Below are 243,581 nucleotides of genomic sequence, written 5' to 3'. Positions count from 1 at the left end.
CAGTTATGATAATTATAACTCTGACTTTAAACTCATCAGGCCATATTCAGATTTTATTTTCAGAAGCATGACCGTAAACATGGAATGTTGACGGCTCATTTATGCTCTACGTTACATACGCATACGGATACGGATGCAGTCTGACGGCAGCAATAGAGAAGTGCCGGAGGTCCGTTTGTTTGACATGTTGTGATTAATGTCCTCACAGACCCCCGCTGTCTATAATACAGCCTCTAGTTTAGCCTCTTACATCGCTACGGTAGTAGGCCTATATCGCTAAAGCTGTTTCTTCCATGGACCTATTATAAAATATTTATTCCAGTTAATTCACTGTTTGACTCTTCTTCTTCCTATTTGAGTAACATTTTACTCTGAGCGGCGCTGCTGCCCACTAATGGTCGATTCCAACATAAAGGACGCATGGAAGTATGAGGGCAGTGACGGATATAACGTTGTAAACGTACGTCTCTCTATACGTACGGAATTGGAGCATAAATGAGCCTTTACATTACAATTCCGTGCGTAAATTTAGAGACGTGTAGGTAGAAGTGAATCAGATTCTACTTATAGTATCTCTGACATATTTTTACCAGATAAAAATAACACCTTATCTGTACTCTTGTATTCTGATGTCAGCTCCTTTCTACTGTCCAATATTATAGCCTATATTGACACACTCCTCCCCAGAGAAGTCACAGCCTTTCATTTCTGATCTGCGGCTGAACAGTCCATCAGAATTTTTGATGTGTTTTTCCTCAGTCTTGAGTCATTTCAGTGCAGGCAATATTTGTTGATGCATCTTTTATAGCCTGGCTGGAGAATGAATGTGTCTGCAACAGTAAAATAGCTCAACATTTGAACAAAAAGAGTGTATGAAGAATGGAAATATTTACATAGCTAATTTCATTTGAGTGTTTTTGGTGTCATTCTTTTGCAGAACAGTTATAAAATGACTTCCGACTGAGCAATAAATCACAAAATACCAGATTCATTCACACAAAACAGACTCGACAAGTGGTGTAATGTTGATGTTATATTCATATCTCCATCTATTCATAATATAGCCAAGCAAGTCTACACGTCATGTTATACTTTCCATTTTTACCTTCAAATGTCTATTTTTACACACCAGATGGGTCTTGTTCATTTATAATCCCAGTCATGGTTGGGAATAACCTATATGGGGATATTGTAAAAAAGGCTCAGTAGCGTTTTCCCCCATGCACCTGCACGATTAGGACATCCACCCCTCAGTGGTGTATCAGTTTATTGGACATTCAAGGGAAACAGTGAAATTTGAGAGGGGCCGATAAAAGCGGCGGGTGAATGTTGGCAGTGAATGGCAAGCATGGCAATTTAGTGAGAGATAGGATAGTTAGATGGGTGGATAGGGTAGTGTGAGAAGAGCAAATATGTGTGGGTATATTTTAAGGAAAGAAAATACAGTAATTTAGTTAACCTTTTCCACATGATAGGATGACCCAAAGAGAGCACTTTAATCCAGAACCTTTAAAATACACCTCTCTGAGATATAAGCATTGCAGGTGAACAAATAGTCAGTGCTTGACTGGTGAAATCTTAAAGTCTGACATGAGGCACTCTTAGGGTCTCTTAAAGCAATGGTGAGATGAATTGCCTGTGTTCCTAGTAAGTGCTTTATAAATATACAGTAAGGTGGGCAGGTTTCTTCTAACTGACGAAGAGGTCCAACCTTCATTCATGACGTACAAGTCATAGCGTTGAGCTCATCAGCTGAATCTCAGAGCGTGGTGATATAAAACATCTAAAGAGCTGAAGTGTAGATGGTAGATTGTGGGTGTGAATGATATCCACATAGTCCAGTACTGACAAGATTAGCTACTGACTGATTTATGGGTTTTGAGGCACTTTCATTTTGTTCATTTAACATTTTCTAATGCTTTCTCATTTTTTACCTGCAGACTTGTCACATAGGATATTGGCATTGATGGAGAAAATATGGGCTCCAAGAAAGGGCATGGGTATGCCTGAGCCTGGCATGTGTACTTTGTCTTCACCCACACTGAAACCTGTCGAATAAACAACACTCTTCTTCCATCCCCGCCTTACAGCAACCAGTCAGGTTTCACAATCCAAAAACTAAATTTCCCCCTTGCCTATTTTTTTTTTATACCACCAATAAGATAGTCTGGAAGAAGGTGTTTGATTACTGTGTATGAAAAAAGGGAAGTGATATATAAACCAGATGGAGTACTCTGTATGTTATGTAAGATGTCAAGAAAGCAAAGTCTTTTGACTTTCACTGCTTTGCGTTTTGCTGCAGGCATGAAAAACAGAGGGAGGACACGAAACACCCCTTTACTCAACTCAAATGTACACACACCCACACACACACACACACACACACACACACACACACACGCACACGCGCGCGCGCACACACACACACACACACACACACACACACACACACACACACACACACACACATTTCCTGTGGCACAAGAAAATCAGGTTCAAGACCACTCAATTGCATCATGAAAATGTGGACTATGAGATCCACATTTTTGTGTCGTTGCTACCCTTTTCTGAAAGAGCATACAAAACATTCCCCACTGTGATCATTTTAGAGAAGTAGACCAATTCCTTTTACCACACCTTCCATTACAACAGCTCCCTTACAGGCATCCCACCTCTTCAGCTAATCGTGTTAGACATCCCTCCGAGCATGAGTCTTTAAGTCTCCCACTGTGCTACATCTCGCTTCAAGTCATAAGATTCCAGGATGTTTTTAAGGCACAACATAGCCTTTGCATATGCTAAACATATGGCCTTAAACATTTATTAAAAATAGTATCCCCTGAATCCTCCCTTGCCTCCAGAAAGCAGAATGTGCTTTTTTTATGAGCGAGATGAAAAAAATATACTGTATATTTAAAGGAATGTATTAATTGGGCTTGATGCCAGCAGGCTTAGAAAACTGAAAGCAGTGATCACAACAGAAGGACTGCGGGATATCGCAGAAGAGAGTGAATTCCTAGAACATAGCAAGAATCAGTCAATACGGTCCAGAGCCAATAACGCCAGCACTGCAGGTAGATGGACGCGTTGAAGTAGAAGCTGCACACCACAAAGAGAGATGTATCTGGAGAGAGCGAGTAACCCTTGAGTGCATTGAGCTGAGGTTATTTCTAGTGTATTTGTAGAGGAGACATTGTCTCAAGTGGCTGTTACCCATAAAGTTTACCCTATCAAGAGTACAACAGTTAAAAGCCCTGTTCCTCAAATTTGGCTCAACCAATTTAGGCTAACGTGATTACCAGGCTAAAATACTCCTGTTTACTCTAATCCCTTTCTGATTTGATTCTTTTGAAAGTAGTTTGAGGATTGATTTGTTGAACATGGTTAGAGTTATTTTGAATAAAAGTGTGCTCTTTTTTGACATAAAGACACATGGAGTTGCTATCATGTTATTGCAGTTACATGAGGTAACTACTATAACATGACCAGCAATGAACTACGTAGTGTGATACATTCATGAACAGTTACATATTACCAGTGAATGTGATCTGACTACCAGCGATGTAGTAAACCAATTGGTGGAGGGATGCGCAAGAAACATTTGGGTGATAATCAAAAACCATCTATAAAAAGACGAACCTACAAAAATGTCCTTAAAATCCGCTTCAATTGCACAAACAATTTTCAGGAAAGTTACTTGTGCTGTTAATCATGTAAGAAGTTCTATTTTACAATAATTAATCAAATATAATTTTTGTTATTTTTAGTTACAGTATATCAAATCACGTTTGGTTGTGTTCTTTTAATGTGTACATTTGTTTATTTTATCTTATTTATTTCATGTATAAAGTATAGGGAATTATTCATTACGAAAAATAGTGATAATACACCGACAGATCAGAGTGAGTAGACAGTCACCTATAAATCTGCGAAAAAAATTGAAATCGGTTCATCCTAGCCTGAGAAAAGGCAGAAAGAGTGTTTTTTTAACCCTATATTTCTCTTTCTCGTGACATCACAGAAAGAGAAATATAGGGTTAAAAAAAAAACTTACTTTGTAAATATTACTGTGATGTCTTTTACTGTGACATCACAGTAATATTTACAAAGTACGTTTTTTTTAACCCTATATTTCTCTTTCTGTGATGTCACGAGAAAGAGAAATATAGGGTTAAAAAAACACTCTTTCTGCCTTTTCTCAGGCTAGGATGAACCGATTTTAATTTTTTTTGCACATTTATACTACATAGGATCTCAGAATTCAATACACCTTCATATTCAAACCGGTGAAGTAGGCCTTTAAGAAAGGGAGCCATTTTAATAAGTCTTCACTTATTCAAGACTTGTTCACCTGAAAACAGTTTCAGACTGATTTCAAACCAACTTCAAAGAACTGAAAGAGTCTTGATTGTCAACATTCTCATTTGATCTGTGTATAAAGAACTGGTCCCTGATGGCTGCCTCTTCTGTCTCATGTAAACACATAAAGTGTATGGCGGTTGGAGAGGTGGCAGGGGGTTGAGGTGCATGACAAGCATTAGTCAGCTGACGCTTGTACATTTACTTATCAGTGAGAATACCTGAGGTTCAGCTTTGGTCCAACAGTTGCTTTAAAGTGGAAGGATACAAAGGTCAAGTATTATTTAAATTCAGCCCCCTCTCTCCCCCTCCACTCTGTCTGGATGCAGGTTTTTTGGCCTGACCTCAATAACACTGGGCAAATGCTTAGTTTAGTTAATAATTTCCTTGGTGCATCCTTTACTTTGAGATTAATCATTATTTTCTCTATCCAATCCTGGAAAGAATGAGAGAACGCATAATCCAATAATAATGAGGACACACTCTGAATTACATTTCCACTGAATAAATTCAACAAAAAGTGAATGAAAAAAGAAGCAGAACAGTGTCTTATGGTGTCTGTTAGAAAAACACTTGGACATATGTGTCCCAAACACTGCCTACTGATTGCATAATAGGGTGTATTAAAAAAGATTGAGCAAATGGAAATTGTTGTTTGATATGAAGGAGGTCTCTGAGGCTTTGCCACATTGTGCGTGTACGTGATCGGACTAAATATTTAGCACCAAAGCTGCTCTTATGGAAACAATGGAGTACCTTCTTTCAAATATAATTACATTTACATTTCCTTTTTGCCTCCGCCAAGGGCTATTTTGAGAACCTGGCATTTATTGGTTCCATGCAGGAGGAAATCATTAACCCAAACATAGGCTTAATTCACATTTGAGAGGCATTTGACCTTAAAGCTTTGACAACAGTGGCTGAGTAACTGACTCAAAATGAGCCAAATCAGACTCAATAATATATTAAACATAAAGGTCAGATGTCCTCTGGCTGTTACAGAAGAAATAGAAACTATAGGCCACAAACGGATGTTTTAAAGCAGAATTAAGTGGTTGGATCATTTTAACTAACTTCCTGTCAGCGACTTAAGTTAGCAGTCCCCTCCCTCATCAATGCACAGCGGTCTTCGAGTTGTAAGTTGTCTAGCATTACTTCAGATACGTAGGTATGATAAAACGTGATAAAAACCACAAAAACAAACATTGGGAATTATTTTTACCTGCTCTGCCATTGTATCCAGGTAAACATTCAGCTCTCTGAGCATTCACAGGCAGAGAGACCAGCCTTTTGGTAGCGTTCTCTCTTCTGATTGGATAAAGGGCTGTATAAGAAACGTTTCTACGCTGATTAGGCTACAGCACAGCGGAGTGACCTGTTTTACGAACCATGCACACTTTATAAATGGTTGCTGTATAAATATAGGGCGATCGATCGAACAGGTATGTTAACAAAAATATATCGCTTACTTCTGCTTTATTATGAGGTGCCAACAGGGTCTCATCTACAATAAATGCTGATAACTTCATTAGAAAACTGATTGATTCTAATTATTTCTGTTGTTAAATTCTAACCAAAGCTGTATGCCTGGAAAATCACCACAATGTTTGACCTTTTAAACCAATATATACAGGTCCTTCTCATATAATTAGCATATTGTGATAAAGTTCAATATTTTCTGTAATGTACTGATCAACATTAGACTTTCATATATTTTAGATTCATTACACACAACTGAAGTAGTTCAAGCCTTTTATTGTTTTAATATTGATGATTTTGGCAAAAAAGTAAAGAAAAACCAAAAATCCCTATCTCAAAAAATTAGCATATTTCATCCGACCAATAAAAGAAAAGTGTTTTTAATACAAAAAAGTCAACCTTCAAATAATTATGTTCAGTTATGCACTCAATACTTGGTCGGTAATCCTTTCGCAGAAATGACTGCTTCAATGCGGCGTGGCATGGAGGCAATCAGCCTGTGGCACTGCTGAGGTGTTATGGAGGCCCAGGATGCTTCGATAGCGGCCTTAAGCTCATCCACAGTGTTGGGTCTGGTGTCTCTCAACTTCCTCTTCACAATATCCCACAGATTCTCTATGGCAGGGGTTCTCAACCTTCTGCAAGCTGGGCCCCCCCAAAGCTGGGTCATTGCAGTTGGGCCCCCCCACCGACCCTGACAACCCCCTCCCCCCCACACACACACACCACCCTACATAGATAGATAGATAGATAGATAGATAGATAGATAGATAGATAGATAGATAGATAGATAGATAGATAGATAGATAGATAGATAGATAGATAGATAGATAGATAGATAGATAGATAGATAGATAGATAGATAGATAGATAGATAGATAGATAGATAGATAGATAGATAGATAGATAATCTATTATTGTTATTATCACAAGGGCTAGGCCAGTGGCACACCTTTGAGTTGAACATTGGGTTTAGGGTTAGGGTCCGGAAATTTCTTATATTTTAACGTTAAATTCTGGTGCACTGTAAAAGCTAATTATGAGATTGTATCAATGAGACACTGAGGAAATGTTTTTTTTTTAAAATCTCCTTAGAAGAGAAGAAAATAGTAGCCTAAATAGAACATACACAGAATAAATTCTACAATAGGTATACCTGTTATGAAAAAAGCTTCACAAAACAAAGTCTATGATCAATGGGAAACACTGCAGTGTCTGACAACCCAGTTCAGAGAATGTTTCAACTATTGAGTCTTGAATTTGGAAAGTGGCCAGATTTAGCTCAAAATGCTACCTGCGATTAATGTGCTGCTGGAGTTGTGTGTGTCTCAGTGGCGATTCCAGGAAATTTTGACTGGGGGTGGCCAAGGTGGGCCACAGAGCTAGAGTGGGGTGGCCATCGCACCCCTGAATGAATAGCATGTGATATGCTGTACAACCAATTCAAAGATGATTTATAATCCCAAATGCCCAAATCATGTTAGTATCCATTGTAATGTTTGTCAGAAAACTAAACCCCTGAAGGGGGGTCTGGGGGCATCCCCCCCAGAAGATTTTTTTGTGTTTTTAACATGTAATCTAAGCATTCTGGTGCATTCTGGCGAAGATAATAAAGGAAAAAGTCAATATTTATTTCAGTTCAGATGAATAGTAAAATTAGCAAGACAACATAACTTGCTAGCAGCCAGATGCCTAAAAACTGGACAGAGGGACGGATGACAACTAGTTTTTGACCAAATATCTTGCTAAAAAAATAAACCTTTATTTATGAAATTCTGCCCTAAGAACATGTTACACTTGCTAACTACAAACTTAATTTTTTAAATTCAGATTTCAAAAATCTGCTGGGACACGTGCCCATACACATGCATGGGTGGCACACATGTCACAAGCACACGTATGCTGTTTTCAAGACCTTTGCTGACCAGAGACCAGTTCTAGTGGCCACAGTCCTACCATTAATTCAGTACTTGAAAATTGCAAACTGATCTCATATCAGTGGATTGGAGTGTTTGTGATGAACTTGGCAACTACCTATCAAAAAAAGATAAGAAAGAAAAAAAATACATATCATCTCTGAACTAGGCTACATATCAGGAAAAAAATAAAAATAATAATAATTTATTTTTTTTTATTTTTATTTTTTTTATCTTTTTTTATCTTTTCATCCCCCGGGGGGGCGCGCCCCACCGGTTGAGAACCACTGCTCTATGGGGTTCAGGTCAGGAGAGTTGGCAGGCCAATTGAGCACAGTAATACCATGGTCAGTAAACCATTTACCAGTGGTTTTGGCACTGTGAGCAGGTGCCAGGTATTGTTGAAAAATGTAATCTTCATCTCCATAAAGCTTTTCAGCAGATGGAAGCATGAAGTGCTCCAAAATCTCCTGATAGCTAGCTGCATTGACCCTGCCTTTGATAAAACACAGTGGACCAACACCAGCAGCTGACATGGCACCCCAGACCATCACTGACTGTGGGTACTTGACACTGGACTTCAGGCATTTTGGCATTTCCTTCTCCCCAGTCTTCCTCCAGACTCTGACACCTTGATTTCCGAATGACATGCAACATTTGCTTTCATCCGAAAAAAGTACTTTGGACCACTGAGCAACAGTCCAGTGCTGCTTCTCTGTAGCCCAGGTCAGGTGCTTCTGCCGCTGTTTCTGGTTCAAAAGTGGCTTGACCTGGGGAATGCGGCACCTGTAGCCCATTTCCTGCACACGCCTGTGCACGGTGGCTCTGGATGTTTCTACTCCAGACTCAGTCCACTGCTTCTGCAGGTCCCCCAAGGTCTGGAATCGGCCCTTCTCCACAATCCTCCTCAGGGTCCGGTCACCTCTTCTGGTTGTGCAGCGTTTTCTGCCACACTTTTTCCTTCCCACAGACTTCCCACTGAGGTGCCTTGATACAGCACTCTGGGAACAGCCTATTCACTCAGAAATTTCTTTCTGTGTCTTACCCTCTTGCTTGAGGGTGTCAATAATGGCCTTCTGGACAGCAGTCAGGTCGGCAGTCTTACCCATGATTGCGGTTTTGAGTAATGAACCAGGCTGGGAGTTTTTAACAGCCTCAGGAATCTTTTGCAGGTGTTTAGAGTTAATTAGTTGATTCAGATGATTAGGTTAAGAGCTCGTTTAGAGTACCTTTTCATGATATGCTAATTTTTTGAGATAGGAATTTGGGGTTTTCATGAGCTGTATGCCAAAATCATCAGTATTAATAAAACAACAAAAGACCTGAAATATTTCAGTTGGTGTGCAATGAATCTAAAATATATGAAAGTTCAATTATTATCATTACATTATGGAAAATAATCAACTTTATCACAATATGCTAATTATATGAGAAGGACCTAATGTATAATTATAATTAATCAAAACCCCCCATGTAACACCTACATACAATTAGATACACCAGGGCTGCACAGGAACACACTGCCCACGACCCTCCAGGATTAATGTATGACATTATGTACACTGCTGCATATGATATTTTCGTGTTATATATATTTATACTGCATATGAAGGGACTAATTCTACAGCTGATGTGGGCAATCTTCTCGCCTACATGTACGTATAAGCACTGCATACAGACAGTCTGACTGTAGAATGCACAGCAACACTGTTTAAATATTTTATTTGTTTTGCTGGTAAAATAGACTTGAGAAACAACTGACTGTGTTCACAATGTGACTCTCATCTGTATCTGCCCAATAATTGGAAATCATGATTACTTTTAAGAAGGGCAAACCACGATATGACAAGATCCTTTAATTAACAGAAGTATCACTACAGGCAATGCCAAGATATTCAATATTTTACCAGAATAAAGGCAAAAAGTTTGAAAGACAGCTGGCACAAAACAGTGTGTAACAAAATGCTGATAATCTGGCATGTTTTTAGCCACACAAGCAGCACGTCTTTATGGATGACAATGCCGGTGTGTTCGTCCACCACTTTGGTCACACTAACAGATAACAATAATTTCTAATATCTGCAATATCTAATAAAATCTCATATCATTTATAACTTTTCTCTATTTGACATTTCCCCAGCTCGTCCACTGACCCTGCCCTACCTCAGGGACTCCTCTTGCACATCTAGCAGAAAATTCTTGTTTGTGAATCTCCTTAACAACCAAACCGGCCAAACGCTTGTGCAGTCGGAGGTATGTTGTGAGATTCATTATTTGTACCAGTCTGGGAGAATGTCTTTGAGACTGGGTAAAGTTATTTGTGAAGCATCTACACACCTGGAGATGTCAGTGTGCAGTAGAATGTGAAAAACAGATTACAAAGGAGTCCAGCTGGCAAGGATTGTTTTTGTCAAGGTTCACACCTCAACAAACACCCCAGAGCCTACAGACGCAGGAAAAACAGGAGGAAGAAAAAAAAGGTATTTTCTTTGAATCACTAATGAGAAGGGACAATTAAAAACCTTCAAGTGTGACAACACCATGATAATGGATCTGTGTAAAATGAAAAATGTGCTCCTTTATTAAATGTCCTGGTAAAATGAAACCTTAAATGGGTTACAATCCTGTTTACAAATAGGTTACAGTCCTGTTAGGTTTTCACAGTGGGTTAGAGCCCCACGGAAATAGGTTAAAGCCCTGTTTATTTTTTTTATTTCGTTTTTCTAATGTCTATTCTATACTTGATTTATTTTAATCTTGATGTATTTCATGCCCCTGTAAAGCACTTTGAATGGCCTTGTGTCCGAATTGTGCTACATAAATAAACTTGTCTTGCCTTGCCTTTTGTTGCTTTAGAATCCAAAAGTAGATAAACTGAAAATCTACATATTGCATTTTAAAGCAGGTAAATCAAATGTCACTGAAGAATGGCATCAGGCTCATGTCCTGCCTTGATATCTAGCTGGGATTGGCTCAGAAAACCTCAGGTCATCAAAGATGTTCTCATGTAAAGGCACATTGATTTGTCCCGTATGCTGCTGACAGGCCGGTCGTTGCATCGACGAGGAGAGAGAGGACTGAGAGTACAGTATCTTCCTTGCCTCTCCAGCGAGAGGTGAAATGAGACACCTGGTTGACACTCATCATGATGTCTCTACTCTGCCTGGTGAAAATGTGACTCTGTCAAGCGTCTAACTGCAACTGGGGACAGGGGATCACCACATCTCGTCCAATGTATGAAATATAGAAATTCAGCATTCCTGATCATCGGTGCTTGTTTTTGCTGGTTGCGTTTTCCTTATACTGTATAAACTATACATAGTATTAATACTTTATAAATACGATTTTACCTTTTGCTCTTCGAGGATACAGAAGGACATCTGACTTGTGTTAAGCTTCCCTCAAGTGCTCTGTCTACACATAAGGAAGTTCTTGGCAAAGTCAATGTGATCAGCTGATTTAAAATGTTGTTTCAGGCCAGTGATGGACAGAATATGTTCAGTAAAAGAAACTGGCAGTGAGACATACTGTACATACACTGCTGTCAGTGTATAAAAAAATAGTTGTAGCATGTAGTAAAATACTCACAGCATGTTTTAGTATTTCAGCTTTAGGTAAACACATTAATGAGTTGGTCAGTTGGTCCATCACATGGTTCCCTGAGGAGGAATCTTGCTGAGCCCCAGGCATTTTCTCTCTACCGCCTCCATGAAATGAGCTTGCGATGAAAACATCCCTCAGGACAAATATTTATAACTTAATCCCAAATGACTTTACCATTAGCCTGTCCTTGTGTTTTGGCATATGTCCATCATGTTAGCATTTCAGGGTTGTGAGTGTGTTAACAAGTGTATAATGGCTGTCTGGTTTTATACTGAAATCGACCAAAAAGTCAATATGTTTTAGTCAGAGCAGTATCCATATCTGACAACAGAATTGTATTTGGCTACACAGTATAGATAACATTTACAGCGTCTAAACTGAAATATTGACAATTATTCTCTATTACGACCTTGTTTTGTGATTTATGTTGGTAATAGAATATCATAATAGCCTACTACAACACCACCCACCACACTTATCTTGAAACAAACTAGGCAAAAGGAGTTACTTTTATGATGTCTGCAACCGATACATTATTGTTATAAAGTCTGATGATATGTCAAATGTTTCCTTTGAAAACATCTGAGGTAATACAAAGTCATACTGGTTTAAAATAAAGATGTAAATGATAGGCAGGGCTGAAGGGGAAGTATATTCAGATGTGACAAGCCGGATGACCCAGGGACACATCAGACGTGATTCACATTTCGCCATGGGTGTGGGACTGAATGTGAGATGTGAATTAATCACTCTCAGTCAGTGAAAGCTCGTAGGAGCCAAATGACTTTGTGAGAGGGAAACAGAGATTCTGAACCGAGGGAATTTATAAAATTGCTAAATTGAAGTTCAAGTAAAAAGGAGAGAAATAACAATACCAGTGAGGTTTTTGTTTTTAATGAGTAGACTACACTTCATTTGTGGGGTTTTGAGACTCACTAGAAAATAGCACATAACATTTTTCTTTTACAGAGATAACATTTTGCACAAATAACGACCTGCTTATTACAAAGACAAGAGAAAACAACCCATACACTAATCATGATGTTTAACATTTGAGACACCTGGACCTGAAGATACCCTGACTGCAAAATGTGTAATGGAATTGTAACTGTTTATTTAAAAAAAAAATAATAATAATAACATTTTGATTCACTGAATATGTCAATTCACAGGCTTCAACTGCAGTATACCAATTACCTTGAAAAGCGTAAAGCCCCCGTCTCCATCATTGATGGAAAAACATACCAGGCCACTGAAAGTAGGCCCAAGAGGAAGGAACGAGGAAATTAACATGTTGGATGATTATTCTGAGGATGTAATATGTTTGCACCAAGGAGGATTGATGGGGTCAAGTATTTATCTCCCGGTCACAAAGCTGCTGTGTGTGGAAATGTCAAACGTTTCCTCGTTCACAATAGTCCAGCGCTTTTGCATCTGCTTTGGGGTCAGGGGCACTTCTGGCTGACATTTTGATGGTGTAGATGGAAGACATATGAGATGACACGTTTCCCCGTTTCGCCATCAAGACCCATGTTGTCATTTTATGAATTTGTCTTATGATTTATAGTATTTAATTGACTGCATTAAAGTTACCTTTGTGGTGGGGCAGATTTGTTTTATTGATCCTGCTAAATGGGTTAAAACAATTTTAAATACTATCTATGGTCAAAACCATGGCACTCGGAAACATTATTAAACCAAATGAAAAATAGCCTGTGACCGACTTGTCATACTGTGTACTGTATATCAGACTTGTAATTTCTGCAATCTGACTAAGAGTCAATGCTCTCCTCTGGAACTGTTGGCCTGTTGATTTTCACAGGAGACCCCTATACTTACATTAACCGGTAGTTTAATTTTCACTTGTTATCATGAGTTATTTATTTTTATTTTTTGAGGGGGCGATTTTTTGTAACTTGAATAATATGCCTTTAATGTTGCACTCTAACACTTTATGGGGGTTTAAATGACAACACGTTTTGAAGGTTTAAATAATTGTGAGGAAACGGTACATTTCAGCCCTGTGAGTCCACGGAATCTTTCGCCTCCGTGAGAATGGTGACTGATTTCCTCACTGCAATCAGGTGTGTGTGCACTGATTGGCTGATTGAACCCAGGTGTGAAGAGATTATATATGCCCTGAGACCCCAGTGCTCTGTGCTGCTCATTGTCTCACCTTAAGAGGTAGTGAGAGGTTGTATCCTAGTGCCTTCTGAGTTTAAGAGAAAATAATTGTTGAAGTGTTTGTCTGTCCGTTCAGCTGCTTGGCAGTGATGGTTTTGTTCTCACTTTAGTTTGGTATTTTAAAGTAGCCTGTGTGGCTTTTTGCTTTCTCCCCCTCCCCTTCTTCGCTTTAGCGATTCAGTGGTTATCCCTTTGGGGATAACTTTTAGAAACCCCTTGGTCCGCACCTGTGTCCCAAACCCCCGTCCCCCCAGTCCTCACAATAATAGTGTGAAACTTTGGGAAATATGCTTATCTCTAATATTCTTCGGTGAGAAATCTGAAGCCATTTTTATCTTTCTGCTAATCATGAAGCTGGAGCCGGCCAGTATGAGAAAGACTGAAGACGGAGAAAAGGTAACAACTCTAATCAACAAGCGCTTCCAAAGCTGACTGATAAACAGCTTATATCCCATTGGCTTAGAGACAATTAGAATTTTGAAATACTAGTTCTGCAAATATGAAAAATCATATTTCTAGAACTACTTTGACAAAAATCATGAACTATGAGGCCATGCACTGTAGTTGCAGGGCAGATAAAGGATTAAAAACTCTAGAAGGCTCTGTTTGTGTGCTGTTTCTGTGTGCATTGAGCCACCATGCAACTTCAGCCGGAACAAGACAAAACCTCAGTCAGAGGTGAAAGCAGAGAGATCAAGAGCCCCAGCTGTGTCTGTCTGGAAAATAAAGATTAGAGCCAAGAACTGCTTCTGTGCCAATAGTTCTATTCAATTCCACTAAGGCCAAACAAACAATAAAAAGAGGCCAAAAAGTTAGAAAGAAGGACAAATGGTCTGTTTATTGACTGAAGTGTAACTGATTTACCTTACGGTCATGAAATAAATCCAACACATTTTGAATTCAAAACAAGTAAAGGAATATTTTGCAACAGTGGATCTTTTTAGCATAATAAATGGATACTGCTCTTAGGAAATCAAGCCATAGAAAGAACAGATGCAATCACAAGATTGATTGCTTAATTTTGTTTATAGATCTATGCCTCCAGCAGTGGAGGGAGCACTTTGTGAGTTGAAACCCATTTTCCAAGTGGTGTAGAGGTTAATCACTTTTGTTACGATGCTACATTTAATAGTTTACCCCAATTTCAAAAGAAAAGTGTTTCATTTGGAAGCTCATTTCCTCCGGGGGGCTAAATAATTTTATTCACCAAATAATTTCCGTTATATTGCCTTCATTGATCAGGAAGAAAGACAGTTTATTGTGTCCTTATGTGCAGTTCATGGGGTCAGCCCTGTGAATTATATGCCCATGTCTCTTCATCTAAAATAGAAAAAGAGTAATTAAGACAGTATTTCTGTGCATGAGAGGGGGGGGGGGGGTTAAAATGTTTTGCTCTCAGAGAACAGGAATCTTTTTTGGAACAATTACGTTTACAGACAAATGTAGATTGTTGTCCAAGTTATTTAAGGGCTAAAGGGAGCGGAATGTGACTAAGACAATAATTGCCCAGACAGTATGTAAGTCGTCCCCAATCTCTCTCACGAGAGCAAGACTCCCTTTTTGCTAACACGCCACTAAATCTCGGACATCTCCTGAGGCTCTGTTTGCCACTGACCCTGCACTCTGACCCTCTGCATTGGGGCCAAGTGGAAAGAGCACAGACTAATAAATATATAAATATTGGTAAAGGCACTGCAGATATTCTGGGAGATGGGGGGAGAGAGGAATACAGTGTCTGGGTTGGAGGAGGCGGAAGCAGACTGGCACCATACAGCTGACAATACAGAGTGTTTGAAACAGATGCTGCTGCTATTTTCTCTTAATCTTAATGTGCTGACATGTTAATGGGTTCTAGGGCAACACTACTGAATAACAGCTAGGGATAGACAATTAGACAAAAAAATATGTGACATAATTGTCTTAGCAATCAAGTGCTTAAATTAGGCCTACACTTCATGTGATGCAATCAGTGTGCTTATTTCTTTTCATGCTAAAAAACTGTAAAAATGTATTAAACATGGGACAGTGGCACAGCCTGATGTAAGAAATGTTTTTCATCAGACTGGATTCAATCAATTGATTGCAGGCCGATAGACGGACACCGAGATAGACTCGCTCATTAAAGTCATGAGGCGTTTTCTGTGCAACAGTAGAGAGTACAATTGATTTGCCTGGGGTGAAGGAAAAGAACAGGCATGTCACTCCACAATGGGCCTAATGACCTTTTCTGTCTCAGTGTTCCACTGACTGTGCCAAGCCTGGCAGGTGACTGGGTTAGACACATGAAGCTCCACGTTTACCTGAGCTCGTCTGTTGCCATGCCGACAGGACGTATGGCCACAAGGCATGATGACGTTACATGTGCGTGGGTTGTGCCAAACCCTGGTAATACTTGCAAATAATAATGGTTGTTTTAGGTGTTATAATAATTTCTGGACAACAATGAAGTTCTACAACATGGAGGAATGAGCTACCTCAAGCTTGAACTACACAGGCATTACTTGTAAGTGGGATAAAATAATTGATAGCTTAGTTTTTGCATAAGATTTGTCGATATTACAAAAGGATAAAAAACTGCTATTGATCAAGAGTGGATGAAATGAAGATTGAAGTCATGGAGAACATCCTGTGCCCTGCGGATGAGACACAAATAATCCAGTCCTCATTTTAGATGGGTTTGTTGAAAAAACCCCATGTGAAAACATCATTTGTTTATTTGTATAGGGACAAGTATGTAGCACAAACGGATGCCACACACCACTGCATTTATAGCCAGAGCTAATTTGAAATGCCAGTCCCTAGACGGGCGAACCCATAAGGACCCACGGTGACATCCAGGTTACACACACTTTGAATGTCCCAAAATTCTCCTCATACAGGTTTATACTAGATTTTTACTCATAAAGTCCCTTAGTGACATATACTCAACATCCTGGTGTGGTTGTCATGTGACAGCCATGTGACTGTGTCAGGAAGTGACTTCCCAAAGATTGCAGAGTGACAGCTGCACACAATTAGAGAAATTAGCAAATTTCAAAAGCTTGTTTTTTGTTACTAAAGGTGAGTTAAAACCCATTTAACACTTCTAATGCTTTAATAGGGTGACCTGTATTACATTTAACCCAGTCTGACCATATTTCATAAACAACTTTATATAGAACAAGTTAGGTAAATATCGCTGTGACGTATACGTCACATCGGGCCGTGAGTGACGTATTTGTCACAATAACAAAAATGGTAATAAGCTAATCAATTAATTTTAGTGTTTCATTTATTTTGAATTAATATATGTTCTTTTGCTAAATTCAAAGTACATTTGAACAAATCTAAACTAAAATTAATGACAACACATTGTAATATTAGGATTAAAAAAAAAAGCTTGGATAATATTTTGGATAAAAAAAAAATTAAATTTCCAAAAAAGAAATGTGTTCTATGTGGTCTACTTAGTCTGTGTTCCATCCCTCATATTTTTCCTATAAGTAGAACTGGGTGCAGGTTCTTATGGGTTAAAAAAATGCAGATACATGCCCAAGAGTTTTTCTCTGTTAATGAGTATATGGATTGTATTGAACAGAAACCCAAATTAGCATCTATCCAATTACCTAATAGCTCAGGTTTTTCAGGCTCTATTAGTGAAACTAGTGGAAATAATTTTTATGGAAGAAAATGTGTCAAAACTATTCTTGATACATCTCTTGGTGTTGCTATATATAACAGTCTTCCTGGTTAAGTATTTGAAGTGATAAACTGTCCTCTTTTCCTATATAACGACAATGGCCCCAGTTTGTGCCACTAAATTGGAGTTACAGGTTCTTACTAATATTTAAATCTAAAATAACAGAGTATGTTTTTATCCAGAGGATTGCGTTTAAGTTTTTGAGCAATCTGGATTATTCTACCTTTTGAAAAAGAAAACCCTAGATGGTTGGATTTTTTTTATGCAGAATATTGACAGAACATGTGACTCTAGTGTACGGGTAATACATAAGGTGTACAAATTGGAGCTACAAGGAAGATTGATTGTCTCATTGCTTGACTATGCCCCATTTTACATACTGAACTACGTTTAATGACCCAGGTAACGGCTGACATTTCCCAGGGAAGAATTTATATTGAATTGGCAACAGTCATTACCTCCACAAAAGACAGGGAAAGAGGCTTTTAATGTTCGGTGGCTTCAAGTGGTGCCGATGTATCCAATTCTTAAAGTGCAGTTGAAATTGCTTTACCTCCGATCTAACACAAGGTAAAACACTGATCAAAAACAGAAAAGTTGCATTTTGTGGCTTTAAGAAGACAGTGTAAATGGAAGGCTTGCTGGCGCCCACCTGTTGAAAATCTCTGTCCTCTGTAGTATCATGCCACTCCACTTTCCATCCTGACAACAGCGATGAGAGATAAAGGCATGCAATCCGGAGTAGAGTGCTACACCGGGAAAGCTTTGCAAATGAGAGCCACTTTGACCTACTTACTGTAATGCTGCAGTATAAATCAACTGAAGAAAGGCGAACAAATGCGATTAATATAAAACTGATCAGAATAGTTGGATGAGGCTAGATCCTCTTAAATTAAGTATTGATTTGAAAATCACCCTTCAACTGGCACCCTCTTGGTCTTATGCTTGGCATTTTACTCCTAATCTTTACATAATGCCCATCTTGTCTTATCTATCTTTGAGAAAAGGAAAAAACCCATGGAAAGGAACAGCATATTACCGCGATTCAACTAAATTATTTCCGCAGGAGTTTATTGTCATCGTAGCTCAAAGGCTCTTCAGCTGCAAGACAATGCCACATCCTTGGAGTAATTTATCACTGTACACTGCCAAGCCACCAACATGCTAATTCCCGAAATTCATTCTCTTTTAGACAGAATAACAGAGGGACTTTCACCACAGCAGCCATGGTATCTTAATAATATGCGATTACCTTTTGCCAAGTTGGGCAGTTACTTCTATAATATGCAAGGCTCATGGAATTACCGTCCCTTGATTTAATGCAAGAAGCCGCCTAGAGCTCTCAATACTCCATTAGGTACATTTTATTCCTTAACAACTGTGTGACACACTGTTCCCGGGCAACATATTGTAGCCTACATTAAGACCTTTGCTCATGTAATGTAATGGTAAGAGGTCTGTAAAAGCTTTTTAGAGCCTGGCTGAGTACGAGTGACTACTAGATGGACAGGGAGAGAGGAATTTAATTATCCTGACTGTTAAAGTCACCCCCTCTCTCTCCCTCTTCGTCATGTCTTGCCTCTTGCATTTATGTGGCAGCTGAGAAAGAACGAAAAAGGGGATTTGCAAGTACCTTTGGATCGTGTGGCTGCATGTGTGAAATTGTTGCCATGGTGCGCTGGTGCACCTGCGAGGATGCAAGTGTCTAAAATTATCCCAAATAAAAGCCTGCCAAAGAGGAAACAGTCATGTAGGAATTATTAAACAATGAAAAAGTACTTAAAGTAAATTTACTATGCTAGATCCTGAGGATTCTCAATAAGCCAACTAGTTTGGATCAATCTTTATCCATGGCCAGGTGTCCCTGAGCCACTGGCATGTTGTTGCTCTACCTATCATCCAGGCAGGGTTTCGTAAACACCACTTTGATCCCCGTTAGTGACGTCAACCACAGACCCCCGGTCAGATTAAATAAGCCTCAGACTTTGGAAAGGGGGAGGGCAATTTAACAACAGCCGCGATCAGTTGTGATGCTTAAGGAGTTTGTGCCAAAGGCAGTGCTTGTTGTGGGTAATGCTCACGTCTTTTGGGAGCAGATAAAGTTCAAACTAAGCCCACCAACTGTCACCACGCAGTCACATGTGTTTCTATTTACAGTCTATTTCTATTTATTGTGTCGATTTTTTTTTTTTTTTTTTTTACAAATTTAGGAAAAATCACTAACTGAATTTCTCTCATTTAAACAAGTATTTTAATCTGATGGTGTTTGAGAGGATCTGTCTGCCAGCAAGAATAGGATTACAGTTTTTCATAATTGTTTAAACACATTTTTTGGAACATCAGACACAATGTGCACAATCTGAAACTAATTTACCAACTTCTAAACCAATTCTGCTGAACTCCAAACACATTTCCTGCCTTAAGACTCATATTCTCATTCCAAAACACACATTTTTCGCAACACTACACACAATTCTCTATATCTTGCACACTCTTCCTGAATTCTCTCTCTTGGTATTCACACAGAACACATTGCCAATCACATTTCTAAACTCAAAAGGTGTTTGTGCAGTTAGCTATAGAAGGGTCAGAGATGAGCTCCTGTTTGCTGTGATTTACAGTAGACTGCACATTTTGGTACAAATACAGTTTTTGCAGAATACTGTAAACACTAAAAGTGACTGCTACGACCACATCATCACAACCTCTAACTTTTGTAACCATGCCCTAAACCAAAGCACCAACCCTACAAACACAATATATGCTTTGCACTGTGTTTGAAATTATCCAACAATGAATTAATTACAACAAATTGAATACCAATCAGTCTAAACCCTAGCACTACAAATAGACCCCAGGTGAGCTCAGCTCCTTTCTGAGACAGTAAGAGTCAGGGGAAGAGGAGGAGAGAGCGACAGGAGGACGAGGAGCTTTTATGCTGTGCGCTCAGCAAGACGCGCGTCATAATTGCGAGGGTCTGAGCAAGATGGCTCCTACTCAAACAAGGCTATTGAGTGTGATGTTGATGAGGCGATGTGGCCAGAGGAAAACAGGAGGCGGTATCTATAAAATTATTCATAATCCAACCACCAAATTCCTTACAACACTGTTTTTGTTTTACCATTGTTCCCTAATTTTACTATAATTGTTTCTTAGTTTATACTGACACACTGAATTGCTTGAACTGCAGTCCTACCTACAGTATTCATTGTGTGTGTTTGAAATGGCAAAATAAACAATTCTGCAACATGTGTGTTAGCATTTGGCAAAAACTGTAAAGTATTTGTTGTTACTGTAGGTGAAAGTGTATGACCATGCAAAGGCATAATTCTACTGATAAAGCATTCATATAGTGTTTTGCATTTATACTATAGTGTTTTCCATTCTGCACACCAGTGTTCAATGAGTGCTAGAAATGTCTAGTCATATGATGTATGTGTTTGTCATTTGAAAAGAGAACACCATTTAGTGAAGAGTTAACACTGTTTTGAGGGTAAAGTGTGCTTTAGCAAGAGAAGTGAAGGATTTTGCATTTTGTGTTTGAGTTTTGTGTTTAGGGTTTTGAAAAAGTGAGGTAGTCTATCAAGAAATGTGTTTAAGCAATTGTGAAAAACTGTAATTACCCAAATCCAGGTGTGCAAAGCTTGTAGACATATACCCAAGAAGACTCTTAGAGCTGTACTTAGTAATGAATTAAAGGTGAAGGGTCACTCTGAATACTTATGTGAATGAATTCAGTTTTTGTTTTTTATCAAATTTGCATTATTGAGGGTAGATTGATGGGCAAAAATGGCAGTTTTACCCATTTAAAACTAAATATACAACATACAGTGTTCAAAAAGTGAAGGGGTCTGAATATTTTCTGAAGCCACAGATATTATTCAAATACAAATAGGAATTGTGAAAAAGGCAAGACATAATAAAGGTTTTACTTTGCTTTTGAAAAGTTGACATTTTAATGTCTTAAAAAAGACAATTGGTCAGCATTCGAGCCAAGCTGAGGCTTACAGAATTTTTTTTTTACACATTTAAAATTGAAATACTATCCAAATCAACTTCTTATTGACCCGCAAAAACTTACTTGTTTGTTCACCGACAATGTAAAATCAAACGTGAAATAAGAACTCATGATACCAAAACTACGGTAACAGTTTGGAATGTTGTGTATATGTATAAAATGAAACCGCTTTTCTGGTGTGGTTCAATTCCAGTGTTATCTAATTATATAAAATCACATTTATCATTATCATAATATAAAAATCACATTTAAGTATTTTTGCTGAGAGTACAGAATGTATGTCACACCTATCATCCTGATCATTTTACAAAGTGGTACATTTTCCATAATAAAAAAGATTCCAAGGCACAGCGCGTTCATGTATTCTGTAACCCTAACCCTGAAATATCAGTAACATACAGTTTACGACTGGAAGAGATCACAGATTGCCAGGTGGGTCTTAGACACAGAAAACGCTGGATAAAGAGGATCAGTGAAGTTGTGCTTGAAGGAATGCATCAGGGCAAGACTGCCCCCTGGTGTCACATTAAAGAAGGACAAAATACCCTCTTCGAAGTCGAGGAACACTCCTACCCTCTGCAGCCCGTCCGCATCCACGGTGACCGCCACCTTGTTATGCAGAGCTTCCACCTTCCTTTTATCACAGGCCAGGCACCAGGAATACGAGTTGAAGCCCAGGCGAGAGTTATCCTTCTGGCCTTTCCTCTCTATCTGACCCTCACACAGCCCCACCTTCCAGCGGCCCTCGTCCACAGACACGTTCACCTCCCAGTACCAGCGAGCGCCCTCCAGGGCACAGGTGGCCAGGACCTGTGGGAAAGAGCTGAAGCGAGCCTCTTGTTCAGTGTAGGCCTGCTGGGCTTCGCTGTAGGTCACCCTCCTGTCGTTATCAGACAGCTGAAGCTTGGGATGGGCCGTATCTGCGTCCAAGACGAGGGCGGTACCATCTGTACACAGGAAATTAAAAAAGGCAAATTTAGATGAGAACAAGGAGCAGTAAAGGCTAATTGAATATGCCACCTTTGGGGCGACAGGATGCAATTAGTCCTTTGGTGGTTTAATGAGCTGTGATTCATCAGTGAAAGTATGTAAACAGGTTTTTGTTTAGCTCTTTTCTCACAGAGCAGTCGGTAGAGGTCAACGTCTTTGCCTGGCACGGTGATGACAACCGTGTCGAGCCGTTTCTCCGTCCAACTCTTCAGGCATTTCAGCCGGGGCCGGTCCACTTCCTCTGGAGCCTCGAACTGGTCCAAACCACTTCCTATGTTACTAGAAAAGGAGCAGAGCATAGACATAATATGACTTTTTCCACTATTAAAACCTCTCTGCATTTAAGGTTCGATGTCTTATTTTGTTCTGTGCAGAACCTAGCTAATAGTATAAGAAGTGCTATGGTTTTTTTTGGCAGAACATTTAACCACTGACATGTTCAACAAAACAATGATTTACATGCAACTAGATTAGGAAGTTAAGAGGAAATCACTTACAGTTGGGCTACCCTGCTGTATTCCTGTCAGGTGAGAAAGAGAGAGAAGACATTGCTGTGTGTTGCTGTTCATAGGCCAAGAACAAATCTTTTATTCTACCATAAAACACCTTTGTCTGCTAACATCCAACACACCATAATGAAGGCCTGGTCCTGGATGCGTTTGTCTCCCTTGGCATCAGCCAGCCCCTCCAGGGTGTGGAGGCCCTTCTGGATGGACTGCAGGGAACTCCGCAGGTGGCCCAGTTTCTCCTCTAGTCCCCCCAGGACCCTGCTCTCCTCCTTGGTCACACAATTAAGAGTTGTTTGCTCCTCCTGCTCCAGGGCCTCTCTGATGGCTCCATACTGCTGCTGCACCTCTGCTCGTGCCTCACTTAGCACCCCCTGGATAGACAATTCAAACGTATGTGATGCTATGCTCTCAATTCCCTGAAAGTATTTTCTCATTGCAGTAGAGGACTTTGATGATCAATTACTGGTCTACCATGCAACCAACAGAAAATAAATGTGAACATTTTTAGATTATGTTTTCTCAAGGAATTTGAACTTCAAACCTACTTTAAAATAGGGAATCATTTACAATTGCTCAAAGACTTGATCAATCTTACTCCTATACATCCAGAATGTGGAATTATACGCTTAACAATTCAACATGTACCATGGAGATCATACTTAGAAATAAATGTTGATAAATTATTATCATTCTAATCTTGGGCATTTCTGTAAAAAACATAAACTCTTATCTTTCAAGTCTGATATAAAACGCTACGTGTGATACACATGACTGTAGAAATGTGTAAGCTGATCTCATACACATAAACAACTCCAGTATGTTTATTGTATTTTTTTTTCCTATTGAAACCCCCTGTCAAAACATGTGCATTACTTTGAGTCAACATAAGAAAAAGGTTTATTTTGTCATTTCTGAGCCATTCGCCTAATTACATGCATTATTTAGGTAGAAGTAGAGCTGCAACGATTAATCGACAAATCGATTATTAAAATAATTGCCAACTATTTTGATAATCGATTAATCGTTTTTTTTAATAAAAAAATTCCGAATTCTCTGATTTCAGCTTCTCATATGTGAATATTTTCTGGTTTCTTTAATCCTATTATGACAGTAAACTGAAATATCTTTGTGTTTTGGACATAAAAACACATTTGAGGAAGTCAACATGGGCTTTGGAAAATTGATCAACATTTTTCACCATTTTACGGGCCAAAACACGAATCGATTAATAATCGATTAATCAAGAAAATAATCAACAGATTAATCGATTATCAAAATAATGGTTAGTTGCAGCCCTAGGTAGAAGTAAAAGGCTTTATGCTCTTACTGTGAAGGTCTCTTTCATGTGTGTGAGTTCAGTCACTCTGTTCCTCACTTCTTCTTCAGCTCCTTGCAGCTGCTTGATCTCGTCCTTTAGGTTCCCCTGTGGTAAAATGTACAAAAGATAATTGAAAATAAAAGATCACATATTTATTGCTATGTCGGTCTCAACTGTAACCATAATCATTGTACATTATACATGATGCTATAAAGTCACCACTTACCCTGAGCTCTCTCTCTGCCTCCCTGATGCTGACGCAGGCGTGATTGCGGTGCGAGCCTATGACGGTACACACCGTGCACACGCACACACTACACTGCTGGCAGTAGATCCGGTTTATCTCCTGGTGCTCCTGACACCTCCAGGTAGAAATGTCCTCCACGGGGGGAACCAGGGTGTGATTCTGGAAGACGGGGGAGTCCAGGTGGGGACGCAGGTGCTCCGAACACATGGAAGCTCCGCAAACCAGACAGGTCTTCACAGCTGACTGACACACAGCTTTAGGGCAATAATGGCAGGGCACAGCGGGGGCATTATTGCTCTCTGACCTGGAATGGATGAAAACACGACTCTGGGATCCTGGATCAGCAGCAGCAGGACGTTTGTTGAGTATCAGATGAGTCTTGCTGACATGGTGTGCAGGAGACCTATCTGGAGTCGACACCCCCCCAGGAGATGAAGCCCAGTTGGCAGGTGATGCAGGTGATGCAAGTTTCTTTGGCGATGTAAGACGTCCTGCAGCTTCTTTCTTGGGAGTTGTAAGAAGAGGCGCATCACATATATCAACTTCATTGGAGTTGTCAGAGTCCTCTAATGCGATAACTTCCATCGGTTTGTGCTGGTTCTGCTGGATTGAGATGATGTCGCTCTGTGCATCATTTGCTGCTGCTGCTGCCCTGCTGTCAGAGTTGTCATCGGAGGATGTTCCATCCCCATGCTCAGACTGTGTAGATTCTGGGTGCACTACTTCTTTGGTTTGCTCCACATCAGTGGACTGCATAGGTATATCTGAAGAGGAAGTGGATGGAGTTTCGGTGTCCCTGGCGTGCTCAAGGGGAGCTTCCGCCGTTGATCGTTTCACTTCAGGTTCCTCTGATACTGGCGTGCTGGCCCTCCTCTTCCCGAGAAGACGGCTTGTAAGTGAGGGCCTCCTCAATAACGAGTCAGATGAGCTTTGTTCATCACTGCGGGATGTGTCTTTAAAAACAGAATACAAATAAAGCAGAACTGACGTAAGAGAGAAGGTTTAATAAGCGTTATTACAATTATAATTCACAAAAACACCTGCAAGTTGGGGTCTGCCAAGCACAACTTCTATGCTCAACTTGAATTGCCCACTGAGGAGTTTCACTTGAAGCAATACAAGAAGTGGCTCTATAGCTTGTTACTTCTATGAGTTAATCATGTTTCCTTTTCAGCTCACTAAGGGTGACTGAGTTTGCCGCCTGAATGGATGTAACGATGTAAGTGAAAATACTCATAATACTATATACACCAGTAATTACTATGGTTTGGTCATGGCATGGCCAATAACTGATCCGCTTAATAAGGTGATTATCAAGCAGATCGATGCATCCTTATCTAACTTAACTGTCAGTTAATCATGACTTAATTCACTGCTTGAGCCAGTCATGATGCATCAGTCATAACAGTGCAATAACAACAAAAATCTAAAGTGGAATGGGGAGAAGGGAAGACAAATCAAGAGGTTGTCGGCCAAACACAGTAAAACTGCATGATAACTTAGGCCTACTACACGTAGTTAGACCTTTACCCTCATCGACCATTTAAACCACAAAAGCCTGACATTATCGTTTCATGCATGCCAACAAAATGAAATCTTAAACAAAGTTCTAGTAGCCTAGTAGTAGGCATACAACTATAATTTCCGGTGAGGAAGTTAAGTATTTTGTTAATTTAATATATCGACAAAACTAAACATAATCAATTAGCTACAGAAAGTTGTAGGTAGTAGGCCTAATTCTCAAACAACTAAAATAACAAAAGTTAACTTGTTCGACGGGGACATGCCAGGCAACATCTACGTTTCCATAAACAATGTTTTTCTTTACGTTAACCTAGCCAACAAACTAACGTTAGCGTGTGCTGACAGTCCCACGTTCATTTTTGTAACGTAACCTAATATAAGGCCTATTAACTTTTTATCACGCGGTTTCAGCCACGACTTTGACTCATTTTAATCTGTACCTGCGGTGCTGCGAGGCCGGGCTCGTTGGCTGTTGGTAGGTGGCCGTGTCAGGCTGCTATCAAACGGCAGAGTCTGGTAAACCGTCTTACATTTCCACTCGGGACAGTGGTACGGCCCTTGCGGGGTAACGCTCCACAGATCCCCGATACATCGCCGGCAGAAGCGGTGGTTACATTTCAGGGTAACAGGGTCACCGGTCAGCTCGTTGCACAGAGGACACTGCGCCGGAGTGTCTAACGATGCTCCCATTTTGTTATAGCTGAATGTTTAGTTCGTATTTCCGCAATGACAGGCTGCAGAGGCGGGGCTACATGTTTGAATCCCGCTCCTCCTCGGCTCCTCCCCAAGCAGAGCACTCTTAAAGGCCTACTTCACCGGTGGGAATATGAAGGTGTATTGAATTCTGAGATCCTATGTAGTATAAATGTGCAAAAAAAATTGAAATTGGTTCATCCTAGCCTGAGAAAAGGCAGAAAGAGTGTTTTTGTTAACCCTATATTTCTCTTTCTCGTGACATCACAGAAAGAGAAATAGGCTATAGGGTTAAAAATATGATGACACAGTAAAAGACATCACAGTAATATTTACAAAGTAAGTTTTTTTTAACTTACTTTGTAAAAAAAACACTCTTTCTGCCTTTTCTCAGGCTAGGATGAACCAATTTTTTAAAAAATTGCACATTTGTACTAGGCTACATAGGATCTCAGAATTCAATACACCTTCATATTCCCACCGGTGAAGTAGGCCTTTAAAGGCGCACGGGTTTAAAAACATGGTTTAAAAGCAAAAATCAGTGGTGCAAGATACTTCTACTAATTCAACATATATTAAGTAAAAGTGCATAGGCCTACATATTATTATTTTTTTATGTAAAGTTAGTAAGACATTTTTTTTCAATTAACGTTATTGAAAATTATTTTGGCCTATGTGCTTCTTTGTATCTTCTGCGCAGATCTAAACTCAGATGAATGTGCTGAATCCTCTTCTTCTTTCTTCCCCCTTCTTGTGCATATCGACCTAAAAATATGTTCACTCTCTTTGAGGTAATTTTGACGTGTGGCTTCTTTAATATGTTACTTCTGTGATGGCGAAATTAAAATACAAAGAATGATTTATAAACGTTGGCTTCACAAAGGCTGTACGAAATGTAGATGAGAGGACGTGTATTTATCTTTCGTGTATTATACTTTCAAGAGATGGTGTTTTGACGGTCAAAAAGTAAGTCATTAATTTTATTGCATTTATTTTCTTTCCCCATCCCCACATACTTTTCTTTTTGGTGGTTTACACATGTGACTTGGATTAAAAGGCTATTGTGACTTGTAAATAGGAAGTTAATCTTTCATAATCTCAAAGACATTCTTTCCTCTTAAAGAAACAGCAGTTTTTTCTTTTACTTGTGTTGCCTGGAAAATATGAGGTGAGAGTACAAGAACTTTAAATTAAAAGTACCGACTTTTGAATGTGAACATGGACATTAAAAGAATTGCCTTGAAATAAAAAAGCCAGTTAAAAAATCGATGCTCTAAATATAATTTCAGGTCCTGTTTTCTTGTATTGATTTACAATTGAAAACTGACTTTTACACCAAAAGAGCAAAACGTTTAGATTGTGGCAACATCTGTTGAGCTGTTATGCATAATCAAGGCGAAGGCATATCAGATGTTCTTGAATGCACTGTAGCCTGTATGCTCATACAGAGTTGTGATTGTGCAAGTGTCTGTTTGTGTGTGTGTGTGTGTGTGTGTGTGTGTGTGTGTCATTCTCTGCCTCATTGTCTTTGCATAATAAAGCACCCAACACATTAAAATGTGCTTGCTCTCTTAAACAAAAAAAAACTTGATTGTTGATGTTGTGCACCAACAATTTATGTAATCTAATTTAATGAAACCATATACCAAGAAGGCTTTAATCTAAAAAAATATTCACCAAGACCTTGCCATTGTTAAGCATGCAAGTCTTTTTATCTACCTTGAAAATTGTATTTGTGTGGTGTGTGACCAATTGATTTGAGTGAATTCATTTACTATTTACTTTCAAAAACAGAGGAAGTAAACCTGGCAATATTTCTGTTCCTCTGCACTCTTAACTAGTTGAACATATTATATACGTATATATCCCACCCAAAAGCTAGGTTTAGTAACGCAATGCACCTGCAATTATTTTGTATTGCACTTCAATAAAGTTGGATAACATGCAAACTACTTGTTGTGTGGTGGTTAGAGCGCCCATCAACAAATAAACGAAAATATGACAACAGCAATTTACAGTGAAAACCTTTATTAAGTGTTGATATATTCTTGAAGGTATCTCTTTAATTTGATCTAAGTTAACATCCTTCAACATATTTTCTGAATGTTTGGTATCTATAGAATATCTATTTACACAAGAACATATTCACAAGTGAGGCTGGGACAGGCCTTATTTATCCATTACCACTAATTCAATCCTCAGGCACACCCTCACCATATGTAATACTCCAAATCCATCATGTTACCCTGTATGTCCCAACAAAAACAAAGCCAGAAAGGGAGTCAAAGAAAGAAACAGAAAGAGTACTTGAGACAAAGACTGACATATTTAGTTACACAACAGAACAATTGTGTGTGAGGCTGGTATATTGGTTCACTGGCCCAACAAACTATTGCACGCAACACATTCACACCAATACTCACATATGTGCATGCACTCACACCAGACTTCCCAACACACACATAAAGGCGTACACTCACACTGCAGCCATGAATCCTGCAACACACAGTCCCTAAAAGCCCCCGTCACAGTGTAGATACCACAGACTATAAAATAGTAGTTTTTTTTTCTCAAACTGAAGCGCTGTGCAAAGTTAGCTAGCAGGGCATTGAATGGATTCAGTTAAAATTCCTAGAACATCTTTAATATTCACTGTACATCATTTGTAATATATGTTGTCATCTCTTTTGGTTGATAATATTCTTATAAAACATTCTTAAATATCTTCTTTTTTCTAACACATTTGGAGGAACAAAGGGGTGTATGGGAAAAAGAGAAAACCAAAACTTTCTTTTCATTGTCAAACCTCACATATGAAACACAATAGATTTACATCAATGCAGTATCTGAAAATGAGCATTTTTTTTTTGTTTACAAATCAAACATGACACATTGTGACGGTGATACACATGGCTAAGTGTTAACATATAGTTTAATACTTGTAATTACAGAGTTTGTCAATGTTTTGTCTGAATGTACTGTATGTGTGTTACAGAAGTAACAGAAGTGTATTTGTGCATATGAGTGAGGTGCCGTGTGTGTTTGTGTGTGTTTGTGTCTGTGCTCGTAGTGCAGGTATACAATGTCAACCCTGTGCCTTCTCAGGTAGGTAGTGGGTAGTCCATATACTCCTCAATAGGATAACAGTCTCTGCCCCCTGTCTATGAAATGTAGTGCAAGGGGTAGCACTGTAGACACACTGGGATAGAAGTGCGTTGGGCTCCACTTAAGTGCCATAGATGATTTGGGGACTGCAAGCAAGATGGGTAGACTTTAAGGGGGTAGGTTACTGTGTATTTTTTTCTTTCTTCTTCTTTTTGGCAGGTAAGTGTGATAGGCAGGCTGGCTGGTTCCATAGTATCTCCTTCATAGGCATGGATAGCCTCCCTCCAATAAGCTGATGTTGAGGGACAGATATTTCATGAAGACAGACACATGGGGATTCAGGAACCTGATAGAATGAATACAAAAATGTATGAATGTAACCTACTATACTTCAGTACACTTTGGACAGTTCTTGTTCTTTACTTGAATATTTATAAACTGTTGCTTTCTTTACAAGATTAAAGAGGACCTATGATGCTTTTTGACTTTTATGACCTATAAACGTTGTTATGATGATTCATAGTCATGCTTAACCATACTAAATGATCAAATAATGACTTACATGCATTTCGACGTATTCCCTGCTGACCGTCTGGGGTGTCTGTGCAGAGCACTAAACACTATTCTAGCCAGTCGAGAAGTCACGTCTTCAAAGCGGTCTACCCTTTCATAATTTGTGACGTCGCATAAAAATTTGTGACGTGACCACGCGGATGTTTCCATGTATGGTAATGCTGTCACTTCCCTGTTCGCGTCTGCCTCGCGCCCTTATAGGTCCATGCTCGCGCTTCCCGCCACTGAAAGTGTTCCGGAAGGAAGGTAACCAATCACAACGGAGTGGGGTTTGCAGGAGGGGGGCGGGGGAGGGTAGCGGAGATGGCCGATGCACAGGCGGAGGGAGCGGAGATTGCCGAAGCACACACACTCAAGTGTTGACAGGACGTGCTGGATCGCCAAAATAAGAGAAAGAGCTTCCCGAAAATCTACATAGTTTGTTGTGATGTGATTCGTGTCAGGTTGCTCTATAGCAGTGTAAAACAAGAAATTAAGACCAGAAAAGTAGTATAATAGGTCCTCTTTAAGCTTGATATTTATTGTTAGTCATTACTTCATGGATTCATATTTGGCATAACCTATCTTTTTATAGAATATAGCATTGTTATAGATTACACTATCCTTCAGTCCAAAGTGGTTACAACTACAAAATCTGAGTACTTCATCAGGAGACAAAGAATTAGAAATAATAATGAGATATATATTCTCTGGAAAAAATTTCACATTGTATGTGTTGTCCTTACCTACAGGTTAGGTTAGGCGTTTCCTGCCTCTGTGGAAAAACAGAGAAACAAATAAAAGTGTTCAAGGTTATGCTATTAATAGAATACCATCTTCACACATAGCCAAATGCATGCATCCTTCACAATGACTGCAATGGTTTGCATTGCCCACAAACACCAGCAGATGGCACCAGGGCTGAGTTAAACAGAAAACTGAAATGGTAGAAGACTATTGAGCTGTAATGAATTATTCATAAATGGTAGTCTCTGGAGCCCTAAACTAAGGAATGGCACATTATCAGGCTGCACAGTGAGGCTGTCTATTGACTGATAAAGCTTCAGCTTCAGATAATACCATTTAAGTTTTTCTTTTCATGACATTGTCTGTAGATCTCTCATCCTGTCTCTTTATTTCATTTCTGTAATTTGAAGGTCACCGTAGTTTGAGATGAGAAAACAGAAATTGCATCTTCCTCTTTTTGAGAATTGGTTATATTACTTGAGGATTGTAGACAACACAATGCCCCATGATGTAATGTTTATTTCTCCCACAGTAATAAAATAATAATAAGTGCAAAAAAAGCAGTTTTGTTCAAATTCATTCATAGCTTTGTACATATATTTTTTTAATAGAGGCTGTATCAAAAGCTCATTATATCAAAACATTGGCTTACTCTTTGTTATCATTAAATGAATTCAGCTCATACTGCCTGTTTGCCGGACTACTGTATATTTCACCACCTTAATGAGGGCACACTTTCTGTTTTCAGTTTGCCGGAAAGTCACATGGGTTGTGATAAATGAGGAGTCTATTCTTAGAACGATGTTTGAAGTATTATCATTTACTGTATGTACTATGCTAGTGCCAACCCACTATTGGACAGATTGAGTTGAGGGTGCACTTTAAGGGCAATTCATCTGATACCACTTGGCCAAAAAAAAAGTACTTTATATTAATGACTCTGAGATTTATAACCTAATTCAAGATTTTAAATAATTGAAAATGAAGGAGAATTAGAGTCCAGTTATGGATGCTTTTACTTTATGTGTGATAATAGTTGGAAAAATATTTAGTATTTCACATATATTTCATAAATAAAGATGTGGTGAGAAAGGTTAGCCTAATGATTAAAGAATCTGTCCATACCCTTAAAAAATTATGATTAGTTGACAGGCTGGCAAGTAACATTCCTGTTAAAGCTCCCTTAAGTGAGACATTAAATCCCAACATGCTCCTGGAGTGCTCCTGCCAACTTGGCTCTGGCTGTGTGCAGTGGACAAGCACAGAGTGTATGTCCCCCAAAGGAGATCAATAAAATATTACATTGTTTCGTTTTTTATCAGGTTAGATATTACATTCTCACCCTTGCTCTCAGCCAGCAGCTCTTCTGACATGAGTCCGTCCTGCCGGTTTCCCAGGACAAAGGCCAGGAAGGAGAGGATGAGAGCGTCCAGGATGCCCATGATAGCCAAGATGTAGGCCCAGCGCACTGAGCAGGCGCCCAGGCTGTATTTGTCCGTCTGCTCTCCGCACATCTTCCGAACCTCGTCACTGTCCCAACCATCGGGATAGATCATACAACCCAGCACCAGACAGACACCTATTGAGAGGCAGAGAGGTGGGGGGGGGGGGGGGGATAAGTGGAAGAAGCACAAAAGAGTTGATAACATGAGAGGGAGGAGGAACTAAAGGTATAAACAACAACAACAAAAACAGTGATAGGGGCGGAAAGAGAAGTGTTACAAATGAGGTCATGGATAATGAGATTTTGTTGGGAAGTGAGATATAGAAAAATAACGATATTTTCAACTGCATGCCCTTGTATTATCCTCTCTGAAGATTCCTGTGTTCCTTTTGAATTGATCACATTGATTTTCATTCCCTCCCTTATGCAGGAAATAAGTGTCCAGACACAATAAGTGCCAGTGGAGGAGCAGGAAAAGCAGCAGTAAACAACCAATAACAATAGTCACTGCCAGACACAATAGCAGAAAGGAGGCTGGGATAATATAAATGAATCATTCCCGCAAAAAAACTGTTCTGTTCTGTTTTTCCTCACATTCAAATAGTTTGCTTGGTTTGTTGCACATACATCTCTCTCCTTTGTGGAATTTAACTATAGTGGTGAATATAAGATTTTATCTCGCTGCTCCCCATTATACGCTTTTTGCTTGAAGGGTAAACTTTCTCTCATCTTTATTTTGGATCTCTCTCGTCTTCTTGTTCTTCTCCGAGGTAATGCTGCGGGAAAACCAGCTCAAGAAAAACCTAAACCCAGGCACGGTCTTAAAGCCTTTTCTCCATCTTTTGATTTTAACTAAGCAATCCACATTCTTAGTTTTTGCCCAAGGTCTAAAATCTCTGTCATCTTCAATTCGTGTGAGTTTCTTCTCTGAAGTGATGTTGCAGCAAAACAGTCGTAGACCTGGAAAAAGAAGCTGACTGCTCAATTATCCAGAGTGCATTGCACATTAATAATAAAGCATACTTCCTACTTCTTTATCCCAAAACGCTTGCTTGCAATATTTCCTCCCCGAGTGCTTTTTGTTTGTGTATCGGGGTTTAGGATTGTGAACATTATCCCAGTTTGCTATCCATGTAATCTGCATTTTTTAGGGACCTTCATGTTGCTTTAATTTGTACTTTTAGACAGGAATAACAATATGCTCTCTTCTCATATGCATGCACAAGCTGCCCTCACATACGCATTAAAGTGCACACACACACACACACACACACACACACACACACACACACTGCAGTTTGTTACACTAATGCTGCAGTCTTTAACAGCGCTGTAAGACTTCGGGGCGTGTTGAGAGACGTTTCAGTGAGGAAAAGTGAGCAAGGGGGGAGATTACAGAAGAAATATATACCGCAGCATACCTAACAGAGGAGAGCATCCCCTAGATTCCACTTTTACACCTCCCCCCATGGCTTTAACTGTCATAACAAATTCATATGCACACAGAGGTTCGCATAGCATATTCAGACTCAACTGGACGGATTGAAGTGTACTGCAATACAATATTGTATTTCAGACTATGCCATTTTTGAACGAATAAAAATATGCCTTTATGTCATTTTATAGCAATGTTAGCAAACGTGTGATAGATTTAGCAATTAAAATCTGTGTCATAAACTGTAGCAGCAACATTAGTGTTGTCCTACCAACCTGGGTCTATGAATAATTATTCGTACAGAACCTTTTCAGCTCAAGCAAGACTTAACTTGGCCTTGAAAGGTTTTGATAGGTCCTTGCTAAGACCTGTCACTCAGCCCCCTCAGGGGCCATACATTACACAGTATAGCATCGTAGTCAGTAAAATTTCCCCTAGAGTTTATCATATGATTCAGCTCTGTCAACAAGGCTTTGTACTCAGTGAGAAGATGGACAGGGAACAGGGTCACTTGCATCACATAATGGAAACAAACCTTGCTCTTGCTAACAAGTCCCCAGTGTCCATGTCATTACTATGCTGACTTAGTAGTTGACTGTGGCCTTTGATTTGACTATACCTTAACACAATTGTGACAGTGGTGTTGAACCAATCCAAGCATTTAGTCTTTGTGGCTCAGGGAAAAGCAAAATATCTCTCGCTCCAGTACATAAAAAGACAGTCCTCTTGTTTTCCTCAGTTTCTGACTATCTGGTTTGTTGAGCATTTCAAAGTGTTGGACTAACAGAGTTGACACTATACAAATAGTTGTGCTTGAAGTGGGCGTGATTCAGTCAGTGCAGAAGACAGGAGAAAAATCTGCCTTTTTATTACTATGACTTTGGCACAAAATATATCTGTAAGGAAAGACAGTGTAACCTACTACCCACTCAGTGTTTAAAGTCCACTACAGCTCCTAGCAAAAACAAATAGTAGCTAGGTAGCTCAGTATTTCTATACGCTAGTTTGAAGTAGTTTTGTTTTTAAGATTTCGTTGTACACATTGTTTGAATGTTTTATGTCATGGGGTTTAAGTAGCAGCGTTCCCCTTTACAAAGGCAATGCCACAGAAGACCAGATTACATTATATATTCAATACGTAAATACACTGTACTTCTCTCTCTCCCTCATGATGCATTTACTACAAAGGTGACAAAAGCTTTTCCAGATCCTTGGTGTCTCCTGCACGCCGTTGGCTCAGGTCAACGCTTGATGCATCATGAATTTTACATTGATGCTCAGGAGGAGAGAGAATAGGCGCATAGAGATACGGAGCATGTGCGAGAAAAAGAGACTGAGCTTCCAGTAAAGAGAATAAAAGGGATGTAAAGCTACTAATGCCGATAGTATCCTGGGAGGGAGAAAGAGCTAATGGTTATGAACACGTCCCCCCCATACACTGCAAGAGTAAGCCTGGAGTGAACTAATCCATAACAAAACAACACAACCGAGCAGGGCCGTTCCAGCATCCACTTAAATAATGAGGAGCTTCATCAAAGTGCTCGGTGGGAAAATAAAAACACAAGCATGTAGCACTGTTGTTTAGACAAAAAAAACTCTGGAAAATCTTATTGGCATTTTTCACTGTTTAATTGAATTGATAAATCAACATAATTAACAAACATTATTTAATAATGACGATAATTGTAAATTGCAGTTATAAAAAATCCCTAACCCTTTACTTTACTACATTATAGTGTTCAACCCCATTTATTAAATGTATATGGTGCTTAATATCCATGCTCACCAAGACATAAAGTGTTACCAAAACCAAACCAAACCCACTCTCTCTGCATTGGAGCAGAACTTCATGCTTCAGAAATAAAACTGTTGTGCTCCATATCCTGGCGGCAGAAATATCAGCGCACCTGACAGAATGCAGCTGTCAGTCGGAGTAGAGACGAGATATTGACTACCTGCGCTATCCTACTCTTTTCAGCTGTGTCCCTTTTCTCCAACTCTTCAGGTCTCTTTCTGGAGGAACAGAGGACAGATTATGAGGCAGAGATAAACAGAGATACAGAGAATGAGAGAGGAGAGGTGGTGAGAGACAGAGTCCATGTAGGGTGCCACGTTCCACTCCTGTGCGAGTGCTGCAACCAGCAAGTACCCAGCACCACACGAATGTCATGAGCGCTGATCTACCATATGCTGAGGCCCCCTCGGCGGAGCAATTCTCAGCAATTACCTGTTTCGATATCTTCCACACACCTCTCTGTGTTTGTCTCTCTCTCTCTCAATTTCATTGGGAACAGCGGAATCATGTGAGTGGAAATGTGGACTGAGAAATGGTTGTTGGCTAACAGTGGCTTATGCAAGAGAAAGTAGGTAGGGTAGATTAAGTAACCATAACCATAAACCATTTTGATGGCAGTAGATTAGTCAGAAACACACTTTGGCTAATATTCCACAAAAGAGACGACTAAATCCCAGCGATAGTAAAAAGAATCCCATTTCGCTTTTATAATCTCCACCTGTCATTTGCAAGCAGTGTAGGTGACTGGATGTCCAATGTGACCTCTGAAGCAGCAGCCTGATTGTATTTGTTGGTTTGGTTTTCAAAAAAAAGAGGGAAACAACATCACATATGCTGTGTAACTGCATTTGGAAAGACTATAGGATTTACTCTATCGCCATAGTATCTGGTTCATGTTTCACTGTGTGTTCAGTGTTTCAGCATGTCATTGATTGCACTGGGTGGCAGATAGAAACACAGTCATTTGTATTTGCTGCTCTTTCCATCACTTCAGGCATGAAAAGGGATTCACATTTTTCAACTCACACAGTCCTTTGTGCGTCCCATTTTTTTCCTCGTTATGTAAATAGCTGTGACAAACTGAATTATGCATTTGCACGTCCCAAACTGCTCTCTCTCTCTCTCACACTGCACATGGAGTCAGTCAGCTCTCCTACACACACACAAACACATGCATGCACTCACATGATAAAACGGTAAACATGCCCTGCTCGGTGTAATTTGCAGCCGCTTAAGTACTGAACCTCATTTTGTCACACATCTTGCTTCCTGATGAATCAAAGTGTGTTTTGAATTGACAGTATATCTGGTTAATACGCCTGACGGCTGGCAAAGTGGCATTTAAGGTAAAAACTAAAACCCGGCTCATAAAAAATAAATTTGGCATAGATGCTCTTCAAATAGCTTTGAGTGTTTATCCCAACGGGGCTCCCCATGAATATGCATATAAAATATAGTTAACTTTGCTTTAATATAATAGCCAGTGTTTCACTCCCAAAGGCAAAATAGTGACTTGAATGTAGGCAACATCTTACTAGTTCCTTTCCTTTATTCTCTTTCTTACGCAACTGATTGGAAAACTAGATAACACAAGAAGACAGATACAAAGAGACAATAACAGTATTACTTGCATCCACCAGAACAAAAGAACAGCCTGTGAATGTTCTTCGTTGGCTAGTTATTTAATATATACCTCTAAAGACACGGTTCATCCCTGGTGTTTGATATCTAAGTTGCTGTTATTATCAGCATTAAGCCCAAGGCAAAGTGAGATTCCTGCCAGGGCTGAGACACAATTGTGACAGTGTGTCTCAGTGCTTATATGACTCACGTTGCCAAGACTGGATACGAACAGCTCAAACCCAAACAATACATTATGGGAGACAGGTGGATGGTGTAAATGTTACACATGTAACATTTTGGGGTGGCTGTGGCGAAGTGAGTAGGGCGGTCGACTCTCAACTACAGTATCGGTGGTTCGATCCCCCGTCCCCCCTGCCACATGTCGAAGTGTCCCTGAGCAAGACACTAAACCAGGGGTCTCCAAACTTTTTTCACTGAGGGCCACATACAGAAAAATCTACGAAGGGCCGGGCCACTTTGCAAAAATAACACATTATCAGGACATGTAGCTGCTCTGAAGTTTAGTTTCATAGTGTCTTCGTAAATTGTAATCCTTCTTCACGGCAACACTTTCCTTGCACATTAAACAGACACATTTCCCCTCTTGTTTATATGCCAATGATACACCCAGTGTTTTCTGCCTTTGCGTCCAATGTCCAGCAGGGTGAAAATAGTATCCAGCCGAGGTCCCGACCCTCCTAGGGGGGTCCGGGGGTGTGCCCCCCCGGGAGATTTTTTAAAGTTTTTAAAGCGAAATGCATGAATCTGGTGCACTTTGAGAGGGAAATTAAGAGGCTAAATCTGAAGAATTTTGTATGAAAAAAAAATGGAGACACTGTGTCAGATGAATTAGAAGCTATTGGAGAAGGACGCATAGATTTTCCATAATAATATTAATTTAAAATAAAATATTCTGGGATGGGATGGGCTTGTTGCTCATTTTCTTTTATGGGACATATTTCTCTGTAATATAATGAGTGCATTTAAATTATTTAAAAATTAAAAGCGCCATATTACATTATATTTTTAAAATGTGCCACGGGCCAATCAATCAGTGTTTGACACCCCTGCAATAGTGGGTTAACTAAGAAATACAAAAAAAAATAAAAAATTCAAAGGGCCATATTACATTATATTTTTAAAATCGGCCGCGGGCTAATAAAGAGCGGGCCGCATTTGGCCCGCGGGCCGTAGTTTGGGGACCCCTGCACTAAACCCTAATTTGCTCCTGATAGCTAGCCTTATCGGTGTATGAATGTGAGTGTGAATGGCAAAGTGGGAATGGGAAAAGGTCTCTCTTGAAAAAGAGTCTCCAATCTCAATGAGATTTACCTGTATAAATAAACGGTTAAAAGAAATAGCTTTCAGTATTAAGGACCAATGGTTGGTCATGCACTTTTTAACAGTTTAATGACAAACCACATATAGTTTCCTGCAAGCAGTTAAATGCACCAAAAACTACGAATTTTGCCTGCTCTCATGAGTATATGTATTTTTGTATTAAATTAGCAAAAATATCCAAAATGACTAAGAACAGTAGTTTCCACTCTGGAGGAGACAAATATTTAGGAAGAAGAAGAACAACGTTTAATCTTCTTCATCTGTAAATAGCTTTTGTGGAGGAGTCTTTGAACAAGTTCCTCCAGCAGTGGTGCTCAGGATTTGTCCTACAAGCTGTGTAATAATATTCTATAACTATTCTCCTGCATAATGCTCCCACAATCCATTGTTCTGGATAAGGGACCAGTTGGCCCTTTTTGACCACGTGCACATGTTTTCACTTTGTAGGAGATCATAATTTTTATTGTGCATTATGTAACAATAGATTGAAAATAACAAAATCGTACACTGTATGGATTTGTTGGAGAAAGAGCTTTATCACTTGCCTCTCATTCACCCATTTACACACCCTCGGACATCGTTGCCAGTGGAGCTACCGTGCAAGGCAATGGCCCCGGACCATCTGGAGCAATTTGGGGTTTATGGGCAATGTATGGTTTTATGGACAAATAATGTCAAGTAATTCAGTTCATAAATTGAGCCTGTAAAAGTGAATTATCTCATATTGCTCTGCTACCGAGGGAGCCTGTCATTATGGTTTAATACTCAACACAGTAAGCTTCACTCTCTTTAGGCACATTCATTTTTGCAACATAATCTATGGCTTTTGACTGCATTTGTCCTAGTCAACTTCTAGATTTTGCAGCAGAAATCTATGTATTCTCCTTTTAGTATAATCATGTTTGGTTTGTGATCTGAAGTCAATACAAAGCAAAATATAGTTCCCGCTTCACCTGTAGAGCTTTAGTGAAATGATGAGGGTGGGAAATCAAACCGTAGTTAATCTTATATTTCCCATGGCGTATCCAGACTCTTAACAAAATGAAGTAGGCATTAGCGCCATCTTACTTCTGGACAATTAAGATTTCTCTCTGGCTCCAAAGACGAGTGAATGAGTACTTAAGAAAGATAGACAATGACAAAGGTATGCAGTAATTGCATTCAGATAAATTAGGCAATTAAGAGTGTATGATCTATATAGTAGGACTAAATGGAAAGTGAAAATGGGTCTGCTTCATGGTCTAGGTTTTATGGGGTTGAAAGATAATGAAGAAAAGGGGTTATAAATGTGAAGGAAGCAGGAATAGTGTGTTGTGTTCCTGTGACAGTGTTATAATATGTGTCAGTTTAGTGGCTATGAGGAGGGAAATAATGAGAAAAAGGAAAGGTTTCCTAGCATAGAGAGGAGATTTAGACAGCTGGCTGGACACACATTTAAAACAGTTCAAGTGTCAAGGAAACAGCAAAAAGTGGAGCAAGAGATCTTTTAAAAACTGACTCCAAGTGTCTCCCCTGGAAGATGAGGAACATGCTTCTTGAGAGAAGCTGTCTACAGCCCAAATCTATTTCTGCTTCAGTAGTTGGCAAAAACTCTGCAGTTGCTAGAGGGGAGCAGGGGAGCTTCCAGGCATTCTCTCAATCCCACTCAGTCAATAAGCACATAATGCCCACAGCTTACCTACCAATTCAATGCAAAGGCTTAGAAGGAGAAGGAAATGGCTTATTTGATCAAATCATCTCTGTTTTGTGCCAGGAGAAAGGGTTGGGGAAAAAACTTAACCATTTTGCAATGCTGCAAATCATATTGCCGCATGGAAATATTGCATATTATAGTATAGCTGTAGGCTCCCAGAATTACTCCTACAGAAGGAAATAAAACTCGACTAGAAGGACATCATTAGAAATATCATTTTGATTACAGCACAATAACAATTGATACAATCTATCAATAACCACACCCTTATATCCATCTATTTGTCTATCTAACTCAATTTCTTTATCCTGGTTACTTTGGCTAAACATGTGTCTGTGTATTCAGTCAGCGTGTGTGCTCTGACTCTTGTCCACTCAGACCATTCGGTGAGGCGGTGCCTCTTTATTACACATTGATTGAAGGTAGTGCTAGAAAGGAGAGCATTCTGTGCATGATATCGGTGGTTGGGTAAGAGAAAAAGCTGTGCTGTGAAATGACCTAGTGACTATGAGGCTGACACAGGAGCGAGTCATGTGCCTCTGTAACAGATGCAGTGCTTCAATGTAAGGCAGAGCAGGGGATGCAGAGGTAGAGGGTTGAGGGAGGGGGAGGGGTGCGGCCTAAACCGCAGTGAGCAGAGCAGCAGGCTGGTTTGGAGGTCTTATGTAACAGGTTCAGTTGCGGCCAGATCCACCAGAGGATAACGATTGGCAAGGGCAAAGAGGATCAAAAAGAGACCGTTTCAATTCTCTGGGAAAATAACGACTAGGTTTATCAGTCCGGGGATGGTGGGAGGGGCAAATAGTCAAGGTTTTGGCAGGACTGTGCTTTCTCAGTCAACAGTTCACATTAGAGAGTTTGACTAAGTAGTTGCGGCCAAGCAACAACCAAAGACAATCTGATTACAAAAATTTGAAATTAATGTATTTTTTCATATGTTTCGCATATTGTGTAGTGGAAACAGTATTCAAATAATGTCAGTACAAGTAATACTCCACTATACATTCACTGAATTTTTTTTATACCAAAATACAACTATACAATGATAAGCAACAACATTATTAAAGTAGTCATTCTATTTTAATATTTTGAAACATTTGAAAGCTGTAGTTTATAATTAGGTTAACTACATATAACTAGTATAAATGTGTGCGTGGCCCCTCTGAAATTTATTGAAGTAGAAGTATAAACTAACATTAAATGGAAATACTCACTGAGTGGGGGAGGTACCTTATAATTTTACATAAGTACAGCACTAGAGTTTTCAATTTACTTTCCACCACTGTGCATATACACTTGTCATAACACAAACATGTGCACACCTACAGTTACTGTCGGTAGAGCATGGAAATGTTTTTGTTCATGGGTCACAGTGTCCTTCATGTCCCACCTCTTCTACCCTACAGGCCCAAAGGGACACAAAACACTTAGAAGTCAGGATGAGGACTTGGCTGGCTTGTTTGTATTCTAAAATGCTACGCGCGATCTCACAAGGTGTTGGCTAATTAATCTGTATTGATTTGAAGGAGCTTTGGTTTGATGTCCAAAAGCACGGTCTAAGGGCTTTTAAATTAGACCAATCTGCATTCTCAAATGCATCAAGAAAACAGCAGCACGTGGACCATCCATGTGAATCTCCGAGCTAAAAAGGATATCGCTGTAGTAATTACAAAAACAAAGAAAAAGAAAGTAAGTACATTCATGTAAATTACAGTTTACACTTTGGTACAATTTTCAGATCAGAATGGATGTTCTCAAAACTACTTGTTCAACCTCAAGATCATCTAGTCAAATCATAAAAGCAATTTTCTTATTCTTAAGAACAAATGGCAAATGTCATGGCACATTATCATCATCTTTAGTTCAAGTAGTGGAACCACTTTGATCATAACCTCTCAAGCTAATTTTCTATACATTTCTATTAGATGCTATTTGTGAATGTGTCCTGAATTGATCAATTCCTTTTAGGTAAATCTTGACTTTGACTATAAGGGGAATATGTAAAATACTAGATCAACCAATGATGTGTTGCATGGATGAGAATGTCAGGTGGTGTATAAAGATTGCGCTATTCCCCATACAGAACTGCATGGACAGTTCTGCCCTAAGGGTGTTTCCTCTTCTTACATTTCAAATTTTATATTTTTCTTTGTATTTTTCCCCCTTTGTGCTATGCAATACCATTCAATCGTCCTGTCCTTTTTCTTTTCTGTATCGCAATGACATGGTCTATATCAACAAATAAAAATATAAACAGCAAAGCTGTAAATATGAATCATGTCCAATCTCTTGCAATCAATCTCCTGTATACATTACTGTGTCAAGTCTATTAGGTAAACTAAGGATTGTTAGCAGGTTAAGGCTTTTGTTGGTCATCCATTGTGTCGTGGTGTTTGAACGAACTATTTCCAGAAATGTTTTAGCTTGTATGCAAATATAAGGAGGATTCGAGAGCTGTACCAATGCGACTGAGAAACACTCTAATATGCGTTTGAGTGCACTATGTGTGCTGCTGTGTGCGCAGATATCACCCATCCATCTTCTCCTGCTGCCGTCCACCGTCAGCAAAACTGTGAGGTGCATGGATGATTGTTTCCCAATGCCTCCCGCCGGCTATACTTAGGTGGTTCAACTAGCTGCATGCATGCATAATAACAAAAAAGCAGGAGTGGAAGTATGTTGATTTAAAAAAAGATAACCAGTGTGTAGGTGATGAAAATGGGGGAGGAAAAGTGAGATTGATCTTTCCTCAGTGTGTGATCATGAACTCAGGGGAAATGGAGGGATTGGATGAAAGAGTTTAAACGAGAGTCAGAGTGATGAGTTTTTGTACCATACAGCTAATCCCTATTTCACTTTTTTATTTTGAGAAACCCTGCTGCAAAGATGTCATCATGTGTGGATTAGGCAGTTTGGTGCATCCAGTTGAATTGATTTGAAAAGAAAAAAAAGGCTTTCGGTCAGCACATTCAGTATTCAGCGCCTCTGTGAAAAGACCCAGCGAGAATACAGATTGGCTCTGCAATTATCACGAATGAGTTGTCATCGCTTCTGTTTACCACCTGACTGCCATTGCCATGTGCCCCAGGCAACCAGTGTGGATTTCAGCCTATGCAGAGAATTCATAATTCTCTAAGGTCTAGTCTTGTTTGTTTGTTTCTTGTCACTCAATTATATAAATATGAGCCCAGTTTCTTATTCAATCATAGACACACAGACAGAAACAGGGTTTTCTGTCTCAGTACTCTTTTCATTAGTGTTTCATACTTAAAGGTACCGATGCACTTTACGGTAATAGCAGCCGACCGTGCTCACCCATGTGGTTTCACCGTCTGTGATACACAAATCTGGGCTCACTGGGCAGCTGACTTGATATGCCGTAAAGAGACATTACTTTTGCTTTGTGCATACTTGAAGCAGCAGTACGAATGACTGGATATATCCTACTGTTTCTAAGATGACAGCCCACAAACTGTCATGGCCTACTGAAAAAAACAAGAAGGTCCAAAGTCATATTAACCTGCCGTCACTGCCGGCTGCAGTTCAGATGTTCTTGTGTTGCATTTATGAGGGTTCAAGGTTAGTCTAATTCAGACAATGCAGACTGAACAGAGAGAACGCACGCACATTTAAAGTTAATGTGACAGGCCACATTACCTCATTGATCAGGGTGTTATCTGGATATTTGAGATATAGGCTACTTATAATGTATAATTCTGAAAGTGTAAATGTTGATCAGTGCCTGGTTTATTTCTCCCATCACCCATCCACTTAAAGCTCCCATATTATACACTTTTCGGTTCTATTATACACCATATTATATGGTATTAGTGGTCCCTAATACGTTTTTCTTCAATTGCTTGCTGAAAAAAACTTTCAGATAATGTATTGTACTATGCTGATGTTCAGTTTATCTCACAATGGCCTATTTTTTTAAAAGAGCTGCAGCTCCCCTCGTAAATATACAATCTTTGAGCTCCCCCCGCCCCCTGTCCGGAAGCGAAGCCAGATACGCCTCGCTCGCCCTCTGTCTGTTTGTAAACAATGATGACGTATAGCCTGTTAGCACAGTTAGGTTTAGCCTACCCATGAGAAGAACCAAGTCTAGTGCTAGTAACGCACTTTGAACAGTTTGACATGACCTATCCTATGTTCATGCAGATACACTCACAGCCACACGCTAATGGAAACGGCATGGTCACAATAAAAATGCTGCAAAAGATGGTGGCTACTGCGAAGCTAGCTCGGGATCTAGCTGCTAACAATACCACTAAAATCAGCGAAAAAATTATCTTCAAAGTCAGACTTCTTCAGTATACCTTCCAATCCTTTGTCCTGTTAAAAACGAGGCATTTCCAGACTGGTGTGGGGAATAGAAATATGTTTTTATGAGCAAAAGCTGAATGCTTGTCCCAAAGCTAATAGCTATACACCAGTCAGGCAAAAATACCAATAAAAACATTTATTTCAGTTTCACTGTTTGAAAGAAAGCACAAGTAGCTTCCTAACCGTTGTGTTATTAAAAACGAGGCTGCTGTGGTTAAGATAAATTAGTGGATTATGCAACATTCATCATGTTTTGCCGTACTACAGGCATCTTGTCGCTTAGCAACAAGCAAACAACATGGGGGTGAAGGAATATTTTTCGAGAGGATCTCGGGGCCGTGGACCAATAAGAAATAGGGGCGTGGACTGCACAGTGGAAGCTTCTGGCTTTCCAGTTTTTGACGTCAGAAACGGGGAGAATTCTGACTGGAGTATATTGGGTGGAGAGGTGGAGGGTTTCAGAAAAGGGGAGAGTGAGAAAAGGAGAGAGCTTTCTTTTTGTTGATACTTTGGCAGTGTGTAGGCACACCGTAGACCCATAATTATGTTCAAAAACATCGGAAAAGTGCATTTGCACAATATGGGAGCTTTAACATTATTCCCATTACATTGCTTTCTGAAAGGATGGGGCAGGTGTCTTCGACTAATATTCACTCGGGTACATGTTTGTGAACATCATCTTAATACAAGCAAAAATGTGGCAAAGTTCCATGTACAAATATTGATACCAACACACACTATATTCAAAAACAAGAGCAAGGTGATAAGAAAAAAAAGCAAATAAATCTTGAAGCTCTCTGAGTGAATATATATGGTATATGATGAAGTAAATGGAAATTAAAGCTGTTTTAGGTAAAAAGGATCATTGGAATTAATGCATTTAAAAACAAAAAGCAACCAATGAGAATGTCTCTTCGAGTTAGGGAGGAGCCTCTCGAGTCTATCAAAACAAAACAAATCTACAATGTTATTATAAGCTACATTTGAAAAGGCTGTAGATGTGTGTCTGAGGTATTCCATCAAATAACATCACCGTAGTCAATAATGGGAAATAACAGCTGTTGAACAATGTACTGTATTTTGAGTTGAAGAACAAACATTTCTAACATGCTGGAAGTTAATAAATTACTATTTTGCATTGTCTATTACTTGGGACAGCTTAACAGCATTTAATCAAATTTAAATCAACTCTCTTATGCATTTTAATAGATTTTGTGTTAATTTATATGCAAATTATTTGCTATAGAATAAGGATGTTTGGGATTGGCAGCTCGAAGACGTGTTTTCAACAAATAGGAATGTGGACACAAATGATAATCCAGCCCTGGGCAGGGATGGTTTTGTATTAGCATGCTGCAAAAGGATGCGTTTTCTATTGTGTCTACCGAATGTACTGAATGTTAAAAGGTCTGATACGTATGGTACTGCTGCGGTGAAAGATGCAGCTCTGTGACTCTCATGCCCAACTTCACCACTCGCATTCAACTAAAGCTCCTTTCAGAAATGAGCCCCAACATAACTAATCAACCACAGGAGTGAGAGGCAACCACAGGGAAACTAAATGACACATAGAAAAAGAGCGAGATAACCCAACGGAATAGTATGTCTTCTCTGAGCTCTTTATCTGACATGTTTTCTGTCTGTCTTCAGATCTCATACTCTCGTATGTTATCTCCCAATACTTTTCTCTTTGTTGTCAAATCTGTTTCCCCGTTTAACTCACCACTGTCCATTATCACCTCTTTCAGGCAATACAGGTTGAACGTTTGAATGTGTTCTCTTTTTTGTTCTGACTTCATCCATCTTTAAGAGAGATTTGGAAGGCTGGGTTTGCTGGTACACACACACACACACACACACACACACACACACACACACACACACACACACACACACACACACACACACACACACACACATTTTCTGGTTCTTTATAAAGGTTGCTAATTGCTATTAAAATGAGAGGGTCCAACAGCCAAAGCAGTGAGACAGCGGTGATGATATAACTAACGGAAGGAAAACCATTAACAATGGGCTAATAAGGATAAGTTAATATCCTTGCGTGTTGGAAATGGCGCGTATCTTAACTTTTAGGATAGCTGCTATTTATTCCACAGTCATTCAGTAAGTGAGCTAAACCGAGCAAATCCTACTGTTCAACATATCTTCAGACTGCATCCAGATAAAAATCTACAAGATGGTGTTGATTAAAACAGCCCCTATTCACGGCAGACATTTCACAGTAGGAAAAGCACAAGCGTTACTAATGACGTAAACAATGGCTCGGTTCTATCTTACGTTTTAAAAGCAGCCATTGTACATTTTATTATTTACACCTGTGCTTTTCCTATTTTGACATGTAATGAAATAAAGTGTATACCCCGCACACCATTAATATATCACATAAGTCAGTGTGTCTATTTTAAAAGACAATATGTCAAGTGACCCTAGCACAGAAACTGCGGTCAGTTTTGGATCAAACGCAGGCAAAAAATACACTTGCCAAGAGAACCTCATCAGACAAATGTTTGACACATTTAAAATTACAAATAAATTCAGCTTCTCTGTAGGGGAAGCCATTAAACTGCTGCAGAAAACACAAGGGTGTGCGTTTACAATCTGATTAAAATCATCCCTACAGTATTAAACACCAATGATTTCAAAGCAAAGTTTCCGAATGCAATATTATCATTTTGCTTCCCTTATGACTTCATAAGCAAATCTTTTCTTTTGAAGATATTTCAGGATAAAAACAGCCAAGCTCACACCAACAGAACAAACCTTATAATAACATCTACAAAAAAAGGGGAAGAGTATACAACACCAACCCTTTTTTGTCCATCAAAAGTAGTCCAGTTTGTGTCTCTCCAAGTAGGCCACCCTCAGTCTGTACATTAAGTTCTGCTGACTTTACAAAGCATAATACCTATTCCTTATCCACAGGTATGACTGTTTCTTTTTCCATAAAAATGTAATCTCATCAACAAAATAAATGTAGAAAGCTGGAAGCCGACCTAGCTGAATACAGAGAGGGTATAAAACAGTGAAGTAATTATAATTGACCTTCTTAATTAATTGGCCAGCAGACCCCTGAAGAACTGCAGTTACAGAGGAGAAAAGATGAAGAGAGATTAACGGACTGCACATACCATACTTGATGGAATAAGTTTAGGAAGAGAAAAGAAGGGGAAAGAAGGGTGAAAATCGTATGAAGGTAGCAGATAGAGATAATGTAAAAGGAGCTTGTTCATCGTGTATCTCGCTGTGCTCAGTTCAGCAGAAAAATACACGCCAACATCTGCATGCTATGGTTTTGACAGGAATAGCACCAGTGAGGAAAGTTAAAGAAGTATGCGAGTCCATCTAGGGCATGATGGACCTGGCCCCTTTTTTCCCACTGAACTTTGCTTGGCTGAGGTAGACATTTTGAGATAACCAATGTGTGCTGGTGGGTTTGTTATGCTCATCCAACACTCAGCCTTTTTACTCACTCGTGCTCTAACTGACTGACTCAATGGAGAGCAGCTCGGTGCAACGGCGTGAACTTGTTTTGTGTTGTTAGGTGTTTATCGACAACCTTCTGACCTCAGCCATAGGGGATTTTTGCTGAAGCTGCAGAAACAGCAACTGTGAGCAAAACTCTAAATTACCTATACCTGGCGAACACATACAGTATGACCATGTTTTGTTTTTTGAGATGGTGAATCTGAATAGCCCTGTTGCTCAATGAGGTACGTTTCATACCGTATAGATCTGCAGCAAAGACAAAAACAAAACCATAAAATGTAGCCGTTCAAGGAAAAAAAAAAAGGGCAGCATGATGATTGCTAAAGCAGAGAACAGTGCTCTGAATACTGACTGTGGTCCATGTCCCTCAACCAGTCTAGCAGCAGGAATGGGTGAAAAAGTGGGTCAGCTAAGGCTGACCCACTTTTTCCATTTTAATCACTTTTTCAGTTTGGCCTGGCAAAAGTGAAAATAGTGGATAAAGGAGAAATGAGCTATAAAGACAATACAATTTCACACCCTTTTCTCTTCTGCACAAACATACAGACACTTTCTTAGCTACAATTCACTATCATATTGACTATGTGAACCTCCCGATCAAAACATCATAGGGCACATCAGAGCTGCCAGTGGGCCACCTGTCCTCCACAGGGCTAGTCTGTGAAGGCAGCGTGAGCTTAACCTTCAGCTGAAATAAGTTTGACAGCGCTAAGCAGCCAGGCTTCCTCATTAGGCATCCCAGTGCCAGCTTGCCGTGGTCAGTGTCTCTCCTCTTTTCCTTTCATCTCTGAGCTGAAGAGGCACAAAGCCCGGCGGTCTCCTCATTAGACAGACCTATTGCATTAATTCAACCCAACATAACATACTGAGCTGGAGTTGTTCCAAATTATCCTGCTCGTTTGCGTCAAATAGAAATCTGGCTGCTTTAGTCCACTGGTTCAGCTGAGCCAAACCTATGTTTGGTGACGTTTGGGTTCGGCTCACACTGGATGATGTGAGCCCACTGTTACAGTGACAAAATACAGCCAGCACTTGACCCAATGACCTCTACAGAATTTAAAAAACCTCAACAAATGTAACTCTGCCTCACGCACACATATACCTTTTGGCTGAGGATGGAATGCTGATCACAGACAGTTCCATTAAATGTGGCTGTATTGTAGATAGTACATTGGGTTCTATAATATCACAACTATCATGTAAATAGGCACATATTTTATGCTGTCACACAGTCATATGAAACATAAGTAACATTTGTAAATTCATCACCTGTTATGACTTTGAATCAGCGTTTTGACATCAATGTAAAAGTATTACTATAAGCACCTTTTCTTCCATTATATTATCCCAATCATACTGGACCACCATTTTTATTTAAAAGAGATCTGTGCTTTTGTGGTCTTGTGTGGTTATGTATAAATAAGGGTCGTTGGTTTAATCAAAGGCACAATACATGATCCTACTGTAAACACAAAGGATGACAACAACAAAAATGTCAAACAAAGGATTGGAAGTAATGCAGGGTTTGCGGGTGGGTTGATAACTTAAAAAAAAGTCTGCCATGATTGAATGAAGATGCAGTAACTGATATAGGGAATAAGTTTGACTGAATAATGACATTGACAGTGCATTGGCCACTTTGATGGCAATCAAATCAATACTGGTCCGGCCCAGATTGGAACCTGTTATTGCTCACAAACTGATTGACAGGTATTCTGACACATAAAAACACAAGACGGCAACTAAAACAAATTATTAGTGTCTTCTGATATTTGCAAATCCAAACGTTGAGTGGATTTGATAGATAATTTCACATTTCATTAAAAAAAGAAGCCACATCGTACATTTCCTCAGCAACACTTCAGCACCATGGACAGCACCGTGTTGGCTGGCATTGTCTGCTTATCTTTACTTTGGCTGCTCCCACTGAAATTAATTTATCTAATCAGCTGATCACATCAAATTCAAATCCATCCTAGTGATAATGAGTTTAAGGACTTCCAAAACACATGTCACTGCCCATCAACAGAAAGAAAATAGGCCTCAATTGATAAGATCCAACATACATTTTGTTCATTTTGGAAATATAGGCTACCCTGTAATGAGTGTTGTCGTATGTATGCATATTCTATATGAATGAATGTGATTTGATGAAAACAATGACAGTTAACTTTCCCTTTAAGGCTCTCAAGGTCCTGCAATCTACTTTAGAAGGGACTAAGACAATTAGGTCCTACCTGATAATGCCTGCATCCAGCCGCAGATCTTGTACACGGTGGAGGTGCCGAGGATGAAGAACAGAGTGAAGCTAGCGATGCAGCTGACAATCAGCATCATGGACATTCCGACGAAGAAGGAGGCGGCCTTGAACGCGGTGGAGGGAATATCGGCGAAGTCGGTGAAGGTGCCCGTACAGGTGAACTCTCTGGAGATCCCATCTCCGACGCAAAAGTGAAAAAGGCCGAAGTAGCCGGCCTGCGGCGTATCCATGCCATCCCCAACCCAATAGGGCTGTGAGAAGATGATCACATTAACGATGCCGAACAGGATCGTGAAGATGGCCCATAACAGTCCGATGACACTGGAATTGCGGACGTAATTGGTCTGGTACAGTTTCGCAGCCTCTGCAGACGGTAGCATTGATGCGGCAGATCCAGGTATCATTTTATGCAAATCCCGAAGACTAAATGAACGTTGCGATCTGACTGAGCGCAAAGCGAGGATTTAGCATCTATCACAAAAGCCGTTTTTCACAGAATCATCCCCCGAATAACAGCGAGAACGCGCGGAAGATTTACGACTGTGCAACTGCAACACAGCAACATCTGTCAGGCGCGATCAACTCATGACGTCGCAGCCTATAAAGTCAGTTGGTGGTGAACCAAGTGTGGAGATACGGCAGAGTGCCTGAACCCTGGATACGGCCGATAACTCTGGAAACTCAATGACTATAGCACAAACAGGTTCCCTCCCACTTGCTCCTTGTAGCCGTCAGACGTGCACAGCACCGCCGCAGCGCGCCACTCACCGATGCCCTTTAAAACCTCGAAAATCCTCTGAGCGAGAGAGGAATCTATTATTCACTATCGACCTCGACTGCACAACATGTGATGCGCACGTATCATTACCAGCCCAAATAAAAATAGCAACAGCCTATTGTGTTATGTCTCTGCACAGGGTCGTGTCCAGTTACACATCCAAGGCCTGTATTTACAAAAATTAAGATGCACACCGAATAACCATTAAATAAAATACGACTTCCCCCTTCACGATGTAACACGGGGAATTTATTTTACGGTTTATGACAGCGTCTCCGGGAGCCAGAGAGGGAGGGGCACCGATGGTGGTGGACGCATGAAGCAGCCAGTGATGTGCGTGTCTATCGGTGCAAACGGTGGCACACAGGTCCTCTGGAAAACGCTGCGGCAACATCTAGGCTACAGAGCTGCCGAAATAATCAATGTGATCTTATATAAAGATCTTTACTTGCATTATAACAATCTGTGCCTGAATCTTCGCGCGTCATCCCTGTGTGTGCGTCAAGAGACGCAGACAACACTGCTCGGCTGCAGTGTACGCTGCGTTGATGCCAAGAGTTTATGTAACACTTCATGAAACTGCACACGACGGCCTGAGGGGGGGGGGGGGGGGGGGGGGGGGGGAATACAAAGCTCAGGCTAAATATAGTGCATAGTAGGCTATACTGTCTATAGTAGGCCTATACACAGGCATTATCAAAGATGAGCTCTCTCTCTAGAGAATAGGCACGGGAATAAAAAGGCTATGCTTCTCCTCCCATATTGTTGTTTATTTGGGTCATGCATATTCAAGTGCCCAGTCTACATGGACACAATATCACCAGTTATTATTGAAGTGGTGAAACAACACTGGTCGAAAAATATAGAATTTCATACACGCTTTGCAAGATCAGCAATGAAATACCAAAAAGTCAGCTAAGAACACAACCTAAATCTTACTCAAACATTTTAGGTTAAAATAATAAACCTTATTCATCATAAAATGAGCAATGAACATAAACTGGACCTCCTTCTCACTTAAATCACAGGAAAGTACAAACAAAGCCTCTTCAAGCATAACTAAACATAACTGTTCACATCATGACTTCTGGTTAGGTTCTGCTTGAAAATCAAACAATAGTGAATTTTTTCTGCATTCCAGCAGTGCAATAATAACTGATTAAGACTTTGATAACTTATTTTGTGTTAAACCCTCATTCATTCTCAATCTTTTGAGAGAAAAAAAATCATTCTGAGGCCTAGTACTTTGCAGTGTCTTTAATTTGCTATCTTGATGGCTCCGCTTGCCCATGGATTAGTGCTCGCAGGATTTGCTGTAACTGATTTCTGAAAGCACAGATGGACTGGAGTCTGGAGTCTAGGGCACTAGACTCATGACATGAGTGTAGAGTGATGTCGCAATGCTGATTAAATGTTTACATAATTGTGATTCTCCCTGATAATGCAGAAAATCCCTATGGTGCAATTTAGCCAGCGTGCCAACAGATATCTATGAATCAAAATCTTTGTATGGATGCTAGAGACATTTAATAATAATTATCATTTTGATGGGATAACTTTTGGTAAATATCAGATTTAAAAAAGTAAAAATTTAATAGTGGTCTTACATGGGGGCGACTGTGGCTCAGTTGGTAGAGCGGGTCGGCCGATGATCAAAGGGTTGGCGGTTCGATCCCTACCCTGCCACTTGTGTCATAGTTGTTGTGTCCTTGGGCAAGACACTTCACCCACCTTGCCTCGTGTGAATGTCGATAGTTAGCCTGCTATCGGTGTATGAATGAGTGTGTGAATGGTAACGTGTAAATGGGAACAGGTCTCCCTTGCAAAAGAGTCTTCGGACTCAATGGGATATACCTGTAGGCTATAAATAAAGGTTAAAAAAAAAAACATGAGTTTAAGTGTATTAGTTTTAATGAGATAATATGTAGCCTATACATTTTCATCAGTGTGTAATATAAAATGCAGCATATGAGGCTTGGATATGTCAATTTGAGAAATAATGAAAAAGTAGCCTCTACTGTTTATTACACCTGTGCAATCCAATACAATTCATATAGGCCTAAAATAAATCTTTGTTGACCAGAGAGCTGTTGATTCAACAGGGCATTTCTGAGGCCATATTGGATGGTATTGCATTCCGCCTATCATGGCCTGTATGAGCTTAAAATGTAATAACTGGTCGATAATGTAACAAAATGCTGAGCCTGCAATTAATTTTTTGCCCATAATGTGCAAGCAAAATATTTTTCTCGTGATAGTGTAATCATTTTATTACATTATAAATAAAGTGAGTCAATTTATGGATTAAAGGGTTTATGGCTTCGATGAGTATCAAAAGGCATTCTTTCAATAGTTTTAAAAAGATGGGGTGAGCGATTAGAACACTTGTCATAATCACTTCACAAGATCAGAATATCTCCTCAGGATCAATTAGCTGAAAAAAAGCAGGTGTTAATATATAGCCTAGGCTCTATACACAGTAGGCTATATATAAACAAAGGGGGCCCACTGTAGATATCAAAATGCCTGTTTACAGAGCCTGAGCTGTGTATTATTTTCAGCACACAGTGCAGCCAGTGTTCACTGATTCTGACAAAGTGACTTTGATTAGCATCTATAGCCTAACACTTTGAGCCTTGAATTAAATTTAAACTATTTAAAGAATATTTGTATTGATACAACACTCTACATTGAAGCAATTAACCCTCTCATCCACAAATTGACTCACTAGGCCTATACAGCATAATGTAATAAAATTAGGCTATTACACTAGCCTATTAGGAGAAAAATGTTTTGCTTGCTCCAAAATGTAGCCTAACTACTATTATGGTCAACAAGTTGTTACGTTTTGGGCTCATCATTTTGTTACATCATAGAGCAGTAGCCTAATTCAATTTTGGGGTTTGTTAGGCCTACATTGAAATAATAATAATACTAAAAAACATTTTGGGCTCTTACAAGGCCTGAGGGCTTAAAGATCAGAAGGACAAGTCGGGGGTGATATGGTGCAGCATGAGTTGCAGTTTGGCACTAGAAAAAGGTAATCGTTAGTTTTTTCTTCTTCATAAATGCAACCTTTTCTGCTGCAGCCACGTATAGAGGTGACTTTTAGGAATCAAAATGAAGGTACGTTTTATCAAACCTCCAGTGTTCTAACGTTTGGCTTGTAGTTATAAAAAAAGAAAGACAAAAATCCACATGCTTAAGCTAGCTCTGTAACTTCAATGTCTCAAATATTTCTACTTAGGGGCTATATTATTGGTAAAAGGGAAAAGCTGATAAGTGCTTAATAGAGGAAAGCTTATTATATGTTAAAGACAGAAGTGGAATTAAATACATTTGTAAAACCACTTTTTTTCCCTCTACAACGGACAGTCCTGGACGGGTTAACAGTTAGCTACACTTGCTATAAAAGAGAAAAACAAAACAGGTGTAGGCTAATTTGCCTAACTGTGTTGTTACATTAGCATGAACGCTAGCTCTGTTCTCGAAGTTTCTCAAACTTCGATTTTTTTTTCTTTTTTTTAAAGTTTATTACCTAATAGTAAGCTATGCTACACATTGATAGGCCTACAATGTAAATTGAGAGTAGGGTGGCTAATCTGTAAACTGGAGGACACAATAGGTTACTAGCTGTATCCTAGTTTGTTCTGGCTGTGCAAGACTAGGAGAACACTAAAAAAAACTGGTGTTTTTATTTATTTATTTTTTATTCCGAATATTTTATATAGGCTTACATTTGTCCACGATATTGTCCATGAGGCATTTTAGATTGTTAATAATTTAGGAGGATAGGCTCCACATAGTTTCAGACTATTTTCTGTCCAACACAACACATGCCTTATAGACTATGGTGAAAAGGGAGAATTTAGTTAAACTACCCCTAAATAGGATAAATCAAAAGTATGAACTGATTGATTCATTTTGTTCTCTCGATTCAATGCAGTTAGCCAGCAAATAGGCAAACATTTCTTCAACCCATCCTTGCCTATCAGATACATTATTTCACATTAAGACTCCCAGTTATTAAAAAAATGCTGTGTAATTGTGCTATCTGAACTGTAGTTTAGCTGAGCTAACATAAACCATCAGATAATCAGACTTCCTTGACTGGAGGTGCTAGCTAGTTGAGATTGTCTTGCTAGAATAAGATAACAAACTAGGCCTATAACAAGTTTTTATTTATGAGTTGTATCTTTTATTTCCTCAGATCCAAGAAGGTGATTATGGCAGCAGGGCAGACAAGGCGACCAGCGAAAGTAGAGGAGGCACAGAGGAACAGGTAACAAGCGCCAATAATTAAAATGCTTTGGCAAGCAAACACTGTTGAGCAGACTAAAATACATGTAAGAACTGTCCACCGAGGTGTCCACTCTGGCTAAACTGTCAATTTAAAAGTGATAAGTTTATATAAAAGTTGATATAATATCAATTTGACATTATTGAAAAATCAGTTTTAAAATTGAACACATTCTACTTATTGTAATGGATTATTTTCACCTAATTGGTCGAAAAAGCAATATTTAATTTTAATAGGACTATTAACAATTTGGGCTTCAACAATTGATTATATTCACCATTGGTTGACCATTTTCATGATGAATTTAATTAATTGTCTTGTCCATACAATGTCACAAAATATTAAATGTCACAGTTGTCTATCACATATTCTCACAGAGAATTTTGGGCATTTAAATAAAAAGGTTTCGCGAAAATATTAATCAATTATCAAAATAGTTCAAATAATATCAAATACGTGTTTCAGCTCAACTTTTAAGTATTATACAGGCCTTACTATCTACATGTACTAATTAGTTCCTGCATAAATATGCTAATTTAAGATAAATAAATTTTCCGAGGTGAGATTTGTCATTTCGGAAACTTTACATTTTTGGAATTTAACCTTTTTGAGGTTGATTTTCTACATTCGTATGTTAAAAATTCGAAGCAATCGTTTCTACTAGGCTTTTCTTGTAAACACTACCAAACATCCATCATGTTTTGCACACAAAAACCCAGCTTGATTTATAGCAGGGTTTTTCCTGCATATTAATTTTGGAGGTTTTCCGACCAGTGTTGTTTCACCACTTAAAATGAAGTCAATGTCAGCAAAAACTAACATTCTATGATCATTCAGCTACTTCACCACATTTCCTTATTACAGTAACATTTAATGACCGTAGTTGTCCATCTCGGCGCTGTCGCGGGGCCTGAATTTATGTCCGCATCCCAGAATTGAAGCAGAGGAAGAAAATATAAACTTCACTTTTTACCATGATTTTTATAAATGAAATTTCCTCCTCCATAATCATTCAACATCTATAATCATTCAACTACTTCACCACATTTTCTTATCAACATGCAATGACCTCAGTTGGCCATCGCGGCGCTGTCGCGGTGCCTGAATTTATATCCGCATCCCAGAATTGAAGCAGAGGAAGAAAATATTAACTTCTTTCCATGATTTTCTCAATGACATTACCTCCTCCAAGAAGATGTTGGCGCCAAATGGATGCCCTGATACCTGAGCAGGTCAAGATTCTTTTGTATTTCTTAAACCTGCAGTGTGTAGAATTTTGGGATTTTTTTCATAGCAGACTTGGTGGAAAATAATCATAATATCCATAAGTACGTTTAATTTAGTGCATAATAGCTGCATTTCTTTTTTAGAATTATTATTTTTTCCCTTAGAAAGGGTCATTTATATCTCCATATTTCTCCATACCATGGACCAAGGCATGGGCGCCGCCATGTTGGAAGCGTCATGGTTGGAATGTCATCCGGTGCATTGTTTAAAATTTAGAATTGTTCTCATCCTTGAAGGCCACTGTAGCTTTTGTTATTATTCGAAAGGGGTGGGGTTACCCAGGGAGCGTTGCATTCTAGAACTTTCTAGAACTTTATTGATGATGTCATATTACACACTGCACCTTTAAGGGGGTTGCCTTAATTAACGCTGCATCCTAACAGTGTAAGTGTTTACAGTTTTGCAGGTATGTTATTACTTAAAACGGGTTCGCGAGTAGAACAGTTGAGTTGATCATTCTAGGCACTTAGTTAAGCCTATTGCTTGTATGCCGCAATATACGCTTATATATCACAGTAATGGTTGTTATTCAGCCTGAAGCGACCCCCAGCAAAAGTAATCTTGTCTCATGTTACAGACGAGATTCAGTTTATTTATCCCGTCTGAAAGTATTGCTGCTCAGCTTCAATGGTTGTGACGTTTAAAGTCTTAATTTGTATCCTGTAAACTGTTTTAAAAACCAACACAAAAGAATAATTCACATTTTGGCATTTTAACTGTACGTGGTATATTTTTTTGTTGCTGTGTATTGTATTTAAAGAACCACTTGAACAAATGTTATTAAAAAAATATACTTACTGAAAATACGCATTTTGTCATTTTCTTTAGTTGTTGTCTAATTGATTAGATTTAAGTATCTGAAATTGTGGTTAATTAGCATGAATTCAAAATGTTGTGAAAATCACCAATACATTTCCACCATTCTTTTTTGGGCCAGGAAAAACCCTGTATAGTATTTGTAGTACTTAGTTTGGCCACCAAGTAGCAGCAAAGCCTTACATTAGAATGTGCTACAGGCAGGCGATAGGATGTCAGGATGACTCACTCTCCTGGTGCTGAACCAGAGATATCAAACTATATTAATTTTTCAAAGTCTTGGAATAAAAAGTGTCCCAGAAATGTCCAATTGTCTCGAATTATATTATATATTGTTTTAGGTTGACCCTGCTCTTGTCCAAAAATCTCAAAATTGCAACAAAAGTGATATATGATGTCACTTGTTATTTAGAGTCTGAGCCCTGTGAGAGTCAAGGCCCAGCTATAAAGGCCATGCCTCTGGTGCTGTGTGCCCTCTGGACCAAAACCACTCACTAAGCCTGGGGCCGTGCAGAGCGATATCACAACAGAGTTATTTGGGAACCAGCCTTAGCTTTTCTGTTGTGTTGTCACACAATGACCAGGGATATATAACCAATTCAAGTTTTAATAAGTACACTATGTACCATGTTTTTGGGTCCTCAACATCACATTCTGTCTTAGTTGTAATGCTACAAACCCATGTCACAGGATGCCTACTCGATCCAACTTGCATGGGTTTGGCTAATGAGAAAAGTATTGTCAAACTTGCTTGGGGCTTCCTTAGTTGAACTAGATTATGAGAATAAAGCCACTACACTGTGATGAGGCCAGAGAAAAGAAAGGGTGCAGGATGTGCTATTACAGTGAATTGGAAGGTGTTTGCCAGAAAAACGGGGAGATTTAAGAGGCAATCCATGGGGCAGAAGATGGAACAGTGCCTCCGAGAGTTGAAAAGAGAGAATGGTTGGTAGAGGATGAGAGAGATTTGCCTCGTGTGTAGTGTGTTTCTTTCAGTATGTGTATGTTTTAAGAGAGTGAGAGTGAATGCCAAAAATGGAAAGCCTGGGTGTGTTGAGATAAGCTTGGGTCGTTGTGAGGTTGTTGTTTTGCTTGCACACCATGTGTGTTTGTGCTTGTGTGCATGCACTTGTCTATAGATTGTCTGTTGTGACTGGTCGTTGAGTAGTGAATTAGGACTGAAAACAGTTTATTTTGAAATGTCGACCCTAAATGGCGCCACTGTTGATAAGCAGCGTCTCCTCTCTCACTCTCACTCAGTCTGCTGCTTTTTCTCTTTACCCCAGATGCCATTTCTTCTGTGAGAATTTGAGCAATTACATGTTTCAAAGTTCTCTCTACTGTTGTTTACTTTACTTTTTTAAAGATGGCCAAAAGTGTCTCTTATCTTCTTCATACTCGGAACAGCGTCTGTTTATGATCTCCTGCTGCAATGCAATCACTACTCCGAGGTACAGCCAAGCACATAAACCTTGTTCTGACACTTAATTTTGTGCTCTGTGATATTGGATGGCAGAATGTGGGTTTTTGATTTATGTTTTATTCACTAGGAGGACATCAAATCTACTTGACAAACTGAACTGTAAATTCAGTTTTTCTAAATTGTTAAACATACATTTTCCACAATGTTCAATACATTATTGGAATTCTATTTAATTAAATTGAGAAAAGCTAAAACAACAAGTGACATTTAACCATACATTTAGTCACTAAGGGCTCAACTAACAATAATCTTCATTATCCGTTAATTTGATAATTTTTGTGACTAATTGATTATTTCTGCAGCCTCTAAAAGGTTAACAAAATGGTAATAATGCCTGTCAGAATGTGGAGTCTTCAGATGTCCCAATTCTTACAGTTAAAAAGCTATGACCAGCATACATTTGAAATCTTTGCTTGATAAAATCACTGAAATGATTCACTGAATATCCAAAATGATATTTTTTAGATTGACAAGTTGATTATTCGACTATTTGTTGCAGCTTTACATCCAACTGGCCAGCCCACAGGTCACTGTGGTCCAGCATATTTGTATATCATATCATATCAAACAAAAACGCAACTTAAAAATGTATTTCTAAAATTGTTGTGGGAATGTTTATCATGATGTAGAATTTCATTCAGATCTTCCAGCCCTTATTTACAATCAAATGTTCATCATTTGTGACAAACGTACACAGTGCTGACGATGGTGCTCTTTTTAATATAAAATCAGCCTGGCTTTCAAAGACCTTATGAGTAAATCCCCTTTAGCATCTAATCTGTCTTGTGGCGTTGTTGATGCTAAATCACCACAGCATGCTGTGTTCCGACTCGCAGCCTGATCGCCTGAAAGGACTGTCTTTGATTGTGAGGGAAGTTTCCGGACTTTTGATTTCCCAGTAGAAACTCCGGCATGTCTGTTGTAGAGGTGACCCCCACTGAGTCACACAAACACTCCCTCGCAGACTGTTTACCATCACAAAGCTGACACTGGCACTTTCCCTCGCTGTCAGGAGGACTCATATTTATGTATTTTCATTGTAATTACATGGCAGTGTTTTTACATTTCCAAAATGCCCTTGTTTTGCCCCACTGGTGCTTTTCATCCACAGGCGCAGATCAAACTGAGCTACTGCCAAAACTTTGCTTCCCCAAACAACTGAGAAAACCCCCACCAGTAAACAAAAGATAAAACACCCGAAATCTGGAAAGGGAGCAAAATCAACACAATGAGAAGGGTTACTGAATAGAGTGTGTGTTTTCTGATGCTGGCTTGTGTTGGAATTTGTTGATTATAGAGGATGATTGTGTGTGTGTGTGTGTGTGTGTGTGTGTGTGTGTGTGTGTGTGTGGGTGTGTAATGTTTACGTGTATTAAGACCATCTACTGTTAAGTAGAATTATCTGCAATGTTTTGAAAGCCTGAACCAACAGATAGTCCAGACAACATCTCTTTTTGAAAAAATAGTTCCTGGCAGAGTCTTGATAAAGTGAGAAATCCAGTGAAGTTGCTCCAAATCTTTAAGAATAAGAGATATTACTGTAAGAATCTAGTGATTTTTTAGTATGGTAAAGAAATGCCATGAGCAATCCCCACAAGAAATATAAATTATATTAAGTATTGTCTGTGTATCAAAAGCCTGACATAGCTTATCTATCTATGTCGTTGAGCTCCATTATGGTAGAAAAACGCATTGTAACGAGGGACCATGTCATGAGAGCCGCATAGTGCATTTTTACCCATCTTCTGTTGGGAAATTATTTTAGGGCTAAGTGCAAAAGACAGGATAGAGAAGTCAGAAAGTATTGAGGGACAGGCTAACGCATGGTTTGTTTGGGTTTTTACATGGGATTTGTTGACAGTAAGAATAAAATCTAGAATATTGCAAGCCTTATTCTTCAATAGGATGTATTCATAATTCATAGCATGACATGTAAGATATGTTGTTGGGTCTATAATCTTCTACAGTGTCTTCAGGGAATTGTATTGGCAAGATGGGAAGTCTGTTCCGTCCCTGCCTTCCCATATCTGTCTACTGTTTCCTTCTGATCAACATGTTTACACTGCTCTCATTATACTGATAATGCCCTGCAACACACTCATGAGCTTTTTTGTCAGTGTGTGTGTATTTGCCTGTGTGCAGGTACGCCTGTGAGTGAACAGTTTATTTGTACATGTGTGAGCGTGATTATATATTGTGACGGATTGGAATTTGAAGCCTCCATTTTTGTATGTCTCAAAAAAGGATAAAGGTATTGAAGCAAAGTCATCGGTTCTTTGCTGGTACTGACTGATCATTATAAATCCAGCAGTATACAAGGATATGTCTTGGTGTAGGACAAACTTAAAAACATGCACACAGACCTGGTTTTTAATTTCTCTACCCTCAGGAGTTTGATGTAATTTATGTTAGCTTTCAAGTGTCACAGAAAGTCAGCATCAAAGAGCATTGGACAGTCTTTCATCCTCCATCCTTTTTTTATATACTAGATTTCTATAGTGTTTTGCCTACATTACCAAATATCCTATTAAAGAACCATGTTTAATATCTTAGAAGTACCAATTATCTAATGCTTTCTAAAGTATAAGGTTTGTAATGCACGTATTGTGATGATACCACTAGATGGCGTCCTGACAGAGGCCTTGTCAGCACTGTTTTGTTGGCAAGCACAAGAGGAACTTTATTAAATAATGCAAATCTTCATTGGCATACATTTTAAGTGACTTAAACTCTCAGTGTTTCCTTGTGCGTTGTTCTTCAGTGAACAAAACAATTGGGAGTTACTTTTTTGCTTTTAATAAAACTGTCTAGGGATGTCTTCGTCACAGACTACATGTGCATTTCTTTTCGAAAGTTGGAGATGACACAAATGAAACATTCACAGTAGATCTTTTTCTTTAGTGTTGAGATGATTTTACAGGAAATGTTATTGGCCGTGATAATCTGTGCTTCCAAATCTGGTACCCTGTGAAAAACATTCTTGGTCGGTCAGCCCTCAGTTAAATGTTTCCATCCTTTACTTATTGCCGCTGCCCAACAATGCCTTCACAATAACTGTGTTGAGAATTCAGGAATGTAAAAAATGGGGAATTTGAACAAATTTAGAATTTTTCTTTGACAATGTACTTTTATTGTGACAAATATATGTCCGGTGGCAAGGAGGTGATGAGAGCTCTGTGTTTTTGTGTTTGTGTGTTTGTGTGTGTGTGTGTGTGTGTGTGTGTGTATTGAATGTTTGGCATTGTAAGACTGAACCTGCTGTGTTTGCTGTGCGTGACTGACTTAAGAGCAGAGCACCAGGAGCAGCCAGCTGTGTATACCCATGGACAAAAGCTGCACGGGGAGGAGAAATGTTTCGCCACCCAGGTCACTTTCAACATATTTAGACGCTCCTTCTTCCTTGCCCTGTCTATCAAAACCACTGGTCAGCAACTGCCTTTTTCCTCAATCTGTCTTCATCTTTCTCAATATGTCCGTTCAACATCCCCCTACATAATCCTTTCTCAATGCCCATCTCTCTCTCTCTCCCCTCAGCTCAATCGCACCACACCAGCTCTCTTTTCTTAGCAAACCTTTCTCTCATCCATTATTGAGACTTGTTTTTTTTCCTTGAGTCCTCGAATGAAGAAAAGGAACAGATCTTTTGAATTTTTAATGCAGCACATGAAAAATGTAGCATCAGTCATTTCTCAATGATAGGAACTGGTAAACCTTTAGCAGGACACAACGCTCCAAGTCACGAGATGATGCGAGCTGAGAAGAGGGGAGAAAAGTCCTATGGCCTCTGACTTGGAGTGGATGGAGAAGGGCTTGGGTGGAGGACAAAAGGAGATGTTGAAATATGTAGTGAAATGTGACAGGACAGGGATCATGTGAGTTGCTCTTTGGACGCATCATCCTCCATTACTTGAGAGAAAAATGTTTCATGTGAAGCACAACAAAGATAATCATATTCAGTTTAGGGCTGGGCGATATGGGCTAAAATCAATATCTCGATATTTTTTACTATATCTCGATACACGATATATATCTCGATATATTTAAAATCTCCTCTAGAGCACATCCTAAATGCTCAATTTGATTTATTTTTTTTGCATAACATCTAGGGGTGGGAAAAATAATCGATTTTCCGATTAATTGCGATTCCCTCTCGAACGATTCCGAATCGATTCATAAAAGTTAATAATCGATTTATAATTTTTTATTTTTTATTTTTTTTACTAGTATTTAATATTAGTATTTCCTGCGCCACTGCGCATGCACGCCACACAAGTGCGAGTTGTTAAAAGTGGCGACAAAAGGGCTGGGAGCAGCAAACCCATATGACCTGCACTGGCTTTGTGTCTGTTTACGTTTTTGTATGAGCTGAATTCCAAGCCATACTTTTTGCACAATGTGTTGAAATGGCATAGAAAATAATAGAATAGAAATCCTATAGAAACATGATTCACAAGAGTAGAAAGAAAATTAAACTGAATCGGTTTAGTTTTTACATACTTCCATATTGTGTTGAAAGCTGCATTGATTATTGCACTGGTCATAGAAAGTCATAGTTGTGACAAGAAAAGCTTTTTCTCTAATACAATATTAGAGAAGGTAATTCATCTGTTGATTGTATTTAATGATCATCACAAAAGTGGGAAGTGATTAGCAAAATCTGAGTAGCAAACTCAGATGTGTATATAAATATATTTTTGAAAATCACACATAGTACGTAAAAAAAAAATTGCATCGAGATGCATTGAGAATTGATTTTGAATCGAATCGTTGACCTCGGAATCGGATTCCCACCCCTAATAACATCACACCAGTAATAATATTTAAATAGTCCCTGCAAAATGTGTCTGCACTAACGATGCATTAGGCTACATGAAACAACATCTTGTTTATATTATTTAGTACTTTCTATTGGAACAATTTGAAACTTGCACATGGCAAAGAGTTTGCACATTGTATTGATTATTTCACATCCTTCCACTCCCATACAATGGATCCAGCAACAGTTTTTTCCATCTTCTGTTAATCTGTAAACTGAGAACACAAATTATGACTCATTACAACCACTTACTAATTGTTTATCACCACTAACCCCCTGAAGATAGCAGCCACACTTTAAATGCAGAACAGGTTTTGCTCCATAATAGTAGTCTATGTTTTATTTTATAAAAAATACTCGCAAATGTAGCCTACTTTACATATACTTTTAGTTAATAAACGGTGTGCACCTCCCTTGGTGCTGACATGGACCTATTATAAGAGGCTGCCCATAATAAATGTGATGCCGTGGTTGTGTGACGTTGGACCAAAAACTCTCCGTGAAGTCGGAGTAATCCGCCCCCCGGCGCTCGTTCGCCTTCCTCTCATAAGGACCAGGCTCTGTACAGCGGCCGCTTATGCTGTCAAGCGCCGCCTCCCCCGTTCTTTCGCATGTGTAGCCACTAGCCTTCCTCTCATAAGGACCAGGGAAGGCTGTGCTGTGTACAGCGCCCGCTAATGCTGTCATGTGCGCCCGCCTCCCCCGGTCGTTCGCCTGTGTAGCCTTCTTCTCATAAGCATGGACCTACAAAAAAGGTCCATGCTATGAACGACGGCCACCATCGCCGTCTTTCGCGCCCCCCTCCACCCCCTCGTTCGGCTGTCATAAGAGCACAAGAGCCCTCGTCTTTTTTTATCCCCCTCTCGTTGTTTTCACATGGCGATAAAAGTCATAGACATAATAAAAAGTAAACACACACAGGGCGCACTGCAGACTACGTCACAGGTGCGCGCCCAGGAGACTCTGGTTGGGAGGGGGGAGTGAGTGAGTTGCCAATGCATGTGAGTCTGTGAGGCAGAGAGCCACAGGAAAGAGCGAGAGAAGCGAACACCAGCGAGTTTGCCAGTGGCGGCGGCGGCTAAAAAAACCACATTACGTGCCAATTTGTATTCAATGGTCGCGTCATTTTATACATCCTGTGGAGAACATCTCGCGATACATCGCGTATATTCTATATATCGCCCAGCCCTAATTCAGTTATTAATCCTGGAATAGTTTGAATCCAAAAAGGTTATGGTGGACAGTTCTTTAAAGTCTCTAGCCTTATGCACCAGGCAAACCTTTCAGAATCCCCTTTGATTGTCTCAACCAGCACCCACTGCCCCCTCACCTGAGCCACAGAGCATGTTCCATTGCTCTTTAAACAGCAGCTGGGTCTAGGCCAGGTTTGTGAAATGGTGAAAACCTTTGCAAAGAGAGACTCACTCCTGCACATGATGGGATTTATCAAGGTTTAAGCAACCAGCAACATGTGTACTGACAGGAGACAGGTAAAAGCTGGTGGAGGGAAAAGTCTAGACCCCGTATTCTAGCAATTTATATGCTTACAGGGCTCTCTCTCTCTCTCTCCCTCTCTCTCTCTCTCTCTCCCTTTGCACTCTTTATTTGATGATACCATTACCAGCAGCTATACAAGGTGATTTACTCTTTGCAATATGCTGAACATTATAGAACATATTTTCATGCAATGACTGTATGCCATGCATCAGCTGACGCTATTGTATGTCAGACAAGAGAGAAGCTACATGTAGTAGAATTTGAGTAATGCATTCTATAGCTATAGTGCTGTAAGCTCTCTGAGAAATATACTATTCCGCCGTGGTTGCGACAGGCTGATCTGCCCTCATCTAGTTATCCAGATCATAAATCCGACTCTCTGAAAACTGCTTAACCCCCCCTTCCCCACCACCACAACCATCTCTGCTCCATACATTTACACATTTCAGAGCCCAAGGTGGGGGAAGAAGCAGAAACGGACCTATAGCCTGAGGGGGTCGTATATCCCTGCCATAAGCCTGGAGCATGTCATCTATATTTATGCACTCATTTAGTTGTTTGTGTCTGCAGATTGGCCACAGTTTGTAGTAGCTCATAAATACTGCTTGGGCAAATTGATGTAATGTATATTACCCTGATGCCCTTTATGAGCCTGCATGATATCAAAAGGGAGGTTAATGCCTACATTCACATATACAAATGCATAAATAAATGGATCAATGTTGGAATGAATTAATGTGTTATCAGTCACTATTTCCATAGTGATTTTCTGCATTATAATGCAGTGCTAGGCCTTTCAGGGAAATGCCTTGATATGTGAGTAAGATTGTCCAGAATCTAGATCTTAAAGTTTTTGACCTTTTCATAATTCCATTATTTTTTAGGGGGACTATAGTAAGCTGGATGTTGGTTGCAATGGAGGGTTTTATGCTGTTGCTATTTGTCTCTATAATGTTGTTTGCTTGTATTGCGTGTTTGCGGTCTCTAGTAGCCTTGGCTGGCTTATCGCTGACTGTCAGTCATCCGTCAGGCGGATGGAGGTAGTCTAGAGGACAGGGACAGGGAGGGGCCCACTGCTCTAGTTTCAGGAGTCCAATTGACAGCAGGAGGATGTTTCTGCCACAGGCCTTGGCTGGTTATGACAGTCTGTAGGATCCATTAAGGGACCTGCCCCTGTCTCTATTGAGATACTGATTTCACAAACAGCAGCAGTATTGAAGGACATCAGTAGGGTGGTTTACATCGTGGTTTACAATGCATCTGGGGGGACAATAAGTGATCAATTAAGACAAAAAGGAAATCACTGGTGTCTTCTAGCAACACTAGCATGTTGCTTTACTCTCTAAAAAATAAACCAGGCTCCTAATGGATTACTCCTGTCTATTGCCATGTAATCCTGTTTTAAATTGCTGTGGAAAAAAACCCTTATGTCGAATGTAATATTTTACAGTGTGTTAAAAGCAGGTGTTTCATATGTGGGTTTCATCTGTACATGCACAATATGCAGAATGTATAGCCTGCAGCAATTGACAAAAATAGAACCAACAGCCTGGCAATGAACTGTCAAGAGACAACGAGCATGAGGTTCAAATGAGGAGGAGGTACAGTACAGGCCCAGCTAATGAAAGAGGAAATGAACCACTGAAATTCCTCCATAACAAAATGAGGGAAACCACAGTACATTTATAATCATTTCTGACAAAGGTTAATGCCTTCTGTCTTCATTTTAAGGCTGTTCCATTCCATCTCTGATGGCAATGAAGCTTTAATAAGAAATTGATTTTTTTTAGGGAATGGCGAGGCAGTTAAAAGGGTGACCTTCTGACCCCATTGGTCATTGAAGGTATGGCAGGAGATGGTCCTAATCCCTGAGAATCGATGAAGCTGGCCTCATAACCATCCTGGGCCGATTTCAGGGGCCCACATGTGTCATCGATGTGTCATTGAGCGTAGGTCTTCGCCAGAGGCGACAGTAGCTTCCCCACCCGCCCCCCTGTTGGATTAGAGGGCGGAGAGTGGCATTTCCCCCAATTCTGTGAAATGGTGCAGAAAACTGGAGAAAGAGGGACACGCCCCACAGTGTCTATCAATCCTAAATCTGTAGCGCTGACCTCCTCTGAAACTAAATCTAGATGCCCTCATCTATCTGTCAGTGAATGGGTAAATAGGTAAAGGAGGAGGGGGTTGTGGTGGAGCCAGCAGCCAATCTCCCCTCCCTTTAGAGATGCATAATTCAGTGTTTCTCTCACAACAGCCTGTGCTTCGAAGGGCTCAGCTTCCCCCAGCCATGCGGACGGCAGTCTGCTAATATAAAAGAAGCTCAGAATCCACTCTGTTGTTCCTTTAGGCTTTCTGGCTCTACACTCTCAGTCATACTTATATGATTTATTCAGCTTGTTCATCCATGGCGTGAGACTCGGACCCCAATGGACAAGTTGGGAAAAATTTTTTTGTCCTTGTCAGGATCCAGCCGCAGAATTTGGCAGAGGAAGTGTGTCGGCATCACTGTGGGTTGTCAGTGTGACACTGGAGTAGTTTAACCTCCCACTGGTGGTTAGTTTTACTGCTCCTTCTAGGCTCGCAGCTGAGCTCGTGTACAGCAACCCTGCCTTGGCCTCAATAAGCAACCAAGAAAGGAAGTGTAGAGGACAAGAGCACAGGGTGACTCTTCCTGTTCCTTCAAATACTGTCCACATCTATGCCATTTGTCTTTGCTGTGTATTAGATTAAATTTATGACATTTTATAAGTTTCCTATAGATACAATACGTTCCAAATGCGGTATTCATTCATATTCCCACTACCCCATGCAAGGGACTTTCAGACAATGTTGGTTTGTCTGTTGTGTGAAGGATTTTTATTGAGTTAAAACCTCCAGCTGGGGTTTGGCGTTGGCTGAGACACAAAATTCCAAAACTCCTCACCGAGCCACAGGAGTACTTTGTATCTCCCTGAAGGGGTACTTTATTGAAAACTGGAACCAGCACAGCAGAGAAACTGATATGTCGTGGATAAGTGTGTCTGCTACCAAACATCGCTATGATCTTCTGGTACAAGGGTAATGAGTTAGTATAGATTTGGTGGATAGCCCGTTTTTCTTTAGCTCTGTTCATTGGGGTGCGAACACAGGTATGATTGAGAAGCATGCCTGTGTGTCTGAAGTTTCTTTAATTTCTATTTATGGAAAATAAAAAAAAGTATAAATTGAAAAAAATAAATTCTGTTTGTTCCTCAGTTCAGAAAGGAAATTGCTGGGTTTACAAAACGGTTTGAATCCTTCTTGCCATAGCTCCATTGCAAGTCTGAGCAGTTTCCCAGCGAATACCCATAGCCCATACATTTATTCAGACTTACGATTTAACTAGGATTTTGATTGATTTTTTATATATTTTTGAATATCGAGAGTAGACTTGAAAAACATGCCAAAAAGTTTTACTTTGGTCCAGTAGGGTAAATATTCAATTTCATTCAGACGATCAACTTGTCCTCATCTGTTCATCTGGCCTTTAGCTTCTTATTATATGGTTGTGTCCCATGTGTATGTGAGGTTTTATTTCTGGTTGTGCAGGGCCTTGCTGATTAATATGTGAACATATTATTTCACTTTCTTATCTCGCCTAAAACAAAATGCTCTCGTCTCCAGTTGAGTGCTTTTATAATTTGTTCATGTTTTGCTTCAGAGGCAGACGATGATAGTGATTCTTTAATTGCTGCTGTGCTCTCTCTGACCTCACTGCCCATGTGCTGCTCGAGGTCAAACATCCTACTGTGACGTCAAATGTAATGAGATGGCTTGTTAAATAGCTTGGCGTAAAGGATGTTGAGCAAGGGGGTTGGTGGGCCTAGCCTGGCCCTGTAACAGCACGGCTCATGCTCATGACCATAATCCATCAGCCTCTGCTGATGATGAGATCCCCTCTTCCAATTCATGATTGGAATTGCCATTTAATTGCATGGAAAGTTTCCACCCTGGTCCAAGCAAATTGGTTTGTTCTCATTCACTGTTGTGCGGATATTTCATATCTCACCCTTATCTTTGGTGCTCTCTTGATCCTCTCTCTAATAGAGAAGAGCGTAGCTTGGGGATCAGGTTAATTATGGAGAATCTCATTACTCGTGTTCTATCATTGCAACTATTGGTAATTGCAACTTTTTAGCTGATCAAATGTGTCACCTCCTTTTTATGTGTAGAGAGGAATTACTCCATTTTGTGTTCTACCACTTTAAGGTGGAGTCAGCGATTGTGGAGACATTGTTGTTGTCAAAATCAGTGATTATGTCCTCACGATCCGTTCTCTTTCCATACTGTGTGTGTGCTGAAAATAAATCCAGTGTTAATCAGCCTAAGTTTTGTAAATGAGTATGTTGCTATGGTGGGCCCCCTTTGTTAACATAACCTATGTTTACATGTCAGTTCGCTTTAGTTGAATATTTTTTTTTGCTCTGTATAACGGCCTCCACACACATCCTACCTCTACTGCGCATCTACTGCGCATCTGCTTCTGACTTTTTTCACCGACCGTGTAATCAACCTAGAGCGGCCATACATCTAACCTCGGACGCACTGCCGATGCCCTTCAGAGGCGAGTCTGCAGCGACGCTCCACTTTACCTCAGGAGGCTCGCGCGTCTCTCTCGGGTCTCTCTGCTTTAACTGATAGAGAAATACTGAGAGTCATATTGACTTCATACCGGCAGCTTTCGCTGTAGTTTCACCATTTCCTGGTGTGTCCCTTTCAAAATAAAACTTCCAACAAGCAAACATGTGGCAAATAATAAAATAAAAAGGCAATGGGGCGCACGGATTACTGTAGAGACTCAATATTACACTCAATATAAATCATATGCATCATAAATGACATGAAAAAACTTAATTTTTAATAGGAATTATCTATGAAAACTCTATGTAGAAATATAGGGCTTTTAGAAGCAGCGCTGCTGCTGAGACATTCCATGTGTGGCCGAAAAAAGTGCAAGAGAGGCAGCAGTAACGGAAGGCGACATGCTCCAGAGGTAGACGCAGGATGTGTGTGGAGGCCGTAACTGTCACTGAGCTGCCAGTGTAGGCCTTGGTTATTAGCTTGCAGTCATTAGCAACTTGTTTAATTGAACTCATTTACAGGCTATGCTAATCTGCTGGGGTGACCTTGATTCTGCGTCTGGGTAATGTTTATGCAGTGCACCAGAGTGTGTCTATCTGTAAGCCATTATGAGCACAAAATGCAGTTAGGCCCATGTTTGGCCATAAAAGTCTGCACTTCATTAGTCATAATTACTTTTGCTGTTGCCCAGAGAAGTGATGAATTTTTCGCACTCTCAGAGACTAGATCCACTGAGAGAGAGAGAGAGAAAGAGAGAGAGAGAGAGAGAGAGAGAGAGAGAGAGAGAGAGAGAGAAAAAATTCATCAGGAGAGGTGCTGGGGGCATGGACTGCTTAACCATATCAACCATATATCTGCCGGTGATCAGAGTGGTAATAAATCTGGAGCACTCGAGCTGGACAAGTAGCAAATGCACAGTGGAGGAGTGGAGTGAAGCTGCGGGGGGCAGCTTGTTGGAGTGATAGATTAATGAGGCATGGTCATGTCTTTAAGGGTGTGGGTGGTTGTCCGTAAGGAGGTATACATGTGTATGGACATGTATCTTTCCTTTGGATGGCTCCTCTCTGACAGTTATTCTGATTTAGCGGTGAGCTTCCTTTCTTATTTTAATTTGGATGTTAAAATGTTCAGTTTTATTTTAAGCAGATTTTGTATAAACTTAAATATACTAAATACTTTGCCACATTCCTTTACAAACAACATGAATGACAAACAAATACCATAATTAATTTCAGAGGTAGCCATACAGTATGTTGACACATTGACACAGTAGCACAGTGAGTGCCACACACAGGATCGACTTCCCTGGCTAGTTCCCACATACTGTACAAACACTATGCAGTGACACTGAGGGAGAGGAATGGATTTTTCTTCTCTCCAGGTCCAGTGAATTGAAAGGGAGATCTTCCCTCAGGGCAAGCGCTAGAGACTAACCATTTGCAGGCTAAAGGGAATGAGGAAAGAAAAAAGGAGAGAGTAGGAGAGAGATTGAGTGAGTAACGGTGGATGAGCGTAGGAGAGAAAGCTCAGAGAGAGGGCAATGATTAAGAAAAGGGCAACCACATAGAAAATAGATTAGTTGAGAAACAGCAACAACAACACTTGTATGGAATGCCAAAAGAGGAACACAATTAAGGAACAGAGGTTTTATATTTAAACAAAATTAAATAAAAAGTACTTCTTGGCTGTTTCTAACATATAGGATTGGTCAGAGCAGAGGAAAATGAATATACAAAGAACGCAACCCTGTGATTGGCAGACACGTTTGTGATAGAGACGGACAAAGACCGAATGCTCTATGAGCACAGTCAATAGCCATTTAGAGGAGACGAAGTGAGAGATGACAGCTGAGCAGAAGGGTGTGAAGAGAGGAGGATAAATGAAAGAGGGAAATGATTGGAGGATGGGAAGAGATGAGTGGGGGGAGGTCCTATTGTATATTGTGGTATGATGGGACTGTCTTGTGACCTCTGACCTGTAATTGGATCAATGAGTGTGTGGAGCACTGTGCTGAAGGACCTACAGTTAGGGATTAATTTTATTTTGTGTAAAGGTGTGGCTCTATGTGTGCCTGTGTGCATGTGTTGGTGATGTGTATATGCACCTTGCTATTAATTACAGTCACTATTTTTATTTACTAGTGAATCTAAAGTCAGAAAACACAGCAATGTTCAATATTATCAGCTCTTTTACATCTACAGTTATTTTCCTCTCTTGGTTGATACAATGCCCATAAATGTATCATTTAATATGAATGTGTCCGTATTGTATTTGCATTTTCGTAGAATTAACTTTATGAAGCAGGGCCTCATCATTGATTGACTCCCTTTTAATCTACTGACTGTCTGTGTATGTCTGTGCATTTGTTTGACTTGTTGATTCCCTCCATGTGGGACCACCAGCTCCTGGTCCACTGACCCACATAATTAAGGGCAAAGGCCTCCCTCCTTCTATTCGTAGCCACAAAGATGAGGGGCACATTATCATTTGTATCATCCGTCTCACTCGGTCCCCACTAACGCCCCCTCCTCCATGTCCGTACCTCTTTTTCCTCTGTGGCTGGTGTTTTTTGAGAGTTAGTGTCCTCTGTTTAAGAGATACTGTGCCACGTCTGACCAAATCCGTTTGGTTTTTATCCAGCCCAGAGCAGGATGTTCATCCATCTGTGTGTGGTATACATGCCAAAACAGCCTTGATCCGTTGTCTATCCGCAAGCCCGAAACTACTACATATCTCTGGTTATTTTACACTATGTAGCACAATATGGATTCCGTTACAACTGAAGTGGTAGGTTTAAACATTAAGCCTGTGGAGCTTCAGAGGACCTTAAATGGTATATGATATGGTCGTATGCAGACTATTGTCTTCGATCTGAAATATTATAAGCTCCCATCACATCTGTGTCTTTCTCTAACTGGCGTCTCCCTCCCAGCCTCAAAGTTACTATGTAATATAAAAGGGAGCTCCCTGAGTTTGTTACAGTATATTCACACACACACACACACACACACACACACACACACACACACACACACACACACACACACACACACACACACACACACACACACACACACACACACACACATATGTAAATCCTACCCTCTATGCAGGTTTATTGTCAGGTTTCAGAATCGGCTGTGAATTCATCTTGCAAATAAAGAAAAGCAGTAAACAGAGTCAGTGCGGCCTCGTCCATGTCTCTAGAGGCCCACGATAGGTGGGATGGATGCAGTTGAAGAGATGAATGCTGGGTAGCAAGTCTTTGTGCTTCTCCAGAATGAAACCTTGATCAGGGATGTGGGGAGGAGGAGTAGAGTGAGGAGAGCTGGGAGGAGTGGGCTCCAAGAGGGGGTGTGAAGCTACTGGTTTAAAATGAGTATTTAATTTATTTATTTAACTGAGCTCATAGCTCAAGGCTGTCGGCTTTTGTTGTATGTTGTGTGGCCTCGTGGCCCCTTCTCCCTCCTCCCTCTGTTTTTTTATATGTTGTATCTGCAAGTGAAAATGTGTGCATGTGTGTTTGTACATTTATGTTTTATCAAGTGTGTCTTTGTATGAGCACTGTGTGAGTGAGAGTTTGTGTATATCTAAACAGTGTCTATGAGCGTGTATGAGAATGTATTTTACTCCATACTGTGTGTTTATGCACCCATTATCATGTATGAAGTGAGAGCCGAAGCTGGTGTCTAGGGATGAATGGTGTCTTTTGGGATAAATCTGTTTTATTATGTGTGTGCCAGACATGCTGTGCATCTATTGCCAAACAAGAAAAGCAACCTCTCCCAGGCTGTTTCCGAGCACAATGCCTGAAAACAGCTTAGTTTATGCAGGACACAACAGAGTGCAAAAAAGGGCTCCTTTGTCTTACTTTTTATATACACATTTGTAGACATTTACATCAACCACACTAAAATCAATATTGTATATATAAAGCTATGAGTTTTCTTTGAGTGAGTGTGTAGGATTTCAGATGTTGGAACATTTCTCTTTTATTTGTCTCATTGATTTTCAGCCTCGCTCATAGCTTATATTCTTTTGAATGCAGAAAGGGTGTTTGGAGCTAGAATGCAAATACCTTCATGCCAGTAGGTCAGTGCATTGATATCTCTTGTACAGGAATCTACTAAATCCCATGTCTGCGGACAATACATAAAAAAAGCATGTTTCACTCTGTTTTGTCCCAAATAACTTGAGCCTCCTGTCCTTTCTAATTGCTTGCATGCTGAATATTAGAATGTAGGAATTGCTGTCTGAGGTGTCAAAGCACTCAGCACTCACTCCGTCTGTCTCTGTCACAATGTGGCCATGTGTCTGCTGTCATCTCCCATGTCTCATATTCCTCAGCTTGGTCTTTAACAGCTCCGTTACCATGACTGCAGGATGGAAGCTGGGGGGGGTTGCTGAGATGACTGTTAACTGAGATCTGAACTGAAAACGTGAAGTTTGGAGAACAGATTTCATGTCTAGCAAATTTAAAAAAAGTACGCGGCAAACACTCTTTGGACAGGCAGGCAGCCCTGAGCAACGCAAATTGGTCTGCTCAGAACTCGGAAAGAACTATGAATCACATTTATCTGAAAAAAATACATCACACTTAAATTATTACAGGCCACACACATCTGTTGTAGCAACTGCAGATGTCTTTTAGAGCCCCAATGTTTGACTGCTGAGTATTTTTATAAAACAAATGCATTGGTTCACGATTGTGGACTAAAACGTGGCTCAAAAGAAAAAAACATAGTTTCACTCACTAGTCCATCAGGACAATAATGATAATGTGCACCTGTACTCATTTTAACCTCTTTAATTTCTCTATGTGTTCAGGGGAACAGAGCCCCTGCAGTGAATACCGAAAAATACAATTACTTCTGTCTGACCAGGAAGACAGCAGGGAAGTGATATTTGTGCATTACTTTCCTAAACCTAAGATACACCAAACCAGTTATGAAAGAAAAAAATACCGTAATATCTTAATTTAGGTTGAAGTGATGGAATTATAGAAATGTTAATAATGAATTTGTAATGTAATGTAATCATGTAATGGTATTGGCTGGGATGTACGGCTCAAGGCTGAGTGCTACAAAATAGTTTTTCCTGTTGCATATGATTGATTTATTATAGCATAGCCATATATAGAGATATTTTCTTTCTAAATAAACTAAAAGCCAAAACTCAGAAATGTGCTGGGGCTTACAAAGGCCAATGTTGAATTCTGATTGGTTCTGGCAAAATCTTGGATAATACAATTATTGAGAGCCATGTTAGAGACAATATCATCTGCCAACACATTTTTCTACTTCAAAACAATACCTGTGGGTTTCATTAATCATTATAGTGAAATGAATGAGACATGGTCTGTGCCAAGCACCCACTCAGAATTGTAACTCACCTGGGTAACAAATGGTCTTTGCACACTGAAAGTTTCACAGACCAATTGCAAAGGCAACAACTGTAGTGCACCCCTCAGTTTTCTGGTTAGTAAAAGTTAGACTACTCAAGGCGATTTTCAATTTATAGGATCATTTATACAGGGAAATGTTTAAGTTGTGAGGAAACCAAAAATCGCCACCGAAACACAAACAAAGAGTTTGCATTTGCTGAAAAATACAGCTTCAAAATGCATTTCATGTTTATTTTAACATGCATATTTTCTCTGTCTTTTGATAGAAAACATTGTCTCTATATAAAAGAATGAAATAACGTCAAAACTATTTTGGTTTTCTTTAACTGGGCCTCTCAGTTTACTTTCAGATAAGGATACCAGTTTAATGTGGCCCAAAACTGGAGGGCAAAGAACCTCTGACTCACCCATTCTCTTATCCAGACTAATTGTGTCCTGCTAAATTCTCAGACACACAGTCACAACTAGTTTAATCATTATTTAATTTTGTTTTGAAGAAGCAACGGTTTCACTGAGGCAAGTTTACTACCCATCAATTTAGCACTCAGACAGTTGTATTAGTCCAAACAACAGATTTGGTTCTGGTGGTCAGTAGTTTATGTGAGAGAGGACCACAGTATGTGGGGAATGTTGATCCTACTGTTTTTCAAAGGATGACACTCCACTTGATCTACAGGACAGCTTCATTTTTCAAAGTGTCAGTAGAGCCACTTCCACAGGCTCTTGGCCTAATCCCAGAGTCATGGGAGACAGCACAGGGGCCTCTTGTCACCCAGGGAGGCCCATGCTTAGTTGCACTGCATTACACAAGGCAAGGATTTGAAACTTAAAACTCAAACTATTAATCCGATGCTTACTGAAATAGCACAACAAGCAGTACAAAAGTATTCTGTGATCAGTTTGTTAGGTGAACATTTCCCTATATTTTTTAGGAACTATTAAGTAAGGGATAATGTATCGCTATACATTATCCCGCTTATTACATGGCTACTACAAAAAATAAAACAATTAATTGAAGCAACATGTTGTTTTAGTAGCCAAAAACTGTCGGAACTCACTCAGTAGCAACGGTAACTATGTCAAGCTGCGGCCAAACTAGAAGAGTTTAACAAAAAACAACTTGTTTCCCTAGCAACCCTGAGACCTTGTCTAATAACTGGAATAGTCATTGCAAACCCACTAGGTTCTTATGTAATGAAAACGTAGTTCAGTACGTCAGTTAATAGGAACGACCAAGGATACGAACTAGCAACGGGGGAATAGTCTGCTCGCCCCGCTATGACTGTCTGCTTCAGCTGACTGAAGGCTCTGGCTCAGCTGTTAGCTACAGAGCTACTGTTTTGCTAACACAATTCAAGATTCACACACTGTACAAATTATAAATGTAATCGGCCAATATGTTTAACAAGGGCTCCATCTAACTAACAAAGCATTATCCTCCAAAATCAATAACACAATTCACAGAGAAAATGACTGCGGAACATTTACATTGCGGGCTGCAGCCTGAAGTTACTGTATGGCTAACTGTCAATATGCGGCCAAACATACTCACGTCGTCTTGACTGGAGTCCTGTCGGACATTAACCATGACTCCTGTGTTCCCTGCTCTCCTGATACATGCAAAGTCATGTTGAAAAAGTATTCCATTGTTTTCTGAACGAGTAGAAGCCCTGTTTGTGGACGTCTATCCATCAAAACTATGACGAAGGTCCTTAGCAACGGTCATTATACCCTTGACAGCGGTCTGTCTTGCTGGAAATAACAGACCTGTAGAATGCCGCGATTTACATAGGATTCTCAAAGTGCCATGTAATAAGTAAGGGATAATGTAGAGCGAACGGGTCACTTGCTAGAAATAAAGACTGACAAGCTGAAGCAGGAGCCCAACGCGCAACGGAGGGCTCTTGTTCAGCTTGAAGGTCTTTATTTCTAGCAAGTGACCCGTTCGCTCTACATTATCCCGCTTATTACATGGCTACTACAAAAAATAAAGCAATTCATTGAAGCAACATGTTGTTTTAACAGCCAAAAACAGTCCGCTACACGGTCGGAACTCACTCAGTAGCAACGGTAACTATGTCAAGCTGCGGCCAAACTAGAAGAGTTTAACAAAAAACAACTTGTTTCCCCAGCAACCCTGAGACCTTGTCTAATAACTGGAATAGTCATTGCAAACCCACTAGGTTCTTATGTAATGAAAACGTTGCTCAGTACGCCAGTAAATAGGAACGACCAAGGATACGACCTAGTAATGGGGGAATAGTCTGCTCGCCCAGCTAGACTGTCTACTTCAGCTGACTGAAGGCTCCGGCTCAGCTGTTAGCCACAGAGCTACTGTTTTGCTAACACAACTCAAGACTCGCACACTCTACAAATAATAATTCTAATCGGCCAATATGTTTAACAAGAGCTCCATCTAACTAAGAAAGCATTATCCCCCAACATAAATAACACAATTCACAGAGAAAATGACTGCGGAACATTTACATTGCGGGCTGCAGCCTGAAGTTACTGTCAATATGCGGCCAAACGTACTCAAGTCATCTTGACTGGAGTCCTGTCGGACATTAACCATGACTCCTGTGTTCCCTGCTCTCCTGATACATGCAAAGTCATGTTGAAAAAATATTCCTTTGTTTTCTGAATGAGTAGTAGCGCTGTTTGTGGACGTCTATCCATCAAAACTATGACGTAGGTCCTTAGCAACGGTCCCTTGACAGCGGTCTGTCTTGCTGGAAATAACAGACCTGTAGAATGCCGTGATTTACATAGGATTCTCTAAGCGCCATGTAATAAATATAATTAGATCATATTTCAAACTGCGATATTAACTTATAGTCACTCAAATGATAAACAATTAATACATCACCTGATTAACTTTTACAATTATTTCAGCAGTTGCATAAAAGAGGAGAGAGCTCCAATACATTGTACCTAATAAGGTGAAACTTTTTCCAAACAGCAGGTGGTTTGGACTGGATGTTATCACAAATCCACAAATTCTACCTGATGAATGACTAAACAAAGATGTATCCATCTGTAGAAGAAATAAACATAGACCCAACTTGACTGGCCAGAATAGCAACTGTACCAGAATGAAATGGACCCAAAAGAAAAGTTATTCACACATATGAACCCATTTGAAATCATGTTTTACTGGATACAGCTTTTCTTTATTTACAGTGGGGCTGGATTAATACTTAGAATTTGGATGAATAACTTTTTAAATGCCCACTTTGTGTCTGTATTTCAGGACTCAAAATACAGTGTTTTTTTAAGGCATTTAATTTCTCCTGTTGCAGCAGTGCACATGGAAAAAGAGATCTCATATGTACAGTGACAGGTTAGAATGGAAAAACACAGACGTGGACTAGTGTGTCAGCAAACTCTATCATAATAACTACATCTTTATTTTTCTTGGTTCCTGTTGTGTTTGGTCAGTGTCTGTAACTAAACCAACACATACTGTAAAAACTATGAGTTGTTTATGGTCTCAAGACACTCAAGTGTGTGTGTTTTCATTGTGTGTGCCCACTGCTGAGACCTGGCTACCAGCAGAATTGTTCCTTGTGTGCTGGCCCAGTAAGAGCCTCAATGTCTGTGACTGTGCCATTCCCACTGTGACAGGGCATTGAGCTTTTGGGGTGATCCTGGCTGGTTTTATTTACACTTAGTGCAACGCACCCCTCCTTATTCTCCTTTCAGGGGGACAAGCTTTTCATGGGACTAATTGGAGTGTGCAAGCCATCATAGCTGAAGTGCTCCCGCAGGGCCTCTCTTTCTTTTTTTCTCTTTTCTTGCCTTCTCCCCTCCTCCAACACCCAGGCTTTTATTATCATTTGCCATATCGAGTAAACAACCTGTTAGTGTAAATTAGGGTCCAGTGAGTGATGAAGCGACATATCCAACCCCTCCTGCCTCCCCAGCCTCTGCTTTGCCTTCCCTCCCTTGCTACCACAATCTTTCCATCCCTTTGAGCTAGTTCCTTTTGTGCCCCCACCCTGTGTTCTGCCTAGTTTAGCACGCAGCCTTTTCAAAGACACTGGTAGTGATGGTGGTGGTGGTGTGTGCATGTGCGTGTGCATGTGCGTGTGCGTGTGTGTGTGTGTGTGTGTGTGTGTGTGTGTGTGTGTTAGACTGTGTGTGGATGCAGGGGGTCTGAAATGAAGATTGAAGCAGACAAAAAAGCCCTGGCACAACCTTGAGGTGGAAATTAATAATGATAAAAATAATTACTGCCCCACTCCCCTCACCCACCCTTACCCGACCTAGTTTTTATAATGGAGAACGATAGCCCCCAGTCGCACACTATGAGTGTGTGTTTAAGGGTGTATTAGTGTCTGTGTGTGTGAACATAGGGGAAGGGGCTGTAGAATGGCCTTGGTTTTAGTAGGGATGGATGTAGGACAGGACCTTCATGAAGAAAACACAGAGGCCATCAGGTACAGGGATGTGTGTTGCTGTTAACAAAGACTCCTAGGGGTAAAACAGATGGCTCCCCTGACACACACTGCTTCGTTCTTTTTCTGCCTCATGTTCATCAGAAACACTTGTGCTGGTGTTCATTCTGTCTCAGGTCGCTGGGGTCTTTCCTCGCCATGTCAAGGTTCCTCATTTTGGGCTAATCTAAGTGTGTGTGTTTTTGTTTGATGACTGCATGTATCCAGCAGGAATATGTGGAACAGACAGTGAATACTGTGCTGTGACTGTTCTCTGCTAGTAGCTCCGGTCAAAGAAGGCTGCAGAAGGTCAAACACAAATACACATGTGCATGTGCACATATGCACACAAACACATTTTATAATGATACAGTATGGCACAATTACCTACTTTGGTGAACTATAAATAGTGAATTTGTTGTTCTTATTTGACTGGCGTTATGTGTGTGTGACAAAAATGTACAACCGTACTAATCTGCTTCCACCATATGGCCCTGTTCCGATGTAGGCCTCTAATTTGAGGGCATTAGCATTAAATGCTAATGTTGATGTGTACAAGTGGAATCTGTAAAACTGGCTTCAACAGAGTAAGAAATACAGTTGTTTAAATAAATATACCTCTGCATAAAAGAATCTTCTGGCTACAAGGAATTCTACATGTAATATATGGAAATTTGATTTTAATTTAATTTTTCCTTTATTTATGCTCGAAAGATCAATTGAGGGGTGACCCTCATTTACAATGATTTAGAGTAAAATTACAGTAAAATTACAAATGTTAATTTGGCCATTGCAATCTGACTGTGGACTTATGTGTGACAAAAAATGTGCCTGGATCAGCTTTTAACCAGACATCCATGAGTTTTTACTTTTCCGTTCATCTGCAAACTTGTGTCAATCCAGTATTGTAAGTGAATGGTTAGGCTCTGACCTATTACTGTGTCTAAATAAGTGGCACCAATTAAAATAATGAGCTTCATGAGCTGTCAGTGTATCAGCAATGTAAACTGTCCTTTAGAAATAGTGGTTATCCCGTTGTTTATTGTCGTTACACTGTCCATCTAAGTTACAACACATGTTTACAACTAAACCAAAGTAAAAAATCTCTTGACGAACTTTGCAGTGTGCTGGTTCAGTTGGTTGTAAGATACTGATGCTTCACCTATGGCTTGCCTGCGCATAGGATCCTTGGTTTGTGTTTAAGGATGGGTTGGGAGGGTAGCCGTCAACGCCGTCAATCCCTTCCACCTTTTACGTGAGCCTGTCACCCACCAGGCGACACACTCTGGGCTGAGGACAGTCCCGCCCCAGTTACACAGTCATTTCAAATTTTATGTTTCCAACATCACTGCATGAAAATTCCCCCCAAGACTCCCACGCAGTCGCAAAAAGACGGCCTCTCATTCTGTGGGCTAAACTCCAACAGATTGGTGCTAAGCAGGGAGCTTAAGCTGAACTGTTAACAGTTATCAGTGGAGATGGATAACTTCAAATCAGGATATTGTCAGACAGCAGGGAGCACAAAGACATCATGAATGACACACCCTAAGCGGGCTTTTCCCATCTCTTTGGCAAAGGCCTATGAAGCTGTTAAACGAGGCCCACAGTGGCAATGGGTCAGTATTGGAGGAGTTTCACCCATAATGATGAAAGCTGAACAATGTTGAACCATTTCTGGACTGGTGTCGGGTCTTTTCAATGTTGTGGATTTTGGTTTCCATTAGGGCTGCAACTAACGATTATTTTGATAATCGATTAATCTGTCGATTATTTTCTCGATTAATCGATTATTAATCGATTAGTGTTTTGGTCCTTAAAATGTCAGAAAATTGTGAAAAATGTTGATCAATTTTCCAAAGCCCATGTTGACGTCCTCAAATGTATTGTTATGTCCAAAACACAAAGATATTTCAGTTTACTGTCATAATAGGATTAAAGAAACCAGAAAATATTCCTACTTGAGAAGCTGAAATCAGAGAATTTGGAATTTTTTTATTAAAAAATTACTCAAAACGATTATACGATTATCAAAATAGTTGGCGATTATTTTAATACTCGATTAATAATCGATTAATCGTTGCAGCTCTAGTTTCCATTTTTATTTTAAAGGGACTTGTGTGCGCTCATTGTTGGGGTAAAATACAAAAAGTAATTGGGCTTAGCTCAGTTTGAAATGTTTGTGTATCAATTAAGGCAAAATGTGACTGGGATGCCAGAGAAAGTGACCTAGCTAAATAATCAGATTGCTCAATCGCTTGATTGCAATTGTTGAGTGATCTGTCAGCTAGGTCAGTGACTTAAATGTCCACTGAAGAGACAAAAATGGTGGCAAATAAAAAACATCACATCTTTTCTGGAGCAAAGAGAGACTGTTAAATTCCTCAAATCAACATTTACATTTTCTAATTTAGAGATAATTGGGTTAGAATGTTTGCAACATTTGGATTGAAGCCTATTGATTTCATATGCATCTTATCTTACTGTTTAATATATATATAGTAACCTGGCTGCTAGCTTCAGTGCATTTTGTTTTTTATTGTTCTAATGGGGAGCTTTTTCAAATAAAGGTGAACACTTTACGGCCTCAGCACACATCCTGCGTCTACCTCTGGACTGGAGCGCGTCGCCTTACCTTACTGCTGCGTCTCGGACTTTTCTCGGACACACATGGAACGTCTCAGCAGCTGCTGCTGCTGCAGCGCTGCTTCTAAAAGCCCTATATTTCTACATAGAGTTTTCATAGATAATTCCCATTAAAAATGAAGTTTTTTCGTGTCATTTATGATGCATATGATTTATATTGAGTCTAATATTGAGTCTGGACAGTAATCCGTGCGCCCCATTGCCTTTTTTTTCTTTTCTTTTTTTTGCCACATTTTCGCTTGTTGGAAGTTTTATTTTGAAAGGGACACACCAGGAAATGGTGAAACTACAGCGAAAGCTGCCGGTGTGAAGTCAATATGACTCTCAGCAGAGTATTTCTCTATCAGTTAAAGCAGAGAGACCCGAGAGAGACGCGCAGCTCTCAGAAAAAAATAGGCGAGCCTCCTGAGGTAAAGGGGAGCGTCGCTGCAGACGTGCCTCCGACGCGCATCAGCAGTGCGTCTGAGGTTGGATGTGTGCCCGCTCTAGGTTGATTACACGGTCAGTGACAAAAAGTCAGACGCAGACGCGAGGTAGACGCGCAGTAGAGGTAGGATGTGTGCAGAGGCCGTTAGTTTGTTTGGTAGTGTAATATTAATAACTATCACACCGTTTGTGAAATATTAACATCAAATATTGTGGACATTGTGGAACAATCTAATAAAAAAAATGTTAAACCCATTTGCCACCTGAAAAGAAATGCCCATTGTATCTTTTCATCTGATATATTGCATAAATGTTTATTTTGTTCTTATTTATTTGAGATGAATTGCATATTAATATCTAGCATGGCAACCAATTGAAAGGGCTTCAAGTAATCACTTGTGAATGGATTCCAACTTCTCATTCCTAACTGATTTTATCGGAGAGAGAGAGAGCCATCATCACATTTGTGCTCTGCCATACAGGTAGCAATGGAGGATTACTATGAATCCATACACACTGGGATTTTCAGAAAAATTATAAATGAGTGTGAGTGACATCATCTTGAAGGCAGATCAGCTGACTTGTGTTGATATTACATTTCTTAAAATGTTTCTTAAAGCAATGCTGCTTTTTAGGGCTGGCCCGAATGCCATTTTTCAGGCTTCGAGTATTCGTTGGTTTTTCCGAGCGAATATTCGGATATTCGTTCCAGAAAAACACACCATCAAACCAACATTAATAATGCCAATATACTCACTGAAACCAAGTGTGTGAGCCGAGACAGCAAGCTGCGTAGTTTGTTGATGCATTAACTTTCGAACGGTAGTAAAGTTGGAGTTCCTTACTTTTTCCCCGTGGAGGCAACAGCTGTTTTTCGTTCCAAATCAGCTGTCCTCTGCGCCATCGTAACCCATACAGGAGCTTATCAATTCATGCAGGAACGTGCATCTTTTCGGCGATTTATAAATCCATACAAAGATCCAATATTGATAGTCTTTTTTGTCCATATTATATCCATTATTGACTGCCTATTCCCATGATGCAAGCAAGTCACGGTTGATGATGGCTGATGTAAACAAACAGCTGAGCTAAGCTAACGTTAGCATTACGCCAAGCATAAGCATTACATTTCCTTCCGAAATCGCGCTAATGTTGTGGTAGCCTATAGAGTTATTAGGAACACGATCTATTCTTCCTCCATCTCTCTCTCCCTCCTGCGCTTGGTGCCGCTTTTAGTTTGCCTCACTCTTGTAACATCACGTAGCCTACTACATCACCGGTTGCGCAAAGGGCAGCGGCCAACTAGGTCAAAGTTCAAATAATTTGATAATATATTTTAAATGAACGTCTAATTTGTATTTTACAATTGTTTTATAACTTGTGTATCCAAATATTGTTTGCTGACAAAATATACTGCAGTTTGAGCTACCTTTGCAAAAAAAATTTAAAAAAATGTTTTAAAAATAAAAAAAAAATAAAATATATATATATCCCGAATACTGAATTGAGCTCCGAATACTAATTTAACAAACAAATACTCAGATATTCGAATAATTTGGGCCAGCCCTACTGCTTTTATTGGACCTTTTGAATTGAAATACCAGGTATATTTTTAATTGCGGACTCATGCTGTTAATAAATTATTGCAACATTTACGCAGAGGAACGCTATCGAACAGGCACATACTGTTAGGTCTTGAGCTCTTTAAGAAGTCTCACCGGTGAGTTAATGTACCAGTAGTTAGATTAATTAAAAGTGCTTAATTAAGGCAATGAGGAGCTGGAAGTAACCGTGGACTAGTGGAGAGGAACAGCAGAGGAAGACTGTGATAGCCTATGACCTCGCTCTGCAGTCTGCACAGAGCGGTCCACCTACCTGACCTCGTATAGCAGCTGGGGAGGACGCACACCAATTCTGAAAAGTTACTTGCCAGTTGGACCATACTGTGTTTCTTATCATACTTTTACTGCTGCTCTCACACTGCACACGCGTGACATTGGCATACTCAAAGCAAGTTTTACGGCACACCTGGTACTTGTGCAGCTTCGGTCACAATTTAACCTTTTGGATTTTGTTTAGTCCCATGGGCAAAAGAGGTAAGCAGTCTGTTCACAGTATTGCCTGGGACTTTATAAGAGAAAAATAATTACTTTCTCTTTTGATGAAAGATTAAGTTCTTTAAAGTTTTTAAGGTCTGGGGGAGAGTTGTACTGTACTGAACTCAAACACATGACTTCATCAGGCATAAAGTGTACTCTGGGAGAATGAATTGCGAAAGACTGCAAGAAAGGAGGGGTTTTCTTAGTTTTAGAGTTGAAAGGAGAGTGAGTGTTTAGCTTGATTTTTTTTATCCGACTAAGTATAGTGAAATATTTCTAGTTTGTGTAGAAAGTTCTGATACTTATTTCAAAGTTGTTATACAGTAAACCAGACAAATTGAGTGAAGCTCCCCCTTTAAAGTTGCATAACATTTGCCTTTTAGTACAGCCTCCTCGGATGTCTGTACTGCTGTGTGGATAAACATGCTGACTGGAGCTGGCTTGAGTGCAGCAACTGGCCTGGCAGGTGGATTACTTCACTTGATATAAATCTTTCTAAATACTAAAGCAGAGAGAAACAAATAATAATTGGGGATACAGTAAATGGCAGTGGCACAGATGCATTTGACTTCCGCTTGTGTGTTCGGTTTCCACAAAAGTGCATATGGACAGGGGTGTGTGTGTGTGTATGTGTGTGTGTGTGTGTGTGTGTGTTTGTGTGTGTGTGTGTGTGTGTGTGTTGATGTGCATCTGTTATCTAGGGTTTAGACTGTGAAAGCATCTGGCCATGCCGGCCTGGCTGTGTGCTCCTGCTGTGGGTCAGTCAGGCTGTTTGGACATGAAGCAGCTCTAAGTGTGTGTGCAGCTTGCTGGTTTGGGGAGTATTTATGTCTGTAATAGGCACTTAACCACACAAACCCAGCAGGCAGCTCAGGGAAAACGGCAGAAGAGACACTCAGTGGTGTTAGCAGGTTATTTAAGTTCCCTCCTTTAGTGTAATAATTTGTTTAATGTTGGAGAGAATATTCGAAGGGTGGGGTGGGTCGTGGTGTATCACTTACACACAACAGCAAGAAATGGATGAGCGGGGAGACGGTGAAATGAAGGGAGTGCATGTCTGAAAAGTGTTGCAGATTCATGTTTGTATTTACTCCCCGATGAAAAAAGAGAGAGTGAGACGGGGCTGTGTGTGTGTACAGGGTGTTAGAGAAATACTTATCCATCATTTGTTGAGCTGGAGAGAGTACGGATAATTATGGCTGGTGTCTGCACCGTGGCGGTGGGTTAATCTAGAGCAGAGAGGTGGTGCGCACTTCTCTGACAGGAAGAAAAAAGTTGGAGAATCCCGTGGAAAAAGAGATTCTGATGGAAAACCCATGAAAAAAAGCAACAGTAGCAAAGAAGAAAAACAAATTTGAGCGTTGCTTAGGACGAGAAGAGAGACGGAGAGGTACAGGGTTGGAAAAAGAGGGAGATTGAAAGAGGGGAGGGAGACCAAGTGGGAGAGCAGCAGAGGGAGGTGAAGAGAGCGGAAGAGGGAGGGAGAAAGGAGGTGTGATATGGGGTGGGAGAGGAGGAGACAGTCTGGTGGATGGGCAAAAAGACAAAGGAAAGAGAGAAGAGTAAAAGGAATAAGTCAGTGGGGCTGGTTAGGGATATAGAAACTAACAGATGCATAGAGATAAGCCAGCAAAGGTCTCAGGAGATATAAACAAGAGAGCAATGTGGAGTAACACAGTGGTTTGGTGAGGGGGGTAAAGACAGGGAAAGAAGGGAGAGGGGGAGGAAGAGATTAAGGAAAGAGTGATAGACTGGCAGAGTAGAGGGAGGAGAGAAGAGCTGGATAAGAGAGAGAGGAGTGAGGCCGTCTGGTAGAGCAAGTACAGCGTGTGTGGAGCTGGTGTTAGAGCGAAGGAGAGACAGAGGGAGGGAGGGAGGGAGGGTGGGTGGGAGGAGTAGAGGGAAACAGGGAGGGGGTGAGGTATTTAAACGCCGGAGCAGGACAGCACAAGCGAAGCTCTGAACTCCCCGAGAGTGAAGGTAGGACAAGGGAGAGGAGGCAGAGCAACAGAGCTCTACAGTTTTCCTGACGGCCAAGCCCACGCACTCACACAGAAATATTGCACTTAAAACAGAGAAGCAGGCACTTTTGGACTTTGGACTCATCCGTGGACTCCAGAAAGCTGCCCTTCTGGAACTCTACCTGTGCCTTTCTTGCTCCCACTCATAATTCTCCTCACCTCTTCACCCACCTTCCGCTGTCCCTCAGTCCCTTGCTTGGTTGAGGGCAGATGGCCATGGCGCGGGCCTCTTTCGGGGGTGCCTTAGGCTGTGCCCTGCTGGCCCTAGTCTTGGGGAGCAGCAGCTTGGATTTCGGGGCGCCTCCTGCAAGCTTCTACCCTCGTTTTAACCCGTTCTTCTTCCTGTGCACCCACCATGGGGAGCTGGAGGGAGCCGGGATGGCAGAAGGTGTGGGAGAGGTGCTACTCACCTTCCAAATTACAGGCAACCCCACTGCCTACACCCCAGGACAGGAGTACCAAGGTGAGCACAACCCCTAAAGTGTCCACTTTTTTTCTTTTCTTTTTTTCTTGCTGCATGTTGAGGAAAATGTTATTCTGTGTTTTAGTAAATGGTTTGATTTTAGTATTGAATCACTTAAGAAATTAATGTGTTGATCTGATGGTAAATTTCACTAGTCTTGAAAATCAGTGCATTTTGCATTATTTTAAAATAGTTGTCTTATTTTGAAAGAATTTCAGGAATACATGTTGTTAAATTGTGCAAAAACGTGTATTATGCACAAAATACATTTCACTATTGAAATACATTCACTATTGACACACGTGTGCACATTGAACACATTTTCTTGCAGGTGTTTTGCTTCACTCGAGCTACTGCTGTGGTGTGTGCATATGGGAGTGTGCAGTTTGTGTGGGGTGGCTCTTGATGGAAACCAGCATTTATGTGACTAATAAGTAGTGATGCTGAGTGGGACTCCTGTTCAGTACTGTGAGCAGCTTTGATGTTTCACTGAGCAGTGATCCTGATGCTCCATGTGTAGGTGGCTTCTCCACAGGAATAACAGCGAGATCCCTCCAACTGAATGAGAAAAAGATTGCATAAACTGGGAGTGCGAAAGGACAGACAGCACCAGAGGAAGAGATGCTCTCTCTGATAGACATAAAGATTTGGGAATCGGTAAACCGTGCATAGAGTGTAAGAACAGATGGAGATTAATGTCCCCTTTCCCACACTTGTGTGCTGGCACCTGGTCCTGGAAAAAAAGATCCCTTCTGACCTCCCAAACTGTGTCACCAATGCTCAGTCACTCACTCTCACCACTCACTTAACACTGGGGACAGTGACCCGCACAGGCTACCATAGACTGACTAAGGTCACATTCCCATGCAGCTGTCCTCTTCTCTAAGAATTGGATGTATACATACTTTATCAAATGTCCTAACCATACGCACATTTTGTGTACTTTATCCATATCTTCTCCCAAGCCTCTTTGTTGTATTTCACCTAAATTGAAAAGGCAAACAGGGGATTTGTTTCCGTGTTCTGCATTCTATTATCATGGCAAATAAACGTCTTGATAACAAAAAGGATACGTGCAGCAGAGTTTTTGTAATTGTATATAGAAAGAAAAGGATATGAAAAGGCAAGGAAAACAGAACGGGAAAGGAGAGGAGCCTGGAAGAATCATTGTATTATCCTTGCTCTGAAAATAACAGCCCAGATCAGCCCCTTCAGTCAAGCACCTTTTAACTGGGGCCGGGCTTAGCGGGTGGGGAGAGATTTGAATAACTAGCTGGTTGATGGGAGGGATAGAGCGCACAGAGAGGTTTAAATAATTAGCATTAGAAATGTAGTGGACTGGGTGGAGGGAGATATTTAAATAGGGCCACGGCTGGGATCGGATGGAATAGGGGGAGATTTAAATGATGATGAGAGGATTGAGCAGATAAGATACCAGGAGCGGGGTTTGCACGGGAAAATGACAGGGTTCCAAGCTGCTCACATTTCTCTTGTTATGGCATCTCATTGTTAAATTTATGTGGTTTACAGTGGCTTTGGGGATGGAAGGATAAATGACAAGTGAGAGCAGTCCCGGTCCCTGTCCCCCCTTTTAACTTGTATCATCTTCGCCGATCTCGATGGTTACATCCATCCTAACATATTGTCACCACATTCACTGCCAGACTAATTGTGTCAGGAAATAGGTGGGTTGATAGCTAAATATACAGGTGTTGGCTTCAGAGTGGACGTGTATCTGATAATTCTGCTTAAATCTGAACAAAAGAAAAAGATTAAAAAAAAAATTACATCCTCTAGTGATATTTGCGAAAGGGTAAGTGTTTGTGCCATTTCTTGTTAATTTATGCAAGTTAGCGTTTTATTGTATGATCTCAATTGTTTTATATCTAATTGCTTTTAATGTGCTCTGTAGGCTTTTGTTTTGGATTGCTTTGGGTTTAATCTTCTAAAAACAATATGTGACCAGTAACCAGTGAAAGAGCTGCTTGTGGAAATGGTGGTTGAAAGGCATCAGAGATGCTGGCCATGTGGTTGTTGATGGGCTGTAGAAAACTGAAGAAAGAGTGCAAAGTGCAAGAGAGAGGTTGTTAGTGGAGCGAAGGAAAGTTTGAATAAAGAAAAGACACAGATGACCCCTTCTAAAAGAGACAGGAGGTGACTGGCTTAAGTAACCACTTCAGTACTCCGTGCCGAGCAAGAGGAAGATTCTGTGTGGCCGATTTCTTGTACAGTAATTGGGTTTGTGACCTTTTGCTTCTCTTACTTTTGAGTGATAAGACCATGTGTGGGCAGTGAACACAGAGTGTGTGGTTGTGTGTGTTGTAGGCACGATTACTGTGTTTAGCTATCAGAATGAAGTGACCAAGTGAGGTTGCGTTATTGGCTGTGTGAAATATTTTAGAGGGTGGGTGTATTGGCAGGGTCATAGTGGCTAAAATGGAAACAGAAATACTGTGGCGACACTCTGAACCACTGGGAAACAGAGCAAGGAGAAATGAAAAGATTTGTGGAAATGTATGCTTGCTTTCAGACTCTAGGGTCATTCATTCTAGCTGACAAAAAGAGACCAAGTGTCACTCACACGCATAAACATATTCATACAAACTGCACACATACTGTACAGCCTTATCTTTCAGAGGAGAAAGAAAAAAAGAAGTTAGATCACACTGGGATTTGAGCCTGTCCTCTAAATAATCAAACGACTCCTTTGAACCACTTTTACAGGAACACTAAGGAAGCATTTCTTTATTGCTTTCATTGAGTTTTTTAAATTGTATCTAAGACTTCACTTGGAATGCTGATGTACAACAACCATATGTTTATAGAAGGCAACATCAGAATACAAAACCCGGGGCTGTGTTTCTTTACACGGTCAATAAGAGATTGCTTTTTTTTTCATTAATTTATTTTCGATCTCATCACACCGACTTGGGAAACATGTTTAAATTTTTTAAAGCTGAACAACAGCATTGAGAGTAAAAAGAGTAATTCATTCATAAACACGCTGTTAAAGTCTCAGCTTTTTTTTTGCCTTTTTAGTTAAGCATACTGTATTTGATTAAATTCATTACCATGATTTAAATAATTTGTTATTTAGTACCTTACTGAGAAGAATAGATAGAGGTGAAATGGGGCAGAGAGGGGAGTGACATGCAGAGGACGACCGCGGGCGGGAATTGAACCCGAGTCTGCTGCTGGGCCCGGCCCGGGGGAGGTGGGGGGACGCCCTACCAACTGAGCTAAGGGCGCCCCCTAAAATTTCTCTCTGTGCTCTAAACCAAAAATCAAGTTAGAAAACAAATAAACACTTAAGAGCTACAGCTTCCTTCACCAAACCTTTTATGCAAAACTCAAGCCTAAAAAAATTGCGATTCTCTCTTCTCACACCGAGAAGAGTTAGTGAGACTGATTCAGTGCATTTGTATGTTGTGGCATTTGTACAATACTTTCAGTTGTTTTGATCCTTGTTTGTAATTATGCGTGATTACATGATTACAGCTACAGTTGTGTTTATCATATGAGTGGTTTGAAGCACACTACATACTTGTTTGTATACAATTCTGTGTTATGGCTGGTGTCAATAAAACTACCAATGTTATGTTTATGGTATTTAAAAAACTTAAGTGAGTGCTTGATTTTGGGAGTTTTTGTGGGTTTGTATATGCAGCGTTATTGATGTCAGTGTGGAGCACTAAATATACAACTTACGCAAGCCCTTGCTGAGGCATGCAGGTTCAGGTTCTCCTTCACACAAGTCATTGTTCCTACACAGAATTGGGATTCAGCAGTGCGCCTCTCTAACACAGTGCCACAATAGAAAAACAGGAGGAGACGCAGCGGTGCAAGGGAAAGTGATTGAGGGTAAAACAAGAGAGCTGTGAGAGAACTAGTTGACAGTACAGGCTGAGATGGCCATTGCTAATCCGACAGTGGTCTGTACAAAAGTCCCTGTTCCATGGACCTTTTCATGTGCAAATGATTGAAGAGGCCCAAGAAACAATCAACATTTCAAGGAGATTTGGACGATGCCACTAAATGGCATTCTTAATGGGAACTTGGAGATAAATTCACCGCCACAAAATGCCATCAGCTCTTCCCATGATAACTTATCAGATTAGACATTGTGAATTAATGTAGCAGCTCCCCTGCCAACCACCAGACACAATTTAGTGTGCCCTGCAATGGGAATGAGGCTATTATCTATCTGCAAAGTAGATTACTTGTCCTGGTTGGGGGGAGTTTTCTTTTTTCTGAAAGTGTGCTGTTGTGACTGATATCTGTAGAACAACAGGTCAGTCATATTGAAGTGAAGGTCACAGGCAAACGGCCCTGTTAAGGTTCTACAAAAACAAATATTATCTTACCATAGACCAGGTCATATCAGTAAAGCCACAGCAAGGCATTGTGGAAACACTTGGCCTATCTTATAGTCTATTAAAATGTATCTTTAGATTGAATACCAAAATACCATCAATCTGCTGTGACTTCATCAGCCCGTCGGATGTCACCATCGCCTTCGGCAGCACTTAACCTCTGAGAGGTCCGTTAAGGGTCTGCTTTGTGACCTCTGACCACGTCTTGTCAGGGCCGCATTACTTGGAGTTCTGCTACCTTCTGAGTGATTAGATTTGGCTGGTGTCCACACTCTTTATGTACACTAGTTTGGTGCTCCTTGTGTGTCTGTTCAGATTACCGGTAGTATTTTATATTTATCTGTTTGAAAGACAAGGAAAACTGATGGAGCAGGCATTGGTCAATGAACAATCAAAAGACTGGCAGACATTCATTCACAACAGGGGCACTAAAGAAGGAGGTACAAGTGAGAAAAGAGTACAGGGGATAGGGGCTAATGTTTTAATAGGGCTTTCTTGTGAGCAAAGAAAAAGCAACTTGCAGACAGAGCTAGCACTTTCAAGTGGTCCAAACCCACATTAATTAGCTTCCTAGCTTTTCAGCCCCTCTGCCTCCTGCTGCTTTGTCTGAATAGGTCACTTCACTGAGTAGAGAGAAGTGTGTCAAGTGTATTACTGTTTGTATGGGCTTGCTGGGTGTGTTTGGGTGTTCTGTCTTTGTGGACATTGAGGGGCACTTTACACTGTGAAAACGTGACAGTTTTCCAGTTTTTGGTTTAAAAAAAAACCCCGTTCAGACACAATTTATCTGACATCTTCACCCGTACACAAGTTTTCAGAGGAAACGGGCCGAAATCGCTGTAGCAGCAGTGCCAAGCCAATAGTCAGCGTTGACACAGCCTAGTAGATAGCTCTTCCGGTACAATTTGATGCATAAAACCTTACTGTAACCGAAAATTAATGCCACTAACGTTCATAAAGCGGTTGGTGTAAGCTTGGGGTTACAAATATTGTAAAAGACAAGCTTTCTGTCCTCTTATTTCACCGCATTGAACTCGTAAAAACAGAAGACTTGCTGATAGTGAAGGGGCTTCCTTCGTGAGCGGATACCTTCCTGTTAGGCGTACTTCAAAATAAAAGTCAACTCACGTGTGTCCAGTGAAATGCTATTAATGTTTAGCCAGTGAAATGCTTTTACTTTGAAGCCGTAGCCTTAATGCTCCTTTTGTTGAACAGTAGCCGCTAGCTTAACCGCTGCACGCTGATAGTGTTTTTAATGTAGAGAGAGCCGTGTCCCTGGCATATAGAAGTGACACACGTTTATTTAGCTAGAAAAACAGGCAGAGCACAAATCTTTCCCCAGCCAAAGTGGCGGGTGGTCTCAATAACTTACTGAGGTAATCGCTTGGACTAAATTGGCGAGTGTTAGCCTATATTTTAGCCCTGCACGTCACTCTCCGCTGATCACAGTGATGGTGCCGTGGAGACACCGTTCATGTTGTCTTCTAACTTTATAACTCGCTTGTGTTGTGGGTATTTTGACAGCAAATGTTACAGACTACGCATGTGTGAGGGTGGAGCCGTGACGTCAGCGTTATCAGGGGAAATGGTTTCGGTGTTTACAGGAAACCAAAACCGTTAAGTTTTCCAAAAAATCCTCCCTGGGAGGTGATCTCAAAAGCGTTTGCTGTTTTCCTGTAAATGATATAGTGCAACCGCGGGAATTTTTCCGCGTTTGCACCGTTTCGTGTTGTCGTGTAAAGTGCCCCTGAATGATGAAGCATTTGAAGGGCCTTGTATCCTCTTCAATATGTCCTTTTATATGAAGGAGCAGATCGGCGAGACATGAGAATAAATATTCATTGGGCATCTTCCCTTTGTCAAACATGTATGCTTGGCCATGCACACGGCACCCAGCTCTTAGTGGGTGATCCATCATGACATATAGACAGGTCAGATGTTCCACTGCTTTAACATACACTCACCGGCCACTTTATTAGGTACACCTGTTCAGTAATTGCTTATAAAACTAATCTTTCAATCACATGGCCGCAACTCAATGCATTTAGGCATGTAGATGTGGTCAAGACAACATTCTGAAGTTAAAACCGAGCATCAGAATGAGGCAGAAAGGGGATTTAGGCGAGTTTTAACGTGGCATGGTTGATGGCGCAAGGCAGGATGGAGCCATGCTTTCATGTTGTTTACGCCAAATTCTCACCCTACCATCTGACTTTCGCAACTGAAATCGAGACTCAACAGACCAGGCAAGACTTTTCCAATCTTTTATTGTCCAATTTAGGTGAGCCTGTGCGAATTGCAGCATCAGTTTCCTGTTCTTAGCTGACAGGAGTGGCACCTGGTGGGGTCTTCTGCTGCTGTAGCCCATCTGCTTCAGGGTCGGTCGTGTTTTGCGTTCAGAGATGATATTCTACATACCTTGGATGTAACGAGTGTTTATTCGAGTAACTTTTGCCTTTCTATCATCTTGAACCAATATGCCCATCCTCCTCTGACCTCTGACATCAACAAGGCTTTTTCGTCCACACAAATGCCGCTCACTGGATATTTGTTATTTTTCGGGCCATTCTCTGTAAGCCCTAGAAATGGTTTAGAGTGAAAATCCCAGTAGATCAGCAATTTCTGAAATACTCTGAACCCGTCTGGCACCATCAACATTGCCATGTTCAAAGTCATTTAAACCCCCTTTCTTCCCCATTCTGATGCTCTGTTTTAACTTCAATAAGTTGTCCTGTCCACATGCCTAAATGTATTGAGTTGCTGCAATGTGATTGGCTGATAAGTTATATGTGTTAACAAGAAAATTAACCACTGTAACTAATAAAGTGGCCAGTGAGTGTATATGTCCTGATTAGCATGCTACTACAATTCTTTGTTATCAATGTTACAACAGGATATAACTTGTAACGTGAACAGGAGGTTACTATTTTCCTCTTGACAGGTGTTAAATTACTTTGTGAAGTTGTTTTCACAGGAACATGCTCTGGCTATTATGATCAACCATACAAACCTATGACTATATAATAGTGCCACAGCAAGCTTGCAGATATGGCCAATTGCTCTTTTGTTGACTGTATTTTCTCTTAAAAATGCTCTGCAGCAGCTCGACAGAATCTGAGTCTGTGATAGTAAAGTAGCCCAGATGGCAGTTATATGCTACATTTCTGGAACATTGATTCACTGCATCAGAGCATGGAGAAACAACATTGTTAGCCTTTGCCAGGCTGGTGCCAGCATAGTGCGAGGTGTTGTAGAAAAGAGCTAAAAATGAAGAGTGAGTGGATCCCTGCCAGACAGAGGTGTGTGTCTGAGCCAGTTCATCTGGGAAAGCAGCATTTTTTTATATGTAAGTTTTTTATTTTTATATATTTTTATATTTTTTATTAATAGGCTATAATTTTTTTTTATTTCCTCAACAGATACATTTTCCAGATAAAACAAGAAAGCTCTTAACAAGCAAATGTTTGGTTGTGTTTTTCAGTAACTTGTATGGGCAGACAAACGGGCATAAGTATTTTGGGTTGGTGGAGTGTGTTTTTGCTTTGGGGGTTTGCTGGATTTGGAGTGCCTCTCTATTGATTATGTGTTTCCCATGTGTCCCTTTCTGGTGTCTGGAAGTATTAGTTTTAGACAGCACAAGTAGAAAAAGAGAAGCCACTCCTGGTTTATGGCCTTTTCAATACATGGTACCGGCTGTACTCTCTTCTCTTCTCTTCTCTTCTCTTCTCTTCTCTTCTCTTCTCTTCTCTTCTCTTCTCTTCTCTCTTCTCTTCTCTTCTCTTCTCTTCTCTTCTCTTCTCTTCTCTTCTCTTCTCTTCTCTTCTCTTCTCTTCTCTTCTCTTCTCTTCTCTTCTCTTCTCTTCTCTTCTCTTCTCTTCTCTTCTCTTCTCTTCTCTTCTCTTCTCTATTCTACTCTACTCAGCTTTTTTGGTTTTCCAATAAGAAAAAGTCCTTGGTACATGGTACCTACTGTATTGGCTGTACTCCATCAATATCCTTGGGATCAGGGATTCAGGGTCTAAACTGCGACCTGAAACACTGCAGACCACTGATTGGTCAGAACAAGCATCATCACTGGGGGGCACCCTATACTGTGCAACAAACAGCTAAGCTACTATTGCGTTCACAGTTTCTGAGCTTTCTGTCTCTCCAGGGACAAAACTGGCATCGCTTTATGAGGCATAGATGTTCTGCACATTGGTGGACAACGAGAAATTCCAGCAGGAGATGGACGGGGCAATGAGATAATCTACCAGCAACTCTCCGAAGAGCTGGTGACATTGAGTTTTTCCATTTTTTTATTGCCTCTGCCTCTTTCATGTTTACCTTCAACTAACAGACAGGTTGCAATTATAATACAGAAAGCCCAAATATCAGGTCTGCATATGACATTTAGAGATCTGTGTGTCTTTTCAGACTCATGCTAATGTCCCCGTCCCAATCAACCTGATAACAATGGTGTAGTGTTCATTCTCCTTAAGGAGTACCAAGTGGCTCTAAGCGGCTTTAAAAAAAAAGGGATGGATCCTTTTAAAACCTTTTTCCCCTCCTCCCCATCCTCTGTGGTGGACGTTTTTTTCTCATGGGGTGGTTTCCCAGCCGCTACTGATTAGCGTGTCAGCTTTGCCGATGGCCTCTTCCTTTTAGAGAATGGAGCTCCTGTTGGACTATTGTGTACCTCCTCCTCCTTTTCTCCTCCTATTGCTCTGGATCTTCCTCCTGGCGGCTTCATTGAGAGAGCTGTAATCCCTGCTTGGGGGGCAGTGTGTCGTCTGTGCTGATAGCATAAAGAGGGCCTTGTAGCGCTCCAGTGGACCCTCTACAGAGGAGGCGGCATGGTGCAACTGGCTGGGTGCTGGGCACATGGCGCGTGGCATAGGCGGATTAGCCCCAGCTCTACCCCCAATTCAGCACCAGCCTCCTTCAAACAACCAGGCAACAGAGGCACGGCAGGCTGGCAGAGGCAGATTACACATCTGTGCACAAGCATAAGCTCACACATACACCAGCCGAAGGTGACAGCCTGGTTGAGGCAGTTATTGTTTATAGGGTCCTCAAAATACTTAAATCCCCTAATGCTCTGTCGTGAAATCCCACATATCAAACCCTTACTCCTAAATCTTTGTGTCACCAGTGACCTCTGACTCAGGATCAGAACTTCCACAGCTATTCTCCCAGTGGACCACAGTAAAGATTAGTACATTTATCTTGCTTTAGGGTTTATCAGGGAGATTCCAGGAGGTCAAGCTTATCTTTACCTTTTTTATGTCAGTGAAATGATAATCTCTTTAAAATCAGTATATATTTTTTTTGCCAAGGAGTACCTAAAGGAGCAGCATGTGCTAGATTGTGACCTGCTTGTCAAGGAGTCTGTAATTGTCAACTGAAATTCAGAACGATGAAGAAGAAGGGGCGACTGTGGCTCAGTTGGTAGAGCGGGTCGGCCGATGATCAAAAGGTTGGAGGTTCGATCCCCGCCCTGCCACCTGTGTCATAGTTGTTGTGTCCTTGGGAAAGACACTTCACCCACCTTGCCTCGTGTGAATGTCGATAGTTAGCCTGCTATCGGTGTATGAATGTGTGTGTGAATGGTAACGTGGGAAAGGAAAACAGGTCTCCCTTGCAAAAGAGTCTTCGGACTCAATGGGATATACCTGTATAAATAAAGGTTAAAAAAAAAAAGGATAAACTCCACCTTCCTACATCACTGTGCTCTAGGAAGACTGTCTGTGACCATTCAATGTAAATGACAATGCTCCTGTTTGGCTGATTTCTGTTATTGGCTTTATCTTGTAAAGTTAATGTCACCTGGCGCTCAGTGCTCACTTTCACAGGGACCATGGATATGAAATGGAACTGACTCTTTATCACGCCTCAGAATGTACCTAAGCCCACTCTGGAGATGGCACTCATGCCAGTGGCAGTGCATAAACATGTTTATTTAAAATAAATATCACATTGACTTTGATAGTGACCTAAGACATTTGTTATAGTGCACATGTTGCTATGTCTTGACAGCAGTTTCTATAGGACTAAAGAGTAATTTAGTGATATATGTTATCTAGAGAAAGCAGAGGTACTTGGTAGAGGTTAAGACAGAGAAGAGGTGGGGATGAGAGAGGGGAGATGGAGGGAGCATGACAGCGTTAATTACATCAATAAGTGTATTCTTAACAAGCTGTGCCGCTGTGATTAAGATTGGATGTCAAGGGAAATGCTCCCAATTGATCCACTGCCTGTAGAGACCATCTACTGTAGTCTTTCATTACTGCAACCAGCTTGTTAATTAGAAATCAATCTTTGCTTTCTGCTCTATGACATCCCCCCATTACAAACACACACATGCGCGCGCACGCACACACACAGACACACACACACAGACACACACACACACACACACACACACACACACACACACACACACACACACACACACACGCATGCACACACGCATACACACACACACACACACACACACACACACACACACACACACACACACACACACACACACACACACACACACACACACACACACACACACACACCACTGTGCCACTCTCCTTTCACCCAAACATTTATTCCCAAAAGCAATGGAGTCAGACTTTGAAAAATGTCAGTACGTTTCACTTAGTTGGCCACAATCTGTAATTTTCCCGCCAAGAAAGAGCAGGGAGCGGAGAGCAAAAAAGTGAGGCACAATATCCTGCCTTCCTTGCCAGCTCCCAGGATGTCTTTGAGTCCTTTCAATTAGCCAAACTTTAGGATTGCTTTATGAATACAATCTTAATTCAATTTACAAACTCAATAACAATTATTGTGTTGTCTTTCAACTACATTTGTGTACTGTTGTGTATTTTTTGTAGAGCCCTGTGGATATTTGCTGTGAAAAACAAAATGAGGCTAAATGGCATTATCCATGGCTCATTTAACTTTTGAGGTGACCCATTCCTCAGTTGATCTATTGACACGTTATTTGATTATGTAAGACAATCTAAACTTTCAAGCTCTACATTGTACTTGTTTTATATTATTCTGATTGGTCAAATTATAGCATGTTCTCTACAAACTATGTAGATTAAAAACAAGATGGTTTATGATTTATGGTTTATATATTGTGTATGCAACGGGGAGAAGGTGTTGAAGAGATGCTGAAAAGGACTGACAAAGCAGGGATGTAAAGGGAATCTGTGTAAAGTGAAAGTTTCATTATTCATATTAGAGCTTCTATATCTATGATAGCGGGAAATCTGGTTCAGACTCAAGCTGCCCACCTGGAATACTGCAGCCAGCTTGAGTCTGAACTTGTGCTAAGAGCTATGTGTACTACAACCATAGTTAGTGCTAATAGGCAGAACATCTGTTTGAATTTGCAAAAGGGACATGTGTCATGTCATGGAACAATAGGATACAGATTTTACTTCTGTATGTTACAAGCACAGATAGATGGACTAATTTGTAGACTTGTCTTGTGTGTCAGCTTGAAAACACGACAGAAATATATGAATTTCTATTTTCAATTGTTATGACGACAACAGAATCAAATGATACTGTTGTAACTCTGCTGTCAAGTCATGGACTTGTTGAAAATCCATGTAGTCCTACACTGTATTTAATAAAAGCTGATATTTATTTTGGAAAACTAATCACAATTGCTGTACAACTTAAAGTGAGCACAGTGTCTTTTACTTTTTGAAGCTCAAACAGTTCAAAAGTCCAGGTTGATACTCTGATAAAAACTGCAGTTTGAAGTGATAGCCCATGAGAATAGCTAAGAGAAGGGCAGGTTCACCTGATGCTAACTTACTCACTTATTCCGTTTCATCTCATAAGCCTAGGTGAGCATGGAATATTACATTTTGGTTATATGGGGACTGAATTCAGTCAAAAGACAAACAAACAGCAGGACTACTTTTTAGAATTGTAAATACAATAAGTACAATATGAAATATGAAAATAAAGTATTTGCTATTTCAGGCTATTTCATCTCTGTTGGAGATGGATGCACTGTGAGTCATTTTAATTAAACATGACTGAGGGGCTCCATGACATTAACATTTATTAACTTTGGTCTTTCCATCTCCGTATGTGAGGAGAGGTGTATGTTGTATTTGACCAAAACCAGCCTACCTCTCAACTAAAACACTGAGAGATTTGAGTCCATAGTTCTCTATGGGTTGACTCTGGGCTTTCATACCTACCTTATTTGGTCCAGACTTTCGTACTTTCGCCGTTTGATCTGAAATTAAATTACAGGTATGAAACCTCCCGCGGACCAGCTATTGCCAGTCACAAAGAGGGGTTCCGAGCCGCTGACAGGCAAACTGTAGCAGTGGGGGTTGCTGGGCTAGTTTTTTAGATTTATTTTTTCATTTCAACTGTAGTCAAAGCGGGAAGTGTGTGTTGTCTGGGCGACCTCCTGTATTGGACAACACTGCAGGATATTAATCTATTTATACATTTTCTTCATTCATTCAAACTGATGAAGGCTATAGCCTATAGGGCTCAACAGTGCTGTTCCGGAAGTAAAAATCCCATTAGTTTTCTCTATAGGGGATTTGATTATTAGCCACAATGTCATAACCATCGAAGGCAGACTCACTGCTAGCTACTCGAGCGTGAAACTGTTTTATATACTCCGGTAGATGACACAAGTTTGCATGATATCAACCTCGTGTTAAGAAAAAACATGTTTTATTCACTATCTTAGGCAGGAGAACTACACTACCCATGATCCTAGAGCGTCACAGAAACTTCTATGATTGGTGGAACCTGAGGTCACCATGGAAAAGTTCCTCGCGCGGAATTTAGCTTTCCAATGGAAATTCCATTGAAACAGGGTAGAAAAAAAAGAAGCTCGGCTGTCGGCTGCTAAAAGTTTAGTTAATGGTTGTATTCTTGTATTACAGAGAAAAACCAGATCATACATGATAAATGTAGAAAGATGCTCTGTGTATTTAAAAATAAGCGGGCTAAACGATCGTTTTTTGGGGAAAGGTCGGAAATCGCAATGGATTGTGCGATCAGTAGTTCTTTTGCTCCCACAAAAAATACCTTTGCCTTTTTCTCAGTTTTTCATGTGTTTTTTCGCACTGAATAAAATGTGTTATTGTCCCGAGTATTGGGGTATCTGGTTGGCTCCGTGGTTAAAACGTTTGATATAAGGAATTGTTAAAATGTCAATGGAGGTTTTGAATGGGGGAATAACCTCCTTGGTTCGGACCTACTGTAAGTCTGGACTATTAGGTATGAAAGCACCCTCAAGCACAAGTGGAGCTATTTTCTCCTGTACTGTACACCTGCAGCCAAGGTGGAGTTGCACCTTGTCCACAAATGTACGGTTTTGACCTCTTGATTCCTTACATATAGTATCTAAACTTATAAAATCCCCATTAAGTAGCCACATAACATAATGCCAAAATGAATACAATTTGGAAAAGATTTAATGTTGGATGGTTTGCAAATTTTGATGCCATTCTTTTAAGGAGCATGGTAAAAAAAAAAAAAAAGAAGGATTACATCTTGATTTTTTCTTCATGAGACTTTCAGTGAACACTAATTTTTATTAACAAAAATTAAAGGTCCAATTACACTAATCATCATTCCTTGGACCTATCATATTGCCTTTTATTGAAAATAAATAAATGATACTGAGAAAAACCGAGATTGAATGACAGTGGTGAATTGGTGCTCACTCTCATATTAGTTATTGAACATGATGTCCTGTACATATTTCTAAAACATCAGGAAAGGGACATTTTGGATGCTTTAATTTATTAACACCTTACCATTGTACTGCTGACCTCCAGGTTAAGAGCTTCCTTTTGCCCGATTAAGAAATGTCTACATTTTTGTGGAGAAGCATATTGATCCCCTCTCTGCGTGCCATGTTAAAGAACTGCTTTCTTTGGTCAATAATGATGTGGTTATTGAGTCTTTTTTGAAGTATATGACTTAAGGAAGTCAAACAGAAAGGGTTTCACTTTTTTGACATGTGTTTATGTCCCTAAATGTCTGTGCAAAGTCCTTGTCTTCCTTGTCCAAGTCTCAAGGCTTTGCTCTGACCGATGCCTTCCGGTCATGGCTCACTCAGTTGTATACCAGTTTGTGGTGGGCCCTTAGGGAGTATGGGAGGTGGGTGGTGGAAGACAGACCAGCTGTGGGAAGGGGATAGAGGTCACTAGGCTAAACAGGCTGGTGTCTCTGAGATGGGCTTAGCAGGCAGTGAGGTTATAGGGACTGGGGTAGACAGCTTGTCCCTCATTACCTTCTTCCTGTTTCTTATCAGGGCGGCTCCCGATGGATCACGTGAGCTAGAACTAGGGGTCTCAAAATTACATCATGATATTTCAAGGAAATTTGCGATACCGATATTTATGACGATATCAAAAGAAATAATGAATAGGCCTTAAACTTTATTGGTGATTGCAGCCGGTAGCATTTCTTATAAGAGACAATATGAAGGGCATTTCCCATCCTTCTTTTCCAACCGGATTGATCACAATTTACCTATTCCTATTTGTGAGAATAGAAGATCTCTGAAGATCAACGTGTGTGCCCGCAGCGTGACTCCGTTTACGTTACCAGTTTACACAACTGGGCTCGTTGTTACTGTGATTTCAATAAAACCTTCACCAGGTAAAAGCCAAAACCTTATCAATAGTCTTCACTTGTTTAACCTGCAGAAACATGAACAAGTAGTCGAAATCTGCTCCATCTGTCCACCGTCACAAGATCAGTGAGCTAGCTTAGCTGCTAACAGCTGATTATTACAAACGACGAGCTATAAAGAAGGCTGTGTGTCGTCTAATCGCTTAGTTTGTCACAAATCTCCTCATCCTTCTTGCAGCAGTAGGGTACAGGAAGGCTCACATATAGGAGAGATACATTGCACTTTTAGAAAACACTGACTGTAGTGTTGTTGCCCGGGCTGACACTGCTCTCTCACTGTTTTGTTGTTGTTGATCATCATGCGACACTTTTTCATCACGGAAAATGTATACCGATATTATCGTGGATGGTATTATATATTTATTAGGGCTGTCAAATTAACGCGTTAATTTCGATTAATTAATCACAGAAAAATTAACGCGATTAAAAAAATTAACGCGATTAAAAAAATTAACGCAGATTAATCGCACTTCTATAATGCCTTTTGACCCGGTGCAAAAGTGGTGCGAAGCTGCACCTGTAGCTCGCCGGGCCGGGCGCGTGGGTTAAAGGGAGAAAGGTAAAGAGAGAAGCAAGGGAAAGGGGCCGACTCGAGGGCTCTATGGACGGTTTATGGGATGCATGAAGGTAGGAAGACATCTTACTTAATTCTCCGCAGTGTCCGTGCATTATTTATTTAGTGGGTGCAACGATGTAGGCTAGGTTCAAAACAGTGAGTAGGCCATATCTCTCAATCTTCCTCCAATTTTGTTTGCTAGCTGTCTAGCACCCGCCCCGTGTGTGTGTGTGTGTGTGTGTGTGTGTGTGTGTGTCAATATTTTTGCCTATGAGTAGGCTACGAAATGGTGGCAGTGCAGCGCTGTCTGTTGTGGGAGATGGAAAGTCGTAATTTTGTCTGCTTGTTTTTTTGAGAAAATTCGGTATAAAGCTGGCTGAGGGGAGGAGACAGAAGTTACGAGAGACGGAGAGCGAGCGCGCGTGAGAGAGAGAGAGAGAGAGACAGAGAAACAAACTGTAGTAGGCTATACAGCTGTTTACAAACAGGTATAAAAGTGTCATATAAGTATGCGATTAATTTAGATTAATTAATCACAGAGCCTGTAATTAATTAGATTAATGTTTTTAATCGCTTGACAGCCCTAATATTTATACAACTGTGGGGTTGTGTTCAATATCTGTATTTTGTCAGTGTGTGTACTCTCACAGCTGGCTTGTTGGTTGGCTCTGTGTCTGTGAGGTGTCTCTTTACACTTAGAAGGATCTATTGAGTGGATGTGTTAAGCTTGTTATAAATGTGTTTGATATACAGTATATACAGTATATAGTGTGTTTTTGGGTAAGGAGTTGTTGTTTGGGTCCCACACCAGTGTTTGAGACGGTATGGGCTCTTAGTGTTTGCTCACATTCCTTGGATTTCCTCCCTGGAAAGCTAGGCCATACGCAGTGGCAGCTTTCCTCTGCAACCTGCATTAGTTTAAATTAACATTGTTTATATTTCTGGTTTGTTCTAATGTTAAACACCTTGGCTTTTAATTGTGTGTTAGCATGTTCTGCATGGCTCTGATAAGTAATGGAAGGTGCTTTGCCTGCCACAACTGGAACACATGGTGTTGATCATAAGGACAGCTCACTCTCCATTCCTGGCAGTCACCAAGCGACAGAGGGAAAGAATCATCCTGAACCCTTTTACAATATAATCCTTTACAGCTCCCACCAATGATGCATGTTATGCTGAATGATGTTCCTTTTATGCTGAATGTTTAGTAAAACTAATGCTTTATAAGATTAATTTGAGTAAATTAGTGTTATTCTTATCCCTTCTCCTATTTTTCTAGGTATTTCATCAAGAGTAACGAGGACACGTTTCAAATAACACAACTGTAGCAAAACCCACTGACTTATAGCAGGGAGCAGTATTTAGATGGGATCTGTTTGCTGTTTTAGGCATCTGTACAATGAGCCAATGAATAATGTTTATAGCCCTAAGAGATGTTTGCTATCAAAGCTAGTCCCAGGTTAAGAACATATCCTTTGAGTTTTCAGGATTTTTAATTAACACACCTTTGCTTGCTTGTGTTCAAGTATGTAACATGCAGGCTCCTATCAATGTAAACAGACACATGAATGCATTGCATCGTATGAGAGCAGCACAATGACTTGTAATTCTGGTGCAGATTATGTGTGAGGAACAGGATGTTTATGACAGAACTGCCTCTTCAATCCTGTTTTTCACAACGGCTGTTGCAGGGGTGAAGCCAAATTAGGTAGGCATGAAGGCTTCTACTATCCTCGATGGTAAAAAGAAATACTAGAACCTCAACAGTGTGAATTGGACCAAGAACACGAATCGACAGTAATCATGAAAGAACCTTCAGTGGCTGATACTTTGTCTGTGATCTAGTGTTTCACAGCAGCAGATGGTAATGCCGGCAGGCCAGGATGGTGCCAGAAGGTTACGCAATGGAATGATGCCTCTAAGACCTGACTGGAACACCACATGACACATACAGTATATGTGCAGAACCACACTTCCCACACAATCTTCTGTGGAGATAATTTCAAACTTACAAGATTCAGTTTGTCTGCATTATTGGACTTGTGGTCAGTTTAAAGGACCAGTTTTTCCCTTCTTTATCATAGGAAATAGCGACCAATCCATGTTGTCAGGCTCAGGTGAGTGACAGTTTGAACCATTTCAGGAAGCCCAGAGTAGAGTTGCACCCCGACATTGGCATGACTATGGAAACAGATGGAAGTGTAGCTTCCCCATGGTCTGGCCTCCATTTCCTGGTCCTCTCTGGGGCACGTGTGTGTCTGCCAGTGGGATATGGGTCAGATGGTCGGCTATCTTTATCCTGATTGATGCCAGGAAAACCTACAGCCATTTGGAAACAAAAAGGTTGTCCTCCTAGTTCTCCTAGGGGAATCAATGTGGATTTCAACTAGTAATACTTCTTGTTACAATATCGCCTTTGTACTGTCTTACATTTCAAATGACGTATCTTTCACATTGTGGCTCGTGTCCATTCTATACCATGCTATTATCATGCAACAGCTCAGATAATGCATGATATTATATCTGTCTGGTTGGTACGAGCAAGTGCTACCATATTCAATCTTCTCAGAACACCATTGTGTAGCCGTGTCTTTCCAGACTTGGAGACTCTTTTTTCCAAGACTTGTGTAAGTCAAGTAAAGGTTATGAATGTGGGTGTGGTGAAGACTGGTGGGCGTATTTGTACATAAAGAGCAGAAAGGAGCTGTTCATGGCATGCCAACCACACACGGACTTCAATGCAAGTTGACTAGGCTGAGCAGTAAATCATGTCTTCACTTGCCATGCTGTTTTCTGAGAATGAGCTCATGTCAGTAAGTACTACCAACATTACTGACCATCCTGTCCTGTACCTTAAAGCCACTATGAGTAACATGGCATGTTGGCGTCCCCTTTGGACAAAAGCGGTAGTATTTTTACGACGCCCGCAGTCGCAAAGCTGTTTTCTAGCTCGTGCCAGGCGTGCGAGTGTGAACTGAGAAGGGCGCAATATAGTGCATGTCCGTGTGTTGAAAGTGTGAGGACTCTTTTCGGCTCTGTGAGAGTGGTTTTGACACTGCATCAACTAATGCCAGTCAGTGCTACACACACCTGATTGCAATGAGTTGATGCAGCAGCGTCACCTAACTACTCTCTCTCACGGAGCTGAAAGATTACGTGTCCTCACAGAAAGCGAATGAACGAGAGACGGCAGTTAGTATGGATCACGATGAGGTAATGTGTTTGTGTTGTTGATAATGGTTATCTGATGATGGTAAAGCAAAGCAAACTTTGTGTTAGTACCAACCGCTCATTCATTTAGGAGTAAACACTGCAGTCTAGTTTCGCTCTCGTGAAATTGTGTACATGTTGCTTGGCAACGCCCTCGTCCCGCCCGTAGCCTATATCACTCTCCCTTTTAGCTTTTCTTCATTGCATTCTCTTTTTTTTCTTTGATGGTTCAGCCCCGTTATCAGTCATTATGACGACAAATAACTGTCTCAAACAAGGCTCCCGCTCCCCTTCCCTCACTTGGAGGGATAGGCTTCTCAAATCGCGTTGCAGCGCCACACTGAAATCTGCGACCAATACGGATATGTGACCATAGAGCCTGCACGAGCGAACCGAAAATCGGACTGGGTGTGCGACCAGACCAAAAGCAGTAATAAAAACTATATAAAAACGTCTTTCTTTGCACTGATGGTCTCGTTTGCTGTTAAAGGTAATTTATGATTATCAGAGGAAACATGAGGCTGTTTAAAATATATTTAAATGTTACTCGTAGCCGCTTTAAGAAGACATTGCCATTGCTTTAAGGGTGCCACTGGTCAGTCTAATCCAGTATACCAGAAGCAGCACTTTGGTCTGATTTTCACAATTTGACTATTTAATAGACCCGATTGTTGTTCAAAGAATCAACCAATCAATTTATCATGGCTTATTCCTCACTGCTACTATACATACATAAATACAATATTCTTTGTCTACCCAAAGTGCATTCATTTTTAAGGCAACCACATCCCTTTTTGGGGGTAATGCACTCAGGTACCAGCATCTAATGCAATCCTGTTGTTCTTGAATACCAGGTGGTCGAGGAAGTTGAGAAATCTCAATCAAAATCTCAATCAAATATATTTAAACTTTTATAAAACAAGTAAAAGAATAATCTTTACATGGATTAACTGATTATAGACTTTCTTATGTAGCCTACTGGGAGTTATTGGTAATCTTATTTTTGGTGAATGGATAGTGCATAGATTTTGAATTACTGATCAGTCCTCACAATGTATTCTGCTTGTGTCTGTGTGGGCTCTAAAGGCCAGGACACACCAGCCCGATAATCGCCGTCGTAGAGTCGGGAGGGGGCGGGGACACAAATCTGTTTGGTGTGTGCCGTGAAATCGGTCGTCGTAGATGTCGTCGGGCTTCTTTTGATGTTCAATCGGCGGCGGGCAGTCTTTCAGTTGGAGCAATTTGATTTGTGGAGGGCTAGCGAATCAGTGAAGCCCGGAAGTGAGGCGGGTAGCACAAACAGCTAACAACAGTTAGCCATCGTTTTAATGTGTTTGTTTGTTTTGTTCAGCGAGTACTCACATGCATCAACCCTTGTTGACTGCTCGACACCATGCTCAACACTCTCTGCTAAAAATGGTGCTCTTTATAAATATAAATACGTATTTATATCTATGTTTATGGTCTAGAGAGCCGTCCCATAATTTCCGGCTTCCGTATTTTTTCGGGCCACAATACAGATTAGCGCCGCCTGCTGTTATGGAGACATTACGTCCCGTGCAAGCGCCGAGCGTACGGAAAGTCAGCAGTCGGTTTGGTGTGTTCTTTGCACTTTTTCGGCCGTGACGGGAAGACTGGAGCTCCCTGAATCGGCAGTCTCCATTTTCGGGTAGTCGGACTGGTATGTCCTGGCCTTAAGAGAATTGTCAGCAAAGCCAGTATAGTTTTTTTTTTGTGAATTTGTGTTTTGTTTTGTTTCATTATGTGGTGTGCTGCTGCTATTTTGTGCCTTAACATTACTCCTGGTGGATCGAGAGAGGTGAAGAAAGCCCCAGGCCCATCAATAGTTGAGTAGGGGTACGTTGTGTGTGTCTGTAATGAGGCATACCACATAGCATCATCAATATTACATGCTCTGTGGTGTGTTCAAGTATAAAGTATGAGCGTGTGCATGAGGGTGTGAGGGCTATGCATACAGTGTAATGAATGTTTTGCTAGACCCTAGTTAGGGTGCACTTGCAACTGCAGACATTAGACTTGTCCAGGAACATGTAGAGGTCCTGATGTGGGGTTGAAGTAGGAGGGAGGGATCAAGAGCAAAGGGACCCTGTAGGGCATATATGTCAAGGTGCTCCTGACTGCTGGAGACAGCCCTGGCTCTTCAACCATGAAAAGCTGTAACCTCAACATTCTATTCTGCCACCACCTAACCCATCTCCAGAGCAATCAGAATTACACAGTACGTATAACATATTGAAATTGCCTTTAATTGTCCTTTATGTAGTTTTCCTTCCACTATAAGAAAAGAAAAGACAAGAAAAGAAACATGATTTTTATGTCTCATAGTTCATTTATAAGTCTTATAGGTAGAGCCTAAAATTCAGTCCAGATGTTTGGATGAACTGTGCTGGCCTAACACCTGGTGTGTTTACACATGAACAAATCACACACAAGTGCACTAATGTACACTCACACAAAACCTGCTAATTTGTTGAATGCAAGTCTTGGTTCATAATGTTCTCCCCCATATCAGCCTCATGGCTTCTCATCCCCCTCGGCCAAATGAACAGTACTCAGAAATGAAGTGAGGACGAGAATTTTATAGGCTACCATCAAAGGACCACAGCCTTCCCCTTTAGATCTTTGTGTGTGTTTGTGTGTGTGTGTGTGTGTGTGTGTGTGTGTGTGTGTGTGTGTGTGTGTGTGTGTGTGTGTGTGTGTGTGTGTGTGTCTGAAGTACCCCCACAGGTGATTGGATCTGATCTTATCTTATCTGATTGGCTCATCCGTCTGTTGCGTTGCCCAGCAAGGGAGAGAAAGAGGCCTGTCTAAATAATTTAGATTGTGCATTTGTATTGATCAGGTAGCACTGCTCTCCGTGGGCCGCTCGACTACTATATATCGCTCCATTCCCTTTTGCCCTTGTTCTTGTTTTTCGATTGTAACCCTGTGCCCCTAGCTTTGCCTCCCCTCCACTCGTTCTTCCCCGAGCCTCCACATCAAACAGAGTGCAGGCAAACTGCTGCGAGGGAGTAGAAAATGCATGAGAAGGGAGTAGATGGGGAAAGTGCAGGAGAGAGCATTTTCTACCACAATTCCTCAAATGGGAGTGAGGCTGAAGGAGAGAGGTGTAAGCAGTGGATAAAGAGAGAAATAGCCTGGTGGAGGCAGAGAAAAAATTGTGTGTGTGTGTGTGTGTGTGTGTGTGTGTGTGTGTGTGTGTGTGTGTGTGTGTGTGTGTTTGTGTGTGTAGCCCATATGCAAGTGTGGGGAGAGTAATGGAGTGTGTGTAACCTTGGTGATGCAGGTCAGTGGAAATGCAGAAGTGAGCGTATTGTTCGTACCGAGGCTGGTGAAGCCTTGTCTAACTTTGTGCATTGAACCCGGTCCATTACTCCATTAAATACGGCATCATGCTTCGGCCTTCGATCAATACACCATCATGTAAACACTCATAACCTGTCTCCCCACACATTGGAATGGATTTCTTGAATAATTAATGTTTTCTAGGAGGCAAAAATAGCATAAAAGAGGAGCACACATATGCAAAGTATGAACATGGTAATTGCTTGTTTGAATGAGGAAGACCTTTCCCCTGCATTCTGTTGCATTTGCAGTATTAGAGGTGCTCTGAGCAACCAGGGTTGAATATGGTAATGCTTCTGTTGCTGAGCAAAAATATATGTCTTTCTCGCATTACGACTTCTTGTACATGCTTTACATGCTGATAGAATTTGGCAGCGCTTACAGCTCACAAGAAAAAGAAAATACGGAGAAATGTCTTGTTGCTCACGCAGAAAAGAAAATTATTTATTTGCAATTAATGTATATTGTTTTTAACTTGCTGAATAGGTTGTGGGCATGCTTGTCCTATTTACCTTTTTTAACATGGTTTTAGAAGTTTGTAATGGTTGAAAAAATGGACTTGTGTGTCAACTGTATGCTTTGATCCTATCGTTTGCTGTATGTGGGAATTTTTCTTTCAAACATTTAGGCAGCCTAGTCTTAACAAGTATGTAATTTACTTTATGTATTGGAGCAGAGAACATGTGAAATACATCTTAATGTTATGGCCAGATTTCTGTGTGAAAAGAGAGGTGGAAATGTCGGGATATAATAAATAGAGCTGTGGGATAAATTATTGAGGTTTTGATATGGAGGGAAGTCAGGGAGGGGAAAGATGGGCTGGACTGTGGAGACAGGGTGTAGCTCGTCCAATATACACAGAAACATGCAAAACACACACACACACACTCATCCACACAAATGCTGGATGCCTTGTGTGAGGACGCTTTTATGGAGTCAACTAGACAGACAAGCAGGGAGACTGGGCCGCCACACAGGAGTCTGCTCTGCCCACAGTCCCACATCGAAACACACCAAGCCTGGAAGAATGAACGCCCCGAGACCAGCCGACATGTTGCTATTCTTGCTAAAAACACATCAACGCCATGGGTGTCTCCTTTTTTTCCGATTTACTTCTCCCCCAAAATCAGGGGGATTCCAGTGTCTGGAAATAACAATGCCTTCATCTCACCCCCTCTGCAAACAATTGTATTTCTCGAAGTGTAAATGTGTATTTTTGCGTGTGTTCTCCTCTGAGCCACAGACTGTTCCCCCGTGCTCTGATCCGTCTGGCTGGAGACAATCCAGTGGCTGAGCGCTTTTCCTCCAGTGATGTAGCCGGGTCTGTGGTCCCATCACTTAGGGCTTTATTTACTGGGTAGATCGATACTAACCTTGCCGCCGGCTACACTAAGGTGCAGATCTGTACAACTCGATAATAGACCTCTGGCAGTTTTCTACTCTGTTGCTGTTTGTGGTGACCTGTGATGTATAGAGGCGTAACAAGGCTATCAGGGTTACTGCCAATTAATTCATCAGTCTATTTTAATATGGTTTTCAATAGGGCACATGCTTTAATTAAAGCACTGTCATTTGTTTAGATTGAGTGAGATTACGTCCATGAGCTATTGGCAGACTGCGAGGTGAATTTTGTTATTGTTTTTTTTTTACCCAAACTTCTTTAAAAATTAGCCTCTATCTAACAGTATCTAGTTTGTGTGTGTGTGTGTGTGTGTGTGTGTGTGTGTGTGTGTGTGTGTGTGTGTCTGTCTGTCTGTCTGTCTGTCTGTCTGTCTGTCTGTCTGTCTGTCTGTCTGTCTGTCTGTGTGAGAGAGAGAAAGATTGTTGCTTGTCCTCACCTGCTTGCACATTAAATTACATTTAGCCGATCCCTTTAATCCAATTTTTTTTAAATAACGAAACCATGTGGATACCATGCAAGTCCATCAACACAAGCAAAACAGATACAGTGCTACATTAAGAATTTGAAGACAGTGAGAAAGATTTTTGATCACATACTGTATATTACAATTTCTTTTCCTCTTCCATTTCCATGGGCCAAGGTGCAGTCTGAACAGTTGCGTTTTCCATCTGCGACAAAAGATGGGTAGAGTTTCCGCTGTCCCGAAAAAACCGCCGACTGTGTGAACCATGCATTGTCCTTTTCACCTACAGGGCATTTGGTCTCAATGGCCTCCCAGATAACGGTCACTTTAGATTTTAGATTTACTCCTCATTAGTGGTTAATACAGTTTATCTTCCAGTAGAATTGTGAGTTAACAATAAAAGTTCACTAAAACAGTGTTGATCAAATATCTAATTTCATAATTTACATTTGTGAAAAAATCAATGTTTTGCTCTGGTGCTTTGTTACATAACCAACAGGATGTGGAATGTTGGTAACATTCAGCTTGAAAGTAACCCCAATGTAAAAAAAAATTGTTTCTGTATTTTCAGTTACCATCTCTACCAGTGTTTCCTTTGATGGTCTGCTAGTGACTGGCCTCTACACCTCCACACCAGTCCAATCGGCTCCCATCCCTGCTCCAGCTGCCTTCGGCTTCGGTAAGTCTTATTAAGATATCCCTGTAGGCTGTTCAGAGTGGCTTTCAGACCCATGCTCCTCGTGCCAATACAAGCCCCTCTTTAAATGTCAACTTTAGCAGAAACAAACAATCAGATACACTCGAAGGTATCTTGGTGTTGGAGCTGTTGAGTATCACAATGAACATGACCCAGCTCAGTGATCCACATCCGTTGCCAGAATTAGCATTAGACCACTTCCCGTATCCTATTGTGGCAGGCCATGATGGATGGGGAGTTTGGGGATGATGTGAACACGGGTTGGGCCAGATGCGTTGTCATTGATGCTTGAGAGAAGAAAAACAGAAAAAGGAATATAAATGAGGAAAGGAAATTGGAGAACAAAGCAGACAAAGTATGTGTGGCCTGTTAGAGACAAATCCCCAAACTTAGCTTACCAAGAAAAAACCTATTAATAATCATCAGACTAGTTTGGCAAACATTGAGATGCAGAAAGGGTGCAGTCGTCTGGTTTAATTGCATTTGGCATTTGGTTTGGTAACATTTAAGTTCATACTGTGTTATTACAATTGTAAGAAGTGAATAATTGTTTTGGAAAACTATATAGGAAATCAATAGTTATTAATTGTATTATATATTGTTGGTTGGCTGTAAAAACTGCTAAAATTTTATTATATATTGGTAATCATATCAGTTTTCTTAATGTGTCTTTGCATTTTTTCTTAATCTTATTGTCTTGTAGCTGTGTGATTCATTTGAATTTACTACTTCATGAATTTACAGTGTGCTTTACCTTTAATCTATAGGCTGCATAATTGGAAGAGTTAACTTTTACAATTTTATTGACAAGGGCAGTCTAATTACAAAAAAGGAACTGAATTAAATTTAAATGCGACATGTTTCTGGATTCACAATGAGCAGTTTTTAGACTCAGATGAAGTTTGTGCGGATGGAGCCCCTGTGTGCATGGGTGGGGGCTCTCTCGGGGTGATGGACTGGCTATAAAGAACTCCTCAGAGAACGAGGCTACTGGCCCAGAACTGCTGCCCAGCGGGCTCACTTATCCTGACTAACTCCACTGTTCTTCAGACGCTGACTTCACCCCAGCCAGGGCTGCTCTTCACTCTTGGCAGCCCTGTTTACTGGGGAGGAATCCAAGCAAGGATTGCATCACCTTTGCTTCATTCTCATTAATTTGAAGTTTGAGTTTTAAGAGAAGGGCTTGCACGGACCAATAGGCAGCAGCTTGTGGGTCCATGGAGTTCTGCATGGTGTGTGTATACATAAGTCTACAAAGCCTTCTGTTACAGTGTGTGTAATCTGCTAAGCAGTTATGCTTTCCGGGTTTCACAGTGCTCTCTGCATAGTGTCTCTTTGCTTTGAGTCATCTTCATCCTCCGCTTCAGGACTCCAGGAAGCTACACAGAATCCTTTTTGTCATAAAGGCAAAACAGAAAAGGGATTTCTTACTGCCATCAAAGTCCTCTTATTAGTGCCTATGTGGGGCTACCGTCTACCATCGAATTGTCTCTTCACTTCACTTGTCTGTTCAATATTAGATAGGCTGAGATTTTAATGAAACCGCTCCAAACCCTAAGTGGTAGCAGCCTGGCTTGTCTGCAGACACTGCTCCATGGCAGGGTGTCACATCTTTTGAGCGAAGGCTCTTCGGTATTGGGATGGCTGAAGATACGGATGCTCCCAGAGAGAGAGAGAAAGATAGAGAGAGAGAGAGATAGCTTCATCAATGAGCTCATGGAAAGCCGGTGACATCTCTGTGCATAGCCAGTTTGAGCAAAATGCAAAATGCTTTGAAGATAACAAAGTGGAACAATAATGGAATGAGACACCGATTGATGTCCATTGTTGTTGTGCCAAATATAAAGGGATCTGTGAGGACAGCAGGGTCACGGAACTCCAGGAGGGAGTTCTGTGTTGAGTGTAGAGCGCATAAGGTGGGGTGCGGCTCTAATCCCCCTCATTGGAGTCATGAAGGAGACACAGATACACATGGATAAACATGGATACACATGGACACACACACACACACACACACACACACACACACACACACACACACACACACACACACACACACACAGTCCAGCTGTTGGAGCAATGGCTTGCTGGGGGAACATGCGACTCACAGATGTGTCAGTACGGGAACCAGCATAAACCAACGCATGGGAAGCATTAAATCTCACTGTGCGGCCACCACAGGATGTCACACACAAGGACAGGATTTGGTGGTAAAATAAGACTGTTAAATAGTTTTTGAATTTTGAAATCACAAGATAATGATAAGCAATAAGAAAGGGAAGACCTTAAAGTCAGTAGATCGTCATTTATTTTGCGGGGGGATTGAAGCAGGACACTGTGGGGACAGAGAGGTTAGCGTTTGTACACCCTGTGTGGGGATGTCTGGTGTTTAGTGTTAAGAGCTGTGAGCAGAGAGGATGACTGTATGCTGGCCCCCAAAGAGTGAATTCCCATAGGCCCTTTGTGTCACCCTTCACTGCTTTCCCCGAGAAGCTTATACAACTATTGCATGTACATGTCCCTGACCACACTGCATGCAAAAGTACATGTTCTATCACTGGTCCTTCTCTTTCTATGTCTTTTTGTGTTTTTTCTTCTTTGCTCTGCTCTAGGCATTAACGTAGATTTTACTCATAACTACACACACTCTTAGGCCTTTCACACCAAAATGAACCAAGAGTCAGTTCCAGGCTGGTGTTGGGGTCAGTTCAAAACTGGTTACAGCCTTATCCCAGTTATGAACCGGTTGGTTTCACATCGACCGGAGACAGCCATGGAGCCGGCAAGAGAGCAACGTGATGACGTCACTGTAAACGTGTGTGTACGTCACCCGACGCCGCTGCTCTTGTGGCTAACGCTAAAGCTACCGCTAGCTTTAAGCACAACAACAGCGGCGAATACGTCTTATTTTTACACTTGTTGGCTCTCGCTTTGCTTTCTTAAGCAAACAGGACCCATACAGCGTATTCTCGCCGGTCAATTTGATCGCTACGTTCGGTAATTATGTTATGTTTACGTCTCGTAGTAGCGGTGTTTTTAAATATGGCGGGCATGAGGTTTGAGTTGCTCTGGTTGGTCAGGATAATCCCTCCCCCAACCGTTCACGCAAGCAGTTCTTATCAAACCCTGCTCAATCCTGGGGTATGAGTTCCCCCGGTTTTTACGGCCCGGAGCAGGCTCTCTGGCGGTGTGAAACCAAAACACTGGCTCTAACTCCGAACAAGCCCAGAACTAGCGCCAATTTTGCGGCGGTGTGAAAGGCCTAACAGACACAGCGACATGGAGCCAGAGTGAGCATTTTATTGGCCTCCACTCCCTCTCAATAACAATGCACTTCACACACCATTTGTAATAAAAATGTGAAACTTTGAAGGGCTGACTCTTCACCGCATTGTCAGAACTTACTGTCATATTAGCTTAAGTGTGGTGGAGCAATTGAGGTGGCAATCAGGGTCGTCTGAGGAATGCCATATTCTCAGCTTCTGGGCAGAGCTGCGGCTCCTCTTGCCCAATGCTCATTCCTCCAAGCCTAAAGGCAGGAGATCCCCCAATGGCTGCCGGTTGGCTAACCACAAACCTTTTCTGCTGTAATTGCTTTGCTATGGCTGGTGCAGAATCAGACAAAGTGGAATTGAAAACAATGTTGAGAGAGAAAGAACACAGTCGTGTTAATTTACTGCGTTTGTATTTATAAATGTTCCCTTAGGGAGTCAGATTAACTAGTCTGGCTGAGGCACAGAGGCCGCAACAAAGATTCTGTTTCTGTTTGAGGTGCAAGTCGCTGGCAGGAAAACCTCAAGGTGTCATTGTGGGATTCAATAAACAATTAATGGACTAGGGATTGATTAAAGTCATTGTTTTATATAGTTTGACAACTATATTGCTCATTTGAGACCTTTGCAACAAGTTTCATGGTGAAACTTTAGAGTCTAGTGTGTGTGTGTGTGTGTGTGTGTTTGTGTGTGCGTGAGTGCGTGTGTGTGTGCGTGTGTAAATTGCACAGAGTGGATACACACACTGCCAGAAAGCAACTTGAGTCTGGACTGACTCAGCTGCTGGAGAATTCCAACTGCTTCGTGTTTTTCCCTGCTTTGACTTTTGTTCCATTAAGAGCTCTTTCTTTCCATTCAAGCCTTTCGGTTTTCTGAAAGGACACAGAAACGACACACAGATTTCTAAGTGGTGTCTAAAAAGATTTTACTATCTAAACGATTATTTATGTTGATTATCACATTTTTGATGTATTTGGTTGGCATTAACATGAGAAGAATTTGCTGTTTTATGTCACAAAGCAATGATGAAGTGTCGTTTTGGATCTCCCAGGCCAGGGCCTGGATGGAAAGAAATGTCCCATTTGGTCTGATTGGTATAGCTCTGCTAATGGCAAAATGTTTGCCATCACATCATTATCCATTCAAACACAAGAACAGAGCAAGTATTCATTCTAAATGTCCCTGGATGATTTATAAGAACGATGATGGACAAAAGGCATTTTGAGAGTAGAGAGAGCTGGCGAAATGCTGACATGGGGCTTTCAAAGTGTTTGAGATTAAGGGAAAGAGTGTGAGAGGAGAAAATTGGAGACAGTGTGCATGAAAAATGCCAAATAGGGGCCAATGGGAGGGAGACAGTATATGTGGATGATATAAGGGTGGGGGGGGATGAGAGGATGGCGTTCCATCACTCCCCTCTGACGGAGTGGCTGATTGGTGTTGCCGTGCCAATTCTGAACTGCTGAGAAACCGGTCATTGATGGATGGCTCGTTTGCAGGGTGATGTTTATTTTGTCGTTAATTTGCATATTTGTATGTATTTGCGTGGCGGCTGGCTTCTGTTGGAAAGGATCCGTCCCCATCTCAATATGATGGATCTGGCTGTTTGACAAAATGGACAGCTTAGTGACAGGGACATCCAGCAGACACTCTGTCCCCATGACGGATGGGCTCAAGCTTACACATAGCGCCATCAGAGATGAAATCCTGCTGCACCTTGACCTATGGAGGAGGGGCCAGAGAGGGTGTGCAGCCAAAAGAGTAATCATGCCATACACATAGTTAACAGGGCTCATGCAGAAATAGAAAGATATAGAAAATTCACAATCATGAATGGCCTTTCCTTCCTATTATGCACAATTATGCATTCAAGTCCTTATATCTGTAAGCTCATCCATCTCAAGAGTGAAGGTCGGCTGTCGGTGCCTTTTTGCCACCAGGCCAGATTGAATGTCATCCAGAATGTCAGACAATGAGAGGTGGCAGCTCATCATGTCGGTATTTACAGAGACACACTCGCAGGTGTGTTTTCCCACTGAACAAAGCCATATTTTGGAAGTACTTGCAGTCCCAGGAGAGCACAAGTGTGCCTCCGCATATTCCCTCCACCAATGGCACAACGAGAAGAACTGAGAAGGAGACACTGTGTAGGGAGAGATGGAGGATAAAGAGGAATGATATAGAGAAAAGGTGGTGCGGAGGGGAGAGAAGGGGCGAGTGAAGGGGTTCCCATGGGGGGAGAAGCTGTCAGTCCCTGGGAGACTTCAAACGCACTGCAGCCCTGTGATCAGCCTGCTCCTTGGCTCTCTGCTGACAGCTCCCTGACTGCGCCGCTTAGACTCCCTCATGCACGCACGTACACACATATTCACACATATTCGCACTCTGTGTTTTATCTATACTCATACCACAACACATTCAAATTCCATTGACATAAGCACATGCTGATTCTTACACTTAAGAATACGCATCTGTGACACATTTGCTCTGACATCCATCCTTATAACAACCTTGAACACTGTCAAAGTTGCCATGCAGAAACTCTTTCAAGGGCACCACACTGTCCCAAACTGTTGCTCCTGAACTATGTTCTGTACGGGCAAGGCAAGGTGGTGCTGGCGGTGGCTGTTGCAATGACGTTGATTATGATGATGATGACTTATCTAAGCCATTACTCCTTCTCTGCTCGCGGCTGAGGCACCCAAAGGCAGATCCCTCCTGATGATGAATTCATTAGTGCAGAAGATGAAATGAGTTGTCAGGGGCAGCGTTATGTATGGGAGGTGATTTGTGTTCTCTGCGGCACAGTGTTAGATCAGACTCAAGATCGGCTGGGTCGGCTCGTTGTAAATTTTCCCTGCTTTGCTGGCACAGGACATTCTCACCCCTCGTGCCCAGACTGGGCCTCTATTCTGTCGCTATCCTCGCCATGCACCTCCTCCTCCCCAACCATTCTCTCAAGGCCTGCAAGCTGCTAACAGGTGGCTAAACATTTGGGTCCAAATAAATGCTTTGGTGATTATGCATACAGTCATCTAGCATCCTTTTTCATGCTGAAAGCCTTTTTAGAAGAAAAAGGAAACCACACCTTCAAAGAATTCTCACACAGAATACAACACAATCCATTATTAATTTGATGTAGACCCTGGACTAGTGCATTAGTGTTGGCCATACATCCAAGCAGCACAGGTCTTGCCTCTGAGGTGTGATGGTACAGTAGACCTGCCGGAGCACAGCTGCTGGGAATTTACTGGTTCACTTATGGCGCTTTTCCACCGCAAATGTAGCTCGACTCGACTCAACTCGACTCAGTTTAACTTGGTTTGGTAGCAGCACGGGTCGTTTTCCACCGAAAATAGTACCTCCTGAACGTGGGCGGGGTTGTCGTAAGGGGCTGAAAGCCAACTCCGGAGTCAAGTAGCAAAGCAGAAATTACGAGCAGTTGTTGCACTATTAACTGAACCAACCGCCAAAAACACGGATGAGAAATGTTTAAGAAAATACTCCCCTTGTATCTGTTTGCTAAAAGAAGTAGAATAAAATTGCTACGGGCCGTTAAAAGGGAGGGTTTGTGTCCTGATGTGTGACTGCCACACAGTTGTAGGGATGCGTCACGTACAAATATGCACGTAAACACGGGCATGATAAAGTTGACTGTTAAGTGCTTGTTTCAGGATACGTGTTTTCAAATGCAAGCCGTGTCTCAGCCTGAATATTTTATTGAGGTAATCAGTGCAGTCCGAGGCTTGTAATGTAATCGCTCGCTATCATGTCTGTCCCAGCTTGCTGCTATAGGCTATTTAGCCTAGCTGCTATGTCTCCTCTCGTATGTTCAAAGTAACTTCCCCAACAGCCAACACAACTGGGTGAGCTTAGCGAATATATGGAGAGAAAAAAATCGGGTCTGTGATGCAAATCAAATGAAAGCGAGCCAAAGAAGGCTGCACGCGGCGAGACAAAATACACATAAAAGTCCCGGAGAGTTGTTGAGAATCAAGGGGAGAATAATCAACAGAATGAAGCCGGCAGACGGTAGTCTCTGGCCAATCAGCGGCCGGCCGTCTGCCGACGTCACCTTTTAGCTCGACTCAGCTCGCTTGGACCCTAGAGCAAGGCGATACTAAAAAAGCAGCCGCTAGCAGGTACCAGGTACCATGAAATTGCGGTGGAAACGCCAAAAATGCGAGTTGAGTTGAGTCGAGTCGAGTCGAGCTGATACCATGCGGTGGAAAAGCGCCATTAGTGTACACCAGCTCTCTTGGAATACATAGTCCCTTCTTGGAACTCTCACAGCTTCTCTAGATTTGCCTACATTTGTATGTGTTTACACTACAGTATATGTACCACATGCAACAAAATAAATGTAAATCTTAAAGTCTATGTATACATGTCATTGAGTAAAGGTGCACATGTGTTTATTTTGTTTTCTGATTTTTTTTAAGAGCACACATCTATTTGTAGGTACATGCTGAGAATTTGAGTGCTTTTTTGTTCCTTTTGCATCCCAATGTGGGTAAAAAAATAAATAAAAAAGATCCAAGGTGACCAATAGAGCAGAAACAGGGGAGGGTAGGAGCTGGACTGACTGTGATAGAGATTTCAAGTGGTGTGTAAGATGTTGTTTTTTTTTTTTTTTATCCTGCAGGAGAGAGCAGCAGGCGTAGGCTGTTTCTCCCATGTGTGGTCTCTCTTGAGCGGAGCAATGTTATTTTCTGCCATGCAGAGAGGTTGGTTACGTGCCAGAGAGAATGATAGAGGAGAGAGAAATAAATAAAGATGGAAAAGCGCTTTGACTCAAAGACTGTACAGTTTGATACATTTCTGTGAACACTAGTGGGTTTGCATCACTTCAACAAAGAGGCAAGCAGACTTTGAAATGTATCTTTGTGTTGTGATAAAAATACAAATAAACTCCTTATACCTCCACATGCACCTTGCAAGTGTGTAGGCATCTGTGGGGTTGATGTGCAAACTGAGAGAAAGTGATTTTACAAAGTCTTCTCCGCAAAGTGCATGTTATCCGGACTGCACTCTAAGGTCTATCCATTTTTTAAATTTCTCTTGCAGAGAGTATTAGAAGAAGTGAGAGTGCTCTTTCTGACTCTGTGAGAGGAGGAAGCTTATTGGTTCTACTGGTTTCTCCCTGTAGGGCCCAGGATTGGGCTTTCCAACCTCTAAAAGCATCAGAGAAGAACAGGAAAGCTCTGCTGCCAGGCCCATTTTTGTTCTTCTAACTCACGTGCAAGTTATCTGTGAGCAACTCACCCGGTTTCAATCTGACCCATATTTTGGCAGCAAAAATAGTTGGTGACCTTCTCTGTTCTCGCCCTCCTTACAAGAGCCAGGCTGTTGTCGTGATTAGTTCACTGCCTCCCAGCACTCCTCTGTCAGACGAGGCTCAGCTCCAGCTTTCTCATAAACACATTCAGGTACACACACATACTGCATACACACACACATGCAAAGCAGCACGGGCCCTAGGCTTTTTACACTAGCTTCTCACCTGTCGCCCTAGGTCTCTATCTCTCGTACTCACCATGTGTGTCAGGACAGAGCCTGCACGACCATGGCCTCACCAGTGTGTTTGTTTGTTGCGCTAACGGGTGGGGCTTCAAGATGAGCAAGTCAAATCATATTAATTCATCCCCAACTCAAACTATTAGCTGAGGAATCGTGTTGAATTAAAAATCAAATTAGCCCTGGCGCCTGCCATTAAAGCTGTGATGTGTGCCTGCCAAGCTAGAATGACACAAACCAACAGAAGGCAGCAGCTCTTGGGCTTCACTGATAGATGGACGGATGGATGGATGGATGGAAGGGTGGAAGAAAAAATGGATGCTCAAGGACTAAAAGGGCAGGGGAGGGGGGGTTTATTGACTTTGCCACCGACTGTGGTAAGCTTCCCCTTGGGCATATAGATGGCTGTCTTACACTGGTTGCTGCTCCCTAGGCCTCACATTGATTGTTCCCAGCAGACTTGGTTATCTCACTACAATTAGGCCTTTCAGCAGCATATCACCAGAATGGTTTAAATAAAACACACACTCATCTTGATCCCTGTTTTAAACAGGCCTTTTTAAATACTATGACTAAACTGCATATGCATGCATTCATGGATTTGGTCATACTATGTGTGTTTGCAAGTTATATGAGTGTGCCTTTGAGATGGATTGCAGGGCTGTGCAGAAATGTAGAAGTCTCATCTATCATACAGGGTGGGGCTCAAAAACACACTTGTTTGATTTAAAACAAGATCCATTTCAATTATGACACATTAGTTCAGGGGGGTATACTATGCCCCAGTATAGTGTGCCTGTATTCCATTTATCATTCATGCCTGCGCGGCTTGTAGTTCTTAATCATTGAAAGGAAGCAGTATGCAGCCTCACGCAACAAGCTTAATTGTATTTTTCTTCATACTTTTAACTTTCAATTATTTGTATTGATTGATTCAACAAGTATGAGGCATACAACTGAAGAAAATGCAATTATTAAAGACTTTTTGTATAAAACAATTTTTCACATAGTACTGTATGACCATATGTTGTTGCGTAGAGTACCTTCTCTCTCCAGCTGGTAAGAGCCATTCTGGCAGCTCCCACACTGTGTGTGTGTGTGTGTGTGTGTGTGTGTGTGTGTGTGTGTGTGTGTGTGTGTGTGTGTGTGTGTGTGTGTTTGTGTGTGTGGCCTTGCCTTGAGTAGTGTATGTATGATGGGTGCTGCGAGATACAATGGAAGCTTAAATGAAAGAGGAATTGTTCATTGAATGTATGCATATGGGCAAACACATTGGCTTGGTGCTGAGAGCCCGAGAATGAACACATACATTTTATCCAAACACAAATGTCTCCTTTCATAGAGCATTCAATTATGGAAAAACATAATAATGTAAACATATGCATATGCACAGTAAGTCTTTCCACTCTTGCACATGCTCACCTACACACATACACTGCTCTGCGTGTCCTTCAAGGCCAGTTAGACTCTCTTTCATTCATTTGGCAAATGTCTCCCCCTCACATTTTCCCACATAGTATCTCACCCCCCTGGCCCTCTGGCCACTGGCATCTTTCTCCACCCATATTAACACACAGCTTCGTCTTGGCAAAACTGTACCGGACCCCCGCCATCACCATGATGCTGCCAGCCCGTCGCCATAGTAGTGTGATTGGCAGATGCTGAGATGGATGCCCGTTTCAGCCAATGGCAGATCAGAGCCGGGTTGTCTTGTACCAACCTTGCAGTGGTCTAGCTGACCAGCTGAGGATGGTGTTGGTAAAAAGGGGTGAATGCATTACAACGGGCACACAAACACACATACACAGAAAACAAACACACACACACACACACACACACAGCAATGGATCATTTCACCAGCACAAAGCGTATGGGGTCCCTACTCAGGCTGTCAGCACTGTTGTGATGTATCATTTATGTCCCCTTTGTGTGGCCTTCTCTTGAAACATGTTGACGGAGGCATTATTCTGGCTTTTGACAGGTTCCCATACATTCACAGGCTTTTAATAACATGTTAATGCTCCAATAGGTTTATGAAGAATTGCCACTAGAAATATGAGTCTTTAATGGGCCTACCCTCAAAATTATCTGGGCTGGTATACACTGAATTTCTTAGTCTCTGCAAGTGGGAGAACGATCACCGCGTATTAGGCTATTAACTGTCAGAGTGTGCACATACAACAGGCCTAGAGGACAAAAGATGTTCATAAACATTAATCTGTTATTTTTAAATGAGGCCCACTTGTCTGTGTTTAATGAAAGAGTATATAGTGAGTGGTAACAAATATGAACTCCTAAAACAAAAATCAAATAACCTAATCTCCCTATAGCACATTACGCTTTTTTCAAAGCGCTTTCCTTAAGGCTCAGAGCAAACTGCTGTGCATGCACATACTTTTTAAATATCCTGCTGCTTTTGTGCAGGTCTACAGCCAAGGCTGTGAAAGTACATGTATGCTTTTGGTTGTGCTGTATAAGTGTGCTCTTGCATTGGGATCAGGTGACAACCCGCTCTGTCCCCAGATTCCTCTCACTTTTAGGACTGAAATCTTGAATTTTAGGACTTCAATTGCCCATGCCTTCCTGTCCTGTCTTCAGAAATCTGGCAGGGAAAACATGCTTAACTGTCTTAAAATCCTCTCTGAAACCAATTATCAGAAATGGAGACACTCCAATCAAACACAGACAGATTACACAAAACTAATAGTTTAAATGTTCTCAAAGCCAGACTTTGCTGAAGGACAGTTGTGGAATGGGTGCAAATATCCAGTAACTATTTGGTACTGACCAGATGTCAAATGGTTTGCATAAACCCTGAATTATTTCTGGTAAATGTGCACATCAATTTGAGTGGTGTCTCATGAATCCTAACAACTCTGCCACCTAGCCTAATGCCAGTTAGACCGGCTCCTGCTGGTCCTACAGTGTGAAGTTGCTGCCAAGCTGAGCCACCAATTGCCCATCTGCTCCATCGGAGAGGTTTCTCACTCCATCTATTTGAATTGTTTTGAGCTTGGCTATGGAAAGCTCATTAGATTTGCAAAATGAGATATAAGGACATATAAAAATGCTGTGTCCAAAGAGAGAGGTGTTAACGGGGATGCAGACAGATGTGAATTGGAGCGTTTACATATTTAAAGGAAGCAAGAGCAGACGGAAGGGAAAAATGTGGAGTCTTTGTCTTTGTCGCTGCAGACATGGGCGGACTACATATGAATGTATAAGAGGCGGTCAACTTCCCACTTCCTTTTAATTCACCACAATTACCAGCAGAGATTGATGTTGGGGTGACAGTCCTACAACCAACATATGACCCTTAAAATCCTGACACACCCATTTCCTCCATTTCTGTGTATCTGTGAGTTTGTGTGCGGGGTGCATGCATAGCCATTTGTTTGTGCGTATATGTGCGTGTGTGTGTTTGTGTGTGTGTGTGTGTGTGTGGGTTTAGATTTATGAAACGTGCTCTGCCCAGTCATACCGTGGGAGTTAGCAGGTCATCTTCCCTTGCCATTAATCACTGCCGACAGCTCATAAGTGCCCAATCTGCATGTGAAAGAACTGCATGTGTTTGCATGTGTGGTTGCAATAGTCCTCCAAGAGCACCCTGTGGCTGCTTTTTCAAATGGAATTGCCCTCTGTTGATATTTATCTAACATGCATCATGAAGGCCTCACCGTTGGCACTTGTACTGCTGATACAACTTCTGTGATTGTAAGATGATTAGATGAGTTCCGCAAGCTGCTGGTTGTGTGATAACAAGCCAAGCAATCATAGTTGATGATGTATAAAATGTGCACACCAAAAACTAAAATTATTATTATTATTATTTTTTTTTACATTTCCCGGAAAGAGATTCAACACCAAAATCTATCACCCAAAAACCGTGGGATTTCATCAACACAACTGCATCAAGTACTGTGATCAGATTAAGAATTTGGCAGTAAAAGAATGAAAAAGAGTAGATGGACAAAGTGCAAACAAGCAAATTAATCAAGGTTAACTATCACATGTGCAGGTGCCGGATATGAAGTGAAAATGAACTCAGAGGTCATATGAGTGTATAGAGTAAAAAACAGTTTTTGCAGTTGGTGTGACACTGGCATTTAAGGACACAAGAAGGTCTTTGTTATATATTTTCTTTTCAAGATGACGAAAGAGCCTTTCTTTCTATTTCATTACACATCTTCCCGGACAGAATCTGGAACGAAGCGTTGATTCTTTTTCTGACCAGGTTCACTACAGCTTGTTGCTTTACTGGAACATTTGGTATTCGTATCTCATTGAATAATAGGGATTTTTCTCTCTCTCTCTCTCTCTCTCTCTCTCTCCCTCTCCGCCCGGACATGAAAGAGACTTGCTTCGTTATTTGCATTTTTACGCCTCAGTGTATTTTTCAAGTGGGAATAGAAATTCTGTGAGCACTGTCGAGTCCCAGTGCTGCTGTGTCCTGGAGTGCATCAGTCTGCCTTTTCATCTTCACCCTACTCTAACTGCTCTCTGCTTCTTCTTTTTTTTTGCCGTACCCACCTCTCTCTGTCTGCTGCTGTTTTCCTTATTTTCCTAATTTCCTCACAATGTTTTTTTATTTTATTTTGTCCAATATTGGTTCATCTTCCTATTCAAGCAAGAGTTACAGTAGCCTGTTGTAAATGAATTAGGATTGTATTTCAAGAGTTTTTCATCACTATAACGACTCATTGACAAACACTGAAGTTGCTAAATGATTGATTTATTGTTTCATTCCACGCTGGAACAACAGCCGCACTTACTTTCTCCTCGGCTCCGTCAGCTGCTAAACATCAAGACCACACTTCTCTTGTTCAGTTTGTCTTTGCAGCTTTCCAGATAGTCTTTCCATTGCTATGGGGGCTGAACTCGTATAATTCACATCTGCAGGGATTCTCAAATTGCACCCTGGCAATGTGGTGAGAAAAATTCTGGGCGCTTCTCCTTCTCTTATTCTGCCCCTAAAATTGGACATTAAGTGCCAAAACTGTTTTGACTGCCTTGGCTGGAGCAGTGAACGCATGGCACACACCAGCAAGGGAATTGTTGTGGAAATTACACTCTTTTGTGTGAGACAGGGTTAAAAATAGGAGGAATATGTATGCGTATGTCAACGCATGCTTTCCCGAGTGCTGCCAAAGAACAGCAAAGAAGCAATTTCTGCTGCTCTATATGTCGGCAGTAAAGATAGGCTGCTGAGGATATTTTGCCCAGGCCAATAACAATGCAATAACCCTAGACAGTAATGTGTGTTTATGTGTGTTCCCTGTGTGAGTGTGTATGTGTTTGCTTAGGAGTAAATCGTGGCCATTACGCGGAGAGGTTGTAGCTAAGGTGATTAGAGAACAGCAGTACTATTAGCGGGTGATTACATCTCAGTCTGTTATTACACACCAGCAGCTCCTTAGCTGTGTTGCTCGACACCTTGTAAATCTGACACACTAGGCCCACACGCTGCTTGCACTCGCACATAATGACACAATATGTTGTTGTCATGTGAAACCTCTTAAATAATGCGACTTTGATGATCATTCACTTTGAACTCCGGTTAAAGAGTTTGGCGTTTCTCTACATGTTGAGAAAATGTTCCACTCCCGGTTTGAAGAAAAACTCTTGTAAACCCTTCAGGGTAAACAAATTAATTCTTGATTCTCAATTTTGAAAACAATTTTTTTTTTTTTTTTCATCCGAAAGCAATGATAACTAGGTTTGTGTGGACCATTGGCACACACACACCCACTGCCATAAATTTTATGCAACGATACAAACAAACACAAATATGCACACAGCTGGCCGAGTCAAACAGAAACATTTATGGTGCTGTCGACATTGTGTGTATTTATAGATGCAATCTGTGAGGTCAAACGTATTACCGTCATAAATGGGTGGAATTATTTCTCTTTAAATAATAAGTTTTGAACAACACACACACACGCACACACGCACACACACACACACACACACACACACACACACACACACACACACACACACACACACACTGTGAGTGTTTGCATATTGATTTGAACATTGATTGAGGGGATATTAAAGCTCTCATGTTATTAATCATTGCTGATTATGTTTTCATGGAGTTTAGTTATGATTTAGGAGGGGAGATGATTGTGTTTGAAGGTTAAGCAGAGCACAGGCCAGCCACCACAGAACTGCAGCTCTAAGCACATCTTTATACACAGATGGGACATTTCATACATTTTTAAACTGGCTGAATGTGTTTGCTCCATGTGCACTGGTCCACACTATGATGACTCAGTGTTGTACAATTATGAAAATTGGTCAGATTATCCGTCTGGAAGATGCAAACTTGTCAATGCAAAAACTCTATAGCTGTGTTTGCACTTGTGATGGTTGTTACCACATAGTTTGCCAACACTCCAATGCAGTTTGTATGTCTCTGCTTTGATTGATGAGCCCGGCGGTGTCCTGTCCTTGCCCTCTGTGATATGAAGGAAAGATAGTGTGACATGATGTCATTCTAACGGTGCAATCATAGCCGGACACAGACCCTCATTAATAAGAACATTGTTGTGTAGTTTGTCAGGGACGGAGAACAGAAGGAGATGCTGGAGAAAAAATATATAATAAATGATGAAAGTGGAGAAGTAGAGAGGAAAAAAGAGCAAAGAATAGAAGGGTGTATGTTCAAAACTCAATGTATTGTTTTAATGCATTAGTTTCAGATTCATGCTGGATTGTCTGTCAGAAGTGTTTGACATTTTCTTTTGCATGCTTTATTGACATACAATATATTATTGTAGTATTTGTATTGCATTCAAGTTGATAGGTTAGGTTTAACTTAGCTACAAAACCATCTTGCACAGAATACATTTTTTTATTTTAATGTGATTTTCCTTACATTTTACTGTATGAAGTCAAAGTAATCAGACTTGCTCAATATTTTGCTGGTAATCCATCACAATAAACATCATTAATTGTGTGTGTTTTATTTTGGTGAAAGTAACTATCAATATGCAGTAATGTAACTGAGTGTGGATTGATTTTTAATGTCTGCTACGTTGGCTACTAATAGGCAGTGTGTTAAATCAAGAGACTGTAAATTAAATATAATCCTTTGCACCACATCAATGTTTAAATTTTTTAATTTTTTTCAATGGGTGTGGTTTTCTGCATGTGCAGTTTAAGAAGCTACTGTTGTTCGGGAGCCCCATGAAGGCATACCACTGGCCGACTATAAAAGATACTATCTTATAATGTAACTTTTAGAAATATAACACACAATATGACGTTCATGTCATATTTTGTTGACTTTTATAGTGAAGTAAAATAAATGGGAACCAGCTGCTTTCTGAAAGGCAGGGGGGAAATATAAAAGACTATGGTAGGCTTTGGAAAATGTTCAGATTTTTTTTTCACATTATCAATTGGCACAACATATTACGAATCTAGACGTAATTACCATTTTTGGTTCCCCGCTGATTCTCTTCCCCTCTATTTTCCAGGTGTGATGCCAGAACGTCAGTTTGGTGGAACCCAGTTTGTTTGCAGTGTGGTCGCTTCCCATGTCAGCCACCAGCCCTCGACAAGCTTCAGCTTCGTCTGGATCGCCCCACCGCCTGGTACCGGCTGCGTCAACTTCCTGTAAGTCTTGTGTGAGAGTATTTGTGTAAAAGAAAATGAGACCACAAAAAATTGCAGATAGGTAGTTGTGGTGCAGACTAGGACCTTCACAGCTGCGACCCATCTAACCCAGACAAGGAGGTCGTAAACTGTAACAATAATATCCGTTAATGGTCTGTGGCTGCATATTGACCCGGTAAAGCCGGAGCGATGCTTATCAGCTGACATCATGGGCGGTGTTTTCTGTCAGAGCCACAGAAAGGTTGTTAAAAGGCCATCCTGCCAGAGACAGCATGCATGATGCCTGGAAAGAGGTTAAACTGGGGACAGAGATACAGTGTGTGTGTGAATGTGTATGTGTGTGTGTGTGTGTGTGTGTGTGTGTGTGTGTGTGTGTGTGTGTGTGTGTGTGTGTGTGTGTGTGTGTGTGTGTGTGTGTGTGTGTGTGTGTGTGTGTGTGTGTGTGTGTGTGGTTATACCCTAATACTTTGCTTGACCTGTGTAATGGCAGGTGTGAATGCGTGTGTGTGTGATAAATACACTCATCTTCTTATTCAATGAGCCCGGTCACTCTTTTCGTTTAGATATGTACGGTGAGTGGTTGAACTGATCCACCCATCCGCTGAGGATGGGTGTGATACAGACACACAGCATGGATGTTTTTGTAATTATGGTTCACATGATGTTGTTCTGCCGTGACATTACATTACACCATAGTTACGGAGCAGATATCACTCCCACTGGTAAAAATGGCTTTTATTGGGAACTTATTTGGGATTTTTATCCCATTGCCCTGGGGCAGGAGCCAGTTACTCAGGGACAATGCACAGGTGATTCACCTTTCCATCTGTCTATACACATGTCTGTGTGTTGCTGTGTTTCCCTGAATCTTATGTGTTGTTTGATTGCCCAAAGTCAAAAAAGTCCTAGTTTTAAACGCATGAGAGCCTTGGCCTGTCCTTTTTTTTTAACTTTGCATCCCCCCCTCCCCCTGTCTCTGTCTGGTCTTGCTCTTCATCATTTTCTCCATCTCTATCGGTTGGAAACATCCTCCAACACTTTCCCTGGAGTTCTCTTGGCTGGTGATTTAACGCCTCATGCTGATTATCAGTCAAAATGCAATTAGCTGTTACTGGAGAAGCTTCAAGTAAAAAAAGGGAATACTCCGGTATATCCCCCTCCCATGCAAAGTCACGGAAGCACAGCCCTTCATTAGAGAGATCTTTTGAAATTCATTCAGAAATATAATCATATTTATTCATTAGACTAGAGTAATCCTTATACCTGTACGAGTGTGTTTATTAAATACAAAATCAAAACATCATTATTAGTCAAATCAAGCTGCAAGCGTATCCCCTGTTATCTTTTTATCCCTCGTTTTCTTTCAAAACTTGAAAGACATTACACAATGCTTATCAGTGCTTCATAAAAACCACAACCAAATTAAACATTTTGGCAGTTCTCATAAAAATCCTTCAATGAATTCCTGGAGGGACACCATAGACTATCAGACAGAGACTTTTACGGACACACTGGCGGATTCAGCTGGTTTATTTGCTAAAGTGGAGCTGCCATTTAGACAACATCCACGGAGCCAAACAGATTTACTAGCTTTTTTTAGTCTCCCAGCAAACACACACACTGTTGAGCGTGTGTCAGCTTACTAGGATTATGTCTTTCCTCTGTATTTGTGTGTGTGTGTGTGTGTGTGTGTGTGTATGTGTGTGTGTGTATGTGTGTGTGTGTGCGCGCGTGCTGTGTGTTTGCATGTGAACGTTAACCATTGAGGAACAGTGTGCTAGTGCTTGTGTGCTATTGCCTGACAGTGGTGCTGGCAGGGGGCCACGACTGTATGACAATAGGGGGCCCCTGCGGCTGACCTTATCAAAGTCAGCCAGTCACACTCCAGCTGGCTGGAGACCGCTCCTTACACACGCACACACACATTCACACGCACACATACAAACTCTTAATGCAGCGTGTTCCAGTTCACAGCTCGCATCTCGCATCTCCACCACCATCGGTATATCTGACGTGACGCTGGCAGGAATTCAACAGGCGAGGCCGTGGTCACCAAAGCCTGGGCTGTCTGGGTGCCATATAGTTTTTCCTAGCACTACATTTTCAATATTTTCAGTATTATTCCTCCTGAGTCATCCGTCATATCTTTGGATATGAAGATATTTTGTAACTTGTTTGTTTTTCGTTGTTTTTTAACATAAAATAAACTGTTTCATTGCAAATCTTCCAAAACATTGAAAGAATAAATCAAGGAAATATAAAAAAATTGGTGCACAGTTACAGAGATAGCATTTGTCTTAACTGTACAAAATGTAAAAAAAAAAAAAGCACAAGGTCCTTGCCCATAGCAATCCTGCCATGATTGATACAAGGACCATTTTCCACAGGCAGTGTCCATCATCGTTTAAATTAAAGGGACTGCAGACATCCCATGTCCTTCACAGGGCTGGAACTGATCCACCACTACATTAATATGGGGCCTGTGAGCAGTTTTATGGGCAATATTGTGGGAGAGTCTCTGGTAACAGATCACTAGAAGCAGTTTGATAGAGTGCGGTGACGTGGGCACCCAGGAGAACTCATTTTCTGGGTGGCTGTAAATTGCCAGCTAAAGAGAACGGAAGTCCTTGGAAGAGGAAAGCAGAGTGGAGTGGGACACAAACACACACACACACACACACACACACACACACACACACACACACACACACACACACACACACTCACAAACACAACTGTACTTAACACATGGATACAAATATTCAACTTTTTGAATTTATTAAAACAAGGAACATGTAGCGATTACATTTGGATCTACAGTATGAGTTTCTAATAATCATTTCTGACATTGTGTAGCCTTCACTATTAATTAGTTAATTCATGAAAACAATAATAAATCTGTAATAAAAGTTATCATTAGTTAGAAATAAGAAAGTATAACTGCAAATAGCGTAGTGAAGCTATACTGTAGGCCAGGAGCGAACCTTTTCTCACACACAAAACACAAACTAACTCAAGCTTGAATGATTCAATGAATGCAAAAACACAGTTGTGCCCCACTTTTTATTCTTCTTGCTCAGACATGACAGTCCAGAACACTACATAATGTAATGAATGCTTTGCAGCACTTAACAGAGGTGAGAATGGTTAAAAGCTTCCTCTGGTGAATGCAAAGATGAACTGCTGTGTCTCCTCCTTTCTTTGCCTTTATTCTGCTCCACTAACAGCCTCAAGGCAGTCAGTAAGAGATAGAAAGAGAGAGGGAGTGTGTGTGTGTGTGTGTGTGTGGGGGGGGGGGGGGGGGGGGGGTAACGTAGACACATATATTCAAACAGCTTTAGCACTGTAGGCCAACATAATTATTGCTTGTGTATGGGTGCTACATGGAATTATATGGGTGCTACATGCAGCCCTGCATGAACATATCATTGTGTGTGTGTGTGTGTGTGTGTGTGTGTATGTGTGTGTGTGTGTGTGTGTGTGTGTGTGTGTGTGTGTGTTTCAGCTGCAGTGTTTTGTACTGTCCCTGTGGGTCTCAGACAGCTGCCTGGTTGGAGATTGTTTTAATTACTGCATGTTAGCCCCCTTTTTGAAAGCATTCCTTTGAGGAGAAGTATGTCCGCTGATCACACTGTTACTTTCTGTTATGGCATGCTGTGCATCTGTGTTTTTATATGCATGTGTGAAAAGGTGCATTGTTTGTAAACACTTTATTTTTTTACATTTCTGCTACCTGTGGTCCCTTAGTGGAGTCATTGTCGGATTGAAGCAACTTGTACAAGCAATTAGGAGGAGAAGTAGAAAGCAATTGGGGAATAGAAGGACAGGTGGGCTCTCAGACACTCTCTTGTCTTGTTAACTGTAATTGAAAAGGAATGGCTCCTGTGCTGCAATTATGCCAAGTGTTGTTGATACTGCCATCTGTTCAAAGTGGGTAGTGAGCACTAAGTTTGTGAAACATGCACTACTGTATTGCATGGTGCGTTGCGACGGAAGTCCTCTGTTGCATAGGAACACAGCCCTGTTTGGTCAAATTGACTCCATGTGCTTTATTAAGAAGTGGCGGTTGCAGGTAACGGTCATTTCATAGTGAGCTGAAATCTTCATTAGATGTATGTGTTTTGAGCTCACCCACTGAAGATGATTCAGGGCCCTGAAAAAAATATATGTACTATTTTCTCTCACAATATCTTGTCCTTCTTTTGTCCTTTTGGACAAAATAATAATAATTTATCCTTGATCTCATCCACTCCGATTAGCCTGACAGGCATGCTGATAGACATCTTAAATTAATCAGAGGTCAGAAGTCAGAGTTCAGATTGACAGATGACCTATCTCATCCAGCACCTCATTTCTCCTGGTATTACTTTTCTCCATTGATTTCTTACTACTCAAGTCAATCTTTCAGTCTGTTTGAATATACAATGACTGGTTAATGAGCTCCCCTCATCACTAAAGCTCCATATCAGCCTGTGGCTGTGTGACAGATTCACTGTAGACATTGGGGCAGGGAACATGAATGATTGGCTCAAGGTGATCTCATTTTGGCACTGTCAATATTGAAATACGGGGAAGAAATGTCAAGCATGACAGAGCACATAAATCCGATCCACTTTTTTTCCCCACAGGCCGACCAGAGCTGCAAATCTGATACAGCCCAACCATATAATTCCAATGTTCATAAATTACACATTCACATTATAAGACACAAATCTTATATCGCTCATGTATTTAACCTTTCTTAAACTTTGAAATGTGCCAACAAACACTCTCCATAGATGACAAGCCGCGGCTCCTGTTGCTGTTTAACCACAAGGTCTCAGCATCCATGATATTGTCTTATTTCCCCAGGGTCGGTCCACGACCCCTGTAATTATATACGTACACCTGTGTATACAGAGACACATGCACAGACATGCACACACACAGATATGTGCATATTACTCATGGGTGCTCCGATCAATACTGCTTGAAATTGTCCACATCACATCAATCCTCCACCAACATCACACGCTCTTATCAGCAGGTCATCGTTCCACCTGCTGGGATGGTGACCACCTCATCAATTCTAGATGAAATAGAGCATATAGATTGAAAAAATGGTAGAGTATGATTTTAAATGCAGCAGAATGAACCATGCTCAGGGGAAAGGGGGGTGGGGTCTGCTCCAGATGTGGTTTGTGATAAATGATTGGTTCACATTCTAGACTGTCCGTTCCTGCAAATGTGCTGCGTTTTGACTGACAACTTATATTGCAAACATGTCTTGTTTTGGGATTCATCATTCAGCTGTTTACTCTTGTTCAATACTGTAGATTCTTCTCCTCCTCCCGCTCTTGTCCTAGTCTGACCCTCGCTGAGAAAGTGAGGAAAGGAGACAAAAGGTTTTAAAATGCTGATTCTCGCGGATATCTGTTTTTCAAAGTAGCTTTTTCTAACACTCAATCAAGAACAGGAAATCAACAGATTTTTTTTGCACTCCGCCCTATTCCCCTCCCCCCACCCAACCATCGTAAATTCAATCCTAACTGCTGTTGTTTTCCTAATCCCCGTTATTATTACTCACTAACAGTAGTCAAGGTCAATTGCTCTTCTCCTGGCTGTAGACTGAGCAGTACGGTAACTGTGTGTCTTCTTGCTGTATTTGCAGCTCCAACTCTCTATGACCTGTGCTAACAAGCAGGTAATTTGCCAAACAACTCCCAAATCCCTCCTCTGTGGAGCTTCATTAAATTTGCATGTTCTCCAAGAGCCTTTTTCAATTAATTAATTTAGGCGCACAGGGATTTGGTGGGTGGTAATGTGATTCCACAAAAACAGTCACACCTTCTCAGGCTCTGATGGGTATGCACATATTAAGTCTGCGTTAAAATCAAGAAACCCTACATAATATTTTATCAAAACTCTTTATCGGACGGTGATACATTTCGGGAGATAACTGAAACAGTGGGTTCTTGTTTTCCCTCTCGGTCTGCCTCTCACATTCCCCTGTTTTTTTTGTTTTTTTAAACTTCCCCTTCTTCCTGCTGCTCCATTCTTTTTATTCCCTTATAGTGGTGCCATGACCACAGCTGGTCCTTAACATGGAAGATAAATCAACCAATTAGGGTGTATTATTTTAAAGGCTAAGTCCAAATGAACCAAATCACTGCGACTGGAGCTGAACCCCACCTAAACCCCTCATATTAATCATGATTACCAACAGGGCTAGCGAGCTGGGGGACAAAATGAGCTTTTAATTGGGATTTGAGGAGAACGGAATGGTATTGTCGTCTGACGAGGGAAGAACAGCGAGCCAACGTGTGTGTTCACCACACCTTTTAGATGTTATAGTTAACGCGGAAACAGAAAATCGTTTTTGCTCCGGCCTTGTGTATAAAAAAGTTTGTTTGGTTGTCAGTATTCTGTATATTCCTGCATTTAAGACAGCAGTAGCTATGTTTAACTGCATGTACATGGCTTTAGGGTATATCAGCCGTCAGTGTTCCCCGTCATGCATGTGTGTGTGTGTGTGTGTGTGCGCGTGTTTGTGTATGTGTATGTGTCTGAGTGAGAGTGTGTGTGTGTGTGTGTGGTTAGCGGAGAGCTGTCAAGCTGGCTCCTGGGGGATACTTATGGCCGACAGCAACATGTAATCTAACATGGAAGACATGCTTGGTAATTACCCACTCCAGGCCCTTTTGGGAGCTCTTTGAGTGACAGCCTGTCCATCTGCATGCATGTTAAAGCTTGTATGCGGCTCGAAGTGTGTGTGTGTGTGTTTGTGGACAGGATCTCTGCCCTTATTCGCATGCATCCCTATTTGACAGCAGATTGTGGACTTTAAAAGACAAGGCCATCAAACCCCCATCTATATTTTCTGAGACCAAATCCCAACCCCCACCTCTTATATCTCCCTTTCCCCCTCCATTTATCCATATCTCTCATTTGATTCCTTCCTTCCTTACTCTTCATCTTTCCCAATCCCTCTCTCTTTCCCATCTCTCAGATTTGCTCCTGTAGACTAATGAGAGGGGAGAGGATGACACTTATTTTCACAAGATGAATGGTCCCTCGTTAGAATCGGAGGAGGGGAGAGAGGAGAAAAAAAACACAAACACGTTTAGGGTCTTAATTGCTTTTTTCCCCCCCAAAGAAAGTCAAATTAACATTTAAAATGTTCAATAAATGCTTTGTGTGTATCAGTGCTTTCCTCTGTGTGTGTGTGTGTGCGTGCGTGCGTGCATGCGTGTGTGCATGTCTCCCACAGTAGAGTCGGTAATGAGAGACACACGCTGTGGAGCCGCTGGAGTATGACGGCAGGACAGACGCCGGCGTCGCGCTGCGCCGATCACACACTCTCCGGCTCAGACTAAATGCCCTCTCCTGGCTACTGTTTTAATGACATTCAAGTTATTAAGTCACACACAGTCAGATCACTCAGACAGACACACACTTGCAAAAATGGGCAAGTTTTAGAAGCAGAGAGGGAACACGGAGAAAAAGATGGGAGTAAGGCATGCTATAAACGTCCAAGTAGTATCGAACCAGCAACGTTGCGATTATGCAGCATGTGCAGTAACCACTATGCTACTAAGGCGCTCCACCATTAGAACATATCTGAATGTCAAAATGAATGCATTTTAAGATTAAACTACCAAACAATATACATATACAACAGATTAAAGCACCTCAACCTCAACATTAAAATGCTTCTTACAGGTTCAGGAATCAGTAATGAGTATCCAAAAATATATTATTAAAGCTCTGAAAAGGCCCATTCTGCAGCATAACTGTTTATACTTTATTGATTTGTTGAGGATACTTTTGCACTTTAATGCAGACTTTTACTGTGGCTTATTTTCATAGTGTTTTATGGCTGCCTTTACCCAAGTAAACCATCTGAATAATTCTACCCGTACTGTCAGGAGTATTTATTCTACTTGGCATGGAAAGGGTTACTGTCAAAGATGTGTGTTGTCAGTGTGTCAAACATGTGTGTGAGGTCAAATGTTCTCTCGGCTGAAGCCACGTGTGCCTTCGCGCCTAACAGAATCTGTTTAGTGAACTTCAGCTGAGACTGTCTTTTTAGTAAATATTTAAGGGCCTTGTTCCTACATCCCCTCCCGCTGTTCGTTACGCGCCATATTTTATTCATAAATACCAAACTCAGATTAGTTTTCCCCCAATTCTGAAATATGAGTGTAATTAAATACATTTTCTCCCCAGCTCAGCACAGGCACACAAGTTCTTTACTAATAAATTAGGGGCCTATTCATAATTCATGTGCCAAGATGAGCGAGTAAATGCCTAGGCACCCATAAAAGGACTGAGTTTGCATGATGGGCCAGGGAGGTGGTAGAGTTTGGAAGGTGCAAAGTAACACCCACACAGGACTGAAGAAAAGGAAAGAGGAATGAAGGAAGAGGTGAAAGTCTTCACGAGGCTTCTTTTTAACTCCAATTAACTGGTTTTGTTTACACAATAGAAATCTTGTGTAATGTCTCTGGATCCTGGGAAAAACCATGAGACACACTGAGAATAAGACACTAAGACAACGTTGTGAGGCACACAAGTGAGTCCTTTCATGTCAGAGGCCAAGAAAAGAGGCCTCTAAAGTCCACAAGTGCCCCCTGAGGGGACTTTCTCACTGTATGTGGGAGGCACACATAGTTCTGTGTATGCGTGTGTTTTAGTGTGAAGTCGTTTTAAGCCACAGATGATTTTAGTCATTAATAGCAAAGCCCAATCACAACATTTCAATTTGTGTCAAACAAATGAGACACAACTCCAACTGCCTCACTTTCCATGATGGTCAAGCAGTAGTAGCCTACAGGAAGCAGTGCTATATTTGTCCTCTTGATGTTATGTTTACCTCATCCTAGTGGGAAGTTCCCACTGTATTATGTGAAATGCAGAATATGCCGAGTGGTGTAACACCGCTTGAGTCATCAAATGTAACATTCTCCCCTTGCACAGAACTTTTTTTTAACTAGGGCCCATTTTGCTGCTGCAACAGACCAAAGGGAGCTACGAAGGACTCTTTACAATCCTTTTCCAATAACTAATTCCAAGGACTCTTTGAAAATAGCAATTTCTTCCACACATACATCTTTCCACCTCAATCTACCCCTGTTCCTGATTTATGAGCTTTTATTTTTTTGTCCTTCACTCTTTAATCTACTACGCAGTTTTTACCATAATAACTTCTATGTTGTTATTATGAGTAGTAGTATGATTGTTTAGATTATTGGTAGGGTTTACAGTTCTGTAGTCAAAGCTGGTTTGTGAGTATACAGTGAGCACCAGGATAATTCTACCATTGCATCAGAAGGGATCTCTTTCTACATGTCTGCAGTACAATAGAGTATGTTAGTGTCAGGTTTCAGGATAATGACAGACAAGAACCCAATAGCAAGACACCGATGCAGTTCAGGTTTAGAAACAGTTTTAATGGTAAGCGGATGACAAACCAGGTAGACAGACAGCATGGCAAACAAGTCCAGTTGGGGCAGGCAAAAGGGAGGTCCAAAGTCCAGAATGCAGGTCAAAACACAAATAGCAGGCAGGATCAAGATGCAGCAATAATGCCCAGAAGCTGGAGCATTTGTGGAACACACTAAACAATCTGGCACTGACTGAGTGAGGTGAATGGAGTGGAATATATACTGAGGGGCTGATTAGCTGATGGGGAGCAGGTGAGTATGGGCAGACCAGGTGAATGCAATTAACAGGGAGTGCAGAGCAGGAGGGAGTGGCCGGGTCTGAAATGACATGAGAGTTACCCCGGAATTCCACTGGCTGCGGGTGCGGTGTCCAACGGTTTTGCTCCGTGCGCTCACGTCCGTCAATACCCACCGGCTTCGTTTTCAAACCAGCACGGCCAGCTCAGCTGAACTGCTGGGGTCGCGAGAACGAGGAGTTCCCGTGGTAATAAAAGTGACGGGCGATCGCTCTTGATAATATGATTCTCCTATATGGTATTTACACAACAACGAACGCACGGAAGGTTATTGTTCCCATCCGAACGAGTAAAAGAACAGTGGACATGCTTGTATGTGTCACTGTTTTGAGAATGTCACCTGCAGTGAACACCGAGTGTCTTATTTTGAAAATTAACCGGAGGTTCTATTGTTTTGTCGGCGTCTGTGTTCCTGTCTATCTCGATGTGTTCTGTGCTAAATTGATGCGGTGAGCTCCGGCATCCGGCAGAAAGAGAAGCAGTGCGTATTTCACCGGAGAGCTGGAGCAGCAGCGGAGCAGAGAGACGGCGCAGCGGCCGTGGTGGAAACTCACCCACTGACTGCTCTTAATTGTATTTTTGTTTCTGCCGTGCTGGAGCAGAGAAGGACCGGAGACGCAGCCGGTGGGATTCGGCCTTTAGAAAGGAAACCAGGAAATCAGACATATGAAAACAAACTAAATACGGGCTGAAGTTGTGACAGTTAGTGGCTGTGTAAAATATCCCACTGCACTCCGAGCCATTTCACCCTCTTAGATTTTTTTTCTAAACATCTGTCCTTGGATGGATAATGCATTTCATGGCCATCGGAAGGGAATTCATATTACATTCCACACAGACAGAACACAATGATTTACAATGGCATGCAAGAGTTCAGTTTGTTAGTGCAAGGAACAGATGATATTGGAAGATATTTGATAACACACACTTTATTTCATGCCATACATGCACAACAAATTTTGTACAGTATATACAATAATATGAATGAGGAAATATCCCTATCAATATTTCGATTATAAAATAACTTAAAAAATATTCTTAGATAGAGGATATTCAGTCATAGTAACACAACCTCCAACTCCTATCCCACAGGTGTAAATCCACCCTTAGAGAATCTTTTATTCCTTCTTGTTTTTACCTCGGAGTCATATCATAATGAACTTCAGAATTGCCGTCGAAAATGGTTTAGTGGCAAATGATGCCATCTGTGTCGGGTTGATCTTCATATTTAAAGGACAAACCAGTGAAATGTCTCCTCAGTGCAGTTTGTTTAAATGATATGTCCTTCCTTCTCTTTCTTTCTCCCAGAGCCACGGCAACACACCGAGGACAGATACTCTTCAAGGATGCTCTGGCCCAACAGCTCTGTGAGCAAGGAGGTTAGTAGATTTGACACACTGATTACCCTCTGCCCCCTTTATGACAACAAATATGATGCACTTTCAGGTAGATATATTCACACGTGAATAGATACGTATATGTTGAAGCACACCTGTGCACATACCGTACCCCCGTCTCCTTTCCCATCACTATCCATCATATGCACACATTGCCAGAGTATGGATGATACACTATGGTAGAAATGCTGCTTCTTCATGGCAGTGGCATTGCAGCACTTTGTGGCTCTCGTTCTGCCTAATGATGCAGCCACAGCCAGAGATATTTGGATGTCCTATATTGCCAGCTTAATTTCAGCTTATGCTAAACTAGGCTTCCCCCCCTCTCTCTGCCAGAGATTTACGCTTTATGGCCGACACTTCTTACATCCACTTTCTGTGACAGCTTAAAGTGGCTATTGACAGACAGTGCAGTCCCACTCTGCATGAGTGTGTATAATTGCTTGTTTACAGGAAAGAAGCCTCCTCCTCACTCAACATCTCCTCCTTCTAAGTCAAATTCGACTTCAATGCAGAAAGTGGAGAAGTAAACTATAACTGCAGCTGGGGTCTTTTCATTGTTTCAGGGTAAAAACCAAATGACTAATTTTTAAACATTTAGTTTAAGAACAAAATAACCTCTGCGGCAAGTCTCTGAGGACTCTTCATTACAAGTGTGTCCCTCAGCAGGTCATTTGAGACATTACTGGTGATTGTAGCACATGCCAGAAAGAGAGTGCTCAATGTGATGGCTCCATGCCACTTGGAAAAGATGGGGCACATAGCCCTCAGTCAGGCCTGGAAATGTGACAGAGAGAGAGCGGCAACGATTGTCTCCTATGTCTCCTTGCCGGGGAGCTCATCCTCTCACCACCACTGACACACTGCCCCAGTCTTCTTCCTTTTGCAATTGCAGTGTCTGCCGCCAACAACAGTCATTTAGTTGTATAGTGCCAAGGCCCTGCCATATCACACTAACACAGAACTACTCACAGCAGACAGTCTGTAAAGCAGAGATTTAGACTTTGCACAGCCTTGGAAGAGGTTGTGAATGGCAGAGCTGCAAAACTAGCAGTGAAGTAATGTAAAAGAAAAAATTTACTTTCCAGAAAACTTGTACCTGTATGAGAGGTAAAGAAGGATATGGTCTAATAGTAGAAACAGAGGAAGTCAATAACAATAGAAAATCGGGGAAAGAGTAGACATGAGAGGTCGACCTTGATGTAGGCAAATTCCTTTGCCAGCCAATAACACAACTGTATGTTGCTGATCTACACCAGGAGATCTGAATCACAATTGAGAAATGAACATGCCGCGGGCAAGAAAAGTCGAAAGGAGACGGGGGGAAAGATGAGAGAAAGGAAACAGGAACAGAAATGGGTTTGATCATTTTTGGTCTCTTGTGGATTGTCCTGGACAGAGACTGACATATTTTCTCAGCTCCACTGATCTCATTCACTGTAGTCAGAACCGCTTCCATTCTTCAAACCAAAACCTGCAACTTCAAAAGAGCTGTGCAGATTGAAAAATAAAATCATGAAACTGGAATGTGAAAGGCTCTTGACATGGAAATGAAACTTTTTCAACATTAATCAAACAGTGCTGTGGTTCGGTCAAAACTGTATTACTGTGTAGAGAAGTGTGGTAATGCAGAATCTAACTCGGACAAAATGGCTAAACCAAAACACTATGCATACGTGTTTGTTTTTTAAACCTCCCATATTATACACTTTTCGGTACTATTATACACCATATTATATGGTCTTAGTGGTCCCTAATACGTTTTTCTTTAATTGTTTGCTGAAAAAAACTTTCAGATAATTTATTGTACTATGCTGATGTTCAGCTAATCTCACAATGGCCTATTTTTAAAAAAAGAGCTGCAGCTCCCCTCGTAAATATACAGTCTTTGAGCTCCCCCCGCCCCCTGTCCGGAAGCGAAGCCAGATACACCTCGCCCTCTGTCTGTCAGGGCCGTGGACCAATAAGAAATAGGGGTGTGGGCTGCACAGTGGAAGCTTCTGGCTTTCCAGTTTTTGAGGTCAGAAAGAGGAGAATTCTGACTGGAGTATATTGGGGGGGAGGGGTAGGGGTTTCAGAAAGGGGGAGAGTGAGAAAAGGAGATATTGTTATTTTTTTAAATATTTTGGCAGTCTCTAGGCACACCGTGGACCCATGGATATGTTAGAACACATTTAAAAAGTGCATTTAGCATAATATGTGACCTTTAATTTCCCTCACTGAACTCAGGTTTACGAAGGGGTGAAGCGGAGGACTGTACACTTTTTCCTTTCCGGCGGGATTAAATAGGCTACTGTCCCAAATTAAGCAGCTGAGTGGCATATAGAGTGCAGGCTGCTCTGAGCAAAGTTTCTTCAAATCTAGGCATTAGCATTCAAAGTGGAATAAAAGATACGGGGGCCAGCTCAAGCCACTTCAGAAGTTCATATGCTTACGACTTGAGCTTTGAAGAGCTGGAGAAATGAAAGCTATCTAAAGCAGGGTTGTGATCCATGGAGGAGAGGGAGGGACAGAGGGAAAGAGAAAGGAAGGAAGGAAGGGAGGGAGAGAAACAGAGGCCTGGCTGCTCAAATATGAAAGCAATCAGGGGTGATCAGCCAGAGTGAAGGCTTTAAGAACAAATAGTGAGATTTACCAGAGGGAAGGTAACATTGGAATGGTAATCGAAACTTAGCATGATAAAGAGATGGAGATATAACTCTAATGTAAATAAAAGATTTAAGGATAAAGACAGAGGAGGATATGTATAAGCCTTTACGTCGGTGTGGAACGTCTGACATGCAGCTTTGCTTCTCACTAAAGTAGACAGGTGTTTATTTTAATGTTTCGTCTCTAGTGCCTTTAAAAGCACGCTGATACATAAGCAAAAGCTGTGCTTGTGGGTGTCTATGTGTGTTTGTGTGTAATGTAATCAATCTCGCAGTTTTGGGGGATGCCTGGCCCCAGACATACTGTTCTACTCCTGTGCTCTCACAGCTATACTTTCTGCTGTGCCAGCATCATTCTTCATCCAATTTCATCATTCAACACCCAGTTCATCCCTCCAACTTCCCTTCCAGTTTGCTTTGATCTACACCCCATTACTTTACCCAACATACAGCACAGAAGAATCCTATTTTGTTCATATTTGAGGATTCATAAGACAAAAGTAATGGGGGTCTACACCATGGACATATAAAGAAAGGTATACACAAAAAATATTTGAAATACATGCAATTGACAGCACAACGGAATGGTCCCTGGCACCAATCAGCACATTGACAAATTGTTTGGACAGGCTCCTAGAGACGCTTTACAGCATGACGCGGCAGAATGCAAATCACAGTCTTGTGAGGACTGCAAATATACGAACTGACAGGTAGGAGGATGAAACAGAGGTGCATTTCTGCTTCTACTGAGCGATAAAAATACTTATTAAGTCCAGATGTGAGAACCCAAGGCAGGGGATGAGTATAGGTAAAGGTGGGCCAGGAAAGGGTGTTATGTTCTGAAGGGTGGAGCGGTTGTGGGTGTTAAATGGCGCTGCCGGCCGTCCATCAGCTCTATCTGTTGACAGCAGGGCCAGCAGTCCCTGCTTTTGGCCCGGCTTTGCTAGCTCCTCTCATTTCCAGCAAGGGAATAAATCAGGTCTTTATGGGCCTGGCCGAGTGCACTGCACCCCAGATGGATTATTAAAGGGACATATAACTCAAAGAGGCCACTGCTCCCTGAGGGACGCCTGATCACAGCACAACAGAGGAGGAATGGTTGGCCTCCACTCTTCCACCTCCAGCCACCCACCCAGCCTGCCTGCCTGGCTGAACGCCTGCCCGCCTGCCATCCCTCATCGCTCACCAGCGAGAAACCTTGAGACCTCGCAATCTTGTCTATAGTTCACTCCTGCATCCTGCCTGTCTGCTCTAGCCATCTATTCTCCTTTCTTTTTTTCCCTGTCTTCTTTTGTTTTTTATGTTGTTTTGTTATTTTTGCCAGTAAGATCTTTATTTTTATTTTGCTACTGTAATTATTCTTGGAATTACCTTTATTACCGACTCCTGCAAGCCTGGGTTGCTGATGTGTATAGGAATATGTGCTGTGTTTCCCTTTACATATCTAACATATTGATAGCCTGGAGATGTTTGCCAGAGATGAACACAAAAAAAGAAAAACTGTATGCTAAAGAAGCCTGTTGTCATGTTTTGAGAAACTTGGCTAGACTCCTTTAATCTCACTTTTCCAAAGAATAATATATCTCATGTTTACTTTTAATTCCACTTTAATTTAAAAACACAGCTAGAAAAGGTAACACGGATAATTGCAAAATAGTAGCAAGTCTTACTTTTTTGCAAGCCCCTTCTCCACACAACTATCATTATTTTTAATGATTCTAACTTAAGCCCACACAAAGGCCCTGGTTTTCACTGAGTGGATTGAGGTGGCTGCGATTTGACCTTGGAGAAGCATTTCTTTCTAATCATTTTAGAAGGAAAAACAACAGCATCCTGAATCCTGTGGTGTTAGTAATTGCAACCAGCGAGTTAGATGGGGGCAACATGAATTCAAACACGGTTGACGTCGTCAAGGATGTAAGACAGACGAAGGGAAAAGGAGCATACGGGAGGAGTACAAGGAGGACTGGAAGAGAGTGTGCAGTTTATAGGGTGGGGAGAAAAGAGGAGATTAAAGCTTGAAGAGGGGGAGAAGATTTAACATGACTTGTGCCCTGCGCTCTTTGTGTTGAGATGTCTGAGTCTGCCAAAGCTTATGCTCATTTAGTCACCCCTTGTAGCACCCCACCCAGCTCATCAGCACCCATCCAACTTTAGTCCCGGTGTAGTTTATTGAGAATCCCTTCCTTTGTGTTGTTCCTGTTTATGCGTGCACATACATTATGTGTGCGTGTGCATACCAGAAACTGCAGAGAGGGTTGGGGTCAGCTGTGGAAAGCAGTTCTGTGTGTGCATTTGTGTGTTTGTGTGTGTATGTGTGTGTGTGTGTGTGTGTCCGTCCCTCTGCATGCTTGAGAATAGAAGCCCTGGCCATGGAGATACAGGCATTAGCAGAGCTGAGCTGCAAATAGAGGAGGCAGTAATTGAAGTCTTTAAGAAAGTGAGAGGGGATTAAACCGAGTGAAATGAGCGGCACTGTCTGCTCCCGATGCGCGGCGGGTTAGGTAGAGTAGAGACAGAATGGGCGCGGATGGAGGGGGGGGGGGGGGGCAGAGGGGAGAGATTGCAAGTGAGGGAAGGACAGCGGGAGAGCGTGATGAAGCACGGAGAAAGAAAACTGTAAATGAGGCCTTTTTGGAAGCTTGAAGGGATTATCCACCCAAAAAGAAAAATCTTTGGGCCTTTCTCCTACTAAATGGCTTCTCTAGAAAGACTGAAAACCATTTAGAAGGGTTTGTTTAAGAGAGTCTAAGGGAAAAGACCGTAGAGAGCAAAAAACCAATCAAGCATTTATTACCGATGTCAGTTTGAGAGGGTGGATTACCAGGAATGTGGTTTTAGTTAAGGCTCTTTTCAGGTTGAATATGTAAGATATGCATACTCATGTAAACTGAGCACACAATGGCATATCTCGTTTTTTTATTCTAATTGAATAAGAATGGGCTTCATTAACCAAACATTCTTAATGAGAATGGTCCTCTTAAACACCACTGAGGCCAACGCAGTTTTTAAGACTGAAATTGAGTTAAGAACAGAATCCAAGGACATTCAAAAACTGACTGATGATTTGAGTGCTGACATGTTTTGGTAAAAATATCTACTGTTTTTCTTATATCCACTGATGTAATAATCAGAGCTACTTAAGTTTTATTTACATTTGGAGTCCGATGCTCCACTGTCTTTTAGATATTCATTTTGGCATTCTAACTTCTCCCCTAACTTTTTCTTTTCAGTTGCTATGTTTGGTTTCTGTGTGTGCACACAGCCCTTCAGTCTCAAGCCCTCTAGGGGATTGGCGGGTCGTTTTATTATGCTAATTAGGAACAACGTGTACTTATGAGCACAATGGGATTCATCATTAGAGAAAACAGGTGCAAAAAAGTCTGCGGTTTAAGAACGCTTTAAGAACACACTAGGGATTTGTCACAAACAATTCGTAGGTGCCTTACTTAGGAACAAATTAGGGGAAAAAATCGTCTTGATCAAGAAACATGAGAGTTACGCATGCTGGAATTTATAGGTCCTCTAAACATGTTTAGAATCTGCAGACTTTGAAGGATTTGAGGATGAGGAATGGAGAGAGCAAGAGAGACGGAGAGGGAGGAGGAAGGCCCTTTGATCTGCTTTAAATGGGCTTCATCGTCGAGCCCGGACTCCAGCTATGGAGCAGAGCGTCAGTGCCCAGCAGACCAGCAGCAACAGTCACAGTCACTGAACCGAACAGCTCTGTCACACAGGCAACTAAGACTCCAACAACTTCTATAGTCAGCATGAAACTTTACCAACACATTCTGAATGGTAAATCCATTTCTAAGTGCTGGGCATTGAGATCCAATGAGAAAGAAATTAGGGCAGCTGACAAAAGTGACGCTTGGGCTCAAAGTAGGGAAATTTGCAAAGCCATTACGAGATGAATAAAATCTATATTTCTGTGATAATAATGCATAAAATGTAAGCCCCCCTCATATGAGGACATTTTAAAACTGCTGTAAGGTTTAAAAGAAAGGCTTAAGTAACTTGAAATTAAACTTTGGATTGAGTCCTCACTGCGTTATCTTAGTTTGTGTTATCAGGTGGGCAGGCTCATCCTGGATGGAGAATACTGTGGCAGATTATCCTTCTCTTCTGTCAGGAGTGAGCTGTTTTAGAGAAAAAAAACTTCTACCAGAGCAGAGTAAAGAAGCTCATAGGGATTGAAGGGTGACATGTTCACTAAGGTTAAACCCAAATTCTCTAATATGGACTTGCAACATAACTCTGGAAGTTTGCTTTTCAAAATAAAGCAATGGTGTGCAAAATTTATTGGGTTGGATTATCAAACGTTTTTGTGCACGTCCAGTAAATGACGTCCACTGAGCTGTGTGATTTGTCACGGCCTTCTTGACTCTCTTTTCTATGCATGTCCACCAAACTAATTGATCAAAAATGTCTGTTTGATTTATCAAGCTTTAAACCTCATCATGTCCTTCCTCCATATTTTCAAGCACAAAAGGTCACACCCATACAGTACTGCAACCAGCAAAAACCGGGTCTTGCTAAAATGTAGGGTGTGTTTTCTGGGATCCGGTTTCAGCCAGGGTTTCTTTTTTTAACCCATGTTAGAATCATTATGTCTTAACACTCACTACTCCCGTCCATTCAACTCCCCCTGTTCCCAAAGCTATGTGTCCCATGGGAGAGATTGATGGTCGAGTGTGTTAGCTCGACTGTGGCCACAGATTACAGCACACAGGCGCCTCTGGGGAGGATGTCAGTTAATTGGCATTGAACCGTTAATCATGGCCGCCTGGCCTTTCACTACTGAAAGGAATTAACATCAGCAGCCAAGAGACTGCAACTGTGGCTGTCCAGGATACAGAAAAAGTTTGTTTCGCCCGGAGATGATTTAATGGGCTAATTTCCCTGTAACTTTTTCTTTGCAATTAACAATCCAAAACTAAACAGATATGAAAAGTCTGTGTTTGTACATTAATTTTTGTTCATGTATTAGTGTTTTACATTCAATAGCTTTATTCATGCACTTCTCCGGCTCTTGACCTGCCCACAAAAAGTTAACGGCCTGGTGGTATTAGACAGAAATCAGAATTGTACCCTTACATACAAGATGTTGCCACTATATAATTCCCAATATTTTACTCTGTCTGTTTCAGCTCCAACTGAGTCTCCATTGAGACCTAGTCTTGGTGAGTCTGCATTTCATTGCATGCTTTTAATTATTATCTTTTGATATTATAGTAAAACAGGTAAAAACTACATGAAACCAAATTGTAACTGTTAGCATATGGTGTATGTGTTTGTGTAGTGGAGCTCAATGGCAAACATGCTGTGCTGCGTGACGACTTTGACTCCAACCTCCAAGGAGACCTGGACTCCAGCATCTGGTAGGTGTAACGGCTACGAAGACATTTTGTATTCCTCTATTCACTATCTTCATCTTTGGTGCTGTGCTTCTGTTGTAACTTAGCCCTCTTCTCTTCTCTTCTCTTCTCTTCTCTTCTCTTCTCTTCTCTTCTCTTCTCTTCTCTTCTCTTCTCTTCTCTTCTCTTCTCTTCTCTTCTCTTCTCTTCTCTTCTCTTCCCTTCTCCCAGGTCTGAATGCAGTAACTGTGAGGTGGGAGAGCAGTGTGGTGTACTGATGCATGGCAGAGCGGTCACTTTCTGCGAGCCCTTCGGAGAGCGAGAGCTGGTAACCGTCATGTTCAACCACACTGTGACCGCTGTACATTTTACAGCCCATTGACCATAAATCCAAACCAACCACTAAGAGGCCACAACCACTACTGCAGTCAATTACATCACAGTGGCTGTAACCTCAGTAGAATCTCATGTTTAAACATCTGTATCTCTAGAAACTCCCCACAAACTTCCACACTATTGTACTGAAATGTTTATTTAATTTAATTTGAGTTAGAAATACGAATCAATGTAATGTAACTAGTCAACAAATGAAAGCTTAAATAAAACAACTTTTGCTCCAGCAGTTTAATCCGATTTAACTTCTCGTAGCACTGCAAGACATAAAAGTTGAAGAATGTCATGCATTGAAAACAGATTAAGCACAAAGGACTGGATCATAACATGACCATTTTACAATAAAGTAGTACAGATCTATCAAGAAACTGTCGGACGTGCACCTTGGCAAACACACACACACACACACTCATAATTGCTTATCAAACCTTTACACGCCTTTTTCTATTCATATGAATTTGATGATTTCAGACTGTTTATTCTGCTGACAGAGATCAAAAACAGTCACCAGCAGAGACATGCTTAATGCCACATAATTCTATGTTCTCCTCTGATAAACAATTCCTTTTGTCTGTCTCTGCTCCAAATGTTTGATGCCACTGCCTGGCAGCTCCTCTGTCAAGTGCAACAAGCGTGCACATCAAGAAACATTCACACACGTGTTACTACAAAAATAAGTACATCAACAATGAGAACATACAATCATGTGCACAAAGCCACATTATGTTGCTTTTAAAAAGATAACTTTTAATTTTTTAGCGATAATATACAAGAGAAAATGTAATTGAAAGAGTTAAACTGAAACTGAACTAAACTGAGATTTAAAAGATGATGTTCCAGTTGTTGAAGTTGAACCAGAGACAGAAATGTCTACTGAAGGGCTAAAAACCCACTTAACATCTTTCTTAGAAGTGGCTACAGGTGCAACATACTCTATATTTTTAAACATAAGGGACAAATAGCTTTTTTTAAGTTAAAATGTACATACATCATATTCGAAATTCCTCCACGAAATTGAAGTCATTTCAAACTTAAACTTGGTTTGATTTTTTATGGGTGATATCCTGAACAGCCTTTTGTATCTTCTGCAGACCACTGTACACCTGAACACAAGCACAGCCTCGGTCCTTCAGTTTGCCCTGGGTGAGTATTAAACCTCCTGACGCACTGCAAACAACACATTCAGACACATTTTGTCTGACAGGCTTAAGTATGTTTTCAACCCTGTTCAAATCTATTTAATTAGCATTGCATGCAACAGTCTTTTTCAGCAAGGACAATAGTCATATATATATTTGTTTTTTAAGATATTTTTTTGGCATTTTTATGCTTTATTGATAGTGTAGAGACAGAGTTGAAATGGGGCAGAGAGGGGAGTGACATGCAGAGAACGACCGCGGGCTGGAACCGAACCCGGGTCCGCTGCTGGCCGAGGCCCATGGGGGGGACGCCTTACCAACTGAGCTAAAGGCGCCCCCTAACAATAGTCATCTTTGTCATCGTTTTACATGTCCATGAGCAGACTGGTACACAATGTTTTTCTATGTTCCTTTCTCTCCTTCTCTGCTCTGCCTCTCCTATCACAATAATGAATCATTTAGAACATACTGGAAAGACACCCAGAAGGCCATGGCAGAGTTTTTAGATGTGTTGTATTTTTCATGTCCATTACATGCATCCGCCAGTCCTCATGGGAAATGCAGCTAGGTGGAAATAAAATACACTACATATACCGCAGCGCTCTTTTTTCAATCTCCCTTTCTGTCTGGGGCCAACCCCACTTTGCAGGTCATTAATATGAGTTTGTGATGCAGTAGTGTTGTACATGGAGCGGTTCAGTAGAGCAGTGCAATAGAGTGATGGCAGGTTAATGGACAGCTGTATTCAGTGGGGATGGAGCGGCACGGCAGGACGCTCACGGAACCTAGAGAGCGCACAATGTAAGGTGGTGTAGAAGGAAAGCGAAGAGAAAAGGTGGGGATGTGAGGGGTTATCCTGCTTCCTCCATTAGCAACCTTTGACCCCGTCTCCCACGGCACCCACATAAACCTGCATTTGAAAGGAACAACAATTTTCAGATCCCACACAAACTCAAATTCATATACAGATGCACAAACAGTATCAAGCCGTAGTTAGCTATAGAGTCTTTGGTTTGCACTTCTCCTCCGATCACCTCTGCCCAACCCCTTAATTTAACCCCTTATCTTCTCTCTGCCCTGTTAAGCTGCTGATCACCTTGTTCTAACATGACACCACTAATGCTGGGCTTACACTACAGTCGCAGACAATCTTTCAATGTCGGACTAAAATCACGAGAGTCTTGCTGGAGTTGTGGCGCGTGCCCGTAATCTCAGTCGTTTGGTGTATGGTGGTCTTCCGACCCGATTTCAGCCAGTCTTCTCCCTGTCTTGACGTTCCGACATTATCAAACAGGTTTGATATTATTGTTAGTCTTAAGGGGTTGGCTCAAGCGAAATGATGTGAACACTGTCACACTCTCTCCAGCACCAAACACGACGCAGGAGGAGCGGCATTAGTCGCGACCTGTGTCCAGCTGTGTGTCCACTTTTTCCGGACACTTTCACGTAGAAGCCTCGGCTGGAGAACCAGGCTGTCACGCGCAACCTTAACACTTTACCGTCAAATACAGGGTTAGGAGTGAGAGTTATTTGGGGACGATATCAGCATATACATTTGGTCAAATAACTACAGGATGTCCGCCGATCGGAATAATTAATTAACTTTTTTTTAATTAAATATAATCACAATCGCGTTTGCAGTTTTTAACGTGATCATGCATGACACAAAGCCTACGTGATAAGGGCATATAGTTGTTTATACACCCAGTCCATTTTACCTGCTAAAAAAAACGTTTTATTTCACTGAAATCACTTTTAGTCCCCCGTAGCAGGATCGGAAATGATATTAATTTCATAAGGAATCTAGTTATAGTCTTGCAATATGAGACCCCCTGTCTTTTCAAAATCTCAGTCTGTGACTGAGAACTAATGACTAATTGTCTTCAGATGTAAGTTGATTGTCTTTAGATGTGTGAGGGTGTCAGTCTTCAGTCTTTTCAAAGTCTTTTAAAAGTCCTTTAGTGTAAGCCCAGCATTAGACATAATGTTCCACTTGGTTAAGGCCAGGCATGTCAGAAGTAGCCACCATGCTGTGCCTGGCTGCCACTCAGGGCATATGAATATTATTTTGCCCTGCTGTTGTATTAGGTTGTTGAAAAAAGGGAAACTACTGTAGGTAACACATTCTTTAGCTGTTCCTTCAACAGATGAGACTGTGTTAACTTTCATGTATTTCTGTCTTCTGTGTGTGTTTTATATTCCCCCAGGCTCAGGCTCCTGCCGGTTCAGTTACTCAGACCCCAGCATCACTGTGTCATACAGCCAAAGCCGCAATGCCAACACCTCAGATGACTGGATCACACTGGAGAAGATCAGGTCTCTTTCTCTTCATCCGTGTTCCTCATCCATCCCACAGTCCTTCCATCTGTTATGAACACCCGCCCTCTCTCTTTTTTTCCCTCATTCACACCTCCCCCTCTCAATTTGTCATTCCTCTCCTGTTTGTGTCTTGATGATCCCTTGTGCGTCGTCCCTCTATCCTTCCATCCCTCTGTTTAGTTTGCTTTCAAACAGAAGCATAATGTAACAATACTGCATTATACCTACAATATAACATTTCTATGCGTTTGTGTAGACAAACAACATTTCAACTTCTAAATCATTCATTCTGAAACCAGATTAATGTTGCTCTTTGGTTCACATCACCATGAATGCATGTAGTGTCACCCCATATTTGGCTATTTCAGTGTTATTTTGTTACTTAATCAGGTACAGTATCTAACACCCTCATGCTGCATGCTTTCCTCTCCTCTAGAGCCCCCACCAACAGCAGCACAGTCGTCCACCTCCTTCCCCTACCGCATCAATCTAAGGGTGACAGTGTTCGTCTGCGCTGGTCTCAGGAGGCCCCCCAGGGCCCCGAAGGTTATGAGTCCTGCTGGGGGTTGGACAACGTCCTGCTGGTCAATGCTGCCCACAGAACCCCCCTCATGGAGGACAACTTAGACCCCCCAGACACTGCAAACTGGCTCTTCTTCCCTGGAGCTACTGTTAAGGTACACCAGTAAACCAGTTCACATTTCCATGGATTCTCTACTTTACAAATGGATTTCTTCACACACAATCAATGCCCTGTGCTTAGAAATATGATAGAAAGCCTATGACCTGTCAAATTATTTAAAAAACTTACTGTTGCTGGAAAGACATATGTTCACAATGTATGGACCTTGAGTCTGACAATAAAGATGATGATGATATGCTCAACTGCATGTGAAAGCAGGGAAAATACCAAAATCATGAGGTGTTTTCAACCGTTGAGCAAGGAAAGAACATTTCTACGTGAAAGGTGTTTCAAAATGCAAGTGATTTTCGTCAGCCAATGCTTTGCGAAAGTGGTCACTGCTTGCATGACATAACACCTGTGTTTCTTATTGGATAGCATGCCTGTCAGTCTGAGGGCAATGCCCTGTATTTCCATGGTGGGGAGGGAGTCGGCCACAACTTCGCCTCCACCAGAGATATTGACCTACATCGTGAGGAGGGAAGGAGCTACTGGGAGGAAGACTTTGAGAGCCAACCCTCCAAGTAAGTCAAGATGATTACTTCTTCCCCTAAATATATCCTAAATAAGTGAATTATGTGAAATAAGTGGTTACAAATTGCACATGTAAAACACCATCAAATATGACAAAACAATCACAGGAAATATAGACAAACTAGAAAATGTAAACTAAATATATGAAAACATCAGAAACCCTGTGGAGGAGGAATACATTATTAAAGGTGTTATAGATTTGCATGTTTCTGAAAATGTGAAGATGTGGCACTGACCTGAGGGGGAGTTTGGTCCACAGCAATTAAGCTAATACAGTATAGTTAACCTGAATATGGTTGCCAGACCTGAGGTGAGAGAGAGTTATCAGAAGGATTTTGGTAGAATTGCACAGTAATGGCGGATCTTTCTGTGTGTATCCATACACTTGCTATGACACTTGTCAATATGTGAAGTGATGTGACCTGCGGTGTGTTGCACAAGTGTAAGTCATGCTCGGAGGGCCAACACAGGTGAATGCCATGCCCCTGACTGCTGCAGGGATAGCAGCCCATCTGTTCACAGTGACACACGTGCAGGCAAACACACACTGGACAGCAGAGAGCAAGGAACACTGTCAGAAGCACTGCAAGAGGTAGAGGGATAAAAGAGGAGAGATGATGGATAGTGTTCTACCGCCAGAAAGTACACAACAAGGCTCATGCACCAGGTTGAGATGGACCTCAAACAGGAGGGTGTTTCTATGGGCAACACACACCTTGACACCTCCCTAGCATTCAGGGCAGCATGCCAACATGTGGAACCTAATGCTACTTCTCACCCATCAGGCGTCATGGGCTGACGCATGTGTGAGGTAGCTGAGAGAGTTATTGCCTATGCTAATTCTACACTCCACCAAGTGTCATTTAACTCAACACTGGCTGTGACTGAGACTCAGCAGCTTATATACTCCACGGCAGAAAAATGTAGAGGAGCAGAAGGGGGGACGGAAGAGGGGAAGCAAGAGAAAGAGGGAGGGGAGGTACATGCACAGAGAAGAGGGCTGACACACTGAGTTTACTTCTGTCACTGCTAATGAGGATCCTCTTTCCACTGCGCAGAAATATGCTTCTGCACGGTTGTGTGTACGTCATCTTCCAGGTGATTTATGCTGTATTCCTGACATTGTGTGTTTGTTTACTGGCAAGGTGTGAATAATGGCAACTGTTCACTGACTTCATTAATACCCCACAGGGAGATGCTGTGTAAAAGAGGCGATCTATAAAAAAGAGTTTGCATCCTAACATTTATGTGTCAACGTCTGTGTGCTGAAATGTCAGTAAAGTCTATTTTTGGTAAATGTTGCCCCTCTGTTTGCTTTTTCTATTTATTAATTCTAAATAATATAATAATTTCTTCTTTTCAGGCTTTTTTCCTCTTCTTTATTTAACTACATCGAATCCCAACAATTAAATGTTACTTCCAAACTATATTCAGACCATTAACCACTTGACCGAAAAAGAACACATTTAAAATTAACTTGTTTTTAAGAGTTAGTAACATATCATGTAGCAGGATTGCTTGAGTGGCTTTTTTATTTTTATTTATTGATGTTGTTGAAATACTGCCACATAAATTTCGGGTTCCGCTTATCTTCCAAAATGAATAAAAAGCATTTCAACATGAACATTTTGTGTTAAAAGAACTTCCAAAAACATTTGTCCTTGTCTGTGTTTTTTTCTTCTAACCAAGCTGGGACATAGAGGGAGCAGCCTATGGGACCCAGTGTGGGGAGATTGAGTCAGGCTCAGCACTAGTGTTTGAGAAAGAGGGCCGGAGGAGAGTGTGCACCCCCTACATCGACACCACGTCTTATGGAAACCTACGCTTCTACTTCACCATGGGTATGGAACTCCTCCATCCAAAATGCAGTCATTTCTTTGGGTTGTACTACAGTAGCTTTACCTTAAACTGTTGCACATTTGATGAACACACTGAATTGTGTTTAGGTGGGGGCGACTGTGATCCAGGAGAGTCCCATGACAACGACGTGATTGTGTTTGGAAGGTCTGAAGGCAGGAGGGAACGTGTGATGCTTGACACCCTTCCATACTCTTCTTACAGGGTGAGACATACCCAATATATTCACACGTATAAATAGTCTTTTTCTTTAACATAAATAAACCCAGAGTGCTCACAGAGTTATCACATTAATATAATCACTTTGCAGATGTTTGTTTGTGTGTTTTGTATAAACAAAACAAAAAAACCAATAAAGATATAGAATCACTTTTGTACAGTTGCTTGAGGACATTGTTCTGTCTTGAACCAGCATATTCCCATTCTGAGACTTAACTAATATATTTCCACAAAGTGGATCTAATGGACGATGAAAAGATTCCCATTTGTACTAGTATTGCAACTGAATAATCATCAGAAAAATCTGAATAGTTCAACAAAAAATCCAGAACATTTACTTTTTCCCGCATCACATATTTTAGGAATTTTACTTTATTCATAAGAAACTGAATATCTTTCTTTTGAATTGGTGGCTTTTTAGTATCTTCCCCCTGGTCTAGTGTATTTATTCTATCCTGTATTTCTTCTATCTCAGACTCCTGCAGTGGTATCATTGGCACTGCCCACTGAGCTACAAACACCAGTCACCCAGTTCTGCATGGAGCAGCGGTCACATGGAGTTGCCAACCGCCATGTATGGGCTGTGGACTTCATGCAGCTGCTCCCTGTGCTGCCTGGCACCCACACACATGTTGCTCAGTTCTCCATCAACCTAGGCTGCGGCTCGTACCAGCCTGCCAACAGGTGTGACACATTTTAAAACTAGGTTAGGCAGTGCTTTCATGTGGAAACATTGCCACTTTTTTCCCCTTCACAATCGTAAAATTGGGCTGCAACAAAGGAGACCTCCACATGCCAAGTGAGACTCCATAGATTCATTCAGTTATTTTTGTGTCAAGAATAGTAACTGGTGCACACAGGAAACTTAAGGGCATAGTGCTTGGATGCTTGTAAACACAATTATCTAGAGAAAGCTGAACTCAGTTGAACTCGGTACTCAATAATAAATGTGGGGTTTGTTATGTTCCTGTTACATGTCTCTTGGATATTAAAGTCCTCAAGGTTTTGAATCTTGCTGTCATTTGAAGCTGCAAATGTAAGTAATTTCATAATGCAGTTTTAATAAAACATATGTGGGGTGATTGTGACTGGCTTCACAGTGGAGTCTAAGACAACATCAAGACTCTTCTTTACCTCCCTAATCTAAGTCCACCATTTAGGTTGAAATAAGGTGTTCTATGTTTTCTTTTATTAGCGTGAGTCTGGAATTTTCCACCAACCAGGGTCGGTCCTGGTCTCTGCTCCACACAGAGTGTCTGCCGGAGCTTTGCGCTGGACCGCATCTACCTCACAGCACCGTCTACTCCTCTGAAAACTACAGCGGGTATGAATAAATCTGTGCGCTTGTGTGTGTATTTGTCACTCAGTCACTGTGGGTGCTGTATATACATATTGTATTTTGTCTCCCCAGGTGGACCAGAATCTCTATCCCTCTCCCCAACGCTGCCCTAACAGACACAACACGTTTCCGCTGGAAACAGTCAGGCACTGGAGTGGGCAACATGTGGGCAATAGACAATGGTTAGTACTATAGTTAATTCAGTTCACATGTGACCCTCAGTTTCATGAAAAAACACTGTTTTCTTGTTTACTTCCTAAAAACCTCCTCCTTTCATGTCCCAACCAAAAAAATATGTCACATATATGTTTCTTATAGCTCAGCCAAATATGCAAATAAAAAAATATTTTTCATTACTTCTGCTTTAGTGTATTTCGGTCCAGCCTGCCTTCGTTTTTGCTCTGGGAGAGGACATTGTTCTCGCACAGGCTGCAAGTAAGGATCTGCCTTTTATTTAACCAAATAAATCCAGTGTCTGTCTTTCAAAATGAGTCTGATCATTATCCATTATGCCTCACAGCACCAATCACCATCCAGAATTAATCACATTGCATTATGCTTTACTAATGGATTTTCATTATCTCTGTCTTCTTTTTCTCGTTTATATCATCACTCTTTAATGACCCCGGTACCTCTCTTCTCCTCACTTGTCACTCTATCCCTTACCTGTCAGATGTGACCCAGGTTTCAGTGGTCCGGCCTGTGAGCTGGCCTCCCAGACCTTCCCAGCGTTCCTGTCGGAGGGTTTCTCCAGCCCCCGTCTCTCCTCCTACCACAGCTTCTCCTCCCTTCGCGGGGCCGAGGTCAGCTTCGGCTGTGGGGTGCTGGCCAGCGGCAAGGCCTTGGTCTTCAACAGGGACAGCAGGAGACACTTGGTCACAGCTCCATTAGACAGTTCCCAGGCCAGGTAATGAAAGTGAAAACACAAAAACAACATTTGTTTTATACACATACATCAGACACAGGCAGAGACATGAACAAACAGACAGTGTACAAACACATAATGTGTATGCACACAAGCAGATTTTGACTCTGCTGATTCTGCCACAATAGATTACTTTGCAAAACCGTGTTCATCAAGTGTCATTACTCCTGATTTATACTGCAGATGTTCCAACCTGTCAAATATCCAGACACCCCCTTCACCAATCCCTCTTTCTCTATGTTCCTAAGCTGAAAGATAGATGGTCATCATGGGGCAGACTGCAGATGAGAGGAGAGGATGAAAATGTGAGGGGGAAAGACAGAGAGGGAATGATGAAGTTAGATATGGCATCTGTGTTAGATTGATTATGTCTGTTGCGGCTCTCAGTGTGCCACCTGATGGCCATATTTAATGCCAGTTTCCTGGCTGATAGAGTAAACAGCTGCCTGGACCAGGAAACCGCAGCAATATTGAAATATCAGCTCAGCCAAGGACAGAGAGAGCTGGGGGTGACCGGCAACCCCAGACAGATGACGAAATTTATAATAAATATTACATTAGTAGATATGAAAATAAATCATTCAGAACATAAATGATCACATCACCTTGGAACTATGTACAGTTAACATGAATGCATGGATATTAATTTGTTTACTCTCACATACAATTGTTATTCACTCTCTCTCTGTCCTTCTCTTTCTTTCCTTTCACCTCTTCTCATCTAATTTTGCCCTCATTTATTTAATCATCTCATCCATCATCCTGCCACCTCACTCCGACTACCCTGTTCCGAATGATGATCTGTTTATCTACCCCCTTTTTGCCCTTCTCTCTTTCACCTTACTTTTTCTTTTCATTCTTTTTTTCTTTCTGTGTATTTCCCTTCTTGAAATTCCTTCACTGTCCCTGCTTGTATTGTACTTCCCCTCTCTCTTCAACTGGCAACTACTTTTTCTTGAATTAATTTTCGTTCGTGTCCCCACTTTCATTTTCTACAGGTACCTACAGTTTACGCTTCGCCTGGGCAGCCGCAGCACCCTGAGCTCGTGTCCGGCCCCAGACGCGCCAGGGGAGGGTGTCCTGCTGCATTACTCGTCAGATAACGGCATTACATGGACACTGCTGCAGCACTATGCTTACCAAGGCTTCCATGAGCCAAGGTAACTCCTATGTTAGAATGTGTGTGTGTGCATGTGACATATGCCTGTGCGCCTGCCCCCTCTGGTACGCTTATGTTTCCACAGAGACACAATAACGCCATTAGCACGAACATTTGAGCTGCTAATGGTGTGCTGGAGGTGTAAGGCCGCTGGGACCCATTGACTGAGTTAGTGCAATCTGTGTTTGTAATGAAGATAAAGTGGGCTTCATTCCAGCTGCGCAGGCTGGGTCTCAGAGGTGTTATTCAGCACTAGATCGGTCAAGAGGGACCAATGTGTCAGGGACAAGTCATACACAACTATCTGACCTACAGGTGAAAGTGTAGACTGTATCAACATGTACATTTGTACAACAAACAACATGAAGTCTGTCTTGACTGAAGAGAAAAAAAAGTTTTTGTTGATAACACAGTGGATTATGAGAAACTAAAGAGTGAGATAAGATGCTGCATTGATCAATTTTGCTTATTGATCATCCACATTATGTCTGAATTTATGTAGGATTGCCCAAGTGTACAGTATTTGCAAAAAAAGCTGAAATGTTTGAATATCCCCAAAATAGTTTTGACAATGCCACTTACTACATTTAGTCAACTTTCCATGAAGTGTCAATAAAGTTCATAATCATTAAGATAATCTCTGTCCTCCCACCAGGATTGTGTCAATTGAACTCCCGTCTGGTGCTCGCAAATTTGGCGTGCAGTTCCGCTGGTGGCAGCCATACCACTCAGGTCGTAGTCACGATGTGTGGGCCGTGGATGAAATCAGCATGACCTCCGTGTTGTTTAACACCATAAGTCTCGACTTTAGCAACGTGCTGGACGTCACCCAGAGTCTTGGTTTCTATCTTGGCCACGTCCAGCCCTACTGCCAGCACGACTGGACCCTCAGGTAGGAGACTTAATGCTCCGCTAAAAATACTGTATCGGTCAATATTTGAGAGAAGCCTTGAATTTTATGGAATGTTGTCCGCCGGGTTAGTTAAACGTCGTTCTTGTAACTTTTTTCAATAATAATTTTGCAACTTGTTCTTGCCGTTTTGTGCATTTAAGTCTCTGTGTATAGAATTAGAAGAAAAACACATAAACCCGACTTATTTTCACCACGGTTATCCTAATTTCTACTAATAAAACAATTATGCCAGAAACAAAATATGTTTAAATCACATAAGAACTCATGACATTCAGTTGATATCCTCTATTCCTCCATTCACTTGTACTCTAGTTTCTCTGGTGAGCCCAGCCCCGGCTCCAGCATCCGTTATGTGGAAACTCAGTCAATGCAGATCGGAGCCTCCTACAGTCTACAGTTCTCGTTGGTTATGGGCTGTGGCCGCGAGCCCTCCCCACACATTGACACTCAGGTTCGCTTGGAGTTTTCCACCAATCACGGCCTCACCTGGCACCTGGTCAAAGAGGTAAGGAGTGTGACACATATTGACACCTGTTGAGTGCTGGTCAACATCCAATCCCTTTTGTTTTCACAGCCCTGGCTCACACCGTTGTTTACGAATAAAACTTGCAGAAGTCATCCTAATGAACGACAAGGAAAAAAATCATTTATTCATGATCATGAATATTGATTGACCCATTACAGCCGCAGTAATAATGTGTAAATAATGAGAGTCTTCAAATGTGGCACTTTGTTTCAGATGAGAAATTATCGCAATTACTTTTTATCATCCTACTATTACCAAAGACATGGCAATACTTGAATCAGCAAGCAGATTATCTTCTCATGATTCAACAAAGATTTTCTGTGATCACAACTGGCTCATAAATATTCATAAGGTGCCAAAGTATCTGCCAAGATTTTTATCGTTTGGAATTGAATAGGGCATAATGAGTCCTCCATCAGTACATTTCCTCCAATTCTCCCATGTGCATGAAAATGCAGTCATCTGGCAAGTGCAGAAAGTGCAGTAACTCTCTGAATGTCCTGTACTTTTAATCTTTGCTTGTCTTTCACTGTTCAAGGTCAAAGACACTGCAATCCTGCGTTTGCCTTTTTTTATGCATATTCTCTGATGGCTAATGCAGCCGCAGGCTGTGTTTGCAGTGTATCTTTCTGCTTCTGAAGAATTTTGCAACAAAACAAAATCCACATTGATGAATAGATACAAGTAATATCCTTATGGCATGCAATAAAGAGTAATGAAACCCCTCGTTGCTTTCACCTAGGCCTGTCTGCCCGGCATGCCGAGCTGCTCTGAGTTCACAGCTCCCAGTGTTTATCACCCATCAGAGTTCAAAGACTGGAGACGCATCACTCTGTCTCTGCCTCAGAAGACATGGTAAGAAACGCACATAACAACTGACAGAAGAAAAGATCTAGGGCCCTCTGGGAAAATATTTCTCCTGATCCTGGTTTAATGTTTCAAACATAATGCACCTGATATACGTTCAGATTTGTAACATAATGCCAAAAAAGAGGAAACGAAGAGGCATCCACACCTTTTACTGTTAATGGCTATGTCCACACATACTGTGTGCATACAGTGCGTCGACACACACTCTTCACAGTACACACATGCATACACAGTTACACACATTTGCAGGAACTGTTTTAAATCATAATACAATCATATGAAAAAGTTTGGGAACCCCTCTCAGCCGGCATTATAATTGACTCTGCTTTCACAAAAAAAATATAAAAGTGGTATGTCTTTAATTTACCAGGAACAGCTAAGTACTGGGATGTTTATGAAGGTATATGTGGTGCATAAGTCTTTAGCACATGTAACTGCAGATTTCGAATGCGTAAACTGAAGTCACAAATGTGTAACAGTAGATTTGAAGTCGTAAATATTTGTTTTGCATGTGTACTCCAAAGTCACAAATGTGTAACAGTAAATTTGAAGTCGTAAATATTTTTTCTACCATTGTGGACACAAAATAGGGGCTACGAGTTCACAAATCGTTGTTACGGGTGCACAAATCCTATCCTGTGCATCGCAACTTCAAAGAGTCATGCGCTTGACACTTTTGCTACAAACATTGCAGCACAGTTGGTGCAAAACACATTTGCACACCCGTGTTTCATAATGTGAGAACATGCCCCCAATTTGTGCATTCGTAAACCCAAATGTGAACTAACGCATCAGAAGTTGCACATCTGTGAAAAATGTCCTCTCAAATAAAATGATATCGAGCACAGCATTTTAATGAGCGAGCACAAATCGATGATACAACTGCTCAAATCTGTTCCTACAAGTCTCAGCTGAGGGTTTTCTCTGCTCGAATCTGCTCCTGCAAGTCTCGGCTGTGGGTTTTTTTGCAGGTAGATTTGCACCACGCCCAGGTGGTAAATGTGGTGCAAAAGTGTTTCGTATGCGTAGAACAGATTTGTATCCGTAGAAGGTGGGCGGGACAACATTGTCGTATCATCCAATGAAAGCGCCGGTTGGGACACGTGACGTCAGCATGTGAACAGACTGAGGGAAAGCCTGTTTCCGTCGTCTCCCTCATATGTCCATGGCTGGTCCATGGTCGTCTCTTTTCACCAGAAAATGTAGGAAATGTAATAATAAGGGAATTGAATAAGAGGGAACTACAGCGGAGCCTTATGCCAGTAGTGAAAGTCATAAACAAGTTTACTTTAGCAGATATAAGGGCCAGCGTCGACGTCAGTTAATGTCTGCTGTGTGATTGGCACTGGTGTAACTGTTTAAACCTGCTGTTTTTCTCTTTAAAACCTTTACATTTTAATAACAGTAGTCTTATTAAATAGAGAATGAATTTCCATATATATATTTTTTTAACCTTTATTTATACAGGTATATCCCATTGAGTCCGAAGACTCTTTTGCAAGGGAGACCTGTTCCCATTTACACGTTACCATTCACACACATTCAGGGGCGGGCCGTCCATTGAGGCAAACCAGGCAATTGCCTGGAGCCCCGGGGCCCCATAAGCCCCTTTGGGGCCCCCAAAATGCCCTCTTTATATTTTGCCCCATATTTATTGTTTTTTATAAAAAATCTCTTCACAATAGTATCATCGGGATCAGGGGCGGGCCGTCCATTGAGGCAAACCAGGCAATTGCCTGGAGCCCCGGGGCCCCATAAGCCCCTTTGGGGCCCCCAAAATGCCCTCTTTATATTTTGCCCCATATTTATTGTTTTTTATAAAAAATCTCTTCACAATAGTATCATCGGGATGTCTAATTACTCGCGTTTTGACGGCCTTTCTGCCAACCGTGCACCCCCCTTCAGTCTGCACTACATGGACTATTCCATTACACATTACGCTCATGACACTGCACGTTCACGCGTAAATCCAAAAAAGTAAATAGCGGGAGAAGAGAGAGACGAGATAACCTACCTATACCAAAATGAAGCGAACATACGAGAGCGGGTCACAAAACAAACAGAAGAAGGACCAAAGTCAGGACTTAATATCAAAGCTGCCGAAGCTATTAAGCTTTTTTACAGCACCCAGCGCGGTGGCAGCGGGACCTTAGACGGAAGAACAGCTGTCTACATCATAAACCGGTAACGTTCCAGCTCCTACTGTCAATCCAACAGGTGGCTCTGGCTCAGCCAGCAGCTATGCTAATGACGTGAATGTGTGTCAACAAACTGATGGAGATAATTAATGGTGCAACGGATCACGGTTGATCCGTGGTCCATTCGGACCAACCCTCACGGTTTGGGACCCACGTGAACCGCGGATTGGATGCATATGCTAAAAAAAAAGACGCCTGTGTGTTCACGTGATCGGCGATCGTGTATTACAGAACAGTTAGTGGCGATCGGGGCCAGCCTCTAGGTCTACTGTAGGCTACTGACAAAAATCACACAACACATTGCCTGTATTTTTGTAACAATATTTAGGCCTATTAGTTTAGGCTATATTTGGCTGCTCCACTTTAAGTCAGCCCAGCCAGGCGATAGTTAAGTTTCAATTTCGTTTTCACCTCCGTGTGTAACAGCTGTTCAGAACAACAGCTGATAGGCTTGCGACAGCAGGAGTCAGTCTAAAGCCATCAATGATCAATTTAAGTAAAAAAGCAAAATAAAGCTATCTCTTCCTCCCTCTATCTGTGTATATTTCTCTCTCCCCTGCACACTTAGTCACTACTATCCATGCTTAAAGAAGGCAGGGTTATAACCTAATTTTCTTTTTTAAATATTTGAAGATTTTATTTCAAATAGGCCTAGACTCTGTGGACACAGGCTATTTTGTAATTCACTGTGTATTTAAAAAATAAAACAACACATTTAATTGAAAGCAAAGTCATATTGGTCTCTAGAATTTTATCCAGGTTAGTGGCAATCATCAACTTCCTGTCAGAGAGAAAGCTTCCTCTGCGTGGCCCCTCTGACACACTTAATGAACTAGGACTAGGCAATGGACATGTCATGGGTCAGGTTCAGTTAATGGCTCAGTTTGACCCTGTGATGTGGGATCCTCTTAGACCAATCCAAGCTAAGCCTCTGACACGTACCTGAGTAGTCTCATCCAAAATGAAAAAAAGCTAGTGACTTTTGTTCATCCCTTGTATGGAGTATCTCATAGGCCTTTCACACCAAAATTAACCAAGAGTCAGTTCCAGGCTGGTGTTGGGGTCAGTTCAAAACTGGTTACAGCCTTATCCCAGTTATGAACCGGTTGGTTTCACATCGACCGGAGACAGCCATGGAGCCGGCAAGAGAGCAACGTCATGACGTCACTGTAAACGTGTGTGTACGTCACCCGACGCCGCTTTCTTAACCAAACAGGACCCATACAGCGTATTCTCGCCGGTCAATTTGATCGCTACGTTCGGTAATTATGTTATGTTTACGTCTCGTAGTAGCGGTGTTTTTAAACATGGCGGGCATGAGGTTTTAGTTGGTCTGGTTGGTCAGGATAATCCCTCCCCCGGCCGCTGGCGCAAGCAGTTCACTTCAAACCCTGCTCAATCCTGGGGTATGAGTTGAACCGGTTTTTACGGCCCGGAGCAGGCTTTCTGGAGGTGTGAAACCAAAACACTAGCTCTAACTCCGAACTAGCCCAGAACTAGCGCCGATTTTGCGGCGGTGTGAAAGGCCTATCAGTGTGCGCGATATAAGGTACATTAGATGCAAGGGCCCCCAAATGACTGTTCGCCTGGAGCCCCAAAATGGCTAAGTTCGCCACTGCACACATTCATACACCGATAGCAGGCTAACTATCGACAATAGTTTATTGTCCCGCAGCCGCTGTCAAGGCTCCTGGCTGTTAAAACTATCTATGGTTAAAACACACCACACGCAGGGGGTGAGGAGGACGTTGCAGGCATTGAGGACCAAAGTAAATAAAGTAGGCCTACATATCTTGCTGCAGAGTATTCAGTATCTAAATCCAGAAATATGCTTATAAATCATACACATTGGGCCGGTTTCACAGACATGGATTAAGCCTAGTTCTGGACTAAATTGTACTTTCAATGGACAATCTCCATTCAAAACTCCATTTAGTCCAGGGCTAGGCTTAATCCATGTCTGTGAAACCGGCCCTTAGTCTTCTAAATGTAGTAAGCTTAATTAATTTAAACTTGTGAATAGTGAAGTGAATAAGTAACCTACTCTACAAGGCAATAGAAAAGTATAGAGGACACATTAAAACTGAATTGGAATAATTGTTCCTCTATCTCACATTTTCCATGTGAAATTATCACTACTTGTATCACAAACTGATAATTAGATGATCAGGTTTAACTGTGTGCTTATCCCCAGACAGTTCTGCTATACACCTTACCTCATGTGACGTGTCCAGAAGAACAGGGTACAAAGCTTCATATAACCTCATTTCAGTGATTACTTTAATTAATCACAATCACAAAGTGTCACACCATAACATTTTATGCAGTTTAGAACATGTTAATTCAGATCACATGCTGCATTAATAAGTAGGTCTGCATGCTGCTAAAGCAAGACTAATAAATGCCCTATATCAATTATATTTATGATTTGCAGTTGTCACATCAAAGCACAATCAGTACAAATGTATAGTAAAAGCTTACCCCACAAACAAATCACAAGATTTGGACTTTTTAAAATATTTGTGGATTTACTAAACATATACATACGGTCAAAATGAAAAATACAAATCAACCAGTTTAAAACTAGAATGCACTCACAATTGCATACCTCCAAGTAAAGTTATGTATGGCGTTATTTTATTAAGAGAAAATGAACAAAATACCCAAAATGCTCTGGCATGTGCCGGAACAAGACTTTATAAAACAAAACATAAAACTAGTAACTTAGTCCTTGGTCTGTAGCCCAACTGTTTACCATATTTAATCAAAATCTCCCCTACCTTTTTAATATGTCAAACAAATAAACATGACTGAGTATGTCACCTCATTTACTGCAATCAATATGATTATGAATTGAGTATGATCTGACTTTGTCTAGATTTATAATAATCACAATCTAAAAATTGAAAACAAATTGTGTGTAGAGTGTAGAGTCAGACTGATGTGCTGTGACTGCCAGGTGAGTTCCACGCTGCTCCATCTTCGGAGATCTTCTCAAGGCAGCAGGAGCAGTGAAGTCTTCAGTTATCTGGAGTGTCCTTCCCTCAGCAATGCATACACTGGGGACGGAAACAATTGTTAGATCCCATTAGTGATGTTATAGTAAACACATGACGGCTAATAGTTAGGACTGACTGTAGCTGCTCACTGTACAATGGCTTCTCCCTGACAGGGTGGAAATCCCAGACACTTGTGCAGGCCTTGTGCAGGACAGCCAAGATGAGTCTGTGGAAAAGCAGATTGTGCCATTCAGATGTTAAGATAATGTTAAGATTTATAAAATAAATAAAATACATGTAGGTTCGAGTTGATGAAGAACACAAAGCTAAAAACTAATCAATATAGTTTATTATAACAGCCCTGCAATTCATTCTCTTCGTGGGGGGTATCTTGTCATTAGTGACTTTTAAAATTAGTTGTAAATGTTTTTTTTCTGGCTGGAAAAACAGATATAAGATATGATTTAAACACGACGGAGCTGCACAATTAAAAAAAAATCCTTTGCATAATGGGACGCTTGTCTACCTGTTTTTATTCAGAAACAGCAACATGATGTTGAGACGGGCTGAGCAGAATAGTATACTGCTCGCATGTGTTTATTTGGATCTTCATAGCCACTATTAAGACAGAAAACGCTCTATATGAGGTCGACACATGCTAACATTACATCCTGATGTAAAACTAGTAGGCTATGTATGAAGGTGCCGATGTCCCAGAAAAGCAGACACGCTGATTATTATTATAGCAACGAGACTCCAGTATTCAGCTGACTCATATTTCCCTGGCTAGCGCCGGGATTATTTTTAACTGATTAACGGAAGGATTCATTGGTCAGCCTTCTTATTTTACGTTAACAGTTAATTATTAACATCCTTAGAAGTGACCAAATGCCTTAAAAAACGGTACATCCTTTAAAAGAATATGCTAACGAACATTAGCTGTTATACCCATTATGACTTGTTAGCTAGTGGTTAGCTATGCTGCCTGCAATACATTATAACCACACGTTGCTTCTCATCATTGAACGTATTATACCGACCAACTTTGAAGTTTAAAAACATAAGAAAACCAGACTTACAGTTCATAGTTTCCGTGGTATGAATCTCTGATGGCTCCGTGTCCTGTAGGCTCTAGCTAAACCCTAGGTCTGTGTTCGTGACCGTCAGTCCAGACACTGCTGTGGCTCCGGACAGAGATTGTGAAGCAGCTCAACTGTTTATTAAACCACCGCAGGTCCTGGTGTTTAATGGGTATCCCCTCCTCAACTTCACCGTGTCACATAATAAGCCTCCTGTCCTGTCTAAAATGATCGGGAAACCACCTCAAAGCTAGCTAACGCGGCTTATTTACTGTTACAGACACCTTAGACTACTTTTCCTCAAAGGCTGGAGTACATATAATATAATTCTCCATTACTTAAAAAATGCTATGTAAAACTACAGAAAAAGAGTTCAATTCACTACTACCTACTACTTCGCATTAGTTTGATAGTTGTTGTTGCTCATTTAGTCATTTCCTACAATTTCTGGTGAAAAGGGACGAAGGAAAAAGGCTTTTCCTCCGTTTGTTCAGATGCTGACGTCACGTGTCCCAACCGGCGCTTTCATTGGATGATGCGACAATGTTGTCCCGCCCACCTTCTACGGATACAAATCTGTTCTACGCATACGAAACACTTTTGCACCACATTTACCACCTGGGCGTGGTGCAAATCTACCTGCAAAAAAACCCACAGCCGAGACTTGCAGGAGCAGATTCGAGCAGAGAAAACCCTCAGCTGAGACTTGTAGGAACAGATTTGAGCAGTTGTATCATCGATTTGTGCTCGCTCATTAAAATGCTGTGCTCGATATCATTTTATTTGAGAGGACATTTTTCACAGATGTGCAACTTCTGATGCGTTAGTTCACATTTGGGTTTACGAATGCACAAATTGGGGGCATGTTCTCACATTATGAAACACGGGTGTGCAAATGTGTTTTGCACCAACTGTGCTGCAATGTTTGTAGCAAAAGTGTCAAGCGCATGACTCTTTGAAGTTGCGATGCACAGGATAGGATTTGTGCACCCGTAACAACGATTTGTGAACTCGTAGCCCCTATTTTGTGTCCACAATGGTAGAAAAAATATTTACGACTTCAAATTTACTGTTACACATTTGTGACTTTGGAGTACACATGCAAAACAAATATTTACGACTTCAAATCTACTGTTACACATTTGTGACTTCAGTTTACGCATTCGAAATCTGCAGTTACATGTGCTAAAGACTTATGCACCACATATACCTTCATAGATGTTTTCCAAACAAAGATTTTTTGAAAAGCAGTATTTGGTTGTATGAAATAAAATAAAATGTGAAAAACTGGCTGTGCAAAAATATGGGTACCCTTGTGGTTTTGTTGATTTTAATGCCTGTAACAGCATGTAAAACTGATGAATTTAAACACAAAGTTGGTTGGATTATGTTGTTAAGCCTTGAACCTCATAGAAATGTCTGTTTAATCATGAGAAAATGTATTTTAGGTGCCTAAATGCACGTTGCACTTCTCTTTGACTCTCTGCTGAAGTGAGACAGAATGGGATCATCAAAACTGCTCCCAAAAGATCTTAAAAACAAAGATTATTCATTATCATGGTTTAGGGGAAGGCTACAAGAAGCTTTCTCAAAGGTTTCAATTGTCAATTTCTACTGTAAGGAACGTTGTCAGGGAATGGAAGGACACAGGCACAGTTGCAGTTAAACCCAGGTCTAGCAGACCAAGAAAAGTACAAGAGCGGCATATGCGGCGGATTGTGAGAATGGTTGCACACAACCCAAAGATCACCTCCAAAGACCTGTAAGAACATCTGGCTGCAGATTGTGTATCTGTACATGGTTCAACAAATCAGTGCAATTTGCACCAAAACATCTGTATGGCCAGGTGATGAGAAGGAAGCCCTTTCTGCGCCCACGCCACAGATACAGTTGCATGGAGTATGCAAAAGCTCATTTAGACAAGACAGATTCATATTGGAAGAAAATGCTTTGGACTGATGAGACAAAAATTAAGTTATTTGGTCTTTATAAAAAGCAGATGTTTTGGTGCAAATTGCGCTGAATTGTTGAACGATGTACAGATACACAATCTGCAGCCAGATGTTCTTGCAGGTCTTTGGAGGTGATCTGTGGGTTGTGTGCAACCATTCTCACAATCCTCCACCTATGCCGCTCCTGTTTTTTTCTTGGTCTGCCATGCCTGGGTTTAACTGCCACTGTGCCTGTGTCCTTCCATTTCCTGACAACGTTCCCTATAGTCGAAATTGAAAATTGAAACCTTTGGGAAAGCTTCTTGTAGCATTCCCCTAAACCAGGGGTATTCAACTAAAATTCAAATAGGTCCAGTTAGAGAAAATGTCCTCAAGAAAAGGTCCGGAACATCATAATGTCTAACTTGCGTTGTGATTCAGTGTGATATATAGTGAAGTAGCCTAGTAGTTGTATCAACGTCTGCATGTAATTAACAACTGACTGTCAGATCAATATAGAAAGAACAATTCAAAAACATTTCAACAATATTTATTCTCACTTTTAAATAATTATAGATATATAATACTGAAGATATATGTATTATTTAAGTGACTCAACTGAAACTAATCTCTTCATAGAGAAGGGCTGCATTTAAAAATAAAATGGTGAAAATAAATATAATAATCTTAAAATAAAGATAAAATATATAATTCATTTTTGAAAAATTAAATAATTTTGAGAAATATTTTCAATGTATCATTTCTAAACTTCACTATACCTACTATGTTTGTTTAACATAGTAATCTCCCACTTTGTCTAATACTGGATTTTTATTTTGCAATTTTGAAAAGCTCTGAAAAAGTGACATGTCAGAAACTAAACCCCTGTAGGGGGTCTGGGGGTTTCCCCCCCAGTAATTTTTTTTTGTGTTTTTAGAATGTAATCGGAGCATTCTGGTGCATTCTGGGGAAAATAATAAAAGAAAAGGTCAACATTTAATATAGTTAAGATGAATAGAAAAATTAACAAAACAACATAACTTGCTAGCAGCCAGATAACTGGACTGAGGGACGGATGACCACTAGCTTTCGCTAATGTTAGTGGGGGCTACTGCCAAATATCTTGCTAAAAAATTAACCTGTATTTATAAATTCTGCCATTACTAAGAATATGTAAAACTTAAAATGTAGATAATTGTAACTACATACAATTTTTTTTTTTAAATAATGTTTTTCCTGTTGCTGTTGTGTAGATGCAGTGCTGCTGGCGATTGGTGATTATGTCAATCTTATGTCTGTGTCATTCACACATAGGTCTACATCAGGGTAATAGAGAGTCCACATGATTGCACCTTGACCGGTTTTCACCAGTCTTACAAAAGGGGAAAAAACCATAGATAGTAAATAATAGGAAAAAACTCAGCTGTTGATCGCTCGTTAACTCGCTCGCGACACACGGAGCCGGTGAGCGAGCGGGCGAGCGAGAGAGAAAGCTGTCTCTCACTCTCCTCCCGCTGTCTTTCTCACTCTAATCTGACTTATTTCGCTGAAATTCTCGTAATTCTTGCACTTCTCTCTGACATCTCTCGCATGATAGCTCACTGTCTCTGTCTGTGAGCCAGCCTGAGCCGGGAATGCAGATTCGATTGGCTGCCTGAGTAGCAGGAGGCGGGATGGCTTAACTCGAAAGCATTTCCTGATTCGCGAAACCAGTACCGTAAAGTCTAGAAAAGCTGCGCCGGTCAAAATAGAAGCGCCCCGTCAAAATTTTAAATACTTAAATAATTGATTGACTACAGGTCCGGGTCCGTATAGGACGGCGTCTGGGTCCGGACCCGGACCGCGGTCCGCCTGTTAGTGACCCCCGCCCTAAACCATGACAATGAATAATCTTTGTTTTTCAGATCTTTTGGGAGCTGCTTTGATGATCCCATTCTGTCTCACTTCAGCAGAGAGTCAAAGAGAAGTGCAACTTGCATTTAGGCACCTAAAATACCTTTTCTCATGATTAAACATACATTTCTATGAGGTTCAAGGCTTAACAACATAATCCAACCAATTTTGTGTTTAAAGTCATCAGTTTTACATGCTGTTACAGGCATTAAAATCAACAAAACCACAAGGGTACCCACATTTTTGCACAGCCAGTTTTTCACATTTAATTTATTTCATACAACCAAATACTGCTTTTCAAAAAATCTTTGTTTGGAAAACATCCCAGTACTTAGCTGTTCCTGGTAAATTAAAGATATACCACTTTTATATTTTTTTTGTGAAAGCAGAGTCAATTATAATGCCGGCAAGAGGGGTTCCCAAACTTTTTCATATGACTGTATATGTCAAATAAGTGGATCATGCTTTTTTACAAGCACTTACAGGAGTTAATAACATAGTAAAAAGTTTTGCACCAAGGCTTTTATGCACATGAACTTGGAAATGTTTTATTGTATGTATTTCTTCAACAAAATAACAAAACCATCCACACCTGATGGAACAAGGACAGAACCAACCACCTTTTTATCAACTGTGTATGGTAAAAAATAAATCGCTCAAAACGATCATGCTGTGGAGAGAAGGGTTTGCGACTCAGAAGTCTAAGACACAGATACCATTGAGAGATGCCAATATAAATGACCAATGTGCACTCATATATCAACTCAAATAATCACATAAACCTTCCTCACCGAGCACCATGACCTCCAACATCATTTAATCCAGCCACCCTGCTCCTAAATAAAGGCGGTCTAATCTGCTGCAGGGTGGGATGAGAGGTCGTAGGGTCATGGCAGTAAATGATAATAAAACAGTCATGATCTGGACCTGGTCTGACTTGATATGGGTCACCGAAGCAGCGGACCCCAGAAACCTCGAAGCCATATAATCCCCAATATAACTGACTATCTACACTCCCACTGTCATTTGTCATTGCTGTACATGCAGCACACAATAATCACGGAAAGGCACTCGAATACACACATGTACCCACACTGCAGACACATGCACATGCACAGCCTACCTTTAACAGTGATTATGTGATGATGTCATTGCCCTCTCGCTGACATTCACTACACACACACTCACACACACACACCTGTACACACATATGATGAGGTTAATCTTTACCTGCCAGAACACTAAATCCATAAATCTCTATCGCAAGGGCTGTAGTAGATTAGGAAGTATAGCATGTTGATGTGGCAATGAATCACTGTTGAATTCTGAGATCATGTATTTGCAGGCATTTACAGTGTATTGCTGTTTTGTATTCCATCTGTGTCAATTTTGTTCAGGAAATATGGTGTCAATTCACTTCCACTATTTTTTTGCGTGTACTTTTTGTGTTAAGGTCCAGTGCCACAAGATTCCGCTGGATCCAGAACTACTATGGAGAGCAGGATGAGTGGGCCCTGGATGACATTTACATCGGCCAGCAGTGTCCTCACATGTGCCACGGACATGGTTGGTGTGACCATGGGCACTGCAGGTCAGCTTTCCCACACAGATAGAGGCCAATAAATATGTTTTGATGGATTCTTTGAGATATTTGAAATTGTATATGAACCCAGTGGAAAAATATGTTCTGCCTTCTCTTGTAGGTGTGATGATGGTTTTTCTGGAACAGACTGCCAGCCCTCCTCCCCACTCTCCTCCAGTGTTCTCTCCGACTTTGAGTCCCAGGATACAATGCTGGCTACGTGGCAGGAGGTGATTGGTGGAGAGGTGGTCACCCCTGACATGGGCTGTGGGGTGGTCTCATCTGGATCGTCTCTGTACTTCAGCAAGGTAAAACAACTATAAATAAATGTTTTAATCAAATAAAACTAATTATAAAAATGTCTTTCTGTTAGATATCAGTGTATTCAACAAAATTAAATTAAACTTTTGATGGAATGTTGTGTAATTGGCATGATAATAATATAAGGGATTTTCATATGAATCCTGAATCAGGGCCAGGTTCAGGAACTTTTAAAACAATGTGTTAATATGAGAAGACTGCAGAATGTAGTAAACTGTTGCACCCACCGCTAAAAGAGGAATCCGGCTCGGGCATATTAATGCAGTCATCAACTGTGTTTGGTGCAAATCCAGATCCAGATGAAAAATTTATAAATATTTTGTGTTATTGGGAAACTCAATCAGATGTTTTTGGCAACTTGGCAGAGGTTCGCATTTGCTGATTGTTTTCTAGTTTTTACTGCAAAAAAAAAAAAAAAAATTTGACCTCTGAATGAACTCTTTCCTGAAAAAATATATTTTATTTTTTAATCATTCTTTGGATTTATCGAAAACTGTTCTAAATTAGATACTAGGAAACAACCTACACTATTTATCTCAATGACATTAGAGCACTTCACAGTATGTCTTTCAGCTCCTAGTTGATGATCCCTTCCTGAACATGTATGATTGATTATACATACTGTATGTTGTTTTTTTGTGTTCAGGCTGGCCTGAGGCAGCTGGTGAGCTGGGACCTGGACACCGAATGGGCGGAGTTTGTGCAGTTCTACCTGCGGGTGGGCGGCGACTGGGCAGAGTGTAATCAGGCAGACAGCAGGGAGGAAGGAGTGCTTTTGCAATATAGCAACGATGGAGGCATCAGCTGGGGCCTCATTGCTGAAATGTACTTCACTGACTTCACCAAGCCTCGGTGAGAAACAAATGAATATGTATATTTCTCATATGTACCAGTGCACAAAATCTGCTTTTACTGTTTACTTTAGTTGATATTGAAAAGAGTATTAGATGTGGCTGTTATGATTATATCTTTTTAAAGAGAAAAGTCCATAACCTGTCTCTTTTTGCTTCCTGCCTATTTTCCTCTTCTCAGCTTTGTCCACTATGAGCTCCCCTTGGTCTCTAAGACACCCTCCACAAGGTTTCGTTGGTGGCAGCCTCTTCACTCTGGGGAGGGTTACGACCAGTGGTCAATTGATGATGTCATAATTTTGTCCGAGAGAGAGAAACACATCATCCCCATGGCCAACCCAACTCTACCACAGGTCAGCAATAAATATCAGGAGTTTATTTCCTTTAACTTTGTGCTCCAAATGCAGTCTCTCCGGCCTCTTGAGATATCACTTATTTTGTTGTATAGGAGAGTGTGAGCCAAACCGAGATAAAACAAAACAGATATAAACATCATGAATGATATTCGTTTATCTTATCGGAAATATGTAATGCTGCAGACAGTGGTACATGTTCACAAAACCCTCCCTTTGGTCTCTACAGAACTTTTACGAGAAACCAGCATTCGACTACCCTCTGAACCAGATGAGTGTGTGGCTGATGCTGGGCAATGAAGGCATGGAGAAAGAAAGCAATGACAGCTTCTGTGCCCCCACGCCCTCTGCTATGGTGTTCGGGCGCTCCGATGGGGATAGGGTGGCTGTCACCAGGGACCTGGCTCTGCGCCCTGGCTACACCCTTCAGTTTAAGGTACCCACAATGGAAAGAGTAAAAACTAAAAACAAGAGGTATTTCAAATGTGCATTTAAAAATAACAGGCACACAATGCTTCTTACCCAGAATTGTATTGTTCTTTATTTCCTGTCCCACACTGTTTCTCCTACCAGTTGAACATTGGCTGTGAGTCAGAGTTTAGCACGTCCGCCCCAGTCCTGCTGCAGTACTCCCATGATGCGGGTCGTACCTGGGCCCTGGTGAGAGAGGGCTGCTACCCTGGAACCCCAGGGGCAGGTGTCTGTGAGGGAAGTGGTCGTGAGCTCAGAGAGCCCACTGTGTACAACACCGGGGACTTTGAACAGTGGACCAGGGTCACTGTTGTCATACCACGCAACGTTGCAGCCAGGTAGCTATGGTTACAGGCATACAAATGGATATGCTTAGCTAGTGATATCATCAAAATGTCTTAAGACACAACATATTTTCTAATAGCAGTTGAACAATTTAAAGTTGTAGTCTCTCATTCCCTGATCCCCTTCCTCTCTTTTTCCCAGTAAAACCAGGTTCCGTTGGTTCCAGGAGAGCAGTGTTTACAGAGATGCCCCAGCTTTTTCCTTGGACGGGGTCTACATCTCTGAGCCCTGTCCAAACCACTGTGGGGGGCATGGAGATTGCATTTCTGGAGTCTGCTTCTGCGATATGGGATACACAGGTACAATGACAGAAAGTGAAGGGAAAAAAATAGGAAAATGAAATAAATAAATAAAAAATCATATTTTTTCATGTATCTTTATATTTTATATGTTAATGATTCCCTGTTTGTTTCTATAGTTGAGCAGGATAGCTGTGTCCCATCTGTAGCCTGTCCCACAGAGCTGACTGAAGGCTTTGAGGAGAAGCTGAGTCCACTCTGGCAGAGCCTAAGTGGGGGACAAATTGGAGGCGGTTGTGGGATCATCGGTGAGGGCAAAGCTCTTTACTTCAATAGCCCCGGGAAAAGAGAAGCACGTACAGTGCCTCTAGACACGTCCAACACACGGTGAGTGTAAATTCACACCCACAAATCATTAAAGTCATATGTAAGAATTGAAAACAAGTTAAATTGGTTATTGTTTGAGGTGAAATTCAATTTAGCCATAACTGTTTACATCCAGGTTGGTCCAATTCTACATCCGAATTGGCAGCAAGAGTTTGGGACCCACTTGTACCAGGCCTCGCTCCCGCAACGAAGGTGATCATCACATATTGTATTGAGGCCCTCTGCTGCATTCATGTGGCTGTTCCGTAACACTGCAGTCTGTAGGGCAGCTCTATTGGTCTGCATTCTCTCCATCTGTTTCTTCTCACTTTTTGTCTTTATGAGCCTTAACATCCAGCTCAGGCTGTGTTAGGTTCTGATGTTTCCCTCATTTTCAGTGTTGTTTTCTAATGAAGAATCAAAGTCTCCTGTTGTCGGTTCTATTCTCTTCATACTTTTAGAGATTGTGGATATCTAGCTTGTAGCAGTGCTGGAGGCTCAGTCTGATCACATGTTTATGTACGATCAGATAAAACACTACCAGCATCCTAAACTGTGTGTCTATTATAATCAAGGCTTCTGGACAGTTATTTGATTCCATTGCATGTTATTAAATTGCTTCCTTAAGTTATTCTTATAGCTAAAATTCACTCAGTTCTGTATCTGTATGAAAAAATATTAACCATCTAAGCCTTTTTCTTTTCCTTTATTCTGTGATTCCAGGTGTCATTATTCAGTTTTCCACCAACAATGGTATCCAGTGGCAGTTCCTCAGGGAGCTGGACTTTAGTTCCTTCCTGGAGCCCCAAGTCGTGACCATTGAGCTGCCGCCTGCAGCCAAAACCCCTTACACAGTATTCCGCTGGTGGCAGCCACAGCAAGGTATGCACATTATGATGGTGCACAATACTTCAGCACATAACACAACAATAATAAAACAATTAATATTTTTGATATCACAGCTTTAATTTTTTCTGTCGTTTGTACTTCTTTCACTCCATTTTTGTAGGGAAACATTCTGCTCAGTGGGCTTTGGATGATGTTTTGATTGGTATGAACGACAGCTCCAGAACAGGTTTCCATGACAAGTTTGATGGCATGACCCCTCTGAGGCACAACTGGTACCGCGTCCAGGGTGGGGAGGTGACTGTGGACTGTTTATCTCTGGACACGGCACTTACCTTCAACTCTGAGGCCATTGATAGTGAGTCCTACAAATTCCACATGACTGTTTATAAGCACACACATTTAGAGAAAAGGGCATATGACTACAGTGTTGTCAGTTGTACTTGTGTGCATGGAAAGGGAAGGAATAACTCAGTGGCCCCTAAGTAACACTCAATTGCATCATGAAAGCTGCAGTGTTTGAGGTGAGCATGCCCAGTATACCTGTGTTGTAGGGTAGTGTAGTGAATGATTTTGATCAGTTGACTTTGTATGATAAGAAAAAAAAAGTGCAAAAAGATAAAAGAAAAAACACTGAGATGCACAAGGGAATTTAGTAAACTAGTGACACATAGATGCACTCATACTCATACAAACCACAAAAATGGCTCTATAGTGGCAACACAGTATTCCACACACAACAGGCTAAAATGTAATCACCCATTTACTCTAGCGCCATGGGTCCTGAATTATTAATGAGAGCAAACTACAATGAAAATCCTGCCTGTTATTTATGCCTGCATCAAGCTGCAAGCAAAACTACTTTGTGCAAATGTTACAGTACAACTGAGCCCATTCATTACCATGCACAGCAAGAGCTATTTGGCAAGACATCTATAAACATAACGCTCCCATGTTCCTGTGTTAGCACATAAAGCCCTGAGACTCCATATCTGTTCTCATATGGGTTGGAAAATTGTGTTATACAAAACCTTGCAATAAACCTTTTCAGATTTCCGAAATGCAGACATTTCACACATAACTCAGGAATACTTCCTTGTTAAGACATCATAGGAGAAAATAATGTTAAATCATTGTAATCTGGTGTGGATACAAGAGTCAGGTTATAGTCAATAACAATGATGTTGCTCTGTGTCTGCAGAGAAGCCAAGGTATGCAGAGAGCTGGGACTTCGAAGTGTCAGGCTCATCCTTTCTACAATTTGAGCTGAGTATGGGCTGTAGTAAGTCCACTTCCTTTTCCCATGGTGTTCGACTGGAGTACTCAACAGACTGCGGTCATCACTGGTCGCTCATCACCCCAGAATGTGTGCCCCCTGCCATTGGCTGTGCAGGATATACTCAGAGTTCTGTCTATACTTCGACCCAGTACAAACACTGGAGGAGGATAACTGTCTACCTGCCCAGTGGAGCTAAGTATGTATTTCTCAACTGTTAAACCCAACATTAGTGGATACATTTGGTATTATCTAAAAGTGTATAAACCCCTGAAGATAATTTAGTTTATAACTGGCTGATGAATCCCTCAGTTCCCCCAGGACTCGGTTCCGTTGGATTCAGACACACTTCACCCCAGGGGCAGAAGGTTGGGCTCTTGATAACGTGTTACTTGCCCCTGGCTGTCCTTGGATGTGCTCCGGTCATGGTCTGTGTGACAACGGGCGCTGTGTGTAAGTAAAATGTACCTTTCTGTAGAGCTTGGGAATATTCACTCTTTGTCCTTTTTACACTTTCCTCCTATGTGTAAATGTTATTTAAGCTTACTACGTTTCCCATTCTCACACAGGTGTGACAAAGGTTATGGGGGGGCACACTGTGTGCCTTTGACCTCCCTGCCAACTGTACTGAGAGAAGACTTCAATGAAAACCTGCAGCAGGAGACTTGGCCTGAGGTGTACGGAGCAGAGAGGGGAACTCTGAGCGGAGAGCCTCTTAAATCAGGCACTGCCCTTATCTTCAAAGGGGTAGGGGTCCTAAACATCATGCACTGAACATCCAGAGCACCAATTATACAATTAAATCACTCAGCTTGATATCTTTAGATCACTGACTTTTCTGAACATTACAACAATGTAATGCGTGTGTGTTTGCAGGATGGTCTGCGAATGATAGTGTCACGGGATCTGGACTGCACCAACACTCTCTACATCCAGTTCTCATTCAAATTCATCACTAAAGGTAATACTTTACATTCTGGTATAGCTGTATTTTTTGTTTCAGGATATAGTTGTAATGATTTCTCTTTTGGGCTGTTCTAGGTGTCCCAGAGCGCTCCCATTCAGTGTTGCTGCAGTACTCTGTGAATGGAGGAATCAGCTGGCTGATGTTGGATGAGTTTTACTTCCCAGCTTCCACTGACACTCTGTTCCTCCACCTGCCGCTGCCAGCCAGCGCTCAGACCAACGCCACCCGCTTCAGACTTTGGCAGCCTTACAACAGTGGTGAGTGGTCACAATATTAAGTCTTCTCATCGCTTGTCAGTTCCTTCTCCACATTCCCTTTTTCCTTTGTGTAAAAAATCTGTGTGTAATAATCATCCACAATATTATGCCCTACAGGTAAAAAGGAGGAGGTGTGGGTAATAGATGATCTCATCATTGATGGCAGCTCCTTACACAACCCACCAGTGGTGATAGACAGCTTTGAGGGAGGCCCCAATGAGTCTAACTGGCTGTTCTTCCCGGGGGGAAACACAGGCCTCTACTGCCCCTACCAGAAGACTGGACTGTAAGGAAAACACATAGTTTTGAATGCTGATAATGAGAATATGTTGGCAGTGTTTCTTTTTTTTTATCACCTATGGGCCAAATGGTGATAGGACTTCCAAGAAGATGTGTTTACCCTTGACTTATCTTGGTGTCTATGTTTTTCTGTGTGATTGATACAGGGAGGAGGATGAGTCAGCCATGGTGTTTGTCTCCAGTGATCTCGGAGAGCACTCCATTACCACCAGGGACATTGATGTAAACGAGAACACTATCATCCAGTTTGAGGTACACAAACACAGCCTTGATTACTTTGTTTCCAAAGCAACAATCATAAAACATACTCCTTTAAGACATAAATAATGGCTTGTTATTCTTCTCTGATGTTGTGTATGTTTATGTCTCTCCAGATTAATGTGGGCTGTACAGCTGAGAGCTCCTCCGCCCACCCAGTGCGTCTTGAGTTCTCACGGGACTTTGGTGCCACCTGGCACCTATTGGTGCCCCTGTGCGCTGGTGCACCCCAGCCCTCCTCGCTCTGCTCTACAGAGCTCCACCCTGCCAGCATTTATTTTCCTGGTACAACTCAGGGCTGGAGGAGGGAAGTCATTCATTTTGGCAAGCTTCGCCTCTGTGGGTAAGGACTGGATACATCCTGTGTAGGAAATTTGCAAAAGAAAATAAGGAGAAACTTTTTTGCAAATAATTTTTAATATGCTTGCTAGACAATGTATGTTGTCTGTCTCTCTCACTTTCTAATCCATACATTTTGACCTCCATACAGGTCAGTGAGGTTCCGTTGGTATCAGGGATTCTTTTCAACTGGTTCTGCTCCTCCAACATGGGCATTAGACAACATCTACATTGGCCCACAGTGTCAGGACATGTGTAATGGCCACGGGGCGTGTGTGGGTGGAACCCACTGTGTGTGTGACTCCGGTTTCTCTGGATCTGACTGCTCTGTGCCTGACGTCCCCAACCCTGACTTCCTCAAGGAGGACTTTGAAGGTACACAAACGTAAAGATGCAAACAAACAAGTATTCCTGAAGTCTGCAGTTTATGATTGTTTGTTTACTTTTGTATTACATTCTGTGTGTGTGTGTGTGTGTGTGTGTGTGTGTGTGTGTGTGTGTGTGTGTGTGTGTGTGTGTGTGTGTTCTTGTGTCTCTAGGAGGAGCTGTGGATGTTCAGCGTTTCAGACTACTGAGTGGGGGTAAACCATCCAGGAAGTGTGGTATCATGTCGAGTGGAAACCACCTGTTCTTCAGCGAGGACGGCTTGCGAATGTTGGTCACCAATGACATGGACCTGTCGAATGCCAGGTATAGCTACAGCCACACAAACAAACAAAGAAAATGCAGTCACCTACTTCGCAATTTGCACCATCAAAATGTTTTTAATGTGGAAGTTACAGTGTTCAGTAATAATTGCTATTATCTGCAGGTTTGTTCAGTTCTTCCTGCGTCTTGGCTGTGGTAAAGCGGCTCCAGACCCTCGCTCCCAGCCGGTTTTGCTGCAGTTCTCTGTGGACGGAGGTCTTACCTGGAGCCTCCTCCAAGAATTTCTCTTTAGCAACAGCAGTAATCAGGCTCGCCTGGTGGCTCTGGAAATCCCACTGCGGGCCCGCACATCATCCACTCGCCTCCGCTGGTGGCAACCGTCTGAAAATGGACACTTTTATAGCCCATGGGTCGTTGACCAGGTACAGTAAGTGAGGAGCCATCTAACCATCCATCCATCTCTAAGTTTTTTAATAATTTCCATTCAGTCATTAAATCATTATGGTTGGCATCCATCCAAATGTTTCACCCCTTTGACAATTGCCATGAGGTTAGTTTCCAATTTCTCTCCCTTCTTCACATTAACTATGCAAAGTAACATTTATCTTCTGTTCCATAGGTGGTAGTAGGTGGCAGTGCCAGTGGCTGGGGACCTTTGGAAGACGATTTCTCCTCAATCGATGGGCGTTCATGGCTCCTTCACCCAGGAGGAACCAGAATGCCTGTTTGTGGCTCTGATGGGCCTGCGTTCGCATTCATAGAAAAGTCCAACACCCGTTATGCTGTGACCACGGACATCAGTTTGGGTCCAGATGCCTTCATCCAGTTTGACTTTTCTGCATCCTGCTCTGTCACCAACTCCTGCTACTGTAAGCATTCATAAATATGAATAAGCCATAATAGGTTGTCAATAGTAAATAGGGCTGCAACTCATGATTATTCTCACCAACACTTGTCTATGATAGTGAAAAATGCCCGTCAAAATTTCACAGAACTTGTTTGAATCCCAAACATCACAAAACATGTAGAATAGTATACGACAATGAAGAGAATCAAATACTCTCAACTTTCTGGTTCAGATTTTATTTGTATTTTTTACTTGTTTTGAACTAAAACAGCTATCTTCTGTTAAAACAGGTTGAACAAGGAAGTTGAAATAAGGCAGACATCATAAATGTAGTTTTTAGTCTTTTCAGCTCTTTATGTTGGAAGTCTTTTATGCAGTTTCTTCAGTATAAGTAATGTTGACAGGTTTGTTTCTCCTCTTTCTCTGCAGCCGTAGAGCTGGAGTATTCTCTGGATCTGGGTCTGAGCTGGCAGCCTGTCGTCAGAGACTGTCTGCCTACGAGCCCCGACTGCTCCTCCTACACTCTGCAGAGGCTGCTGGTATCTGACACTTTCAACAAGTGGGGCCGTATTACCCTGCCTATCCCATCTTATGCCAGGTCAGCACTGCCCTGTACTTAACTCAGACACATGAACACACTTATGATGCTTATAATCTATCCTGTTCTTCTGCAAACAGTTAGGCATTACTACAATCCGATACAAATCATATAGCACTGTGTCAGGATTTACTGTTTAATTCCTTGTTATATAATTTATTTTAGCTTAACCTGTGAAATGTATCCGTGACTTTAATTCCTGTCTCTTTAGGTCTCCAGCAACAAGGTTCCGCTGGTTCCAGCAGGCTCCCTTTGACAAACAGCAGACCTGGGCTCTGGATAATCTCTACATTGGGGATGGCTGCCCAGACATGTGCTCTGGACATGGACGCTGCCAACAGAGCTCCTGTGTGTAAGTAACTGCAGAGTGTGAATGCATACACCAACGTTTTAACTGTAATATACTGGGAGGTCAGCTTCTAGCAATTATCATTGTGTAAAAGTGACTTGTGAAGTTTTAATTCAAAATGCCTTATTGTTTTTATCTTCGAATAACTTTGAAGGTACCATATTGTTTTGACATTTTTATTTGTGTCCTTACAGAAAGTTGTACATGTAGAAAATGTTGGACTCAATGTCTTTTTTTCCCATAAAGTTAAACTACTTTTTGCCGTGTGTTTCTATTGTGATAGTTAAGTCTGTAAATGATGGCCATCTTGTCCATCTTTTCCTTGAATCTGACTACATGTACCTGATTACCCCATCCTCGCCAGGTGTGACCCAGAGTGGGGAGGAGAGTACTGTGATGAGCCCGCAATTCCTCTTCCCTCCCAACTGAAGGACAGCTTCAGTCGAGCTCCTTCGCTCAGCCACTGGCACATACTCACTGGAGGGAAACTAAGCACTGTGTGTGGAGCTGTGGCCTCAGGAGCTGCTCTGCACTTCAGTGGGGTAAAACTATATATGCTATACATTAACCCACTTTCCACTCATGCTAGGTAGGGTTTGAAAAAACAAACATCTGCAATTAAGACTACAAAAGCCCTGTGCAGTTTCCAAACATTTGATACACTGGTAGTGGTATAGGACAGACATCTAACAGTATCCACAAAGTAAAGGGCTATCAGCCCGTAAGTTCTGCTTAAGTTCTCCCAAGGCACTTCCGGGCAGTGTTGTAAATTGATACCTGTTGGCTGATATTGGATGGACACACTGCCAGAGAAACCTCTCAGCAGCCGTTAAGGTCTAGCATTAAGCTGTATCCCAATAAATTACTACTCTGGTTACAATCCAATATATTTACATCTAAGTCAGTTTCCTTATTCTTGTTATGTTTCAGTAATGTTCTGTGTAATACAAATAACATGACAGATAATGTTTGATATTTATTTTAGCTTTTAGAAGGATGATTAAGTTAAATAGAAAACACTATAAATAGAGAAATAGACAGATAGGGAGGCATCCATCCATCACAGGCTTGTGCTGGCTGAGCCCTGGATTGACTTATTCCCCTGTGTGTCCTTGCACAGAGTTGCAGCCGTCAGCTGGTGACAGTGGACCTGAACCTGACCAACGCTGAGTTCATCCAGTTTTACTTCATGTACGGCTGCATGATCCCACCCAGCAACCGTAACCAGGGTGTGCTGCTAGAGTACAGTTTGAACGGAGGGATCAACTGGCACCTACTGACGGAGATTTTCTACGATCTGTACACCAAGCCTGGGTGAGCTTTTATCAATGACACATAGACATAACTGAATATAAAAGTAAAGCAGGATTTTCTGTGACTTTCTTTATGTTTCCGTCTGTGTTCAGGTTTGTCAATGTGCTGCTGCCCCCTGCTGCCCGTCAGGAAGGAGTGCGGGTGCGCTGGTGGCAGCCTCAACATGAGGGTGCAGACCACAGTGATTGGGCTCTGGACAACGTCCTCATCGCAGGCTCAGACCCACGAGCGCAGATATCTGACACGTTTGGAGGCGTGGCGCTGCCCAACCATGAGAGAGCTGCTGCCGATGGGACCTCAGGAAAAATAGAGCAATTGAGTGAGCAGGAGGAAACACCCATAGGTATTTCTCAATCAGTGCTTGAATTAAAGGTCCACTGTGTAACATTTAACAAACAATTTACATTATGTATTGCAATTGGTGGAATGGGTAGCAAAGTGACTTGAAGAATTAGACTTCACCTGACTTATTCAATTGCCTTCAACATTTAGTAGGGTACACTTATTTCTATGAATGGGAATCAGGTCGAATTTTTTTGTAACGTTTCTGCACATACCCAAGCGTGTTCGGCATATAAACAGGAGGAGTAGAAGCTCAACGGGCTAGCCACAACAGCAGGAGAAGTTATGTCAGAATTATAACATTAGTCAAGCTAAAATAAACTATATTGACCTTTCCATCATTAGAACAGACCAATTTGATTCTCAAGGTCCCTTAGTGCCCCAAAAATTAATTATGGGTTTCTTGTTTTCTCTTCTCTTCTTTGTTCTCAGTGAGCGATCATTGGCTGTTCTCTGAAGACTGCTCAGTGCAGCGTTTCTGCAGCTCTCCCGATGGAGTCATGGTGTGCGGCAACGCTGACGGCAGAGAGGTGTATGCTGTCACGCAGGATATCGTTCCTAGCAAGGGCTGGGTTATGCAGTTCAAGGTAACTAATGAGCCCAAAATGACAGACAATAACAACATATTGATGTTGTGTGTTGGCAGTCTTGCTATAATGATGAAATGACTCAATTAATCTGGGTGTTGATTCAGGTTGCAGTAGGCTGCAGTGTGACAGAGCGCCATGCAGACCGGCAAATTCATGTTCAGTATTCATTGGACTTTGGAGTGACGTGGAAGTACATGGTGCCCCAGTGCCTGCCTGCCGACCCCCGCTGTGGAGGTCAGGTCTCCCAGCCATCAGTATTCTTCCCTGCTCAAGGCTGGAAGAGGGCAGTTTATCCCCTGCCCGACAGCCTGGCTAACACGTGAGTCCTACTACCTATGCTCCTATGTACCTTCACATGATTCTTGAAAGAACACACAGTACTTATTCATATTTAATTTCACCTAAATTATTGATACTTTAGATAAAATTATCGTCATCATATAAATGATTAAAATCATTGTTGTTTAAATCATTCAAATGGTATGTTGTTTGACTAACCTCCCCTGTCTTTTCCTCAGTGCGGTGCGGTTCCGGTTTTACCAGCAGCACTCAGACATCCAGTGGGGTCTGGAGAACTTTTACATCGGGCCAGCTTGTGACAGCCACTGTGGAGGACATGGAGATTGTCTGGATCAGCGCTGTCTCTGTGACCCAGGATTCACTGGACCAAACTGCTACGCCAGCACTGCCCTAAAGGTAGAGTCTGGCTCTCACTCTGTAAATAAATAAAACTCCTGCATTGCGAAATGATAATAAAAGAAAAAACACAAGTAGAATGTATCTTTCAGAGCTGTCTGTGATTCAAATACGTGTCTTTTTTGTAGGCATCTCTGAAGGAGCGTTTTGACTGGGAGGGGGCAGCAGGCCCTCAATGGCAGGTGCTGGAGGGCGGAAGGCCCTGCACCGACTGTGGTGTGTTGGTGGAGGGGACAGCCCTCTATTTCGGAGGCGCTGATGCCAGACAGGCTGTCACTGCTGATCTGGATCTCAGAGGAGCAAAGTTAGTACTCAAACTTATGTCTACCACAGTGAGAAGCTTCTGTTTATTTTGTGATGTTGTGCTGCTCTGAAGTGCATTCTGAACTGTGTCTTTTTGGACAGATTTGTGGAGTACTGGGCCAGGATTGGAAGTGAAGATAACATGACCATGTGCCACCGTCCGACTTGTCGTAAAGAGGGAGTGTTGCTGGACTACTCCACTGATGGAGGTGTGTTGACAGCATGCATGCAAACAGTCTATAGTGTATTGTTCCTTTCTTTCATCATCAGTTTATCATTTCTTCTTTCCCTGATAATGTCCTCTCTTTTTTTTTTTTTTCCTCATTCTGTCAATCCGTTCCTCAGGTGTGTCCTGGATGCTGCTGCATGAGATGGACTATCTGAAGTATGTGTCAGTGAGGAGAGACTATATTGTCCTTCCGGAGGGAGCTATGACCAATGCTACTCGCCTGCGCTGGTGGCAGCCATTCACCATCTCCTCTGGCCTTGCAACCCCTAGCCTGGAGAGAGCCCAGTGGGCCATAGACAACATCTTGGTGGGGGGGTCAGACATTAACCCGCCCACTCTGCTAGATACCTTCGATGATGGTGAGTTTGTTTGTGTTAATGTAATTAGAGCCTCACTTGTCAGGACAAATTAATTCATGTCTGGAAATCATGTGGACTCTTCCTCGTCATCACTTTCTATTTCTTTGCCTTTCACCAGAGGGTGTTTCTCATGAAGAAAGCTGGAGTTTTTACCCTAACGCTGTGCGCACAGCTGGTTTCTGTGGAAACCCTTCATTCCACCTGTACTGGCCAAACAAGAACGAGGATAAGACGCACAACATCCTTGCTACTAGAGAGCTTATAGTGCAACCTGGATATATTCTACAGTTTAAGGTACAGTGCTGCCAGAGAGCTAGAAACCTGCTGATTTCTAAGCTTTGTCTTGTGCATGGAAGCTTTAGTTCTTTACTGTACCTCTCTCTTGTTTATGCAGATTGTTGTCGGTTGCGAAGCAGACACCTGTCAAGACCAGCATTCTGTCCTGCTGCAGTACAGGAAGGATGCAAGGTAAGAAAAATAAGCTATAATAAAGGAAATAATTCTAACAAGGCTATAATATGACAGGGAATGTACAATACCTTGCACATCAGGGCTCCTACAGGGTATGTATGGTGTATCATCTTCCAACAGTTAACACCTAGACATGAAGATTTTTCCAGCTATTGTTATTCGTAAGTTTATAAGTAAGATGACATACTGTATAAGCTAATGTAAAACATCCGTTTTAAATGTCAAGTCAATTGACCTACACATAACAAAGACCAATAGCCTAAATCTGCACCCACCATTTACAATTTAAATGTTTTATGAAATGGTCATTTATCTTCCATTTAGTGTATTTTCACTTGGACACTTTACAGCTCTCGCTCTCTCCCTTTAGGTCTGACTCGTGGCAGCTGGTACAGTCAGAGTGCCTCCCCTCCTCAGTAAACAACGTGGGCTGCTCCCCCTTCCAGTTCCACGAGTCCACCATCTACAGTACAGTCAACAGCTCCACATGGACAAGGGTCACAGTCCAGCTGCCAGACCACGTCTCCTCAGGGTAGACACAAATATATAATTTTTCTTATGGAGCATTATTTTATTCATATCAAAGGAACAAGAGACAACAGTTCTCTTTATTTCCACGTGAGGCATTTTAAACCTTTTGTGATTGGTTGTATGTTTCCAGGGCTACCCAGTTCCGCTTGATTCAAAAGGAGGGGACAGGAGAACGCCAGAGCTGGGGAGTGGACCATGTGTACATCGGTGAAGCCTGCCCGGGGCTCTGCAGTGGCCATGGCTACTGTACAAGTGGAGTGGTCTGCATCTGTGACGAGGGATATCATGGTGGGCCACTAACGGCATATTATATTCAGACTACTAGATACACATAAAGTTCTTTCACATTTGTACTGTTTCGAATACAAGTGCTAGGTTTGTTTCTTATTGAAGTGAAATGATGCAAGAAACCAAAGATAAGATCAGCAACATAACTAAATCAAATGTTTCTGTTTGATTGAGACAGCTTTTATAGTTTACATCTGAAAAATGTCAACATGAACAGGCCTGCATTCATCCCTTTTCATCACTCCCCTTCTGCTTGATCTCTAACCTCAACAGGTGATGACTGCTCCCTCTCCAGCAGCGACCTGCCCAGCTCCATCAAGGACAACTTTGAGTCGGGCAGTGCATCGCAGGAGAGCTGGCAGTTGATCCAGGGTGGCGGAGTGGGCAGTGGCTGTGGGCAGCTGTCACCGCATGCCCACGGAGACTCACTCTACTTTAATGGCTGTAAGATGAGGCAGGCAGTTACCAAACCGCTGGACCTCACTAGAGCCAGGTACAGGTACTAGCAAAACATATAAACATATGCTAACGTACAATTATTTAACTCAAAGCTAACACAGTTTAGTTTTCTCTACATTAAGATACGTGTTCACTTACTTCACTTAAGATACTTAAGACACTTAAGATACGTGTTACCAACCAGAAATGTTTCATTTCTCTAACCTTTCTCTTTTTTGTTACCCTAACTTTGTCTTTTCTCCTTTCTGTCTCCCTACAGTAAGATCATGTTTGTGCTGCAGATCGGCAGTGTGGCACAGACAGACAGCTGTAACATTGCTCTGGATCAGGCAGACACGGTAGACCGGGCCGTGCTGCTGCAATACAGCGTCAACAATGGAGTCAGCTGGCACGTGATCGCCCAGCACCAGCCCAAAGACTTCATAAAGGCCCAGAGAGTCTCCTACAACATTCCACTGTGAGTTTTCTAATATGGCCCTATTCTTAAATATTTCATAAGAAGTAACTAATACGTCCCTCATTAAAGGTTAGGTTGTCACTTTCTAATGAATCATTGTAATAAGTAATTTGCAGATATACTTTTGAAGTCATTACTAAAAAGTGACCTTACAATGTTTCCCTTAATCTGTCCAGAGAGGCGAGGGTTAAAGGGGTGATGCTGCGATGGTGGCAGCCACGCCACGACGGTGCAGGACATGACCAGTGGGCGCTCGACCATGTGGAAGTAGTTCTGTGAGTACCCAATTCCCAGCCAGCATACGGCCCCCCCAGACTGGCCCCCAAATGAGCCCTGATCTGCCCCTGTCTCTACCTCTGCCTCAGTCTGTCCTGTAGAAAACAGTCCCCTCTACTTCTCGCAAAACACATTAAGACACCATACACATGTACTGTAAGCACATCTACATGTGCACTGTTTACCATCCACAACCAACATCTCAGCAGCTGTTTCAAATACTTATCACAGCTTCCAATGGCAGGCAAACAGAGTAGGCAAATGACTGCATTGTGCTTTGCTGTGAAGGGTTATGTTTGTGGATGGCTGTTCTGTGTCCGACAGATCAACTCCCGCTGTCAGATCATCATATTTTCAGTGTCTTGTAAAACCCATGCATCTTCCAGATGAACGACTTGTCGGGAATGGATGTGTCTTTCCACTGAAATGTCGAACATGTCACAAATCATATCATACTTAAAAGCTTAATAGGATGGAGATAGAGCTAAATTAGACAATTGACCAGTCTTCAAGTGGTGGTGTTTGGTTTTGTACTCAGGCTATCATCAAATGTGAAACACTCATTCACAAAGCTAATCATTACAGTATTCACCCCTTAGTGGCCATAGTAAGGCATGATAGCACTGATCCAAGATCATACTGCAAACAATACAGGAAACTGTAGTTGGCTTCACACATATGACACGTGTCTCTGTGTTGTTCTCTGAATTCAGTGTTTTCAGACTGGCCAATAACCTCACTTTGTTTTTTCATTCCATGTGCCAAAATGGCCTTGTCCTACATGTCATTCTACTGGGGGAAAACAAAATTAATTTAAAGATTTGATTTGATGGAACTTCAAGACACCCCGCACTGATTGTGTCTCTCTTTGTCTTTTTTCCCTTTTTACATTTATATTGCAGTTTAGTTTGTAAGCATACAGGATCTGTAAACATTTTCTCAATGTGGGATACAAGGCCAGTTTTCAAGTAAAAATGGCAAAGCTGCAGAACCTGCAGGGCACTGAAGATATCGTGAACACACTAGCATATTGCTAACATGGCAATAACCTAAAGCATTTTCAATGCATTTTCTCTGCATGTTGCTGTGGGTATCAGAGCAATGCTCCCATATACTATATGTGGGTGATGATTGTTCATTCAGATGTATACCCAATGCATTTCAAATGCTTCATACAACACTCACGTAAGACAATCTTATATTTCATATGCAGTCGATACAAAGTTGGAAATACATACGAACACACACCTAAGCCTAACCTGAGCTGTCCCTGGTTTAAGTGGTTGTGACCTGTCCCACTCCTTTCCTCGCACTTGCACGGTTTTCAACAGTGTCTGCTGAAAAGAGTGACCTTGATCCTCACACTTTGCTCTGTTGTTTATTTCTCTCTGTTTGGCACTCCTCTGCTCCTTCACACATTCTTCCTCTCGCTCCTTATCCTGCTCAATCTTTTCTTTTGCTCCACGCACCTTTCCTCCCTGCTGCTTAATGTGTTTGATGGTGTGGTCGCGCTCCCTCCTCTCCGCCTGTGCCACATCGTATCCTTCCTCACTTAATCCTCTTTCTCCTACTTCTTCTCCTTCTTTCCTTTTTCAAAACCTCTCTTTCCCTTTTACTTCCCTTTCTCTTCCCATTCTGGCATACAACGGATGGATTACTTCTGTATATCTTGCTCTCTGTCTTCACCTCTACCTGTGCTCTTCTCTCTCTCTTTCCTTCATCTTTGTTACATTTCTCTGCTGTCTCTTCACTCAATCTCCACAAACTACTCTTCTTCTTCCCATTCTTTCATGTAATTTCTTCTTCTTCTTTCCACTTTCTTTCACATCTTCTCTCTTGAACCTCTGACTATCTTGATGCCTCTACTCTCTCCTTCATTTTCTCCCCCACTTTGGACCCGTGCCTCCCCAGGCAAGGGCTCCTTCCCCCCCAGACCTTTCTGAGAGACAGCAGTCCCCTCCTCCTGCTTCTCCCCTCTCGCGCTCTAACCTCTGCTCTCTTCTGTATTCTGCTCCCTGTGGCATGGCTGTAGTGTCAGGTAAGTTCTCCGTCTCCTACCGAATGCAGCCCCCCTCTCACCCTCTTCCCCAACCCTCTCCTTTCTTCCCCAAGACACTGTGTGCGCCCTCCCTCCCTCCCTCCCTCCCTTCCTCACTCTCACTGACACAACCCCCCAGCCCTCCTCCACATCATCACAACAGTCATATTCATGCCCTCGCTTTAACTCAAGCCTCATATCAGGCAGGTCATCAAGCAGGCCAGGTGAAGGCTCGCTGACAAAGTCCTCCAACACACAGATCTAACAGAGACAGCTCTAGGCAAAGAAAGCAGAACAACAGGCGCAATAACACAGTGAAATGGAGTGATAAACAGAGAAGCCTTTTGTGCTGGCAATTTTATTTTATCTAAAATATTTTAAGATGACATTTCATCCCCTAAAAGGGGTCAAACCAATGTCACCAGATGAAAACAAATGATTGTTGTATTGCGTTTTTTTAATGTGCAGTTCACACAATCCTTGAGGTATTTTTAATGTAATAATTGACATATAGAAAATGTCAATGGTACTGTGTTTGTGTGTATATGTGGGATGTAATCCATCACTATACCTATATCTGTTTGTTTTGTTGTTGCGACTACCTTTGCTGCACTGCTTTTGTTGTGTTTTTTAACCTAGCTGCTAATTTACAAGCCAACTCGCACGATTCAGTGATCCTCCTTGAAAAAGTTCTGTTGTTACAGAATCTATCTTACTCTGGTCCAAGCACAGGAAGTCGTTTTAGTTTTTTTCATTCATATACCAACTATAGTTGCAATGAATGGCATCTTGCATCATTCATTTCAAATGAATGCCCATTTGGCAGGAGAGTTTCATCTGACTAACCTCCTCCATCCAGTTCCTTTGCATGGCTTTAGGGATCGACTGTTCTCTCCATCCCTTTTTCACTCATGGTTGTTGGTCTCTTCAACAACAACACAATGACTCATGAGCCAGGAGCTCCCTCTTCACCAGCCTCTGGTTTCTGACCAACAATCTGAAAAACAAATTGGCACATACAAACTCTCAAACACACACAGTTTACCAGCCATCCCTCTGATCTGCCTTGACACTTCCACCTCCATAGCATCGACCATCACACACAAACACATACCATCCTCTACCCTCCCGACCCCCTCCTGGTTCCCCTCCCCCGCTTCGCAGAGGCCCCTGCCTGCCCTGGCTGCACTCCTGGCTCACTGGCACCGCCCTGCTGGATGGAAGAGGCATTGAACAGGCTAAGCAAAAGCGATCTTCCGCAGCTTTTCTCCGTGTCCTAGATTCGACACCACCCTTCCTCCACTCACAACCCTGCACTTTTATGGCTTTGGTTCAGTTATTTTTTTCATATTATTTTCTCCCAGTGATGGCTGTTGACCTGATATCTAACAATCAGTGTCAGAGGTTCCTCTTAGTGTCCGTGGTAGTATGTTTGTAGATTCCGTGTCCCATGTCTTGTCCCGTGACATTCAGTCGTGGATACATGTAGCTAGTTCTGTCACCATGTTCACTGTCTAGCTGCCTCCCATTTGTACAGAATGTAAGCAAATCCAGTTGTGTAGAGCAGCACCACCCATTCCCTCAGCCATGAGAAACCATACATACGGTTGTTGAGTGTTTGAGGTTGTGGCTGAAATGTGATTGAAAATGCTAGCATGATCCTGGAAGTGTGTGAGTATGAAAGCTGCATTAGATCATTCGCGTGATTGGCGTGCATGGGTGAAAGTGCGTGCATGGGAATGTGTCGGATTATGAGTCGGCTTTAGTTTACTCGCTCACTAATGTCCCCCTCATCTTTCCCTTCCTCTCTCACTGTCTTTGTATCCCTGCAGCACTCGCAAACAAAACTATATGATGAACTTTGCCAGACAGGCCGGCGCGCGTCACTACTACAACCGCAAGAGGCGGGCACTGCAACAGCGTGCCTGAACCCGCCGAGAAAGGATTCGCCCTCTGACCTGCCAATCACACATCCACCCGCTACGCTCATCCAATTTTCTCCTGACGACATATCACCCTGTCGAGTCCCAATCCCCCGGTGGATTCCAGTCAGCCTTAGACTTCCCTCACCCGTCCTCCCCCCCAATACAACGCAGACCATCCAATCCAATTTACGCCAGCCAATCACGGCCTTCCCAACTCAACAGGTGGGCGGGCATGAAACTCGGAAGAAAGGAGTGAAGCGGCCATTTTGTTTACTTTTTTCCATGGACGGTCGGGGTTTCTAATTGTTTTCTAATTGTTGCTGTGGTTCCTCAAAGTCTCAACCCTGCTAACCCACCCCCTGGCTTCCCTACCCACAAAACTACCCTCTCTCTCCTCATCCTCCTTTTTCCTTCCACACTGTGAAATTGAGAGATAATATATCACTGCAGAACTGACCAGCCGATCGGAGAGTTGGGTTCTAGTTCCACTGAGCAGCCGGGGGGGCTGAGGTCCACTCCTCTGCTGCCAACCAGTACGCCAGGAGAAAGACCGCAACGATGATACTGACCATTAAGAGGAACAACGGTGACCACAAAGCTAAAAAGAAAAAAAGAAGAAAAAAAAAGAGTACTGTGTTCTTGCTGTTCTGTGTGTCTGTGGGTTCTTTTTGTGATGATTTGACTGTGGTGTTCTGTTCATTCGTTTGTTCGTTTTCTACTAATTCATATGCTTTTAAAGGGGTGGGGAGGGGAGGGGTGTGCTGGGTTCAGTTTTCGTTTTCCTTGTTTATCTGGAGAATGGATATGGGCAGGGCGGAAAAAGCCCGGCCTCCACTGGAAGAAGGAACAAAAGAACGATTTGCTCGACGGGAAAAGGAGAAAAAAAGAAAAAAAATTAAAGACTGAACAATGATTTTCTTTTTTTTATCATTTTTTTATATATATGTTGGTTCCCGAAAATACAGATATTTATGGTAAATGGTTCTTCACGTAACCTATTTAAGATGCACTGTGCGTGAAATCTGTATGTTATTTTCTAGTGTTAAGTTATTTGGCAGTCAAGTCAGGCTTTAAAGACTGCATCATCTCCCCTGTTCCTTCTCTTCCCCTTCCTCTTGTGCTGTTTCCCCCATTCCCCTCTCTCTCTCTCTCTCTGCTAATTTCTGATACCTGGAGGTGAGGCTCTATTAGTGTTGTTTTTTGAAGTCTGTGTAATATGGACCCTCTGCCCTCAGTGTAACTCCAGTATAGCAATCTCCTGTATATATATGTATATCCACTATGGGGAGACCCAGCAGCCTTATAAAAAGGGAAATAAAGGACTGTCCAAACCTCATCCTGTATACATTGGTTAAGCTGTTCTCTTTCAATCTTAATAAAATAAGCCTGTAATTTGATTGCTTTTCTCATTGTCAAGAAATCTCAACAATTAGTTAGTCCATTCCTCAATAGTTATCCGACTTTGGTGTTTCAGTGATTACTCACAACAGTAGGACTGTGTATATGATTCAAATTAATCTACTGCACCTATTTTCATTGTGATGAAGGAACATATCCAGTACACAAATATTGCGACAACAATGTAGTTTATGGCACATGGATTGAGTCATATCAGGGTATGCGAACACAGACAATACTTGGTGAGATTAGTTGATCGTTGGTTTAAGTCCTTTCTTTTTTGAAATGTGTGCAGTGTGTGTGTGTGTTGGTGTGAGAAAGAATTCCCTGGAAATATTCAAACAGGCATTGAATAATTTATTTATTCAAATATTTAAAGTCATTAAAAACAGTATAAAAACAGATTTGTTAGTAATATATGGTACAAATAAATACATAAAAGCAAATGCTAAAAATCTCTGCGATCACCATGGTGCACACCTCAGTGTCTTCAAACTGGGCATTTACCACCAACATTCTGCAAACCCTCTGCATTACATCACACTGAGGCTGCCGAGATGCCAGAGCAATGTTCAACCATATAAGAATCTTCCTCCTTGACATGAATCCCTAAAAAGATGCTTGTAACGTAGCTCATCGTGATTCTTTAGTCACAAGCTGCCATCACAGCTAAAGTCAGAAGTGCTACGGTGATGTACAGGGATTTGACTACGACTCCCGGGCAGGAGTTACAGTACGGCTTATCACAGCAGCTGTAGCTCATGTTGTAGATGGTTCCTAGTAGGCGGATGGTGTGCTCCCGGCTGCAGTCCTTCTTAGGCATGCATCCCCTGGCCGACAGGGCACTGTGGTTTCCATAGCGACCGTCTGCCTTGAAGCACACCTCTTCAGGAGGGCACTCTGTCACAATGAGCTCATACTTCTCTTCCTTCTCCAGGATGGGGCTGTAGTAGCATCGCAGGTTCTCACAGAGCACCGTGGGGAGGAGAAGGTAGAGCCACAACACAACAACATGTATGAGCTGCAACATGTTGGGCCTGGATGTCAAAGATAGGCATATGGTCATTTAGTGGCATGACCTAGTTAAAAACTCTTAAAGAGTACATCAGTGATTCAGTAATGCACTTCTAAAAAAAGTTAGGCACTTGTTAGAGAATAAAATGCAAAGTGCCCCAAAAAAACTGGATACTACATTTCCCACAATGCAACTTGAAGACTACTAGACCCTGTCTGCTTTTTAAATACCCATATTTTCCCATTCAACTGCCCCAGTTTGTAACATAGACTTTCTGCTTGACATTTGTGGTTTCAGAACCAAGATTGATCGAGTTACACCACATGAATTATATTCTGCAATATGACAAATCTCCTCCAGAATCACACATAATTTAATACAACTGTTTTCATAGGCTCCGTAGTTGACTGTCTTCTTTAATCACTTGCCATCCTATATATATGTTTTCTTTTTTCAGAGAAGAAATTCAGCAAGTTAATCCTTCTTAAAATGTGTAACTCTTATAGCCCAGGTGTCAATGATCTCTACTGATTGTCACATTCAAAACGCTCAAGGCTCTAAAAAGGTAAAAAATATATATATTTTGGTGTGTAACTTTCAAAAGCCATATTATGAAGACTCACCTGCACATTTGAAAGATTCAAGCTCCAGCTAAACAGGATCAAACTTTTCAGAGCTTCTCCTGACAGACTCTTATCTAATCTCACCCCAAGATCTTCCTGCAGAGGCCACACCCTCCTGCACACCTGCTTGTAAAATCTACACAGAGCAATTACACAAAGTGGGTGCTTAATCATGGTGCTTTTTATTCCGCTGCATTCATCAATAACCACAAAAAACAATGTCAGCATTTACTCAAGTGTCAGGAGGATGGCTGATAAGTCCACCTTTTTCTCTCTGGAGCAAAAATGTAATCACAGAAAACACTCAATGATGCATATTTCTCTCATTTACACATTTGGCATGTCATCTTTTGGCGACCTATAAAGTACCTATGGCTAACCGGCCTTTACCCAGGCTCCTACACACTATTTTATGATGCGGTGACAGACAATGTGGTGCTCTTTGAGGATGTGTAGTTTGCACATGAATCCCACAGCTCCTCTCTGGGAACATTGGTAATATTAGTGCGATCTATATGGTCCTTGATCATCCCCAGTAGCGACTGTAGGCTGGTCTCGGACTTTGGCGGGTCGTTACAGTTGTCTTTACAGCAGCAGGTGTGGCTGATGTTGTACTTGACGCCCCGGTACGAGGTGATTTCGTGGGATCCACAGAGTTCAGCTTCAACGCAGCCCTGAGCAGACAGCATGTGGATGGAACCGTAGTGGCCTCTGGAGCTGGAGCAGCGCTGATCAGGCAGACACTGGCTGCTGACATTGAGGCAGGGATTTCCTTTTTGCTGCAGGGGACAGTAGTAGCACAGCAGGCTGTCCAGGCTCAGAGCTGGGAGGACCAGAGCTGTGGCCAACACAATTGTGGACAGGAGCCGGTGTGGTCCAAAAAAATGGACGTCCAGACTGAAAGCAATCCCCCCCACACACACACACAGAGGTAAAGATAAATAATATGCACTGGGGAAAATCTCATTCATCCATTTCAGTTGTTTTCACCTGCTTTTTCTTTTTGATCCCATCTTCTTGCATGTAAAATCCCCGTACAGTGTGAAGGATCTGTAAACCTGTGGTGCCTCCAACCACCAGCAAATCCTCTGATTACCAAGCAGAAACAGGTGTGTCCCTGAAGCTCTTTCAATCATCCATCATTTTAGTGATACACACACTCAAACAAATAGCTTTCAAATTGAATTTGAGTTTTTAATGTATTGCCCACAAATAACATCTTGCCTTAACCTTTAAAACCCATTGCACTTAAAAAAAATAATAATAATCTCCACTGAGGCAAACGACAGTATCACAGTGCCATCTGCTGTCCGCTTAGCTGCATAGAAAGTACCATGAGGTTGAAATGGGTGTATTTGATGAGTAGCTTGTAGCCGTTCAATGTCACCCATTCCTTTAAACTTAATGTCCATACTTGTACAGCATCTGCATTGAAAAGGAAGACATCTTCCTCCATTTGGGCACACTCTTCGTTTTGTTTTATATTCCATAGGCTGTTGAAAGGGAGAGTTTTCCTTCCTTGTACAAAGGTTCCTGTGAAGAAAAACAAGTAAGACAAATAAGTTTAAATGTTCATCACCAATGTAGGGGGAGGTATATTGTGTATGAGGGGTCATCCTAATGTTCCCAGGGTTCAATGTTCCCAGATTGATATGGCATTTGTTTGGACATTTAATTAATGTTAGTGGAACAGAAAGTGGAATACGGTTTTGTGGATAAAATACAGTTGTTAAGTGAACAACACTGACTTGATATTCATGATATGTTCCTGATGTGTTCATTTAACTTGATTAATTGATCTTTATACCACTGGTTGAGTTATGATTTGCGGAAGAGTAATTAAGCCTAGTTTTTCCCTGACATATTATCGTATTGAACCCTGGGAACGTTGATACACTCCTGTGTTTGATAAGCAAAGTTTTAGTGGTTTGCTCACTGTCAGCTCCTTATCCTCCCTGCATTCGTCTCCCCAGTCTTCGTCTTCCTCTGTCGGGTCATAGCTGTACAGAGGAATCAGCCTGTGGCGCAGCTCGTCTAATCTGAAGCAAAATGTACAAAAGAAACCAAGTTCTGAATGTGAACATAAAAAGATGCTAAACTGGTCTGAAAGCCATTTGCTTAAACTACAAAAAAAATGACTTACCTTGATCTCCTCTTGATGTAAACAACCTTAGGAAAAACACAACAATACAAATTAAAAAAATAAACCTTTGAGGCGGTCATGTGAAATAATCAATGTAGAGCTGTTCTTACCATTGCTACTACACATCCTATCAGCGTCAGCAGTACAATGGGGATGAGTGCATAGAAACCAGGATATCCAGTGTTGGGTATTGTGGGTGAAATGTTGGGAGTTGTGTGGTTGAAATGCATTTCTTTCTGCCCGGTCTCCACCATCATACACCCCTCTGCTCCGTGCCCCTCAGCTGACACCTTTGTGACACATTCAGTGGCGTGACGACGCTGCCATTCCCACTGAAAGGCCACGTGGGGCTTTTTCAAGACTCATTATTAACTGTTTTAGAGAATCAAACAGAACGCAAAGTTTACAAAGACATTTAAAATTGAAGAATCTGTATGTAAGACCTAAAGGTGGAGTCAGTAATTCTGGTGAAGGCTGGTTTGCAACACAAATGTTTTGTCAAAATCAGTGAATATCTCCTCATTTTGCTACCTGTGTGTACTGTGTGTGCGCTTAAAGAAATAAAATAACCCAGTGTTAATACACAGCCTATAATCTTTGTTAACATGCCCGTTTACAGAGCCTAGGCCTGTTTATTAACACCGGATTAATTTTTTCAGTTCAGCCACACTGTACTTACAGGTAGTGTTTTGTGAGGAGACATTTTTTCTGATTTTGACAAAGTGATTTTGTCAACAAGCATTCTCCAGAATCCCTGCCTCCACTTAAAATATTTCAGATAATCTTGCAAGGAAGTTGATGAATGTACAAAGATGCCTTCCGTAATGTTCATTCTACACCTGAAATCCCCCCTGAGTAATTCCATCTTACCTTATGTGTCTACTGTAGTAGAGTGCCGAAGAAGAAACATTTCCTTCTTGCTGCTTACATTTCTCTTTACAACAAACACTGCTTACATACCTCAACCAGCTCAATGACATTCCTGAGTGAGGAGTGGATATGATGTGGTCACAGCTGAGCTTCGGTTTGTTGACCAGGAAAGATCTGTGTATTAACTACAAATGAAGTTGTCACATTTAAGATGTGTAACAGAAATAATTAAAAAGTGTTATATGTTTCTAGTGAGTATTGCACAATATGGAATTGTAGTTATTGTTTTAATAAGGATAACAAAAATATATATTTTTTAATAAAATCAATGTCATTGTATCTTGAATATTTTGTAAATGTGACATTAGGACAAATGCAACTGTGAAACCAGAGCACACCCACATGTAATGTTCTCTCTCCTCCAGCAGAGGGGGAGTAATTATGGGAAGGAGGGGGCAAGAAGGGGAGGGACGGGGACGGGAAACACAGAGAAGAATCTTTTGAATGTCTTGTACAGGTCTAACTCGCTGAGCATGGATTCAGTCAAGCACTTACCTCGTCGACACAGGATGACAGCTCTGAGGGTAAGTACGCATGGAGAACAAGCTCAGAATACTTTGCAACACAATGAAGTTTAGTACATGTATCTGAAATAGTTAACAGAGAATGTGCTTAGAGTAAATGTGAGACATGTCTTGTTTTGGTACTGAATAATCACAGTCTGTCTTCCTGTGGATGATGTTGTTTTAGTTTGTCAACAATGGTTAAGCTAAAAGTGAAACTAAAAGTAATGCAGTGTTGATAGTGACATTAAAGACTTTTTATTTGCACTTTCCTAAAGGGCGTCTAAGTATTGCAATAGACCGTGTGTGCCGCGCACCGGGGATATTTCCTGTTAAGATTTGAAAGCTTGTTAATTATTAGACCAACGTAAACCCTCTGGTTCAGTTAGACTCTCCAGTCATAGAACAGCTCACTTGTCCTGCCTTCAAAATGTCTCGCATGCTTTTTTAATTACAACTAAATTCTGATTGTCTCATGTTTTTGTTTGGTCATAATAGCACATAACCTTGCATTCCTCTGCCAGGCTTTAGAGTGAGGATATGCTGAGAGTGTGAAACATCACCACCACCACCATCCAACAGGTCTTGTAGGTTGTATGTGATGGATCCTCCTCAGAGGCCAAGAAGAACATTCCAGAGACAAGATGCGAGCGTCACTGACCACCCCAGGCCTTTGACTGAGGATCCAGAAGATGACACGCACATTTACGAGTACCTTGATGTTTTTCCCGAAGACGATGAAACAAATGTGTATGAGAGCACCTTGGATGGGCTCCTGACCACAACTCAACCGCAACCCAAACCCCCGGGCCATCATGCAGAACACCACAACACGAATGGCCCTCTCCCAGTTCGTAGGCCTCCTCCTCCCCCTCCACCAGCACGCCAGCCTCCCCCCCGTCCGCTCAGATCCCGGCTTCCTAGTGCATGTCCGCTGAGCGCACAAGGCAAGGCACCCCCTCCCGTCCCCCCCAGGACTATGCGGCTGCCCCTCAGCAACAGCAAAAAGCGCTTTTCCTGTGACTTTGCTGAGCCCGTTCAGAGACTGAATCGTTCCTCGACACAAGTAGGCAATCATGTGAGTATAGCAGCAATAGGTTCTCCCCTCAGCAAAGACAAAAAGCTCCCTTTTTTTCATTGGTTTTTGACACTTCTAATTTGGGTAATTTTGTTCAAAGTAAAGGCCTAAGTGTGCAATCTTTTTTCTGTAGGACCCATGGGCCATCAATCTAATAGACACTCCAGAGGGCAGCACCAAGAGGATGGCATCTTTTTGTGCTGCAACTTCCAAGTAAGAGATTCCTTTAAAATGTGTTCCTACATATTTTACAGTAGTTGATATATCAAGATTGACCTTTTTGTCATGTAAATTAGATAAGTATAAATTACTGTGTATAATAAACTAGAAAAAAATCATCTTTATGTGATATTTCCATAAAGAACTGATGAGAAAAGTTATTTCTGCTTTTGTTATTTCATCTAAAGATGATTTATGTACAACAAAATGAAATGAATGCCATTGTGCCATTGTTTATCCACTTCAGGTAGTGAACATAGTTGTCATACTTTCATTTACCCACTGCCAACCAGTTTTTTTTTACCCTCTGTGGCAGGCTGATGTCACTGTACAAGCACACAGATGCCGTTCATAACTCAGGTGTGGTATGGAGTCGAGTGTTACAAATCCACCCTGCCCTGCTGCAGCAGGTGGAGGTGACTGTCAGTGTGGCCACTGAGTGGGGCAGTCAACAGGTCCCCTTAACCACCCCAGGTAAGATGACCAACGCAGTACAACCGTCACTTAAAGCCACTACTACGTCTACCCACAGAGAATTAAGAGATCTTAGCTTCACAAGAAATTTGAGAGAATTCATTACATCTGATGATTACACCCAATAAGAATCTTAATAATGATCTGTATAGTGTAAAGTATGTTGTTTGTAATAGCCCTCCTTTATCCATGGTTGCAGTCATGGAAGAAGAAATCATATAATTTACTCAAGTAAAAGTAGCCATACCAGCATTTTAAATTACTTAAGCAGAGGTCCTGCATTTGAAGTACTTATTGAGTCAAAGTAAATAAGTAACCAGTAACTGCATCGTTCAGATAAATGTAGTGGAGTAAAAAGCACAATATTTCCCTTTTGAAATGTTTCGTAGTAAAAGTATTAGGCAACGGTAAACTTAAATACTCATGCAAACTACCAATACCTTAAAATTGGACTATAGTGCAGTACTTGGTAAAGTAGGAAATGTAAGTTAAATTCCACCACTTGATGGTTGATGTGCACTATGTGTCTAAGGACACGTTCTGCTCATTCTTAAATCACTGCACAATGTTGGCAGAAGTGTTTGGACTCTGAACTCTAATCTTTTATCCAGTGGACAGAACAGTGACGAGTCTGATTGATCAAATATTCCAACTGCTGGACCTTACTCCAGGGACACATGGACAGTATGTTTTAAAACTGTGCAACTCTGAGGAATATCTCCAAAAGTAGGTATCTGATCCGTATAAAGCAGCTAGGAAGTTCTTGTCCATTATGTTCTATTCAAACATGGTGTGTTATTACAAATTAATTGTTTAATTTTGGTGCGCCCGTATTTCTCCTTAGTGAAGAACTGCTGGGTATGCATGAGACCATTCAGATGCACTACAAGTTTAAACTGGATGTCCCCCTCCGACTCCTCCACTTGGACAACCTCAAACACTGTCTGGCCAGAGATGTAAGTCACTTTCAAACTCTTTCTCCTGTATCCACCTACAGTATAGATCATTTACCAAGAAGGAGCGGCCTGTCTTCAGTCTAGAACTGTTGCATTTACAAACACCTGTGCCTGGCCCCTTCCAGGAGGGTTATCATCAGGGCTATTGTGGCTGTAAAAGCCTCCACCCTCACTTCTTGACTTTGTTCTGTTTACACATCACGTCATGGCATTGGTGGCATTTAGCAGGAAGAAAGAACTAGATTAAAGGTTAACCTAATTTTGCTTTAGTTTTGTAATTATAAGGAGCCATCTAATAATTCTACATGCTCAATATGACCATACAGTATATAATTAGATAGATAGATAGATAGATAGATAGATAGATAGATAGATAGATAGATAGATAGATAGTCAAAAACACTACATATTAAATTGTCACTCCTACACAGAATTTAGTGTTTTATCCTATCCTATGTTTTTTCTGTTAGGGGGAGGACGACAGAACCTCATGCCAACTCTACCAGTTCATGCGTCCTGTTTGTGTCTTCAACATCTGCAAGTAAGATCACAAGCAGCCCTGCAGCCCACATTACCTTCACCAAACGCTTTCAATAACAACCACAACGGGCAGGGGGTGTTAACCTGCCTGTGTCTGTTTGTAGAAAAACAATAGCAAAAGGTAGCTTTGCTTTTATGGTTACCTGCTGCTGCTGGTGCGTGCGTGCGTGTGTGTGTGTGTGTGTGTGTGTGTGTGTGTGTGTGTGTGTGTGTGTGTGTGTGTGTGTGTGTGTGTGTGTGTGTTAACCTGTCCTCCTCTCTCAGGTTAAGCCTGCAGAATGTGCTCAGCAGCTACAACAGAGAGGTGACAGAGCTAATGAGAAATAAGGTCAGTTAAGGACAAGATAATGAGTGGGACATTTATTCCTTGCATATACACACACTATAACATATGTTATTGTGCTTTTTTTGCATATCTTTCAACCTGCAAAGATGTTTAATTTAGGCTCTACCCCTCAGAATAAAACATATGTGTCAGTAGGCATGACTTGTCCTTAAACTGCCTTTCTGATATTTCTCTTCCTATGCTCTGATATCATTGTGTGTGCAGTCTGGAATGAACGCTAGTGTGCTCGTGGGCTGTGTCCGCACCATCAGCAATCTTCTGTGTGGCCTTTCGTGTCCGGAGTTAGAGGACGCTATCGGCAGTCTCAACAGAATCAATCCCATTCCTCTGGTGGGATATCACATGCATTTTATCCAACTTTTCTTTTGACTAACAGCAACTTTCAGTATTGTGCAAACCTATCACTGTTTGAGCCATTTTACATTACATTGCATTTGAATGCCTCTGCAGAGGTATTGGGACACTGCAATGTGGTGTTCCAATACCTCCTCATGCCAATATTTGTTTCCTTATCTTTTTTGACAGAGTCATGATGAGATGTCTGATTGTGAAACTGGTGAGTAGCTTTTATTGTGCTGTATTGTCGTGCTGGTATTATACTGACATTGTTTTGTGTGAACTTAAAGTGTATTCTGTTTGGTATGTTAACATTTTGATTGTCTCTAAACTGATGTTTGTCATCTGTATTGCAGCCATGCTCATGCTCCACAAGGCATTGCTAAAAGTGCTTCAGATATATTTTGACAACTTCCAGTCGGACTTCAGGGGTCAGAATATATCGAGCAACCATTGCCAAGCCATTGACGTAGAGGGCAACAATGAAATCTTACAATTCAATATTGCTGCTCTCTACCAACTACAAATCCCCTGGATGACCACGTATGTGTCTGTTGTGTGTATTTACTCACTTGTCGATGCAAACAGAAAACTTGACCACATCCCTGATAAGAATATAGAATTATATTTCTTTCTCTTTCCTCTCCATCTTTTCTAGCTACGAATGCTTCTCTGTTTCCTGTGAGCTGACGTACGGAGGAACAAAGATCTGCGAAACTGGCATTTCTGAAAACATCAGCACCGCCTTGTCTTATGGACTGAAGATCCAATGTAACCGCATGTAAGCGCACAATCTTGTATAGTCTCCAAGTGTTAATGATATTTTTTATATTTTTTTTTTGGACAATAATTTAATTGTCACTGATAAGAAAGTGAAAGTAGATTCAGCAGAATCATGTTATCCTATAGTTCTCCTGCTAGCTGTCCTTGCTTTTGTTTTATGACTGCATGTGTATTTTTTGATTTTAGCATGGTGTTTCCTGTCCCAATAAATACACTGCCATATGAGTCCATGTTGACGTTTCTTCTCAAGGGCTCCAAGCGTGGCAAGAGCCCCGAGCTTTTAGGCTGGTCTGTGCTCCCTCTTTACAGTGACAGGTGAGTTTACACCATCTCATAACATTTTTGTTGACACCTTTGGACAGTGTAATTAGTGACACAAAGTATGTGTATTATTGTGTGTGTGTCCAGGACTCTGGTGAAGGGGACTGTTCTGCTCAGTGTGTCCCTGCTGGCCGCTCCTTCTGCTCCCCTCTCCCCCGCTCTGTTTGACAGCCACAGACAAGCAGCCGGGGTGATACTGCAGGTCAGTAGTATCGCTGGATAAACTTGATAACTCTTTCACAAACAACACAGCATCACCTGTTCAGTCATTCATCCTCTGATCGTTACCTCAGCTCGAGTTTCAAGATCAGATTGAGTGGAGTTACCTGAGGCCCATGGCGCTTCCAGGTTCAGCCATATTTACTCAGCCTTGTGAGGAAGTGCAAAAGAAAATGTTGGACGTCTCTAAAAAGCAATGCCTCCGCTTGTGAGTACAAAAAAACTACACATTGTATGACAACCTACTGTAAATGTGTATGTGCTATGCTCAGAGTTTTATATTTTTGGACATACATCATGTTTTCATTTCTAAAGGCTGATTTCAATTTCTTCTCTTTTTCTTGCCTGTCCCTTTACAAATGTTTTTTTAAATGATCTCTACGTTCTCAGTCTAACAGAAAATGAGAAAGCTTTCCTCTGGAGTAAGCGCCACTGTAGTGATAAAGGAATTACTTTCCTCCACCTGCTGGTGGGTGGAGCCCCCCGGTGGCAGCCTGAAGACCTCACAGAAATCTATACTGTTGTAGAAAACTGGCCCATCCATCTACCTGAGGAGGCTCTGTTCCTGCTCAGTGAAAGGTGGGTGACTCCTGGTTATCATAAGGAAATATGGACACAGTCATTATTCAAGTATACATACCTGCATATATAACATGCAACACTTTGTTATTGTTTGTTTGGCAATGTGTGGTTCAAGTACATCCATGACAGTAGTGCAGCATATCTGAATTTTTTTTAAGAAGGTGATGCTAAATATTTACCTATGTTTTTTAGCGCGTTGTGGCTCACCTTTTTTCCATGTATATGGGGCAAGGCTCAGATTAAACACCCAGGTCAATACATGTACTCACAGTCACAATAAATGAAGGAAAAAAAATCCCTGATCAAAAAACCAAACGCTCCAAGAGAAACAAACAGACCAGTAACCACAAATTGCATGTGTGATGACACCATGGTTCAGGTTTCCATCAGTCTCATTCGATGTCTTATTATATCTTTTTCAGTTTCCCTGATCAGACTGTCCGGAAGGCTGCAGTTCACTACTTTGAACAGATACCCGATGGAGAGCTAGAGGTCTTTCTGCCACAGTTGGTCCAGGTAAACACACTAACACTAACACAAACCACCAATTGTGTCACACTCGCTGTGTCAAAATACAATACACATTTTCATGCATTCATCTGGTCAACATCGTTACATCTCTGGAGGACATTATTACAGCACAATAATAGGTTCAAGCCATTTAAAATATGAGCACTTAAGTGGCACACGCTGTAGATTCCTCTGTGGTTTTATCAATTGTCCTGTCTTGCAGGCTCTGAAGAGTGAGTGGGAGTTAGATGGACCTCTGGTGATGCTGCTGTTGGAGAGATCAATGAAGAGCACACTGATAGCCCAGCAACTCTACTGGTGAGCAACAAGACATCAAACTGAGGGAGTTTTGCGTCACTCACGATTAACACTGTTGTTAAACTCTCATTTCATTTTAGTCTACTAACTGCAGTATTAAAAGTAAAACAAAAATGTATTTCTTCAATGCTTTAATTGATGGCAGGCTGTTAGAAGACGCCCGCTCTGACCCCTACTACCTGAGTTGGTTCAGTAAGGTTCAGGCTGCACTGCGGCAATGTTGTGGCCGGGCACTAAGGCAGGAGCTGGAGCATGAAACCCGCCTGGTGTCTGTGCTTGTGCAGGTGGCTGAGAAGGTTCGCACTGCTGAGAAGTCTCAACGCAAGGTCTGTAAACAGATCTCACATCTACCCACTCATTCATTCCCTCACTTGATGGCTCACCACCCTTCACCATTATGACTAAGTAATGTCCATTTATTTTATTTTTATTTGTTGTTGTTTTTTTATGATTTTTTTTTTCTGCAGGGTGTTTTGGCTAAAGAAAAGGGCAGAATTTCTAAGTTCTTCAAAGATGGGACAAGATGTCGTCTACCACTGGATCCTGCATTCTGTGTAAAGGCATTGGACATGGACGTAAGCAGTTTACACCTTACTAGTATTACTGTAATTCAATATTCACACAGTTTAATGATATGAGGAGTGTTTACTCCTTTTGATATTTGACTTACAGGCATGTCAGGTCTACAACTCCAATGCTGCTCCTCTCGGGATGTCATTCATCTGCTCTGACCCTCTGGCCAAGAACGTCAATGTCATCTGCAAGGTTAGTGATAATAGGCTACTTTATTGATGCACACTGGGCCTCATTCAAGAACATTTTTATATTCTAAATACTAAACACTGAACTTTCTTAACTTATTAAACAAAAATGGATCATTTCAGCCTGATGAATACCATCTGTTCACAAGGAGGTGCATTTTCCTGACTGAGGCCTAGCATTAGCATAATCAATGCACTACCATATTGAGCTACCGGGTTTCATTTAAAAAAATGTAACCAAAGAGTTAGAACACTTTCAAACTGTGGAGCTTCAAATCCTGCTGACAGAAATGAGAAATGGAAAACATAAGTTGATCAGTGTTGTAGTAGATGACCACCTTGTTATTTGGAATAGTTTTTAAGAAATAGAAATACTAATATACCACTGCCAACAATGTTATCAGAGCAACATATGCTGTGACAAACATAAGGGGGAATAGTAAGACTAAAAAATAACTTTTTAAAACCAGTTAAAAATGAATCCTCTACACAACGAGGCCCATTGTCTTCTTTTCTTGTCTCTTTCAAGGGCAAATCAAGGCTTATGGTCTGTTACAGAGCAGCCTGCACAAACCGCTCGACACAAAGAGAATATCTGTGTCCTTGTGTACGTTGCTGGCTGTCCTCTGAGTCAAAAAGCAGCCTTTTTTAGGGAACAATTTTCATCACTCGGCTAAATGTGTTGTTCAGACAGGAGATAACTTGCGGCAGGACATGCTGATCCTTCAGATCGTACGTGTGATGGACAGTGTTTGGCTCCAGGAGGGTCTGGACCTGCAAATGGTCACCTACAGGTGTCTCTCTACAGGCAGTGCTCAGGGTCAGTTAATGTGTTTGCGTTTTTTTTGTTTGTTTACAAATGACCAGTCCCTTATCTATCATATCTCTGTAGTTATGTGTTCATGTTTTACCCACATTATATTCTATGTGTTTGTCAGGCCTGGTGGAAGTGGTCCCAGAGGCAGTGACCCTAGGGAAGATTCAGCAGGAGAGGGGCCTGGGTGGTCCCCTTCGAGAAGACACACTAGAGAAATGGTTCCACATGTGGAACAAAACTAAGGAGGACTACGAGAAGGTTAAAACCACTAAATACAATATTCTATAACCAACCCAACCCGTAACCTTCAAGATTCACTTTTGTTACATGTTTCTGTTGCATGCTGTAAAACTCTGCTGATGTGTATGTTCAGGCTGTGATGAACTTCATCCACTCGTGTGCAGGGTGGTGTGTGGCCACCTTCATCCTGGGGATCTGTGACCGCCACAATGACAACATCATGTTGAAACACAGTGGACACATGTTTCACATTGATTTTGGCAAGATTATGGGCAACGCACAGAAGTTTGGAAGCTTTAAAAGGCAAGAAAATATAAAGACGAGTAGCATTCTGAAAATGAAAACAAGAGTTGAGTTTTTCTTTAACCTGCAAGGAGATACAGACTATACCTTGAATTAACAAGAAACTTCCTCCTCGCTTATTTGCAATGATAGGGACCGATCACCATTCATCTTTTCAGCTGAGATGCAGCACTTCATCACAGGCGGAGGGCAGAAGCCTCAGCGCTTGCATCGCTTTGTGGAGCTCTGCTGTGAAGCTTACAACATTATCAGAGAGCGCTCTGCACTCATACTCAGCTTGTTGGAGCTGGTAAGAGCTTTGATGAAAACGCCACCAATTTAAAAACCTCATTACTACATCTGAGAATAGATCATTACTTTGATTCTCTTGTGTGTGTGTGTTTTCCAGATGCTACGTGCAGGAATGCCAGAACTAAAAGGCACTCAGGACCTGAGGTTTGTCCAGAACAACCTCAGACCTCATGACACAGACCTGGAGGCCACATCCTACTTTACAAGGTATTGAAACGCACACCACACGAACACATATTCATCCAAACCAACCAACCCCATTCTTAAAAATACACCACATTTTATTTCTATTATTCTACTCTACAGTATTCTTTTATTAGTAAGTAACGTTTTTTTTATCCTTCATGATGTAGGAAGATCAAGGAAAGCATGGGCTGTGTAGCAGTTAAGTTCAACTTCCTGACCCATAACATGGCTCAGGGGAAGAAACAAGAATCACGAACCCAGAACGGCATCCCCGCTCCCAGCACCAACATCCAAGAAGCTGTCATCCAGGGATACACTGTCAGGAGTAAGGAAGTGGTGAGGCTGCATTTTGCTCTTTGTGCTGCACTAATTCAAACAGAAAGTTGTTTGCCTCGGTTTTTATTTTTTAGACACAAATGTCTCTCCAAAATGTCGGCCTAATTCACCACAAAGCTTTGTGTTTATATCCTAATAGCCAGAGGAGTTGATGAAATCCCTTGAATTGACAGCCGGTTCACACATATTTGTTCTGGGAAGTAATAACCCCTGGGCCTCAAGGACAGCAGTACTGTGTTTAGAAAGCCTGTCAGGAGTCGAAAATGAAGGATTATTGTTGTCATCTACTGCTTTTCGACTTGAATTATTGGCAATGACAAATAGAGTGTATTTAAATGAAGCTGATATATTTTTTTTTAAATTGCGGTTTCCAAGTAGACCATTAAACATTACATATAAGTATAAAGGAAATCTTAATCTTTTTGTCTGATTTTCAGGTCTATGACATGAGAGTCACCATCCACGATGGTTTTCTGAACAGCGAGAAGACGTATAGCCAGTTTTTACTGATCCATAAGCAGCTGCAGAAATACTTCATTGAATCTATGCTCCCTACGTGAGTGAAGAAAACACCAACACAGTTTACATCTCATGTTTTTTAAATTTTATTTAAAGCACTACCTTTTTTTCTTCTTCCCTTTTCCACAATAATGATAATCATTTGGTGCATGCCTTACAGTAACTCCTTGTCCCCTTAAAGGTTTCCCAGCTGGTATAATATGTCATTCACGCCAGGCAGGAGGATGACTCTGCTGAATAAATACCTGAAACAGCTTTTTGAGGGACCATGCAAGGGAGTAAGTTTATCTTGTGTTCTCTCTCTGTGATATATTGTACTTATACTTGGCTCTAACTCGCCAACCTGCCTCGCTCTGCAGAATGAATATGTGTGTAGCGTGTTCCTGGATGGCCCCAACACAGTCCAAGACGGTACAATGAAAGGTAATTTGTTTTTTGCTCTTGAATAATAAGTGGGTGTAATAAAAAATTAAAAAAGATTTTGAAAGACTCCACGCTGTCTCCGGTCTATTGCAGTAGCCCGTCCTCAGATCCAGCTCTACATTTCTTACGCTGACTCTAAGCTCACGGTCTTGGTGAAGCACTTAAAGAACATAGTGAGTTTACTCCATTATAATTATTGCAATGTTATGGTTTTTATGTTTGTTTGTTTTTATTTTTTTGTTGTTGCAATTAACAAGATGGAAGCATATGTCGTATGAGTGTTCTCTCTTTAAAATGCTATACTCAAGAGCAAGCCGTCCTATCTGGCCCTTTGATGTTTTTCAACAGAAGCAGGCAAACGGCGCTAACCCTGACGCCTACGTGGTGACGCGTCTGAGACCAGACCCTCAGCAACGCTCCAAGAAGAAGACCAAGGTGGTCCGCAACAATGACAACCCCACCTTCAATGAACTGGTACAACGTCCATCCTTCCTACCCTCTAACAATGATTTAGCACAGTCACTGCACCATTTGTTTTTGCGTTAGATTACTGGGCAGGTTTAACATGGTAATGCTTTTATTCTTTTGATAATGGGCCTGTACTTAAATATACTCTAGGTCCATGTACTTTTCAGATAGGCTTTTTGGCAAATACATTAAGTTCCAAACTGTAAAGTATTTAGTTAATTAAATGAGAAAACATTATGTGCAAAGAAGGTAAGATGGCAAAGGTATGACCAGTAATGTACACTAGATCAAATAAAACATTAATCTAATTCTGTCCTTAGAACATTGATAGAGATAAGGAGAAACCAATATGTGTCTAGTGTACAGAAATCCTTCCTGTTCCACATAATTTAAACATGCTAATGGAAGGAAAGTAAGGAAAACAATATAATGCAGTCCTTGTTCCCCAGTTTAGACATACATCAAAGAGCTAATCTCAACAGAAATATCCTCAAATTAATGAATGTCCTAAAAATGTAGATCTGTTTGATAACTAAACATATCTGCCTTTTTAAATTCACAGCTGGAGTACAGTAATGTCCCATTGCTGTATGGGATGGTGCTGGAAGTGACGGTAAAGAGCAGGAAGACTTTTGTGGCTGCAACCAACATTAAACTGGAGGATGAGTTGCTTCAGAAGGAGACGTGGTTTCCTCTCGGTAACTGTGCAATCTGACCTGAGAGAACTGCAATGTAGGACTTCTGCCAATAGGCGGTGCAACAACACTGAAGGGAGAGAATCGATCCCAAGATTTCTTGGACTGTACTGTATATGAGTGAGACATTCACCTGAGCAGACTGGATTAGGCACTCTTGTTTATACCTATTTATCAGATGCAGCTGATCTTCACTCCACAGCTAAATGGGCTGGCAGCGGATGGAGTATTTGGATGAAGTTACAATTCTAAAACCTCAGGAAGAGAGACTGTTTACTGTGTAAAGCATGACTTAACTCATGCGTTTATTTTCAAATGTTTATCAAATGAAAGACATTTGCCGACTTTTCACCTCGGCAATGGATGAAAGAAGGAAACTATTAACTTTTACTATCATATTTGCACTTTTGTTTGTACTGAAAACTTTGTTTGTGAGTCTCTGGAACAACCCTTAACCTTGACTCTCTGTGAATGTGTGCGGTCGAGACTGTCGATGTGACAGACTAAAAAGGCAATGATGGCTGCCTGCCTGATACCTGCCCAGACTAGGAGTGTTTGTCCCTTTGGGCTGTATCAACTGGATGTCCTTGACCAGTGGAATTGGAGGCGAGAGGATGATAGAGCAGGGAGAGGGGACGAGCAGCAGTGAGTGTGTGAGCAGGATGACAACTCTGCCTCTCTGGCCTGAGGGGCGAACTTAACACCCCTCCCTCCCCCCTCACTCCATCCTTTGTCTTATCCATCAGTGGCAGTCAAACAGTCACCCACCTGCATGCACAAACATGCAAAGGCAGACACAAGCATGCCCATATATCCCCGAAAAAGCACCTCCACTCACACTTTATCCAGGGCTATGGGCAGGTCTTCATGTTATTTTAATGCCACCCTTTTCCTGATAAGGCATGCTGACCCGTATTGTCCTCTGCCTCGTTCATTGGATTAAATGATGAACGAGGATAGAAATAGACTTCCCTGCAATGGATTTGGTTCAATAATGTATAGCTCTGTGAATGCTATTTACATTATTCCTGCTGGGGTCTCTCACAGGGATGCAGGCAGAAGGAAATGCTAGCTGCTACTTATTCATAGTGTTCATGGCGTATTAATGTAACAAGGTATCACTCATTAATTTCAGACCTCACAGAAAAATGTATGTTTGGAAAAGGTGATTAATCCAAAAACAATACTGTGTATAGTGGTTTAGTAAGATCTCCTTATGCAAGATTAATTCCCCCACAATAATTGCACTCACGTCATTTATTTTTCATTACATGATATAAAAAAAATCTAATATCCTACTCTAGGGATTCCTCCAGCAGGGAGTGTTTCTCCATTAGAGTCCATCCCGCCCTGATAAAACCTTCTGGTCTTTTTTCTCTGCAGCACAGAGTGCAGGCAGGAGAGAAAATGAATGTCTATTCTCTGACAATAAATCTGGTATTTATATTTGAGGAAATGGTACTTTTGATTTATTTATACATTTGTTTTTGTTGTTGCTGCATCTGCCGTGCTTTTCTATTTGTTGTGTGTGTGTGTGTGTGTGTGTGTGTGTGTGTGTGTGTGTGTGTGTGTGTGTGTGTGTGTGTGTGTGTGTGTGTGTGTGTGTGTGTGTGTGTGTGTGTGTGTGTGTGTGTGTGTGTGTGTGTGTGTGTGTGTGTGTGTGTGTGTGTGTGTGTGTGTGTGTGTGTGTGTGTGTGTGTGTGTGTGTGTGTGTGTGTGTGAGTGAGAGAAAGGGAGAGAGAGTCTGATGTGGAGAGCTGTTTTTAGGAATACCAAACAAAGACGAAGAGGGAGGCTGGATCCAGGCTGCATCCATCTCGAGACCGGAGAGGCACCCATCGGTAGCCTGGGGGTTGAGAAGAAAGTGGGACGTGAAAATAAATGTATGTATAGCTGCTAAAAAAAAGACAAGTGGAAGCATTTCCATCAACAAAGAAAAAGCAAAGGGCACAGATCAACCTTCAGAAATGCTGACACTGTAAATGAATTGAAATACAATGATGGTCACACAATGTCATCTGATGTAATTTAGCTCTGTCTCCCAACCCCCAACCCCTGTCGGCCTTTCTCCCTCTGTGACTAACCTTTCTTCAGACTGGTGAAGGGCAGAGTGTACTGGCCCACGAATTCGCTGCTGAGGAGGCCAGTCTGGTCTCGGACACAGAAACGGATAAGGCAGAGCTGTGGGACGCTGATGCTGAAATTCATGTCTGCATCCCAGTAGGGACTCAGAGCTGCAATTAATTAACCAGTTCATTTAAATCAATAAGCATCAAAAGGTTTAGTTGAAGACACTTTTATATATTGTAAACAGTTTGTCAAAGATGTAGGTACAACTATGAATGAGAGATGTCACTTGTAGCTTCACTTGATTAGATTTGTGGAGCATTAAGCGTCTTCTGATGTCTTGATTTGGTTTTATGCCCCCAGACAAGGTAAGCAACTAGCATATGTAGTGGAGTTGGTGGAGCCCAAAAACAGAGCCAAATGAAAGACCAAGATTCCACAGCCATGCTAGCAACAAAGTAAGAGATATTTTGTGTAACCCACGCTCCCAATGCTAAAGCTAACATGCCAACGCTTACTAGGCATAACTCTTAACCATGAGCACTATTTTAGTTTAGCATGTTAGCCTACCCACGATTGCTAAATAGCGGTAAACCCGAGGCATAGTTTGTCGATTTTACAGGTATTAGATTTATATATTTCTTTAACCCATATCTTCTGGTGGATATAGAGTAAAAGCCAGAAAACCAACACAAGTGATACAATTCATGTAAAAGAGTGACTGAATATGTCACCTCAATCCGTTGTTGGCATATTTCTGGATCAAAGTTTTGAGCTGACTGAGATAATGATCAGTATTGCATCCTTATAATGGTGACAATAGGTATTATTTGACAGATGAGGACAGCACATCACAGACAGGGGTAGCTGATGACTCATCTCTGCTGCAATTCTCAATCCCTCTTGATTTAAAAAAAAAGTCTCAAGTTCCTCTGTTACATCTAAATCCACATTCTTTTGTATTCACCAGTTACCTTATCTGTTGATTCATACCCATATGCATAGAGTTAGTGTGCACAGCAGGACTCTCTCCCTCTCTCAATGTCATGTCACGGTATTAAGTTCATTTTCATGCTGACGCTTTTTGATTTTTACGGAAAAAGCTCCAAATCAAAGGCATCATTCTCAGTGCTGTGGCGAAGACCAGCCGATATATGAGAAGTCTGGCAGAAACCCTGACAGCTGTAGAATAAGCTTTCACACTTAAAACTCTGGTTCGTCCTAATAGTAGTCATTCAATATGGTTTTGTTGTGGTACCGTGATATTATCGAACACAAAAAAATCTGTATATTAATGAAGATCCCACTGATGCTTCAAAGTTCAGCACTGTGTGCAATGACTGTCTGACCCCATGTTTCCCGTCATAGCAGTAGTGCGTGACAGACTTCTCTTCAAAGTAAATCCACTTTTACATTTTCAAGAACCTCATCAGCACATTCCTCAGAAGCCCAACAGCAGCTTAATGGGAAGTATATTCAAACCACGAAAAACTGTTGTCATAGAGAACGCCTTAAAATCCAATTTAGGTGGTTTCCATGTTCTCAGTTTAAGGTCAACATTGCTCTAATATGAAGGTACCACTAGAGCAACTATTTTCCCAGACTAATTTTGATCCTGGATTATATACAGTATACATTTCATATTGTCATGAAATACAGTAGAAATATACATGGTTTCATGAAGATACAGCCTACTGACTTTGGGGATCCATTGACTTTTCCTCTACTGCCAATCAATTGACATTTGTGGTATTAAGTGAACTCAACACATTTTTAATGAATTACAATGACTTTTAGTACAGACATTCATGTACACCTTTTTTTTTTATCCATCTGAATTTTAATTTGTCAAATACTCTTATTATGACCAAATACCTGAAAAACTAATGTAGTTCCAATGCCTTGGACGTATCTTTTGTTTAGTACCAATTAAATTATTCAGCATGCTAACAAGCTAAACCACGATGGTGAACATGGCAAACATTATATCTGCAAAGCCGGAATGTGATTTTTGTCATTGTGCACATGTTAGCATTTAGCATTAAGCGCAAATGTGCCTAAGCATAGCCTTACAGAGCTGCTTGCTTGTTTCTTTCTAGTTGTACTGTTCCAATCATCTTGCATTGAAGTCATTGTTCTACATCATTCGGTTGTTACCACAACAGCTGCATCTTTAATGCATGGCACTTTTAGCTGAGTCTCAACGATGAGTAAAGTCTTACAAAACACATCTTGGATTGATAAAAGTAAAGCCAAGTCTGACACAGTAGAAGTAAGCCTGTGTCTTAAGATGTCCTAACTAGGCCGTGCCCGTTTACAATTCACCCTGAAGTACTTACTGTTGTTTTTGACTGTATGTGTGCTTTTTCTGCGCGAGTCAGATGGAATGCCATGGATTTCGACTCTGACAAAGGGGTCCAGAGCTTTTCCGCTTCTGGGGACGGGTAAGTTGGACCCACTGATCACCTGTAGACACACACAGACACACACACACACAGATTCAGTACGCATTGTCACACATTGGGTTGTATAAGACTGCAACTGATATCAGGAATACACAGAAAGCACAAGAGGAGAGAAAAGAAGAGGTTTGAAGTGGAGAGGGCTGTAATTACACTAGTCTGGAGTGAGGCAGGCTTATCTGCAGTCCTCTCACACTGAGCCTTCCCTCCCCTGGCTGGCCCTGATCAAAGACAAACCTGCATGTACTTATCACGACATGCCCCGCTTGGCACTATTGGAGCCGTACAGTGTCCGGCCCAAAATTACAGTCCCTTTCCTCTGCTAAAGTCACGCTACAAACAACGCCCTGCATTATCCCAAACCACAGTTACAAACATACTAGTGAGTCCACACGCTGTAGATAGCATTTTGTTTAATTGAGATTTGCTTTTAAAAAACAGACAATTGCTCAAAGTTGTCAATTGTAGGCCAAATAAACTTGTGAATGATCAAGGGGAAATATTATTGAGTTGATGAATAATTTACTGTTTTTAAGATTGAAAACCTGACCCAATCGAAGTTACAACACTGAATGCTACTCACGGCTGATTCCCACTGAGTTGAAAGCTGAATCAAGATGGCAGGATTTTCCCTGAAGTGATCAAATAATACAGAATAATGATCTGAATAAATATAAGGTGAGGTTCTTGCTCCCCGGGCATCCTAAAACTGAGCACTTCACATTTATATTTCATGCACTGTGAGGGGGAGGGCGGGGGTGGGGGGTGTATGATGTGTGTGCACGAGAGACTATACATCCTCGTGAACTGCTGTCTGATCTATCCCTTCTATTTCCCTTTTCATCAGGTGCAACTACATTTAGAACTGCTACTATGCTGGCTGAGGGAGGTCAACGGAGAAAATAGTCCACGACTGGATCTGCATTCATTTCCGATCATAAGCCTGATTCTCACACAGTTACTGTGATGTTCCCTCGTCTGCCTCTTCTGCAGTAAGTGCGCAGGATTCCAATGTGATCTCAGTCAATGCATACTGTACAGAGTTTATTTGCAGTAAAAAGCCTCAGATATCTCTGAAGCCGACCATTATGTTCTACTCTACAAGAACAAACTGTTTCTCTGTAATTGGACATTGAATTAGTGTATTAACATGGCACACTCAAGAGCGTGACGTGTTTTCACTGCAGCTTCATTGCCGCTTTGTCATGCGGCTTCGATACAATACATTAAAAGTGCTGCTATTACTGTCCCTTAAGATGCTTAAAATAATGGAAGGTGAATTAATGAAATGGACCCCAGTTCTAAGTGTATTAGATAATTCCTCTCTCTCTCTCTCCCCCTCTCTCTCTCTCTCCCTCCCTCCCTCTCTCCTTTCCCCTTTACTTTCGGAGGGAGACAATCTAATTAAACGCAGACACTCTCAGGGAGTTTTACATCACTGTTATTGGTTCACAGCTACTGTCAGGAAAGCATTTTTCTACAGGCGAACAGATAAATGGACTCTGCCATACAATCCTGAGGTTATGAGGCATAAACAGACACACGCACATGCATCCAAAAGCACTAACACAGTCCTGTAACTATACACCTAATCCATAAATCCAAACTGATTGGACTATTCAGGCTTGAGTGTAGCTGTACCTTGAGCAGCAGGTGTGTGGGTTGGAGGCTGTGCTGGCTGCAGCCGGGATCAAAGCTCCTCTGACTGGACATGAGCACCGGCGGCTTCAGGGTGTATCCACAGCCCCCGTTGTCCTGGAAACGGCCATCATTAAGGTCCATAGGCCGGCCCAGAGACTGGAAATTAAGTGCCACTGCAAAACACCACGGGACAAGGAAAATGAGCCACAGAACAGTGGCAAAAAGATTTATAGGAAAACAATGAAGAATATGAAGCAGCATGCGATGATCTCCCGCACCCTTACTGTTTTCTAAGGCTCTTGTGGTGACTCTGCAGGAGAGCGATGAATTACACAATGACTTCAAATGTTTCCACAGCAATGGTGCACATTGCATCAAGGGAAGCATTCAAATTCACCAATAAATAAAAACTGTGCAAGTAGTGCGTTTATAGTGGGTTTTCTGTGGGGCCAAGTTCTGTATTGCATACACCATGTCTTTGTTGTTGTCACTGACCACACATTCCAGACATGTGATAGACTGTCAGATAAAGAAAGCAGCAGCTGTAATCCTGTTGACAGCTTTCAGCTATGTCTGCCCTGCAGGATTGGATTGTGATCACTTTTGAGTTGGCAATTATGCAGAAAATAAAACACAAAAAGATTGCAATGCGTCCTGCATCTTTACACATGTTTTTCCTGTGTATGTCACAGGGTCCCACAGTGAGTGCTCATCTAACAGTAATCCATCCAGGCTGCTGCTTTGTACTACAGTCACCTGTAACTGCGAAAAGATCATGATCCAGATCACCATGATGCACAGCTGCCACCAAAGCACATAGGCAGTCTGCTCAGCCATGAATATGTCAGAACCAGTGGCTGGTTGACTGAGCAATAGAGACGGAGGAAGAAGACTTGTAAAAAACGGCAGAGTGACAGGAACACTGGCCATGGTGGTGCCAGACAGATCAGGGTTTTGACTCTCAATTAATTTCCATAAGGTTTGGAGAATACAATTTTACAATAGTAAATAGTTGCTCTCAGGAGCAGTGCTACTACATGATATGAGGTGAAGCTTGAGGCCCATGCTTGACGGTAAAGGAGTTATAACTGCATGACAAAAACTAAGCTGTGACACAGACGAGGACACAGTTTAAAGGAAAAAAATGCATTTAGGAGGGCACAACTCGATTTTGAAAGAGTGTGATAAGGGGCGGGAGAGGACTTGCTCTGGGGCAAACTTGGTCAGACCGTGAACAGGAATGAAATGTTACTTTTCTCGCTAATCGACATGACACTTGGCCAGGTTGTTCTATCTGAAGTTTGACCATCCTAATTTCCTGACTGCATTTCTCTTTCAAAGCTTGTAATGGATTGTGGTAGTTGTTATGTGTGTCGAAAAAATTTGATCCCTGTTGAAACTGCTGCTGACACATGAAAGTACCAATGACTTGAGGGAAATGCCACTACCCAAATAGTTTTTATATATTTATTATTAACCTTTATATATATATTTATATACACTGTATATTAATAATCACTTTTCAACATTTTAATATAAATACAAATATCTCATAATTGAATACCATGACTACATAACTTCAAATCAGATATCACTTCATGTATGTATGCATACACCATATCAATTTGCTTTTAAGTTTAGCATAGATGGGAAAATCATCATTCTTTAAAGTTGTACAACTCTTCATATATTAATCATACTACACCACGTGCCTCTCTGACTTACCCAGCTGTGAGCCGACGTTCCAAAACTCCTGGGGGTTGTAGTTGGATGAAGATGTCCTTGAGCCTGCTGGGTAAATCCTACTAAGGAACCTCTGGTTGTGCTGGACAAAATCTGAGCCTGAGGAAGAGGACACCCAGCACTCAAAGGTAATTTTTCTTGGCTCTGTTGTTTTGTTTGTAACTGTTTGATCAGTTGCTTTTGTTCTAAATATTAATAGTATCCTATAAGTAAGACACACTAATATTCTTGTTAGTTTTGTTAAATTGTCATAGAAAACGTTTAGAGAATATCTGAAAAAGTTTGTCCAGATCAGAGTTCCATGAGAATCCTCATTTGGGATAGACAAAAAAACTAAAAACTATTACATGGCTTCAGTCTGTGTGTGGTAATTCCCTGCTGGGCTTAATAATGAAAAAAGACAACAGGCTTATTTTTTACAGCTCTAGCAAAGCCATGACATTCATAGTTCATAGTCCCGACCAAGCCAACCAGCTCAGAATATAGCAGTGTGTCTGAAAGTGTCAATCCTCCTCAGTAGGAGCAGGTAGATTTTCTCTACATCACTCTGATCCTCCGTTATAGCAGCACAATGACAGTTTAACTGATTATCAGTTGATTTGACCGTCTGTGGGCATATCAACCTTCCCATCAGTAAGCGTAAAAGGCACACAACGGCACGCTGCTGTGCTTTATTTTACTAGGAAGTGCTCCCCCATGTCTTATATGGCATGTTCAATATGCGATCGCTATTATGGAAGTTTATGACATAAGATGTAATTGCATTTCTGGTCCAAAGAGGACCTACAGAGACTCCTCCCTTGAGCTCACTGTGATTTATACATCTTGTAAATCTGCTTGGCTCGTCCAAATGACATTTTTATAATTTTTTCAATTAATTATACACATTCTTTATTACTTCGAAATCTTCTCTTCCCCTAGTTACTACCCAACACATAACATTTTACCTGAGGCTTTGGCTAGCTTGCGGGTTTTCTTCTCTGCCATTGATGTGTTTTCATAGGAGTTCTGATTGTCCCTGGAATGACTGAAGCTGCTGAACTTGATGGACCTGGTGTATATGACCAGGTCAGATAAAGCCTCTGCCACCACTACCTTCTTCTTCTACACATTACATGTAAGGAAGAGTGGAAGACAAACCAAAGACACCATTCACCACATTGCATCAAAACAGTTCCAAAGAGTAGAAGACCAAAAGCTTTACCCTTTCTGTCCCATTATCTTACTGGCTACGATATATAGATTCAGCTCTATCTGTACAACATCTTCTCATACAAACAGTCTCCCACATGGGCCGTACTGACTTACTTTTGGCTTTGGTGCTGAATTTCTGGGAGACCAAAACTTTGCTTTGGTTTGTTGATACTTGTCCTCATCCTCCTCATCCTCATCCTCCTCCTCCTCATCTACACTCTCCTCTGTCTCTGTCCCTGATGTGTCCAATGTCTTAATCCTAGGATTTAGCGCTTTATTCTTGATGAGGATCTTATACTTCAGGTCCTGGCATCCCCATGAAAACACACACAGTCTGAATTCACACATGAATGAATGCAAAGGTACCATAATCCAGGGCATGTACACACCCCCCCCCCCCAAAAAAAAAAAACACACACACTTCCAACCATAACATACCATCATATAGTTAAATAAATGCTCTTCCTGCAGCCTCAAACTTGGGACACAAACATCAAAACACTTTTTTCTTTGCACAAACAACCCCCTCTCTCATTTAAAAAAAATTAATTAAAAAAATGATATTCCTCAAAGAGTCCCAGAGTTGCCACTTTCTCATCAGTGCATACACGACACCGCCAATTTTAAGGAAGCAGGCGGCAGCAGGTGTACTGAATCGCTCAATCACACATCTGCTGCTAAAATTTACCACCCTGGCTCCAAATCTGTCAGTACAGGGCTCTTTATGTAGGCGAGCAGCAATATGCTAAAAGTAAAAAAAAAAAAAACAACAACAACCACATTATGGTCTGGACTTTGAGGTATCTCCACCCTGCCGGCGTCACATACCGTATGCTCAAGCAGAATATGCAAAATGATTACAGCACTGCCAACTTTAACAACCTGTAAGAGTCCTATAGTATGAAAATTATAAGCTTCAGAGCGTCCTTTGGCACTGCACTCTTTCATTTTTGCATTACCGTTACACAAAATTATAGTGTGGAGCGCTAGAACAGAGGCTTTGCTTATGTTTATGTAATTTAGGATATCATATCAGAGTTCTAGAAAATAATTCTGCCTATGTTTACAGTAAAAATAGAATAATGTAGTGTAATAACTATAACTTATTTCTAATTGTACAATAACACTGCACCACTGGGGTTTCCATCCTTCCTGTGGCTTGGTAGAGAGAATTTCAAACCTTCCATCCAAGTAGTCAGAGTGGAGTTTACGGCAATGGAAAGTTCACATATGGGTTACACTTTCATTATTGGATGGTAACTTAGTTTTGAAACCTCATGAATGTGACACATAAGGACCTGTCTCAGTGTTCCAAGTTGTAGGGGGGGAGGGGGGGGGGGGGGGGGGGGGGTCATTAGCAAAGATGAAACCACTAGTGCTGCAGCTTGTATGTAAGCCCACGCTTCCTGAGGCATAAAGATAAAAAGCGAAATGGGGAAGAAAATCGTATATGCACACTCAGGATAAAGCACAATTCCTTTTTGTTTGGCAGTGAATTCCAATGCAGTAAGAAGTCGGAGGCAGCAATAAACTCTGTGGAGACAACGCACATTCATTCACACACAGAAAAAACCCTTCATCCTCCGTCGTACGCAATAGCCCTACACTGGAGGGGCCGTGACAGCATATTTTGTTTTAGGCTGGTGCAAGTTCAGGGAGATGCTTTCAGTGGAGAAGTCAGAACCCCAACAGGGTAATATGAATGAACAATCAGCTCAAGTGCCTCAGGTCGCTTAAAATGATGGACACTCCTCAGGATCAATCGCATCATATTAGATTCAGTGAATCCTTGAAAGATTAAAGAGGCTTGCAAATGCAGACGTCCATCTACCCTGCGTCCCTGGAGACGAAAGGGATAGCCTCGGAAAGCGACTAATGATGCCCCTCACTGATGACGAACTGGTCTTATTTTCTCCTTGTCTTGCTTTGCTATGACAGTCGATGGAGATGTATACATACAAGCGCCATCATCCCTCTGCCTGCAACAGCAGTTCTCACGCTAAACACAGATACTGCCTCAGACAGCCGAGCTCTCACTTCTCACAGTCTTACGTTTGGGCTTGGGAGGTCTCCGGTGGTTGGGTGATCCAAGGGAGCGCTTAACAGCTTGTCCCCCAGGATAGAGATGAGGTACTGGGCCATGACCTCCTGCTGTTCCCGGGAGCAATGGTTTTCTAATGACAGGATCACCGGGTAAGCCGACACCTGTTAAGAAATGATTACATAAAAATAAATTGTGATTCTCACTCCTATTTTCACACAATTAGCATCAACCACAAGTCTTCTAGTATCCCTGCAGTCTCTAAGTCAGACACATCACAGAGAATGTCTAAAACGGCCAGCCTGAATCAAAGGCATTTTGCATTGAGATGCTTTTAATTAGGGGTAAAGCAGCTTAGTAGCAACTCGTGTAGCTTTCAGAGGCAGTAGTGAACACTGATGTAAATTCTTGGAGCACCCGTTCAGGATATATATGTTACATAACATACTTATATGCTGTTACCTCGAAGGCATGATGCTCCACAGTGGTGATGACGTCCTTAAAGAGTATCTTGGTGGTCAGGGTGTAGCCATGGTAGACTACAGGATCCATGTCTGGCCCGTCCCAGCAGTCAATCTCCAGGCAGCGACAGCCTTTCCTCAGAGCGCTGCGCCACACACATGAATGCAAACTTTAGCTGTGGCAAGGCTATGTGAGCAATTATAATTTACTGTGTGAGAAATAAGAAGTGAAGAGTTGAGACACAAAATAATAAGCTGTTCTCATGAGCTGAGCTTTCCACGCATTAGTTCAGGTCAAGTTCCACTTCCATACATGTGTATCAATGCATGTGAATATTGTAAAGGAAACCTATTAAAATCTAATTATTTATACCAATAGCTAACCCTTACTGAGTGGATGCGGATGCATTTCGAATTGAACACCAGGAAAATGTGATGTTATTTGTTCATTTCTGTGCAGTACAGAATTTCTGTGGATGTTATAAGACGCTGGAGAGAGGACAGGATATGTGGGGAGAGACAGTTAGGAATGACCTACAACCATAGATAGTATAATACAACAAAGGATGCCGACTGGAATCGAACCTGTGACTTTCATTTATGTGGCATGCTCAGTAGCCACTCGGCTACAAAGCTACTTTTTAATTCTATATTTTGACAATTTTGGTATGTTCTTTAATTATATTTCTGTGTTTAATTGTACAGCTGACAATGGAAAGCAACAGCATACAGAGAGAAATATGGGGATTATCCTTTTAAAAAAGGTTACATCTGTGAGATTTAAGTAGTGAGCTTACAATATACACAATGAGTTTGTTCTCATTGTGACAAAGCAAATAAACAACAAAGCTCATGTCTGAGTGTTGAGAACAGCAGAGGTGGGAAGTGAAAGCTTTGTTTAGCTTAAATACTTTTTAAGCTGGTGCGATTTTTGTTTGTGTGCGGTTTAAACACAAAATATGGTGTGTTAATTTGTCACTGTTAAATTTGCTGGTAGGTGTAATTGTTGGGCTTTCTGAGAGAGCTAGACTTCATTTTTTCCCTCCGCTTATAGTTTGTAAGCTAGTATAACAATGACCTGAGTCCTGCTCCATCCCGAACGCACAAACATGAGAATGGTATTGATCTTTTCAAAAGAAAGCATATACGTGTATTTTCCACTTTACCAACTCTTCGCCACCAGGACATAATTGAACAATAATGGTGTTCTCATCGAAGTATTTTTACAAAATCATTTAGTAATGACATTCAGTCTCCCACCTATGACATCATGGGATTTCTAAAAAGCCACCCTCTACTCCTGCCACTTTGTCCTCTCTACATGGTTATTTCATTATCTGAGTAAACCAGAGCCTCTGGGCTGCTGGTTTGGAGGGTTCCACTCAACCAGCCGGCCAGGGCGCTCAGCAGTTTCACAGGGAACATAAATACAGCACTTCTGCTGCCATCAGCCCCTTTAGTAATCACCCCTCCCCAGTACTCCATAAAGGGACCACAGCAATTCACTGTCTGTCTCAGCACAATGTAATGTAATGCTACATGAGTGGGGTCAATGAAATGAGAGGAAAAGAGAATATGCAGATAACCACGCATGGTGGTCTGGTTGAATGTCTTTAGAGAGAATATAATGGCCCATTTAGGGGCCTTTTAGACATGTACCAGAGCCAAATGGTGTTTGAATTGACCTTATCTTTTGTTTTTACTTAAATTTTATTTCACATTAATGAGGTATTCAAGATTTATCAGATACATCAATGATACTGTTGCTAATTTGCTAATATAATTGAACCTTGTCCATTTGCTATATGTTGCATATAGGTTAAAGAGATACAACATATAATTTTAAACTCTAAAGAACACTTGCTGTTCTGTATACGGTACACTGTATATTTCCCATACCAACTATAGGCATCAAGATGGCTCTTTCCTACGAGCTGATCTCCAGTCAGGTAGGTGTTGTGTGATGTGGAGATGAAGTAGCTGGTGAGAGGCTGGTCCATGTTTTGATACACAGATGTGTGATCCCGGTCAAACACACAGCAGTCTTTGGACTCCATGTACCTGAGGAATCCTTCAAATGTCATGGACCTGCTTTCTCTGGCTGCAAGAGAAGAAAGGAGGAGGTTGGAACTGTCTGTGACAATCAAAATCAGCATCAGGTCAACACAAGTAAAAGTTCTGATAAAATATTCAAAAAAATCTAAATGAATAACAAAACATAGTGTAGAGGCTCTATGAGGCTGTAGTACTCTTGAGCTAAATGCTAATGTCACTAATGAGACAAAGACAATGCTAACATGCTATGTTTAGCCAGTATGATGGCAGATAAAGTGATGTTTTGCAGGTATAATGTTTACAATGTTCACTTAATTAGTTTATCTTGCTAAATTTAGCTAATGAGCACTAACACAAAACACAGCTGAGGTTGTCGGGAATGTCATTAGTTGCAATAATTTGTATATATTTTTTTTAAATTCAAGTTTACCTACCTGAAAAGTAAGGGGCTCATAGTCATTACAATTCATCCTTTGGACAACAGGAATATCTTTAATACTCTGTCAAAGCATGATGAGTCATCATTAACAAAATTAGCTAAACCTGTGACTTTTCTGCTTGTACAAGTTCTGCGGTTAAAAAGAAAAAGTCTCTTGCAGGCATTGCTAATGGTAGGATGAACTTAGACATTTCACCTTTGTGGACCTGCTTTAACATCCAGCAGTTTAGGTGACCAGTTCAATTTCAGATTTTTTAAATACTAATTCAACATATATGTAGTGCAATATATATATATATATATATATATATCATTCCCTAATCTCTAATGGCTTGTTCTGGAGGTCGGAGCCATCGAACATCAATTCTTCTGTATAATTTTTTGCTGAAATAACTATACTGTATACATGCTCCTTAAGACCCCCTCTTACTCAATGACTATGCCATGAATTGAAGTAAGTGCGATCCTTAAGGAAGCTGTTGAACTGACGAGTCGTGAGCCTTATGCTGTTATCCCTGTGTTGTTGTTTGTAATGCAGTGAATAAGGCAGCATTACGCTGAGCCCTACACAACATTTCTCCCGCTACTCCACAGACTTGCCTGACTCTTCCATTTTCCTTCTGTCATTTCAAGACCCCTTGTTCTGGGCTAACAGAATGCCACTTTCTCAGACTGGCCCCACTGGATTTTAGGCTTTAACTTCTGTTAGAACTGAATCAGCATCATTACGTGACACAGCCTTAATCCTTAAAGACACAGCTCTCCCTTCACCTACCTGTCTCATCAATCTCGTATCTATCAATCAAACTTTCCGCAGTCTCCTCGTTCGCGGTGAGCTCCATCTGCTCCTTGTGGAGGAACCTGAGCAGGGCGCAGACCCACAGAGTGGCCTGGCCCGAGGCATAGTTTTGGTACAGATTCTGTATTTCAGCTCTCCTGGAAGAGGGGGCCTTGCCTTTCCACATCTTGTCCTGCACACAATCATGATAGCCTCTTAATCTGTTCTTATCAATCATGGGGAGATGTAGTTTCCTAACATAGAACTTACACAGTCAACATGAAATTCAGAGAAGAGTGTGACTATTACTTATTTTAAGTCTTGTTTTTTTTCTGTAAGGCTGAAAACCTGAAATTATACTTTTATGAATGTTACATTTTGGTCCATGCATATGAAGTGCAGTACTTTTATTTTAACTTTATATTACTAAAATATAGGGATGTCAACTCGGAGATGTATCCCAGCTTTTCACCTGTGCTCACTGTTGAAAATACTCCTTTTTCACACTCAACATGAGAGGATAAAGGAGAAGTAAGGGTCTTCACTCTGAACAAAGTTCTCCCATCCTCTCCCGCTGCACCTCTCCTCCCTCCCTCCCTCCCTCTATCTCTTATCCATCAGCTACTAAGGCAACATCTGTGGGACTTTCTCATTTAAGTCCCTCTCCTCAGCTTGTTATTCCTCTCAGTCAAAAGTGTCTGTGGCTTTTTCTGTCTTGTGTGTGTGTGTGTGTGTGTGTGTGTGTGTGTGTGTGTGTGTGTGTGTGTGTGTGTGTGTGTGTGTGTGTGTGTGTGTGTGTGTGTGTGTGTGTGTGTGTGTGTGTGTGTGTGTGTGTGTGTGTGTGTGTGTGTGTGCGTGTGTGTGTGCGTGTGTGTGTGCGTGTGTGTCCGTGTGTGTCCCTCCATAGCTTTCATCTCTCTGCTGTGCAGCCCTTGACTACTCAGACTGCATAATCCAGTGCTGTCACTGGGTGTTTCGCAGTGAGCCGGCCTCCCACTGCATCTGTCGCCCCAGTGTGAGCTAGGCTACATGAAACGACCGGCTCTGCTATCATCTTCATTAACCTTTTATGTAGCAGAAACTCAATCTAAACCAGTAAATCCATATAATGTGCTGCATTTTGCCTACGATAACGTACACATGGCCTTTAACCCCAGGAAAAGTCACATATTTCAGAAGACGGATAAACTTTCATCACATTAATATTTTCCAGTAAGCTCCTGTTACTGAGAAGGGAGCTAGCTAGCATAATTGCATGTCTAGTGAGAGTGAAATGTTGAAAGTTTCTGGAAAACTCAATACAATACAATGTAAACAGCAACCTACCTGAGGTATTGAAGGTCTCTGAGCCCCTGTAGTATATAAATATTCAGGATTTACCAGCAAAGTATGAGATACTCACAATAATCTGACTTTTTCAGGAGGTTTCTGGGGAAAGTATGGTTGTTGCCATAGTGACAAAACATTCCAATTCTATGGGCATGTTGCATGTTGAAAAAAACAAAACACTGAAGATCATAAGCACACTGCTAAGGCTTTCTCTGAAGCGTGGCAGAAGATTAAAGTCATCCTGTGTCTGTCTCCTTTTATTTTTCCAGACAGAGCAGCGGATTCGATGATAGCACAGACTCAATAAAGAATGTGAGGAAATTCCTTCATGTTCCTGCCTAGTGAAAAAAGGCTGTTATTTCTGGGGTGAGTGAAGAATCTTCACATTATTGACAAAGTCATTGTATCTCAGTGTGATTAGATTAGAAGTGTAAAACCATCAGTATTACACAATGAAGAGATTTACCTAGAGATTCTCCTGAATTATAATCACACAAGCACAATTTAACATTTTAATACATTTTTTGTTAAGTGGGGTTTAGGGATGGCAATGCCAAGCAGGATGGAGTTAAATGTTTTGTATTCATCTTCTCCACGGTCGAGGTACAAACTGTGGGGTGATCGCACTTTTGCAGTTGCTGTCCAGAGACTGGAACATGTTACCGCCTGACATTCGCACTATAACAGACGCAGCTCATTTTATATCTAACCTGAAAATCTATTTTGACTTTTAATACATAATAGCATTGTGACTTTTTTCTCCAGCTTTTATTTAAGCTTTTCATATTTTCCTGTATATTTAGTTTGGAAACCTGCTGGTTGCTGTAAAGGGCTATATAAATAAATGTTGATTGATTGAATGATTAAACATTGTCAATGTGTGAATGTTGACATGCTGACATCAGTATTTATAGCATCAACCGCCTTTCAGACCAGCTAGCAGCTTTGTTGATGCTGATAGAATAGTTTCTTGTATTTGGTTACCAGGTGTGGCATGAATGAAATAAACTGCGACAAATCTTTCGTGCACTATGTAAATGCTTCCCAATTTGATGTGTCTCATGTAGGTGACGCAACAGCAACTGGATCTTGATATATGAAATTCATAACTCTGTGGTCATATGTCTGATGATACACCTGAAATGTTGTCATCTTCGTCCATATTATTTCTGAAAAAGAGGTATTCTTCAAACATCCTGGCCACCAACAGTTGACCAGCAATACAATTTTGATGGAAATCTAGCTTTAAATGCAAATTAAAACAGTCTCTTTATGACAATCAGTTAATAGGGTAGTATTAGCAGGTGTATGAGCTCTTTAGGCTACTCTCCGTAAGTGATCCAAATGACTCCAACAGCATGAAGTTAAGCCACTGGCATCTCTAATGTCTGCGATAAGTAGAAGAGTGTGCGCTGAGCTGCTGTCTCAATACATCATGCAAATAAATGACGATAGTCCAGCACCAGAGATAGATGTCACTGCTATTCATTTCATGGAATAAAAGTTCCATATTCTCAAATATGTCAAAGCCACAGTGGACGAAAGTGTGAACACGGCATATAAAAAGTCATCTGTGCAACATTCAGTGGAGCTTTAAGAACATTTCCACTCTGTGTTGACTGTGTTAACAAGTTTGACATGAACTTCCTCCCTGGTTGTCTGTGTCAATGTGAATGTTATTGGTATGGTTGAATCACTGGTGCACAACAATAGTCATTGCATAGTCATAGTCCGGCAGAGTCATTCTAGTCTACACCAGGCTGTAATGGCTCTGCCTCGGGCCTGTCAGAAACACTGGGCGTATGAGTTTGATGTGATAATTCCCAGGCAGTGAACTTGAAGCCCTGTATATGGCCCCTGTCTCTGCATCACTGCACCTCCCTCTACACGGTCGGTTAGTTGGACTCATTTGGGAGCAGAGTGTGTTTGTGTATGTGTGCCTGACGGTTTTTGCTTCTGTGCTTGTGCGCATCTGTGCATATTGGAGGGTCGATGATGAATAAAAGATCAGCAGAACGCGTTTGTTTGTGTGTGTGTGTGTGTGTGTGCATGTGCTGGAATGCAACATTACACATGCAGAGCGTTTAGGTTAGATGCACCAGTAGACTGCGGCACCATTGTGTTGCTCATTGTGGGAGAATCAGAACACTTGGCTTCATGTCACATTGTTAGATTAGCAGAGATCGTGGTTTTGTCTTAAACCAGGGCTTACGTTTATTATTGTGGCAAGGCAGAGTAAAAAAAAAAGACCTGTTCAGACACTTCAGATGACAAGAGCTATGACTGGTGCACTGTTTTTTTTAAACATGACTGCACTTCAAAAAGGGGTGGGTTGGGGCAAAACTATGTTTCTTTTTGACACTGTATTCCCAGATGTATTTCCACCGGCTCATTTGGTATTCATTGGCCCGTTGGAGCTTTGAGTGAGACAGCTTAATGCCAATGGTAATGCCCGATGTCAGGGATAACTAGGTGAGGAGCTACAACCTCTGTGAAACAGTAAATGTGCATGTATAGGTCATGCATTTGTAGCATACCATCTAGCAAACATATATATATATATATATATATATATATATATATATATATATATATATATATATATATATATATATATATATATATATATATATATATATTTAGTAGGAAGACAGCTCTACCACCATGTTTTGGAGACAATTTATTATTTTTCTTGTCAAGCCCAGTTAAAGCTGGGGTATGTGATTTCTGATTGGTCAAAGTTAACATGAGCTGTACACTTTGACCAATCAGAGCGAGGCTCCGATTCTCTGTTCTTATTGGCTGTTGGGACTGTCCATTCACTTTGGCACGACTTGTTGGTGTAGAGCGTGTCAGGGAGGGACCATAGGGGAGGCACCAAAGAGAACAAGTGGAGCAGTTGAGGTATTTGGATTCAAATCTCTATCCCAACTGCCATCTTCTCCCCAAATCCACCACTCCAGCTTTAATTCATAAGGAAGAGGTCAGGGTGGGTGGTGCAAATAAAGCACAGGATTTGAAACCAGAGACCTGAGACGTCCTGTTTCCAATTTGTTGTTCTTAAAGTTCTGCTTCTTATATTGAAATCCAACTCAGTGTTGACTATTTCAAACTTCAATACAGCTTAGTTGGATGAAATGATGGGCTCATTGCTTAATTTGGACCCCTATATTCACTCTTCCTACGATTCCTAAAAGATTGTTGAGAGCAACGGAGAATGTCCAGGGCTTGGGTGAGAAGAATCCAGAGCAAGCGGGTAGAAGAGTCCGGGGTGGAAGTGCTCACTGGTGCAGGTTGGCGCCGTGGGGAGTCAGACCGGGAGAGCTGTGGCAGGAGAACAACAAAAATGAGTACGGGGAAAAGATGCAAGCGGAGCTGCAACAGGTAAGTAATGAGAAGTAGAGCTACTGACTGCGTGAACTGAAACTACAATCTGGCAGTATCTGGAAGGTCGTACCGGGTATATGAGAGGCGGTTGATTGGTGATTGCTGCCAATAAGAACAGAGAATCAGATTTTTTTATTTTTTTATTTAATTTTTTAGAATCGGTGCCTCACTCTGATTGGTCAAAGTGAACCACTCATGTTCATTTTGACCAATCAGAAATCACATACCCCAGCTTTAAATTAAAAAAATCTGGACAAGAAATTTGATGGCTGTGGAAATCTGCTGTTTGTAGAAGATGGATCCAACTTCATCGCTGCTTAGTATTCTCGCCATTCCATTCCAGAGAAATTGCTATAGCCCAGAGCAAGTGGCCATCTGTTGAAGAGAATCACCATCCAGCAGCGTGCACGTAGTCGAGGCATCAGAGTCATCGTTCTCTGGCAGTGCTGTTGTGTTTTGCGAGTGTCAGGCAGTCGGTTTATTAGGAGGGATCCTTGCCAAGGGAAATCAGTGAGTCAAAGCAGAAGCAGGCAGAGATGTTCATTTGTGATTCAGCTTGCGATGGAGACAATGATACAGAACTAGATCTGTCGTGAGGAATTTGTAACACTGATGATGATGATGCGACTAGTCCCTCTATCAAGCCTGTTCCTATACACTTCAGAATCTTTTGGCAGGGGGCAATGAGTAACGTTTGAAAGCTGACATCGCTAACTTACTGATGAGCCATCGTGCCTTTTTACTCATTATGCCACTTTGCAATTTGTCAAAAAACTCTTAAACCACTTAAATGAAGCTAAATAATGAATTAGCCAACACACTGTATGTCTTTTGCAGAGCTTAAATTAAAAAGCACTACTATGAAGGGTGCTAATTTGATTTCTGCTGGTACAAATTACAGCATAATTATCAAACTTTTGCTGAGTCTTGTTTTAATTATAGCTGGTTCCAGCCAATGTGCTGTGATCCTCAGCAAATTACATATCCTCTTTCTGTCTCAGTGTGCTTCACCCATCTATTTTCTGAGCCATCCTGCCCCACATAATAGCCATGGGAGATTAATTGGCGTCTCTTAGTCTTGCTGACTGCCAGGAGTGATGTGAGGGGAGTGCTTCCACCTGAAAATTGGACCGTTTAGTTTTCTATCATGGTTCACATACCTTCTCCATCCTCCCAACTAATCCATGCACCCATATTAACCCAACTAGAATTAGGCCTCAAAATTAGACTTTCAGCCCCTATTAGATAGCTTGCACTAGTGCAGGAGGGAGGAACTGATAGTGTTCGGGGTAAGTCAATTATGCATCTGTGTGTGTGTGTGTGTGTGTGTGTGCAAGTTCCTCTTCCCTGTTTCTGGCAACAACCAAAAATAACTGGATACCATTAATCTGGCAAGGATGGCTCAGCAAACCATCATCATATTATAAAAATATGGAGAGCACTCTCAACCTCTTACGGGGGTATCACACTGCCTAATCTCACATACGTAGTAAATCCTGATGCTGTGAAAAATAAAAAGCCTACTCCAGCTTGTAAGACCCATTAGTGAGAGTACAAAGGCTCAAAAGATGTAGCGTTGGCATTAATAAGTATAATGTTCTCCAACTAAGGGACATTAATGGGGGTAATATGGTCATGCGTCCTTTTTTTGCTGAAGCACTAGCTGCAAGGAAAAGTTTCTTGAGGCAGAGTCCTTCACACTGCATATTGTTGCATCCAAGATGATAGGAGAAGCACATTAGGGGCTGTATCTGGCACTCCAGTGGAACACTGCATTTTTGTGTGAGGCTTGCACGTGTTTTGTGCTATTTTTGTCACTTTACTGGCAGAGGCCTGCCTTAATAGTACATGTATAATTTAATGTGAAGAGGTTGCTTAGCTTGTGCTGCTGATCGTCACCCTAAAGCTCTGTGCACCACTAGAAAGTCCCTTGACAAGAGCTAATTTACAGCTCAGAAACAGAGTTATTGCATATTTAGCACCTCCCTTGAGATCTGGCGCCCCATTGTAAATTATTTAAATTCTATTAAAATCGTTTTTGCATGTGACTTAGTTCCTTTACGCTCACTACCACTTGTAATTTTCTAAGGGCTATCATACATCCACATGAATTATTTAACATGATATATATTATCCAAATGGTCACCTCATCTCAGTTAACAGATAACGTCGCCCTCATTTTTGTTTGGCAATCATTGGAGAGCTCAGAAAACACAGTGTGTTGACACCAGAGTGAAAAGGTGTCACACGCAGGCTCTTTGAATCTATCCTTTCTGACAGCCTGTCAGAGAGTCGAGAATGTCAACTGGCAAAATTGATGCTGATAAAGTTAGTATTCATATTGTAGGACACACCAGCAGATTGGAACAAAAGGGAGACCATCTGTATGTATGAAATGACACGGCCCTGTGATAGGAAAATCAAAGACGACCTTGTGAATCAATATTTACTGTCTTGTTGTACGTCTGTTTCATATCTGAAATGTGGCTACATTGAGAAGAACTAGTGCCAAGGGTCTCATTCGAGGACATCACCTGTGTGTTTGCAACCCTTTCAAGTATGCTATTGTCTGGGTTTATGGTAATGCCTTTCCATTCATTTAATCCAGTACAGTATTTATTTTACAGACATCTCCTTTTTACAATTATCTTTTGAATAACGCCCACATCTGATTAATTCCTGAGCACAATGTGCTGTCCCATCTTTTGAATGTTGGTATTTTGCTCTTAACAATGGCCATTCTAACACAACCCCAGTCTCTTGCCACTTAAAGGTGCTGTGAAAATTCTGTGTCATCTTAACATTTTCCATGGAAATACAAAAGCTTACTCTGGGTCTCTGTTGAACCAAAGGGTGAGAGCTGGTGAATTCTTAAGACCGGTAGGATTTAAATGAGCCTCTGCCATTCTGGCTCCCCTTTAGTGCACTCTCTAGAGGCTTTCTAATTAATCAGGTGCTTGCCAACATTTGGGAGGAACATCAATTATGGCAAATGGCCTAAACACCTGTTATGCTGAGACATGAATGGGTGGAGGTTGAGTGAATGTGCAATCCATTAGGGCCTAGCACTGTGTAAGGAAGGTGGAGGTGGTCAGGGTTATTTGCATGTTTAGACCTTGCTTGCTCCCAAATATGAGCAGCTGATTGGGTTTTTATTGTAAATGAACACAACAGCCTTGAGGATGTTTCAACTGAAATATCTATTTCTATTAATTTCTTTTTACATATTTCACCAGCATTGACATTCATCAGATTCAGGTCACACACCACACACAGCAGTTTCAGATCAACGAAGAGCATGCTGAGCGTTTATGCTAGAACGGCTACGATCAATAAAGGCTTTTTCTTGCTACATACATAGTATGTTCCTCTTATCCTCGTTTATCATCACATCTTATTCAAACAAAGCTTAACTACAAAGCAGAGATTTACAGAGGTTACCTCCAATTATCAGCAAGCAGGGTCCTGTTTTACCCCCCAAAATCCTTAAGTATAGCTGGCTTTGTATCTGCAGGGGACATGGCCTTCGTCCAGGGAATTGTGTGGACTCACATTTAGCAGGCTGCTCCCCTGGCATCTGTCTGTTTGCAAACAAACAAAAAATTGATATTTTTTGTCCTGTGCATGCCACTCTACCATACCTATTCCGAACAATAGCCTTGCTTTTTGACACCTATGGCACCTCATAGATATCTCAGAGTGACACATTGGTGCCAGGTTTGGTTTCCTGTTTCTATATTAGACTTGGTTCGCGCTAGCAGTGAATTTGGGTCATTTTATTCTTTAACTTACATCTAAATTTACATTTCTTTGAATGTGCCTTTCTTTTTTTCCGTCTCCTGTTACATCCCTGCAAACAGAATACATCTTCCCTTTCTGAAAGAGGACCCTATGCTTAGCTGGGATGGAGTGCTGTGAGGCTGTCTCAGTGTATTCAGAGGGGCTTGTTCATCACAGCTTACTAAACAAATCAAGAATCCATTAATCGAATTTCACAGCAGTCATGATCCGAAAATTAGTAATCAAGGAACTCATTTAGTCTGCATTTGTATTTGCATGGTAGTCACAAATGCAATTATTCCATAGCCTTCTGCTCTGATTCTTTGCCAGTTCTGTCATTTCCCCCAATATTCTATCATGTATTAAGTAATTTTAATTATTTTGACAGTATGCACACATAATCGCGAATATCTCAAGGAGGCCAGGGAACGAAAGGATAGCATAGTGTTAGTTTGAAATAAATGTTTTACTGGAGCATTACTCGTAAAGAAGCTGCTGAAAACTATTTATATTTGTTACCACTATACCAGAGGCTATCTGCAGTAGATATTACACCTTCTGAGTCCAGAACAAACTTTGAAGCCATAGTGTTTAAGTGGTCTTATTTTGAGATTGCTCATCAGTCAGCAACTGGATGGCTGGATGGGAGATGTTCCACCCTGTTAAGGAAACTTTTTCTGTTTCAACAGGGCTGAAAGTCAGTGAGCGAGCATACAACGTCATGTGTGTAAAGCAGTGAAGTTACTGTGTGGACACTTTAGATTTCATTGTTCATGAAGTGAACACTTCACTCTACTCAATCAGGTTGAGGCATGGATAGCTAAAACATGTCTGCCCAGGTGAAATCCAAACTGCAATCCACATTTCTTCAATGTGACTGAACGAGTGTGGGCCCGTGACTCCCTCTGAAATCTATACTGTACATGATGGCATCATCCCCTTGTGCACATTCACCATCCGCATAGTAAGGATTAGATTAGACAAAGAATCACAAAATGTCCTCAATCCAAGGATTTATGATTTGATGCATATGTAAATGTGGAGAAGTGTCAGGTGAAATGTTGGTAAATGTTTAACATTCACAGCACAACCAAGAAGTTCCCTGTGCTACAACTTGACCACCTTCCTATGCTGTCAATGAACTCTTTGACATGTAGGCTATACAGTGCACACATTTGCACATTAGTTTATGTGTGCCGCTCACGCACTACTGCACTGCTGCTTTATGGATAGTCATTGAAAAACGTTTATTATGCTACCTTCATATTTTCTTTTCTATCACCTGTGTTACACCGACCTTTTCTTTAGTTTGGGCCTATGTGTGACCTCCGATAAGGCTTTGAAAAGGATATTGTCCAACAAACCACCATTGTCATCTGGCAGTCTGCAGGTCCATCCATCGATCGATGCATGTGACCATCAGTTAGAGGGTTTGCCTGCTCTTTTATTTATTCTACCTTTCTGCTGAGCGCAGCAGCTGCCGTGAATGTGAGCCATCCAGCCGACAAAGCACTGATTAATTGTCTGCCTGCAACAACAGAGAGAGAGCGACAGCTAGGGAAGCGGTTTAGGCAATGGATGGTAAAGAGGGTAGCAGAGGGGGGATAACTGTCCATGCAAGCATTGACAAGTCCAACGTGGCTGGATCAGTGTGTGCCTCCTATTGTGTATGTATACATTTCCTAGCTACAAATCTGTGCATACCTGTCCTTGTGCATATATATATCTCTCTATTAGTCAGTGTGTGCCTATGTGTTTGCTCACTCCAAACCACAGGTATGCAAGCTGGCATGTCTTTGTTACAGAGCATTGCACCGGACAATCCTTCCTCGCCGCCCTCTCTCCCTACATGAGGTCAGATGTGTGACAACTCATCAGCCAGGCCGTATTCGAGATAAGTGAGGAATCAATACGTATTGATTGGGGGGGGGGGGGGGGGGGGGGGGGGGGTGCCACAGGAAACTGCCCTGACCCTGCCTGTTTTGGCCTCTGTGTGCCGGTACAGAAAGCAGATGGTCCTCCTGCGTACATAATGTTGCTGAGCACATGGGGTTTGTTTAGTGGCCCAGACACAACCTCTCCACAGGACTCAGCTGTGTCCTGTTGGCTCTCCAACAGGCGGACACATTTAGATTCCTATGCAGACATGCACACTGCGGCCCTCTCTGACAGAAAGAGATGTCAAGGAGGAATATATATATCATATGACTTTGGGGAGTAACTGTGAAATGAAATTTAATTTTAGAATGTTTGATTATTTTGTATTCTTACAATTTTCCCTCACATTTTTAATTACAGTAAGTGAGTGTTAACTGTTCTTTCCATTTCTGTGTGATGTGCAGTAAATGCATAGATGTTGATTTTTAGCCCCATGCTACTGGACCTTGACAAGGGGAGGAGGAAATGAGCTCAGATTTCCCACAACCCACCCCTCCCTCTCGTCCATTCAGAGCCAATTTACTGTTTAGCTGACACTGGTCGTCTTGCCGCATGCCTCCGCTTTATGCATTCATGTATCATTTTCAGTTTGAGGTGTACATGGAAGTTCGGTATTAAATATTCCAAAAGAAACATTGAACCCGCTACACCTGAGCAGGTGTGGGGTGGGAGGTATGAATGCCAAAAGCTGTGGCGTGATTCAGCACACCTTACAATCTGCCTTATAAGCAGAAGAAAAAAATCAGCAGTCTTCTTGTACATAGGAAAATAAACGTATTCAAAAATAATTTAATACAAAACGATTGTGCTAATCCATAATTACCAATGTGGTTTGATATGAGATCCAGAAAGAATTAACAGTTTGTTTCAGATATTATTAAAAGTGACACATTTTCTCGTGTTTCATTTAAACACACATGGAATTGTTTGAGTAGAACTGTGGCTGCAAATGACAGGAAAACCGTTGCTCATGGTTGACACATCATTGTGTATCAAATTCTTATATCTTTCTTCATCTAAATTTGTTATCTATGTTTCCAGTAAATCAGCACAATGTGTGGGAGTTTCACGCGAAACTTCTGGGGCAGAATGTGCAGAAAGTTCTTGTTTTTCTTGGGTGGTTTTATAAACATGCTGTAGACTACTCTTATGAGGTCTCTAAGGACAGATGACTTTTAAAGTAGAGAAGTTAAACGTGCACCATGTCAACATAACATGACAGGGTGCATAAAGCAGTGTGGGTTCTAACTGCACATAGGCAGATCCCTCCTTTAAAAGAATACTTCACCCATATGGAACCAGCGTTCTATCATTATAAAATAACTATTATAATATAATGAATGAGGTTTTTCTTCCCTCAGTCTTCCCTTAGTCTTCCCTTGGCCCAGCTGTCCTGTTAATTCTAACCCTTACTGTGATGTCACAGTAAGGAAAAGGTAGGGTTAGACAGTGGGACCATAAAACACTCTTTCTGCCTTTTCTTAGGCTAAGATGATCCGATTTAAAAATGTTTTGCACATTTATACTAAATAGGATCTCCGAGTTCAATACACCTTCATATTCCAACCGGTGAAGTACGCCTTTAAGTAGTCACTACAGTACAGAGTGTGCATCATTATGTAAACAAATAAAGCAGAGTATTGTCAGCTTAATTCTTCTCTATTTTTTGAAGAGCGCTCATTTACTTAGCCAGAAAAAGAATTCACTCAAATTCACAGTACCAAACACTCTATTTATGTAGATGAATAGAGTGAGTGATTATTTCTGTGGAAATCCAGGATTTCACAATAACTTCCTGTGCCTGAGTTAGATGTCTTGTGGAATATTGCCAATGAGGAAACCAAGATAACTTTTCATGTAATGAAGAAATGACTGAGGCTATAACTATTCTCTGATCATGCAAATGGTGTGCGGATCATGCACTTTTGAACGACCTTGAATTTTTAAAACACTAGGCTCAAAATAGCCCCAAGAGCAACAGATGTTCATACATAAATATGTGTACTGTGATGTCAAAGCCTGGGTCGTATGTCTTCTTCCTTTTCTGGAATATTTTATTTACACTTTTTTACATAATTAATTACTTTGGAGGTTACTCTGTTTCAGCTGATTTATTTGATGTATACTGCATCTTGAAGACCCTTTTTTTTAAGGCCACCAGTTGAAAGAGAAGTGTTCTGTTAAGCATTCTGCATGAAGAACTACTTTCTGTTTTTGTCCACGCATGTGAACAAAATATTCTGTGTAAAAAGTATTTCTTCTGTGCTGGATTGGATCTGTATTGCAGTGTGTGCATCCTATTAAATTGACTCTTTTTATTTGATTAATTAAGAAATATTATAATGCTTCAGACAACTCTCTGTTATTTTGATAGTAGACTCTGAACAGGGTGGGATGACTAAAGGAAAAAAAAACCTTCAGGATCATTTGGGAATACTATTGTCCTTGAGGAATTCTTGCCATCCCCCTTAAATAAATTATTCCTGGACTGGAGCCTTTCTCACTGTCGCTCACATGACCCTCGCTGCCCTGAGAAGATGCTCATGGCCTGTTTGTCACACTGCTCTGCTTTCCCAGCAGACACAGGATATGTGTGTCAACAGGGGAGAGCTGCATTCTGGGACATCTTCAATATTGCAAAACAGATGTTGTGGTTGTGTTATACAGTACATGCCATCAGCATCTTTGTAGAAAAAAGATTCAAATATTTTGGTTGGTTTCACATCAACACCTTAATTAACATTGTAGATCACCTCAGACATTTAAACTGTCTGCAGAGGAGTGTGGCCCGGCCCACTCCCACCGGATAACCATGAATTTGAAACACTTTCACAGAACTAAGCCTGAAGTAGTAGAACTGATCTATAATCTGCCACTTAAAGAGGACCTATTATACTTTTTCGACTTTTATGACCTATAAACGTTGTTATAATGATTTATAGTCATGTTTAACCATACTAGCGTATCAAATAATTACGTACATGCATTTAGACGTATTCCCTGCTGACCGTCTGAGGTGGCTGTGCAGAGCACTAAACACTAGGGCAGCCGGTCGAGAATTCACTTGTTCAAATCGGTTCAGATTTCCTGCCATCGTGTCGTCACGTTCCCGGATTTTTCCATGTATGGTAATGCTGCAACATGCCCCCACCTTCCTGCTCAAATCTGCCCGCGTGCTGCTGAAAGTGTTCCGGAAGGAAGGTAACCAATCACAACGGAGTGGGGTTGGCAGGAGGGGGGAGGAGGGGGCGGAGAAGCACAAAGCCGAGTGTGGACAGAGACTGTTGAGCGCGCACAGAGAAGAGGAAGAGTTTCCCGAAAATCTACATGGTTTTTTGTGCTGCGATTTGTGTCAGGTTGCTCCATAGGAGTCATAACTGAGAAATTAAGACCAGAAAAGTAGTATAATAGGAGATCTTTAAGTACAAATGCACTGCAGAGTGAAGTCACAAGCACTCATGAAGATGAAACCAGATGTGGCTGTGTGTCCGGATTTGTGACGTCAGCATGAGCTTAATGAGCACTGCATATTGGGGAATCACACCCATAAGGTTATTGATGCATTATGCCAAAGTGGAGCTTAAAACCTTGATCAATGTTAAGTAGTCCTTCATCTTAATCTGCTCCATTACTAAAACGACACGGCCAGACTTTAAGAGTAACGGTGCCAGCTGTAATCAACAAGGAACCCACTTGTCTGTGGATGATTTAAAGTCCAGTGCATCCAGTATCCCTATGTAGTGCTTAGTACGCACAGAAAGCAATTAATAAAGTGGTTTATGATGCAGACAGAGATGGAGGGAAGTGGGCTCATTTCATTATGTTTACACAAAGGTTGTTGTCTCTTGATATTTAGCAAACACATTCATCTTAAGAGGTTGAGCTGTGGCCTTTTCATGAAGATGTATTACACGTTATTCCGTGTCTGTTTCTCCTGTTGGTCTATACTGTATGGCTAGGGCTCCTTACCGCAGTCTGTGGCTCTGCAGAAAGTAGCACAGTCAATCTTTTCAGTACTGTAGTACCATGAATAAACGATCACATTGAACACAAGCCCCGCTCTGTTTCTATTTTATACGGAACCCAGTAGAGGGGGAATAACCACTTAGCTTGAACTTTGTTTTGTTTTGTTTTTGCCACAGCAGAGCAGCGTTGCTTTTCCTCACACAATCACGTTGGTTCAAATGGACTCAGGCCACTTACAGCATCCTGTGATAAAGAAAATAGATTGCTCACTCATTCAGTCTGAATGACACAAATCACTCGTAAAAAATCCCAGAAAACCTGGAAAGAAAAAAAATTGGACTGCATCCAAGAAAAGCTGTGGATTGAGTGAGGTCATCACTGCGGTGAACATAGAGCCATTTGTATTTTTTTTTACTAACAGTGATTCAGATTTAAGTTTTGGGGACTACACCTTGTGTCAGGGCCTGTAGTGACCCATATTACTGCCATGCCATTACGCTACTGCCTGCCTCTGCATATCCACTTAAATTCAACGGTACATCATTCCTGCTGACTTGACTGTCGCTGGTAGCTCAAATCAAATCAAATCAGTTTACTTTGTGTAGCCCAATATCACAAATAGACATTTGCCTCAGTGGGCTTTACATTCCATACAGTATGACATCCATGCCCTTAGACCCTTGGCTCGGCTGAGAAAAAACTCCCAGTAAAAAACCCTTTATCGGGATTAAAATTTTTAGAAACCTCAGGGAGAGTTGACAGAGTAAGGGATCCCTCTCCCAGGATGGACATCCTGCAATACTGTAGATGTCATAAGTAGAGAAAATCACAAAGGGGTCGAATCATTGACCAGATGTTTACATGGAAGTACTATAGTATAGTTTTACTAAGGTAAAATATGAATAGTGAATAGTGTGGTTGCAGGAGGACTTCAGATGCTGTAGCTGTACTGGTTTGTGAGTTATGCATACTAATCAAATGACTGTTTGTAATCGGAGATGAAATCGTGTTCATCGTGATCATCAAGTAATTGAAGGGATGGGATTCACAAACAGTGCTCTACTATAGGACGTTATTGTGCCAAGTTAATTTTTTCACTGTTCCTGTGTGCTGAATATTGCCTCCTGAAGTTATATTGGTCACTGTTATTTGTATCAAATCCAAAAATTATGTATTTTCCATCAGGAGCAGTTAGATGGCAATGCAATAAAATCCACCTTATTTCAAGGTGCTGAGTTCAGGCATCAAGGTTTGCTCTAAGGCTTTTGATGCCAGTGATGAGAAGTCTGCACATGTTTTTGAGTGGCTCCAGTCTAAAGAGGAAGGTCCTCCCTCTTATACCTACCTAGCACAGACAGGCACGAGTCTACTGCTGGGCTGGAACCAGAACAAAGCCCTCCACTTGATAATGTGCAACCATTAATTACATTCTGATGCCTCAAGTCTGGCCAGTGTCGCTGAGCGGAGAGCCCTCACAGGTTGAGCATGGAAGAATTATGTAAGAATGCACTGTACATCAGACACAACAGCACTTAAAAAGGATTCTCTCTTTCTCTTTTACAGACCCTGGGTTTCCTTCGGGACACAAATTAATATATTATGAGTTAGTATGTGTAAGACACATGGAAATCTTAAAAGTATTGTAGATCTTTAAATTCTCTGTTGAGACAATGTTGAATTTGCATCACATTATGACCGTGTCTCAGTTAAATATAGTGTGACATTCAGTGGATCCTAGATAAATCCATTACTAACAAAATGAATAAAAAATCTGGCGGCGTAACTAAATAACTCCAGATCTGTTTGGCTTGTTCTCCATATACTGCCCTACTTTTCTTTTACTTAACAAGATGCTGTTGAGAAATGTTTACACATATCACCACCCACTTGCACGTCTTGTACCAGCCTTACCTTTTGTGAAAGATAAATATACTTTGTCACTCTCATTTGGCCTTCCCCACTTAATGGTATTGGGTTGCTTGAGAGCTGATGATAAGCTACAGTAGAGTGAAGCATTTATCATTCACCCCGGCAACTGTGGCTTGCAGTTGAGAAATGTCTGCCCCTGCCAAAAGAAGAATCGCATGAACTGGCCCACAGTGTTGGACTTTCTGTTATGTCAGTACTGTTAGAACTTCGAAATAGAAGTCTATGCAAATTTGATTATCGGCTCGGACTGCTTCTCAATCAACTCTAGGGATCTGAAAGAAAAAGTCGATTACAGGGAAACCGGATTGAAATAAGCTTCTGGGTCTTCTCTATAAATACTTTAATAGTAATACATTTGATTAATATGCATATGAATTAAAAGCTGTGTGTGTCATATATCAGGTTAGCCTATACTTTTAAGAGTCAGGAAAATGAAATAGTTTAAAAGGCATTAGTATGTTTAACTTATCTTTGGAATGGCAAAATAGACCAGAGAATATTTTGAGTTGCCTGTTGTACAACCGAGAAGAAGTTTCCCTTGCTTTCAGACACTATACCTCACTTTCAGATCCCACGGGTATACTGGCCTGTTTGCCATATACAGGTATAGGTATCAGGATCTAATCCAGTCACTTCCACTCTGGTGGACCCTATTCAAATATTCTGAAAGGGATTCATGATGGATTTACAGGGCTTTGGAAAGTAATGCATTGTCCCTATTGTTTTAAAATAATTTTAACTGTGCAGAATCATAGAGTAAATACATATTTGAACAAAAGGTTAGGGATAGCATTGTATTTAGCGGTGCATTATGCAACAAGGCCTCTGCACTCAGATTTTTCAAAAAGGCATAGCTAAGCTTCTCCTCATGAACGACTGTCTTAACTACCTGCTGATAAAACAAGCATTTCTTTGTATTAGATATAACCAGAGACCTGTGCTGCTCAGCCCCAGGTAAATAAAACAAAGGGCTCAGTGTTTGACATCTGACCGAAGGGCATCAATGCCTCTGCTTTCAAGAGTTATCCTGCAAAGTGGATCGCAAGGCAATTGGTATACATGTCCACTTCCCACCACTACCACCTACCGCCTCTAAAGCAGTGGCTTACCATGTGTCCGCAACACAATGCCAACAAGCAGGCCAAGCACAGTGGTGTTGGATGACTTGTCTTTGTATGGTGTGAAAGGCTGATGCTGCAGTTGTACAGTGCAATAACAGAAGCCAGAGACCAAGAACCTGAGTTTAAAGTGTGTGTATGCCAGTGTGTAACGGTGTATAACCAGGAACAGCAGGCAACTGTCCCACAACACACGAACACCAGGGGCCTCAAAGTTTTTTACATGATCATTGTTTTTTAGACACCTGAGTAGGGTTGCAAAATTTCGGGAATTTTCAAAGTTGGAAACTTTCCATGGGAATTAACGGGAATTTATGGGAATTAACAGGAATTTACTAAATTTTAAGCAACCCAAATGCACTAAATCCTTCTAACTATGTTATTACAGTCCTGGCAAACGTTCTAGACTGTAAAAAGCAGTTTTTTCAACTACGTTATGAATGAATGAATGAATATCTTTATTGTCATTGTAACAGGTACAACGAAATTAAGTGCAGTCCTTTTAGTGCAAAAACATCTGTTATGAGAAAATTTATTTCACTCATCACAATGTATTCATAAATAAATAAATAAAAACTAAATAAAAACTATATAAATAGTCAACTATAAGAAAAAAATATATTGCTTTTTACTAGACCAGGTTTACAGAGGTTTAAACTGTGATTTAAATATAGGTGGGGAAAATATATTCTTGACTAAAACAACCCGATTTCATGCAAGTACACTTGGCAAATTGCACATAGTAGCACACATCCTACTG

The 243,581-nt window shown here is 41.4% G+C and overlaps 7 protein-coding genes and 1 long non-coding RNA gene across 8 annotated transcripts; 2 read left to right on the top strand and 6 right to left on the bottom strand.

Annotated features, from left to right (window-relative positions):
* Window positions 1–21,074: 21,074 nt before the first annotated feature.
* LOC307250887 (tripartite motif-containing protein 14) lies at window positions 21,075–26,521 on the bottom strand. The gene is made up of 7 exons (XM_080028154.1): window positions 26,267–26,521; window positions 24,282–25,255; window positions 24,065–24,160; window positions 22,860–23,108; window positions 22,726–22,748; window positions 22,359–22,507; window positions 21,075–22,185 (listed from the first exon to the last, which is right to left on the bottom strand). Exons 1-7 carry the CDS (start codon window positions 26,514–26,516, stop codon window positions 21,641–21,643), a joined length of 2,286 nt encoding a protein of 761 aa, XP_079884280.1. The 5' UTR covers window positions 26,517–26,521; the 3' UTR covers window positions 21,075–21,640.
* Window positions 26,522–30,918: 4,397 nt separating this feature from the next.
* Window positions 30,919–50,751, bottom strand: LOC307251226 (LHFPL tetraspan subfamily member 3 protein-like; the record flags this gene model as incomplete). The annotated part of the gene is made up of 3 exons (XM_080028547.1): window positions 30,919–30,951; window positions 32,258–32,502; window positions 50,325–50,751. The coding sequence occupies 3 exons, from the start codon at window positions 50,749–50,751 to the stop codon at window positions 30,919–30,921; spliced, it is 705 nt and encodes a 234-aa protein (XP_079884673.1).
* Window positions 50,752–87,165: 36,414 nt separating this feature from the next.
* On the top strand, window positions 87,166–192,849 carry reln (reelin; the record flags this gene model as incomplete). Its single annotated transcript, XM_080028365.1, has 64 exons — window positions 87,166–87,418; window positions 112,031–112,138; window positions 128,433–128,571; window positions 139,601–139,671; window positions 147,488–147,520; window positions 147,640–147,718; window positions 147,926–148,022; window positions 149,179–149,230; window positions 151,434–151,542; window positions 151,982–152,222; window positions 152,606–152,751; window positions 154,451–154,602; window positions 154,708–154,823; window positions 155,313–155,521; window positions 156,033–156,161; window positions 156,249–156,358; window positions 156,545–156,611; window positions 156,850–157,083; window positions 158,100–158,261; window positions 158,916–159,152; window positions 159,486–159,678; window positions 160,442–160,554; window positions 172,123–172,260; window positions 172,373–172,559; window positions 173,219–173,424; window positions 173,605–173,776; window positions 174,006–174,212; window positions 174,350–174,585; window positions 174,734–174,891; window positions 175,011–175,218; window positions 175,334–175,410; window positions 175,921–176,079; window positions 176,207–176,401; window positions 177,245–177,518; window positions 177,632–177,772; window positions 177,889–178,066; window positions 178,196–178,280; window positions 178,361–178,543; window positions 178,661–178,829; window positions 178,990–179,095; window positions 179,218–179,444; window positions 179,592–179,815; window positions 179,980–180,130; window positions 180,252–180,510; window positions 180,708–180,957; window positions 181,365–181,533; window positions 181,745–181,885; window positions 182,247–182,424; window positions 183,003–183,196; window positions 183,289–183,539; window positions 183,971–184,125; window positions 184,233–184,447; window positions 184,647–184,824; window positions 184,953–185,128; window positions 185,230–185,336; window positions 185,473–185,715; window positions 185,834–186,009; window positions 186,110–186,183; window positions 186,557–186,718; window positions 186,848–187,005; window positions 187,279–187,498; window positions 187,724–187,921; window positions 188,098–188,196; window positions 192,068–192,849. 64 exons carry the CDS (start codon window positions 87,166–87,168, stop codon window positions 192,162–192,164), a joined length of 10,431 nt encoding a protein of 3,476 aa, XP_079884491.1. The 3' UTR covers window positions 192,165–192,849.
* Window positions 165,141–167,102, bottom strand: LOC307250921. Its single transcript, XR_013844890.1, has 3 exons — window positions 166,846–167,102; window positions 165,916–165,992; window positions 165,141–165,826 (listed from the first exon to the last, which is right to left on the bottom strand). It is a non-coding gene; the product is annotated as an uncharacterized lncRNA (long non-coding RNA).
* Window positions 192,850–194,204: 1,355 nt separating the features above from the next.
* On the bottom strand, window positions 194,205–194,588 carry bncr (bouncer; the record flags this gene model as incomplete). Its single annotated transcript, XM_080028546.1, has 1 exon — window positions 194,205–194,588. The coding sequence occupies one exon, from the start codon at window positions 194,586–194,588 to the stop codon at window positions 194,205–194,207; it is 384 nt and encodes a 127-aa protein (XP_079884672.1).
* A 1,580-nt stretch (window positions 194,589–196,168) lies between these two features.
* Window positions 196,169–198,255, bottom strand: LOC307250975 (small integral membrane protein 29-like). The gene is made up of 5 exons (XM_080028260.1): window positions 198,210–198,255; window positions 197,450–197,711; window positions 197,340–197,365; window positions 197,133–197,235; window positions 196,169–196,729 (listed from the first exon to the last, which is right to left on the bottom strand). Exons 2-5 carry the CDS (start codon window positions 197,594–197,596, stop codon window positions 196,676–196,678), a joined length of 330 nt encoding a protein of 109 aa, XP_079884386.1. The 5' UTR covers window positions 197,597–197,711; window positions 198,210–198,255; the 3' UTR covers window positions 196,169–196,675.
* Window positions 198,256–198,704: 449 nt separating this feature from the next.
* On the top strand, window positions 198,705–211,921 carry pik3c2g (phosphatidylinositol-4-phosphate 3-kinase catalytic subunit type 2 gamma). The gene is made up of 33 exons (XM_080027596.1): window positions 198,705–198,793; window positions 199,297–199,850; window positions 199,984–200,063; window positions 200,386–200,543; window positions 201,155–201,269; window positions 201,388–201,499; window positions 201,970–202,040; window positions 202,304–202,367; window positions 202,590–202,715; window positions 202,911–202,941; window positions 203,078–203,264; window positions 203,380–203,502; window positions 203,691–203,819; window positions 203,913–204,027; window positions 204,119–204,252; window positions 204,435–204,623; window positions 205,049–205,142; window positions 205,360–205,454; window positions 205,600–205,780; window positions 205,922–206,029; window positions 206,127–206,219; window positions 206,906–207,035; window positions 207,154–207,290; window positions 207,406–207,575; window positions 207,708–207,864; window positions 207,964–208,073; window positions 208,220–208,388; window positions 208,826–208,944; window positions 209,089–209,185; window positions 209,267–209,330; window positions 209,424–209,503; window positions 209,679–209,804; window positions 210,361–211,921. The coding sequence occupies exons 2-33, from the start codon at window positions 199,374–199,376 to the stop codon at window positions 210,511–210,513; spliced, it is 4,194 nt and encodes a 1,397-aa protein (XP_079883722.1). The 5' UTR covers window positions 198,705–198,793; window positions 199,297–199,373; the 3' UTR covers window positions 210,514–211,921.
* Window positions 211,922–212,256: 335 nt separating this feature from the next.
* Window positions 212,257–225,561, bottom strand: LOC307251099 (1-phosphatidylinositol 4,5-bisphosphate phosphodiesterase zeta-1-like; the record flags this gene model as incomplete). The annotated part of the gene is made up of 11 exons (XM_080028420.1): window positions 212,257–212,339; window positions 212,578–212,727; window positions 214,900–215,026; window positions 216,664–216,836; window positions 218,389–218,505; window positions 219,354–219,510; window positions 219,715–219,906; window positions 221,653–221,805; window positions 222,104–222,248; window positions 224,002–224,203; window positions 225,372–225,561. The coding sequence occupies 11 exons, from the start codon at window positions 225,559–225,561 to the stop codon at window positions 212,257–212,259; spliced, it is 1,689 nt and encodes a 562-aa protein (XP_079884546.1).
* Between the last annotated feature and the right edge of the window lie 18,020 nt (window positions 225,562–243,581).

Source organism: Ammodytes marinus (assembly GCF_949987685.1).
Source record: "Ammodytes marinus genome assembly, chromosome: 5".
Lineage (NCBI taxonomy): Eukaryota > Metazoa > Chordata > Actinopteri > Uranoscopiformes > Ammodytidae > Ammodytes > Ammodytes marinus.
This window is presented reverse-complemented; position numbering and strand designations above follow the sequence as displayed.

What these genes read in the sequence shown, in the direction of transcription:
- LOC307250887 (XM_080028154.1), bottom strand. Translation starts at nt 26,516, where the DNA reads ATGGGAGCATCGTTAGACACTCCGGCGCAGTGTCCTCTGTGCAACGAG. An exon ending in CCGGCCTCGCAGCACCGCAG is followed by an intron (nt 25,256 to 26,266) that starts GTACAGATTAAA and finishes CTGTTTTTAAAG; the next exon opens with ACACATCCCGCAGTGATGAA. An exon ending in ACATGAAAGAGACCTTCACA is followed by an intron (nt 23,109 to 24,064) that starts GTAAGAGCATAA and finishes TTGTCTATCCAG; the next exon opens with GGGGTGCTAAGTGAGGCACG.
- LOC307250975 (XM_080028260.1), bottom strand. Translation starts at nt 197,596, where the DNA reads ATGATGGTGGAGACCGGGCAGAAAGAAATGCATTTCAACCACACAACT. An exon ending in TAGGATGTGTAGTAGCAATG is followed by an intron (nt 197,366 to 197,449) that starts GTAAGAACAGCT and finishes GTTTTTCCTAAG; the next exon opens with GTTGTTTACATCAAGAGGAG. An exon ending in TACATCAAGAGGAGATCAAG is followed by an intron (nt 197,236 to 197,339) that starts GTAAGTCATTTT and finishes ATTTTGCTTCAG; the next exon opens with ATTAGACGAGCTGCGCCACA.
- pik3c2g (XM_080027596.1), top strand. Translation starts at nt 199,374, where the DNA reads ATGGATCCTCCTCAGAGGCCAAGAAGAACATTCCAGAGACAAGATGCG. An exon ending in GCCACATCCTACTTTACAAG is followed by an intron (nt 208,074 to 208,219) that starts GTATTGAAACGC and finishes TTCATGATGTAG; the next exon opens with GAAGATCAAGGAAAGCATGG. An exon ending in CCAAGACGGTACAATGAAAG is followed by an intron (nt 209,331 to 209,423) that starts GTAATTTGTTTT and finishes GGTCTATTGCAG; the next exon opens with TAGCCCGTCCTCAGATCCAG.